General features: G+C 34.7%; 18 protein-coding genes across 22 annotated transcripts; 6 read left to right on the plus strand and 12 right to left on the minus strand.

Moving 5' to 3' along the window:
* Positions 1-1,653: 1,653 nt before the first annotated feature.
* On the minus strand, positions 1,654-10,224 carry LOC130614179 (b(0,+)-type amino acid transporter 1-like). The gene is made up of 8 exons (XM_057435592.1): positions 9,449-10,224; positions 9,111-9,236; positions 6,920-7,188; positions 6,400-6,503; positions 5,380-5,476; positions 4,291-4,446; positions 2,257-2,434; positions 1,654-2,144 (listed from the first exon to the last, which is right to left on the minus strand). Exons 1-8 carry the CDS (start codon positions 9,981-9,983, stop codon positions 2,071-2,073), a joined length of 1,539 nt encoding a protein of 512 aa, XP_057291575.1. The 5' UTR covers positions 9,984-10,224; the 3' UTR covers positions 1,654-2,070.
* Positions 10,225-15,907: 5,683 nt separating this feature from the next.
* LOC130614787 (cytochrome c oxidase subunit 4 isoform 2, mitochondrial-like) lies at positions 15,908-21,651 on the plus strand. Its single transcript, XM_057436247.1, has 3 exons — positions 15,908-16,174; positions 20,224-20,355; positions 21,477-21,651. Exons 1-3 carry the CDS (start codon positions 15,958-15,960, stop codon positions 21,581-21,583), a joined length of 456 nt encoding a protein of 151 aa, XP_057292230.1. The 5' UTR covers positions 15,908-15,957; the 3' UTR covers positions 21,584-21,651.
* Positions 21,652-22,636: 985 nt separating this feature from the next.
* On the minus strand, positions 22,637-38,942 carry LOC130614785 (alpha-1,6-mannosylglycoprotein 6-beta-N-acetylglucosaminyltransferase A-like). Its single transcript, XM_057436245.1, has 18 exons — positions 37,932-38,942; positions 36,852-37,117; positions 35,725-35,811; positions 35,269-35,325; positions 32,976-33,128; positions 32,207-32,364; positions 30,076-30,210; positions 29,430-29,566; positions 29,110-29,243; positions 28,582-28,656; positions 27,848-27,925; positions 27,567-27,650; positions 27,281-27,343; positions 25,043-25,159; positions 24,857-24,934; positions 24,113-24,215; positions 23,449-23,506; positions 22,637-23,008 (listed from the first exon to the last, which is right to left on the minus strand). Exons 1-18 carry the CDS (start codon positions 38,239-38,241, stop codon positions 22,804-22,806), a joined length of 2,298 nt encoding a protein of 765 aa, XP_057292228.1. The 5' UTR covers positions 38,242-38,942; the 3' UTR covers positions 22,637-22,803.
* A 6,316-nt stretch (positions 38,943-45,258) lies between these two features.
* On the minus strand, positions 45,259-60,428 carry LOC130614786 (alpha-1,6-mannosylglycoprotein 6-beta-N-acetylglucosaminyltransferase A-like). The gene is made up of 18 exons (XM_057436246.1): positions 60,165-60,428; positions 59,855-59,976; positions 58,509-58,598; positions 56,973-57,026; positions 56,711-56,863; positions 55,528-55,688; positions 54,219-54,359; positions 53,611-53,747; positions 52,918-53,045; positions 52,605-52,670; positions 51,524-51,601; positions 50,567-50,650; positions 50,281-50,343; positions 49,537-49,653; positions 49,306-49,383; positions 48,986-49,088; positions 48,184-48,241; positions 45,259-47,106 (listed from the first exon to the last, which is right to left on the minus strand). The coding sequence occupies exons 1-18, from the start codon at positions 60,418-60,420 to the stop codon at positions 46,905-46,907; spliced, it is 2,091 nt and encodes a 696-aa protein (XP_057292229.1). The 5' UTR covers positions 60,421-60,428; the 3' UTR covers positions 45,259-46,904.
* A 5,265-nt stretch (positions 60,429-65,693) lies between these two features.
* LOC130614093 (GPI transamidase component PIG-S-like) lies at positions 65,694-67,449 on the minus strand. Its single transcript, XM_057435489.1, has one exon. It carries the CDS (start codon positions 67,293-67,295, stop codon positions 65,766-65,768), a length of 1,530 nt encoding a protein of 509 aa, XP_057291472.1. The 5' UTR covers positions 67,296-67,449; the 3' UTR covers positions 65,694-65,765.
* Positions 67,450-67,974: 525 nt separating this feature from the next.
* On the minus strand, positions 67,975-74,560 carry LOC130614094 (uncharacterized). Its single transcript, XM_057435490.1, has 9 exons — positions 74,335-74,560; positions 72,092-72,162; positions 70,490-70,539; positions 70,238-70,301; positions 69,930-70,022; positions 69,572-69,625; positions 69,220-69,281; positions 68,511-68,614; positions 67,975-68,254 (listed from the first exon to the last, which is right to left on the minus strand). The coding sequence occupies exons 1-9, from the start codon at positions 74,477-74,479 to the stop codon at positions 68,160-68,162; spliced, it is 738 nt and encodes a 245-aa protein (XP_057291473.1). The 5' UTR covers positions 74,480-74,560; the 3' UTR covers positions 67,975-68,159.
* A 1,496-nt stretch (positions 74,561-76,056) lies between these two features.
* LOC130613897 (purine nucleoside phosphorylase-like) lies at positions 76,057-89,139 on the minus strand. Of its 2 annotated transcripts, none has more exons than XM_057435254.1 (7): positions 89,021-89,139; positions 80,069-80,107; positions 79,650-79,819; positions 79,228-79,331; positions 77,919-78,094; positions 77,166-77,337; positions 76,057-76,769 (listed from the first exon to the last, which is right to left on the minus strand). In XM_057435254.1, the coding sequence occupies exons 2-7, from the start codon at positions 80,086-80,088 to the stop codon at positions 76,554-76,556; spliced, it is 858 nt and encodes a 285-aa protein (XP_057291237.1). In that variant the 5' UTR covers positions 80,089-80,107; positions 89,021-89,139; the 3' UTR covers positions 76,057-76,553. The 2 variants fall into 2 exon arrangements, with proteins under 2 accessions (XP_057291237.1, XP_057291238.1); XM_057435255.1 differs by having other exon boundaries at positions 80,069-80,101; positions 89,021-89,068.
* A 2,768-nt stretch (positions 89,140-91,907) lies between these two features.
* On the minus strand, positions 91,908-99,473 carry LOC130614417 (uncharacterized WD repeat-containing protein alr3466-like). Its single transcript, XM_057435845.1, has 7 exons — positions 99,084-99,473; positions 96,664-96,809; positions 96,338-96,546; positions 95,291-95,491; positions 94,547-94,733; positions 94,038-94,207; positions 91,908-92,989 (listed from the first exon to the last, which is right to left on the minus strand). The coding sequence occupies exons 1-7, from the start codon at positions 99,440-99,442 to the stop codon at positions 92,666-92,668; spliced, it is 1,596 nt and encodes a 531-aa protein (XP_057291828.1). The 5' UTR covers positions 99,443-99,473; the 3' UTR covers positions 91,908-92,665.
* Positions 99,474-104,570: 5,097 nt separating this feature from the next.
* On the plus strand, positions 104,571-106,749 carry LOC130613435 (b(0,+)-type amino acid transporter 1-like). Its single transcript, XM_057434779.1, is given in 5 exon segments — positions 104,571-105,200; positions 105,273-105,427; positions 105,634-105,870; positions 106,573-106,596; positions 106,598-106,749. Coding segments are annotated over 5 exon segments (1,128 nt in total). The 5' UTR covers positions 104,571-104,614; the 3' UTR covers positions 106,724-106,749.
* Positions 106,750-112,469: 5,720 nt separating this feature from the next.
* Positions 112,470-116,706, plus strand: LOC130614455 (uncharacterized). Its single transcript, XM_057435884.1, has 2 exons — positions 112,470-115,784; positions 116,482-116,706. Exon 1 carries the CDS (start codon positions 112,986-112,988, stop codon positions 114,213-114,215), a length of 1,230 nt encoding a protein of 409 aa, XP_057291867.1. The 5' UTR covers positions 112,470-112,985; the 3' UTR covers positions 114,216-115,784; positions 116,482-116,706.
* A 1,165-nt stretch (positions 116,707-117,871) lies between these two features.
* LOC130614365 (uncharacterized) lies at positions 117,872-123,239 on the plus strand. The gene is made up of 2 exons (XM_057435792.1): positions 117,872-119,464; positions 120,389-123,239. The coding sequence occupies exon 1, from the start codon at positions 118,310-118,312 to the stop codon at positions 118,898-118,900; it is 591 nt and encodes a 196-aa protein (XP_057291775.1). The 5' UTR covers positions 117,872-118,309; the 3' UTR covers positions 118,901-119,464; positions 120,389-123,239.
* Positions 123,240-125,586: 2,347 nt separating this feature from the next.
* Positions 125,587-126,691, minus strand: LOC130614366 (secretory immunoglobulin A-binding protein EsiB-like). Its single transcript, XM_057435793.1, has 2 exons — positions 126,539-126,691; positions 125,587-126,341 (listed from the first exon to the last, which is right to left on the minus strand). Exon 2 carries the CDS (start codon positions 126,323-126,325, stop codon positions 125,789-125,791), a length of 537 nt encoding a protein of 178 aa, XP_057291776.1. The 5' UTR covers positions 126,326-126,341; positions 126,539-126,691; the 3' UTR covers positions 125,587-125,788.
* A 2,319-nt stretch (positions 126,692-129,010) lies between these two features.
* LOC130614360 (nucleolar protein 6-like) lies at positions 129,011-161,654 on the minus strand. Its single transcript, XM_057435786.1, has 26 exons — positions 161,407-161,654; positions 160,311-160,433; positions 159,405-159,524; positions 158,226-158,408; positions 153,798-153,963; positions 153,437-153,580; positions 152,772-152,923; positions 151,927-152,047; positions 151,627-151,682; positions 151,405-151,506; positions 150,702-150,817; positions 146,618-146,798; positions 145,045-145,164; positions 135,106-135,254; positions 134,518-134,758; positions 134,079-134,181; positions 133,690-133,841; positions 132,902-133,062; positions 132,653-132,805; positions 132,268-132,365; positions 131,976-132,100; positions 131,794-131,880; positions 130,481-130,672; positions 130,121-130,222; positions 129,866-129,919; positions 129,011-129,167 (listed from the first exon to the last, which is right to left on the minus strand). The coding sequence occupies exons 1-26, from the start codon at positions 161,467-161,469 to the stop codon at positions 129,060-129,062; spliced, it is 3,372 nt and encodes a 1,123-aa protein (XP_057291769.1). The 5' UTR covers positions 161,470-161,654; the 3' UTR covers positions 129,011-129,059.
* LOC130614362 (metabotropic glutamate receptor 3-like) lies at positions 137,347-142,083 on the minus strand. Its single transcript, XM_057435787.1, has 2 exons — positions 141,154-142,083; positions 137,347-140,757 (listed from the first exon to the last, which is right to left on the minus strand). The coding sequence occupies exons 1-2, from the start codon at positions 141,215-141,217 to the stop codon at positions 138,197-138,199; spliced, it is 2,625 nt and encodes an 874-aa protein (XP_057291770.1). The 5' UTR covers positions 141,218-142,083; the 3' UTR covers positions 137,347-138,196.
* Positions 161,655-161,800: 146 nt separating the features above from the next.
* Positions 161,801-162,947, minus strand: LOC130614364 (DNA replication complex GINS protein PSF3-like). The gene has a single exon (XM_057435791.1). The coding sequence runs from the start codon at positions 162,582-162,584 to the stop codon at positions 161,952-161,954; it is 633 nt and encodes a 210-aa protein (XP_057291774.1). The 5' UTR covers positions 162,585-162,947; the 3' UTR covers positions 161,801-161,951.
* Positions 162,948-163,100: 153 nt separating this feature from the next.
* LOC130614367 (transcription elongation factor SPT4-like) lies at positions 163,101-165,702 on the minus strand. The gene has a single exon (XM_057435794.1). The coding sequence runs from the start codon at positions 164,922-164,924 to the stop codon at positions 164,499-164,501; it is 426 nt and encodes a 141-aa protein (XP_057291777.1). The 5' UTR covers positions 164,925-165,702; the 3' UTR covers positions 163,101-164,498.
* Positions 165,703-170,422: 4,720 nt separating this feature from the next.
* LOC130614363 (phosphoenolpyruvate carboxykinase, cytosolic [GTP]-like) lies at positions 170,423-178,694 on the plus strand. 3 transcript variants are annotated; one of them, XM_057435788.1, is made up of 7 exons: positions 170,423-170,578; positions 174,735-174,989; positions 175,548-175,732; positions 175,886-176,274; positions 176,361-176,676; positions 177,591-178,064; positions 178,257-178,694. In XM_057435788.1, the coding sequence occupies exons 1-7, from the start codon at positions 170,553-170,555 to the stop codon at positions 178,538-178,540; spliced, it is 1,929 nt and encodes a 642-aa protein (XP_057291771.1). In that variant the 5' UTR covers positions 170,423-170,552; the 3' UTR covers positions 178,541-178,694. The 3 variants fall into 3 exon arrangements, with proteins under 3 accessions (XP_057291771.1, XP_057291772.1, XP_057291773.1); XM_057435789.1 differs by lacking the exon at positions 170,423-170,578 and adding an exon at positions 170,655-170,806; XM_057435790.1 differs by lacking the exon at positions 170,423-170,578 and adding an exon at positions 170,952-171,032.
* Positions 178,695-201,277: 22,583 nt separating this feature from the next.
* On the plus strand, positions 201,278-209,689 carry LOC130614123 (transmembrane protein 64-like). Of its 2 annotated transcripts, XM_057435528.1 has the most exons (3): positions 201,278-201,434; positions 207,333-208,095; positions 208,564-209,689. In XM_057435528.1, the coding sequence occupies exons 2-3, from the start codon at positions 207,394-207,396 to the stop codon at positions 209,020-209,022; spliced, it is 1,161 nt and encodes a 386-aa protein (XP_057291511.1). In that variant the 5' UTR covers positions 201,278-201,434; positions 207,333-207,393; the 3' UTR covers positions 209,023-209,689. The 2 variants fall into 2 exon arrangements, with proteins under 2 accessions (XP_057291511.1, XP_057291510.1); XM_057435527.1 differs by lacking the exon at positions 201,278-201,434 and having other exon boundaries at positions 207,310-208,095.
* The last annotated feature ends 7,649 nt before the right edge of the window (positions 209,690-217,338 follow it).

Below are 217,338 nucleotides of genomic sequence, written 5' to 3' on the forward strand. Positions count from 1 at the left end.
GGCTACTAAACACAACGATGCAAACAGGTGGTAACAGTTGCGAAGGTCTGTCCACTCGAATAAAACGAAGAATCCATTTCACCTTCGATGCCTGTGGACACGCATCGAGGGAAAAATAGATTCGTTAAAATTCGTCAGCTAAAGCTTCCTATAATGGAGTCATCTTTAAAAGGAGGTTTCTGGAAACAAACAAAATATCACCATGTCAGTACTTTTTAAGCACATATAAAGCCATAGAATCGGTCCTATTGAGTTAAATGGTATACTACGTCGGAAATTTGACACTACTACACTGCTGTGTGGTATACAAATCGAGGTCCTTGTTTTATTGCGCACTTTGTATGCTATGTAATAATTTATAAACAATGACTGACACTAGGAGTGGATAACAAACGATGCCACTGTGTGAGTGCGATAACCACATGGCAACCTTTAATATCTCATTTTTCAGACGCTGTCACAACAAAAGTCACACATTCTTGTGCAGTAATGGACAAGGCAGGAAATTTGGTTTCATTCTAATAAAGTTTGAAAAGAACGTGTTGTCAGCGATGCGGCACGTTGTGAAAGCTAAAAGCAAATTAAGGTAGCATCGTTACTGTTTCTACAAAAGGAATGGAAAATTTACCATGTGATCATGTGCTCAAGCACGATTTACGTCGAGATTATTTTTGGACTTACTTCTGACGTCAATAGTGAAAGATAGTGTCGAAAGGTCGATTATGACGGTTGCTATTTGTCAAGAAGCATCTACATGACACCAAAAACATTGCATCGTCTTTTAACAGAAACCTAAAACGGCTATATGATGCTTACCTTGCTGTGTTGCTACCGCCAGTCCTATTATTACCTGTCCTGTCATCTTTTAAATGGTGGTATAGCGTACAATAGTCATGCTGCTATTGCAGTTTTGAAATTTGTCTTAGGGATTGTACAACTGTTCATAGATACGCATCAATTTTAGCACAATTTAAAAAAGTGTTCCTTGCTTGAGTTCGTTGGCATTACCTCACCATATCGTCTTTTGAGCTGGTATTACCTGTTCTAGTTGCCACATGAATCCCTTGCAATTTGTCTATAGAAATGCACAAGAGTCTATATGTTCGCCCGAAATTGAGAAACGCTTATGCGTACACCGTGGAAAGGTTCTATTATTCTGAGAGAGGCTCCAGTGAACACACTAAAAATACCTACCTACATAAAAAAACTACCTACTTTTCAAGTAGGTAGTCTTTTTAGTATTTTTAGTATTACGTACAAAACTAAACAGACAAATACCTATGGAATGGATGGAATCAATCTAGTAGTGGTAAAAAAATTAGTCATAAAAGTTGTATGCCATCAATCCCCGTAACACTGTGATAGAAGTTATGTTACTAGCCGTTTTTTAAACTACATCAAGTACTGAAGATAGTCCTTAAAATCGTTACGTCATTGCTAAACTTAAACCCAAATTTAAAATGACTTTTACTTGATTGAAGTTGCATATATCAATACAGTGTTGACCTCATGCTACTGTCATACTTTTGCATGTACAGCTGTTCACTGTGTAGGCCAAAACATGTCCTGCGTTTTAAATGAAAACAAGTGTGATGTCTGAATCATAAGATTGGTCTGTCAATAAAGTGGACCTGCGTATAAATCAGAGTTGGCTAAAGTTTAAAATTGAAACTGAAATATGCTTTTCTTGGCCAGTGACTAATACAAAATACGATACTTTTCTGAGCTTATAAAGAATTGTATGATAAAATTTGCCAGTACAAACTTTTTTGCAAACTTTCGCAAAAATTATTTTTCTGCGGTCATAAATTTTGGCTAATCGATGCTCTTGGAAAGCTTCGCGACATTCACAAAAGTTACGAATGATTCTTTAGTTTAAGTAGTTATATTGATTTTTGCCGTTGTTTTTTGCGGAACCTCCAAAAAATGCATCATTGGAGACCCGTTAAAATATCTTGTCTTTTATACCTAAACGTCAGAAATATAGTCATAATCTCAGCACCCGGTCAGCAGTTGAAACTAAAATCCAGTTTGTAAATAAACGTTTTTCATAGACGGAAGTTAAATCGATCATTCAGGAATTGCATCTTCAGAAACTGGCATAACAACGTCCATCAATGCTTCAAGTTTGAATGCAATTTTATCTAAATAATAAAAAGTTATATTTTCATGCAAATGTCTTTTTGAGAAAGAAGCTTATAAGGAAGTGGAAACAAAGCTCTAATATGCAGATATAAAGGTAAAACAGAGACTTACTGTATACTCTGATGAAAGATGCAGGTAAAAGTTGATATTTAATAACACAGAGATAAACAGGAATACCAGTTAAAATAAATATGGTACAATATGTTGATTCTAATGGATAATCTACAAACGGTGCTGCAACGAGATAGATTGAACATAACAACATCACGATTGGTATAATAATCCACACCTAAACAAAATTAAATTATTGACATGCGCTCAGGATCTTTGTGGAAAAATAAATAATAAAGCTGTTGTTTGTCAAAATATTAAAGTGCGAACAGTTATAGTGTAGAGTTATCGCCTATAATAATACAGTGTGTCAGTGGCTATGTGAGGGGCAATTTCATTTGCCTTTGATGTCTCCGAATTTTCTCAAATTTTCTCCATTTTTTTTATATTAACCTGTCGGTGGCCCATAGATAATTACACGGGTTTGCATGTCCTGTACTTACCGCATTTCGTGCGTTTCGCTACTGCGGTTACCATTTTGCGTGACACACAGACAAAGGTATGCGGGTATTTCAAAATAGGCTAGTTGGTAGCCCGTGTTTAAAACAAAGAGTTCTACCGTCCCTTATATATTGCATTTCGTTTTTCCGTAACAAAAAGTCAAACAGACGCACGAACAGACAGACGGAATACGGCTATTATTAAAGAGACTAGTCGGTGGTACCTGGAACACTCCACGGGATCGCCTGTCCTTTTTATGCAGCTTTGCATGTGTCTCGCTACTTGTGGTACCATTTTGCGTAAAAGACAGACGTATACGGGTATTATAATATAGATCAAGCCATTACAATGCCCTTGAAATTTAACTTGGACACAAGGTGGTGACGTCCGTCATTTTTCACTGAGTGGGTATCTAGAGACGACCTGGGACTAAATTGGGTCAGTTTTCCAAACCTGGGTCCTCGAATCTGTGTCGGAATGAACGGGTTGATGACGTCATAAAGGAACCTTAGAACATTAATATTTCTGCAATTTTTTGTCATAACTACATGATCTTATACATGTTCTTATACGATGAAGGCAACTGATGTACAAATTTTTAAGAAAAAATGTTTCATATCCTGACAGCTCCTTTCTGACGTCAGCAAAATTTTTTAAACCTATGTATCTCCTTAACCGTTCGTCAAAAGCGCCATTCCTATATATTTTCTTCATTAGCCTTTTCAGCTCTACACAATAATGGCAACGTGTAAACAAATTTTTAAAAATTTTATGTATTGACGGGTCCTGGCTGGCGTCATTAAAATTCCAGTTATGGTTCCCTTTTCCAATGTACTTCTGCCTAAGTGAAATTTTCCACGGGCCTTATTAACTAGTCTTATATTATAATACGGAGAGTGTGAGTGTGTGTGTTTGTGTGTGTGTCTGATGCGTTCATTTTCCTTTGAAGGCAACTAGAAGACAAATTTCTAAAAAAAAATTTTTGTATATTTGGTTGTCTTTGCTGATGTGAGCCAAATCTTTAAGCTCTTATACCTCCTAGGTGTTCGTCCAAAATATATGATCCTATACATTATTTTAATAAGCTATTCAAGCTCTATGCTGACGTCATGAAAATCCAAGTGATGGCTCTTTTTTCAATTTCCATCTCCCACCTAATTGGATTTTTCTACAGGGCATATGAAATAGTTGATAGGATAAACGATCTGCCCAGGATATCAAATAGTCGCGAAAAGACCGCAGACATATCCAACCGCCTTTAATGATATTTAGCGGCGTGGTGGTTTGTTGCTTCTAATTTATTTTGTAGGTTATCTTTTACAATACTCTATTCACAAATTAGTTGGTCATTTCAAAAAGGCTTGTGAATGCTACGGAGATCTTACTATCGTAGATAATTTTCTGGAATTGCACTTGTTATAGATTACAATACTTATTTAAAAGGAGTAAATTTCTTATGTATATCTATCATGTTACAAAGAACGCTAAAAACCTTTCACGCAAATTCTTTGCAGGGGTATAATTAATTGGGTTTTATTTTATAATTAACAGTGATTAATGTTTTGCATTATAAGAGCATGCTAATGTCCTCACCTTGTACGGTCGCTTCATTTCCGGTTTTTTAAAGCGTAACCAAATTAACGCTGCAAAAGTGGCACCATAAAATATCCATGCAGCAAAGTTAAAATAAGTGATAAGAGCGTCAAAGTTTGATGATTCTGGCATGATCATGATACATGAAATAATACACTAAAAATAAAAGTGAATCATTAAGACCTATAGTTATGTCACTAAAGACATACTATCTCGCTTTGCAACGTTCGTCGATGACAAACTTTTAAAAGTTATGAAACTGTAGAGGAGAAAAGTTTTAAAAAGTTATGTGCAGTGGAATCTCTCTATCTCGAACTCGCAAGGGACCAAAAAATTTGTTTGAGATAGAGAAAGTTCGAGATAAAGAAAGGAAAATACCTTAGGTGGACCACAAAGGGACCAAGACTTTAGTTCGAGATAGAGAGTAGTCGAGATAGAGAAATTCCAGCATACTTCCAGATTGAAAAATTATGTAGTTTTTTTAGTGAGAAGTTAATTTATGCCGTTGTTGAGTAAAAATTAACATAGATGTTCCGTCATGGAGATTGCTGAGTGGAAATTCGTTTGGTTGCTGAGCCTAGAAATTGTTAATGTAAGTTGAATGAAAGACAGTAGTATACACCATTTTTACTCGAATTTTCTTACATAAACTATTTAATAATCATAAAAGCATTTTTAAATATACATTTGCTTAATCTCAGTGTCATTTTGGTGCACTAAAAAGCAAAATATTAAAGGAAGTAAACGTGAATTTTTTTCATAATCTTATTATGTAAATGAGAAAGAACTAAAATGAGGGTAAAGTAGTAGAACGAGATACACAACGTTTATAAGCATTGTTGACGTAAATGAAGAGGCTAGAAAATAGCAATGACAACAACGTCGGCAATTGCGACACTAGAGTGAGGATGGTGCCTGCGACATTAGCATGACCTTGGAGGAAAGAATACTTATTCTTTCCTCCAAGGCATGACTAAGTTTATCAGTAATGAGATGTGCGCGCTGTACTGAGAAAAATATTATAGCCCTGTCATCTGGGTGCTATAGCAACTTTGATTCATCTGTTCTCTTCTGAAGTTGAGTACTTACAGAGAATACAAGTCCAGGTAATGGTGTGTTTCTTTTTTTATGAACCATAGCAAGTAATCCAGGCATATGACCTTCTCTTGCTGAAGCAAACACAAGTCTAAGTAGAAAAGTTTATAAGTAATTACACATGATTAACATGCACACTATGTAGAATTTCACTTGCGCAATAGGGTAAGGTCTTGTTGAGATTAAAAAAATGCACTGTATGTCAATTTTAGTTCCTGGATTACAAATAAATCAACCGCTTGATAGTTTATGCTGATTCTTGTTGATTCTTGTTACACGTTTCCCGAATTGCATGTTTTTAAAAATTTTAGAATTTTGAAGTTGTGACTTGAAGATTATATCCAGCATCATAGAAATAGCGTGTGTATAAATCTTTAACTTAATCTGACATGTTATAATGCTATTTTGGTGGTGTTAATGTTACGGTCAAGTCTTCTTAACTTTCGACTTGTACTAATAAGCGTTGGTTTCAAGCAGAGCTCAATTAGTACAAAATTATAAAAACTTTATCAGTGTCAGGTGAGGATTTCAAAAATCACATTCATGATTCGGGAAAGGTGTATTCAAGGAAAATTAATGGTATGAAATTACGTATTATTATAAATTGTAATAAAAACCGAAATTAGAAACATTTCCGATTCAGATATACTAGTTGTTACACTGTGGATAATCCACGGAAATTATGTCGCATTTGCTAGTGCATATATTTCGTGTATCACGCAAACACAGACAAAATATCAACAGAGAGATAAGTGGAAAAATCAACGGGAATTTGCCCGCAAAAAAACTAAAAAAGGAAACAGAGCAGCCGCTAATTATCCACTTTGTTCTGACAGATAAAATATATCGCATTTGCTTTTTCAAATATCCGTAAAACGACATTTTTTTGCACAAACAGACAAACTATGGCTATTAAAAATATATTAAAAATAGTAACAGTAAATCTATAATTCTATGTAAGGTCAGGTGGATCATGTCTTCGCAATAAGAAATTAAAAGCAGATCTAGATATACCTTCCTCCCGTAAATGCTGCGCCATTTGCAGCACCAAAAGTGGAACATGCCACCAATACCGGTATAATCCACGCCATTACTCCATACATTCTGTTAGCTACCGTCTAAAGAAATATCCCTTCATAACTATAACACTTTTCAAAGTATGTTAAAGTCGGCAATACTTTTCATCGCCTTAACAATTTATCGATTGTTTTAGTGAGATAAAATAAATTTAAGTTTACACTATAACGGGGCCTAAATTGCCCCGGACTGAAATTTCCTTCTATACAAATTTGGATCACAAAGCAGAAAGGATAAATTCACACTATAGTGTTTGGCATGACTCTGACGGGGTTTGAACCCAAGACTTCCCGCGCTGGAAGCAACGTTCTACCATAAGGCTACCTGTCGGTTAAATTTATGAAAGGAGGGCATGGTGTATGAATTCTTGTTATGCACCAAGCAACCACAAACAATACAATTAAATTGTTTGACATTTTAAGCGGTATTTTAGTGAATACAACTTAAAAAAACTCACCACTGCTACAGCAGACGAATTCGAAACCTCGGCAGCCGTCAAAACCGTCAAGTATGCAATATTCATTAACACATAACAGGACGTGACCAACGGAATACCAATCATAATAGAAAGTGGTAAATCTCTAATAGGATTGGCTAATTCTTCAGTGACGTAGTTTAAGTTATTCCATCCATCGTAGGCCCATAATCCACCAAAAAAAGCATATCCGATGTCTGATATTCTTGTCGTTGTTCCATCAAATGCGTTCTTGAAGTTGTCGTTATAACCTAAATTTACGTACTATATGAACTACATTGACTCTACTGGGGGCTACAAACTCGTCTCTAGAGACAATAAGAGTACTGAAAACTAGGTTGGCATTCTTAGGTATTAATTTGACTGCAATGTCTTCTCATCATCAACTTCGTTCACAGGAAATTTTGCCTCATGATGAACATTGCTCTTTTAAAAACATGCTCTTTAAATCTAATGTGCTTTCTTTAAAAAAAGTTAGACTTTAAAAAGCGTGATGCTGTCTTGCTCATGGATCTAAGCAAGACTTTTGACTGTATTAACAACAAGCTGCTTATTGCTAAGCTTCATGCTTATAGATTTTCTTCTAGTGCATCATCTTTTATTTGGAGCTATTTAAAGCAGCGCTTTCAGAGAGTAGATGTTGATGGGGGTTTTGGTTGTTGGAAGGAAATTTTTTCTGGTATACCACAGGGGTCAATTTTGAGGCCGTTACTGATTAGCATATTTTTAAATGATTTTCTTTTTCAATATGACGTGAATATGCCGCCCTGCTCTGATATTCTAGTGTGTAACTATGCTGACGATAATACTTTTTGTGCATCAGCCGAAACCTTTCACGAAGTAAAATATATGTTAGAACAATTTTTTAGGTCAGCAGCTTTATGGTTTTCCGATAATGGCTTGCAATTAAACGCAAGCAAATGCGATTTTAAAGTATTCGGAAAGCCAGAAAGTCCACAAATCCGGCATTTAAAATTAAATGGAGCAATTTTATCTGCATCCAAATGTGTAAAGCTTCTTGGTATTAAATTTGACAGTCAACTTAATTTTGCAGATCATATAAACACACTGAGCAAAAGAGCTAGCTGTGAATCTAATGCCCTGAAGAGAATTTCCTGGATTATTGATAATACACAGAAACGTTTATTATATGCAACATTCATAGCATCTGAGTTCAATTACTGTCCTTTAGTCTGGGGATTTAATAGCAGGAAATCTATAGAAAAGGTGGATAGAGTTTTAAAAAGGGCAAGGTCTCAGTCTAAAGTGGAATCCATTTCTTCTACGAAAAGAATTCATATGCAACATTGTAGACAATTATTAAAACAGGTCTACAAGACGAAATGGAAATTGAATCCTTCCTACATGGAAGGTGTGTTTCAGTTTAGAAATAATACTGGATACAATTTAAGGTCATCAAATGTTTTAGTTAGATCTAGAGTACAATCTTCAAAATATGGGCTGCAAACATTTGGATATCAAATCTGAAGAGTCTTTGGTTAAATTTTGTAGACTTATAGGCGAATTTTCGTCTTTCCAATGCAAATGTCGGATCTGTGCAGAATACATAATTAATTTAGGATTTATTTAATATATATTTATTTTTATTTTTATTTTATATATTTATTTTTATTTTATTATTTAATATATTTATTTATTTTTTTATTAGTATATTTTATTAGTATATTTTAAATCTTTTGTACATTATCGACTATAAATAAAATAATCTATTCTAGTCTATGTGGCCTCTACATTATAATGATTTAAAGAAAAACAGACCCTGGGAGCAAGAATGTCTTCGGGTTTCTAGTATTTCGAAATACGTCTGTTCATAGCATGCAAAAAAATGATTGTAGTAAACAATAAAGTCAAGTGCCATGAAACCTTTCCGGATTATTGTAAAAATTTTTAATAACAGGAGAGCTAGACTGTAGAGCCCTTTGCTGAGCTCTCATGTGAGAACGTACTGTCAAGCCGCGAAATGTAAAGTGATTTCCAACGGTGAATAATAAGTTAGTTAAAACGTAGACATCGTGTCACAAGCTTAATTTTTTATTCACTCGGCAAACAAGCATGTCGTTTCTATGCTATCTTCGTAATGCTTTGGCAAATATTCAGGTATGAATGCTATCTGTGGTATCTGCTAAGGACTTTTAATATATCGAAGTATTACCTTGTCCCAGTCTTGCCAAGCCAGTAGCAATAATAATAACTATGGCACCAAGTTTAGCAACGGTGAAAACGATTTGAACATTAGTCGCCCATCTTGTGCTTGCGCAGTTCACGAATACAATAAGTCCTGTCAAAAATCGTGACAAAAAAACATGTCAAAGTTGTCACCTATATATTAAGACATTATTTCAACAGTGCAGCTAATAATATCAACATCAACAATGATTTTGCTGGTATTGTGTATTAAGTTGTTATTAACACCAACCTCGCCAATCAAAATACCGCATATTAATACAAACCCAATTACAAAGATCTGTAAAAATTACTGGTATAACTCACCTAGAAATAAAGTCGCTAGTAATTTTGATGTCGCAATTTTGTCTTCGTTAACACAATCTGATCCATAGAATGGTTCAACAATATAATCCCCAGATGCCACAACAATGGCTGCAACACCCGCGGGTTTTAACAAAAGATTTGAAGTGTAGATGTATAAAAACGCAGGTAAGTCTCCAAAGGCCTCCTTCAGGTAGCTGTACTCTCCTCCGGAGATGGGAATCATCAAACCCAACTCTATATAACACAATGCACCACACATAGCTAATGCACCACAGCCCGCCCATACTACCAATGACATACCAACACTGCCAGAGTTGCTGGATACAGAACTAGCTGATGCAAATATGCCGGAACCGATCATAGTTCCGACTATTAAAGAAATACCTCCTGTTAATCCAACAGTTCGTTTAACTTTTATATCAGATTTTGAAGTATCTGTTTTTTGTTGCTGTCGGTTGCCGTCATTTTCGTCGTCAATATAAGCTAAATTGTCGAGATTTATCTCGTGTGGTACTTCAAACTTCTTTTTAACCATTTTTACTACTTTCGTTTCTTTCGCTGAGTTGTATGTGATCACAAGTATAGTTGCACTGCATTGAGATTTATTTCAACGAGCTTTATCCTCAAAACTCGTTACCATGATCCTCTTACACCCGAACCAAAGGCCTGAATTAAAGGACTGGGTATAAGGCAGACTAAAGTAACATTTCTTCCTTAAGTGTTAGTAAATAAAGGTTGAAAGCTAAAAGGTAAACATGTAACTGATCATTGTTATATATGGCGTCACATTTCTCTTCATCAGACATATAGCATAAACAAAATAATATTTGAAAAAATAGAAAGATTCAAATATCTCCCTCCTAACTCCCTCTTAAATAGTTAAGAGTGAGTCAATACGCACGATAGTTTAATAAATGTAAGATTTTTAAATTCTTTAGGTTCTTATAGATTCCATTCCTGATTCCTAAGACACAGTTTTCAAGGGGAGAGGCGCTAAATTTACTTTGCAAGACAGTGGCAAGTGGGTGGATGGGTGTTCGGCCAAGGGATTCGTAGGGCCGGGCTACATCTTTCTCTCATAAGAATACAGTTTTATTGCACCACCTACACAACTCCGTACAGAGTCCCTCTAAGTTGGTTGCTCTTCATACAAGCCAGATTGCTGACAGTTGATAACTATGAACTAACTAACAACATGCGATTGACGTGCTAACCCTTACACCACCGTTATACTTGCATTACTAAGGACAAGAACTTGAATTTGAAAATAAATAAGCATAAACGCTTCAAACATCTGTATCAAACATAAAATAACTTAAGTAAATATATACAGAAAATTTTAACTGTGCTTTTATAAACAAACATGCTACTTCTCAGCTTTAAATAAAAATTGTTAGGATGTATTGTACGAACTTATTGTTGCCCTCTCAGACAACGGAACAGAAATACTAAATGCTCTAAAAACATAATGCTTGATGAGTTCTTCCGTGATTGATAATAAGGAAACAGCGTATTGGGCAAAACTAATTCCCTAGGTTGCAGTGCCTGGGTAGGGGGGGGGGGGTTGAAGGGGATAATAATTATTTTTAATAAAGTATATTTTAAAATACAAAGAAGGTATTTTAAGGGGTCTCGGAGTAAAAAATTGTTTCGTTGCCCAATCATAGTGGGCGACATTTATACTTTCGTAACCTATACACATCAGCCTTGTTCCCAAGGCACTTTGCCTTGTTGATGAAGTTGATTCCAGATACCAAGTATATGTAGGCATTTTTGGATCACGTGACCAGCCGGTTCCAGGGTCAATGGTGGCCACTCCACTATATCGGCTCAGGAGCCACAAGACTCTGAAGACGAGGTTGCTATATAACCACCCCTCACCCTCCCCCAGTTTATATAAAACAATTTTGTCCCAGGACAATTTCGTCCCGTTCCGGCTGAGCAGGATCCCGCTTGAGTTAAGAGGGATCCCGGCTTAGGCGGGACATTTTTTTCCATACAAACACACCGTCCCGGGACAAACGAGGTAATATTTGCACTATCAGCATATTTCAATAGAAGGAAAAAAAACAAACATGGCTGCTAAACGTGTACTTGTTAAGAAGCCAACAGATGTTCCAACCAAGAAGAAGTGTTTTAGATCAATGATGAAATGGTTTTGAGAACATTGATTTTGATCCAGATAAACCAATGTAATACAAAGTCATTCTAACTGAGTTGGCAAGATTATATCAAAATGAAGAAGAAGTGTTTGGGCCAGTGGAGGATACCTCCACTGAGCTCTCCTAAGAAAATGTTACGGAAATGAAAAAAATGATAGCAAGAGGCTACCAAAGAGTGTTAGAAAAAATAAAAGATTTACGGCAGGGATTTTCTAAAGCAGTAATTAGTGGCACGCGTAGTCAGCCAGGGTAAACACCTAATTTGACGGCATGACCTAATTAGGCGAGTCGTTTAGTTAGGCGACGAATATAGTTTATTTAAGGCTACCCGTTGTCTAACTAGGCGAACAAAAACTTTCTGTTGTAATTTTTACGTGAATCAAATCTGTCCACTTTGCAGACAATTTTGACCAATTATTGTCTTATTTGCATCGTGCGTTGGCAACTTGTGGCCCAAACCTCATGTGGCAATATCTGTTGTTTTAAATAATGGATTTTAGCCATCCACGCAACGGAAAGAAAAATATGGCGGACTAAAACGTGGTATTGATCGATGAAGATTTTAGCGTTGTTAAAACAGGGCGTGAATCAAAAAGAAACGTTACAAAACAAACAAAATATTTGTTACCACATCCTCTTAAAAAAAACAATATTTTTTTGCGTTTGTAAAAGAATATCTTCATTAAATTATTGTATTTTACTATTGTCGCCTAAATAGGCGACACGTAACCTAATTAGGTTATGTATTTCATTTTAACACAATTCTTCCTTTCGCAAACATATCGAGGAACGATTGACAATTTTGAAATCATGGTCGCGTAGACTATCCAGTTAGTTCTTGCTGACCGGAGCATGTTGTTAAATACCACTTGAGCATTTGTTGAACAACTATGGTACTCTTTCACACAGTACGGTGTCAAGGGGTATGCAGGGTCACCAATCAAATAGTTTGGAACTTTGGCTCGGCCTGGCAGGATGTCCTCATAAGTAATAGGTATTTCCTCATCTTTAAGTTTAGCAGCAATATTTGAGTTGGCGAACACCTTCGCGTCATGTACACTGCCTGGCCACCTACAATCAACATCCATGAAATAGCCACGGAAATCGCATACTGCCTGAACGTTAAGAGAAAATTACATTTTGTAGGAAAAATAATCTTGTGAATGTTCACTAGGTCGTAAAATTTGTACGTAGGTGCCATCTATGCAGCCGAAAGCTTGCGTCATTCCAAATTTGGCCTCGAATTCTCCTACTTTTTCAAGCATCTCTTCTTTCGTTTTTGGCAGGGCTATGTATTTTGGTCCAAGTTTGTAAGTTATGCAGTTACAAACATCTCTTATCACTTTTGACAACGTAGATATATGCAGGCCAAAAGTGTTTGCTGTCATTGACAAAGATTCTGTGTCTTTCAAGTAGTACAACGTTACTGCAACATTTTTTTCTGCAGACAAGGCTTGATATATTGGAGACTTGTTGTAAGGAGTAACCCATATCCATATTTGATCTACTAAATCAGTAAACATAGCCTTTGTCTTCCTGAAGTTCTTTTTCCGGGAAGAACATCAAAGAACATGTTCAACCACCACTATTTCACTCGTCCTTGTTTGAACCATGTTGAACGAGGAATTCGGTTTTTCCTTTGCTCTTTTAATGCTTTCTGTTTTTTTATCCAACAGTTTCTTTTGCTTCCACTCAAAAGTGATGCAGTTAAAAGAGTTCTATAGTGAATGTATTGAAATGCTAAAATCATTAACAATGTATTGAGCTGCAACAACAATGTTGATGATGTTATAAAATCTGTTTATTCGCTTGCAATTTAGTTTTGTTTTTGTTTTGACGCGCCATTATACCTTAGAAAAATTTAAATTTGGCGCTTGTGTTGTGAAATCGTCCCGGCGCACTTCTCCATATAAAGGCGGGCTAAAATCATCCCGGCAAACGTCCCGTCCCAGCAATCATCCCGTCCCGCCTCTCATATAAACAGCCCTTAGCTCCTCGCTTAGCACCTATGTTTTACCTGCATGATTGACATGACCCTTTGGAACGTGCTTGTCATATGACTTTATCGTGACTCAATACTCAAAAATATTTACTTGAACGCAGGCCACAGTGTCCCTTCATATGAGAAAAAAGTAAAGGTGAAAATGCATATGGAACGGTTCAGAATGAACAGTTGTGAACAGAAACTAAAAAGAACTATAACAACGAGTAAATAATTAGAATACAGCGAATCAAATTTAAGTATTTTCTTGTTCTTTTCCGCTCCGTTTTATAGCTGAGTGGAAATTCAGCTTAAGCCAACCTCGTTCCCAGCGCCTGTTGTCTCTTTTCTACAATCAGGACGGCGGGACGATTACATTTTGCAATTAAAAAAAAGACATGCTTGCCTCCTCCGACATTTTAATTCGAACAGCTTTTTCCTGTTCGTCTCAGACTCGCTGCCTCGTCAAAATGTTTTTTGCGACGCAATATTAATGTGACAAATCTGGGCCAATTAGGTGTAATATTAGACAAGCCTCCTTTAGGGCAATGTTCGTATCGCCGTCCGACGAGTTTGAGCTTAAGACTCAGTATGGAGAAATGTCAACCTCGATCTTAGGGCCTGTAGCGTTTTTTGATACAAGAATGAAACACGTTTTATTCTCATATCAAAAACACTACAGGCTCTCCGATCGAAGTTGGGGAAAGTGAGGAAAAAGTGTGAATGTGACGCTTAAAGGTTGTTATGAAAATTGCTTCATTTTTACCTAAGTTGAGCCTAAGACTCTTAGCAACTGGGTTGCTTATGAAAATCCAGGTATCAATTTGAGCAAAATAAATAACCAGAAGCGTCTACCAGGTTTATTGGCAACATCGTGAACAAAGCTTTTTTGTCACTCACCAATGCTGCTCTTCGCCGTCAGAGGTACACAAAAATACACAACATGTCGTATGATAATGTCAGTTTGATCAAAAGAAAGTCATTAAAATTTAACTACAGAGTTACAGTGATTTAAGCGATTTCGCCGCCAAAAAAGTATACCAAGAGGCAACCTTATCTCCAGATCTTGATTGTTATTTGTTATTGTTCGTAAAAGTTGTACGAAACTTGCTAACAAGCCCTGGGGACGAGATTAACCAAGCAGGTAAAAAAACGTAAACTTCTACTTTTAAATCGTGGATTAATAGGTTCCACTCTAGAGTTTAACTAACAATGCGAGTCTCTAGTCCTAAGAGTTATTATTGGTTGTCTTTAAGATGCAGGCTAGGTAGTGACTAGATAACAGAAAGTCGCAAACCATTAACAAAACCAACATACACGCTGCTTTCCACCATACACACTACGTCATGTACTCTCTATCGCTGGTGCCTTAATATAATTTGCAAAAGCGTAGTACGTTCTCCCTAATCTTCTTTTTGTGTTTAGAATGGCACTACACTTGCTTAGCAGATTTATCGAAGCTTATATAGCAAACCACATAGCTTTTTCCGGTCTCTGGGGTTAACTTGTTATAACAAATTTCTTATATCACATTGCCATTCAGGCGATTCAATAGGAGCAATTGAATATTACCATAGCCCCCGTGTTAACGCAAGCCAGATAAAGGGAAATTGGGGAGATGGCGCACTGTGTGGGCCGTTGGATGTTGCAGGGAGTTGTCTGGCAGGGCGCTGACCTTAATTGGGTTTACGTAGCTAAAAAAGAGCATTAAATACTCAAGACTCCGAATCAAAGCCATGGCCCCTCCTGGAAATAATAAACAGGGTATATCCCTCGATATTTGTGAGGCTAGCCATGTAAAATATGCACATCTAAAAGTGGAAAAACCTTTATAAAATAGTTTAGAAGATGTCACGGTTAAGTTTATTTGGAATTTAAGCGCTCTTTCTGTGAATCTTTTATCTGTATATATAATATCAGTGAAAAAAATACGTTAGTAATGATGCGCACAGTAGTTTTACTTGGCCCCCAGTGGAAAGAATTGTCCATCGATTTTTCTGGGCATAGCACTAAAAATATTTATTATTATTACTATTATTATTACTAGACGTATCGAAGTCAGTTGATTTGATTGCTCAAGTTTGAAATTTGGTCAATACCAACCCAGCAAGTTTTTTACACTCTTCGAGAAAGAAAGTTGGTAGTTTGTACCGCCTTTGTTTGTTTTCGCACTGACAGATCAACCATATGAGGATGAACATATCAAAAAAACGCTACAGGCCCTTTGTTCGAGGTTGACTGACAGACACACAAGCAAAAGAAGCCCTGGGAATTAGGATGCCGTTATTTACCTAGTGCGCATGCTCAATCAAGCCAAACTCGGAGAAAACGAAACATCGAGCCGAACCAGAAGGAAAGTGGACAAGATGGCAATGCGTGCAGCGTTACAGAATAAGGCTTTTCCCACTTCTTTGTCACGAATTATTAGGAACTCTTTTAGCACAAACACACGTTTATGCACTGCAGTGTACGATCATACTAATCCTGCAGCTGCAGAAAGAGTATCCGAATCTGTTAGCGATGCACTAGCTGCAAAAGAAAAAGGGCCATGGACTGAGCTTTCAAAAGAAGACAAAATTGCGTGTAAGTTTTTAATATGTTTGCAAAAGTCAAAGCTACTGTATTTTTCAGGTCTTGTTGTGTTGCCATCATTTGTTTAAAGTTAGATCATAACTGCAACTATTACCTATTCATTCATGTCTTACACAACGTATTTCTACTTTTCACTCTGAGGTTTGTAAGCATTGAAAGTCATCTAGATATAGTTTTGAGTATCTCAACTTATATTTATCAACTAGTAAATTAATAGATGAATTTAGTTGTTTAACTTTTCAGTGGTTATGCTCGGACCCAACTACAGACACAGACACACACAATGATAAATTAGGTTTACTAGCCCAGTCTGGAAAGCGTTTGACTCTGTGGGCTAAAATATACGTAATAATAAAATATACATAATCAAATATAAAATAAATAGCTTAAAAAATAGTTAGCTAGCAACCTGTATATATAACATTACATTACACCGAGCTGAATGTTTTATTTTGATATCTGAGTCATAATTATTTAGCTAGTTATTATGCACACAACAATCCAAGTAAAAACAAGTCACTGATTGCTTTAAAAAATGCATTTGATGATCTAGTCTTGCACCAAGAGTTGTCAAGTAGTATTGTTTTTGCCAACAACAATCTTTAAATGCATAACTCAATTTAATCTCAGCTAGCCATATACAACAATACACCAGGAAAAATTGCAGCAGTCCAGTTTTTTCACTTTAACGAAGTTAGTTTACGTTTACATACAAGGTCTCGATGTATGTAAACATCTTTTAACGCCATGTCGCAAGTTGGTCATGGCCCGTCAATTGACAGGGCTGCATGTTAAAAGATGCCCGCTATGTCTAAAGATAGTCCGTCTCGTTTTAAGATGGGTGGTGTTCTAAGTTGGGTCAAAATAGTTAGCTCTTTGGGCTTTGGCACTTGCGTTGCAGGAAAAAAGATGGGGATGCTAGGTGAAGCAAAGTAGTTGTCAGTCTATTTCATAACACAAAGGCATTCTTAGGACTTAAAATGAATTCAAATAAATCAGAGGGTGTCAATCTACGCTCTACACAAGGGTGCCGATAAGCCGTATACATAGAAAAATGTGAGCGTTTTTCGGCAAGTTTGGTGTTTGAAAGATCAAGTTTCACCCCGAAAAAGACCTGCATAGTCCTGAACAATGCCCGAAAAAGCGCCTTTTTCCTTGTCGTCAGCATGGTATGTTTACAAGGAATTGCATTTCAGGAATGCTCCAGACGAGTTTAGGAAAGTGCAGGTGGTTTCGGAGGACAACCGCCAATTGAATTCAAAATGTCGTCTAAACTCGCCCTTATATATGCGGGTGTTTGCGGCTTATTGGCACCCTCTTCACTCTAAAATAGTTTACAACCTCCATAATGTTTCTGTAGTGAGGAGAAATCTACAGGAAAATTCTTATCTTCATCAAGCCCTAGATCTTTTTTTTCTGCTTTTTTTCTTTATTTCAAAATAATAGGAATAAATAAGGCTAGCGGGCTTAAGAAGTAGGATGTTACTTTGGAATTTACATTTGTAGCCAAATTCCTAAAATTGCTTGTTTCAAGATTTATACATGGCTGCAAACTGTGATAATATTCATCTTAACATTATATAAATCCTATACATTCAAAGAGAAAAATATCAAAAGAGACCTACAAACCAAACAAAAATGGATTTTTCGAAGTCTTACTACTTGCACTACCATTTTACACGGCAGGAAGCCGTATAATATAGATATATAATATTTTAATGAAATTTTACCCTAGTGACTCGTTGTCACACTGATCATTATTAACAGACCCAACCCCCGCTAAGCAAAGTAAAACACTAAAATAAAGAAATTGGTCAAAATGGCTGTAGACCAGAATGCCATGCCAAAATATTCGCATTTGTGTAATTAATATTCTTATTACATTTGCATCTACATCTGTTAGTGTTGCAACAAGCTCTTTAACTGCAGACGTTCATCTGTAAAATGTTGTGCCATGTCCAACCACATAGTCCACTTGATCGATGAATTCTATGGAAGAGTAGTAAACTGTAACTGAAGGATTTTTTCATGTAACACTCCATTACGTTGGTGGCATGTTTTGGGAGTCTGACTTATTGTTTTAAAATAATTACTATCACAAAGCAAGATAAGTAACTTCCGCTGAAACCTTTTTTTTTACCATAAAGGATGACAACAAAATATTCCAATAGATGGTAACCAATATCTGGGTTAAATTGATGGATGCATAAATAGTGTCTTTTAAGGAGTTCTTAAAGATTTTCCAACATGATTGTTTGGTGTATATCTATTGAATTGGTTCCCGCCTGTTAATTTTGTTGTATTGTCTTGAAAACAGAGTTACTAAGCAACTGTTCAAAGTACTTCTAAAGAAGTTTTGATTCGAGATGGTGAATTTTGCTGCCTGTCACCGTATTGGAGTGATTCCTTTATTTCTACTTGACCTTGCATTCCACTTCACTTATTTCGTATCATATTGATCAAAAATAGCTCCGAGTTCATCAAACTTAGAACCTGTTCATCACTTTTTTAAAAAACTAGAGATGCAAATTCAGTTTTGTTATATGTCAATTTCTTTTCCAATGGTTCAACACCAACAAAATCTCTCATGCAAAGTAAAACTGAATATATCTGTTTAATCACAAGCTTAAACCAACAAACTATGACTTATAAATTATTCATCAACAAAGAAACTCTTTCCCAAGTAATTGCATTAAGTACCTTAGTATTCTCTTAAATTCTGTTCTTAACTGAAAATCTCAGAGTAATGGGGCTATAGCTAAACTTCGACACCTACCTGGTTCCACAAAATGTCGTGAAAACTATTATAATGTTATGTTTGGTGGCCAACTTCGTTACTGTAATGAAATTTGGGGTTAATATGGCCATCACTTTATTCATAGTATTTATCGTTTGCAACGTTGTGCAGTTAGACTGATTTCCTTTAAACAACGCCGAACCACTTTTGTCCCTTTTTCTCCAATAATGGTATATGTATAGAACTACTCACTCTGATCCAGTTTTTTACTCATTGTACAGCTAGTTTGTCATCGTTTGTTTTCCTTTTTATATGGTACTTTACACATGCATTTTGCATCTACAATCGTGTGCAAAAATGTTTTTAAAAAAAGTACCCCCCCCCCCCCACCAATTTCAATGTTGACTGTTTTGACAACAGTGTCTTGACAAGACCTGACATTGTCAATCAAAACAACAAATTTAACACTGAATTTGGGTGAAGAGTGGCGTATTCCGAAAGAAGCCTAAAACATAAAAATCAGGACGTTTCCAAAGATTTATGCACACGGTTGTAGAATTTTGCAAGAAATCCAGTATATTAAAACGAATTTCGCAGACCAAAAAGAAAAAAATACGTTCTGGTCTTGAAATAGTTACAACAATTTAAGACTGTAAAAATATGCTCAATATTAAGTGACAACATGTGGACAAAATTTCGTTTATCTGCGATAAAAGATAAAATATGAAACAAGGCAGTTTTCTTCATTTTTTAAACACTGAAACTCTTTTCCTCAGTCTCTTTGAGGTTCAACTTACTAGAAGTTAACTTTTGTTCTAAAGTTTACCGGGTAAGTTATTTTTGCTCGCATTTTTGATTTTTTACGGGTATAAAATTTCACGAGTAGTTATCTGGAATAATATATTGAAGGTACATAATAACGCGAATTCGCCAAAAAATTAATGCCTGCAAATTATTTTTATGCAAATTGAATTATTTTTGGCAGAATGAGTAATTTCTGGCAAGTTGCTGCAAAGTTTTCGCGAATATTCAGGAAGTTCGTCGCGAAACTACTTTTTCGCAAATAGTCCGAATTTCGTAGGCCTAATTTTTCGCGAATTGTTATAATGGGAAAATCACTAATGATTTAACCTGAATGGTTCTTGTTAATTTGTTAACAAAGAGCCAAAAATTAGTGCTTTTATCTCACTCAAATTGTATTTATTTCCCTTTAATGTTTTTAAATAAAGTTTGCAAAAGTATAGTGCTCTGTAGGTTTCCTTTTTAGACTATTAATAATTGTTTTGCCACTTTTTACCTGTAGTATATCGTTCACAATTCCCCCAAACCATGGTTGAATCAGAAACGAAAGCGCCAGAATTTGGTCGAATTGTGTTTGGAGTGACAATAGGTGTATCTGTTGCAGTTGCCTTCTTCACCTTTATGAAGAACTATGGTAAGTTAAGATTAACTACTTTATTCGGAGAAACTTCCACGAGTCCAAAAACTCGCGAAATTTTTTGGATAAATTTTCGCGAATCTATAAATTAAAAAAATTTCGTGAGATAAACTTTCGCAAAATCTGAAATTGGAAAGTTTTGGCGACATAAAATTTCGTAATTTTTTATGTTCTTATAAAAAAAGTGGCCTGTATTTTTTATGATAGAAAAGTGTTTTTAAACGAAGTAATTTTCGTTCTAATAGTATGTAAAAACTTCTATTTACAAACTGGGTTCATCGTCAAAATCGCAAAACAGATCAAACAAGTTTCTAGGCTCGCCCCCACGCATCATCGTTATTATAAGATATACATACATTTGAAACATCGTCGCTTTTGTTTATTTCTAAGTTTATTCCAATACATCAATTGTCTCTTTTTAATAGGAGGGCGAGCCAAGAAATACCTTTTAAAACCAGCAAATTTTTTTAAAATTTTAGTGGATAAACTTTCGCGAAGCGACAATTTAGAAAGTTTGTACTGAATAAACTTTCGCTAATGGCCATTTGGCCAATGGTCATTTTTAAAAGTTTCGCGAAAAAGGCCAAAAAACGCGTATTTCGCGAAAGTTTCTCTTGCGAAAGTTTTTTCCGAATAAAGTATTGTTTTTTACGCTATGCGCAGTAAACATCCTCTCAGCAACTTGTACAGCAAACATACACTTTTCCCGAATTAACTTTCTTTGATGTACCGCTGCTATTTCTATTTTGGAAATCTCAATTGAAAATTGATAAAATGTGAAATCTTTAGATTCATACAGCGAACATTCAATCTGTTAAAACAGGTTTTTTGGTTTGTGCAAATGGACATCTGCTTAAAACCGAGGCTTTTTAGCACAAGTCGAAAATTGAGAAGAAAACATTTACACTACCAAAACAGCATTTTCACATTTCGGATTAAGTTAAAAATTTATACACGTACTAAATGATGCAGAATGTGATCTTTAAGTCAAAACATGTAATTCGGAAACGTGAATATGTACGTGAATTTACATCCTTTTTTTTGTGAATGATCGTTCAAAAAGTAAATTCCCTTAAATATACACTATTGGTGTCACGGTTGTATCGTTTTACTCTTAGTTGGTCCTAGGGCTCCTATCTCCCTCACTGATGAATGGCGTGAAGCACAACGAGAGAAGATGAAGTTGTACAGAATGAATCCCATCACTGGTATTAGCTCGAAATAATTTGTTTATTGTGTATTCCAATCATTCACGGAGTTCATTTAGTTAAATATAAACATCCAGAATGATAATTTGTATTTCTTTGTAAGAGACATTGTTGTTCATATGTTTTTATTATTGAAGGTAATGCAGTTTTATAGGAGCCAATTTTCACAAATTTCGTAACATGGGAATACGTGTTACCACAACAATAGCAGCTGCACGCGTAATTTCCTGGGAATCCCCTCTTTAGAAAAAAGGGCTACTAAACAGTGGGCTATAACGCTGCAGTCTAGGTTTGTTTATAAAAAAAGGCTAACTTTTCCACAAAGCCTTTTTTTAGTCATAAAAAAACAATTTTTTAAGGTCCTGCATAACCTTCTGTATCAACAGATAACTTCCTATACTCATTTAAAACGTGTACATGGATCTGGCTGCGTCGTAAATATATCTCTCTTTTCGCGTAGTTGTCGACTAAATAAAGCCCTGTGTCGGTTTTATCATCTCCGTTCTGCCTCGTCATTTGTTTACATCATACCGCCATTTTAAGTCTCACCATCAGATGACTTGGTTGAGTCACCTCCGCTGCTGACATCAGCATGCTGAGACCTCAATCGTATATTATCTTTAATGCTACGTCCATTTCATATTGATCTTGTTGGCAGTTACAGCTTTCGGGTGATAATTTGGATGATTTTTCTGCAAGATATGTATTATTTACCCTTAAAAAAATTTCTTGATAATTATCTAGCAACCCTCTTGTTTCATCTAGCTAAAACTAGCTAACAAAAAATAATTCTTACGTAAGTCTTACCTAAGACGGCCACTACTACATTATTTAGCACGAATAGTAGAAAGTTCTCTTCATGTAGACATGTTAGACCAGGTTGCATTTCAAAAGTATTGCGATTTTTTAACGTTCTGGATGCTTGACTGCTACAAACAGCTATTTAAAAAAATGTTTTTTGTTTTGTTTATATGGTGGTGGTTAAAATTTGCTAGAATGTTAGAGATTGGCGGTATAGTAATTTGTAAATATTTTAATACCATGAAGTAAAAGTGAAATAAATAAGTAAATAAAACCAAATGATTAAATTTTATTTACACATCAATATAAACAAGCGCTATACTAAGATAGTAAATCTTGAATTAAAAAATCCTATTTTTATTATTACTATTTTTATCCTAGCTTTTATCCATGCCTGCTGTGTTCTAATTCTTATTCTTCTAGTAACATTGCCAGCTTAACGTAAGCAATGATTGCATATTGACACTTGTTCTATTTCATAATCTCTACATGGACATAATCGCGTGAGATTCTGTTGTTGATGCATGCAACTATAGTGTTGCGTATTCTTTTGTAAGTAGCAAATTTTCGACGAAGCTTCGTACGACGGAGGATGTAGAAAATTTACTGTTTGTACTGAATCACATTTTACGTTTCCATATCTGTCAGAAAAAAACAAACAAACTTAAAGAGAAAATATAAACGTAGTTAGAAATCATTACATCAGTACGATATATAACAGTATTCAAACTTAGGCACCCACCCGGAATATGTGGACCAAAATGCGCGAAAATTTTGAAAGGAACTGTTAGTTTGCCATTGACTAAATCAGTTTTTTGACAAAACGTAAATTGGCAAATGGGAAAATTTTGTTAATTTTAGCGCTAAATTAATTCCACGGACGACAAAATTCTTGGTTTTCAGGTGTATCTGTATCACTTAGCATACGCATCCATGGTTTTTTTTCAAAACGCTAATTTATGCTTCTAAACGATATTGTAAAAAAACTTCAAGTACACAAAGCTGTTTGCCAAGACACATTAGGACCGTTTGCTTCAAAAACAGACACAGGTAAACAAAGACTGCAAAATAATGAGAATACCTTTCTATACTAAACTGTGTATTTATGTCAAGAAAATAGGATCGCTCACAAACCAGACCTACAGAAAAAAAACCTACATTAACATTTTAACATTTGACATTATAAGACCGCGAAAACAAAACAGAAAAAACTATTATACTATAAATTATATTTGAAAAATTCGAAATGCAACAAGATTTGCGATAAGTTGTCTGCAACAAATGTGTTAAAAATTAAGCAATTTCTAGGAATGTTAGCTCTTGTGTAAATTAAAAAAACACAGAAAAAGTACTTTAATTGGAGAAACTTTCGCGAGAAAAAAAATTTGCGAAATTTTTTGGATAAACTTTCGCGAATGAAGAAATTCGGAAAATTTCGCGAGATTACCTTTCGCGAATAAAGAAACCTGAACATTTTCGCGAGATAAACTTTCGCGAAAAATCGCGATTTCGCGAAAGTTTCTCTCGCAAAAGTTTTTCCAATTAAAGTCATTACTTTGCTATAAATTTATGTACGGGAAAAGTCACGGGTAATTAAACACTTTATTGTTGTTAAATTTTCGTTTAAAACGTTTCGAGGCTTCTTAATGAAATTGGCAACGAATAATTTTTTACAATATTTCTCTAAGTGAATTCGTCCACGGTCTGAAACAACTGGTTTCATTAATTCTATACACAACTTATACCTTTTGACATGCACAAATCTTTGCAAGACTGACCAGGCATTGCTATAAATGTTTGTAGATGATCGATTGGTGGCCATCTCGGAGCAAATGGATTGCAATAATCCTACGGGAAAGGAATTGACTAAGAGTGAACAATAACAAAACCAACAACAATAACAAAAACGACAACAAGTACCTGGTCAATAGCAAGAATAACAACAATAACGACAATAAAAACAATATCACGACCACAAAACTACCACAACAAAATCAAAAAGTACTACAACAACAAGACGACATCAACAACGACTATTACGACGAATACAAACAGCAACAACTACGAGAAAGACGCAAATACAACGGCAACAGCTACAGCAAGAATGACGAAGACGACAGCAACTATCACGACAACAACTAATACGATGGCGACAACAACAACTATCACAACAACAACAACAACTACGACGACAACTAATACGATGGCGACAACAACTATCACGACAACAACTAATACGATGGCGACAACAACAACAACTACGACGACAACAACAACTACCACGACAAAAGCTAATACTATGGCGACAACAACAACAACTACGACGACAACTACGACATCAACAACTACCACGACAACAACTAATACTATGGCGACAACAACTATCACGACAAATACGACGAAGACGACGACAACAACAACGATTGTCACAACTAATACGACGTCAACAACAACGACAACAACAACAACACAACACCAAAACATCTTACCATATGTTCAGTAAAAATGTGTATCCTCTCTAACATTCCTTCATTTGTGAATTCTTTTGGTATCTTCGGTGGTAAGGGCTAAAATATTTGATAGAAAGTGTGAAGAAAGTTCATCGCATAACGAAAACTGTTATTTCCATGAATGCAAAATACAATTGGGTATATTGTGTTACAAAAAACACATACCTTCATATCTTTAATTTTCTGCAAAGTCGATCTAAGTAAAGTTACGTTTTTTATATCTATCGTGTAACAGTACGGTTCGCCAACGAATTCTTCCATATATGGACTTTGTGACGTCAACTGAAATTAATGTAAATTACTAGCTGTTTCCCGTGGAAGAATCCACTGTATTCCATTTAATTTATGTAGCAGATATATGTCCATCAAAAAACAAACAATACAGCAGTGCGCATCTTACATCTGCATTATTATATAAATGACAAAAAAAATTAAAGGTTTTCAACAACTGCAGTATTTATGTGACATTTAAAATCTAAATCTACTAAAATTACTTGCTCTGACCATCTGACAAATGCGAAAATTATTCGGAAAGAAGTTTCCAAAAGCATTTCAACATACATCTCACCCATAAAATTTAAATCACTCAAAACGCCACATATATACAAAAAAGCTGATCAATGTCAAACACAAATCTCTCTCATTGTATATGTTAAAATCAGTTAGTTTATTGCAAACCCTGCCAAAGGTTGACACACAATGTGAAAAATAAACAATAAATTGTGCCTCTGGCAGAATTTTTTATCTAAGGTGTAAAAAAAGGGATTTGCAAGGACAAATTATAATGCAATGGTGTTTAAATCTAAAATTAATAAAGTCCTTTTAGCAATTTGCATGCTGTTTTACCATCAATAAAGTAAACAAAATTTCAAATCTCACATAGTATTCTGTCACAAATTTTCATAAAATATATATATAAGTCATAATGAGTCATGTTAAACAACAGCAATCAATCTGTATATAAGTTCATTTTATGTCAATTTTTGCACCAATTTTGCAACAAAAAATACAAATTCTAAATAATACTAAAATCTCTTATTTTGGTCCTTCACATACCGACGATCTCCCACAAAAGTTTAATCAAAATGTAAAAAATGAGAGGTAACGACAAAATCAAAGTTTGCAAAATTTAACTATTTCAGTACATATATCTACTGCATATGCCCTCTAAAACAATATTTTAATTCAAAATGCCAAAGAAAAACAGTTTGCAACAAAAATCAGTTATTTCGATAATATTGCATACACTCTTTCCTCACAAAAGCTTCACAAACTGTAAAAAAAAGAATGGTTGTAGGGAGTGCTTCTGATTCAACAAAAAAAGTTTTTTTGACATATTGCATCTAGCCCTTACCCATTAAATCTTACACAAAATTTCCAAAACTATATACGATTTAGAACACATCAAATTTAAATCGAGAAGGATCAGTCATTTCGATATATTGCACGGAGTCCTCCCCAGTAAGAATTTATACAAAATATAGAAAAACAAAGCTTGCAAGATGTAAAATTGAATTCTTCTTCTGTGTATATATATATGGTCCTTCCTCGCAAAATTAACATAAAATATCAAAAAGGTTCAGATATAACATCTAACACAACAAAAATCAGTTCTATCAGTATATGTCATGCCATTGTCTTCCACCAAATGTTCCCCTTAAAGTTTCACAGACACAGCCTGTAAATTAAAAACAACTAAGATCGGGTATTTTGGTCTATTTCATACCATTCTGTTCCAAATAGGAAAAGAACTTCGCAAACCAAAAAAAACCAGGAAAATGTTTAAAATTTTCAGGGTTAATAACGTTTGATGTGTTTTGTGGGAATATATATACTGGAAATCTTTAGTTTAAAGCTAGCATTAGCTAGCTACAGCAGCTAATAGCTAGTCACTTAAATATAAATTGGAGACTTAGCTAGGTATAAAGAACATGGCTACATATATATACCTTTTAAATATACGAACAAAAAAATTGTATTGATATTTTGAAGGCCAGCAAGCTAGGAGTATTTCATATGCAGGTAGATAATAAAGAAAATAAATCTTGTTTGTTTAGGCCTCTTTTACATGACAAAAAGCGTGCCATATCAAACAGATCAAGTTCTCGCAAGATATTGCCAGGACGGGACAGAGTGAAATTGATATTGTGGTAAAATAAAGGAAAATGAGCATTCGGCAAAAAAATTGAGGTGGTCCCGTGTTTGTTGTTTTTCTGTCCCATTTTCTTAACCAATACTATCATCATGGGCGAAAAGCAGGTGTGTTCGGATGTAGAAAAAGATGAAGTGATACTTGGAGATTTCCGTTAGATTCGTATTTCATTAATTCAGATATAAATTCAAAATATTTAAAGAATAAGAAAAACCCAATAAACACACAAAATAATAAGCAACAAAACTTACCTCTCGAAATGTTGGTTTTCCTCCAAAGAAAGCATTATTTAATTTGTTCTGCGGTTTTGCAAACTACACAAACAGAAAACGCATGTTAAATCAATCAAATACGATAAATATCGGGAAAAAATCATGTACAAAGAAAGAAGCAAATAAAAAATACAAAAGAAAACAAAGTAAAAACAAAGTAATTCCATTACCACATCGGGAAAAAACGGGCGTGAAAAAGAAAGACGGATAAAAACAAACAAAATCTGAATTGATAGCAAGTTGTAAATAAACCATTCACACTTACTTTGGGCTGCAAAAAAATAGCACCGCCAGCCATAGCTTCCATGGGACCAGGTCCCTCGAAAGGAAACCCAACACCTACAAATAACTGATAAAACGCTCTGTTAATTATGAAACTGACCTCTTCTAACCGACTTGTGATCACCTGGACTTTTTAGTACCAAAAAATGCTGACTAAAATGTTCCACTGGCTGCAGGAGTCTTTACTATTTCGTCGATGTACCCACACAACTGAGCAGGTCACAGACAGTAAAAGCAACGAATAATTATAATAATTGTATTTACCTTGGATTGTCTTAGTAATTCTTGCACTTTTGAATTAGAAACTGGTCCATGATTGGTTATGAATGAGGGTAATTCATCCTACAAAAACGAAATTTTGGCGTTGTGAAAAGATAACTTTGTAAAACAACAATCATCTTTTTTTGAAAACAGACTTTTTCTTCAGCATCTTTGATTTTCAAATGTCTCCGGACATGTTTTTTATAACGTAAAAAGTTATTTGTTAATTCCCCTCAGACAAAAAATAAATATTTTTTTCCTATTTTTAAAAATAAAGGGGAAGAGGCGTTACTGTAACACGGTGCATTTTACTTGTGCGATTTCGAAAACTAACAGAAAAAAACAAGTGTAAATTATTGTTTTAAAGACGACTGTTACGCAGTCAGAAAAATCCGATTTTAAACAAGCGACACCCACACTGGGATTGTTGACACCTACAATGAGATTGTTGACAGCCACGGTGCAGGCTAAGCGTACGAAATATTTTTCGAAATTTCGTTGTAAATGAAGGTACTTTTTTGAACGAAAAGGAATCCATAGACGAATAGCGAATTATTTTGGACACTATCCTTGAGTGCACCCAACTCTCCATCGTAAAATTGTAAAAAACAACAAATTTAAACTGTGCTACCACCGCTTTATCGAGTTTCGTGTAAGTCACAAGTCCGAAACCAACAACTGATTTCGTAGCATTTTTAATACTGTGGAGGTTTTATCAATGTGTAGGTATATCTTACCTTTGACACAACTGCTGTAGCATGCAAGTTGAAATATTCGCTGATAACTTTTAAATAAGCAAGTTCTTTCTCGCCCTGAGAAAAAAATAACGGATTATTAATTCTATAACACATCTCGATCATACATTATAGCTGTTTTTATGACGGCTTTCCTTGATGTTAAATATTTGAGCGTAAAAAAGTTAGAGAACTAATAGAAATTTTTCCCAAAATATGCAGTTCTTAATAGTTCAAAAAATTAGAAACCAAGAAAACATAGACGGTAGAGGTTGTTTAACAGTTAAGCCTTGTTGCAACCAAGTAATTACATCTTCCGGCTGAAACCTTCAATTCTGTTGTTGCTCAAATAGATATTGTTTGAAATTTACAGGAAAGCTTTGCCTAGTTTTAAAAATATTTGTATGTGTTTATTCTGCGGAACAAATTCAACTATCCCAAAAATAACAAAGCAGGTGGAAAAATGTAAACAGTAAAAATTAAAAAGTGACAAATTTGGAATGTCTAATTGCAACTTTCTTGTACACTTACCCTAAAATAAGATGAATGTTTAGCATATACCAACGCCATTTCTTTAGTATTGTTGATGAGGACTGACTTAGTAACATTTGATCTCTGGTTGCTACCCACAACAAACCCAAGGAAACTATTATCATGGGTATGTGCTAAAAATAGATCACAAATTTGACTGTTATTGATTTCATAAAATGTATGGGGAATAGCAAGTCAGCACACCATTTCTTATTGCTAAAACAAAAAAGACACTTTCTACGCCAAGGACTGCTAAAGGTAAGGAAACAGACTGTGTTAAAAATGAAAAAAAAGCTGAAAGTTACAACAAAAGAACATACGATACAAAGTTAAGAACTGGGTAGTAATCATATCTAATTTCCCCCATCCTGAAGGACCAGCTTCGATAGGATGAGGAAAATTTTTGACGTTGAATTCTGGATAAGTTCCAAATGAGTCCAGTATACGGAACATGCATCTAAACACGAAAATTGAAAGAAAAATGAAATATAGAAGAAAGAAGACCCTGTGTTAAAGTGACTCTTCTAGAGATATTGGGGATACACGGTGTAACGACTGGTTACGAAGCTAAATAATTTTGTAACAATAGTAATAGTAAAGAGCAATATTAAATAGCAATTATATAAAAGATGAAGGCGAGGCGTATTATGATTGCAAAGATAATATGCAAATTGTGTTTTTATCTGTTAAGTCGTCAAGTTGGTTCAAATTTCTAATTCTTGTCATGTTAATGTAACGACGAAAAGAAACTTGCAGGTAAAATAAAATTCTATGAATTTTTTTTATGATTTTCAAAAAGTTTATGAAAGTGTCTGATGTAGCATTTCATACATTTTTAAATAAAAACATAAATAGAGTTGAAGAGGAAAAATGAGGAGGTTTAAGAAGGAAGTTGATAGGATTTAGAAGAGGTTTGTTCTTTCGTTTTCTTATTCACCCACCATCCCAACATATTTGCAAACAAACCTGTATTTAGCTGTGGATGCTTTACCATGTGAAAATGCAAGCATTTGAATGCTGTTTATATCCAAGTATATGATATCAACGGTATCAGTTAAATTATAAGTTGCACAATTATTCTTATCATCTCTGTCCAAAGCTCTATAACGTAAGACAATAAAAAAGTTGAAAATATTTTTCCTTGTAAATCCTATGTCAGAAGTATTTCGCAGAACTATATATAGAAAATAATTTTTTATAAATAATTTCTGACACATGTAAGTTCTAATCAAGAAAACAAAAAATGCGCACATGGTGAATGTTGACTGTATATTTATATTTTTTTAATGCAAACATATACATTAGAAAACCGTGACAATATTGAAGAGATTTTACAAAAATAATGTTTAAAATTCAAATAATATTCCTTTTTTATATACCTGAGCATTGAAAACATTGATGCAAGTTAATGAATGGCTGAAAACTGTCCATATTCATTAACTTATTAATCAACCTCCTGGTGCATAGCAGAATATCTGCTAAACACTAAAAGTGTTTTGCAGACTTCCATCGTACAAAAATTGCTGTGGATTCTCTTTATCTAAAACACTCACTCAAAATTTTCTCTGTGTCTAAATCACAGCGTGGTCTGTTACTTGCGATGCTAATGTTTTCTCTTTTTTTATTGCATTTTCTTAATTTGCAAAAAAAAATTCAAATCCCTTGCTTTTGTAAGATGTTATTTTAATATTACATTCTGTAAATCGAAAAACATTTTAATAAAAGAGAGATTATATCCGTCTTACTTTTTTAACCTTGTCATAATACTATTTTGTTAACATTTAAAAAATACTCCCTAAACTCCCTAAATTATTACCCAACAGCCAGTAGAAAAATAAACTTGCTATTTTTTAAGGGCTTACAGTGAGTGGCTTGAGTACCACCTGGAATAGAATAAATATCCGTTGGTACTAACAAGGTGTTCAGAGTATGTATGGTAAACAGTGTCCACCCGAAGAAGGAAAACTTCAGCGCACTCCATTGTAAAGACCCTGCATACCTTTAATACAAAAGTGAAATTTTATAGTGTTAAATACTAACATGAAGAGTAAAATTGAGAATTTAAGAGAAACATTAAAAATAAGTATAGTAGTTGGTTCTAAATTGTGGATAGTATATTATTCTTTTATTAATTTCTTATATTCTCTTTTCTAATGTTTCTCAATTTTCCATTAAGAAAGCGTTTTTCAACTATTTTTGATGAAAATTGGCCAAAAATACATAAAATAATATAACGAACTCTAGTATACAGTACTTTAATCATGAACTATATGCAACTATATGAAAACGAGGACAACTGGAGTGAGTGAGGCAAGTACGAATAATCAGCGAGTAAACGGAAGAAGTAACAAGAGTACTAGATAAAAGATAACCCTGGCATAATTATTATCTATCATTCACTTAAGTTTTTGTGTTATTTTAGTTAACAAGATATAGTATTAATGGGTATGTGCTTTCGTTCCAGAGTCTTTGATAAATCTGTCATTTTTACTTTATAAAATAAATGTTTACGGTGAGAGGTCACTTTCTTTGCAAATGGTGTTTGTATTTAGATCTATAACAAGGGTAACGCTGCACTAACGTTGCTGTGTGAGAAAACAACTTTAAATTAAAAGTGATTGCATGGGAATATTTTTTTGCCATTTTAGTTATTCAACAATAAAACACATTAAGGAAAAGTTCTCAGAAAAGAGAAATAACGTTTACAAAATAGATCTTTTAAAAATCGTGCGAGAATTAACTTTGGGAAATAATCATCTTAACGACTTTTAACGAGAAATAACTTTCACAATAGATATAGGTAATTATTTATTATTTGCTCAAGCAGGTCTTGAAATAGCATGTAAATACCATAAAATGCCTGTAACAATAAAAAACACGTAATTGGATCAATTCACAGCTTTTAGTAAAAAATTATTACACGAAGTCTTATCCACAAAATATCACATGAATTAAATTTCGCGAAATAGTTAATTCAAGATATTCTGCACGTATAAACATTAACCAATAGGTCTTTTGAAAAACATTTGTGGGACTTAACTAACAAGATATTGGCATAGGTAATAATTATACTTTTATACCAATGCAAATTACTTACGTTAAATAGTCAGGTTTAGCTGCCACTTGAAGATCATATCCCAAAATATATAATCCACATATGAGATCAGTCCATTGCACCAATTCACCAAGTGGTCCACCACGGCCTGCGTTTTTAAGAAATCCGGAATTCGCAACAGCAAACATGTACACTACAACCTGTCGTTGCATAAAAATAGAAGTTATCTAGTTAGTTAGTTCCTATGAACACATCATTAGTTAATAAAACATGAGATTTCTGGATAAAAAAAATCCAGCAAAATGGCTAACTCGAGTAGGAATTACAAAAAACCACATGCATGATCGAATGGATTAGAGCGATTCCACTGATAAACTACTGGCTACATGAAGTGCATAGTTTGTCATAGCTTTAAAAAAACTTATGGAACCTGCACAGAAGGAGGACAAGCACGAGTCTACTTAAAAAAAATTATTTTGAACTAAAGCATTAATTAGAAAAATGTGTGCAATGATATCAAAACGCTCGTAAAAATGTACAATATTACCCTCAGAGAGAGTAATGTTGTACATTTAGGAGACACAACGGCTATTCATCCTATTGTACTAAGGCGCATCCCTAGAGCAGGTGGCGCATTCATGAACATTTAAAGTTCATGAAGCTGGATTGTTTCCTCTGACCCAATCATGTCAAAGAAAATGTTTCCAGAAGAGAGTATTAATTTATTTCCCTTAATTATAAATTATTCTAGAGTAGGGAATGATGTTAAACTGTTGTACTTTACAAAACAAAAGATATGTGAATAAAATACCTTTTTTTTCCTCCATCTTGTTTTATGCTTCATAAATTGTTTGCCTGCCTCCACCCAATCTGGCCATAGCAATTTTGCACGTTGTCTCAACCAGGAGAATGGGACCTCTGGAAGTAGCTTAAGCACCCCTTCCAGGTCAAATCTTGGTGTAGCCTATACATAGAGAAAACACTATAGAAGACACATAGAGAAATAAACTATACAATGAACACTCATTTTTAAAAGAAAATTTCAGGCGTTTTCCAGGAGTTTTATTACCCTTTTACAGGAGAAATCTGGTACGACGAAAAATTATTATAAGAAAAAAGAAACATAAGGAGTTCCCACAAGTTTATGACTAAAACATAAAATTTTAAGGAATTGTTCCTATTTTGCAACTTTTTTAAGGAGTAGTGGTCACCCTAAACTATATTAAACTAAAGACAGAATAAGCTGTTGAAAGATTACTATTTACTTACTGTAGGAATGGCTGATATGAATAGTCGGATAAAATGGTCGGAGTAAAAAGCAAAGAAATTTTAAGAAAAAGGAATGGGATTGTCCATGTTTTCCCTGAGATAAAGATAAATGATTTCACATAAAACCCTTGGATATGTGGGGTAGTAAATATTGCCACTCTGTGGTGATATATACTTTACAATTTTTTCATGAGAAATATTTAAAATGCAAAAGTAAAAGTAGGCCTAAATAAACTTCAAATATAAGATCATTATTTATTAGTTTTTTAAGTCTTTTTCTTTCTTCTTTCTGCATATTTTACTAAGTTTTGGGACTGAGGCAGTCTAGCGTTTATCATTCTGTGTGCCTTTTATTTTCAGTGACTTAATGGAAATAATTTACAATTATAGGTTTTCATGATTTTCTGGGCTAGCCACTATAATATCTATTATTATTGCTTCATAGTTAGTTTATTTCATTGCTAATATTTTTCTTCCATAAGCCGCTCTTTGCATAGGCCCACTGCAGGAAAAAAAATCAAGTGGCAATCAGGTCTGGTCAGAACCAGAAGAGAAATATTACACTCAGGCAATATCTACCAAAGAAGATAATGTAAGGAAAAACCACATTTCGTTGTCTCAAATGGATGCTCTTATTGTTTTTCCATACGCCCCTACACGTAAAGGCACAAAACCCTTGCATAAGCTTACCATAACAACCTTAACCTGTATAAACCCAGGGCTTATATTCAACTTTTTTAGTGTATTTTTAATAAAAGTGCTCTGACCACAAAAATAATATTCAGAGTTTGTCTAAATGCAAAGATGTTCTTTAAAAAAATTTTCTGGTCTCTCAATTACAAAAGATTAGCTCCACAAAAATCCGTTTTTTCACGCACTACATCCAGGAATACTTCCTTAGATAAAAAAAAACAAATAAAATAAGAAAGTGTTAGGAATCATAAGTCTTTCTTAGTTTCTTAAAAAAGTGATGATAGAAAACGTATACTTAGTATTACATGAAATTAAAAAGTCAAGAAATTAATGTGAATTAAATTAATGGTCATGAAATTAACACGGTTCAATGAAATTATTTTGAAAAAGGCATTTAATTAAAACGGTTGAGCAAGGTTAATTTCAAAAATGCATTTAATCAACGTGAATTTTATAATATGCGATATCACACGAAGCAAAAATTACAGCAACAGTCGAATCCACAGTAGTGAAGTGGTCTCTTCTATAACAAGGCGGTTTGGAAATCGAAATAAAAGTTTTTGTTGTTTGGTAAGACAATGTTAAATATTTAAAAATTCTGGAAGAAAAAGTGCTTTCAGCTAATTTTCCACTTTGCATCAGAGTATGAAGATTATACAATTTTAAATAAGATCACTGAAAAAGAGAACATCGTTGAGCTAGATGAGGAGAAACTAGCAGAAAATTTGTAAAAAAAAATTATTATTTATATGTTTTTTAGACTTTTATATATTATAGAAAAGTCACTAAATTAACAGTATTTTAATTAACGAGTCCTGAAATTACCAGTCTTTAAATGAACACTGCATTAAATTAATGCTCATTAAATTAACGCAAAATTTGAAAAACCGGGTTAATTTAATGACTCGTTAATTTCATGGAATAAGGTATATAGCAAGAAAAAATTATGAATAAAAACTCTATCTTAAAGGATGAAATATAAGTTGTGAACGATAGCTGATCCTTGAAAGTTTTTCATTACACAAAACCAACAAAAATACCAACGAAAGACATGCTCGAAATGATTAATCATTTGTAATCATTCATATTTACGCTAATAAAAAACAAGCTAAAAATGCATTAATAAAAACAATGGTACATACATATGCTCTTGTGGAATGTTCATCTTTCAACTCTTCACCCATACAATATGGCTCTATCTAAAAAAAGTTATTGTAGAAAAACCTATAAATCTGTTTTACAGAAGTGTTACATATAACTTAAGAGCACATTTCTGAGATAGATCCAAATGAGATATATTTCTGAGTTAAATTTCTCAGATGTAATACAATGATTTTAAAGTCCCTATTAATCCTGTTTTCTTAAAGGCATTGAATTTAAAAACTGAGAAATATGTGCATGTGCATCTGATGCATGGTCATAAGTGCCTATATTAATTATACATATGCACCAGTTGGTAACATGTGGGAAAATCTATGTATTCGCCAGTTGTACACATATTCTGGGTCTCCCGCATTTTTTAGCCAAAGGGGTGAATTGACAGGTAATAATAAATGTACTACATACAGTTTATACCTAAATTAGAAATTAAATTATACCGTTGTCAAATACTCTAGTATTGTACAATTGCTTCCATCCACACCATGTTTACGGTAGCACTTATTATCCCAATCATTCTTGAGTTCCTAAAACAAAAATATTTAGCACTATAAAAAGGTACCTTAACTTCAAGTATCACATCTTCTGTGTGCCAAGATCGATTTGCAATAGTTTTTTTCCTTAAAATTTCTATTGTGTACTGTGATGTGTTACAGTAAGCAATGGATAAGCTAGTGTTAAACGAGTGATTTAATGATTATTAAAAAAAATATTTGTGACTTATAAGTCATTTACAAGAAGGTGTATTGAGAATTACACGCAAGTATATACATATAAAAAATATCTCATAATTATGTCAATGTCATTGTGGAAGTATTAAATATGCATGCAAAACTCCTTTATTTCTAAATTTGTTTGTTTCCTTGTTGTATTCCTAATAACAAGTTACACACCTTTTCTGAGCAATGAAAAAGATGGATATAGTATATATCATGTTTAATGCTTAATGTACACCTGGCACAAGCAAGAAAATATTATGATCCTCTTCAGCATAATAATTATGCTACAAACTATGTCAGTTCTGTCAAAAATATATAGATGGAAAGAATTAGAAATGATTATTACGGAACTATATCACTTCTGCATTATCTTTATGGAAGGTCAATGATGTAGCAATCACTGAGACAGAGACAGACATGAAGATTTCATTGTATTGTTGGGAAATTGTGCTACAAGATCACCAATCTATATAGCTATGTATACCCTAGATAGTTTTTTCAAAATAATTTAATTTAATTTTATTAATTTAAGAAACAATTTTTTTTTAAAATGATACCGTGATTAATTTATCAGAGTTAAAGCTCAACTCCTACTTTAAAACAAGTTTATTTTATATGAAAAAGTCTAGGATTAATCTTTTTTATTTTTTTGAAAAATCTTTTTATTTTTTTGAAAACACTCGCTTATTGGACAATCAAGACCATCAGGTTAACTCACCTAAAATATTTTGTATGAAACGTTCAACTTGATCCCTACTAGTGTGTTTCCTTGTCATCCTGAGATGTATATATCTAGAGCTAGCTAGATTTATATCTAATCTAGCTAAGTTTTAAAAAATTAAACTTACATTAAATTTTTCCAGACAAGATGGAAAGAGATGATGTTCTCTGATAAAACATTTCTTTTTCTTCTTGCTTTTAAATATACTCTTCTTAACAACTGGGGATTTGGTTGACTTTGTTGTTGTTGATTTTGATGTAGTTGATTTTGTTGGAGTTGATTTTGTTGTAGTTGATTTTGTTGTAGTTGATTTTGTTGTTGTTGATTGTGTTGTGGTTTGTTTTTCTCTTTTTAATCTTGTTGCTGGTGCGAATGATGACGATGATGCGTTCTCTAAAGATTGAACTATTTTCTGTTATATTGTTCTATTTCTGTTTACTCCACAGCAGAAAATTTCTAATACGGACCGTCAAGGAACACACGCCAAACAACGTGTTTCGAATTTGAATTCGTGGGGGACTCCGTGACCCCAAGAAAGCACGGAGGTTGTGCGCCCAGTGTCCCTAAATTTTTTGTGCGGAGATAATTCATTTTGATTTTGACTCCCACTTATACCTTTCCTAACACTGACTGATATCGAAGTTGCGATACAAATGAGTCCTGGGAATGAGGTTGTCCTTTTATTTTTGGGCTGCGACGCCATGCTGTCTCTCGCTCTCAGGTTCAAAAGGCAATATGTTAGGGGCGACGTACATACTCACATTGCCACGCTTATCAGAAATAGGCTGAAAAAACTTTTGACCTACCTACCTACCTACCTACCCTTTTAACGGACATCTGTGGCATGTTTTCTCCACAAAAAAACCTTGAAGCCCGTAAATTTGTAGCAAAAATGATTCATTGTCCCACGTCTTAACGGAAAACAAGTTGACCTACCTACCTACTCCCGGCCTATTTCCGATAAGCGTGGCAATGTGAGTATGGATGTCGCCCCTTATGTAACGAGGTTATTAAAATATAACTGCTATCATCTGAGATAAGATGGATGAATGCAGACTAAGAAACGTCCAAAATCATTTTTTACTATGCAGACATTCTATATTTCATATGTCCTTCGTTTTTAATTTTTAAGAAAGGCAAAAACGACACAGTTTTAGAGGCACTGGGTACTAGGATGTGTAACATAAAAGGAACGGCTTGTACTTACCATTAACCTCAAACTTTTGAAGAAATTCTGATAACTGTGCAATTTTTGAACTCAGTTTAAGCTGTGACAAATCGGTCCAGTTCGGAGGTTTCAAGAAACCAACTTCAATCCGAACAAGGGTCATCAAGGCTAACAATGTTAAGAAAATGAAAAGGAATATGCGTCGGCGAAAGATGTGAGCAATAGAAAAATTCATCTTGTTTATTGTTTCTCTAAAATGAATATTTGCAAGGGACATATTATAAATAGCCCTGCTATAAATAATACAAATTTTGCTCTTCGTTATAAAACCAGCCAAATCAAAGTTCATTATCTTCTGAATGAACGTATGAAGCCTTATGTTCCTTGTAAACAAGTTAACTAAAAATGCTGACAAATGCGTTTTTGTGCACAAAAACTAAGTTAGCATACCAGAGAAACTTCTTTCTAACTACATTCAAAAAAGGCATATCGATTCATTCTCATTTCCAGCATATTTCATTTTTTATATGATCCTCTATATCAGTTCCCCAGCTTCAAAGTTCATACTAAATTTCTGTAATATCTGCACAAAAATATTTCTTATACAACTTCTAGAAAAGTGAGCCGCGAAGTTTGCTTCCGTTTAATCGAATAAGTAAAAAAAAGTATAACATTTGCATTTAGGGAAAAAGCCTTTCACAATTTGAGTTTTAGGGTTTCACAGTTTTAACTCAATTGGCGTTGTAAAAAAATTAACTTATAACAAACTACTGTCCCACTTTCGATTCCAGGCCTTTTTTAATGTCCAAAAATCTATAAGGGACGCCAAAGAGATAAAGACTTCTGTGGGTAGAGCTTACATATGAAGTACTGTAAAAAACTTGGACAATCTTGTAACTAAGGGTTCCCTACAAAAACGCCGGAACCGAATTCGGAAAGTAGCCACTCCTAACGTTCAGCATGGTTTTCCACAGGTCATTTTTATGTAAACAAACATTTTTGTATGATTTTTATTTTACGCGCATGCGCGTTAATTCTGCATAAATAAATTGTTTAAGTATGGAAGTTATTGGAGGGTGAAATGTCAAACTCACTTTTCACATGAGAATGGGGATAGGTAAGAGAAGAGAAAAAATAGAAAGAAAATAATAATTAAAACAAAGTACATAAAAAAATAAAGACACGAATACATTTGTAAACACAGCCTCGTTACCAGGTGAGAGATACCAGCAGGACAAGAAATAACACGTGTGTCTCGTAATATAGTTAAATACAAAGAGGCTATGTACACTTCACTCCGTGCCTTACATATACAAATATATAACAGTCTGTATATATGCAGTCTCCGACACTACATTACTCCCCTTTTTATTTCAAAGACTCTGGGAGATCTACTTCGTATTCTGTTAGCTTTGACGGCTTCATTCGTTCACGTGTAGATCTTCTAACTTGTTCCATCGCAATTTCTTGATCGAGATTATTCCAATCTTCCTCTACTTCATACTCCACGGTTTGCATACTTTCATCTTCACTGGTTACTGCGTCTTTGTCCGCGTCTCTTTCACAAGTTAACGGTGGTATATCGCAGTCTGCTACAGATGTTGATTTCGTGAATAGTTTCTGACTCCTTTCTTTCCCTGGGTGATTGGGAATTTTCTTGAAAAAGGTGCTATGCCGTGTGATGACATGTCTATCCCACTCTGCAGTGACTCTGCCACCAACCTTTTTGATAATGCGATGTGGGGTTCCACAGTAGGGCGTATCACTCTTCTTTTGTTGCTTTTGGCGATACATAACCCAATCACCCACTTGTAGCTCGCTCTCTGCAACATATGCTTTTCGGTCAGCATATTTTTTCATCGAGGTTTGTCTTGCCTCCTGCTTGGCTGATATTTCGGTGTGGAACTTTGGCCTTTCAGCGCGGCGTACAGCAGGCAACCGGGTTCTGTATTGTCTGCCATTGAATAGAACCTCTGCTGGACTGCGACCCGTCACTGTATGTGGAGTGCCCCGGTATGCCCGCAGTAAGCGCTGTAATTCGTGTCTCCAGTTCAGGTGTTCCTGCAAAGACGTTTGCAAGAGCTTCTTGAGATTGTGCATAAAGTTCTCTACCATGCCATTCGTCCATGGTGCTAGGGGTATTTTCGGACCATGCTTGAATCCCATGTATTTGGCATAGCTTGCAAATGTTGTGCTACTGTAAGGCGGGCCGTTATCTGACCCTAGATATTCCGGAATTCCAAAAAGTGCAAAAATGCGATCCATGGCTGGCAGTACTGATTGTGCAGATGTGGCGTGAACGACCTCTACAGCAGGGTAACGAGAATACATGTCTTGTACAACTAGTAGGTACTCATTACCACCCTCGATTGGCCCAAATAGGTCAGTGTTAAGTTTAATCCAGGGTTGTTCTGGTAGTGAAGAAGCTTTCATTGGTTCTTGTTGTTTCGTATCCGTTGCAGCTTGACACGGGTTGCAAAATGCTACAGATGCCTCCACCATAGCATCTATTCCTGGAAACCACATAGTGCTTCTGATGAGTTGTTTGCATTTCACTATGCCTTGATGGCCTTCGTGCGCTAGCTGTACAGTTTTCTGTTGTAGCTGTGACGGTATAATGATCCTGTCTCCTCGCAATATAATACCTGAATCGTCCACACTGATTTCTTTGAAGATGGCTTTGTAGGGTTGTAGCTCTTTCTGCCTCTTGTCAATGTATCCTTGTCGTACAGCAATGGCAAGAGATTGAAGCGTGGGATCTTCCAACGTTGCTTGCACAATCATATCAGTGGTAATAGCTGAATCACTTCTCATGACAGCATTGGTGACTAAGTATAAAGGAAATTCACTTTCTTGTTGGGATGGAGCCTGCTTTTGCTGTGGATGGCGAGAAAGATAATCAGATGGGTTGACTGAACCAGGTTCGTGTATTAGCTGGAAATTGTAGCCTTGTAGTTTTAGTTTATGCCTCAGAATACGTGCTGGCATGTCCTGCTTCGTTTGCTTATACAAGGCTAGTAAAGGTTGATGATCTGTACTGGCAGTATATTGGGGAAGCCCATACAGATATATGTGGTTCTTCATTGTTCCAAAAACGAGAGCAAGGCTTTCAATCTCTAGTTGTGAGTAATTCCTTTCGGTAGGTGTAGTAGCTCTACTGTCATAACGAATAGGCTTAAAGATGTTGTCTTGAGGATCTCTCTGGGCAAGGATGGAAGCAAGACCATCCTTCTTCGATCCGTCTACAATAAGCTTGGTGTCCTTACAGGGATCAAAATAAGCCATTGTTGTGTGTTGCTTCAAAACTTCCTTGAGCTTGTTGTATGCAGTGTTGCACTCATCTGTCCACTCAAAAACTTGGCCTTTACATGTTAGTTGTCGTAAAGGTGCAGTAATGTTGGCATAACCAGGAATAAAGGTACAGCTGAAATTGGTCATGCCTAGAAAGGATCTCACTTCCGTTGCATTTGAAGGTGCTGTCATGGCATCAAGCGCAGTCACCTTGGCAGGATCCGGTGATATACCACTAGCCGAGAATATTAAACCAAAAAATTTAACAGATGTCACATTAAGTTGACATTTGGATCGTCCTAATGTTAATCCACAGTCTGCTAGTCGTTGTAGAACCTGGATTAATGTTAAATCATGTTCTCGTTGAGTACGACCAAATACAATGATGTCATCATAGATGTTAGCAGCCTGTTGGATGTCAGCTAAAGTGTTAGTCATTTCGTCATGGAATACTTCTGCGGCTGAATTGGTTCCAAAGTTGAGTCGCTTGAATTGACGTAGGCCTTTATGAGTGTAAAACACTGTGACGTATCGAGATGAGTCATCAATTTCAAATTGATTATAACCATGGTTCATGTCCAGCTTAGAAAAATGGCATGCCCCATTCATTCTGTATCTAAGTTCCTCAATCGTTGGTATGACATGACGCGTGCGTTGAATTGCTTTATTGGCGGTAGTCATGTCAATACTCATTCTAATTTGTGATGGATCGGCTTTTGGTGTTATGACAATGTTGGAGACCCAGTCAGTTGGTCCCTCTACCCGTTCAATGACATCTTCCTTTTCCAGCTCCTGTAACAGAGTCTCCAACTTTTCACGGTGTGCAAACGGAATACGACGTTGCGCTTGCACAACTGGGCAAACTGTTTCATCAATATGAAGGTGAACCTGACGATATTTATGCTTCCCAATGCCATTGAATACTACATCAAAGTGGTGCATAATTGCATCAACCTTCTGTTCTTGATTGTGTGTTGTGACTTCAAGCTGCTTTTCAAGTTCAACCGATGTCTCTATGGGAGTTAGATGTTTGGCCATTTCTCTATAATCTAGATGTTGTACTTTGGTGTGTACCTGTTTTACAGTTTGTTGGTTGTCAAGGTGATTTACATTGATAGCCAATACATCTAAATCGAAAGCTGTGTATTTGCCCATTAAACTTTGTGCAGCAGCTCCCTCTGTTACATAAAAGGTAGCCTGGACATTGTTGTTGTTGTTGGCAGTGATTTGTGCCTCAAACGCCCCCTTGATTGGTAATGTAACTGAGTTGTATGGTTGCAGTTTTGCCTTGGTTGATCGAAGAGGAATGTGTTTTAAGTGTTCTTCATAAACATTCCATGGAATTACATTTGCATCTGCCCCCGAATCTACTTGCATAGTGATCCTGGTGTTGTCGATGTTTACCTCGATTACAGTGGATGGATAGTTTTCACAGGTGGTTCGTAGCTTCTCCGTCACTGCATCAAGTTTAATTTCTGTTGCCCCATATTCGTAAAATGACCCTCCTTGTGGTCCTGGCTGTGCAATAAGCAAGTTGACTTTCTTGCTTTCACAAACTCGTGAAAAATGATTTTTCTTGCCACAGTTATTACATGTGGCACCTCTTGCTTTGCAACTTCCTTTGTGTGGTGTCGTTTCTCCACAATAACGACACAACTCAACCATTTTTGTTGATTTGTTGGCAGGCTTCTTTGGTGCCAGCCGCATACCTTGCTGATCAGCATAATGTGCCAATTTGTTAAGGTCGATATTCTCCGCCGAATGAGTATTATGAGGTTCCATCGTGTTTGCCTTCATGTAGCTAACTTCTCGGTGAGCCAGCTCCATAGATTGTGCCAGTTTCATCATTTGCTCGAAAGTCATATCATCTCTTATGACAGCTGTTTGCAATTTAGGAATCGGTGTGTGTAGAGTAACCACCAACTTAATTGCTTCCTTCATGTTCATTTGATCAAATTCACAGTCTCTTGCTTTAGTCTTTAAACGAGTAACCCATTGATCATGAGTTTCTTGAGTTGAGAGTGGTCTCATGCAGAAAAATTTGTATCTTTCTGCAGTGAGATTCTTTGAACCTTTGAAATGCTCTTCGATCTTCCTCTTTGCCTCAGTGTATGTCGTCCCTGTATCTTCGAGGGTGTTGTAGAGCTCCCGCAACTGATGGCCGCCTAAGGCTAGGAGCGCTGCTTTTTTCTTAACTTCTGGTGAGACAGCCCCATCTTCTGTCGGTACTGTATCTAGTCCTTCAAAAGTAAAACAATATTCCAAATTTTCTACCCACATACACCAACGCTTGTGTATGTTTGAAGTAGTTTCTTCGTGATCCTGTAGTTGAAATTCTTGCACACACGAGCGAAGATTCGCTAAGGCATGCGCCATATTTGTTTATGTTTTACGCACACAACACTTGAAGCCTAATTTGGTTGAGCGTGGTGATGTCCTACGTAAAGTCGTAGCCGTAGTACAAAAAAAAATGGCGGAGGTGGCTCCTGGCGAGCGACGCAGCTTGAGCGTAACAGTTTTCTTCCAAACGGTACAAGAATTCAGTACAAGGTTGAAAACGTATTTGTACTTATCTGACAATGTTTCTGAAATGTTGTGGTAAATTTTCTTTGTATAAAATCCAATCCTCGTCGCCAAATGAGAGATACCAGCAGGACAAGAAATAACACGTGTGTCTCGTAATATAGTTAAATACAAAGAGGCTATGTACACTTCACTCCGTGCCTTACATATACAAATATATAACAGTCTGTATATATGCAGTCTCCGACACTACACCAGGGCTTCTGAGGGTTTTTTTCAATATAAAAAACTAAGAAGTTCTCAGAACGAGGTTGTTGTAGACTACAAATATACGTTTAATTCAACATCTTTTAATCTTTTGTGTGTAATATTCGATTTAATCGCTGCAAGCTGAACGACTAGTCATATTCTCATAGTCGCAACGAAAGAACATTGACGACTAAAGATTACCCTCTTCGCTACATGAAAACAGGTGTTAATTACATCTAAAGTATATCTTAAACTTAGCAAAACATATATGCATTAAATATCACCCTTTCCCACAAAAAAACCGGAAAAAAACCGGACAAATAAATCTAAAAAAGATCATGTAGATAGAAGAAGAAAAAAGAAGACAAAATTTTATTAAGTTATCCATTCATCCAACACGTCTTCGTGTGTTTACAGCAATTTCAAATCTTCGAAAACAAACACAACCTTAGTAGCCATTACCACATTCCTCGCACGTGTTTTTACATTCTTTGACTAAATGCAACACTGTTACCTAGGTGACAATATATTGTTGTTGTTAGTACTTTTCTTGTATGCTCCACTGGTTTTGTTTTGTTATGGTTACAAAACTTTTTTGAAATTTACGTAGAACAATGCGTCGGAGAAATTGACGCTTGGTTTGTGCTCAAAGCCTTATTAAACCTCGTACACAGGGCTCTTCTCTCCACTTGCAAGAGGCTAAATCTCGAAAAACATTACAAAAGGTCTAAATAAAGTTTAAAAAGGTCTTACAAATATAACGAAATGCAACTGAGTAAAACATGTCATATTGATACGCATTTAGTTCTACGTAAGCTAGCAACCTCTCACACATTTCTCTCGTAGAAATTCACAGCATGGAAGTTATATTGTCTCTTCTATTTGTCTTTCCTCCCTTTTCCTCATTCATTCAACCATGTTTTAAATGCCATTTCATTATTAACAGTTTTAAATGAAATATTAGCCAATTTTTTTGAACATTAATTTGAGTGTCATATAATAATTTCTAGCTCTTTAAAAAATGTCGATTTTTCAAAACAAAAATTACGTGTTTACATCACGCTTCTCAATGTTTTAATTTAATCTTGAAGTGTAAAGTGTAGCTACCTGAGCTCGCTCCGGTAGCTTCCGGGTTGTTCCACGCGCCGGCCATCCTGTTTGACGTTAAATACTCAACTGCAACATTTTTTTTCTCCGGAGAGTAACATTAGCTGCTGAGGTTATAAGTTCGACACATAAAAAATGTTCCAAAATAGCACCTTGGGTCGTGGTCGAGGGTAGCGGGACGATTGAAAAAAGGATATTAAACAATTCTCCAATTCTATTACTTCAAATTAGATTCAAATATACTATTTGACATTTCTTTGTATTCATTATCCCTTGTATATATGATTATACAAGATTTAAAATTAAAAAAGATATTTTTAATAATGTAATAAAATGTATCACGATGAGGATAAATCCAAATTCACAACGAGGTCACAAAAACAAGAAGCAAAAAATTTAATTTTGAAAAAAAAATAAAATAACGAAAACATTTGGATTTAGAGACCAAGTCAAGATGAGAAAAGGGTAAAAAAAATAATAGAAACTACGAAAAGCTAAAAGTATTTTGAAATAAATTAATAAATTTAAAAATATATAAAAATATATTAAATATATTTGCAAAAAAAATTAACCCGAGCAACCCACAATAAAATAAACTTGACAACTATTATTTTATAACTTTGATCAAAAAGATGTAGTAATTAACAGACACTTCACTCCATTTCTCTACGAAAATAAAATATGTTTAAATAGTCGTATGAAATTTGTGTTCGTGTGGTGAGTAAAAAATATATTATCTAAAGTGTAAAACATGTGGAAAATTTTGGCGTGTGAACTCTTTTTTTTATAAACAATTGATATTTTGCACTTCGCTCTAAGTATTGTTCAGCTAATTAAGAAAAACGACCCGAAAAATGCATACACAGTTTTTACCAGTTGTAAATTCATATAGGCGATTTGTTATTATCCAGGCACTTTTGAAGCGATTGTTTAAATTCGGCATTGTTTATAAAAACAAAGCTTCAAAAATAAATAAATACGTTCTATAAGTTTAAGGTTTAAATTTCCAAACACCTTAATTGTTGGGTCAAGCAACTAAAAAATAAATAAAACAGACAACACATAATATCTAACAAAAAAAATTAAATACAAAACAAAAGACAACTATATTTAACATAGAAACTTCAGGGTAGAAAGTATACACAAAACTACACATAGGACGTAGTGCAAGGATTAAAACTTTTACGCGAAATCAAGTACTTCTAAACCGTAAAAAAGGATGCGCGGCCACCTATTTTTTTTTTAAAAAAGAAAAATTCAGGAATTTTTTGGGCTTTTTTTCTGATTCCACAAAAGCACAAATTGCAATGGAAAAAACGCCAACACGTGATGACTGCAAGTCATGACCTAAACAAAAAAATAACTTTTTTCCATAAATTCCTTAATTTTTGCCTTGGCAGTACTTCCACGAGTTTCCATCCATATATATTTCTATATGAAAACCTATTGAACCTATGCGCGTGTTAAACACGCAGATTAGGACCACAGTAAAAACTGCATAAATTGTCCTAAATTCTAAATAAAAAGCCAGCACAGTCAGCATAATCGCCACGGAGTTTAAAAAATCGTACAAGTTTCTTCAAGTTGAAATGTTTTATCTATGACAAAATATTACACCAAAACCATGTCAGTCATGTCTCTCCACCAACCATTCACTTCAGGTTACTTTCATGTTAGAAGATATTTATACCATTGGAAGGTTATGCTAGAATAAACCATTTTATTATGTATGTATACGTAACTATTTTTATGTTTATACTCTATATCTTCTTAACGTTGGGTCTTCTGTATATTGCTTACGAAAAGTGTACGTGTAAATAAATATAGATATGTTCTTATTCCCTATAAACAATCTGAGCATATTGATGACTGTTCTAGTTCATAATCTCTACAGGGACATAATCGTCTGAACTTGTTGCTTTCGTACATGCAACTAAATAATTGACCATGTTGTTGCAGAAAACAGATGTTTGAAATTGGATCGAACGATGGAGGGTGGAGAAAGTTGACAGTTCGAATCGAACGACAACTAACGTTTCCAACTCTAAAAAAAATTTATGAACATGTATTTAATACGAACAGCGCTTTTCCGCTGAAATGTTAACCTCTACTTGAATATTTCATGAGGCGGATTGTGAATGGCAAGTGTTTTTCTAATTTCTATAAGAAACTAAAATAGGCCACAATTTTAAAATGGAATGAAAAGCAAAAGGATTAACTTGAACTTTTCTATAGTAAACACTACAGCCTTGTTTACACGATAGTATTAAGGGGATTACCGGTGTTAATGGCGTTAATGTAGGCGCTAAACACGTTAATGAAAAGGTAGTGTAAATGGTCAGTATTAACACCATTAGCGCGTTTAGCGTTAAGCAGTTAAAGGGGCTATGGAACGATTAACAGCATTGGGACTATTAACTATCTCTAAAGTTTATCTCTAAATAACGCCATTGAAGCTCTCTTCAGCGCCGGTTTCAAGATGAGCAAACCTCAACGCTGACATTAAGGCCATACGGATAAGGGGAGTCGTATTGAAATCGCATTTTCTGTTGAGATACGAATAAAGATATGAATGTGCCATGATAAAGATTCACCTATGTATACACACCGTCCGGTTAAACTATATCAGTTCCTTACTAACATATTGCCGCACGTAGTCTGGTGGGTTCGTCTGTGGCTCCCAGTTCTACTGCTGGCAGGGACGGTGGATCGAACCCCCCTCACTGCCAGGCAGGATGATAGTAATGAGCAAAGTAGTTCTTTTTTAATATGTAAATTTATGGTGTACAATTTGAACTACTGATACGATTGGTAATTATTAATATTCAATTATCCAAAAATAGCCCATGTCGTCGTCGCAAGGTTCATCAAATTTGAATAATTGATTGTTAAAAATATCTAAAAATCCTTGTTTTTAAACTTGATATAATTTCGCACGCTTTCGCGCACCTTTTAATATTCGGCTGAAACTTAAAAAGACTTGAAATTAAGGTACAATTATTGCTTTATTAATGCAAAAAACTGAAAAGCAAAAAGAATATGACTATTTACACTGCATTGGTGGTATACATTTAGATAGTTCGCAATGTTACACGTAAAATTAATAAATACACCATTATACCTTTCAATCACTGTTCGTGTGTTGATATCATCAAAATAAGTGCGCTCACAAATCATACCTGGAAAGAAAGAGAGTCATTCACAAAAAAAAGTGTATTTGCACCCCACTCAAAATTTATAGTAGCATCCAGCAGCATTCCGGAAGCTGCCACCATATTTTAGTGATTTTCCAGAAGTACAATTAAAGCACGATTTCCACATGCTTTTTGTGCCTCTTTTTCTATTCTATTCTGTTTTGTTTTTTGTTTTTGTTTTTAATAAATTTGAATCTAAAACATAGATCAACCTAGAATTTTCAAAATCAAACACAACGAGTGTATACTTATGCCTGTTACTTCTAGATTTCCCCTGAAGGTTGCTGAAATTATGCTATCTTTTCAAATTTATAAGTTGTCCTAATGGGACAGTGTCGACTTCAGTACAGAGAATGACAGGTAATAATTTTTATCACAAACTTTGAATTTTCTAAAACAGACCAGCTTGACTTGTTGTACTTATGCGAAGAACCAGGGAGTCCATGTTCCAATTTGACACATTATCTTTCATAAAGAGATTAGTTACGCATAAACATGACTGAAAAAAGAATATGGGACTTGACGTTTACATGAATTGCTATGATTGTATAAAATCGGTGTGGCGTATGTACCCATACAAAATGATGACACAAGTGCAAAAATAAAAAAAATTCAACCTTGGGGTTACAGTTATTTGATGATTTTAATAGTGTTTCAAGGAGTGGTCACTCTGTAAGTTGTAAATTCAAGAACTCCTTCTAAACGACTACACAAACAAAAAATACAAACCTTTTGACATGCACAAATCTTTACAAGATTGACCAACACTGGACATAAATGTTTTTAGATGATTAACTGGTGGCCATCTTGGAGCATGGACATCACAATAATTCTATGCGAGAGAAAACACTTTATACAAAAAAATAATTGACAATGTAGCAACTATAATTGAAGTATAGTTAAATAACCCATGTATATTTTACAGAACAAGGTAAATGAATTTAAATTTGAGAATGATTTGAGTAAACTGTTTTATAGATGGGATATTAACACGTTCGTTATACTGCACGGTATACCCAGGCTCGTATCGATTCATTGCATTAACTTACCATATGCTCTGTAAATACATGTACTCTTTCTAACATTCCTTCATTTGTGAACTCCTTCGGTATCTTCGGTGGTAGGGGCTAAACAAGAGAATGTTAATTTTACATGAAAAAGCAAAAACGCAAAAAAGTAACATTTAGGCGCCCACAAGGAGTCAACACCATATGCCAACGAACTTTAGTCAATAGATCAAGTCAAATAAAGAGAAACAACATATCACAAAAAACACAAACCTTCATATCTTTAATTTTCTGTAAAGTTAATCTAAGTAAAGTTTCGTTTTTTATATCTATCGTGTAACAGTACGGTTCGCCAACGAATTCTTCCATATATGGACTTTGTGAAGTCAACTAAAAAACAAATTAGTTCATCGTTGTACACAAACAACCATAACCAACAAGAAGGCTAAAAAGTATAAGCTCTAGAAGCGTCGTATCGATGATAAATTTTTTATACACAGTCACGGGAAGAAACAGTAAACTTTTCGTAGCTTTCAGTATTTTACGAGGTTCATATTAGGTGAGCTACCTAGTTTGTCGATATAATGTGGAAAAAAATTAGGGTGGACTCCACACGGATTGTGCACCCTGTCAAGACAGTAGAAACGAGCTTGGAAAAATTTCAGATTTCGTGCTAAGTGCTCTTGAGCTAACTTGATTTGCGGAGAGTAAGTTTACTTGTTCACACACTGAAAAAACAAGTCAGGTTCCAGCAGGAGACGATTAGGTCTTAATCATGTGAGACATGGCTATAAATTCCCAAAACTTGTCAAGCCTATTTAAGTTTCTTGGACATGAAAACCAGTTGCCTAGGAACAATTAAAACCTAGTTCTAAATCTAACGACAACATAATTTGCACACACTGTTGAAATGATTTAGATTCAGTGCTTTGCTATTTCCCATCAAAAATTGTTTGATTAAAATCTGTTCTCTGAAACGTTCTAGTTACTAGAAGTAGATTAGCTACAAAAGCATACCTTCCTAAGGGTTGGTTTATCCTTAAAAAATGCGTCATTCATTTTATTCTTTGGTTCATCATACTAAAATATAATCACAGAATAAAAATAGCACTTAAAGCATTGTTATTGAACGGTTAAATTAATACTGTACACCAATAAGATGAACACACGCTTTACCTAACACTGAGTATTTTCCCAACAGGTAAGGAAGAGGCATGTATAGGTAATGTTAGATCAGTACAGATTATCGATAGCACGCTTATCTACATGCTTATCTTTACTACTACTAAAAAACTGTACTGACCTTGGGTTGCATAAACACTGCCCCTGCTGCAAGAGCTTCCATCGGTCCAGGTCCTTCATATGGAAAACCCACACCAACAAAAAGCTGAAATACAAATAGAGACTGTTTCTAACAAGAGTTCAGGAGTCCTGGTGCATTTAAATCGCATAATGACTTACTAACGCTGTTTACGTACAATAATTGTTTACAGGGTGTCTACTATTTTTTTTTTTTTTTTTTATTTTTTGTTTGTTTTTTTACTACCGTAGTCTTTTTATTACATTCACAAAGAAAAACACTACAGTTAGGGAAAATGCTAAAAAAATTAAAATAACCAACATTCAACGTTATGGAAAGGAAAACAGTAACAACAAAATAGGTGAGACAATACAACAGACTGGTATATGTTGTCAGATTTAAATTTCAAGGTTTGTAAGGTTTTTCTCCAGAATATGATGGATATGTAAAGTTTTTAACGAGTGCAAGGTCCAATGGTCATTCTACCTTATCTGAGCTCTTGTTTAAGAAATCGTTTTTACTGTCATGCGGACCTTTAACCAAAAAGAAACATCAAAACATTCTAATGGTGCTGTTAGGACTAAGTTACATTTAAAAAAATATAATATTATAAGTATGTATACATTAGTGCTGTTTTGTAGACTGTAAAAAAATAACAGCAAAATAATAAAAAGTCAGTATTCAGCTTTTCAAATTTGATTTGTGTTGTAAGATATATTTTGCTATAAAATCTTTCCTTTTAATTGAGATGATACCAACGTCACAAGCTTTTAAATTTATTGTATATATTAGAAAGCTTTTCCAGCTGAAAATTATACAGAATTTTCTTTTCTTTTCAAAAAACATCAGAAAAAAACATAATCTTACTGATGCAATAGGAAATTAAGGAATGTTTTATACAATTAATCAAGTATTTATGGCAATTAATGGTTTATGGTATTTATGGTACTCCAATTTTACCTTTGACTGTGATAGTAAGTTTTGAACCTCCGAGCCAGAAACAGGACCATGGTTGATAATAAATGATGGTAACTGAGTCTAAAACACAAACATATATGATATCTTAATCGTTTTAAAAATCGTTATTCGAGAAATTAAAAATCAACCAATATTTTTTTGGAACATGCTAAATCTAAATAGGTTTCTAACTAAGACTGTTACTTTGTGATTTTAACTAGCTATAATAAAATATACAGTCTGATGTTTGTTTAAACAGCTTTTCCCTATAGCTTTCTTTTTTGGACCCCTTTGCAGAGTAGTTTCGTTGTTTCTTACAGACGAACAAAGATGTACAAAATACCGACGTGAGAAATATGAGTGACTGGCACAAATCTGGGGACCAGTAAACCCTGTTGATACTTTATGTGCTAACTGCCAGTCTTGTTTTCATTTGTCCAAAATAACATAGAGACAATTTTGTGAAATCAAGTATTCACAGAAATTACCAAAATTAAAAACCCTAAAAACTGTTTTTAATGAAGTGAGCATTTTCACTTAGTATGAGACATTTTTAGGAAAAAGAAAGCCTAAAGTCACAAAAATATTCTAAAAAAAAGGGGTCTATATCGTCGTCCAGCCATTTTTACTGACTCCTTATGTTTTTAAGTCAAAATAAAGGCACAAATCTTTCGTTGTTTTTTGTTGTCTTGTCTTATACTCGCCCCAATTAAAGTTCTAGCTTCAGTGAAAAATCTATCGCTATTGCTCACAAAATTGAATTTACAAATTTCATGAACGCTGCAACTTCTGTGCTTGTGTGCTATCTACTAGTAAGAGGGTATTAGTTGTTCAGGTCAACTCAGGCGAAAGAACAATAGAAAATATAGACGGTTTCAGGCATTTTTATTATTTGACCTTAAACAAAATCAGTATTTCTTAATCTATACAGTAGAGACAATGGGTATACAAATTTCTAAATGATTTTCTGCCTAATTGAATTTCTCCACAAGAAGCCTATCGATTAGTAAAAGCAATAATTACTTGGTCAGCTTTAATGGTTGTATATATACTTTCATCAACTTATTACAAAATGAATACTTACCTCACTAACTGTTGTAGCATGAAGTTCAAAATATTCACTTATTATCTTAAGGTAGTCAATGTATTCCTAAAATACGAAAAATATAAAAATTATTAAAAATAAACAATAATTAATCTTAAAAAAAAGTTTTATACTAAATAATAAAATATAATAATGTAAATTAAAAATTTTTTCTAGGGCTTTGTAGTCTAAATTTAAGCTCTTAAAAAATCAAATTTTCTAAATTTCTGTGTCTCTCGACTCTCAATTACAATCTTTATAATTCTGCCCCCCTTCCCAAAAGTGATGTTTGGGATTGTATCTTCTTACTTACTTGAAAATAACTTGAGAGTTTTGCATACAGCAAAGCTTTATTCTTTTTCTGTTTCCATTGTCCCTCTTTATTATTCTTTTTGCTACTTCCAACAACAAAACCAAGAAAGTAATTGTCATGGGTGTGAGCTACAATTAAATTATAATTAATATATTTGCGAAGTTACCATACTTTTTGTTTACAATGTGTGCAATGTTTGATGCTGGCAGACTGCTTATTATAAGTTTGGCTCTTCGAAATGCTTAGAAGGCAGTAACCCATTAACCCCATTTTATATTTGAAAGTCCATTCATCGTCACATGCCATGTTTCGAATACCTATATAGGCTAGTTTTAATTTGGGCAGTTTGAAATGTAAAAAGCAATTACGTGAGGCAAGTATGAGAAAAACCACTTAGCTAGGCAAATAAACCATGTTTCGTTACCTCCATAGATGGTAAATAGGAGAAATAAAAAATAAAAAACTTAATTTTTCTTGCAAAATATCAATGTATTCATTGCCCCTGCATTATTAATTGAATTTATAAACTTCAAATATATATGACCAAATGAACTAAGTCCTGATGCTACGTATTTGACTTGGTAAATACAAGACAGTATGTTATATATACAGATGAATCATCTATTTAAATCAGAGCATTTAAAAATTGTTTAAAATGTTTTACTGCATGACAAACCATGAAAGAATACTTACGATATAATGTTAGAAACTGTGTGGGAATTAGATTATGATTTGCCCAATCTGAACGGTTGCCAGGTATGGCGTGAGGATATGCTGGGTAGTTATATTCAGGAAATGTACCAAAAGAATCTAATACGCGAATCATGCATCTAATAAAAAAAAACATGCTTAAATCTGTTTAAAAATGTTTCACAAAGTGAAAGTCGTAAATCAAACATCGAATACTTTCATGGATAGACATAACAACACTGAAATTCAATTTTATGCAGTGTAATATATTTTTTATATTAACTCCCTACACAATTCACGCAATTTGATGTTTACTTTGAAATATGTGAGTTATCCATAAAGCTTGGTTTCCAATGTCATTGCACAACAGTCAAAAGTCATTGTGGAGACTTTATTGGAAACATAATAAAAACCAGAGATGTTGCACAACAAATATTGTAAGGATGAAATATATTCCATCTCTGCAACAGTTTTACAACACATGTTGCACAAAAAGTACATTTATTGGAAATCAAGCTTAAGGAAATACATTTTGTTCTAAAGCAAATGAGTACAATATAAATTTCTGTTAGATCTCTGATCAATAACAAACGATTTTTCTGTTTGTTTACCTATATTTTGCTGTTGATGCAAAACCGTTATTATTAGAAAGTATGATAACTCCATTCACATCTGTATATATTGTTTCCACTTTATCTTTTTGTATTGTGGAAGATGCACAGTTATTTTTATCGTCTCTATCTAACAAATCACTACGAAAAGAAAAAAATGATTAGTAGGTTCACATATCACCTTTTCGTATATACAAATCTTAAATATTTTCACTTTAAGGTGTTGCGTTACCTGTAGGGACCAAGAGTTGCTTTCATTTTATGTTTTTAAATTATCCTGGCAAAAATGCATTACATTCACAACACTAAAAACTAAGCTTAATAAACGTTATTATCTATGATTATTAGCTTCTTTCATTCTGACATGAGTAACAGTAAAAGTAGCTAGCTAAATAACAAGCCACAAAGTTATCAGAACGCTTTGTGAATCTTCAATCCAAAATCGAACAAATTAAAACTCACAAAAAATCTTTATCTGCTTTGTATATTAACATTTTATATCTCTAAACTACTATTTTGACCATCTGGATGACTTTTTAACACTGAGTTGCACAACATTTAATTTTCATGGCAGAACTGAAACATAACTTTGTTAATCCATAATCTACTAACACTAAACCAGGGATTTAAGGACTGTTTTTTAGTATAGTCTACACCAAACTGCACTAACAAATTTTACTTTTCTGTTTGGTGAAATCTGTAAATATAGAAACAAAAGAAATAATTTACAATGGACAAAGTACCTCTTAATATTTTTTATCAACAATGAAAAAAGAAGACCAGAAAAGAGTTTAAAGGGAACACAAGGTGATAAATGATGTTGGATTGATAGAGCTCTTGTAGTCATTAATTTGAACATGGGCAACACCTATTTACAAAATACACTTCTTATCATGTGTCTTTTTTAACAGGTAGGTTGGTGATATATATTTATATAACAAAATAGAAACTTCAAATGAGGGGTTACACATTGCTTAACAATAGATGAGAAGTGTTACATACGGCTAAAGCCCATACCTAACTAACCAAGCAATCCTGAATTCTTGACAACATTTTTTCTAATAATAAACTATATCTTTGACCATTGAGGTCATATTATTCTCGGGTCTAAATTGCCAAATCAATTGTATATCAGACAAATTTATAATTAAGATTAAGTAACTAATAATACCAACAACCTTCGCACTGTATTTTTTCACAAGTGTATTTTTTTACTCTTGGTGTGTTCATGTACACTGCTTACTTCTAACAGTATGGGACAGAGGAATTTGAGGTGCACCGAAAACGACAATGACATAAAAATACATACATTAGCAATGAGCCATTAAGTACCACTTTTACATCATAACCCAGGATATACAGACTTGATATTAAATCAGTCCATTGAACTAATTCACCAAGTGGTCCACCATGACCAGCATTCAACATAATGTGAGGTTGAAATCCCATTGATCCCATAAATGCAAGAACCTAAAAAATGGAAATAAAAATTATAATACAAGGGAGAAAAATTAACATTAGTTATGATTTCCAAGGTCTTTGAAATAAAAAGAGAACAACAAAATAAATTTAGGAAAAGATGTCAATTAAAGCTACTGTGTCCAGGCCAAGCCTAGTCGGAATTACATGTGGCACAACATTATTGCAAATTAGCGATAGAATGCGATAAGAATTACATGCCATTGCACGCCTAAGTCATGTTAAAGTGTGCAAAAAAGCATGTGTGTACAGTTAAAAAAATTTCACTATTTATAGCATGCATTTATATATCGCATTTTAACTATTTAAAATAAACATAAACAAAATAAGTTTGAAGTATGTTGTTGCGGTGCCATTATTATTTTGATGGGCTTTTGACTTTCTAAGAATGTCAGCCTTTTTAATTCACATCAGCAAAATCGCACAAAAAAAGTCTGTAAGAAATCATAAATATAACAAGAGTGTAGAGTGTAGTTAAGTTTACTTTATACGACAATGCACGACGCATTGTAACCATGAAGCTCTAAGCGAAAATTCATTTGTCAAATATTTTGAGCAAAAATATTAAACAGTTTATAATTATTTGTTGTTACATTAAATAACTGTGGAAAATTTATAATTAAATCCTGTTTTTTCCATATCAAGCGTTAATATTTACATATTTATGCATTTGATCTATATGTTTTTCTTAATTTTATATTTATTTATATTATAAATATAATGGTTTTTCTGGTAAATAAGAGAATTGTTGAAGTTTATAAAGATTTTTATTTAGGGGGTAGCAAAATATAAAAACTCCCATTTCACAAACTAACATTATGCTAATATTAAAACACTACATTGGGAACAAGAAATTGCACTTATTCATAGCACGCAATGAAAAAGCAAAGGCGAGTAAAAAATAGAACACCAAAATTAAATCAGGCATGTGCGAAGGTGTGCACGTAAGATTTTACGGCATTCCTGACCAGACCTGTCAAATGTCCTGTTTCATATGTAATTTCAATATATACCCTTTTTTTCTTCCATTTTTGTTTCAACTTTGCAAACCTTTCGCCAGCTTTGATCCAATCAGGCCAAAGCTGTTTAGCTCTCTGTCTCATCCATTCAAACTTCCGGCCAGGCATTAACTCTAACAACCCTTTAATATCAAATCTTGGAGATGCCTAGAAAATTAACTCAGTGTCAAAACTCTGTAAACACATTTGAAACAAACAAATACTATGAATAAATAAAAGTCAACAAAATATTAACTTAAAATGCAGTCACACTCACATATTTTATCTTTTTATGATTGTATTTCTCATAGTTGGGACAAAATGGTTCAACCTATAATTGCGAAAATATGTAAACAACTAATATAGTCAAACCAGATTTTAGGTTCCCTGCACACAACCACCTCAGGCACTATTGAATTCCATAATGAATTTTTTGTAGAGATTCTCCAAAGATTTTTCTTCACTTTCATTCGAAGAGAGGAATAATGGCGATTGTTTTAACTTCACTGATGATGCTGACAAGTTATTTAACTTTTTATTAGACTGTGCAAAACTTAATAGACTGTATTTCGCTATTAAATTTGTATGCTTTATAACCCACTTACTTCAGCTACAAATGTTGTCAAAAAATTGAAAATCTACTGAAAATAAAAAATTTATAAGCTTTTGAACTGAATAATATTCACCAACAATGCATTATTTAAGGTGAAAGTCCACCTTGATTGCGCAGTACGGCGTTCAAGTTGCACGGCTAAAGGCTCACGTTATTGTACAACATTTCATGAGCGCTTTTGGTCGTTTCGTCTGCCATGAAAATCAAAACGATTTTGATATTTTCGATGGATGCACAGGAGCGCCCCAAAAAATGACGTATATATAGCATTTTGACCGATGAAATTGCTTGAAAACCATACTATAGAAACAAGATAGCGAACCAACAAGACAAATTCAATACAGAGGAGTATGATGCTAGGGAAAATAGAGAAATAGAAAGAAATATGGCGTATATTGCCAATTTAAGACGTAATGATAGTCAGGTTAGATTTCTGGTACCATCAAATGATATATCCAGCGACAACTAGAGAGATCCACCTCTAGGTGGACATTGAATTGCAACATGTTGTTCCACTGTCTTGGGAGCCTTCTTTCAATTTCAAAATTCTTCTTTCAAAGTGTCCCATATAATCTTGCACATATCTTTAACAATACGCCCAACTGTCAGGCTACTCATGCGATAACTATACAAGCTATCGATATGAATGAATCACCAGATACAAGATACCGCAAAGTTACGCAGAGTCTCTCCGATGGTTGTATAGCTTCCCGACGAGTATTATCTCGTTCTAGTTTGGGTCCCACTAATCTCAACAGGTGCTCAAATTTACTGGGAAGTATTCGAAACATTTTGAAAAATACTGACTGTCAAATAGCATTGTTTCTTTCACCAGTGTGTGAAAATCAGCCTTTTTCTTCCTTTCTTGAAAAATCGGCCACACCCAGAATCTTTTCCGTCTACGCCACTTTGGAATCCTTCTTCACATTGATGCAATCTTCTTCGTAATGTCAATAAAATCAAAAGTCTTTGTCGCAAATCCTTTCTTCTATAAACCACAGCCGCCATTTCTGTTTACTTTTTTCTGTTTATTTTTTCGCGCTAAGTGGACATTGCACGCTTGTGCGCCGAGTGCGTTGAGCATGTCATGCACTTTGGACGCTGTTCTTCGCGATCGAAGTAGACTTTCGCCTTTATACAAATCTACACACCCTAATTAAAATATCTAATTTGTGAACCCCCTATGGAATAAAACAATACCTTTGATAAATAATCCACAATGGAACAAGCACTACCATCAACACCATGAATCTCACGAAAACATTTTGCAGGCCACATTGCTTGTAGGTACTAAATAAAAGAATTAAAATTTATTTATAGATTGACGAATAGTGGTTTGAGTGAGTGTAAGGTCAACCCTTTTTTAGCATGGTGTTGACCCAAGTCAATTTAAGAATTCAGCATACTAATTTTGGGGACATAATTGAAATGTGCAAAATAAGTCACATTTGGTAAAGGAGTGGTCTACTGGATTTTTAATCATATATTCATATATTTAACTTTTTTTTGTTGCTCAAAATATCGAAAGATCCAGTCAGCAAGATCTGGTTTTTTAAAACGTACTTTAGAGTCGTGGCCATGAGAGATTTAATGTGATGTAACTGGCAAAACACTGCAATTCTCTGAGTATATGTATGTTTAAAAGTAAAAGTAAGAGTTAGTTGCTGTATACTTGTATGGCACACGAAGAAGACTAGTGATCTATAACGTTGTTTTTTGGAAGTGTTTGTAGTTGAGGTGATTTCAATGATTATTTTGTTTTGAGAATTCACTCTATTGCAATAAAGAAAAGCATGAAATATATCTCTTATTTCCCTAAATTTGTTGAATTCTACTAGCTATAGCAGATAAATTTTCTTGTGTTACAAGATTTTGTGCATGTTTAGTTAAAATGGTGGTTCTGCCTGCAAGGGCTTGGTTTATGTAAAATGTATCTTGCATAATTTTTACAATACATTTTGGAGAGTAAATTTTACATTTTTTGCTTTCTTTATATTGTTGACTGTTTACTTCTACAACAAGCATATACTTTGACACATATTTCATTTTTTTGTCTATAACCAGAAATCTGTTCTCCAACACACCTAATATTATTTATCTGCTTTATTTTTTAACAACAGAGCATGCCTTCTCTTTTTCACATGAATTTCATTCATTTTAAAAATTCATGGTTGATTGAGAACATTATGTGTATATTATGATTTTAAATACATTATATGAACATTCAAACATTACAACGTTCTATTACTCTTTCAAAATTTGTATAACTTGTAGTTTCCACAGAGTCTGGAATTGTGAAAAACTTGGCATTATTTCTAAATATAGAAACAAGTTTCAAGCAAAAAAATATTACTTTGAAGGCTTAAAATGCTGCATCTGAATAACAGTGTTAACAAAATTTGAGTTTTTAACTGCACCACTCTTTTTGCATGTTTGAATTTTGCATGTTTGAATTTTGCATGTTTCATTCCATTTTATAAAATGGAATATTTCCAGGGGTTTCAACACAAAAAATACATTACTAAACAAACAAATCAAAATTGTACCTCCATTTTCTCAGCACACAAAGGAAAATTACGATGTGGCTTAACAACATCACATGATCGAATTGTTGGGGTAAGTTTAAGCACTGTCTTTTTGTTCACTTCATCACCATGATCAAAAAATTCTGAAAAATATAAGAAAGTATAAATTATTGAATGTTTCTACTTTCAGCTTTGGAAATTATTGAACAAGCATTTATTCTGTTAAAGAAAAACAGTGCCCTGTCCGTATGCATGATCACACAAAACTCAGGTACTGCAAAATGTGAATTATACATATCATCAACTTTAAAATCATCTAGAACTTCTTTACCTTTAAGTTCAACTGTTTCATGCATGTTAACTTTTTCTTTGCTGTCTACCTCATAGGCCATGTTTTTGCTGTTGTCAATGTGATTAATATCAAACTCAATTTTTTGGAATAGGTTATGAATTGAGCTGATCCCACTGTGATGTTTTATTAAACTTTCCAGTCGAAGCAAAGTGATGACATAAAGTCCTATCAAACATATCAGGATGAGAATGAAAATGTTTCGGTGGTTGATTCTTGAAATAGCTATTGATTTCATTTTTTTATCTAAAAATAGTCATATACTGCATACATACATTTTTTCATAAGCATAACGTTTATAAGCATATTGTAAGCATATCATCAAAGTTTTCCCCAGTTGCTTCCAATTGCCATTAACAATCACTGCAATATTTAAGACTGCATTAAGAACCAAAATTTTTGCCGGAAAAACCTTTGGACACAAACTTTTATTTCAGCGGAAAAATTTTGGGACAAGATTTTTAAAGTCATTTTATTGATTTTATGATTACCCTATATATCTATAATTTCTATGCACTGGTTCTTTTTTATAAAAATTAGAAAAACCAAAATTTTTGGACAAAAAAACTTTCGGCAGAAACAAATTTCGGACAGAAAAATTTTCTGACAAAAAAAATCTAAAAGTTTTACCATCCGAAAATGTTCGTTCCTAATGTACTTTCACAAACTTCAAGGCAGCTTAATGATTGAGTACTTAATCTTTATGAGCTAAAATAGTGGTCTGTCTGGGAAAAACGAAAGGTGACCAATATCTGGTTAATTTTTTTTACATAAGCATATCGCAAGCATAATCTGAGCCTTTTTACAAATTAGGGTTAAGAATACATGAGCATGATTTTTAAAATTATGTATGCTTATAAAAACAATATGTATCGTAAGACCAATGCAAAACATATATAATTTTTAAATATATATAGACGCGCTTTACTCCATCAAATTCTTTCATCATATATATATATATCTTTTATCATCATTTTTTAATGTTTCAGGAAATTTTAACTTGTCAATTTAGAATACCAGAGAAAATTTCAAGACCCTCAAAGCAGCGAGTTGTATAATTTATAATTTAGTTAGAATTAAATCTAAACAATTTATGGCGATATAGCTTAGTGGTTAAAACTCTTGCATTTTGTGCGGGAGACTGGTGTTTGATTCCCCCAAGGTGACAATTGAATATGGCGAGTAAATGTTATTATAGCCCTGGGTTAACAGATGGTAAAGGGAATTATTTGGTAGAATGCATATCCTAATTGGGTCTGCGTAGCTCAAAATGAGCATTAAATGCTCTAGGATTCCTCATCTAAGCCATGGTCCCTTCTGGAAATAATAGACAGTGCATCCCTCAATATTTGTGAGGCTAGCCATGTGAAATATGCACATCTATCTATCTAACAGAATTACTGGTTTAATCAAATATATATATAGTGGTGTTAAAAGTTACGCTTAGTGACAAACAAAATTTTTTCGGTTGCTTTTATTTTTCTTCGATCAATGGTCAATAAAAAAACTTTTATCTTCTTCAATGTTTTGTTCAAATGAATGTACTTAACTCAAATGTAATTTTAAGCTATATTCAAAAAAGAGCATACATTTAGCATACATATAGCATTATATTTAGAAAACATTTACTATTCAAGAAAGTAAATGAACATGAAAACATGGTGTATAGAAGTTAAAATCTATAATATATTCATAACTTTCAGGTTGTGCTAAATGGCAGAAACAATTTTTTATCAATAATAACAGAGTTTTTCACACGTGTAAAAACATTGAGAAAAAAATTTAAGCGCAACACACATTCTAGAAATATTAAGTTTCCATCTTTAAATCTTTACTTTGTATATATATAGACAGAATTGATCTATTATATTATACATAAAAAATAAACAACTTGCGAATCGCGATTAGGGGGCTGTTAATTTTAAAACAGATTCCAACTCTCCAAATTGGACTTGAAACTACGATATATAAATCTCCCATCCTTATTTCTCAAAAATTTTCCAATATTAAAATGTCAACTGAAAAATATATATATATATATATATATATATATATACAGATACATATTTTAACTGATAGTTATTTTCAGATAAAAGCCTTCACTACATGCTATATACAGCATGGTATAACCTTTAACCCCATAGCAACCACAATATATATAAACAACCAACTTTGCCAGAGAATTGGTAAGATAGCTAGCTACATACAGTCTCAAAAATCAACTTACAGTAAATCTAAAACCTCGCATCACTACACCACAAAAACAACAAGGAATGTTGATATAAATTTTAAATCCAGCGTCGGTGTCATCAGCAGAGGTGTACCATGGAATACTTGATGGCGACATGAAGATCATTTATGTAAAGCAGAAACAAAAGTGGACCTAGGACAGAACCTTGGGGTACACAATGGTGGATAGTTTTACGAGAAGACAGAGAGTTGTTGATATCTACAAATTGTTCCCTATTTGTTAAAAATGAACGAAGTAATGATAAAGGAATACCATGTATGCCATAGTGATATAGTTTCTTTGGTAGGAATTCATGGTCAACTGTGTCAAATGCTCTTTTAAGTCAATAAAAATGCCACATGCAATATAGTCATTGTCAAGTGCTTCCATAATTTTTTGGGTAATATTGAATAATGCATTTGAAGTACAATATTTTTTCCTGAAGCCATATTGATTTTGAAATATAGTGTTGTTAGCGGAAAGAAATTTGTATAATCGATTAAAAATAAGTTTTTCAAATATTTTGTCAATGTTTGAAAGAAGTGATATTGGTCGATAGTTGCTGAGTTCAACATTGGAGCCTGTTTTATAAATAGGGATAACTTTGGCAATTTTAAGAGATTGGCAAAACAGTTATACTGTATTAATGTTCAAAAACATTTTTTAAACAGAAAGTGGCAGAAGTGTTGTCTGAGGTATACAAAAAATGCATCCACAATCACAGAAGTCTCCACCATACTAACACAGTGTTTTGGTGACTGTAGTGGACTACTATAGCCGGTAGCTAACTAGCTGTTTTAAAAGAAACAGTTAGTCAAAATCCCAGGGTTTTTCACCCTTTACATTCAGTATCACCAAGAGGAGTCACTACAACTAACTATCATTGAACACTCAGTCAGGGTGGTTGAATGTCGTCTGCTGTCTCTGCATGCATGCAAAATCAGATCCGGGCTCAATCAGTAGCTATAGAAAGGCTGGAGTGCTCATAACATCTGAAAGGTTGCAGGTTCGATACCCATATAAGGTAATCGTCTACTTGGACAGAAATTTCAGAGAATTCTACAGCTCAAATGAGAGTTTTAAACACTCTAGCTATAGATGGATTTAACTAGCGCTATACGTAGAACAGTCTTTGTGATCCCTTCTGGCAGAGAAACATATGACGTGGTGTACCCTAAAAATTAGTGATGGATTGTATTACTATAACCAACAGAATCATCAAAAAAAGGTAAATAAGTAAATTATATACTGTAAAACAAAAGAGTTGGTCCAGTTAGAGCAAAATGATAAAACAAAACAAAACCAGCATGAGATCTGGGCAACATCAAAGCGTCTGGAACGTGTCGTACTACCCAATCGCATTTTAGAAAGATTCAATAAAACGTTAACGAATAAGCGAGTCAATTTAATTTTCCCTGTGTTTTGTTGTTTTTTGAATAACTTCATACCTCTGTATTCGTTTCGTATGGCAATAGAAGTAATACTTCCGGATTAGAGATATCAATCCCACCCACTTAAATTTATATTCTAATAACCCACCACGTGGCTGTCGAGTATCTCAGCATTGCTTTAAATAAAAGAAGGTTACCATGGAAACCCTTATGTTAAAGAAAAAGAACACAGTTATCATGTCGTGGGAAACCCTTGAAACCCCGTTGTTATTAAAATAAAATTGCAGCATGCTACCTTGTAAGTTTTCTCAACCCCTGCGTTGTTTTTCATTCAGACTTTTTAAACTTTTAAATAATTTAATAGTTAATGATAATTTCTTCCCTACTGACCAAATGAGTTTTATTAATGTTTCTGAATCCCGTGCGATGATTAAAAAAGTCGTGTCTGTAGATTATTACGGCAAATTATATAACGAAAAATTGATAGTTATGTCGGTTGATTATCACGGCAAATTACATGACGAAAAATTAATACAGTGGACTCTCCATAACTCGAACTCTCACGGGGAATCAGAAATCGTTCGAGTTATGAAGCGGTTTGAGTAATGGAGAGTTTGGAAGTTTTGAATGATTTGAGTAATTATCTACCTTACGGGTGAGAAGTAAGTCGTAAACAGTTATTTCAGTTGACATAACGTTTTCTCCCTGCTACCACAGACGCCGTTTTATTCATGAGAATTTCAAAACAAGAATATTTGTAAACACACCACTTGATATTCGAACGGCGCGTTCGAATGATCTAAGGGGCCGAACACACGTAAAAAATATTCGAATTAGAAAAAAAACCCGAAGTTCTTCAATATTCAGATTGTTCGAGTTTTGAAGAGCGAAAATAGCCTAATATGCTTTCAAGGGACAAAAAATATTGTTTGACTTAAGGAGATTTTCGAGTTATGGAGATTCAAGTAGTAGAGAGTTGATTATGAGAGTTCATTAGGAAATTTTCACGGTGCCTACGAATTCGTTTGAGTTAAAGAGCGGTTCGAGTTTATGGAGAGTCCACTGTAGTTATGTCGGTTGATTATTACGTAAGTGAATCTTTTTTAAGTGGCAACCCAGCTTTAATGGATGTCCCGCCTAAGTGTAAATCCAGCTTTAGTTCTCACAATTTATTCTCTTCTTCATTGCGTGAAAATATGTTCTCGCAGAATCCTTTCATTAATTTTTGTAACTCGTAGATATTCAACGTTTGGAAATATAATACAAAATTAATAAATCCGCAATAATTTATGTCACAAAATGTATTGTAAGCATTGAAACCGAAATAACTTATGTCGCAAAATCAATTATTATTATTTTTTATCCTCAAATTATGGTACTTCAATACTTGTAACAAACGATTTAATCAAGAGTTGCGAACACTTTAACAGATGTTGTTACGTTACAAAACAGACATCTTCAATTACTATTTCAAAATTCCAATAATTTTCAGGACTTTTTTCAAAGATATTTCTATGACATTTCGTAGCTAATTATTTTCTTGTCACAAAATAGTCAGCTTTTCAAAACTTGAGTTGCTTTTGGGGGTTAAGGAAGAGACATAATTATTTTCTTGTCACAAAATAGTTAGCTTTTCAAAACTTAAGTTGCATTTGGGGGTTAAGGAAGAGACCTAACGATTCATCTTGGGCACCATCGCTTAATCTAATTCGTTTTCTTTCTAAAACATTCAGAAAATTTTTCATGAAAACCTAGTCGTCAGGAGTTATGGATGTTTACGCCCGTGACGTCCTCAGGAGTTATGGCAGTTTACGACCGTGACGTCCTCAGGAGTTATGGCGGTTTACGCCCGTGACCCGTCGTTAAGGGCTAAACGAAAAAACGCAGTAATAACATCCACAAAATACGCATGTGTTCACGTAATATAGGCAGTAAAACATTTATATTACAAAAAAATTAAAATTATTCGCTTTTGATTTTGCTATCTGCAGCAGGACTATTTTTTAACCAATTGATAGCCTTACCGAACGACAGCAAAACAGGCAGTGCTATCGGCAGAAACAGCGGTACATAAATCGCATATTTTTGATCGTCTGGAAAATATAATAAAGCCAACAAGGAAGCATCGTAAAATGCCTTTTCTGACGTCACAAAGGCTGTTTTTGAATGCGTGTATGCTTCACTTACGAGTCCATGCCTTAACGCTGTTACCGCAGATTCGATATTTTTTACAGATGTCTCGATTAACTCTTTAATATCATCGCGAATTACTATATTCGCTATTTCATCCAAGAGTTTGGATAAAGAAGTCAAAGTAGAAATGCTTTCTCTTAAATGTTCGAACGTTTTGTAAACTAGCAACTTCATTCGCACAAAATCTGAAAGTTCATCTGTTAGTAAATCTTCCGGTACCGTAATTCCAAGCAGATTACGTAACTGTACTATAAATACTTTCATAAGTTCTTCAATCGGCACTGTAAACTTTTCATTCAACAAACTTGCATTTGACGGATTATAAATCTGAATTCCGCCCCATCTGGGGCTATGAAATGCGGTGTAGTGTTCATTGTAAGATTTTTTTGACTTAATAACTAACGGAGCGTACTTGTTTGGAGGTATATAAACTATAAAATTTAAATTGGCATCAGTTGATGTGTATGTATTCAACCTTGATTCCAGCGGATTTATGAAAAGCGGTAGTTTGGTCTTTGTAACGTAGAAAACATTGCCATCTTTATAAGGGGTAATACCAACATCCGCAAAATATAAAACCTGCGAAGAAACATGAAATGGACCCATAAACTCTAACTTTTTTAACACTGGTTGCAACTTTTCATTAATGGCATTTTTTATATCCCAAGTTGGCAAGAAATCTAAAGGATTAGCAATCGCTAAGTTGAACGTCAAGCGATAACCTGCTGACGGTTTCAGGGTATGCTTGCCACGCACGGACTTCCATGTTTTCTTTCTTGATAAAGTTGGCATAGATGATATCTCCTCCACCGGGAGCAAAGCACGAGTACAAGCAACGATGTCTTCTGATAACGAAGTGTGGTTCTCAGGTGTGGATATTATTAACTTCAACCCATCTTTGCAGTATTTTGTAGTACTTTTTATGATTGATTTGTCTTGCAATAAGAAAATATGATATGTTAACGATACATCTTTTTCATTCATTAGGGAACAGTAATTCTGTGTTTCTTTAGAAGAAACATCCAAGCGTGTTACATGTACCTCAAATTGAAAATACTGGAAAGTTTCATTCAGTTTAGTTTGGAGTAAACGAGTTTCCTCCATTAGACTTGCTGCTTCAGATTCAGTATAAATTTGCAGTCTGATTTGTAGCACTTTTATGGATGATTTTAATGCTGCTATTTGTTGATGTGGAAGATCAGCTCTGTATACTTTCGTTGTGTTCCACCATAATGGTAGCCCAACCACGACAAATATACAAAGCACGATGATCGAGACAAAAGCTTGAGGGTAATCCATTATTATTATTTTATCAACTATTCTAAAACACAAGAAAAAATTGCAGTACGATTAGTTGTACACGTTAAGCTGGTTAGAATTTCCACCAAAAATTTAAAGTAGAAACAATCTCTACTAAATACTATATATTTCATCTACTACAATTATCAGTTAAAGTGGTCAGGCTTTCAACCTAGGTTTCGGGGCTACTTCATTTCCTTCGTCTAAGAAAGAGAAAAAGGCTCTGAAGGCAAGGTTGTTCATCAAGTCATGCTTAGCCATAGCCATCCACTTTAAAATTTTTAAACAATTTTTTTGTCAACAATAAAGGGTATCAGACATGCACCTTAATACATCAAATTTTCGCGATTTTTATCGCAAATCCGTTGAATATACTATTTTTTTCGCGCATCTTGTTTTCATTTAACATATGAGATATGAAGCCTTTTAACCACTGAAATACATTGAATAAAAGATCCAAGGTTAGGTACTTTAGAATTAAGGAAAAAAATTCATTATTTGCATCATTTATTTCCAAGCAGCTTAATTGGACGAATCTTTCTTTTTGCGCAGTGATACTCCTGCAGATTTCTTCCGCAAAGTTGAAATACGGTAAAAAAATTCATGTATTTTGGTATGTATACCGAGTCCAATATCTAGCAATGTGCGTATTTAGGATAAATTTAATATAAAACATCAATTATATACTAAATTGTATATCTTGTTGAAATAACAATTCTGACAATACATCAGAAGGACAATTTGAAAAATTACTAACACTGAGTTCGTGTAAAAACAGTAACAAAACAAAATAAATAAAATGTCCTGATGACGTCATCAAAGGTAAATCCACTTTAATTCTTCTTTAAAATTGTGACGAGAAAATTATAATTCGTCCTTCTTCAAGGATTTAGCAAACTGGCCAAGAATATTCTTTCTTTTAAATGCGTTGTCACGTTTTTCAGCAGTCATTTCTCCGCCTAACAAAAAAACAACAAAATGGTGAGCTTTGGATGAAAAAAGAATGATATACAACAAAGAGGGAGAGAGGGAGAAAGGATTACACTAAGCCAGTCGTCAGAATATTTATGATGACAAAATACTAACACTGTATGAAAACCAACTCGTAATTTATGAGGGTTCATTATTTATAGATTATTCAGGAGATTGCAGTTGCCGTCACTCTGTTGACACTTTAGTGTATAAAAATTAATAAAAAAACTCATGTAAACAAACCAAGTATGCGTGTCAAACGTTCCAATTCATTGGTAACATGCACGTCTCCTTTCTCTTGAATCTTCTTCATTACCTTGATGTAATATTCGCCAGATTTCTTATGACTAAAGCAGAAAATATAAAATCACTTCTTGCAAAAAAAACATGGATAATCATTGCATTGTAATAATAAATTTGAAATCTTTATTTGCTGCAATCACAACCTTTTTCATATCACAATTTCTTTATATATAGTTAATCGATGAGTGATCAAACTAATAATCGAATCTTTAAGAAAGCTCTATTTTTGAGAAACGCATCAAAGCCTCCCAGACTACCAGCAACCTATTTTTTTTACTTTAGTTAGATTCGCAGCTTTCATTAGTCTTCGCAGCTGCCACCGTAATTACCAACGTTTTGTGTCAGTCTTTTAGTAGGCGTAGGTCAAATTGTCTTTAATTCCAGCATGGACATTTTTAAAGAATAAAAATTAGAATCATATGTTACACTCTAGTTCTTTCACGAAGAGTAAAATTCGAGTCATAATCATTTTTTTCATAGTTTTAGAATGCATTACAGGGATAGATGGAAATTTAATGTTGATGCATTTTCAAATTGACTTAGAGAGCTGGGCTCTATAACTATTTTTATTATGTCTTTTTCTGCAATTGTCATTGGCTTATCAGATTTTCATAATAATAAAAAAATCCATCGTTTGAAAAAGACCTACTCTGGATCACTTTCGCCAGCAACAGTTGATGCAACATCAGCAAGGATATTGTCTCGCTCATCCTAAATTAAAAAATATGGTAGAAAATAAATAATCATTTTAACATATGACATAACAATGATTTTAAAGGCTAAGGCCATTATTTATTTGAAAGTGTTTGCTGTTATCTCATAGCTTATAACTAAATGAGATTTGGACACTTGAATATTCTACAAAAATCTTGTTGACGATTTTCTTATCAAAATGTACAAATGCACTTTATAATAAAAATAATTGTTTTTAGCAAAATGTAATATCAATTATAAAAATTAAATATTATAATTCAGTCTTATTTTTGTTGTGAGTTTCTTACAGGAGAAGTAATGAATTTTGCAGCAGCCTCATCAAATGCATCAATTCTACCAGCCTAAAAAACAAGTGGTGGTAAAATTTATAATAAGTAATGTCCAGAATGTATAGAAAAGACACAAATCTGATGCATGAAGTATGTACAAATGTACCAGTGGATTTTTCCACACACGGGCTAAGAACTAGTTTTTAAAATTACTAATGGTTTTAAATTTAGTAATATATTAATTATATTTCCCTTTAATAAAACTCATTGTAATGTTATAGTACAGTAAGTAATTACATGGCTGTAAAAAAATAAACTTGCAGAAACAATTCCCTCTTGTAAAATATATATTAAAACAAAAAGTGTAGCTACATACTGCATCGTTAACCCCTCCTCCAGACACTCGGTTTGTTCCACATTTGTCATTCATAAAGTCAATAAAATCTTGTTCACTTCTTCCACCAGAATACTTTAAAAAAAAAATTAAGTGATAAAAAATTAAAAATTATATACTTGGGACACATAAACAATGGCTATTATAAGCAAGTGGTCACTATATCTGATGCATTTGGCTGTATTTTTTTTTAACTTGGAGGAGTTCACTAGACTTGTATGGAAAGTTGGTTATTCTATCAAAGTATACTCCTTAATACAGGTGCGGGTAGAAGGAAGTGTAATGTTTACTTCTTCAGGTTCCTTGTTATCTTTTCCAAAAAACTTAATTGTTGGAAAACCACTGATTCCAAATCTATAAATTAATTAAAAAACTTAGTTACATCATAAAGTCAACATTTTATTATAATCATCATTGGACCAGGTATATTAATGACCCTTTTCCAATTTCGTCTAGAATGTGTCAGTTACAAACTTAAATTTCTCAGCATCAAGTTTGTCCTCATTACCTCATGTTGACAGTATATAGTGTGAAAGACTTACCTTGTGCCTAGATCCTTTTCTGTATCAGCATCAACTTTTGCAATGACACACTAAAAAAGAAATAATGTTTAATAAAAGTTAATAAACTTTCTTGTCAATTGATTATATCCACATCATCTACACCGTCATCATCAATTTTATTGAAAAGCTGGCCCAGTATAGCTTTTTCTTATATCTCAATGGAATTTCACGAAGTTCTGTACCAGTTAAAGTGAACAATTACATTATGTTAAAAGGGGGGCTGCTATTAGAAGGGGCTGCTATTAAAAATTTATTAAATGGACTGTGGCAATTATTTCAAGTTGCACCCGAAATAAGAGGGGAAGAGAGGGGGAGGGGGGATTCTAAAGTTATGATTTGCAACGTTTCACCCTACATGGCGCAAAAGGGGGACAGATGGGGAAGGGGAGATTTCGATCTTATGCCTAATGAGTTTTTATATTTTTCTAATAAGCAACTGTGTGCCAAATGTTTAGGACCCATACCTCCCAGATCCTTAGATCTTGGTTAGTACTCAAAACTACCCTAAAATCCCTCTAAAATCCTAAAAGTCAGGAAAATATACAACTTTTCTTATTATCCTTAGAACTTGAAACATACAACATAACTGTATTTAACAAGGGGAATCGATCAGTAAACTGTGGACATTTGGTTACTCCAACTTCCTGATTTTTTTTTAATTTGACATAAAAATCAGAAAAAACATGTTTTTCCTTCTTGGTTCAACTTTTTTCCATAATTTTTTATAAGCTTATTGTTACAGCTTGATATTTGGCAAGTTTGCATAACTTTGATGTAGCTTTGATTTTTTGAGATATCTTTCCTAGAAAAATATGCCAAAGTGTTGCCATGGAATCAAAATATTCAAGTAAAATCATCAACATTTTATTTTTTAAATTTTTTTTAATTGTTTTCACAAGGTTTAGGTGACTTCTTATTGATACATTATTTTTAATATAAAGCAATTATTCAAATGTTTTACAAATACTAAATTTAAGTTAATTTTTTACCAACTTCGGCAATTTTTTTTTGACTAAGTTGTTACTTAAGATCTGGGCTAAGTATCATCTCTATTGAGCAACCTATCATTGCCTATCATTAAGTTTAACGTAATGTGAAAATTTGCTGTAGAACTAAAGTAATTTAATTTTAAGTCAATAGTGATATTTTGGAAGTACTAACTACTAGTGTTCAAGTTTGATTTGAACTGGACAAGCCTATGGATGGGGGAGAGAATCCTTCCCTGTTGATAAAATTTTTGAAAAACGCCTTATCAAATAGGGTAAAATATTATTGCACCTTGAATAAAACTATGAAATTTAAAATTATTTTTAGTTTATACATAATAAATTTATCTTGTAGGTTTGGTATAATCGTTTAAATATCAGCTCACAAATCAGTTAATCCAAGCAGAATTGGAAAGTTTTTAATGAACGCATTAAAATAATAAAAAAAATACCTCCAAAACTGTTTGAACAGTTATAGAAGACAATTTTACCAGTATATTTTACCAGTATATTTATAGTAACATATGGAAGGTAAATCCATTTCACAAATAAATTACATGTTATTGTTGGTCACAGGTAAAAGAAAAGTACTCACATTGGGTTCACTTTTAAATGCTGTAGCAACTTTTTCATATGTTGGTGCCAGGTTTTTGCAGTGTCCACACCCTAAAATATGTACAAATACAAATAACACTTTTTTTATGATGGAATTTTCTGGATGACTGGGAATGATTTTTTATTTTAAACTACAAGGATATAATAGTTGAAGATCAATGGTTTGCTAAGTTGCGACAAATTTAATAACAATAACATAAAGGGCTTGATATTAGCTTTTATAAACATTTAAAGCCTTTTTGTTCAGGAAGAGGTAATTTACCTAACTTTTATTCAACTTTGTAATTTTGTCTCACAAAATTACAAAGTTGCGACAAATTTAATAACAATAACATAAAGGGCTTGATATTAGCTTTTATAAACATTTAAAGCCTTTTTGTTCAGGAAGAGGTAATTTACCTAACTTTTATTCAACTTTGTAATTTTGTCTCACAAAATTCATAAAACACCCTAGCCCTGTCCTGAACCGGGTCAAATTATTCTAGAGATTGAAAAACGCTTTAAATTTGTTGACTTGTCCACAGAAAAGAAAACCCTTGAAGTTAAAAGATTTTAAGACTCAAGTGCCATTTAATTTTATTTTTTATCAGAGTTATGTGCAGAGGCTGGGTTTTGCACTGTCCATAAAAATTCCTTTAACCAGGAAAAGGCATGTTCTAGCTTAAACAGTCCACAAGAGTGATGTTAAAGGAAAACTAACAATTTATAATAAGTTGTGCTCAAAATGTTCATTATAGCTGGAATACAAACTACTGTGCAAATTATTTTATAATTGCGAACTTTAGTTCTCAAGATATATAAAGTCAAAGTAGTACCGTCGTCGCCCCCATGACGTGAATGAGGACTTTCTGTTCAGTTTGTTTACATCCTTACTAAATGTAGAATTTAGCAAGGATGTAAACAAACACATTCTTAATGAACGTAAACGTTTGTAAGAAAGGATGCTAAACGTATACACTGTGTCTCCTGTCATTGTCTGAGAGTAATTTAACTACTTAAAAGTATTACATGTGTTTGAATTTACTATGATATTCTGTTTGTGTTATTTATTGCATTAAAACATCTTGAAAAACAGGTGTTTCATTTTATTTGCTAGTTCTGAAAACAAAAGTTCAAATGATTATGTGCAATGAAATTTTTGTGATCAAGCGAAACAAAACAAAATTTGTCTTTTTTTATCTACTTTCCCATGTTGTTAAATTTTTAAAAATTATTTGTTCTATGAGGATGTTGTTCTACTTAAACTTATTTGTCTCCTTGCTCAAACCTCACAATAAATTTAAATTTTGAAAAGACAAAGAAGTGAGTAGATCTTCTTCATCCATCGTCTCGCAAATCCTGTTAACCTTTTTGAATGTTTAGATTTTTTGAGAAAAGCCCTTTCGGCTTTAATAATTGTGTGGCAGGCAAAAGGTGAAGTGAGGTCCTTTTTAGTTTGTTTCTTCGCACAAAGGTATCATTACGACTTTATATGAATATATGTCAATCAGAAGTTATCTATTTACACTTGATAATAGCTTAAAGCCTCAGAAATGTTTCTGTGGAAAGAAATGGACTAAAAAAGACCTTTCTTTAGCAAACTTCTGCATCTTTATGCCTGCCCGAAGTTGTTAGAGGCAGAAAGGTTTACCGTGGAAAATGTAAACATTCAAAAAGGTCTATGTATGTTGCGTAATGTCACAAATTACCAACATGTACAAACCAAATTGGCTTTTCTTTGATAATGGCAGCAACCATCAATGTAGCTAATTACATATCTTTAATTTTTTTTATTCTTTATTACTTTTTTTTTTGGGGGGGGGAGGGGGGACAAAATTTTGACATAATAAAATTTAAAAACTTAAAACATTTTATGCAATGTTATTTTCGTGATATGGAAGAATGTTCTTAAAAAACATATATGTAAGTTTTTTTGTTAGTGCTCCTTTAAAATAAATACTGTGTTTTCTTAGTGTAAAGTTTATATAGGGTTCCAAGGTACAATATTGATTAGGGTAAACAAACCCTGGCCAAATACCTTGAAGTTTGGGGTTTGCTGGGGCATTTCAGTGCTTTTCTGGTGATTTCATTTGTAATTCCTCCCAACTTCAATACAAAATTAAAAGATTACATCGCACAGAAAGTGGTTTATAGAATAATATAAATTTCAAATTTGGTAGCAATAGGTATATGTAAGCACAAATACAGAGTTAAGTTAAAAGCTAGCAAGCTCTAGATACTCACAGGGTGCATAGAATTCTACCAAAACATTTTTCTTTGAATCCAGGGCATGTGCATCAAAGTTGCTATTTGTCAAGGTTAAAACATCTTCTCCAGATACGAATGTAACAAATAACGTACAGATAATAAAGCTGGCAAACATGGCCATACTGGAAAAATGCAAGAAATGATTGAAAGAGAATCAAACGTGGCTCTTCCGTCCTTCAGCTCAAAAAGAAAGTTAAAAATGCGCCCCTTCATTCATTTAACCCTATTCGGTCCGGGGTTTTTCGAACATACTATGACCGGGGGGGGCGGATTCCGCCCCCCTCAATAACTTGGCACACTTCTTATAGTACGTCATAAAAGGAACAAAATGGCGGCAATAAATTTTTGCTTGCGTCAGCACATTTTCTGTGACGTCATCAGAAGCTTGAAAATTGTTAAAAATGCCACTATCTGCTTAAAATATAATTACTTTTGTTCTAGATCGAATTTTTACATTCTGTTTGAAGTTTCTGAAAGCTAAATTAACATATCTTCCGGTTTTTACATGGATCGGATAAAAAATTGCCAAAAATTGCCCGAAAATCCGTTTTTTTCCGATTTTTGGGTAAAATCCGACAAAATCGGGAAATCGGATTAGTCACGTGTCATAATTATTCAAAATGATTCTTCTTCATGAAACAAAGTTGTGTTGTAAGTTTCAAGTTCTAAGGATAATCCTAACAGGAGTTATTATATTTTCCCCATTATAAGGATTTCATAGAGATTTTAGGGGTAGTTTCGAGTAATGGCCAATATCAAAGCCTCTGAAAGGTATGGGACCTAAAAATTTAGCATGCAGGTGTCTAATAGATAAATGTTGAAACTCAGTAAGTATCATAGCCATATAAAAAAGCAATCAGGAGTTATTAAAAAAAAACCGTTAGGGGGGGGGGGCGGAATCCGCCCCCCCCCCGGACAGAATAGGGTTAAGTCTTGATTGCCCGACGCTTTACGCATTGTTCTCTTCCCCAGGGCCTGTTAAAGGCGATATTCAACGAATGTGGCGGCAAATTAGCTAGCTGTGAAATATCTTTTGATTTTTACAAGAACAAAGATAGACCCACATGCAATTGCTTTTTGTGTGTATTAAAACAAAAGGGATATCTCCTGTATTGAGACTTTCACAGAATAAACACTGATTATTGCGTCTTGGATTAGTTAAAATTCGCTTCGTCAAAATCTGTCTTAATATGCGTTAGTCGCGCCCGCCAATCTCGTCCCCAGGGCAAAGTGGGCACACTTTAGCAAGAAAATGCAGCCAAAACAAAACAACCCTTTAAGATCAAAAGTCAATTGTTGTCAATTTGAAAAAATAAGTTCTAATTGACAATAAGCTAAAATTCCCAACATGTCCGATGATTGTTTCTGACATTTTGCTAATATATTTAAAATTCTCGACAATTCCATAGAGTGGAGATCCTGACAAATGTTCTTAGTGCCATTATAGAAATCATAAATATACAGAATAGCTACTTATTTTCAAAGGTATATGACCTAACGGCCATTCAGGAGTTTTTTTTACCCCTCAAAACAGAATTTTTAATGAGAAAATTAACGTAAACGGTTTCCATAACCTGACGACTATAAAACGGACCTAAACAAACTGTTTTAGAAAGGGTCTAAGAGTTTTAGGTAAGTGGGAAAATATATATAAAACACAGTTAGCAATCAATAACACAGTTAGCAATTAATTTCACATTAGCAGTTTTAAAATCAAGTATTCTAGTAAATATACACATGTTACAAACGATAGTGATAAAAATAAACAAAATGATACAACTACATCAATACAAATATGAATATTCAATTTTAATGTCAATCAAAGTTAATAGCAAAGTTTAACGCGAATTTGAGCAAGAGCTTGTAAAACACTGAAACATCATTTTGACATAACAAAAGAAGTTATTACTTATCGTATATTAACCGTGTCTTTTTTGTTAGTAAGGCAAAAAGAAAAATAATATTGGAAGCGATTTTATTTATGCAAAGATACATTGCATTTCTTGTTGTAAGTTACACTGTAATATATATGAAGAAAGTAACAACTTTAAAAATTTTAGCAAAAAATAATTTTATATGGCAGTTAGACTTAATCACAAAATAGAACTATATTAGATTCACATTAAAAATTTATCAACGACGTATAACAAGAATGTACTTGCGAATTTTAGGCTTCTTCGTTCGCAATGCTGCGATTAAATAGCTCCAATAAGTTTCGTTACAATATCCAACACACATTCAGACCTCTGTTTTCCAACTTCCAAAACTTCTTTATGATTCGGCTTCTCGTTTGTGTCATACTCCATAATACACTTATTAGTTATTAGGGAGATGCCTAGAATTTTAACATCCATGTGTGCAGCAACAATCACTTCAGGAACGGTGCTCATTCCCACAGCATCCCCACCAACCTAAAAAAAGTCTCCAAAAACATAATAAGGGGCATGAGTACAATGTAACACAGAAAATTATTTAACGTTCTGATAAAAATGTTAGAATAAGTTAAAGGGGTCGTGTCAAAGGTTGTCTGATAACACCATGTTCAGGAGTACAGTGCATTCTTAAGAGCGTAAAGGAGTAATGGCCACTCTATTTTTAAAAACAACGTCAAGGTTATATTTTTACTCAGGCTATGTGAGCACCCATGGAGCTTTTATATATGCCAGAATTTTTTTTTCCACATGGAAAAGCTTTGAAAAAAGGCTGTTTATGTCGGTATTACTTACAATTTGGTAAATACATGTTTTTACCACAAGTTAGTAGAATTTAAAATCTGGACCAGTGATTTAAACAAATCTTTAACTTACAGCCTGTACTAGACGAAGCTCAGCCTGAGTTTCATACGTGGGTCCACTTAACATGCAGTATACACCATTTCGAGTGAAGTCACCATATCCACACTCTTTGCTAATATCACTTGCTTTCGTTTGTAAGGTCTTATCATAGATACTAGTCATGGATGGAAATCTTGGACCAAGCCTAAGAAAACATTTAGCAGAATCCACAAAATTAAACCAAAAGCAACATTTTTGGGAGAGTTTTAATTTATATAAAACTTTTACAATGCTTAAAGCTTTTAAAGCTTTTAGCATTGTTTTGTTTTCCCTGCCATGGATTCACAATTATTCTTTTTATGTCTGGATAATTGAGATGTTTGAGTTCATTACTTTGAGATCTTATTAGTCTAAACAACCTATTAATTCGAACAAAAAAAAATTGTATTTACTCGAATGAGCGCTTTATGGGGCTGTCACTAATTTTTACAAAAAATCCTATAAACTCATTTCGGCTGTATTATTTTGCCTGTATTGAATAAAATGTCAAAGAGTAGCCCCTTTCAACAACATTATCTCAAACGACTACCTTTTTTAAAACAAAAAAGGGGGCGCCTTTATTTACTATTAAAAGGGAGGCACCTATTTCAGGGGAGGAGGGTCATCATTCTAGTAAACACAGTAAATAAATACTTGAGATTTTAAGCAAATACCGCTGTTATTTTACGAGTGTAAATCCTTCAAAAACCAGTACGTCTTAGTGTTACATAAAACAACTTTCATTACCTGTCATCATTTAACCCAACCAGTGGGTGATTACCAGACATCATAGGGAAGCCAATATGGTCCTTGATAATCATAATATCACCTACGTTAAAACTTCTGTTCACACCCCCTGCAGCATTTGTTACAACTAATGTTTTTATACCAAGTGCAGCCATGACACGGACTGGAAGCGTGCACTAAAGACAAAAGAGTCGAATAACAATGTTGTAAACCAAATTTACATTAACAAACTGATGTTGTTCATATGTGAACTCAGTGACATCATGTATAATACTTAAAAGTTAGAACTAAGAAAAAAAAAGTTGCACAATTTACAGAATCTTCTATTGTTAACCCATAGAAGTGTATGAAAGCTATTATTTAACTTGCGCCAATGTTTAAACAATGCGAATCTTTTTTTATAAGAAATATCAAGCAGTCATTCCAGAAGTATTCAGAATACCCTAAATAATTCTTTCGAAACGTAGTCTTGAACTAGAACTATTGAAAAACATCTTTTTTACAATTTGCAGGAAAATTGTTTGATATCCAAATCCACCCAGCATTTTTTGCAAAATGTTTTAAAACACAGACCTTTCATCTTACTCTTCTGATTTTTAACTTGATAAATTATTTGGTTTTTAAACCAGATTGTTATTTTTTGACAAGATCTTGAAGAGAATTTAGCTGGCTAGTATGTAAGTCACTTGGCTTTTACTGCTTGATTCTTAAATTCTTATCTTTAAAAAGTTTGTTTTAAATGTGTTCAGATGTTTGCAGCGTCGCTAAGAAATAATATTGTTGCTCTTAAAAAAGAACTTTGTGGGAAGGCTAATTATAATCAAGAAAAATTCTAGATCATGTGTCAACAATAAAAAAAAACTACAAATAAGATGAAAAACAATGTGACTAAAAACGACACAGTTCTATCTTTGTTATCAATTGTCACATTCACTTCACCACTCACATAAAGTAACATATAATTTAAGTGGTGCTACAGGTTAGTGGTTATAACTTCTGAATATTGTGCACGTAACCAGGGTTTAATTCTTCTTACCCGTGATTAAATATGTGCTAGTGAATGTTATCACAGCCAGCCAGGTAAGGAAAATGGGGAGAGTGGCACACTGTGCGGGCTGTTGAATGTTGCATGCAGTTGTCAAGTAGAGCACAGATCCTAGTTGAGTCTGTGTAGCTTAAAATGAGCATTAAACATTCAAGAACCCCAAATCTAAGCCATAGCTCCTCCTGGAAACAATCAAAAGAGTATTTCACTCAATATTTATGAGGCTAATAATGTAAAATATGCAAATCTATCATACATACAAACCTTATAAATACTGTGTCCTTCATAGAAATGAAAACGACCTTGCAAACATACAACAGTTTTTCCACTTAATGTTCCAAACACAAGTTTACCAGCATGTCCTTTCACTAAAAATAAAAATTAAACATAATGGCAATACTATACAGGTCTGTGACAGCCTGCATGTGATAATGGTATCCCAAATAGCAGAGGTTTTTGTTAAATGCAACTTCAATATAATCCCTTGACGTGGAACAGTGCAGAAATACGCCCATTGTGCAAGGTCTTGTTATAAAGGATTATAAAAATATAACATCTTACTTCAGGAACTTATTTAATGGTGCTAAATTTAGTTTTTTCAATTCTACAAATTAAAAATTAAAATCAAAGACAGTGTTATCAGATTTTATACTGACATCATAATAAATATGTTACAAAAAAGATACCTGTGCTAACAGGAAAACCAGGAATGTCTTCGTAATTAAAACTTTCTTTGTTCTCAACATTGTTCACTAGACCTCCCAAACCAGAGCCACATATAACTCCAACAGTGGGTCGGACAGATGTTTTTTCAAGGAGAAAATTTTTAATTTTTTCGACATCTTCAAATTTGTGACTGAAAAAACAGCTATCAGTGTTTAATAAATTAAAAAAGCAAACTTTAGAAATAAACATTTGTTTAGCAGTCTAAGACTGGAAAATGCTATCACAATGAGTGAAATTTGACAACGCAAACTTATCTTTTGCAACTACTTCTTAATAAAAAAATTAAAAGATCCATAAGTAATCAATTGATTAATGAAATATATGTGAAAAACAATAAACATGGAAATTATAATTCTGTTGATCAATACACTTTACATACCTTCCAGAATTCTCTGCCATAATTTATTCAATACTAAATCTAAAAAAAACACACAAATATTGCTAATATATAAAATTTAACAATGAAATATATATAAAGAGGCAATAATTTTATCTGTTAGGGAAAATAAGTCTGATTATCCATTGTGAGAAAATCATATCAGACTTTTTTAACCTTTAAATAAAAACTTGTGGTGAAGCATCTATAGACCCTTTTTTCTTACTTACAAAATTGGATTGTAAACTTACATGCAGATTTAAATTTTAAGATCTGCAAAAAAACTTAATTTAAAATACCTTAAAAAAATTTTTTTTTAGCCTTCTCCCTTTAACATGTTGATCACCAAAAACTAATATGCAAAATTAATTGTATTTGATGGATGCATGGTTATGATACTTCCAAGTTTTAATATTATCAATAAGACACCTTCATTCCAAAAATTTTAGGGCCTATACCTCTCTGAGTCGTGGCTATTGGGTATTACTGGAAACTACCCTATAAATCTCTATAAAATCTTTATGATCTGGAAACTATAATAACTTTCGTTAGGATTATACTAAGAAGTTGAAACTTACTACATATATAACTTTATTTTATTAAGAGGAATGATTCTATAAATGTGATTGATCTGATTTCCCAATTTGTTTGGTCCAAATGGGGTTAAATAATCAGTTGTTTTTTATTCATGCTTATTATTCATTTTAATTAGAAATCTTTACTGACTAAGCAATTTAGAACACGTCAAAATTATATTTTACATCTACAAGTTCCGTAAGTTCCAAAAACATTGATTAAAAATGTAGCTACTTGGGCAGCTACTAAGGTAGTTCTGCGATCTTAATGTTTGATTGGTTTAGGGTAAGGTCTGTTGGACCAACTTTGATCCTAAACCCTGAACATAAATTGTGGAGATCATTTTTGAAGGTCATTTTTGGCTTTGACTATTTCTCAGGATGGTCAAAATGCATCACTTGACTAGTACGCAGCCACGAGACCAAAATGTCTGCAGGAGTGTAGGCTAAATAAACAACATTAAAAAAGCGATAGCTGCAATTTCTACAATGTCCACATTATGGAGCAATTCGTCCAGAAAAGGTAAAAAAAATAGGGCATGCTGATGTTAGAGAAAATTAGTACTGGATCTAACCAAATAAAAGTTTACTGTGAACATTGACAAGCAAACTTTGACAAGTTTGGAGTGTCTGTTACTTACATATAAGTGATTTTTGATTGCTGGTTGTTAGGACATTCAAAATTCTGCCCTACTTTTACAAATTTATGTCTGGCCTGGTCTGGTAAGTGGCCAGTCTTTTTTTAGATCACACACCTAGAATATTCTTTAGCGCACTTTTTCCATTTTTCTATTTAGGAAAAAGATTCTTTTACAACCCTGGAGATTTGCATTGTCATTGAAAAAACAAATGGGAGCAAAAAACTACTGATAGAAAACGGATGTTTTTCTCACGCAGTTCTTGTTGTAAGACCAAGTAAATTCTGTGTTTTGCTGACTTTATAAAATTCATATAAGGTTCTCATAATTTTTCAGAAGGGACGTGTAATTACACGACCCTACACATACAATTTGCTCCAAAGAAAGAATTATTTCTCTAAACTATAATAACTCTAAAAAAATGCAGTCAGTATTTTTAGTGTGTTTCCCCATATATAGCTACCACAATTGCGGTAGATAACAAAAAATTCTGATTGCGTCAGACTTACCCTGACATCACCTGATCCAATATTAAAAAAAATTAACAGATAAAAACCATTCCAGACACACTAACCAGTGCTATAATAACACTAAAACACAAAGCAAAACTAAAGCGGAAAACTACCGCCCAATTGCCCTAACTTCTCACATCATAAAGTTCTTTGAAAAGGTTGTCCGAAATCAAATTGTGTCATTTATGGAAGAAAACATCAATATTAGACAACATCAATATTACTATTGATGAAAACTTTGATTTTGAGGCAATCAGAAATGGGAAGGGCTTAAAAATGGCCCATCTCAACATTAATGGTCTGTCATCCAAACTAGACTATGTTAAACTTCTGCTACATCAAACAAAACTTGATGTATTCTCCATCTGTGAAACCAAAATTGATGACACCATCACTGACAATGACGTTAAAATTGATGGCTATGTTTGTTATAGGAATGATCGGAATAGACGAGGTGGGGGTGTTCTAATTTTTGTTAATAAAAACTTGGATAGCCACCTTTTGAAACACCTTTACTTCGAAAATGTTGAATCACTATGGGTGAAAGTGTGCCTGAAAAAAACTAAACCTATTTACGTGTGTGGGGTTTACAGGCCACCTGGAGGTAGTGATTTGCAGAGTACCGAAAACCTGTGTACTCATTTTAAACAGTGTTTTAACAAGCTCCCAAAAAAAAAAGAAGTTTTTATCTTGGGAGATTTTAACTGTAACATGCTTTCAAAATATGCTCTTTCCTCCAAAATAAAGGAATTATGCTCCACTCTTTTCCTAAAACAACATATTACGGAGCCAACTCGTGTTACTGAAAATAGTAGCACTCTTATAGACTTGATACTTTCTAACAGTTCTTGTATTTCTAAAACTGGTGTCATGGATTTAGGCATCAGTGGCATCACAATTTAGTTTATGTGATCAGAAAATTCAAAAGGCCAAAATTTGAACCTAAAACATGCAGGGTTCGTAGCTACAAGAACTTCAGTGAAGAGGCTTTTCTGAAGGACCTCAGGAATTTAGACTGGTCATATTTTAATAATTATGATGACCTTGATAAAGCATGTGAGAAACTGAATAAAAATGTTAAAACAGTGGCTGACAAACATGCCCCTTTCAAAACACATAGATTTTCTGGCCGTGTTGAGGCATGGGTCACTGATGAATTAATAATAGCCATCAAAGAAAGAGACTTCTTGAAACGGAAAGCATCAAAAACAAAATCCATCATAGACTGGGAAGCTTTCAAACAAAAAAGGAACCAGGTAATAGGTCTCAAAAATCGACTCAAAAACGAGTACTATAATGACGTTTTGCAGGACTTTCAAAAACGGCCAAAACAACTTTGGAAAACCCTAAAAAAACTGGTTCCTGATAAGTCAGGCAATACTACCTCGATAAAACGAGTAGTCCAAAACGATGGTACAGAAACTTCTCACCCAAAAGAAATTTCCAACACATTCAATTCATTTTTTGTCAGTGTTGGTGCCAAACTAGCCTCTAAATTTTCTTCTGACACTACTAATGTTAATCCACCTGTTAGCGGACACGATTTTCGGTGGGCTCGTATTGAGACCAAAAGTGTCGAAAAAATAATTAGATCACTAAAACTTAATAAAGCTACAGGCTTGGACGGAATTGGTTCACGACTGCTAAAAGCAGGTTCGTCAGTTTTAAGTATTTATTTATCAAGTCTTTTCAACAAATCTTTATTTACTGGTTATGTACCTAAATGTTGGAAGACTAAAAGGGTCTCGCCTATTTTTAAAAGTGGCAATAAAACAGATCCTACTAATTATCGGCCTATCTCCATTTTGCCAATTCCTATGAAATTTTTTGAAAAGTTAGTGCATGAGCAAATGTCTCATTTTATTTCTGAGCACAACTTCCTGAATGACAGACAGTCCGGATTTCGAAAACTCTTTTCCACAGAAACTGCAGTAGTCGATGTCTCTGATTTTATTCTTACTGAGCTCGACCAACATAACTTTGTTTGTGCTGTGCTCATTGACCTTAAAAAAGCTTTTGACACTGTTGATCATAAAATTTTGTTAAAAAAACTATGGTGTTTTGGCATCAGAGATGCTGCCTTTGACTGGTTCGAGTCCTACTTAACGGGCCGAATGCAGCTGACTCTTGTAAACGACACAGGATCAGATCTGCTTCATGAAGACGCTTTTGGGGTGCCGCAGGGATCTGTGTTGGGGCTCCTGCTCTTTCTTTTGTATATTGATGACTTAAAATCTGTCATCAATTCAAACTACCACTATCTATATGCAGATGATACAATAATTATTTCGTCTCATAAAAACTTGGATACCCTTGTCTCCCAGGTCGAGTTAGAACTTTCGCAAGTCGACCTCTGGCTGAATAATAACAAAATGACTATTAATACGGACAAAACTGAAACAATCTTTTTCGGCAACCACAGCCAGTTAAAAAAAGTTGAGAACAAAACTATCAACTATATGGGTATTCCTTTGAAGAGGAGCGAAAAAGTTAAATATCTTGGGGTAACATTTGATCAAAAAATGCAATGGGAAAAGCACATTAATGAAATAAATAGAAAAATACTAATTAAATATTCTAAAATTAGAACCATTGCATCCTGTTTAACACCTCACACAAAAAACCTTTTAATTAATGCACTTGTCATGCCATATTTCAACTACTGCTCCTCGGCATGGGCTTGTGCCACCCAAGGTAGATTGGGAAAACTAGAAAAACGATTAAAATGTGTCCGTACTTTTCTTGGGAAAGAGAGGGAATATTCAATGAATAATTTACTCATCAAAAACGATGCCATATTAGTTTTCAAAGCCATGAATCACATTGCTCCTGATTACATGCGCTCAAAATTCCTTTTGACAAAAAACTGTCATAATCATCAAACAAGAGGAGCTTCAAAAAACAGGTTCACACTTCCCTTGGTCAACACGGAATTTGGCAAAAAAGCCTTCCCATTTAGAGCTGCAAAAGTGTGGAATAATCTTCCAGACCAAGTGACCTGTGATGGAAGTCTGCTTTCGTTTAAGACTTCCATCTCTAATGTATTTGGCAAATTCTAATGGAGATCACTTTTTAATTTTTTAATTTTTGTTTTTTATTTTTTTTCTGTTCAATTTTCACAGATTATAAATGTTACTATGTTTGATTAAGCTGAGGCAGTCTAAGGTTTATCATTTTTTGTTTCTTTTTTGTTCTAGTGGCCCCCAGTGGAAACAATCCACTAACTATAGGTTTTTGTGATTTTCTGGGCTAGCCACTTTAAATATTTATTATTATTATTATTATTATTATTATTATTATTATTAAAATAACCTGTTTAACACAGGTGGTCGGTCATGTCTGAGCCAGCTTCTTGACTATTTCGACAACATTCTACAAATAATCTGCATCAACTCAAACGCTGATGTTGTATACTTGGCTTTCGCAAAAGCGTTTGACAAGGTCAATATAGACATAGCCCTTAAAAAGATAGAAAACTTAGGTATCAAAGGCAAACTACTCAAATGGCTGAAGTCCTTCCTAAAAAACAGAACCCAGTACGTCTTAGTAAACGGTCACCATTCATACACCACAAAAGTCATCTTTTGCGTACCACAAGAAGAGTGCTTGGACCGCTCATCTTCCTTATCCTTATGGGAGATATTGATCTTTCTGTAAAGAACGCATCACTGTTAAGCTTTGCAGATGATACAAGACTTACAATGAAGGTTAGCTCTGAAAGTGACATTTAAAAAATGCAAGCGGACAAGTCTACGAATAGAGTAAACAAAACAACATGATGTTCAACAATAAAAAGCTTGAACTCCCGCAGCAGGGAAAAGACCTAGATCTGAAGTCGAAGTACAAAACAACAGCATGAACACAAATTTAACCGAAAACGCAAACCAAAGATCTTGGAAATGACATGATGCTACCCACAAATCGCATATAAATAAAATCTTACACAATACAAACAACTTACAAGCTGGATTCTTTAAGTCTTTCGATCGAGATCACCAGAAGTTTTCCTACCACCATGGAAATCCCTTGTCATCTCTAGACTTGAGTACTCCTCTCAACTCTTGTCTCCTGCTAGTAAAGGACAAATCAAGGTACTGGAAGCTCTGCAATGGAGCTACCTGAAACAGATCAACTGTGTACACAGAATGACTAACAACAACGCACTTAAACAGCTCAAATTGTACTCGTTTCAACGATGACGGAACGCTATCAAGCCATATACAGTTGGAAAATATCTAAAGGCATTGTCCCAAACCTTCACCCACCCATTCAACACAAAAAAGGGTGTCTCTTTCAACTACCACTGGTGCTGAACAATTCCACAAGCTTCACTAAACTACTGAAAGACCTCAGGAATTTAGACTGGTCATATTTTAATAATTATGATGACCTTGATAAAGCATGTGAGAAACTGAATAAAAATGTTAAAACAGTGGCTGACAAACATGCCCCTTTCAAAACACATAGATTTTCTGGCCGTGTTGAGGCATGGGTCACTGATGAATTAATAATAGCCATCAAAGAAAGAGACTTCTTGAAACGGAAAGCATCAAAAACAAAATCCATCATAGACTGGGAAGCTTTCAAACAAAAAAGGAACCAGGTAATAGGTCTCAAAAATCGACTCAAAAACGAGTACTATAATGACGTTTTGCAGGACTTTCAAAAACGGCCAAAACAACTTTGGAAAACCCTAAAAAAACTGGTTCCTGATAAGTCAGGCAATACTACCTCGATAAAACGAGTAGTCCAAAACGATGGTACAGAAACTTCTCACCCAAAAGAAATTTCCAACACATTCAATTCATTTTTTGTCAGTGTTGGTGCAAAACTAGCCTCTAAATTTTCTTCTGACACTACTAATGTTAATCCACCTGTTAGCAGACACGATTTTCGGTGGGCTCGTATTGAGACCAAAAGTGTCGAAAAAATAATTAGATCACTAAAACTTAATAAAGCTACAGGCTTGGACGGAATTGGTTCACGACTGCTAAAAGCAGGTTCGTCAGTTTTAAGTATTTATTTATCAAGTCTTTTCAACAAATCTTTATTTACTGGTTATGTACCTAAATGTTGGAAGACTAAAAGGGTCTCGCCTATTTTTAAAAGTGGCAATAAAACAGATCCTACTAATTATCGGCCTATCTCCATTTTGCCAATTCCTATGAAAATTTTTGAAAAGTTAGTGCATGAGCAAATGTCTCATTTTATTTCTGAGCACAACTTCCTGAATGACAGACAGTCCGGATTTCGAAAACTCTTTTCCACAGAAACTGCAGTAGTCGATGTCTCTGATTTTATTCTTACTGAGCTCGACCAACATAACTTTGTTTGTGCTGTGCTCATTGACCTTAAAAAAGCTTTTGACACTGTTGATCATAAAATTTTGTTAAAAAAACTATGGTGTTTTGGCATCAGAGATGCTGCCTTTGACTGGTTCGAGTCCTACTTAACGGACCGAATGCAGCTGACTCTTGTAAACGACACAGGATCAGATCTGCTTCATGAAGACGCTTTTGGGGTGCCGCAGGGATCTGTGTTGGGGCCCCTGCTCTTTCTTTTGTATATTGATGACTTAAAATCTGTCATCAATTCAAACTACCACCATCTATATGCGGATGATACAATAATTATTTCGTCTCATAAAAACTTGGATACCCTTGTCTCCCAGGTCGAGTTAGAACTTTCGCAAGTCGACCTCTGGCTGAATAATAACAAAATGACTATTAATACGGACAAAACTGAAACAATCTTTTTCGGCAACCACAGCCAGTTAAAAAAAGTTGAGAACAAAACTATCAACTATATGGGTATTCCTTTGAAGAGGAGCGAAAAAGTTAAATATCTTGGGGTAACATTTGATCAAAAAATGCAATGGGAAAAGCACATTAATGACATAAATAGAAAAATACTAATTAAATATTCTAAAATTAGAACCATTGCATCCTGTTTAACACCTCACACAAAAAACCTTTTAATTAATGCACTTGTCATGCCATATTTCAACTACTGCTCCTCGGCATGGGCTTGTGCCACCCAAGGTAGATTGGGAAAACTAGAAAAACGATTAAAATGTGTCCGTACCTTTCTTGGGAAAGAGAGGGAATATTCAATGAATAATTTACTCATCAAAAACGATGCCATATTAGTTTTTAAAGCCATGAATCACATTGCTCCTGATTACATGCGCTCAAAATTCCTTTTGACAAAAAACTGTCATAATCATCAAACAAGAGGAGCTTCAAAAAACAGGTTCACACTTCCCTTGGTCAACACGGAATTTGGCAAAAAAGCCTTCCCATTTAGAGCTGCAAAAGTGTGGAATAATCTTCCAGACCAAGTGACCTGTGATGGAAGTCTGCTTTCGTTTAAGACTTCCATCTCTAATGTATTTGGCAAATTCTAATGGAGATCACTTTTGAATTTTTTAATTTTTGTTTTTTATTCTTTTTCTTTTCAATTTTCACAGATTATAAATGTTACTATGTTTGATTGAGCTGAGGCAGTCTAAGGTTTATCATTTTTTGTTTCTTTTTTGTTCTAGTGGCCCCCAGTGGAAACAATCCACTAACTATAGGTTTTTGTGATTTTCTGGGCTAGCCACTTTAAATATTTATTATTATTATTATTATTATTACACAACAGGTTCCGTTATCAAGCTCCAAGAACCTTCAACGCCCTGCCCAAGTCTCTAAGAAGTTTCACTTCCTGTCCAGTTTTGAAGTTTAAAACAGCCCTTGACAAGCTTCTCAAAACTCTTCCAGATGAACCTCCGATCCCCGGGACAAATGAAGCCTCAGAAAACAGCACAGCCACTGTAGTTCAATCCCCTCATCCTCCTCTTTTTAGAGTAGAAGAGGAAGAAGTGACTGACGTGGGACGTAAACGACAGGCTTTAAGCTACAGCTTCAAAAGTTAACATAAGTAACATAAGTAAAACGCAGCTAAAACGCTGTAAAAAGTTTTACCCTGCGATTATCGGATTTCCCTTCTAAATGAGGGCTGCAACTTAAGTTCAATTTAGATTATTTATAGCTCTGAAAGGCTCCTTTTTAAGGTTCAAATTTACCTAACAAAAGGTCAGTATTTTTCCTCAAAATTTTACCACGTGAGAATCCTAAAGATTCGATCTCAGTAAGTTAAAATGCCAAGCCTGAGATATAGCTACATAGAAGATCACACTAATCAATTCCAGCTCCTTGAATATTTTTTTCACCCAAAATTTCATACCTCTTGCGTTTAGTTTGGTTTCAGCCCAGAGACTCCAACAATGAAATGCAAGCTCTGGCCTGCCTGGAGGGGATATGTTCTTCACCGCTGTGCTTTCTTTGCTTGATTTCTCTGGGCGTACGGGAGCGTGTCTTCTCACAACATAAAGCGTAGAAGAGCCCTGGGGACAATTTGCACAATAGCCAATGTATCGGCTATTCCTGGCGAAAAATATTGCCAGTAGCAATATTTTTTTTATTTTTTTTTTATTCATACATTTAACTGAACATAACTGCATTTATCGCCCTATAATAATACGAAACTTCCGTGTATCTTGTGATTTGTGGCAAAAATTATGTTTTAGTGTAGAGTGTGTGATCAGAGTGAAGCCATTGCGTTTCACTTTTATGTTTAAGGCTATAAATAACACGGGTAAAAAACTGACGTCATCTCCTGGTGGTTATGGACAACCTGCGACTGAATTAGGACCAATTTTCTAAAGCTGGGTCAACCCATCTGTTTCGGAACAGACTGGTTAATGATGTCACCAAAAAACATTTAAATCGCCATATCTCTGTAACCGCTCGTCAAAAGTACATTATAATAACGCATTTTCTTGATCTGGGTTTCAAACTCTACAATAGGTAACGGGTAAACAAGCTTCTAAAATAAAATTTATACTTTGACGGACCTTTGCAGCCGTCATCAAAATTTTTAAACTCTTATATCTTCCTAATCGTTCGTTAAAAGTGCATTATTTACATCAGGGCCTATTCACAATAGGTGCAACAGAATAACAAATTCTGAAAAAAAATTGTGTATAAGGAGTTCTAATTACGGGATCTTTCCATTTTTCTTCTGCGTTAGCAAATTTTTTCCACAGCTCTTATCAACTGGTTTACTATAATCATTCTTCTGGTAGTACGTTGTTAAGTCTAGTTAAATTGGGGACGAAAAAATTATTTCTTCCCTCCCTGTCCGAATGCATTTACTCCCGTGTTTCCTGGGCAGCATTACTTAAAATTAAATCTTCTAACTTTTTAGTTTTACTTTAGAGATTTTTAAAGGGTTCTAGTTCAAAATTTAAATAGTCAAGGAAGATTCGCGAAGTTCTTTGAAGTAATAATCTCAAATCTTTCTGTTGCTATTTATTGTAATTTAATATTACTGCCTTTGTCTACCATCGTTGTTGCTGCGCAGTATCGCAATCCCAAAATCATGCATTGTTGCAGAGTGAAGAGTATTGCGTGAAGCTCTCGCCAAGTTGTATCATATGCCAAGCCAGTATTAACAGGTGGTGTTGTCCTAGTGTCTGAAACAAACAAATGCAACCTCGTCCCCAGGGCATCTTGTATCTTTTCTGACCCCGGGATTAACGTTTTCTTTTTAATTTCTTTGATTCAACCTCCTTCTAGATTTAACAAAGATGCAGACAAAATACAGAATAAGATATTTAGAGGATGTTTTATGGACCCTTTTAAAATGCAGAAATACAATCGACTTTACCTGTAACAGACAAACACAGCTAAATTATTAGTACATTAGATTATATATTCAGTATTAGTATATTAGAAAGTTAGATTATTTCTTTCACACATTGGACATAACATTCTTGCAAAAAGTCTTTTTTTGGCTATTTATCGAGGCAGCCAAACACATTCTCGAAGAGCTCTTTGAGATACATAAACCTCGAAGGCATCTGATTTGACCCATCAAGAACTTCGAACTGCATTTAGGAGTTTACAAGTAATAAAAGGATCAGGAATGGATGAAATAAGAGTGAATGTAGTACAAAAGGTGTATGATACTATTGAAGACGTTCTTAACATCGGTATATGTCCTGATTAGGTAAAAGTTGCACGTGTTACGCCTATTTTTAAGGCAGGCAGAGTCTGATGTCACTAACTACAGCCCTATCTCTGTCCTATCGGGCTTTTCAAAGATTTTAGAGCGTATGATGTGTAATAGGCTTTATGTATATTTAATATACAATGATATTCTTTACAGTAAACGACTTGGTTTTCAAATAAACAACTCCACAGCTCACGACGCATTGAAAATTTAAAAAAACATACATGTTTATAGGCTAGGAGTTTTTATTGATCCTTCAAAAATACTCGACACAGTTAATCATGATATCTTTACACACTAGAATTACAAACTAGAATCATAAGGCATAGGAGCCAACCTAAACTGGTTCAGGGATTACGCAACAAACAGAAAGCAATGTGTTTCGTTTGGAAATGAATTTACGGATTTAAAACTTGTGAAGTGTGGTGTAACTTTATTTTTTTTACTGATGATAGCAACCTTTTATATCGTGGAATTTGAAAGTAAATACACAGATAGTACATAATATACGTCTTTTTCATCATAGTCACAAGAAAATAACTATGTTCCCATCTAGTATATACAGCAACTGCGTGTCTGTCTAACACATGTGTACTTCATTATCTACGTTTTGACCAAGTTGCACATCATACTGAATTGTATGAACCAAGTTGCGATAACAAACATAAAAAAACAAAATACACCATTTTTTCTAAACCATATAAAATTGACAATCTACCTCTTAGACTTCCAGATTTTAAAATAAACATTAGGTAGGTTACTAATAAATTAGAACGGCTTATTTTTATAAATATATATTTTTTATGTTGTTGTAAATACTAATATGAATGTACGATAACATTTGTTAGTATAATACTTAACAACTAGGGGCTTGTTTACATTTAAAATATAATGGCTTCTGGTTGCCATTATATTGTAAACAATTGATGTAAGCTTTTTATTATAGGCGAAATATATATCTGAAGAAAAAAACAGTATTATTTTAAACAACATGGTGACTTCATAAGACAGACTTCATCTCAACGTTTAAATATAAAATCTTAAGTTTATTGCTTTAATATATCAGGACGAGCAACAAGACGGATAAAAAGAAAACTAGTGTTGCTGATTGAAAAAGCCACATAAATTACACATACAGATTTTAAAAATTTATAAAATTGTTTTAAATGATTTGATAAATAAATAAATAAATAATTCGATAAATTAATAAATAAATAAATAATTATGAATAATTATGGATAAATATCACACTTTCGTATCTCTAAATATATTAAAATATTTCAAAAAAATAGTTTTTGTTAAGCTACTGTTTTTCTTAGTCCGCATATAGTTATAAATATAGATATATGTTTTTAATGTATAGTTATCAATAAGTATTACTCTTAAGAGAGATTGTAAATAATCTCGTTTTTTTTTTTAGTTGGCACATGATGCAAATGCAAGCTTAAATTCAGATTAAATCCAATGACAAATTTTTTATCACTCCCCGGGACCGTCAAAGTAGTTTTGAAAGTGGAGAGACAAATATAGCGATAAAAACGCCTTACAAGGGTTAAGGCTGTGTTAAAATGTTTTTAAAATTTAAAACTTCTACATTGGCTATAACGCTTTTAAAATTTTTAAGTTTTTTAGTGAGTTATAAGAGTTAGGTTTTCAAAGCTATCTAGACAATCTCTGAAAAAAATTAATTATGACACCGGCCCTCCCAGTTTCGTCGGCCCTGATTGCTTATTATTTTAAAATTTCTGCAATAACATACGATGTGTAAAGAACAAGAAAGAATAAAATATAAACCGGAAATGTAAGACAAGTTTTTCAAAGGTGTGTTGATTGACGTTGCAACTCCTCGCTTAGTTGAATCATCTCATCAGCCACCACATTAATGTCATACTCTGAAGTCACACTACCCCGTGGTTTTAAAAAATTACTTTGAAGTTCCGACATTAGTGAATTTCGTGTTGCATCATTGGGTGGCGGTAATGGCGTATATTTTCTTGTATCTTTTACATCGCTCTGCGTATTGGATTTAGTCGGACGGAGTTTTTTGCGCTCTGCCAATAATTCTTTTGATTTGAAACGCATACTCCCTTCATCCACGGCTGTTGGTAATTTTAATCCTTGAAACAAGTCGTTGATGCTCTAAAGGAGATTAAAATTGATATGACATTAGAGGGTACGGAAGGTTTTTTGCAAAAATTATTTGTGCGAAGTTTCACGATTTTCATGAAATTGTCTACCTTTCGTGAAATTAAAAGCAGAATCTCTATGAGGTGTAAAATGTGGGGGCGGGCGAATTTTTAAGAGGCACCACATGCGCAGCAGCATAATATTGCGTATGTGCTGAAAGTAGCAGCGAAAATAAAAATACGCTACACGAAAAGAAAAACCCCTTTCTGCTTTTCAGCATTTCCTTAAAAATCCAACCAATCAAAAGGCAGGAAATTCTAAACTTAAAAATTTCACGAACCCATCAGAGACCTTCAAAAAATTCTCCTGGTTGCGTATATCGCGTCATTAGTTTCGCAACAAAGACTACAGTGTAAACAGAATGTATAGTTTATCAGTGTTTAGTTTGTTCTATCCATCTCTTGTTCTATATTTGTACATGTTGAGCTAAAAATGTCGCCGCGGAAAAAATCGCCCGTCGCTAGATTTACGCCTCCTACAGAATCGGCTTAAATTCTCGTAGAAATTCTTGCCAGACGCCCAAAAGAATCGACATTTTTTAAAACTTTTTCGCTTATAGTATTTTTATTTTATATTATTTTAAAAATTAGTCAATTTTGCGCGCCCAATTTCCTTTGCGCAGTATTTTCACAAAGGCAGAATAGATGACCTTTTTGCACTGGAGAACCTAAAACTCCAAAAGTATTTTAGCTAAGAAAAAAGCTTTATAATCACAGTTATTTTCTACTTAAGTTTAGGCTCATCTTGTATTTACACCAAGAATAACAAAAATATTGCATATTTTTGTTAAGAATACTAAAAAGTTGAAGAAATATGGCTTAAATAGTCTAAATCGGCCCCAATGTTCTGTTGGGGTAAAAAAATTCAGATAATTAGAAAGTTGTCCAGGTCCGCGACGACGACAATAATTTTAAAATTAACAATAACAACAACAACAACAACAACAATAACAACAATAACAACAACAACAACACTAAAAAACATCACAAATCACATATACCTCATGTGACTTCACCGTTTTTAATTTCGACCTTTTGTCTTGAAGCAAAGCCGACGTGACTGGCGCTTTGATTCGAATGGTCTGTTTGGCAGTCAGCTTGGTCATTTCTTTCAGCTTGATTTGATTGTCTGTTTTAGCCTTGTCTAGAACAGACGCCGACGACTCATTCCCTGAAATAAAAGGTATACACTAAGAAAATAAGTTCTTTGTGTAACAATAAAACCATCCTTAATACTATGGCGCAAGATTTATCCTCGTGCGACTTATTATCGCGCGCATTTAAATTAATTAGATTTTTTTTACTCGCACAAGATAAGAACTTTCAGTTATACAGCTTATTTATCTGGAATTTATAAAAATCGATTGCTTTCGCGCAAAATAACAACTTCAAGTTCACATATTCATCAGGTATGGAGATGGCTAAACTAAACCACGAGAGTGTGTGTAGGTGATGAGGTCACGACGTGAGATGCATTAAGTGCAACTTTACGAAGAACTGAATCACTCACCTAGAGAAGGTAAAGAAGACGAAGACTGTGTTTTTACAGGCATTTGTGCATATGGAAGCGTGTTAACATCTGACTGAAGTGTATCATAGAATTCTTCAGTGATGTCAATCGTTGATAAAGTGATCTGTTTGTCAACACTACCAGTTGCAAGAAGTGTGGCGTCAGGAGACAATGCAAGAGACTCGACCTATAAAAAAAGGTTTTCATGCTGCATGAAAAGAATGACGATTTGTTTCAAGTAGAAATCCACTGAAAAAGAATTGCTAAACACACAAGGTAGAAAGAGATTGTCATGTCACTTGTGGGTGCTTTTCAGTGACCACTCATTTTTTAAAAGTTAACTTCTGGACTTTTCCAGCAGTATTTTACTAGTTTTCTAACTTTTTTTAGGAGTTCGATAAAAACCAGAAATTCCAATAACAAAAAAACCATAAACGTATCCCATAATCAGAGGATCAAAAAAATGGAACTTAAACAAAACGCAGATTTGGAAAAAAAAATTTCTAGGTGTTTTTCCCCATTTTGCCAACTTCCCAGGGTTCTTTAAATAAGTATATTCTATTTCCAACAGTTTCAGAGGAGAGGTGCCCATCCTGTTACATAGAGCCAGATGCACAAAATCTGTTCCTCAATGAAAAGTATATTCCTTAAGGGTTTATGACTTTAAAATTCTAAATCTTATAAACAAAACTCGGTACATATCTACAGATACTGAAGTAATGGCATGGAAAATATTGGTTATACCTCATAACTCCAAAGGTGCTGTTTCAAAAAGCAAACGGGATCTCCTTGTGGATTAAAAATATTCCACAAGCAGCATTGTGTATCTCCGACAGAGAAAATCAAATTTGAAGAGGAAGACATGAATTCAACGTTTGAAACTTCTGCTGTGTGACCTTGCAAACAATTAATGGCTTTGTTGGCACGAACATCCCATATGGAAATCTGAAAGAAAATGTAGTACTACAAATGAATAATATCTATGTATTTGTAATTCCCACAACTTAGAGAGAAGCAACAAGCTTTTTGGGTGAGCACGAACATCCCATATGGAAATCTGAAAGAATATTTAGTTCTATGCATATCACCTGTGAAAAAATATTAATACAACTTTTTTTACCTTTAGACCAAATACGTGTACTTAAGAAATGACCTCTGTGTTTTAATTAGACTTGTCGGTAGTCTGTGGATAAATCACATTTCGGGTGTCCGTATCAGAGCTACAAAATCATGCAGGGACAGACAAAGGGTGTTAATATATATAAATTTCTTCACAACAATGAAGTCATACAATTTTTATGATATATAGCAAGACAAGCAGAAAACAATATTATTGTTGTCATTAGGGAGACCAATCTTCGTATTGTAGAAACAACAAAGTCAAATTAACACCAAATGGATTTATTCTAAGGTTTAAAATAGGGAAGGCCAGTAATGGGGGTGGGGATAAATTTAATATTGTTATTCAAATTGTGTGATCAGAATTCTCTAAAACATGATGCCTTTAATTAGTTTTCACCTTATTTGTCAGAAAATTAGATTATTTCTTAAATAACGTGTATGCACATGTTCTTTAGGACGTTTTTGAAGACATAAATTTTTTCCTTTCATTACTAAAACTTCTTTTTTAATGCATATAGGATAGTGAAAAGGGTGGCAAAAATGTTTTGCAATGTAGTTTTCCCAACCGCAACCCCCCCCCCCCCCCCCCCCTTACAAATAGTTAACCGAAAGTAGCTTTTAGGAAGAAAATTTAAAAATGCTGCAATATTATTGTTAACAAACACAAACCTTAGCGTCTTTCGAACCGGCAGCTAAGTAGTTACTACATGGTGACCAACAGCAGCATTTGATCGCATCTGCATGCACTCCAGAAAGTAATACATCAGAATGCCAATTGTGATCAGTGCGCATGTCCCATAATCTAATTGACGTATCTTCACTGGCAGTACACAAGATGGGAGCAGCAGAGTTATTATCAAAAGAGCAAGCCCAGACGCCTGTAAAAATATCATCTTTGTGGTATGAGTAGTGAAAAGTAAATTTACTACTGGAGATATGAAACAAAAGTATAACAAAATAAATAAGAAAATAGAGTATATATAGTAAAAAAATACCAGCAGAGTGTCCAACAAGTTGATTTGCAGGTTTTAGCATATTCATATCCCATAATATAACACTACCATTCCAGGATGATGATGCCAAAATTTTACCATCAGCGGTAAATGTGGTCCCTAACACCCATGATTGGTGTTGCATCAATCTTTGAGGAAAATTAAATCAAACTCTTGAATATGGATGGAACAAAATATGCTGCAATAATTTTATTAAGAATTTACAATGTTTTACCACGGATCTTTTGTTTCTATTTGTACTTTTATCAATGTATGTTAATAAATAATAGGAAATTTTTGTGTTTTTGTACATTTAAACCATGTGTTACTGAATTAGTTGTAAAGTTAAGAGTATTTTCCTTCGTATATACATAAATAAAATATATAAATGCTTTCTGGAGATGCTAAATATGTAACATAAGGAACGGTAAAAACCGTTAATTTTAGGGCATAAAATGATGAAGAGGTAACAAGACAAAAAAATCAGAAATAATACAAATGGTCCCTGCCAGTTTGGGAAAAAGGAAATCCTTAGGGAATCCAAATACTGATTTTTCTAGTTGTATAATCCTTTAATGATAAAAAGTAACAATTTAATTTTGAATTTAAATACTTTTGAAAAGTCATGGAGAATATGCTTTAAAAAAAATTATATTTTTGAATGATATTTCTAAATTCAAGGTTGTGGTAAATAATAACAAGCACTGTCTACGAATGATAAAATTGTAACAAAAGCAAAGTAACTCATTATTTATTTCCAGAACACTCCCGTTACTAATTCTCCATTATGGCTTCAATACAACATAAATTTTTATTTTGGCAGTTTTAAATATTCAATAATAGTGACATGTAAGAAAATTTTGATTATAATTATACAAAAGTAACAGATTAAAGAAAATTTTGTATATGTGTTGTTACAGTTTTACCATATTATCTCTTTCCTAACTTGTTTGGAAGTTTTTCAACCAAGTTTTTATCAATAGTATTTACCAATAAGAATCTATTTAAAGCTAGGGGCTCTAAAATGACAAAACTGTAACAAAAAAAGTTGTGAGATATGATTAGAATTTATATAGGCCCTGTTTGACATCTTACACTAGGGACCTTCCAAATCATCCTTAGCGCAACAGATTTAGAATCATATTTTCCAAAATTCCATCTAGTATACCAATTTATAAGAAAGATTACTATTTTAGTGAAAAATTGAGCCCCTAATTTTTTCAAGACAATATGCCATGTTGTTCCAGGAATTAAAATACATGACCACACCCAATCTTATATATGTCCATGCTTATAAATATGTCCAACAAGGAAATAGGTGAATGTTAGGTTTTCTATTTCGCTATCAACTTGACAACCAAATGTATTAATCTTATTCTTCTGCATTGTGCTATGTGAAGGATATAGGAGAAGTATCATGACCTTACAAAAACTAGTAAATGGTAGGATTATACTTTTTTAATAGGTTTCAAATTAGGCAAATTATCAGGTTACCAAAGTATAATTAGATCTTTATAAATTAATTGAAATGTTAAAACGTTCTTCTTCAAGGATTAAAGCAGGATACAGTGTAAATGAAATGTACAATGATTACTTTTAGGCCAACTTTAAGTAATTAATAGTTTGACGAAACCTAAGTTACAAAAAAGAACTTCAGTCGGTCAGCAAAAAAATCTTCTCCAACTGTGATGAGGAAGATTTATTGCACGCACAAACTAATATATTTTCTTATGTCTGTCTTCCTGAATTATAGAGATGTGCATATTTTACATGGCTAGCCTCACAAATATCGAGGGATATACCTTGTCTATTATTTCCAGGAGGGGCCATGGCTTAGATGGAGAGTCCTAGAGTATTTAATGCTCATTTTGAGCGACGCAGACCCAATTAGGGCCCGCGCTCTACTAGACAACTCCCGGCAACATCCAACGGCCCACACAGTGTGCCATCTTCCCAATTTCCCTCACATGGCTTGGGTTAACCCGGGGTTTTGGTAACATTCTCTCGCCCATGTTGAATCGCCGTCAAGAGGAATCGAACCCCGGTCTCTCGCACAGAGTACGAGAGCTATAACCACTAATCTAAGGCGCCATTGCACTAATCTACGGCGCCATTATCAACTATCAACGCGCCACTTAAAAAAGTGAAATGTGTGGTAACAGTCTTTACTCGTAGGGTTGGGTATATAGTGCCTATAGTTTTATCAAAAACATTTTCCTCATTTATTTTAGATGTGCAAATTATATATTTTTGCATCGTGTGGCTGATCCTGTTCATATTTCTGAAGTAATGATCAACATCTTTTATGTCAAACAAATATATAGGATCGCCTTGTAAAATATGCACATCTATCTATCTAACAGAACTGGGACATTGTACATTGTAAACTGTACTGTATCTGTAACTTTAAAATAAATACATACCTAGCCATTACATCACCAGTATCTGAATTCCATATCAATATTGAATGGTCAGCAGATGCTGATGCTAACAAAAATTCAATATTTGGTAGCCAACATAAGGACGTAACAGCAGAGGTATGACCTTCCCCCTCACCATCCAAAACCTTTGGTGCATCCAGAGTTCTTAAATCCCATATAAATACATTTTTATCCCAACTTCCAGATGCTAAGTATAAACCATTTTGACTAAATTGAAGACAAGAAATGTTCCAACCATGCCCAGCAAGTTTGGTTTGCTCTTCAATAAACAAGCCACTCAGTTTTGCATTGTGTGGCTGATCTTGTTCATATTTCTGAAGTAATGAATTTTGTTCTGGCATTATGTATAAGTTGCTTATAAACTATAAATAAAAAACTATATAAATTGCATTTAAGAAATTCACCCTTGTTTCTAAAACAAACCAAAATAATAATTTCAATATCATTATTTGTTTATAATTTCTAAAAAAATTATACAATAATACACAGACTGTGTCTGTCTATAACAGGCAAGTGGATATGTTTATTTTCCTTTGTTGTAGCCGAAAAAATTGTCTCAAATGTTAAGTTTCCTGATGTTATGGCTCAACATTAATAATGTTATTGTAACGTCAACATCTTAATTTAATATAATGAAGCCATTACAATGCACGTAAAACTTTGAGACCAAATAACTCGGAGACAGAGTGGTGACATCTGTCATTTTTCACTGTGTGGGTAACTAAGGACACCTTGGGACTAAGTTGGGTAAGTTTTTTAAACCTAGGTTCTCCGAATTTGTTTCAGAATGAAAGGGTTGTTGATGTCATTAAAAAATTTTTAAACCCCAATATCTGTAACCGTTCGTCAAAAGTACAGAAAAACAGTGTTACAACAACAAGAAAATAAATGTTTAAAAACAAAATTTTTGTACTTTGGGGGACTTTGCTAATGTCTGCAAAAACAGTGATGAAAAATGTATAGTTAATATATATTGTCATCAGTGTTTCAAGCTCTCATTTGAGCTTTATCCAACTATTATACTACATATTTAGCTATGGTATTTAACTATAGCAGAAAGGGTTAATTTCACACTTTTAAGCCACCGGTACATGAGTCAATTAATTGTTTCTGATTAGTAGCTATCCAAAAATTATCTCTTGTATCATTAAAAATCACAGAAAAAATTTTTCCAACTAGTTTTTGATTAGTTGCTGCCTTTTTAGCCAACCAAAGCACTTTATTGAAGTATGGCAAATAAGCAGGCAAGTTTTTTAAAAATTATGAAAAAACAAGAGAGGAAATAACAAGAGAAAAATAAAAATATTAAAGTTATGGTTGGAACCCTTTTCACTTTCAGAAAGTGTTGCTTTTGTGTTTTAAGTGCTAAGAAAGCAATAAATTGGCTTGTGTACGCCTGCTTTTTACATTGTCAGGCCTGACTATGACAGGGTTTGAACCCACAACCTCCCACATATAAAACCAACACTTTACCACCAGGCATCAGTCAGTAAAAAAAACTCCAATCAAGGAGCATATTGTATAGCTACTTCCTAATTTTTTCTGGGTGATGCCCATATTTAAACGTACCTCCTTTGGAAAAGAGTTGATGTATCTATTCATGTTTAACCTCACAATGTGCTGCTTTTATGGAAAATTTTATGTTCTTTGCAGTTTTAATTTTCTCTTAGGCAGTTGTGAAACTTTCAAGGACGAAATGACCATGCAAGCAAACTGCAGTGAAAATGCAAAGTTAGTAAGAATAAATTTCATTTCTGTCACACCTCTCGTGGTTTTGAAAACCTAAACAAGGAATATGCCTCGTACCTGGGTTTCACTCAGGTTTCATAAATATTTACAACTAGGTAATGCTAGCTATATAGCACAAAGTAGAGTTGTTTGTTTTGTTTGACACTCCGTTCTGTTCTCAGGAGTAAGGAAGTAACAAGTAACGCTACCATGTTTGTGTTTGTTTACAATATTTTCTGCGAAAATAATATCAACTTAGTGTCTAGGAATCTTTCTTCTGGATTGGATCGAATTTCGTATTGTCCACACTTTAGAGACAAATTACAAATTTTAGGACTAATGACCAGAATCGTAATTAAAAATCGGCAATTTAGATTTTTTTGTTTAAATCTTTTGGTCACCATCGTCCCTGGAGTTTGCTAACAGGTGTTTGTTCAAGTACAAAGTAGACTGAACAAGCCCTGGGGAGGAGGTCATCTTTCTTCTTACAAGATGAAACGTCATATCCAGGCGCGGATCAAGTCACACGTCATTTTTCACGACACTGGGCGCAATTTGCTGTATTGAAACGGCCTTTATCACACGCGCTAAATTTGAAAATCACAGATAAATCCAAGCAGGTGAAGATATTATTTTATTTAGTTTCTCTGTTCAGTATTTATATTATTGTGGAAAGTTTACCATTTCGTGAACAAAATAGTTTAGTAGGCGACGTTTCGGGAGATACTTCTCCCATCATCGAAATACAAACAGTTCCTCGATTAGACACGTTGGCTCTGTAATAATGGTATTTTAATTAATATCTACCAATAAACCTGATCCAATCCCTTGTTGTTTTTGTATATCTGACGGTAAAGCGCAACACACCGGTGTGAGGGACAAAATCCCTGGGAACGATTTTGCCAAAAATAAACCTGACATTATTTTTTTTTGGTTTGGCCGCTGCTAGTTAAATATAATCCTAATTGTTTTAATTGTTTTACAGGGACCCAACTGTTAAGGGTATTAACTTTAATTTGGGCCCAAAATTAAGCAATTTCCTTAGCAACCTTCATACTTCATGTGCATATCCACTTTTTCCTCACTTAAATAAGCTTTTCATAATGTGAGTTAATTCATGTGTTTTGCGTATCGAATTTGCTACTATCACAATAAATCAAAGTTTAACATGACAAACACGATCCAAAGGGTCATGCTACTAGTGAAAGTAAAATAGGTACTAAGCAACCAGCTAAGCAACCAGCTAAGCAACCAGCTAAGCAAACAGCTAAGCAACCAGCTGAGCAACAGGTAAGAAATTTTAGGGTTAAGACGCAAAGCATGGTCACCGTTGATTATAAAAAGGGGAACATGATTAAATGACATCTCACTAGCAGGTATCAGCGTTTAGTCCCTCTGTACCAACTGACTCTTTTTCCTTACGCTGTTGTTATAATAAAGCATCCACTGCGTTTATTACAAAGGCAAGATACCATGTGAACGATGTTAAAGGAAAGGCATAGCAAGCAAACATATATCACATGCTGTAGGATAATAAACTTTTTAGAATACCACACTTGTGCTCAGGACTATTTGTAGATTATTGTCCCTGTAGACAAGGTTGTTACACTCTATTACGTTTAATGACAAACAAGTGAAACCCATGAAACCCTATTCATACCACTTAGGTTATAACGACAACTTCAGGAACGCATTTGATGGACCAACGACAAGTATATCGGACATCGGATATGCTTTTTATGGTGGCTCGTGGCCGTATGATGGATAGCATAATCGAAATTTCATAACAGAATAGTTAGCCAATCCTATTTAGAGATTTACCGCTTTCTATTACGATTGATATTCTGTTGGTCATGTGCTGTTACGTGCGCATAAATATTTCATATTTAGTGATTTTGACGGTAGTGAGGTTTTTAGATATATTCGTTTATATGCCGCCTAAATTGGCAGACTATTTTATCGTTTATCATTAATAAAGTTTAACAAAAAGGATCAGCATAAATTTTTAAACTTAGGACTCTCGGGTATTTAAAGGTTAAATTATCTGTGATTTAGCAAGGAGAATTATTTGGGGTGCAATCAGAGCCAAATCTAAATTGCCGATTTTTAATTACGATTCTGGTCATTAGTCCTAATTTGAGCTCAAAATTGGTTTATTTAAAATTTACACATGGCTTAAAAACGTAATGAACTCCATAGAATACTAAGTACGACAAAAATAAGAAATTCAATAACAAAAATTATAACTCCAGGATTGACTCTGATTGCACCTTTTCGAAATGGCATCGACGTTGCTATCATACATGATAAAAATAACGATTTTGTAATTAGTAGAAGAAGCGTTCGCTATTCAGTTTGATTCCTATCCTTATTGTTTTTTTGTGTTGTATTCACTTATTTGGTATTTACTAAGCTACAACTTAGGTCGGAGCTAGCTAGATATAGCTACCTCTAAATAAAAAGTCAAGTAGCCAAATACAGATGGTCTTTTTTATTTTAAATATAGTTAGGTAGCCAGAACTTACTTTTTCTTTACTATTGGACAAAATTCTAAGGTTTACCAATAAATGGGAGGTATTCTGTGATACTTAAGAGGATAGAAATTAGTAATACTAGCTAAAAGGATTTGTAAAGGATTTAATTTTTGGCCCCAATTTTGTAATAACAGGCTGTAGGTTGTAAACAAAAACTTTGATAACAACTTATAAGAATAATAATTATGATTTTTTATTACAACTTATTCTGCAAAACTAACATTCTGGGTAACTACTGTTTTAGCTAGCTAGACGGGCTAACGCAAAATTTCGGACATTACACCTGAAAGGGTCCACAACATGCGACATGGTTTCCCTGTGTAAAACCCCTATTTTAGAGTCACTCATTATTTTTTAAAGTTTCATGAGAACTTATTCCGCAGAAAACAAAGTGCTGGCTGGGTCACAACAAGTCGTAACCTTTTTTGTTCTGAACAATACTTTACCCAGGTGTGTGACACGGTTAACCTGCACATACGTCGGATCATCTAGCTAGTGGTATTTATATAGATGCATTGTCTAAGTAATGCATAAAAAGTAAAAATCCGTTACGACTAATAAAAAAACGCAACCGTTGGGTGAGCATTTTTCAACGACGTTTCGGCTGCAAGCAACCATTATCAAGTCAATCTATTTGCGCAACAAGACATATTTATATAAAAAACACGCATACACGTGTGATTGGTGATATTTCGAGACACCTGTTTATTTAAACAAAGTCATTTATAAAAGGTTAAAACTAACAGATTCAAAACAAGGTATTCTTTGCGGTCTTCTCAAAATCTAAATAAATTATTGAAAACGGTAGTCCATCTTTTATGCCGATTTTGTCAACTATCTGAATTATCGAACATTCATTTGATTGCATCTTTGGAAACCGGCATAACAGCTTCAAGTTTGCATTCGGTTTTATCTAAACATTAAGGCCAGACAGTTTTTATCATCAGAAATGCTACATATTACTTTTATATAACATTCATAAGTTTTGACAGTTTTTAAGATATACATTCTTGTAAAATCCAAGACAGGTTGTGGAAGATGATTGTATTATGAAGTAATAACATTAGTATTTAAAATTTAATCTTTTAGTCTTCCATGTTTATATATCCACACGAAACTGTTGTTTCAACAAACTCAACACGAAAATTTATAGTCACGAAATTTATTTATAACTTCCAGTAAATAAATTGCAAAATATAAAAAAGAATATATATCTACGATCAAATCTGAAATTTTTTTATCGATGAAATTATGAGAAAGAACATGGCAGAGCAAGAATTAAAAGTATCAGGCGATACTAATGACGAGAATGACGGAAACCAACATCAATATGGGGATACTCAAAAATCTGATATAAAAGTTAAGCGAACTGTTGGATTAGCTGGGGGTATTTCTTTAATAGTTGGAACTATGATCGGGTCTGGCATATTCGCCTCTGCTAGTTCTGTATCCAGCAACTCGGGCAGTGTTGGTATGTCGTTGATAGTATGGGCGGCTTGTGGTGTTTTAGCTATGTGTGGTGCATTGTGTTTCATAGAACTGGGATTAATGATTCCCATCTCAGGAGGAGCGTACTGTTATTTGAAAGAAGCATTCGGAGATTTGCCAGCATTTTTATACATCTATACTACAAGTCTTTTGTTAAAACCAGCTAGTATCGCTGCTATAGTTATGGCATCTGGAAATTATGTTGTCGAACCATTTTATGGATCAAATTGCGTTAACGAAGACAAGATTGCAACATCAAAAATACTAGCGACTTTATTTCTAGGTGTGTTAGGCCAGTACTTTCCTTTCATTGTCACAAATAGATTAGGAGTCAATAATTGTAAAATTTTCAATTACTAACTGAAAAAAGTTGGACACAAACCCAAAGTCGCTTATTTTAACATTTTATAATTATTTATAGGTATTATTGTATTCGTGAATTGCGCAAGCACAAGATGGGCGACTAAAGTTCAAATCGTTTTTACCGTTGCAAAACTTGGCGCCATATTTATTATTATTGTTACTGGATTGGTAAGACTGGCCCAAGGTAATGATATTATAATCTTAAATATTATTTATAGACTTTGATGGAACTTTTGTTAACGTCCGCAACAAGTTATGAGCACATATATTTTTTAAAACATGGCAGCAAAATCGCAGAAATATTGCAATTCCAATAATTATGTTGCAAAATTTTGTGAGATATTAAAAGATAAATAACATCAAAACTTTTGCACGTTGTACTTAGGTTATAATGACAACTTCAAGACCGCATTTGATGGAACAACGACAAGAATATCAGATATATCAGATATGCTTTTTATGGTGGATTATGGGCCTACGATGGATGGCAAAATTTAAATTTTATTACAGAAGAGTTAGCCAACCCTATTAGAGATTTACCGCTCTCTATTCTGATTGGTCTTCCGTTGGTCACGTGTTGCTACGTGCTTATAAATATTGCATACTTTGCGGTTTTGACAGGTGCCGAAGTTTCAAATTCGTCTGCCGTAGCTGTGGTGAGTTTTTCTCATTTCTATTTTTTTCTATATCGCTTAAGTTAGCAATTTATTCGTTTTGTTTGTGGTTGCTCGGTGCATTAGAAGATTTCATGCGCCATGCGCTCTTTTTGTAAAGATAAAGATAAACGGGAAAAAAATGTCAGAACATTTATTGGGTAACATAATTAAGTTAGTTATTGTAACATGAATGTGTTAACCGAGGTGGCTTAATCAGTTCCTGGCTTCATCAGTTCATTGGTACTGATAACACTAAGAGCATGACAATTTGTCGTGGTACATTTAGTACATTAAAAGATCCCATTTGAGTTAATGAAGTCGTGCGAGCAAAGCAACTTTCAACTATAGAAATACCTTTTGTAATAAGTCTATTTTCATACTGAAGCCTAAGCTAAAGAGATCTATTAACAATCTTATGATATCTAAAATGACTGAGATTTAAACCCATGATTCTCTGCGTTGAAAGCGAATGTACTACAGGGCCACCAGATAAAAAACTTTAAAATAATGGCAATGGAATATTACTGAGCAAGCGAGCAAGAACACTGTCAAACTAAAAAAAGATCATTTTTGTACTCTACCAATGAAAGTTTAAATATGACAAAATTTATGTCCAAAAACATGCCTTGTTATTTCCACATTTATTAATTAACGGAGGATTTTCATCTTGGCAACCTTCCATAGCCAATAGTATTTCTTTAGACGTTAGCCAACAGAATGTATGGAGTAGCTAATGGCGTGGATTATACCAGTATTGGTGGCATGTTCCACTTTTGGTGCTGCAAATGGTACAGCTTTTACTGGAGGAAGGTATATTTATTTCTCCATAATACTTCCAATTACCAATACATAATCCAGCAATTTACAAAAATCCCCAACTATGATTTTTATTTCAACTCATTGGCTAGAATGACCTAAAATAATAAAATTAATTTTTAGAAGTCTGTAACTTAAAAACATTGTGGCAGTAGTATGATTTGGTAATAAGTGACCAACAATGTTTTATCAATAACGAAATATTTCGACTTTTAAAGTCATCATCAAATAAAACCTAAATTAATATTAAAATCAGTTAATACAGAAGTATCTACAACATACGTTCACTATACTAAAAAATATTAAAATGATTTTTAAATTTTATCAAAAGAGTGTGACTTTTAAACTCGTCTTTTGTATTTAACGATGGCTTAATGTCATTTATAAAAAGGGCTTCCAAAATCAATAAGTTCCGTTAAGACTTCGAGGTCGATAAATTTTTCAGTAGAAAAAGATAAATTTCAGAAAGCACTGAAAAGGTTGAAAGCCCCATGTGAAGTTATCTTAACGTTACGAAAGTCGAAAGTCTTAATTTCCATAACAAAATCAAAATAAGAAATTTGCGAAACATGTCTAAAACTAATTCCAAAATCAAAATCCGTTAAAGTGAGTATGTGTCGATGTCCAAAAGCTTATCCTATCCAGTCTCGTCCAAAAAACCAATTTTATTTGATGTAAGTAATAAATTATCTTTTATGCTAATAATGTGCTATAAACCTCTCTATAACCTGCTACAACACAACTAACTTTATCAAAACTCACAACATCTTGATGGTTATCATTCAGAAGTTATTTCATTGTTTTGACACCTTGATAATAATGGTGACGCGTGTCGCTGCAGAACTCATGCGAGAATACTAGCTGGTGATGATAAAATTTTCGAAAATACAAAAACAAAAAACACTTTTACTCATTTTTTACTTTTTTCCCTGTTTTCTGGGTTTTTCTTTTTTCCAAAAAAAAAATCCAACTGCAACTATAATATTTTAATATACTTTATCATGTGTACAATGTACCTGCAAGCATATTTTTACTTTATCATTTTTACTAACTTCCAATTTGAGTACCCTTTCAGTGTGCTTCGTTTTGAATTTATATCCCGCAACCCCCTTTTAAAGCTTTTTTTCTACGGGAGCGCCTGAAAGGCTATTGATGAGCAAAATAAACCAAAAATTACAAAGTGGGGCAAGACATTATTACAAAGTCGGCAGGTATTACAAAGTGGGGCATAAAACCAACCTTAAGAAAATAACTCCATAACGTGAACCTAACGTAATGATGAGAAAAAGCAGATCTGTAATAAATCAATCATTTTCAACGTAAAATATTTTTTTAATGGCAAGTGGTAAAGTGAAAACAGCCCCATTGAAATAAGTCTACACTTGTGTCGCAAGTTATTCGTTGATCACGTGATCTGCTGTGTGAGCTCGGCTGCTGTGCAGTTGTCACGAGGCCGCCTTCTAATAGGAAAAAGTGATTTTACGTGCGTTGTAAAAGTGAGCTTTATTAAGTTGTATATATAAGAAGAGTATATAGAACCACTTGTGAGTAATTATTGTCGTGACTCGACGCAAGATCCCGACAAAGTGGCACCGCTGATGGGAGACGTTGTTTATAAACTGCGTTGTGTATGGTAGTGTAAAGTTATCTATTTTCAGAAGTAAAAGTTATTACTGATATCAAGCGAGAAGAATTCACTGTCATAAAGTTGCTGTAAGAAACTGTAAACTATTTTAATTGTTGTTAACGTCGTAAAGAAGAACTTTCCTTATAGTCGTTGTTTACGAACACTTATGATTACCGGAGAACATTGATTGCTACCATTTTAAATTAGGAACTGTATATTCGTACGCACTTTAATATGACATAAAGTGCGTATTAATAGTGCGTAGCGCTATTCATACGTAGAAAAAAGGAAAAAGAATCCTAAACCCTAACCCTAACCCTAAAGCACTTTACGTACGAATAGCGGATGAACATATACATACGCAAAAATGGGCAAAAGTGCGTACGAATATACACTACGTTTAAATTAAAGTTCGAACACGTTCTTCATAGACGTGCGTCATACATTTGAACTGTGAATTCATGCAGAAGTGAAAGATCAAATGATCAAGTATAGAGAGAAATTGTAAATCGGAAGCGAATCATCAAGTGGAAACGAGATAACAACAAACATTAAATAAACTATTAACGTGAGATTTAAATGCACCAGTGGCAATCTACAGCACTGGGCAACAAGTGAGCAGTGAGGATTCAACGACAGACATAAGTGAGCAGCGAGAATTCAACGACAGACACAAGTGAGCAGCGAGGATTCAACGACAGAAACAAGTGAGCAGTGAGGATTCAACGACAGACACAAGTGAGCAGCGAGGATTCAACGACAGAAACAAGTGAGCAGTGAGGATTCAACGACAGACACAAGTGAGCAGCGAGGATTCAACGACAGAAACAAGTGAGCAGTGAGGATTCAACGACAGACACAAGTTAGCAGGGAGGATTCAACGACAGAAACAAGTGAACAAGTGAGCAACGAAGAGCAACAACAGAAGCTAGTGAGCAGCGAGAAGCAAGGAAGCAGAGACGAGCATCAAATTTAAGGGAGAGGATAAGAAGAAAGGACATAACCATGGCAACATCAGAAAGAATTAACAAGGATGGATATCGATGCCATTTTTAAGATGCTAAAACTATCGGAAAGGGCAGTGCCGAAAATACTTGCCAGGAGAAAAATAAAGGAACTGGAAAGAACTCTCAAATCAATCGAAGACAACGAGACGAAGCGCATCGGCTTAAAACGAATGCGCAGATGCTAATGTTCAAGAAAGAGATGAGCAAAGAGGAAGTAAATGCGTTTGGAGAGCAGATTGATGAAAGACTGTTGAAATCGGAAGAACAATTCGACCAGTTGCAGATAACCATTGAAGCAATTAAGCAAGACGAGGAACAACAAGCAGCTGCTGAACGAGAGAAAGAAGAAAAAGAAAAAAGAAACGCTAAGTATGAAGAAGAATTAAAGTTAGAACGGATGAAATTAGAGATGAGAATGAAATTCGACGGAAAAACAATTGAAACGAAAGGTCAAGAAGTGAAGGTGAAACTGCCAAAGTTGGTGATTTCCAAATTTGAAGCAACCCATCTTGACTGGCAAAGATTTTGGGGGCAATTCGAGTCGGAGATCGATAAATCTACATTATCTGCGGTTGCAAAATTTTCATACCTGAAAGAACTTGTTGAATCTCAGGCGAAGGTATGTATCAAAGGACTACATTTTACTAGCGAGGGATATGAGAGAGCAAAATCAATCCTTAAAACGAAATATGGGAAACCAAGTGAAGTGGCAAACGCTCATATTCAAGCGATTATGAGCCTCCCGATAATCCATCAATGTAATGTGCAGAAGGTCCATGAATTTTATGAAAAACTGACAACGAATGTACAGTCGTTAGAAACTATGGGAAAATTGAAGGAAATCAATGGATACGTTAGACTCACGCTGGACAAGTTACCCTCAATACGTGCCGATGTAGTGTGACTGGATGATGACTGGCAAGAGTGGAACTTTGGTCAACTTTTAGAATCGCTGAGGAAATGGACAGAGAGAAACCCTATTGCTGTTCATGAACAAAGAAAGCAAGAACCAAACAGAGAATGTTTATTGCACACCAAGCAAGGAGAGTATAAGCCAAGAAAATGCATCTATTGTGACGAAGAGAATCACAAGGCAGCCGTCTGCAAAACGATCAACAAGTTCGAGGAAAGAAGAAGGATCGTTGCTTCGATTGGACAGGAAGTGGTCATATAGAGTAGTAAATTGTCCCAGAAGAATTAGGTGCCAGCATTGTAAGAATAAGCACCACACATCTCTTTTTGCGACAAGGTTACTCGGACACCATTGTTAGCTACTACACAAGATCCTGTCATCTATCCGACTGTTATGGTTCAAGTAAATGGAGTGAAGTGTCTTGCACTTTTAGATACTGGAGCAGGAAGTTCGTACGCGTCTAACACCCTGATTAATCAACTGAGAATGAAACCCAAGAAAACGGAAGTGAAAAGAATAGAAATGATGCTTCATACTTCAAAGAAGAAAATTGAAATCTTTAACGTCACCATTTCAAGCCTGGATGAGACATTCACTATCAACACTGAGGTTAGTAAGATCGAAAAGTCAGCTTTGTTATCAATACCCAATCCGAGATTCTCTGATCTAAAGAAGAATTACAGACACTTTACATAGAAGATTATCATGCAAAAGAAGAAGTTCCGGTTCACTTGATACTCGGTGCATCGGACTATGCTCGCATAAAAACAAGAACGCCTCCCCGAATTGGAAGCTCAGGCTAACCTGTAGCAGAACTGACGAAACTGGGATGAACGATAATATCTCCTGGAAAAGAAGTTGACCTCACGAACTTGTATCTAACGCGAAGTTCCACTGAACACTATGAACGCCTTTGTGCATTAGATGTGCTGGGACTAGAGGAAGCTAGCTGTGGAAATCATGACGAAGTTTACCAGAAGTTCAAGAATCAACTTATCAAGGCCCCAGAAGGGTGGTACGAAACTGGTCTTTTATGGAAGACGGACGGGCTGCCAGAGACCAACAAACAAGGAAGTTTGGGAAGACTCGACAATCTTTTAAGCAAAATCAAGAAAAAGCCCGGGTTGTTGAAGGAGTACAACGAAATAATGGTTAAACAACTCAGTGAAGGTATCACAGAAAAAGATTAGATTTCATTGGACGTTTGATCAGATGAGGAGAAACGTAGAAACGTTGAGATTCACACGAGCTATATTTGGTATGGGACAATCAACTTTTCTTCTTAACGGAACGATAGATGTCCACTTTGATCAGATGAAAAGGCTTCACAATGACCTTAAGGAAATTATCAAAGAACTAGAAGACGACCTTTATGTGGACGACCTCATATCTGGAGGTGTGAACGTAAAAGAAACTACAAAACTGAAAGAGGTCGCCAAGTCTACCTTTGCTGAGGCCGGTTTTGTGCTGCATAAATGGCATTCGGATACAAGAGAGCTAGAAGATGATGAAACAATTGCCTCGTCTGCAGAACAGCTATGCTAAACAAACCCTTAGTGTTAAAGAAAACGAATTAAAGATTCTTGGCTTAGCTTGGAACAAGAAGGATGACACCCTTGCTGTCAATATGCAAGAGTTGAACGTTGAAGAAAAAGAGAGGCATATTGAAATTTTTAGCGTCAATCTTCGACCCACTTGGATTTGCCTCGCCTGTTCTATTGGTTGGCAAACTCATTTACCGAGAAGTCTGCGAACAGAAGTTCAACTGGGATCAACCCTTGTCACAAGAATTATCTCGAAGATGGAAGCGCTGGATCGATTCACTTCCTGCGAAAGTTGAGCTGCCGAGAACGCTTGCTAAATTCGAGCAACCTATCAACAAAATTGATCTACACGTGTTTGGTGACGCAAGCTTTGATAGAGTATCAGCAGCTGTGTATGCAGCAGTTCATTAAGATATAGGAGTAACATAAGGTTTCATCACGTCAAAAAGTCGTCTAGCAAAAGAGAAATGTACCATGCCACGTTTAGAGCTCATTGCATCTCACATGGCAGCTAATCTTATGGAAAATTTTCGATCTGCGTTAAAACGATATCCTGTAGCTGAGTGCTTCGGATGGAGTGACAGTACCGTTGTATTACATTGGCTGAGAGAAAGTGGATCCTGTAAACCATTTGTGAGTAATCGAGTAGATAAGGTTAAGAAGAAAAGGTAGTGTGGAGACATGTTCTATCGGAGCAGAATCCAGCTGATTGTGGTAGCCGAGAATGCTCATTTACGAAACTAGACAGTTTGTGGTGGGATGAACCATCATGGCTGTTGGAGAAGGAGAATTGGCCGATTGACATCATAACAACACCTTCAGTGGAGTCGGAGTCAGAAGCGAAGCGAATCAAGGAAGTCCTTGCAGTAGCAATTAACAAAAAGGAAGATTCTACTTTACAACCCCTGTTAGCAAAGTATGAATTGCGGAAGGTAATTCGAATATCTTCATGGATATTACGCTTTATCACCAACTGCCGCCAGGGTGGTGTACATGGTCCATTAACAACTGAAGAGGTGAATCAAAGTAAACGATTGCTAATCAAAGTAACTCAAGAGAAATTTGAAGATTCTGAAGATTTTACGGAAGACAAACTTCGTTTAAATTTGCAAAAGAACGTTGATGGATTGTTCGAATGTAGAAGTAGAATACAAGGTCACTATCCTTTGTACCTACCACAAAAGTCCTTGTTAACTGAAAAGATTGTCATGGAAGCCCACAAAAGAACGCTCCATGGGGGAGTATCACTGAGTATGGCGGAAGTTAGACGGGAATATTGGATACCCCGATTGAGGCAATTTACAAAGAGAATCAGACACAAATGTCATGGATGTAAGGGACATCGTGCCATTGCCTTTACTGAACCACCACCAGGATTAATCCCCAAGGGTAGAGTGGAAGGAACGAAAGTCTTCGAAGTAATCAGAGTGGATTATGCAGGACCACTTATATGTCAAGTAAGTAACAATGAAGAAGAAAAGGCTTATATTCTTCTGTTTTCATGTAGCCTTTCCAGAGCAATTCATCTCGAATTATTACCAGATCAGACAACTGAAGGATTTATCCGAAGTTTAAAGAGGTTCACAGCCCGAAGAGGAAGACCAAGGAAAATATACTCCGATAATGCAAAAACTTTCGAGTCTGCTGCAAGATGGCTACACAAGATTATGAACAGTGAAAGATTGAACGATTATCTTGCAAGAGAAGAAATTACATGGCAGTTCAATCTAAGTCGTGCTCCTTGGTGGAGTGGGCAGTTTGAGCGTTTGGTTGGTCTTGTTAAGCAAGCGATGTACAAGTCTATTGGAAGAACTTCTTTATCATTTAGTGAGTTGGAGGATGTATTGCTTGATGTTAAACAAACTCTCAACAACAGGCCCTTATCATACGTCGAAGATGATATTCAACAAGAAATTCTTACGCCCAACAGCTGGATATTTGGACAAATCAATCGAGTTCCAACTGAAGAAGATAAGCATGATGTCGAGAAAGGAGATCTGCGGAAGAGGTTTAAATTTATTCAAAGATGTAAGGAAGCTACATGGCAGAGATGGTCTCAAGAGTATGTGAGATCACTTCGAGAAAGACATAACTTGAAGCACGAGCTGAAGAGAGAAGAACCGAAACCTGGAGATGTCGTGATGATCAAGGGAGACAGAAAGAACAGAGGAAAATGGACAATTGGTGTCGTAACGAATACCTTCGTTGGCAGAGACAGGATTACAAGAGCGGTAGAACTACGAACGAGCAAGAACACCTTAGAACGAGCGGTTCAACATCTGTATTCCTTAGAACTTTCATGCGACATCGCACCGAAAAACGACAACGTAACGTCAACCTTGAATGCTGAAGCGAACGAATTTCGACCGAAACGAAATGCATCTGCTACAGCGAGAGTTCAGATTGAAAACCAAGCTGACTTCAAGATGAATCAGTAAATCAATACGAGAAATTTATTTACCACAAAACAATTGTTAGTTATTAGAACTTATTACTAGAAATTTATATTTTGTGTTCATTATGACGAGACGGATTATTTGCAGAACCTTTTTCTAGGAAAACATTAGTCCTTGTTAGTTACGGCTAGCCGCCTGCTAGAAATGACTAACATCGGCTATTATGTTCGTTTTGTCCATATTTGATGCAAGGTGTCATCAAATAAGGGAAGTGTGTCGCGAGTTATTCGTTGATCACGTGATCTGCTGTGTGATCTCGGCTGCTGTGCAGTTGTCACGAGCTAATGGTGACGTAAAGAGTTCGAGGCCGCTTTCTAATAGGAAGAAGTGATTTTACGTGAGTTGTAAAAAGTGAGCTTTGTTAAGTTGTATATATAAGAAGAAGAGTATGTAGAACCATTTCGGAGTAATTATTGTCGTGACTCGACGCAAGATCCCGACACTTGTAACCTTCATTCTTTATTAATAACTTAACAGTTCTTCTAGAGGTTTTCACGATCAATGGCTTCTTCTAAAGAGTTGTTGGCAAACAGAGACTCAAAATCTAGATTGTCCATGACAAAAATGATTGACGTTTTGTGTACCAATAGTTTTACCATATTTAGACATACTATCGTTACAACTGCGAATTTGATAAGTTAATACTGTTAATAAATGTTTGCCTACGTGTAGTCATTTTTCCTTCTGCACTGCGCATGTCTTCGTTTTTTAAGTTTAAAGACACAAAGTTCCTAGCTCCTCACTATCAAATGTCGTTTATCACTTAAGTGTGGTAGCTGCAATGCTTTTTATACTTGAGGTCAGGCCACTATTTGGGCGTTTTTTCTATTTGGGCGTTTTTTCTATTTGGGCGTTTTTTCTTTGACAGGTAAGCCTATTCAGTCATCACAGCCCATTGCCGTCAAGGAACATACACTTATCGTGGATTACCGTCTTTTAAGAATATCACGGTCATTACAGCTGCACCCAATAATTTCGTATTAGGGTTTAATGATTCACAGAGATGAATTCCACTCAATAGAAATATAGATTCAGCGCCATTATTATTTGATAAATACAATTGAAAATTAATTATTATTACTGTTATTTAGCTAGTTTTCACGTGTGTTTGGTATAGAATCCTAAATTTTCACCCTTGTAACCTTTTTTTCTATGCTAACCGGGGGGACCCGTCGACGAAACGCCGGATTAATTCACAAGTGAAAGTGTTAACCAGCGGAAGAAAATGTGCCGGTAAACTTTGTCGTTTGTACACACTGATTTAAATCGGAACAATTGTCAAATTTAACCCTTTTTTGATATTTGCGGACCATATATATTGGTAACTTTACATGTAAAAATTGACTTATAATATCTTTTTATCATATTTTCTTAAGAAAGTTTTTTTGATATCTCACATGATAAGTGTTATGTAAAGACCAATCATGCTTAATTATTTAAAATGTTCGCTTTAGACTTGTGTTTGCTTCAGCAAGAGAAGGTCATATGCCTGGATTACTTGCTATGGTTCATAACAAAAGAAACACACCATTACCTGGACTTGTATTCTCTGTAAGTACTCAACTCCAGAGAAAATTTAGAATTACTCAACATGCCCTAGACGCAGAATGTTGATCAATATCCATCTCACGCACTTCATTACTTATATATTTTTTTGTTAAGTAGTTGTGGGAGAGACCGTCTTTGATCGTCGTTGTTGTTATCGTCCACGTCACGCTAACGTGTGTCTCCACTTTATGGATTTATGGAATTCAAAATCCGGCTGCTCTTGTATGCCTTCTTGTAGAAGATCAAAACGTTATTTAAATTATTCAAATGGAATGCTACGTTTTTTGTACGATCGAATAGTCTGTGGACTAAAAACACGCAGAGGGAGAATAACATGGTCCCTCCATTTCCCCAACAGCACAGATTTTCTTAGAAGTGATTTTTGAACGACAACAACACTGTTTGAAATATCCTAGGACCATAATTTAAATAATGCAACTCCCTCCATATTCAAGAATTAATTTGGTAATTGGAGATGGACCGGAAAGCAGTTTACATTTCGTGTGTCCCGCTACTGCGGGTATTATTTTGCGTGACAGACAGACGTATACGATTATAATATAGATTAGTAGAAATTCGTCGTTGTAAAGTGCAAAGCAAAGGTTTACTAAGTATTACCTAAATAGGGTCCAGATTCAAATTAACAGCGCGATAGCTGGATATGTTTCTAGTTACATTATTCTTTCGTCATTACTTTTAGTGCGCAATATCGTGTATTATGCTTATGCCAGAATCATCAAACTTTAACGCCATTATCGCTTACTTCAACTTTGCAGCATGGGTATTTCGTGACGCCACATTTGCAGCGCTAATATGGTTACGCTTCAAAAAACCAAAGAAGAAGCGTCCATTCAAGGTAGATATATGTAACAGTTTTTAACCCTTAGAAAGAATGTCAAACTGTAAAGATGTCTACAATTTCACTTAACCTCTGCAACAACAAATAGTCAGTTTCTCGCGATCGGTAGTTGCGAACAACACTTCATTTTCCTTTAAAAACATGGCAGCACTATTCACGACATTCTAGTCCGCAGGAAATATGGTGGTTTAACCATGAGGTGGATTTCATCAATTTTCGTCCGAGTCATATCCGTGACCTGTCTTTTTAGATCAACACTTGTTGTCATCAACTTGATTTTGTTTAGGTGTGGATTATTGTACCAATCGTGATGTTGTTATGTTCAATCTATCTCGTTGCAGCACCGTTTGTAGATTATCCATTAGAATCAACATATTGTACCATATTTATTTTAACTGGTATTCCTGTTTATCTCTGTGTTATTAAATATCAACTTTTACCTGCATCTTTCATCAGAGTATACAGTAAGTTCAAAGTCTGTGTTTTACCTTTATATCAGCATTCTACAGCTTCATTCCTGTATTTTATCATTCCAGTTTTTAAGATATACATTCTTGTAAACGTCTAGACAGGTTGTGGAAGATAATCATGTGTAGCATTTCCAATGTTAAGAGCTGCCTCGTTTTATTGTTTAGATAAAACCGAACGTAAACTTGAAGCTTTGATGGACGTTGTTATGCCGGTTGCCGATGATCAAAGCAAATGAATGATCAATGACTTTTCATGTATGCGATGTACAGTTTGCTGATTGAATTAAGAAGGAAGTAAATTATGCAGCATAGGTTTTAAAGAAAAGCGCGATGTATTTAGAAAAAGCGTGCGACATCTGAACTTAAGGACTTATTCACATTTAGAAACCTCTTACCAGATTAAATAACAGTATAAAAATTATAATCTCGACTTTCCTTTCACAGCGACAATAATTTTTTTCCCTTTGAAGTCGGATAAAATGTCGAGCATGCTTGTGGAATTTCCTTGAATTGTTTGCGATTTGTCTTAGTACATTTTAAAAACCAAAACTTAGGATGTAGCTTGTGAAGAATAAATCCACTGAGAATGTTTCAGTTCTTTTTGCGGAAATTACAGCCACAAAATCATCATCAATATAAAGTAATTTTTACCTTGATCTTGCTAATTAGGTATTACAAAAACTAAACAATGGCAAAGAGTTTACAGTGCATTAAAATTTAAATACTGCGTAAAGTTAATGTTGGTGATGATTACATTACATGATTACATACATGATTACACGGGTTTACAGAATAGCACAAAATATAGAAAGATTGTGCTCTTAAATCATCATCAATGAGGACCTGAATGCTTAGGACGGCTATTGTCAATATCTCGTTCTTAAAGGAGTGGTCCCACGAAATTTTCGATTTTTTTTTTATTTGTTCTTTGGATTCTCCGCTATTCAATTAGTATAAAGCTTTTATTCTTTTTTCGAAAAATTGTTTATTGATCTTTTAATCAATGCGCAAAGATTGTCTTTTTATTAAGAACCTTTTGCTGTGACGTCATAGTTGGCGATGTTAGTTTCGAGCATAGTCATAAGAAAAAGAGATAGTCTGGTAATTCCGGGCCGTCCATAATGTGTTCCTATTGTTCACAAGCAGATATGTTTCTTAAATCGGGGTGGCCAGTTTAAGACTGCACGGAAATATCAATAATGGCTCCCCTTGGGGAGGATTTCTTTGGTGAAGATGATTTTGATGCAATCTTGGCTGTTATTGATGAAGATTTATTAGAGAAAAATCGTGATTTAACTAAAGAATTATCCGAAATTGTTGAAGAAATAGTTGACGACCCTTCTGAAAGCTGTTTTTCCTGTGATATATGCTCCAAAACATGCAAAACACAACGGGGCCTCACAAGACACCGAAATGCGAAACATCGTCAGCCACAAAACCAGTTAAATGACGACAGCCTCACTACTGCTGAAACCAAGCTCCATCCGTTATACTTTAAGAAGTACACCCAATTAAGTGCAAGTAAACTTTCTAAAGATGAATGCTATAGTGAGAAGACCAGAAATGAATTTGTCAATTATGTTATTAGTAGTTTTAAAGGCGATGCTGAAAAGTTTTATCCGGCCTTCTATAAATCTGTGTCTGAAAATATTGTTTTCAGAAATTTATCAAATCGAAGCTCTATTCTCCTTGGTTTTGAAGTGGCTAATCACGTACTTGCTCATCTCACTAATTCAACTGTAAAAGAAAACACTGTAGAATTTTCTTCCCATGTGAATTTTTCACCCTAAGAAAGAAACATAATTCAATATCTAAGTGGTTATGTATTTAGTACCCTATATCGTCGCATTAGGAGATCAAAAAAATCAAGAAGTATGCTTGGAGTTTAAAGTTTGGACATCTTATTAGCTGGAAAGTCATGTCTTGTGAAAGACGATAAAAATTCTGATTTAGTAAATATGAAGGACAGAGGAGGGTTATGGTCAGTAACCGATGATGTTTTTAGAATTTTTTGTTGTGCAGAACTTGAAGTTCGTGCTGCAACTGCTAATTTTCACCATACAATTGATAGTAAGAAAATTGTTTCAGACCTGCTTCAGAACCCTGTTGTGCTTTGTAATTACAACAAAATAACATCACACTCAACCGAAAAAGTCACAAAAGAATTAGCAATGAACTTACTTGAGCATCTCATCATGCTTTATGTTCGTGTTCGTGTTTTTTCATTTGTGAAAGATAAATGTGAGCTGCACAAAATTGCATCAAAACAGAAAAAAGCTCGATCTCTATGCACTGAAATCAAGAAATCTTCAAGCAATCTTTCAGATGGACATTGACACTAAGAGTCCAGAACAGTGAGTATAAACCTGTTACAACTGCTATTTTTATAGCAACAAATTTTAAAACAATATTATTTTGGCACATGGTATAATAAATAATTATGGAAGTCTACAAAAAGGTCCAGGTAGTGTATATAGGTTTTAAGGTATTTCAAAATATTTTTTATTAATGTTTGTGTTAAGCAGAAATACAGTGCTTGTTCTTGCTTATTAGGCCAATTTAATGTTTTTTATAAATGTGTGGCTATAAAAATAACCGTTTTTAGTTTCTTCTTTCTTCCAAGTGTGTTTAATTGCTCTTACGGCATGGCACAGTTTCAATATCAATTTCATGACAGTTACCAGCTATGGGTCGGAAAATCTTTTGTGTTTTAATTGTGTTGTCGTTAAAACCAAAATCACGGATTGATGGGTTATCTTTCCTATGACCAATTGCACGTTGACGACCAAAGTAGTTTTCAAGGGGATCTTGACAAAATCTTTCTGTCAGTACATATGGAACTCCATTATTAATTAAATACTGGATTAATTCAACAGTAGAATGGACAGTGATTTTGATTCCTTGGTAGGTTTGCCGTGAAATAAACATATTTGCTCTAGCATTATCCGTAAAATTACTAGGCCTATCAGCAATTGAATCCTTCCATGTTTTGAAATATCCTAGAAATGTTTCGGTCAACCATAAGAATCTTTCATCATCAACAGATGTGTACGGTTTAAGAAATGGTTTACGTTTAATTGCTGCTTCTTTGGTATTCTTGACGTTAAGACAGTCAAAAAATTGGTCAAACATATTACAATATTTGGCAGTTGCATTAGCTTCTGGTGGTCCATACAATTGAAGAGCGTTAAAGACAGATTCGCTTAACACTTGTGCTGCCAGACATACATTCATAACTGAATATGGTGTGAGCTTGATGTGGTCATTTGTTATTTTAGGAACAAGATGTAATCCACAGTCTAAGTCATCAAAGAATAACTTTGAAATATGGTTCCAGGTGATATAACTTCCATCATTCCACATACTTCTGGTACATCTTCCTGCAAGAGAATTACTCAGGCAATTGCGGGCTGTTTTAATTAAGTGTGGTGGATCTGAGATGAAGTAGATGTACCGTTCCTCATCCGCCATAACATTCAAAGTGCGGTATGTTACGTCCACTCCTGCATTAATGACAGCTACACAGTCATGTTTAGGTGCATATGGTACATTCGTCGGTTTGGAGATGCTCCATCACTTGTGACACCAACAACTTTTATGCCACATTTTTCCTCCAGTATGCAACCGCTTTCCAAAAGAGAGGAAACAATTGAATTGATGTGACATTGGTAGTAGCAAAATTTGCAAATGAAAATTTTAAAGGATTTACAATGCTTCTCACAAGAAAAACTAAGACATGAGATGCAATTTCATCAACCTTTTTCAACGCAACATAATTTAGATCAATATCACCAAGTTCAACTAAACCGATAAGATCACCATTATGCTTATCCCACACAAGACTTTCTTGAATTTTCATTTCATCCATTAATAATATTGCATATTTCTCATGTGGTTGGAATTTGGAGACCATATTACACAATTCCTGGATAACGTCTTTGTTAAAACCTTGCTTTGGACGAATATAGTTCTTATAGTCCCTTAAACGACGTCTACTAGGGAGTACCAAGAAACCACTGTCTTTCTTATCGTCAACACGAATCTCATCATAAAAGGCGGGGGATTTTGCAGCTAAACCCAAGCAGTAACGAATGATCATAGGATGATAGCGAACACCAGTTTTCGATGATGATAAATATTTCTGCTGCTCTTCCCAAAAAAATTTCATGAATGGTGGTATCTCGCGATTAGTTGTTGACATAATTTTTATGAAATCATCACCAAGACTTTTTTGGACTGGAACTGCACAAGTGGAAATTTCATCTTGCATTTTCTTTAACTCTTCCTTTAATTCTTTATTTTCTAACCAGTGATTTTGAAGGGTTTTTATGATTCGGTCTGGAGAAGTCATGGAAATTGGTGCTTTAAGTTTGGCAGGTGAAATTAAATTGTCCCTTTTCCTTTTCAAACTTAGGCTTTCTTTTGACTCCGACCTAACACATTCCAACCGACTAATTTCAATAACTGAGTTTTAGAAATAAAATCTGTAAATGACTTGTACTGATCAGTAATGACATTTTCCACTGGTTCAATTTTTTTCTGCAAAATTGATTGTGCTGATTGACGAGGCTTAGAAGATGTGGAGGATGAAGGAAAACTTTTGATAGGAAGGTTTATTGTGGGGATAGCACCGGGAACAAGTGTGGTTCTGCTAGAGTGGTTACGATTCATTTGATCTTCGCTAAAGTGCTTTTCACAAATATATATTTTCTTTCTTTGAATTCTATCCCTTAGAGCATGATCAACTTCCCTATCTCTTATCACAACATCAACTAACTTTTCTCTCCACGACTTTTCAAATTGATTCTCACCAGCAGGAACTTTAAAAATAGATAGACCTTTATATTTAGCCCTTCGTGAAACTGTGCAACCGTATATAGAGCAATTTTCGCCAGGCATGTTGAAAATAATTCTGTTTAAATGTTTGTTAATTCTCGGATCCGGGTTAATCACTGTGGTGTGACGTCAGCCCGGATCCGAGAATCCTATGTTGTTTACAGTAACTAGTCACTTAAATGCGCCATTTTTCAACACGAGCGTGCAGTCAAAGCACTGGGTACGAGGTATATTCTGCTAACAAAAACGTAAACAATAGAGCCGCGCGATTCACCAGACTATCTCTTTTTCTTATGACTATGTTTCGAGAGAGATAGAGAGAGAGAGAGAAAAAAAGCTTGATACTCAGATCACATATATGAACACAGACACAGCGGAGAAGATTTAGAGTATGTATTATTGAAGAAGAAAACAATTTTGGAGAAGATGAGGACGGTTATGATGAGATGGAGACCTTTGATGAGCTTTTTACAAGCACAGGGCTGCAACTTTTTTTAACTTGAGACCACTAAATAAGATGATAATAAAAATATTAAACTGAGAGAGAAACGATATTTTTAGTAAAACATTGGAAAAGTTTTCGTGTTGGGAGAAACGAATGGTGCAAGTGCGTTAACTGCAAGACTGAAACTAGGGAGATTGATTGTCTTTGTTGCACCATAGTCACAAGAAAAAAGATAGTCTAGCAACAAACAATAGGCCATTGTTCTATGTTTTTACGGCTGAACTATAGTGGCTCCCAAACCTCCGATCCTGCACAGAAGTTCAAAATGGCGCATTTTTTGGGTGTTGTGTGTACTTAGTTTGGTGTTTTTATTTCGACTTTGGGTGTTTTTCGTACAAGATTTTACTATGTCTGGTGAAAATTGTGCTATATATGGATGCTCTGTATCGAGGAGAAATAAAGACATCAGTATTTTCAAAGTTCCGTTTTTTTATCACATGTGTGGCTATAAAAATAGCCATTGTGGCAGATTTTATAGTTCATGCCCGGAACTAGATGAATCAGTGACCCATGTCTTTGCTGCTACTGGCTTTTTTAATTTCAGTTCTCAATGATCTTTTCTTTGCAAGTTTTTTAGCAGCCTTATGTTTTTCACGTATGTCTCTAGCATAGGAAAAGCTGCGAACTCTTGTAAACATAGTAAGCATGTGTTCCAGAAGATTCATACTGACTTCTTTACTGACTTGTGGATCAATGGTATAACAGACACTTTTGAAATTGGAAAGTACAGAACAGTTTTTGAGCATATTTTTAACAAGGTCTTGACAATTTAGTGTTGTGCTGAAATTTGAAGTTTTCAACCGAAACATTTTTTCACATTCTGAAAAAAAGTTCTTGTATTTGTTTGTTCACTCTCCACAAGCCACCACGGTCGCGTATATTGATCAATGTCTGTGAATCATCACAGTCAACTTTGCATGCTTGTAGGATTGATACAGCCTGTTTGTTGAATTCACTTTGTTGAGACTTTTTTCGAAAAACGGAATTTTGTATAAAGCTTGTGAACGATAAATCCAGCCACATATTGCAGGCTTTTTTGTTAATTCTCCGAGATAGGTGTTACAGCTTCAGTTACAGAATCGACAACTTTATCATTATCCGAAAGATGAATTAAAACATGATTTGCAAGTTCTGTTAGAATAATATTGCTCAAAGTAGTGTCCTCAAATTTTGATGGAAGCAAGTTATCTTTCAATAGACCATAAAAGTTTGCATAAAAATCTTCTGCATCACCGTTATACTTTCCAATGATTGGCTTCAGTTTTTCCCAAAGTTTGACCGCATCATCATTAGAAACCTTGAAATCACGAAACACTTCCCTGGTTGATTTGGGTAAACATTGATCACCAAGGCATATCTCAGCACTCTTCGTGATAAGTACTTTCAACTTCAAAGGGTGTAGCTTTTTCAAAATTTGTTCTTCTTTAGTAAGTTTTGGTAATGAAGGACCAGCATTCGTCGATATTTCAGGAGTAACTTCAGTAGTGTGTTTGACATTGCGATGTCTAGTCAGGCCACGTTGTGATTTACAAATTTTATCACAATCCTGACAAGGATACCCAACTTCTTCGTAAGCTTCCACTTCCGTTATCACAGCATCTAATTCCACATTAAAATCCACATCTTCATCAAGAAAACCGCCTTCAAGTAATTCAAATAAATCATCAAGATCTTCGCCTGCAAGGTAGTCTCCTCCTGCATGCGCCGCCATTTTGAACTTCTGTGCAGGATGAGCGGGCCGTCCCAGGCTGATTGAGGATAGTTCGCGTAAACAATGCCGACGGTCCACGCAACTAGACTATCTTTTTTTCTTGTGACTATGGTTGCACGGAAGTGGATGAATTAACAGACAAACAATTTCAAGGTATATGTGCTTAAACATATTTTTTTAAATATGATTACGCTACATAAAAAGTATTGTTAAAATATGAAATAATAATGATATGTATCGTACAAATATCCGTTGTTTTTTTAGGAATAAAATGTATAACTGAGAATGAGGATTTCAAGCAACTTTGTCTCGTTTTAATATGCTTATACGAGACAAGAGGGAAATTTCTGCAAGACACGCCTACAAACAAATCTTTTCGGTTTGCTGCTTACAAGCAATTCATTTGGTTCGTTTTCTAACAGCTTGGAAAAGGCAATCGCCGAGTTATACCGTCGCGTGTTGTGTGGAAAATAAGACAAGTTTTTCCTGAAGAGGGTGGTGTGTATGTCCCTTACTCGGAAGAATAAACACAAAAATATATAATATATAATATGTGATTATAATTATAGAAAATAAAATAAAATAAATATTTCTAATTATGAAATTACGATCTTGAATTCTTTAGAATATCATTCTATTTGCTGAATTGTCTTAACACACAAAAAATCATTCGCCAACTATGACGTCACGGGTATTTAAACAGGATTGTAAAAAAGGACAGAATAAGAGAAAAAAAAGAACTTTTTTTCAAAAAAAAGTTTTATAATAATAAAACATTTCCGACAAAATAAAATGAAATTATTTTTTTTTGATTTTTCGTGGCACCACTCCTTTAATAACAACCGTCGCATTGCTTAAGTTCGCTGTTGTCAGCACAAACTGGTTACAGAATAGCACCAATATAAGAAGAGCGTTCTCTTTTTAATCATCATCAATCACGAAGGCACTATTTACACTTTGTACTTTGCTACTAGTATTTATATTATCACATGTTTTTTATAAGCATAACAATTTTAAGCATTTTCAGGTTAAGATAGGGAGATTTTTAGGCATAAGCATAATATCCAGCCTTACGAATCTTTTCTCTTGTGTTAGGGGAATTTAATAAGACACATTCTTCTAATTTCTTTTGCACAATAGGTCTAAATTAAAACCATTATACTAAACTTGCTTTGTGTAACTATACCTTTAGCTCCTATCACTGTTCTTTTAAAGGTAAAAACGGGACCATTTCATGTTATCCCATAAGGCAACGTTTACGTTTTTAATTTGTTTTGGCAATAAGTACCACGTAAGCATGCTCTAAGCCTTTTTGTATTTTTGCATTAACATATATCATGACACCTTAGTAGCCATTTTTCGTTCCTCTTATTCGTAAATACCTGACCCACACAATGTCTTCTCGCGAAAGGAAAAGAAAAATGGGCAAAGAAGAAACGTATTTATATTATTGAAAACAACAAAAATGTATTGAAGATTATAACAAAATATTGCAGGAAAAACAGCAAATCAAAATAAAAATACGTAAACACAAACTTTGTGCATTTAAAGTAATGCAAATGTAAAGCAATGAGAATGCACATTTATGTTAACAAATAAAATACAAAAAATGAGTTTTTTATTTTGTTAGTATTTGTGCGGTAACATATCTTTCAACGCTCTTGTTGCCTCCTCAATGCCATTCTCATGGGCGTTTTTTAGATATTTTTCAATCTCATGTTCCTCCAGATCGATGTTATATCCTTGCATGTGACCAGCTACAGTGTTGTAAGAAGCATCGGGATGACCGCTTTCAGCTGCTTTTTTAAACCAATACATCGCCATATCTTCGTCCTTCTCCACACCTCGCCCATTCAAAAATTTATGACCAAGGACATGCTGAGCATCTGTGCTACCCAGATGCGCATAAGCTCGAGTTACATGATAGTGCAGATGCTCTATGTAGTAATACATGTAAACGAAGCTACATAAAACACCAACGACGATAGTTACTTCTAAGGCTAAAACCCATCTTGGTTCAGGCTTTTTCTTTCGAGCTAAATATACCTTTGGCCCGTACGGTAATAGTGGATCATGATCTGCTCCGCCTGGAGCCCAACTTGGCAGTTGTACGGGCTTAAGTTTACGTTTTCTTGCTTTAATTTCTGTCGCAGTTGACGCCATTTCTGTTTTGAAGAATCTAAGAAAAAAGAACGTTATTCAACTTTTTTTAAAAAAAACACGTATATTGTTTTATCTTCGAGTTTTTCAACTGGCAGGTGGCCATATAACGATGTGAAATAAATGTTTAAACAAGATTTTAGTTAGAAAATTAATAAATAATGTTATGGAGTATTTTTTATTTTAATGAGATAATATATTCATAGAATAACTCACACAACAATGACGCTTTCTTTCTTAAACGCTGGCTTTGTGATGTGTAAACTAGCTTTGCTTTTTCATAACACAAACGTCAGATTAGCTGCACTTATATTTAGATGGTCTAAGACTAATTATTCGTCTGGAACATTATTATTATGCCACATTATGATTACCCGGGTAAAAGGGCGGCATCGATAATTTCGAAAATCGCGCAATGTGATTGGTTAGAACTTACGTCATAGCAGGCAATATTTCACCGTATTGCCTGCTACCATAGCAACCGTGTTTAAAGTTTAAATGTAAATAAACACGGAAAAAAATAAATAAAAAGCGAAAGAAAAGTAAAACTTACTTTTATCTTTTAAAGAATTCTTTGTTGTAGCTACAATAAAAACCTGTAATGTTTACACGATATTCGATTTAAAAAAAAAAAAAATTAGTTCGAATGTACGTTCCATATGGGAATACTTTTTATAAAGACATGGTTTCTACATCCTGCTTATAATGTTATATTTTTTGTCGTAAAATGCAGTACCCGGATAATAATCCATATAATAACTGTTTATTTTGGGCAATACCTTCGAATGTTGACCTCTGTCACGTATTGCCCACACAAGCTTGAGCAATACTTTGACGTCGGTCAATATTCTCCGGTATTATCCTCATAAACAGTTATAGGCTTAACATTATATACACTGCGGTACAAAATCGTTACTCGATGAACTTTCTCAATTCGTCCGACAAATCGGTGCAGAATCGAAGAAATGTCGACAGAATTAAAATTTCATTGGTATAAATAATCGATCACTGAAAAGATTGTGAAACCAACTTTGTAATTTATCACATGCGCGTGGTAAAGATGTTACACATGTCAGGGGATTTCAAACAACATCTACAACCGCAAATAAACGATAAGTTCGCGGGAGTTTTGTGTTAATCTAAGCATCCCCTTAAAGTATTGTTAAAAAATAACGACATCTATACCCTTCAATTACATCCTCATAGGCAAATAAATATGTTTGCAATAAAAATCTAAAGAAGTATTTGTTAAACGTGTATTAAGGATCGAACCTAAAAACCTAGTAAAACCTACGTTTACAAAGATGGACGTTGCGTATGGACATTTTAAAAAGAATTTTGGTCCAAATTATTAGTATTGGTTCACTAAGAGTATTAATCAGCAGACACAACGTAACCAGAATAATTAATCTCGAGATTAATTTTTGCGAAATTTAGTCTGCGAAACATAGCAGTAGGTCTTATTTGCAATAATAAAACTCCGATAAAATTTAAGAAAATGAACTACAAAAATTACGGAAAAAATTCATTCGCTAGATATTCTCGTCAAGGTAGTTTTTCGACTTAATTTTCAGCATGGATGTTTTTTCTAGTATCCACGCACAAACATGAAATCTCTTTGCATCTGTTAAAAATTCAGTATTTTTTGCATGTATTTTTTTACAACAATGGCGGAGTTTGCGTAGTGTTAGCGCATTCGGCTTCTTGAGTACAGGTTTCAGGTTTCGAGTCCCACTCCGGCGCACTTTAATGTAGTGTTATCAGCCCATTTTGTGTCATCTACTGACCGCCAATTGGCTTGTGTGGCAGGTAAGAAAGTTAAAGCAATGTTATACGTATCTCTAGCGGTAATGTAACATAGTTACAGTCGGAGAGAGAGAAAGAGCCAGCCGTTAGGATGGCATACCCAAGGACGTTAAAACTATCCGTTACTTACTTACTTACTTACTTACTTACATATGGACATTGTCCTGTCGTCTCTATTTAGACAAAAAATCAGACTTTAAGCATTAATTAACGTTGTTATACCGGTTGACGGAGATGCAATATCTAACGAAATGAGTTTAAATCCTTGCGAAAATGCTTTATGGTAAAAATATAATTATCTTTTTAAAAACCTTCTTAGTAACCCACCCAAGCCTTCACGTTTTCTGTAAATACGTTCGATTTAAGAAAAAACTAAACCCAAGAAACTAACTGCGTCTTGGTTAGAAGCCGACTTTGATTTATATACAGGTCTTTTATCGAAGAAGTTAACAAATCATTTAATGCATAATGCAATCTGAAATATCAACGTTTTTATTCAAGCGACTTCGCTCCTCCTTAATTAATTAAGCCTTGAAGGATAGAAATCCTCTTAGATTGTGTTGTTCTTATTCTCTACAGTTCTGTACCCTTTTTATATCTGAAAAATGCATTCCCCAAGGTCAATACTTTTCCCTCAGAAAAATATGAGTAGTAAGAACCGCCAATCACAGCAATCTATATAGCTAACAAGATAATGTATCGCATATCACGGATACTCTAGACGTTGCTGGGACCACTTAGAGAAACAATACAACCTTGCTAGACATTATTCGGCAAAGTGGCATGTTTTGCTTACAATATTTTTCTAAATATAAATTGAGCAGCAACAAACATGTGACCAGCTTGGAACATGTAGCGAGGAATAGAAAGTTCGAAATTAAATCGTGTTTTAAAATATTATCAAAATAAAAACCAGAGTATAAAATTATAATCATGAGTTTTCTTTCACAGCGTCAACTAAACCTTTTCCAATCACTTTGAAGTCGGATAAAATGGCAGGTATATTGGCAACCATGGTATCAGTGTTTGAAAGAACATCCTATGAATGGATAGAAACATTGGAATAATTAATTTATTTTGTGTAACGGGCCATTCAAAAATTACGTAACGCCTGAGGGGTGGGGAGGCGTGATCATTTTTGTGACGCACTGTTATGAAAATTATGAACTATGTATTACAAATATTTTTAGTTACTTTAGTGTATGATCTACATCTTGAATTTGTTTCTTGCCACTGCACTTACGCAAAAGTACCAAAGTTGTCATCTTGTGTGCAAAATAAATGGCCCTGTTAGATCTTTTTTTATTAGAGCATTAGTTTGCCTGGTTATCTGATACATGAAGGTTTTTGGTACTATAGGAAATAAATATATAAATGAGGTCTTAAGATTCGAAACATTGGTACTAGATTTGGTACGATGCGTTACAAAGGGGTGTTACAAAATGGTGAATTTGGGTGTTACGTAATTGTTGAATGGCCCCTACTATGTTATTCCTAGTTAGTTTAAAAATATTTGAAAAACAGTGTGTTTTAGAAATCATGGCCATGTTCTATCAGCAATCTTTACTTTCATTGTAACTCTGAGAAACAAATGGTTTATGACTTTAGAGAAAATAATAACGACACTATGTGTACATGGTCAAGTTTCCATGGAAAAAGCTTTTGTTGATCTCTCATTTGCCAATCAATTGTTATGAGTTCCGAAACTTAAGAAAAGAAGAATAGCAAATTTCTCACCTTCTTGCGAGATTTCTTTTTTTTCACCAACATTTTATATTGAGCATGCAGTATCTGTATAAAAAACAATATAGCACGCATGGTATACAAAAATATATAGCACGCATGGTATACAAAACAATATAAAACGTATGGTAACCAACAAAAGCAATACAAAGTCCTGCGATTCGTAAGTCGTGTCCACCCGAAAATTTAGTAGATTAAGCTATACACCAATACAACTAAGTGACGTAATAATCTTCAGTATTTACTTACCTTAAATGGTTGAGGAGTGTTAGCAGAGGGTTTCCATACCACACCCACTTTTGTACCTCCATACGCGTCGTAAAAAAACATTGCCACTTCAGAGAATGCCTCCTACGAATAAATAAATGATGCACGATAACAACCAAAACAGCAACAACAACAAAAACCAAAACAGGCACAAAAATAACAAAAACAGGCACAAAAAGAAAAAGAAAAACAAATACGACTACAGAAACTAAAAGAGAAACAAAGAGCTACAAGAACAAGAAGAAAAAAATAAATTTGAAAACAAACAAACAAACAAACAAACAAGAAAAAACAACAACAATAACAGCAACAACAATGATAACAATACGATCGTCTACTTACACGAAGTTCATTCAAGTACAATTTTACAGGATCAAAATCGACCACGGGTATACAACTGTTAATAATTGTATTTTTAACAGCAGTTGGTTTGATTAGAATGCTACTGTCAATTGCTTGCGAGTAAAGTGGAACAAACTCTTTGTTTAATTCAATAATATAATGGTAGTCTTCCAATGAAGGGCGAAACATTTGCTGCAAAAAAGCAATCAATGATACATCAAGACTTATCAAACTATTTCTCGTACTTTAAGGGCGTTCTACCACTGGTGATAAATATATCTTTTTTGGAGGTAGTAAAAAAGCGTTTTTTGAGGGAAACTTAATTTGACAGCCGTTGAAAAAAAATTAGTTTAGAGGATTTTTGTTCAGTCTACCAATTTCGCCAAATTTTTCAGAACTTTTTCTTTACTGTAAAAAATGGCGCATTACAAGAGCGTCTTTTAACGTTCTCAACAATCAATAAAGAATACGTCATTAGGGGCTTTACGAAACAAGGACGGGGAACTATTTGCAACGGCATTGCCAATAACTCTTCATAAAAGCCCCCCCATGAAAAACGCACTAACAATTGATCACAAAAAATCAATTGAAAGCGACAACGCGAACATAAAATCGAAAAAAATGCTTCAATAAAATATGTAAAAGAGTAAAACTGAAAACAAAAACAAACTGGCAACAAGCCGATGGAACACAAAATTTAGAATCGCTTTTTCTGAGTGCTTTTATCAGTAATAGCTTTATATGGCATTTTAACTTCGTTAAAATATTTGACGTTCTACCCACAACCTCAAAATAGTTCTTCTGAGTCACAGGGAGAATGGCAACTTTAATATAGAGGGTTTACCCTGATCTGCACAGAAAATGTTTCTCCTTCGTCGTAGATGTCCTCGTTTCGTAAGGTCGCTATTAATACGTCTTTATCTACCTCAACTATCAGCTTTTAACATTAGCACATCAAAGGGGGATTTTCACGAAGGGAATTGGAAATGACGAATGTCTATTAAAATTTTACGAGAAACAAGCACTTTTTAGGTATTAAAAACAAAACAGTTTTTCTGAATTTTTTTTTCAGTAGTGAATCTAGGAAAGAACACTAACGATTACTTTCTGATAGGTTAAAAGTTTACAGCGAAATATTTCGTAGCTCAAAAGTAGGAACGGTTTCTACTTAAGGCAAAATCAAAACTGCACATCTTCACATACATTTCGTCCATGTTTTTAATTACTTGACACTTTTCGCACTAACCCTAACAAACTAAACTAGCCTCGAAAACTTTGCAGAATATTTTATAGCGACAAGTAAAACTTTCAACCTTTACAGTGTCTTCACACCAGTTGTAATTGTCGGCTTCCGTTAGTTTCAACGCAGCGTCAGCCAATAAACTTACACGACGTAGAATCTGAGAAAGCGAAACAGATACTTCAATAATATTAAAACAGCGAAACATATTATCATATCAACAGGTCAATTTTCATTTTATTTTGATAACAATACCTGTTTTGATGGATTTGTTTTTGTCCACACCGACATTTCTTTATCGTATGGCGTTGCTATGACAGCAGAAGGAATTTGAGAGCGAGTCGCACTAAACCTTTCTTGTATCTCTCCAACATCCTCAACTAATGATAGATACAAAAAAAAGAGTTATCCTTTTATTTGGCTCAAGAAAGCCAGGTACGAAAAGTAGTTTCGCCGAATGGTCAAAAGCTGGAATTAGCAAAGATTAATAATTTAAGTGTAGGTAAAGTTTGCAACAGGAACAAAAAAAAAAAAAAATCATGCATACTTGTCAGTTGATCATTTAAGTTGACAATTAAAGGTTCATTCTGCCAATCAAATTTCGTTAAGAAATTTAAAAAGCGCAAGAATCCATTGTAGTGCGAACTGAAATAAGAAAAGATAAACACAATTCCACACAAGATAAGTATGCGAAAGTTTCCACAACATATCCACCTAACCTTCCTCATAAAATTTAATACTTTTGCTGGGGTTAATTCGATGACATCCTGTTCGCTACAATTTTTGGGAAATATTTAAAGAATTTTGGCTAAAATTAAGGTTTGGAAGGAAACAAAAATTTCCTACACAGTCTTCTAGAAAGTAATCACAATTAATCAATTTTCATTTACTTTAACAGAATGATGCTAACCAAATATTCAAGTTCAGTCTACCTGGGTGCTTCCAGAGGAGCCGGAGATAGAAACAGCGAGGCCACTATCAACTCGATAGCCTCATCACACAAGTAATCAGAAAGCATCTGCGATGCGATCCAACGTTTGCTAAGACGTGTTGTTAAGGCGTACGCGTTATGTTGGCCATTTAAACTAAAAAAATAATAAATAAGAATGCATATTATGAAAAGCAAGATTTCTAACAAACCAAATTAAAAAAAGACAATAAACATCTTCCGCTTGTTTTACCTGTGTATTAAAGTGTTATGTACAGGTTTCTTGACGATCAGCAAGTCGAGCTCCTTGCTTGTTATTTCATGTTGTTTTTTAAGTAATCCTGTAGCAGAGCTTTCTGTACATAGAACCATTTCACGATAATGGACAACCGAGAGGCGAAACACGTAACCATTCTTAAGAGAGATTACAAAAGTAATATCAAAGTTACTATCGCTCTGTAAAAACGTTACCTATTTTAGAAGTACCATTAACATGCTACTAATCGCGTTTTTACGAGCACCAACTCTATGAATTGCGTTTTTACGCGTCACATGACAATAAAGTTGCGCTTTTACCAAAGCATCTATAAATTGCGTCGTTACCCAAGAATTTGGTAAACGTTCGTCACTGTTCATTTACTAATGCGTACGTAAAAATTTTTAATATTTTTTTAAACACAAGTTAAGAAGATTTAAAGACTTTAAAAGTAATGCCAAAAGCAGAGAAGAAATTATTGCTGCATCCATGCAACATTTTTACGCCTTTTTAAAATTAAAACATTATGGCGGGATTATAGGCAAAGATAAAATTGAGGAGATTTAAGAAAGGTGTTAAAAAATGTTATTTAGAGAAAATTTAAGGAGTTCTGAGGAACTTCTCAAAATTTAGGGCAACTTAAGAGTTTTAAGGAAGCGTGGCAGCCTGAATATTCACAGAAAACAAAAGGACACAGGCGAATTTTAACATTAACAAAATGTTAGTTACATAAAAATAAAAAGGTAATCCGCGATCTGTCCCTATAAAGAAAATCACTGACATACTTTGGTAACGTCAACAAAGGTTGGTGTAGATACTGCAGGTATACCGACACGCTTTAAGCAGCTTGCAATCTTTATATGAAACGCTGCTTTGATGTGATGGATAGCCTCGATGTCATCAGGCCATTTTCCACTTGTCTCAAACTGAATCAAAGCTATTAGAAATAATGAAACGTTACAAATTGACAGTCGGTCACAACAAAATTTAATTTTCAGAGTCTACTTATCTTATATGGTAAAAATTTTTAAGACTTTTACGGATTTAGATAAACTCGCGAATTTAAATATATGCGTTATATTCTTTAAGACACCATGCGCAAAAATGCTAAATTCTAAATGATAACATTGGATCATTAAAAATGTATGTACACAAAGGCAATATATTCACTTACTATTGTAAACTGGGCACCAGGTTGGACATTTTTTCCCACTTCTTGGTAACAGAAATTTTCGTTGGATGTCAGGTCTTGTTTTAAACTGTGACGGAGGGACCACCTAAATAGAAGACGTGGTTTGTATGAAGGAAAGAGGGTTGGGCCAACTAAATCGAGCACGACCAAAAAATTCGTCAAAATAATTAACGTTCGTACTAGAAGTATTCAAATTCAAAAATGTGACCTTTACAACAAAAACAATGTTTGGAGCGTTCGAATGTTTCCATGTGGTTTATTTGCGAAACAAGAGTTGAGCAACTTTAAATTCACAGAGAAGGTACACGCTTTACTTCTCCAGCGGTTTATACTGCTTGCAACATTCATGCACTCAAAGTCAGTGTACAGACCAAATAATACATACCAACCTTTTCGCACTTTACAGAACAAAAAAACCTACCGCTGTCATTCTGAAAGCTGGATCAATTGCATGTATAGAATTTATTCGCAACGGCAGCTCATCAAGATTTCTTATTTGTTTACATAGCGCGTCATACGTTTTTATAAAGTTGACAAACTCCTCTTCGCCGCAACCAGGCTTCACTTTCGATTTCATTTCTTCAACAACATACTTGGGCTTAAGCAGACAATTAAACTCATCACCATGGTAATTTATCGATAATGACGTAATGTTGCAATGCCTAAGCAATGTAAAAGAAACACAAAAATTAGTATAGCAATGATTAGCCTGTTTGAGTAAGGGTTGGCAAAATCGGGTATCTAGTAAAATGCACTTTTACCCTTTAAACCAAATCTAAGTATTCAAGACAAAATTGTCCAATAATGTGGTAACACCAATTAGATTAGTTAAGCCTTCTTTAGAATGTTCCAAAACTAATCAGCGACATTGTATCTTTTAAAGCGAATCATTTCTTAAAACAATTTCAATTAAATTACGAATAAGAACAAACTTTTCTGAAGATAACTTTAGTCTGTCTGTGTTGCTTCGTTTAGTTTGAAATAAAAATAAAACACCAATATAACATACAGTTTAAGTAAATGTTCAACTATTCTTCTGCAAATCAATTTCTTCTCCTCAATGTTTACACACGGCCATATAACAGCTTCGTTGATGCTACCATCTTGAAATCGACGTAACTCTGATTTAGCGCCCCAAAAATCTCGAAATTCTTTCGCCTGCAGCAACAGAAATGAGAGTTTATTACACTCGTTTATTTTTTCCGTTGAACAAGAATTTAAATTTACAAGCGATACAAAGTGTTAATTAAAGAATTTATTTTAAACAGTAATAAAGACTCAAGGCTATGAAGTTAGTAACTTTTTTGTATTTAATGACATTTTTCGAGTCTTTTTTAAACGAAAGTTAAAAAATTATTTTCTTTAAAAGTTGCTAAAATAGCAAAAAAAGAAAAGTTTAGGTTTTTCATTAGGTTATCGAGGATAGGTTAGCTGAGACATCAAGACGAACCACTTAGGAGGGACAAGAACCAGAATTCTTTAAAAACATCCTGATATAACGATGGACCTTATATGCTCACACAGTTGGTAGTAAAACCCGAATGTTATTTTGATCATATATTCGACTACCTTTTATTTACGAGATCAAGCTTTATATTTCTGTGAAACTAAAATACATACACCGTTTCTTGTATGGAAAGGTGGAAACACAACTAGTCTTTCATAATTGAGTTTACGAATAGCTTGTTTAGAAATAGCGTGGAGTAAAATAGGAAAACAATGAGTGCTGAACAAACAATTAGACTTTCATAGCCAGAGCATTAAAAACAACCAACGACAACAACAAAAACATTTACAAAAGTTTGCAATGATGGTGTTCGTTTGTGTAAAATACAGAACGGACACTGTCAAATACAAGTATCTTTTTCAACAGCAGCTTGACTTTTAACTTGGTAATCAAGTTGCTAACAAAAAGAATTAAAATGGATAAAAAAAGGTCAAACAAAGATTATCGACAATCCTGCTGAAAATTTACCCACGTTTACAACAATTGTTTGATTTGTTGTCCGCAGTTCGAAAAATGATTATTTTTTATATCAAGTATTACTTAAGCTGGTATTGCCTTGGACTTTTACAGATTATAGTTTGCTACTGGTTCCTTCCAAAAAAATACGTATAAGTCCAACGTCTAACGTTCTAGTGACGTACTTATTTTAGGAATGTTGTCCGACTGTCGTAAAAAAAGAATTTTTTTTCCTGTTACTGCACTAGTACATTGACTGTGCGATGATCTGTTGCAACAGACTAAGAAAGGACTTTAAAAGCAGAAAATTTATTAGGTGTATGATTTTGCGTTCGTAGTACAGATTTTGTAAAAACAAAAACATTCGCGAATTAAAGATTATTCACATTTCGCAATTGGCAAAATACATACGAGAATCTGAGAATCTAGTATTACAACTATTTTGTCCTTTTTTTTACAGTAAGATAACTTCCACATCTATTTCTGTCTAATTCTTTCATATTCTTAAAATATTACCATCTGTAAATCAGATTAAAAATTATTTTTGAAAGAATTCAAAATAAATAAAAAGTGTATCAGGGAGAAATGAAGTAAGGGTAGGGAAAACATTATATATTAGTAAAAAGACGAAAATGTCGCAAAAATATAAAATTCGCGAAAATTATTTTTGAAATAATTCTTATTGTTAACAAACTTTATGGCCTCGTCTCGTAAATTTCTTCCTTTTCAAATTTGGATTATTAGTGTAGTTTTTAACTTTTTTTACCTGCACAATAAAAAAGGTAGTGAAAAAGGTTGCAAATTATTATATTTGATGACAAGTAAGCCAAGCTGATTTAAATTCGGTCGATTCTCCCTGTTGTAAGCCAGAAAACAATGAACCTTTTGTAAGATCAAAATTTCACGATTTGTAGGTCTAAAACATTCCAACAAACATAAAAAACCAGAAAAATTGCTGAATTTCATCTGCTGTATAAAAAAACAAGTCGTGAATGACACGTTAATTCAACAACTCTTGACAAATACTGAAATTATTGTACAGAAGCAAACACTAGTGTAATTCGCTCTAATTGGAAAACCGGCTTTAACAAATTCTTATCACATTTAAAAATTAAAAAAAAAAAATACACAGTTTTTAAGGTGTGTTGGAAGTCACATTTGCACTCGCTGTTAACGATGGCTATACTAAATGTGCGTTACGTAAAACAAGTAAATTTAACGTTTAAGGGGCAGAGCAGCTAGAATGGAATTCAAAAATCTTAAATTCGTAATTTAAAAGTTCATGAAGACGCTTGACAAAATAAAGACAAAAGAAAAGAAACTACTTTCTGATTAGTTGAGCAGATATAAAATTATATACAATATTTATATATATATTAAGATGTACATTACGGTTTTTACATAAAAAATAACCAAAAAACACGAAACTGAGAGTATGTTCATCTAATAAATCGTAAAACGACTGGAGTGAACGAGAAAATGGATTTTCCTCGCCTAACCCTAACTTTTAAAGATAAGGGCTCATACTAGGTTTTTTTAACAAATTGTATGTAAATACAGGAAACCGATCACATTAACTTTGCCATGAAAGAGAAACAAACATTTTAGGGAATAGTCAGCTTCCAAATTTATGTCCGCTAAGGTGGGGACGATAATTTAAACAATTCTCTAAAAGGCTGAGGAAATTATTTTTTTTTTGTATCGACTAAACATTTACACTAATTGGAAATATAAACTGTTTAAATTAACTGATAAAATGTCGAAACTATCTGTTAAGCATTTCTGCGACGTATTTGAGTTTTTGTGCTACGCTGATTACTTCATACAAAAAACAAAGACAACATTTTTTACAACAAGCTGCCATCTTTAATACCTTCTACGCATTGTCAATGTTAAAAGATTATCTCCACTGAGTTTGCAACAAGGCGTTTGGTTAAAAACTTATTTCTATGGCTCAAAGGTCTAAGGTATATCCCCAGACAAACATCATGATCAAATCAAATTTAAGATTATTTTCACCTAGCTTACAAGGCCTTTGATGAACAAATCATTTCTGTAACTTAAAAGGTCTGAGGTATTCCATCAGACAAAAATCAAGATCTTTGATGATCAAAACATTTCTGTAAAGGTCTGAAGATCAGCTCAAATCAATGCTAAATCTTTTCACTCTTGGTGATCCAGGAGTTCGCATGGATGTGAAGGAGTTTTGCATGAAATTTTTGTCGGCCACGAATAAGGATGATTGGGTTTTATATTGTTCTTTGTGCGTCGTACGTCCATTCAAATTCGGACTGTTTGAAGGTGACGTGAAATTATTTCTTATTGTTGATATCTCCGTTTGGTTTTCTCGGGAAGGGTTAGGATCGAAGTTGTCTGCCAGATAAATCAACTTTACCTTCTTAGCATACTGACCAATCAGGGTGACAGCCACAATAACTTGAAATGTAAAACACAGAACGTAGGTCTGTACGAATAAAAACACCGAACCAATGATGACAGTCAGCGCTAGTGCGCATGTTGAGAAAAACAATGTGACATACATTGTGACGCCAATACTTTTAATTTCACTGAATGTCTCTGGCAGATTTCTGGTTTTGAACGCCCAAAATGTACTGGCGACCATAAGGGCGGCTGGAAAAATGATGTTTAACGCCCCGCTTGTAATGGTAAACGTACAAGAAGTGATGACGTAATCTTCATCAATCGGATATTGAGAATAAACCATGGGTCGATCAGTTAGAATCCAAAATATTGCCATCAAAAGCTGTATCCCTACCATTCCTCCTATCAGCATAAATTGTGACGTCATTGAAACGAGCATCAACTGACGTAACTTAAACTTATGCGAACTTACAAAGATTCGATAGATTCGATTTGTCTTTAGCACTAACGGAGCATAGCAGCATGTCAGTGATAACCCAAACATCAACTTTTGCGTTGCGCAAATAACAGGCGTAGGGCGTTGAATGTAGAAAAGAGGCGTGATTAGCATCAGCGCCAAACCAGCCAACGAAAACAAAGCCAGCTCGCGACTAGTTGCTTTAATGAGTGGCGTAGAATAATTATGAAGGTACACAGCGCATATAATCATAATCGGTATTAATGTTAAACAGCTAAACACAACCACAACGATCGACAGTGGAGATTCGGGAGTTATTGACAAGATTGGGAGAGTCAAACACTTCGTCTGTTCGTCATTAGCTTTCTCTCCAAGTAAACAAGACTTGCAAGTGTTATTCACAATGATCATTGTTCGTTCACTTGCGCATGGTTTGCATTTCCAACAGCAACCCAACAAACCGTAATAATCTACAAATTCCTTAATCTCTTTCTTCTTGCATGGCTGACTGCAAACAGAGTCCGTGAGGTTCAACGACGGAGAGAGCAGAAGCGGTTGTTCTCCAGTTTCGTATTTTGTAAAATTCCATATTCCAACCTTAACAAAGGTATATAAACCTGTCGCAGTATCGCTTTGATATTGCAACACGTCAAAATCACTCATTAGGCTTCCAAATTTTGTAAACTTTTGTAATTTCCCGTCATTCGTATTGTTCACGTAGAGTAGTTTCTCGGATATAATTCTTCGAAGTTTGTTTATTTTGCGCGGTTCGTTCGAGGCGTAGCATTTATCTGGGTTCCCATCTTCCGCACACATAATATTAAACGCTTCATAGCAAGCATTAGTTAAGAATTGAACAGCTTCAATGATTGGCCGGACAGGTGCCCATCTGTTAAAAACGGTATTATTTCTATGGTGACAGTAATTATCGGCAGATACGTTACGAAGAGTACAGTTGTAAACTAGTTCCCAGTAGTCGCTAAAATATCCATTCGCCTTGTTATTCTCAGGTGTTAAGGATGAGAAATATTCTTCAAAATCATACGGAAAGGGATCAGATATTTGCACTGTAATCATCCCACGAAATGTTGATTCGAAAAAGGGAGGGACTTGTACCATTGTCGAGCACCCTGTACCAATCACTAACTGCAATCTTTTTAACTGTTCTTGAAATTCTCGTGCCACAGTGAAGAACGCATTACATCCCTTCATTGAGAGAAACAAAAACACAACCTTCACCGTCTTATGTTGAAGAACCTGTTGGATACCCTCGCGATACTTATTAGCCGGCGCATCGTTTTTTATCCCTTCAATAACAGCGATGCATTTCCGTGCCACCATCATGTGATTTTGAAATTCACTCATCAAAGACGTCCCATCTTCGTTGTTTGTGTACATGATACCAACATAATTCCAGTTAAATTTCCGCGCCAAAGACACGTAAGTCAATGCTGCATATTGATCTTCCGGCACAGTCCGAAAAAACTCGGGAAACTTTTCTCGATTTGATAACTTCCCGGATGAAGCACCGAAGCTTATCGTTGGCAGGCGGAAAGGCGTAAGAAAACGGGCGGTAAATTCACTTATTTCAGAACTGTATGGACCGATTACAGCCAGACCTTGGTAAAGCATAGTAAAGTACGGATTCATCTTTGTATCATGACACGTATCCAAGAAAAAGGCGTTGAACTTTTTTCCGTGTACACTATCCGGCTTCTCGTTTATGGATTTCACTGCGAAACGAAAAGCTTCGTAGAATAACACGCCGACATCTCTGTTAAGGATGGTACAACGCGTACTCTCAAATTCTGACATGCTGATATCAAAGTGACCATACAAGTTGAGATTGTTGCTTTCACCTGAAACGAAAAGATTAGTTCTTTAGACCAAAACACAACTAATAATTACTCAGTTATTTTGACAGACAAAAAGCAAAGTTTCGAAAGGGCTGAAAGACTAAACACTAAATAATAACACTAAAGACTAAATATTTTTTTGTCCTTTAAACCGTTGTACTTAAAAATATTTGACTAACAGTTCTACGAGAGGAATTTCCGCTTTTTAGAATAATTTTGGTTTGGTTGGTACATGATATAGTGATTGATACATAGATCTCTAAAAATATTTATTCAACTAAACGCTAATTATTTGCAATTCTTACAAAATAACAATGTGTTTCATTTACCACAACGGTGCATGAATACAAGTTCAAAGTTTATAGGCTGATAAAAATAAAATTTAGGAGAAGTTCTTACCAGTTAGATAGCGGACAGTCAGTAAAATAAAGAACAACCATGAATTCTCCATTTTAATTTTCATTTGTGTCCTAAACTCTGAAAGAGTGAAAAAGAATAAAATAACGGAATATTATAACAAGATTATTACACGTTACATTGGTGTGTTGTGAAAGCATGGAACGGATGTGACTTTATGGTTTTATGTAGTAACGAAGAAAAGAAGGTTTTTGGAAGGACTAAAACACAAATTAAGAACTGTAACGGCTACTCAATATATCAAAATTAGGTAACAAGCCCAACAACAATCGATAAAACATAACAACACTAAATATTTAATAAAATTACTAAGAATAGTAACAACGCCAACAAAAAGTAGTAACAACGCCAACAAAAGTAGTAACAACGTCAACAAAAAGTAGTAACAACGTCAACAAAAAGTAGTAACAACGCCAACAAAAAGTAGTAACAACGTCAACAAAAAGTAGTAACAACGTCAACAAAAAGTAGTAACAATGCCAACAAAAAATAGTAACAATGCCAACAAAAGTAGTAAGAACGTCAACAAAAGTAGTAACAGCGCTAATAAAAGTAGTAACAACGCTAATAAAAGTAGTAACATCACCAACAAAAGTAGTAACATCACCAACAAAAGTAGTAACATCACCAACAAAAGTAGTAACAGCGCCAATAAAAGTAGTAACAACGCTAATAAAAGTAGTACCAGCGTTAACAGAAGTAGTAACATCACCAACAAAAGTAGTATCAGCGCTAATAAAAGCAGTACCAGCGTTAACAAAAGTAGTAACATCACCAACAAAAGTAGTATCAGCGCTAATAAAAGTAGTAACAACGCTAATAAAAGTAGTACCAGCGTTAACAAAAGTAGTAACATCACCAACAAAAGTAGTACCAGCGCTAATAAAAGTAGTAACAACGTCAAGAAAAGTAGTAACATCGCCAACAAAAGTAGTAACACCGCCAACAAGTAGTAACAACGCCAACAAAAAGTAGTAGCAACGTAACAGCGCTAACAAAAGTATTAACAGCGCCAACAAAAGTAGTAACAACGCCAACAAAAAGTAGTAACATCTTCACCAAAAGTAGTAACATCGCCAACAAAAGTAGTAACAGTGCTAACAAAAGTAGTACCAGCGCTAACAAAAGTAGTAACAGTGCTAACAAAAAGAGTAACAACGCCAGCAAACGTAGTAATATCGCCAGCAAGAGTAGTATAGAAGCAATTAAAATATAGATGAAGCAAAAAGAAAGACGGTAACAATTATACAAATAATTGGGTGCAGAAATAAATTTTTCAGGTTGCTAAATCGATTAGATCTTTAATCAGTAGAGAATAAAACTGCTTTGTCAACAAAAAACCTTCAAAAGAAGAGGATATACGCTCCACATTGTGGTATCCAGATGGCTAGAATAAACTCGATTTATCCTCATGGAAGAAAAGATAATGAAATCATATCATTTTTTCAGCTGTGAATCTGAATACAAACAACACAACAGAAAAAAAACCTTAGACTAGCAATTAAAACACGTCCATATGAAAAGCTGAAGTTTGTTTGCTTTTTAGAAATATTCACTCCCTTTTCTTCTTGATTCAACATTGGCCTACAGAAGGAATAACATCATTATGAGCATCTCATAAGAGAAAGAATAATTGATGAATGTTTACTCCAATTTCAAAAAAATACTGTTTGTTTGTTTGCTGAGAAATCTTTTATGAGCAATACAGACCAGATTTTTTTATCCTTTGATAAAAATTACTGAATACACTAACGTACCAATTATATTCGTAGAAACAGCATTTTAGATGTTGTGTGGGTACAAAAATCGAGTTTTTTACCTAATAAACAATATAAAGAAATTCGGAGTCAGATAAAGTAAAATGAACTTAAGTGCCTAATCTCCACTTTTTCACAGATACTTAACTCTTTTACACCAGATCAAACTTTCTGTGAAGATCACTACACGATACTAGAATATAGTAAAACGTTCCCTACTCACGAGAAGGGTGTTTCTGTGTAACGTAACATGAAGTCTATCAACATCATCAGCACAATTGAGCAGTTTTTGCAAATGGATTTAAAATTTAGAGAATTACAAACTAAATGAATGATCTTATTGTGGAACTATGATATGCAGAAAACACATTATAAAGAAATGCTCAAAATGAAGTTATCAGAACGATCTACATATTTGCAGGCTGTTCTGTAAACCTTCAGGAATAAAAAAAATTGACAATGTAATTCTTACAATTCTAATAACGTCAAAAAAAATTCTAATTGCAAAATCAAATATGCATAAAAAATTTCCCCAGAAAATAAAAATATTTGCTCACAAATTTTCTTTCACACTGTTTTTTTAAACAATTCAATTAAAAAAAAAAATCATTTTAAATGTAAAAAAGCGACATAAAAAAAGAGGTTGCTATGAAAGAGAGACAAATGACATGACCATAAAAAACAAATAAATAAAATTGTACATTCGCATAAACCTTAAAAAAAGGCAAAAAAAATAGAGCAACAGCTTCAAAAACTATTATGAGCGATACTAAAATATAGAGATACACTAAAAAACCGCTCTAAACATTATTCCTAATGAAACTAACTCCCTCTATGACATCAATCCTCCAGAATCTGTACTATTCTAGCCAGGTGGATGGTTCAGACTACGATTAAACAAATGCTATTATAAAAAGATCTATCATCATCAGTAATATTCTCAATGATCTTCCGTGAATTTATTCAAACTGCGTTTTAGCTGTTTCTTTTTGAATGTATCTTCAAGAATGTTGGTTATACTGATCGAAGACTAGCGAAATTGACAACACAAAAAATGACAAGTTTTGAATAGAAAACAAAAAAACAGGAAAAGAATGGACAAACTTGGTCTGTTTGCAGAAGTAAAACAAATTTCTATTTACTACGTAAATAATTAGATAACATATTCTAATAAATACAAACAATAAGAAATCCTGAATCTGAAGTATAACCCACAACTAAAAGATTGTAAGACACAGGTAAATTAGATGAACAGTGACAAATAAATACTTAGCTTAGCATGGAAACGGGAACCAGATTGTTAATTAAAGGTGACAATGGTCGACTACACTAGGACACTTTATAATAATATTGTAATTTAAATATTAGGGTACGACAGGCCATTTTTAACACATTAGTAAACATGATAAATTAATTCGCAAATCAGAATTTTTAACTTTTTGTTTACCTGCTTGTCCCTACAGCAAGATTAAGTAATAGTGCCACAGATGGCTTAACTAAGTACCTTCCCAGTTAGAGAATTGATGAGAAAGTGTGTACTACAACGGAGTTTTTTATTACACGCTGCTTTATAAGAAACAATTAGCCAACATTTTTTTTTTCATTTTAACATCACTTTAATTTATGTTTTAAATATATACAAAATCAAATTTCAAATGATTTTCCCCCACTTTTTCCCTGACACACAATATATCTAAAGAACGCGCTAATATCTTCTAAAGCCTTACGAAAAGAGGCACACTTTCCCAGTGAATTTTTTTCTTGAAGAGTTTTTCACTGGTAAGGTGATCCTTACGCGTTTTAACTGCACCTGCTAATAAGAACAAACGTTCAGCTAAATGCAGAAGAACTCTGTAAAAACACTCACAAAATAACGGAGTTATATAACGGAGTTGGCAGTTGGTCAAATCAGTTGTCCTGTTTATCTCCCTTATCTTCAGCTATCCTCGTAATAAAATTTTCCAAAGCGTGTTGTATTTTACACAACATTGCGTTGCACTTCGAGTTATGATAACAAAACCATTTGAGTTCGGTTATCTCGTTAGATAAAGCGAACAGAAATATAACTAACACGAATTATTACAAAGTTTATTACAAAGTAGTTTTAAAATCATACCTCTGGTTGATCAGCTGGAGGACCCATATCTATTATGTTGTCGGAAAATTCATTGTTTAAATAAATTCCAAATTCGAAATTTCGGTTGGAAAATCCAGGGGGGTTCGTAGTTACTGTCCACTATAAAAATACAACATGAATATTAAAAACGAAAATATTAATCACAAAAAGACTGGAGCGAGGCGGCAAGAAAACAAATGTTTAAAAAGCTATATCTGGAGTCTCAAAATTTAACAAAAAGTGGATATATCATGGAGAATTTCTTATAAAAATATTTCAAGTAAGCCCCACCTGTGAAATCTCTCGAGAACTTTACCTATTTTTTCTTTTAATTGAAGTTTTAAAAAGACTACCATAACTTTTTCTACCATTTTTAAAGATAGACTTCTATCTCTCAATCGACTGTTTATATCAAAATTCTCAAGTGACACCTCAAAGGTTTTCATCTATAGCAAACTAATGTTTTAAATTTGCACCACGAAACTTCGTTTTCTATTTGTCCAATTAATTGCCTCAATTGCTTAACTAATAACCGTTTACTGTCATATTGTGAAGGAAATACAAGGTAAAACATTTTGTGAGTATAATTATGGAATCTATTAAAGCTGGTTCTCAAATTTTTTGTTACACATCAGGGTGGTCAACAAAAAACTAAGGAGAACTGTTACGAGTAAACAAGTGCTATGTTAATGTTAAATGTTCTATTTCTGTATTAGAAAGCTTAATGTATAATTTTTTACAGATTTAAAATTATGAAAATTTTGAAAATTGAAAAATCAATATTTTGTGGTACCAATATGACATTATAACTTACGTAATATAATTACAAATGTCAATTTAATGAAACGTGAATATCTTGAGAACGATAAAAATTTTTTTAAATTAAAATTTGGACCATTTTGAGCGTGATTGCTTAAATTCGACATTGTTTATAAAAAAGGGTAATCCTAAATATAATGGGCTTATAAGTCTCGCGGAACAACTACCCTGCACAACTTTTGATAGGATTTCCCAATGGCGTCAAAGTGGGTACACTTATTTACAGTATGCCATGAAAAAACAAAATGGCAGCAATAATTTTATTCTAATGTCAACACTTTTCCTGTAACGTCACCAGCACCTAGAAATTTGCTCGAAATACTCCTTAAAATTCAATTACTTTAGTTCTAGAACAAATTTTTAGATTTTGTTTAAAGTTTCTTGTAGCCAAATAAAAGTTATTTAACATATTTTTTGGTTTTTACATAATTCCCATAAAAGAAAGCCGAAAATTGCCCAGAAATCCAATTTTCGGGTAAAACTAAAACAAGTCAGGAAGTCGGGTAAATCACGTTTCTAAACTTTTCAAAATGACTCCCCTTGATGAAACAAAGTTGTGCTAGGAGTGTCGAGTTCTAAGATTAGTCTTAACAAAAGTTATTTAATTTTCCAGATCGTAAGGATTTCATAGAAAATCAAGGGATGGATTAGAGTAACGGCCCAAAGAGTTTGGGGCAGATCCCGCTCCCCCCAAATGTTTTAGACAACCAAAACCTATTTTAATTGATTATTACGTTAACGGTAGGTTACTTACCTCACAGCAGTTTGAAGGTTTCATGGTGATACGATTTATTCTTTTACCCAAACCTTTCTGCAGTACAGGCACCACCATTTCAGCAAGCAAGAGCGACCAATCACCACCGAAGTCAACGATCTTACTCTTGTAGGTCTCTTCATTTAGGAGTTTTTCCTTGAATGAGTTTAAATGCGACAACCTGAAAATGAAATAAAATACGCATTCCTAGAAAACAATTTCAAGACAAATGAAGGTTAGGGTTACCAGTTTCATTACTTTCTAGCTGGAAAAATTTGAAAGAAATTGGTTAATTATTAGGACTGTTGCTAAACAACATCTTATGGGTATAAAGTAAAATTTGAAAAAAAATCTTCAAACAAAAAACATGTTTCTTATAAACAGGCACCACTTTGTGACTGTCGTCTGACCGTCATGAATAGACCTTGGTACTTTTTCTAGTCTAAGTACAATTAAAATCAACATGTGCTTTTATAATATTACAGCTAAACAGCTTAAGCAATCATTGTAGATGCAGTTACATTTGCCCTGCTGCAAGCAACTGCTACTTCTTTTCTTTCTTAGTTTCTGTATCGAATAGCGGTTGGGTTGAGCACCTAAGTATCAAACCAATGCACTAACATCACATCTGGCTTTGTTACTTTGATTGGCAGTGACTCTTTTAAATGTTTTCCACTATAAGGGTTGAATGTTGAGTTCCATTTTCACGTTCCTGCAAAACTTTTTAGAAGAGCAGCACATATACTACTGATTGTAAAAGAGGGTTACAGAACCGCCCTATTTACACTGGGGCGTGTGTTATAAATTGAGTTTGCATCACAAACGAAAGTCTTTGGTAATCTTGATAGCTGGTACTTGTTCATTGTATAAATTTCCTTAATGGCAAAGTTGTCAGGCAGAGTGATGCACCACCTTCACAATTAAGTTTATTTCATCGTTTCTTGTCGGAAGTCCAGGTATTTTAAATTTTCTTTAGGATTCAATTATATTTTCTTTCTTTTTTTTTATTCTGATTTGGATTTTGCTGCAGTCCTACTTATAGCTAGGATATGTTTATTCTGTAACTGGATGTCGTTTCATCAAGCTTCAGTGATTAGCTTGGAGTTTGAACACTCGTTTTCAAATAATTCCGCAAATATCAGAATAGCTGGATCACCTATCTTTGGTGATTAAGATAACAATTTGCGTCCCTTGGTCCAACATTTGACACCATCAGTACTTGCAAGAACATATTCAGATAAAATAATATTATCAAAATCTTTCAAATAATGTGCGATGTTTGGAATTGCACGCATACAAAATGCCGGTTTGTTTTTGCATCCGCCCATGAAACAACTAAGAGCTGCTTGAGGCTCCGTTTAGTGACTTTTTACAACATTGAACCAGGTCTAATCCTCTCACATTTATTCTCATTTGAAACTGCAATATTCGATAACTGCACCTAAATGTCTTTCACTACGAAGTTATGTTCAAGTTGCTACCACTAAATACACTTCGCTTTTTATAAGTTGGTTTCTTTAAAAATTAGCCAGGATTTTTCAGGTTCTAGATAAAGCCAAACTTTGGACCCATATGGGAGATGTAATTTCACCATTTCGCAAGTTGTTTAATTCACCTGTGGCAGTTATTTTGTCAGTATATGGAGATGCTTTTGTTTTATTCACTACCTCCATGATCATAAATATAATTGGTATGATGGCAATCATGTACACAGCCATAGCAATCGAATCGCCCTGTGTTCTATTTTTGTGTGATTTTAGCTTTGTTCCTCCTAAAACAAAGGTTGCGATGAATGAGCAGATTACTTTAATGTTGCTCAAAAATACGTTCTGTTCACCGAATTAAATATATTTGCAGCGCCCACTTATAGTGCTGCTTCCGTCTCACCATCTTGAAATATGTTTTCATTGCCTGAACAACAGCCTTACACCCACATATTTGTCCAGCACAAGTTTGTAGATCAGACAGATTAAATAATATCGTCACGCACAGCAGATATAACAACTTTCCCTGCTATCCTTCTAAGAAATTTACCAACATCAATGGGACACACTCGAGGATTCTTGTCTAGATGAATCAGATGACATGCTAAGAAGGCCTCCATTAATGTTGGATCTTATTCAGCAGAGCACAACTTTGTATTACTCAAGCAAAAGCTTGGCATAAATTTGCAGATCTTGTACCAAAACTCTTTAAAAGCAATATCCTTCTCCAATCTCACTGATTCTGGATCAAAAAATCAGGTCTAACAGAAGGTGTGATGGGTGGTAAATGACGATTGTGTTAGAAAAAAGAATTAATGGCGTTCAACCAGGAAAAGTAGCCTCAAGAAACAAACCTAAAGGTTGAAGAAGCTGTGATCTATACTGCTTTCATAACCCAATGTAATAGCATGTCTTGTCACGCAACTTCTTCAAAAATGGCCACCCTTTTCATATCATTAAAAAGAGTTATGTAGCCAAGATCACAGCCATACAACATGGTAATCTTGAAACTGATGCTTTTAAAGTAGTGTCTTTTTACTGCTTACTTAAAATGCCATGAAAAAATCATCAACTGTATTAGTTTAATTTATCTTTTGGAAAAAAATAATAGCTTTTAAAAACAATATCCTAAAATTTATAATAATAACAAAAGAAGGACTAAAAATGTAGTAGATAAAGTAGCAGAATTCTTTCCTTGAGTACGCTCCTACTAACACAAGTCAGATTAAAGAAACTAATCTCATAAAAAATATCAAATTACAACAATTAACAATTGTCACACCTGCATAATACACGAAAAATTAAGACATAGAGTTGGCTAACCAATGCTACCAAATTGAAATTCTACTGTAGCTACTTGACCTCACTTAGAAACAGTGTTTGTATGTTACACTTCATTGTTCTATTCTTTTAAAATCCAGTCGCATTTCATCGCTCTAAGAATCATGCAGTCATCAAGCAGATTTATATTAGCTAGTTTGAAAAACCAAGGTGAGTTTTGTCAGACGACGACGGAAAGTTCTTGAAAAAAGGACAGATATATGAAAAATGCCTGATTTAGGAGCAATAAAATGCATCCTATACCCCTAGGTCAAATATCCATATGCAAAAAATAGAATGATGCAAAGATAAATTAGAAAAATGATGGAAGATGTCCACTGCACGAGTTAAAGAATGCAGTTTTCAGTACTGAGGGTCTATAAATTTTTTTCCCAAATGAATACATAAATGAATACATACGTGGATAAAGCCCTTAAAATGTAATAATTATTTAGAAGAAAACCAATCACTTTATGAGCTTCCCTTAAAATAAAAATAAAAGAAAGCAATTGATTCAGTTAAAGAAATTTAAATGTATAGAAGAAATAAAATGTGGTCTGAAATAAAGTCTGTCTTTGCAACCAAGATTTCCAGAAACTGAAGAAAACACAGATATTAGCTAAGTATGAAGGAGAGTATGGATAAGTTCAAGTCATCTACTTGCTGACAGGGTAACATTTTCACACAATAGGTATGGAAAAAGATTAACCCTACTCGAACTTAAGAACACATTTATCACCACCAGCATTACCCCAGTAACAAGATGGATCGATTTTTTTGAACGACGGTAACAATAACAGAAATACATAGAAAGACAAAATAAATGTTCGGTATCAAATCTAACTTTCAAAAGTTTAATTTGCAATAAAAAAAATTTCCTTCCTAATATGCTTACAAAATTTACCTTAAATGAGCCTACTATGCTAGTGTAGAAAGCTATAGCGCATATATTCAAGACTATAGCACATGTACATTGTGCACAAGCCTGGTATGTTTTTTTTGCTAACCCTTGAGTAAAAAGAAGATCTGTGTGGTCAACATTTTTAAAACATTTTGCTGTAATATGTTGTATATTTAAGGCTTACAGACGCCCTACATTGTTAAAAATACACATAATATATGACAACCCTAAACGATATTGCAGAAATTTGAATTAAACAGTGTTACAAAATTAATATTGATACAAATATCTGGAGATTAAGATGTAGCTTGGAGAACTGAAAACCTTGACAATCAAAACAAATCAACAAACAAGAAAATCGGTAAACAAAATATTATACCTGAAAGAGTGGTCGACAGATTGCATAAAAGAATAGTATTTAATAAACAAAGCGTTAAATCCATCAATCATAGAGTTATCTAAGATATCCAATGAGAGTTGTGCTTGATACTTAATCTAAAAAAAAGAATGTGTAAAAAAGTATGTGGAACTCATGCCTTTTCAGGGTATCCTGCCATAACGTTTACAGTTTGAAGATTATCAAGGTTTTTCCTATTTTTTACATACTTTTTAATGTCTTTTTTATAATTTTTGCCATGTTAAGGCATTTAAGAAGAGAGACACCAGAAAAACAGCTAGGCACAATCAAAATAAACATAAAAAAGACAAAAACGTTAATACAGGACACTGTCTCATACCAACACAGAAATGGTTTTAGAAATATTAATATTTCAAGGTTGTCAAAGTTATTCTCTAACAAATGATAGACATTCGAGGTTTTAAGGGTAACTGCACTGATTTCAAGCTATTCAGGTTGTTAAAGGTTGGCAGACAAACTACTTACAATTACAAATGTTTGGTTGTTTTCCAAACATTTGTAATTGTAAGTACTGTGTGACTATAATAATACCAAACATTCATCCTATTTTCTCTTTATGACAAACTTTATTTTCAGCTAAAAATTTGCTAGTACTGATAAAACCCTCGCTGATATGAAATACGTAACATAAATATGAAAAAATGTAAACAAACATGTATATTACCATTTCATAAGTCACTTTGTTCACATTAAAACAGAGATTAAAAAAACCTGATGCATCCACAAATACAACATCTGTTAATGCATGGAAGTCTCCAACTTTACACTAAACAAAATACAGAAAATATAGTTGTTGAAACCAATTGTTTTTCAAAAAATCTCAGTAATATAATAACCAGGTTTAAGATACAAGATTAAGGAAACACACTAGATGTCAATGCATTACCTTGTTATTCTCATCAGTACACAAACTTATTCCATTTTTAATCCAATCTGAAGTTCCTGGTGAGAACATTAAAGCTTTAAAAATCTATTCACACAAGCATTACTAGGCTAATCTTTAAACAGAAAATGTCAATATTCTGTCATTATGTCTGTCTTGACACAACTACATAATGTAAACATAAAAATGGAATTAGATTATATCATCAAATGCAAACTGGCATTTTTCAATGTAAGACTAGCAAAATAAAATTTCCATCAACTCTGTTTAATTTCAACCTACTTATAAAAATAGAGTACAAACCTAAGAAGTGGAGTACTATCCTGAAGATTTGATATGAGCTCATATGTGAAGATATTTTTCTCACTTGGAGTAAATACACCATCAACATTGAACCAATAAAACCATTAAAAGTACAAACACCCTAAAATGGGAAGTATATTAACATAACAAAAAAGTAAGGTTTCCAGCAGATTCAGTTTTTCAAAAACAATGGTGTAATGCTATTAATGACTTGTAGCTTTATTAGAAATTTTGCCATACCATAATTAACCTAAACTCCCATGTTTTCTGTGATTTTTTTACTATTATTTGATGGTGATGGCGACAGAACATGTAATGTCCTCCAAACAAAAACCTTTAACCACACAACCACACAGCACATATAATTAAGAAAATATTATTGCCATTTTTTATACTGTCATTTTCCATCAAAGAATCCCACAATCCCACAAGTTTTTTTTAAATGGAACCAAAAACATGCAAAATTAGCACTTCCAAAGACACCAAAAAAGTACAACAAAGAAGCACAAAAAGCAATTTTTCAATATAAATTCAGAACTAGACCTTCAAAAACAAAATCGAGACAACGTTTTAGTACTCACTGGTAATTAGTGTGATTTTTATGCAACTTTACTGTCCTGTATCTTTTAAGCTTGAGAGTTGGCAGCTCAAAAAAGGTGTTCAATAACTTTAAACGTGTACTCAGTTTACTATTTTAGGACACAAATAATAGTATTTGATAGGAAATTTATCTACCTTTCAGAAAATGTATAACTTATATATTTCAGTTTGGGAAATTTAGCTAGTATTTTCAACAATAAGTAATAAGTGTTTCATGCATACCAGACAAAAAGCATCAATATTACCTTAAACGTTCTCTGCTTTAACCAAACTTTAAATAGACAAATTGCGTCTTTGATACCAGGACATTCTTTAACAGCATTGTATAATGTGTGTAAATGTGTTTCATAAAGCATATCAGATAGAACGCTGGCATTGTAATGAGGTGTTGGGTACTCTAAGCAAAAACATGCAATAATACAAATAGAAAGAAAAATGCTGGTGATTTAAGCATTCATGGCAAAAGTAATAAAAAACGTGTTGCCTATGTAACTTCTTTTAATATAAATTTGTGCTTTGAATTTTAAAGCAAAGTAAAGTAAATTAAAGTAAGTAAAGTAAAAATCCAAACAAGTAAAGTAAAAATCCAAACACCTAAGGTAAAATGTAGAGGTTATTGTTTGTATGAAATCTAACAATAAGAACCTCGAGAGAGAAGAATACATTAGTTCTACCTAACCCACAAAAACGTTTAAGATTGTCATGAGTTTGCAGCCTTACTAATCACATTACCACTAAGCAATTGCTGACACGTTGATATGTTCACAAAGAACGCAGGCAATGACATTATCACATCAGCAACTTTTTGCAGGTTAAAAAGACTACTCTGTTTTACTATGCACTTCTTATCTCTTTGTTTAGTTCTCAGATATAGATATAAAAAGGCATGAGCATTTAATGAAGGGATTACCTAATTCTTCTGTGGCTTCACTGTCCAGGTTATCATACCAGTTAGATCGAACATTGTTTTGCAACGGATTAAATCGACTCAATTTAAATATGTCCTCTGGTACACTGATGAGTAACCTGATGGAGTACTTCTTGCCAATTTTTCCTAAACAATTCAAGAAAAAGGTTTCTCATTGTTGCAGGGCAAAAAGATTTAGGATGCAGCTTTTTTTACAATGTTATTGACATATCGAAAAAGTATTTTTAAGGTCAATTTTTGTGTTGATAAAACATTAAAAATTGCAAAAAATCTGCCTGCGAAAGTTTTTGCACTTTAAGTAGTAAAAACCTTTTAATCCATGATTTCATTTTAAAGTACCTACCTTTTAATTTAATTTTAATTATTGGTTTGTAGATATCTTCATCAGATGAAAACGTTAAAGCTGCATTATGCTCCCATTTTTTTAGTGCACTTGCTAACCAAGACAAATAACAAGCCCTCTTGAAGTGATACCTATAATTCAGGTAATCTTTTGCTTGCAGGCATTCCTAAAAAAATATAACAAATGTAGTTTTTTTAGACGTACAACTCTATTAACAGGGAATTAGGCCTTTTTGCTAAAAAACTTTTGTTAACATTACACCTTTTTTATACTACCTATTTTAAAGAAAGCGACTAGACTTGTTGTTGTTGTGCTTTAAGGTTATGTAGGAGAATAAATAATGTTCATACATGCAACATGTTAACTTGTAACCACAAGGAATATAAACAATATTTGATAGATACTCATACAAAGAACAAAACTTAGGATTTGTTGAGATAAACAGAAAGATCGCCCCGTCTATTCATTTATTTATTTATTTTAGTCAAAAATGAAAAAATTACAATTCAAAAATTAGAACTCAAAAATTATATGTAAAAAAACAGCCTCCAAAATTGGCTCTCAAAACAGCCTACTAATGTTCATTGAATTGTTTCGTAATGTTAATTAGTTTTCCAGATCAACACACACAGTCTGCAAATGATAAGCACAATCGATTTGTATTATAGTGATGGATTCAGAGTTTCTACTTTTTACAATACTTCCTTCATCTTGGGAATAATTTTTACTCACTTTCAGATAAGCGATCATTTATGATAATGTAATTATCATAACAACAGATAATAAAATAAGCAATCCTAATTTATATGTGGGACTTTGTCCACTTTGTTCTTTCTCCTTATTATTAATCTTACCCATGTTGTTTTCTTATGATCAAAGTGCGGAAGTAGGTAGTCATGTGCGTATCATACAAAAAGTGTTAGAAATGCATTAGTTGTTATGGCGACAATTAAATTATACAGAAAATAATAAACATAAAAAAAATCTTTTTCACAGAGTTTATTTTTTCAGAAAGTAAACCATACGTTTTAATCTCCATTTACAAAACAATAAAAGCTTTGAGGAGAAAGGTGACTTTTTTTGTAAAAGAATGATACATCTCCGGTGCTTTTTTGACTTAAGGGGTGAATGTAAACCTAACTCGGGTTATGATGCTTTTTGAGATAAAAGGAGGTGAATAATTTTGCACTAAACTTTGATGGGAAATATCTCTAAAGGTTAAAACATTTAAAGATGTTCCTGAGATAAATGTTTAGTAAATACAAAATTGCAAACAGAATGCATAAAATCTTCTAGTTTTGTAAATGCAACAAATCTTCTAAACAAGCAGTCATTTTTTAAAGCGATTTTTATGATCTAAGATTACTTTTTTCAAATAATATTTAGATCATTGTTTAGATAATTTTATTTGCTTTTGGAATATAACTATGTCAATGCATTGACAACCATTCAATTTTAGTTTTACGATTTTAAATACATAGCACTTCTTTCCCTTACCCACACGTTGATGGTGGGGTTTAACTGTGTTGAACCAATTTTGTTGAACCAATTTTAATGGTAAAATTGTTGTGCTTAGTCTATTATTGCATTTGCCATGGTTTTAACTGAGAAGTGTATTGATAAAGCAATTATTTTTTTCAATACTTTCTTTACGTTTTAGTTTATTAATTTTTCCAAATAGAAATAAAAGTCTTTAAATGGACACATGCAAGCAACACCTATGATTGAGAACATATTAAGCAAATTTTATTTAAAAGAATGGTTTGAAAAACATAAACCCTTTTCAACTTAAATTTAATTTCTCAAGAGAAAATATATAATTCCATATGTTTAAAAAACCCTTAAGGATATTAAACATTTATATAGAATATATAGTCCAAATGTCCATATAGAATATATAGACATTTTTATGTAAATATTTTTTGAAGCTATCACCTACAGTTGTCACAAAAAAATTTTTTGTTTCATGAAAAACGACTAAACCGATATATATTTCTTCATAAACAGACAAGGTAAATAAAAATTTATTTTTAAAATAAAATTTTGGTTAATCTGTTATCTCTTATTACAAATCAGTGAAATCTCCGGATATCAAGTTAACCGCAAAGTTGGAGTCGACTGTTTCTTTAAAAAAATTTCACAAAAATTGTCTGGATGATAAATGAGTAACGAAGATTCCTATGCTATTATTTTCATCAGATGACGTAACCAATACAATGATCGAAATAAGGGTTCGCAGTTCACTAAATGCGAATCGTTTTATGAATACTGCGACCCAATTTACACAAATTATCATCAAAAATGTGAATCAAAATTTCAATATATTCCCAAAAGAATAAAAACAACAACAACAGCAACGACTAGTGAGCAGTCAAGACAACATGTGCATGCCACAACTTTAATGAACCATGTTTGTTTTTGCTTATTATTCAGACGGCCCATATTTTTTCTTTTGAGAAATAAATGTAGCATTCACAGTTCTAAAATAATTAGCCTTTATACTAGGTCCATAGATCTTTACTGCCAACTATTGTCTGTTCCACGTTTCGCGAATCGGATTACAAAATTGCTAAGCTACGCTGCCGTGAAAACAAAAGATTTAGCTGAAGACATTTTGTTCTTTTACCTCTGTTTACCTTCGATTCCATATCCTTTCTCTCCTAACTTTTAACCTCGTTCCACTGCTTCTCTTTCGACTTGAAAGTGAAACGTGGAGAAGCATTGAAAACGAAGTTTACATTTTCTCCAAAATACGTCTGCAACGTAAATTCAAGCAAATAAGGGGTCATCTACAAAATTCGTTGCAATTCGTATCAAAAAAATTTGTATATGCTATACGAATTTTCTTTTGCCATACAATAATTAAATTCGTATGAAATTTTTCTAAATTCGTATGAGTTTTAAATTAAATTCGTATGAGTTTTAAATTAAATTCGTATGAGTTTTAAATTAAATTCGTATAAGTTTAAAAAAATTCTTATGAGTTTTAAATTAAATTTGTATAAGTTTTAAATTAAATTCGTATGAGTTAAATTCGTACGAGTTTAACAAAAAATTCGTATGAGATTTTAATTAGATGCGTATGGTTTTAAAAAAAAAGAAAATCGTTTGACATTGTATTAAATTCGTATATGAGTTTCAAAATAAAATATTTTTTTAGATCGCATTTTAAAAGTTTAAAAACGAAAAACAGCAATAAATTTTTTTTAGATCGCATGTTAAAAGTTGAAAAACGAAAAACGGCGATAGAAATGTTTTTTTAAATCGCATTTTAAAAGTTGAAAAACGAAAAACGGCGATAGAAATGTTTTTTTTAGATCGCATTTTAAAAGTTTAAAAACGAAATATAATTCGTATGAAAATTCGTATAAAAGAGAATATAATTCAAATGACAATTCGTATGAAAGAGAATATAATTCGTATGACAATTCGTATGAAAATCGTATATAATTCGTATTAGATTTTTTAAAATCGTATAACTATTTAACACTATACGAATTGTATACGATTTTTATACGAATTAAAAGCAATTAAATTCGTATATATTCGTATAAAATATCATACAAAATTTGTAGACGACCCCTAAGTAAATGCAAATTTTTGTTCAGTCGTTATGCAAGTATTCAGCACATAAAAATTTTACTTTAAATATGGTAGATTGAAGTCATAATCACACGAGGGCCGTTTCAAGGAAAGGATATTTTGATTTGCTGTTTGCTCCAACTTATAACCAAATTGATTTGCAAATTGATGAAAAACAAGTTGCAAAGATGCCAAAACGGTTCGCAATGTCAAAAAAAATTTTCTGCGCATGCCAGGAAAAGTTTAATTTTAGGCTTTCTAACAATTAAAAACTTGGACATGAAATTCTTTTTAGTTGTTTGGAACAAATAATAAATATTGTGAAAGTAATCAAATATTCTATTTGCATCCGGAAATTAAGAAGAACCAAACAACAGCATGTTACATCCAAAGATAACAGGAATATGTATATGATCCTTATGAAATTCTGTGAGATACAAGTCTAGATTGTTAATAGTGTATTACCTTGCAAATCATTTCAAGTTTTTGGGTAGATACTTGACCTCCCCACAGATTTACTTTATACGTCTTTAATCAAAGGTATTGTAAAAATGCTTGATCCATACATTTTAGCACTGTATAATTGTCTCACTGACTCATCGCCTATCACAAACCAAAGTGTTAAATGAATGTGCTTAGACTCACCTTTCTACTGCATCATAATGTTTTCCTTAGTGAACCTTGAAGCACTTTGATTAAACTGTGGCATTTCATATTTTCGCATATCACAACTTAGTTTGATATCTGTTTACATTTTAATTAAACTTTTTTGCCTCGGTTTCATTAGAGTGCAGATACTGGTATTAGTATTTTTTTAAAGTAGACAAAACAAAAGTCAGTGCATACCTTTGGCATTTCAACTGCTATGTCAACGAATTGATTTGGTTTTGTCAAAGTTTTCAACAAGTAACTACCAACAACTTTAATTTCTTGCGGAGCAATAAATTGAAATTTGCCTTTAATTTTTGAACGAGGTATTGTATCAGGAATTGGAAATTTAACATCAGTAGGAAGACAACTGCCAGATACCTAAAAAATAAAAACGTTTAATACTATCCTCAACCTCATTCCTAGGCTTTTTCATTTTTATAAACAGGACAGAGAGAATTCCACTGCAAAATCAAGTTTGTAACCTTTAAAAAACTTTAGAATATTTCAAGATTTTATACAAAATCACAACAAATTTTGTGGTTGAAGAATGTTCTAAGAGTGAAAATGTTTGCAGTGTAAATTTTGCTATTCTCCATTCAAATTCATAACAAAAAATTATGCAAAAGACGACAAAAAAAGCGTGAATTTAAAGACAACAATTATTATAGATGTACAGAAACTGATTCTATGAAGGAAGACACAGAAACTTTGGATACTACCTGATAACAGTGTCAAATTTGTCAATTAAATGTCAAAGGCTTAGTTTCACCGTAGAAGCAATCATTTGAAGATAAGTTCTCAAAGATTAAAAAGAGAAGAGCTTGACAAATATCAAAAGTGGAAGGAGGGGATGTTGTTTCAACAGCCCAATGATGTAAAAGGAGGACAGATCTATTCCTTTCGGCTGTTGTAAATAGTCCATAAAAGTTCAGATGCTGGGTGAAAAATTTAATAGACAAAATTCATGAATGATGTTCACAGAAAAGGTTATGCTTCATTCTTATCATAACTTAAATTAAAAATGACACCATTGTGGCCATTGTCGCCAAAGGACAAAGCTATGACAAAAAAAATCTAAAATGGTCAAGAAAATGATTACTCATTCAATAAAGATCAAGGCATTTTTTGAACAAAATGCCATATTGTACCAGTAAACTATAATCTTTAATCCCTGAGCATATGTTACTTAAAATCGCACAGGAAAAGCCACAAATTCTCAAATCTGCATGTAATGAGAATTTAAGAGTCAGGAGCCCAGCAGATTCTTTTTATCAATTAAAGGCCAGTGTCAGAAAATTGATTGGTACAAGACATTACACTTTCCAAGGCAGTTTTTTTACCATGCTTTATTTACAGAAAAGTACAAAGACTCACTTCACATTCTTTTGGAGAAGATGGAATAGATTTTAAGAATTCATTCAATGAGTGCAACACGTTGTTAAGCTTTTTTGTTTTTTCTTCGTTCAGGGTAACTTCTTCTAATAAATACTGAATCTAAATAACACAATGATGAAATTTAACAGTGTGGCCAATGTTCTCATTTCTATTTGTCACGTGGGTAGTTTTTTGAAAAATATTGCACAATAAACAGAAATAGCTTTAAACACATAAACATTTATAATTTATACTTATAACAGGCACCAATAAATAATATAGCAGGAGAGAAGTAGTTCCTCTCCACCCTATGGGATAAAAATTATGATTATCTCTCTGCAACTTTGGTCATTTATTAGCTCCCCTCGTACTTAACACACCATACTCCAAAACGACCACTCTCTGGACTGTACTTTAAAAATTAACAAATTCAAAATTTGCAAATAAAAGAGATCTGACAAAATTTAATATTTCTACTTGACTAAATCATGATAGCTTATATTACAATATATACATGTCATTGTCCCCCTTAATCCAAGAGTACCCCCTTCTCTTGGATTATTTTTTTAAAGATAGTTATACCTCTTTTTTTTAGAAGGTGGGGTTGCAGTTCGGGAGCAAACTATGATAATGCTGGTTATTCAGTTTGGTGATGGTAGTATTTGAATTTGGACAAATCCAAAGGTATTTTATGTAATCATCAAATTATTTTCTTTTAATTTTCTGGCAGGAAAGAAAACAATACAAGGAATCTCCTTGTTCCCTCATTTTCATATTCACATATTTTAGAGTTTCTGAATTTTTTTAAGCAACTGTGCAGACATAAGAATTACAAGGTTAAGGGATATGGTGCACCCACAATATGGATTAAATATTAGCTGAAATTAGATGTTTCAACCTACATACCTGCATTCGAAAAAGATTATTTTTATATAAATTTTCATTTTCTTTCAACTCGTTTATCTCCTCACATGTAGGGGCTCTATACAATGATGTCTTTCGGCGCTGCCTTTCTTCAGCTGTTAATATCTAGAAAATAAATAATTATAGCATTTTAACCCTATTTGGGGGTAGGGGTGGGGTCATTTTTTGCAATAACCTAAAGTATACAGTTTTAGGGTCTAAAGCAGTCAAATACTTTCAATATGACATTACAACTGTTGTCATGGTGATTTAAGGGTTGCTTAAGGGAAAAAACAGGCTCTATCTTATGCCTTTTTTTGCATTTAAAAGTTTAAAGTTGAAGCCTTTTATTTACAGGTGAACTTCTATTGTGTAGAAAATTTTTGCTAAGATTAAACAAAAAAATGTAACAATGCTACTTATTATTATAACGCCTTCGAAATCTACCAAAGAAGCAAAAAATTTGAAGTAACTAAAACTGCATTATAAATAGTCTTGTTGGTGAAGAAATGGCTAGGCGTGCAGCACTACATATAGCAAAACTGTTTCTACGGTGTAGACACGTGCCATTTAAATTTCTTAAATTAGTCTGACTACAGGAGAGGACAATTTACGACAAGCATATTTTGCCTATTTTGACATGTATTATCACTTTACACAAAGAGATAAATATGTTTGATGACTTGTAATTGAAAGTTATGCAGGAAAAAATATTCTTGGGCAGTTTTGAAAGATATGCAGTAAGTTGTACTTGCATCATTCCAAAACTTATAACAGCAAGTTATTCTAATCCTACTTAAAATAATACAGGACAAGGAATGTTTATAAAAATTTCTAGTGTTGTTTTAATATTTATTTTGCAATCCTTTTATAAGAAATTCTAAAATTTCATTATGAACAACAATTTAGTAAGTTTTATTTTCATCAGAGAATGTAGAAAAAAAAGCATTTACAGGAGTAATATTGGATTTTGCATGTGTGATTAAGATCTAAAAACAGCAACACGATTTTATTTTAGGTGTGTGTGGAGGCCTTAAAGTGTAACTGCATATGCTAGAATGAATGTATAAACATGATATCATTTTGCTTGGGATCATACCTTATTTTCTTTTTTCTTCTTTTTAATTTTCACAGCAGCACTTGCATCAATTTTTCTTTTCATGGTTATTTCTAAACAAAAAAAAATATCTTTAAAATTAAACAATCACTAAGACACACAGCTATTCGTTGCTAACATAGATAATACGAATAATGTCTGCATTTTAAAACACATTGATCTTTTTAATTTTTAAGCAAAACAAATTTGAAAACATGCAATTTCTGGAGACGTGCAAAAGAATTATACACAGATATTTAAAATAATTTAGGTATGCTATTAATAACACATGCACAATCCCTAAGATGATCATCCAAACATCTAAAAAAACACGTAAAACATGTTTAAAAAAAAATCCTGATGCGTAATGGTAAGAAAGAAACGTTAAAAAGAAACATCAAGAATGTTAAATATTTTTTAAATAGAATGTACAACAACAATATATCTACACCCTGTGAACAGGTGCACATTTTACCAATGAATGAAATGTAATTAACACTACCAGTAATAAGTTTTAAAAAATCAAAAAAATCATCATCAACATCAGTTTACTCTTCAAGTTCTGTTCTTTTCCGTTTTCGTTGCATTGACACTGTGTTTGAAATTTCCAGCTTGCCTACAGTCCCCTGTTGCCAATGTATAAAGTCCTTTAAAGACTTTTGTCCATTGTTAAATAAAAAAATTTCTAATTCATCCAATTTTTGCTTCAGTTTAACAATATCTTGGTGAGATGCATTTTGAGAAGCGTCCATAATTTTACGAAATCGTTTAACAAACACTTCAAGCAGTGTTCTTGCAACAATCCCAGAGTCCATGTGTTGAAAATGCAACAGCTTTAAACCAAAGTCATAAAAATTAGGGCCCATTTTATGTAGGTCTAATACATTAGCGTCTGCTTTAAAGATCTGTCGATAAGATTCATTGTACATCTTAGGCAATTCTACGGATGTTATGTGACGTCGACGTGTGCAAAGTTCCATTGCTAACCAACATGGTATTTCCATTTTGGAGCCCTGATTTATATGTTCTTCAGAAGAGCTAGGGTCTAGAAAACCTAACCGATAACATGGCAATTCAAACTGAACAGGGACTTTTTCTTGCATAGTAATGATATCATCAAGATCATAATAAAGTACATTTGAGGATCGGGGCTTTAATTGTTGATGTACTGACGCATCCATTTATATTGTTTTAAAACTGAAGAAAAAAGGGTTTTTTAAATAAAAAAATAATTTTTTAAAATGTGTGGAAACTTTGGCATATTAGAAATTAGAGATCACTGTTTACAATTCACAATATTGTTTTTGGATTATATATAAATATATATGCATTTTAGATAAGAACCTTAAGTATCAGTTCTGTGCTCAACTTCAATGCCACTTTGAAAAAATTTTCAATATCCTTTAAAGACTAAATCCCTTGTCTTTTGCCCCCCCCCCCAAAAAAAAAAAACTCAGAAAGTGGCAAAGACAATTTCAATTTTTAATTTATTTACTAATTTTCTAATTAGTCAGTTCAAATAATGTATAACATGAGCTTGGTACTTCTTATAAACTTAAAACGAGAATCTCGCATAGAAAGTATTTCATGGCTCATTTCATGGACAACGTTCTACATGTATCATGTCATGAATATCTACAATTGACTTCTAATAACCATAATAGTTATGTGTAGACAAAAAAAATTAAAATCCCAAATGAAAAGACATTAATCAAATCTTTAATTACTCTCTTGTGGGCAGTAAAAGAATTATTGATTGACGTCATGAAGGTATGACTACTGTCATGATTTCCACACTGTCCTTATAAAAACATCCTTCATATGTTTGTTTATATAAGAAACAGGTTTATAAAATATATATTGTGACATTGCATGTTTTACTTAATGCTAAATAAATAAGAATATTACTATTACTTTTACTCTTATGTTATAAGTGACATTTAACAGGAAATTACAGTGTAAAGCAAAACTGTATGTATTAAAAAAACTTTTTCTGTATGCTACATTGAATTGTTTATAGAAATAAAATTTCCAATTTTTAATTTGTTAAAACATTTATGAAAACTTTGCATTCCTATCCCTTAAATTTGCTATTTGTTTTGATAATGCTATTTACTCTACAAAGAGCTGAAAAATAGGTTAAAGATAGTATTAAAACTTTCATTCTCTTTTATTCTCCCTTTTCATATTTTGTTGACAAATACAGACAAATCCACACTCACAAATTTCAATTCTTTCAAACTAAACATTAGTTTTTCAAAAATTTATAGAATTAAACTTTTCTAGAATCTTTCTTAAAAAGATATTGGATCGTCCAAAGACTTTTTGCAAACAAATGTTTAAACAACACTTTTAAATTTACATATAATATCATATTTCATTTTTCCAACATTGCAACACAAAAGTTCTCACCAACAATTCGGACATTATTTTGAAGGTTACAATATAAACATGCAATAGCAAGTTGTAAGAAGAAATGATACTTTTCTTTTTGAAATACAGTTTAAGTGAAAAAAAGTGAAGCTTTCTTTTAAATCTATTTTTTTTGGCAACATGTACGATGATGAAGCAAAAAAAAGCACATTGTAAGCAAAAAAAAATATGGCAGAAAGTTATTTCACAAAACAGGAAACTAGTTAGACATCGTCCTTAAAACACACCTCCAAATGTCCTTATTAAAAAGTCTCATAATAAAACTAATTATCTGCAGTTAACACAAAACCTAATGGGACCTAACTATATTATGCAATATTGTTATTATTTAAAAAATCCCAGATTTACCCCCTGATTCAACTCACAACTACTCACAATGGTTTGTTTTTCTTTTAAATAAAGCTATTACACTTTCTTTACGTCAACTATTATAGGATGCAAAAAAAAGTTGGACTTCAAGAGGAACCTCAATTATTTAATTGCAAACTTTTAAATCCCTATTATGTTATTTAAGCGTAACACAAAGTTTATAAAATGCTATAAAATAATTTCTTTATAACATGTAGGTAATGCTGTTAAAGGCAATGCTGCCGTAATAATACTTTCTACTGATATCACCTTGCTCACAATAATAAATAACATCACTGCATCAAGAAAATTATTCAAGTATTTGACGATGTGTCTCTTGAACGATATGGTATTCCTCTAGACTTCAGCTCTTTCACAACACCAGACGGTAATTTTCCGCTAACTGATACAGCATAACAACCAGGTCTTAGTTTGTCAATTCTTTGCCATTTTGCAACCCAGCTGTCGTCTGGGCTCATCATGGAGACTACACCATCAAAGTTAGCACTCGTACAAGATAAATTTTGTTCCCTGTCTCCTTTCAGATGCAGGAACCGTTCACAATTATCACACCCATCTCTTTCAAACTGTTCTAACGTTTTAACCATAGAGCAAAGTAGACAAGCTCGTAAATGTCTTAACTCCTTTGGTATGCTATCTAAAGACATCTTTTTAGGCCTTGTGTTTTTTACTTTGTGTCTGTTTTGTTTATCTAAAAATATATATATATACAATATCATGAAAATTTACACCTGTCACCCTAAATGTGGGACATACCTAGCTTTAATTAGGTCGTGCTGTTGCGTGAACAAATTAAACATTTGATAGTTAACACGTTATACTTGTGTAATTTGTACTAGCATAATAACATGTCATGAAGGGAAATATCTATATTATAATACCTGTATACGTCTGTCCGTCCGTCCGTCCGTCTGTCTGTCTGTCTGTGTGTCTGTCACGCAAAATGGCAGCTAAGCTGCGCAGGTAGCGAGACACACGCAATGCGGTATAAAAAGGACGGGCGAACCCGTGGATTTTTCCACAGGCTAACGACTAGTAGGATAAATTTACCAAGTTCACTTCTTTAAAATCTTGTAATTTCTTTAGTACAACAAGATTAATTTATCCTAAATTTGAAACTTACCACTCACAAAGTATGTGGGAACACTAGCCAACTTCCACAAGCACTTGTCAATGCAGCAAAAAATTAATTTTAGAACTGTTTAGTTGTTACTTCTATTGTATGGACTTCGTCGCACATTACATATCAGCAAAGGTATTAAACTTTTGCCACTGCTATTTACAATTAAAATTTTCATCTTGTCAGCTCATAAAAGTAGATATTGCAAACCACTAAGGATCACAGAAACAATCTTTATTCACCCTAACAGCTTGAACAATATTAAATTCCATTCTCACTTGGACTAGGTTATGAAAATTGCAAGTACACTTTCCTTGATCTTCTATCGGCTACTTTTTTCACATTTGAACTTGATTTCACCTTGGGACAATAGGGTTTAGTTGGAATTTCGAAATAAGATATTTAGATTTGCCCTCCATAGTGTGTGCCAATTGTCAAAAAATGTGTTTCACATTTTGTTAGAAGCATTGTTATGCATTTTTGAAAAGCTTATATAAAAAGAAAAAAAATGAAGATACTGTCCAATTATTTAGGTCTATTTTGTACATTTTGCAGACCAGACAAAATATAACAAGAATCAAATTACCAGGAATAGCTCTGTAGTAACTTTCATCTTGCATGTGAAGTTTTGTGAAAATGACAAGTATGTATATAATTGCAGAGATTTTAGGTAATATAATAAACCTAACACATACAATGACCATAATTTATACAAATAAAATGCAAAATAATAGTTTTTAGACTGTAAACTTGTAGCACTTTGTAAAGCTATAGTGAAAGTTTCAAATAATCTATGCAAGTATAGTAGGATATATATAATGGCTTGGTCAGTGAAATAGATTTCTTTAAAACGCAGATTTTCTTTTCAATTTAAAACACAAATGCGATGTAAAAAGAAAAGATTTGTGAAAAAAACATATTTTAACAATGAAAACCTGTTCATACATTTGTACACTAAAATCTACAATAATTTACACACTAGAATCATTTGTGCATGTAAAGTTGAAAAAAATAATATAAAAAAAGTAAAAGCGTAAGTTCAAGCAAAAGTTTACCTATGTCAATTTTATTGACAGTATCGTTTATATCAACATCACACAATATTCATTTGCTACATTCTCAGTCCTTACATTTACACATTTACCAACACTTGAATCTATTTTTTCGACACTTACATCTTTTGCTTGTGCAATTTGTTCAACATCTGCATATGGAAAGATTAACAACTGAAAGGGAACCCAAGGTATTTTGTATTATATTTTGACAACTGCAAGTCAAAATATATGTATCAATCTTTTGTCATTTGAATGAATGCCTTTTCTTTAATTTTTAGCATCTTTTAAGGCAGTGTAGAGAGTAATATTATTTTGGACTGCCATTGATAACCAGAGACTGACATAATTAGTGAAGTTCTCCCAAATAAAGAATTGTTTGTAGCCAAAAGTTGAAACATTTTTAGTTAATCTTAGTGACATTGTTTTAAGTAAAATCCCATGCACTGTCATTTTTGTAATGCAATTTAGGTAATTAAAAAAGTAATGTTTTGTGATTGGTGGTTCATAGCAGTCAAAATACGGTTTAAAGAATGCCAAGTGTCCTGTTTAAAAACCACGCTGCCTAAGGAAGATAAATATAAATTAAAACACAAAATACAACATTTGTCAAAACGATTTCCCACAAAATGATTACTAACCTTTCTAAAATCCAATTTATTTTGATACACAGCTGCAGCAGTTCCATGCAATAGCGTTTTCCTATCAGGTATATCTATTGCAAGGTTGGTTTTGTCAAATGCGAAGTAAACTGGATCATTCTTCTTCTGCCGTTATTGCTCCTTTTTTCAGTACAGCTTAAACAATGTTTTGCTTTATCTCTAGAACTTTTTTACAGTTGATGCTGACATTTAGCCCTGATAAAAGTTTATCAATTTATTTACTACACATGGTATGATACATGCAAAGTCTCAGGCCTTCATTATAATAGTATCTATGCCTTCAAAAGTTGTATTTTGCTGATATTTTATTTAATATTTAACTGAATGGCCCAAAATTTTGACCATGGGTAATTATAGTATTACCTTTAATTAATTCTGTTCAATGTTATGTGACCTGGTTGTATACAAAAAATCATCTTTTGTGGACTGTGCTTCAAGCTACTTAATAATAAACAGAATTGTAAGTTTTTGTGAGATATACAACATTTTGTGATTTTTGGAGAGTATTTTGATTTTTTCATAACATGGCCTGATTTAAATTGTGCTAATGTAAATCTTTTCGTGAAATGCAAAAAGAACTTTTAGAAAGTGTTCATTCTGGAAGATTTTTGTTTTCTGGAGATATTTACCCCTTGGTTGGTAAAATTCAGGTGGAGATAGCTAGCTATATAGCTATATACATTTCATAAGGCGAGGTGTGAAGATAAAAGAAATTATTGATTTAAGGTGAGAAGTATGTTTTCTACTCTCCAAAACACCTTAACTTATTTTGAAGGTTTTCAGTATTAGCTACGAAAAGCTAGTTGTCGAGCTATTAGCTATAGCTAGCTGGTTATTTCTTTTTGTAATATGTTTTCAATTTGCTTTTAAAAACCAAAGGGAAAATATTTTTAAAGTTTATTCAGATTTTCCCTGCTCCATATTGTTTGTGACATGACTCTTTCTCCCGAGGAGACAGTTAAAGCAGAAGCAATCAACAACTGTAACCCCAAGACATGGTTGCCTTTTTTGTTAATACTTGCCGTGTCAACAGTAATAAAAAGAAAAATTAATAATAATTTGCTGAATTTTACAGAAATGATTTGCCAAATCGTCTGGTCTGATTATGATTGTTGCTTACCAGACAATGTTATTAAAGCGTTAAAAGCTGTCAAATTTGATGGCTTTAAAAACATCAAGGTAGCATTAAGGATTTCAGCCACTTTACCGTCATATCCTGTGAATGTGAACGTTCCTTTATTTCTTTACGTAGACTTTAAGACTAAACTAGTGCCTAGTTTAGTCATCAAGGTTAAGGATCGTTTAAATGGAATTGTGCTCATGTACATCCATAAGGAAATCATGCATAACATAAATGCTGTTAGGTCGGTATACAATGAGCAAACGAAGGCTAACTTTTTTCATAACCCTATTTTTCCATGTAATTGGTCATTATTTTTGTTATGTTTGTGTTTATTGTGCTGTCCATGGCTGGTGTATTCACCTAGTCATGCTGATGAAGTCTAATGGCAGAAACAGCAAAAGTTTATAAATATTGAAATACATTCACAATTGTCTAACTTAATTGTAGTTAATCCCTGTTAATCTCTGTTGTTGTTGTTGTTTTTGATTGATAAACAGTTTAAGTTCTACATTTTCAAGAAACTTTCCAGGCTCAAATAAGGAAAATTCAGAAACATTTCAGGCTCAAATTATCAAAATTTTAAGAAACTACAGACTCGACCAAGAGCTTAGGTTTCTTATAAAAAATGGGAAAGACGAAGAGTTGTTTCTTATAAAAATGTTTTCAAGAGATTTTCTAATAGCTTAGCGTTTCTTTTCGTCAATTTTAATGATAACTAGATGAATCGAAAGACAATTTTCGGTGATTTTGTACCCGCAAAGCTCAAATTAGCGAAATCTTCTGGAGCTTCGGCCCAGAAGATTTTGCTTATTCCTTCAGTGAAACACTTTTCACTGAAGGAATGATTGCAAAACCACTCTTAGATCATGACCACTGCGTTTTGCATACTCACCTATATATATATGGGTTACATTTTATCTACAAGGAAAGGATACTAAGCAGGAAAGATAGACAGATATCACAATAGGGCCCTAAAAATAGGGTCGGGGGTTGATTGGCAAATAAAAGCTAAAAAACTTTTTCTACTGTCCAGCTATTATGTGCGTCATTTAGATAGATGTCCATATTTTACATGGCTAGCCTCACTAATATCGAGGGATATACCCTGTCTATTATTTCCAGGGCCATGGCTTAGATGTAAAGTCCTAGAGTATTTAACGCTTATTTTGAGTTACGCAGACCAAATTAGGGCCCGCTCTCTACTAGACAACTCCCGGCAACATCCAACGGCCACACATGGAGAGCCATCTCACCGATTTCCCTCAAATGGGTTTCTTTAGCTTAAATGGGATAGATGTGCATATTTTACATGGCTAGCCTCACAAATATCGAGGGATATACCCTGTCTATTATTTCCAGGAGGGGCCATGGCGTAGATGGAGAGTCCTAGAGTATTCAATGCTCATTTTGAGCTACGCAGACCCAATTAGAGCCCGCGCTCTACTAGACAACTCCCGGCAACATCCAACGGCCCACACAGTGTGCCATCTTCCCAATTTCCCTCACATGGCTTGGGTTAACCCGGGGCTATGGTAACATTCACTCGCCCATGTTGAATCGCCGTCAAGAGGAATCGAACCCCGGTCTCCCGCACAGAGTACGAGAGCTATAACCACTAATCTACGGCGTCATTAGGGAGCACCAATGGGAGCTTTTAATACTCTAGTGCCTTTGTGATCCCTTCTAAAAACGACTGACAGAGTATATCAAAATTAGTAAAGGCTAGTTAACCACAAAAAAATATAAATCGACTACCAGTGGACCCGCTTCTTTTTTTCTTTTGCTGGGAGCATTGTTCTGTTACAGTGTTACAGAAACACGAAATACTTTGCGTTAAAAAGAATACTTTACAGAATGCTCTGTATGTTACATTTTTTGTTGTGCACAATTTTCTAGGCTACTTTTTTTTGGTTACTATTTAGTAATTTAGTAACTTGCTTTGACGAAGTTAATGTATTTCTTAGGTAAAGTAGAATAATTTTTTACACAGTCACGCTTCAACGGAAAGATATTGCCAAACATCATGCTCAAGAATTTTTAGGATTATAAATAATTAATGTATTTGTACACAATGTGTACAAAGTATTATTATTTTAGTTTAACCGGGGGTGTACAATAGCAATATATAAAGGGAGTTAAAATTTAATTTATCTCTCTAAAATTTAACTTAGAGAAAAATGTTTTCTTTGCCTTTATCACTAAGTCCCTTTTAAAATTTTACGTTCGGTAAAGTCAACAAAAAATCTATACGATTTTAGTTTTTCTGTGTGAACCGTGGTGTCCACCGTCTGTTATTTCTGTTTCACGCCGTCCGGACATCGTCCAGCATCATAAAACTCCGCAATCTCGACAAGTTGCTAAAAAGACTGAACTGCAGCACTGCTGTAGTAATGGCACCATATTTTCAATTACATAGGTATAAGTATCCCTTGTTTATGGCTTGATTACAGTTCTTTCGTTTGTTGGTCTTTCCTGCACGGTGCGAAGTGCGTAATATCACGCCTCATTAATAATTCTGCTCAGGGGGGTTACATTTCAAACAAAAACTATATATACTGTACTCTTGTCAAACAATGCAACATATTGTTTTTACCCAACTCAAGTGAGGTGCGGTATCAAGCGAGTTTCTAAACACATCGAAAAGGTATAGAATTTTGTAAACTTGCAAGTCAACGCATTTTCTTGTTGTTTATTCGTTGTTCTTTGTTGTAGTTAGTAGCTAAATTAGTTTTCTGTGTAGCTAGCTAAATAGTTTAACCTCTAAAACTGTATTTATGTTATCTTTACAGGTGAGATTGTGAACTCTCTTTGCGAAAAATTATCTGAAGCTTTATTTTGTTTGTCTGAAGTTTAAAACCTTAGAATAGATAGTAAGTATATCAGTTTATTATCTCTGTCTCGGGTAGCTAGCTATTGCAAAAACCTATTTTATGATTAAAGCAGTTGCTTTTTTGGCAACCAGATAAGTTGTACAAGAATATAAGCACATTTATAAATAAACCATATATTGATTTGGAGAATTTACTAAATTTTAATCATGGCATTACTATTTTTAAATCCTTCCATAAAACAGCCCCAAGTTATTTAAGTGAAAAAGTTGCACTTGTAAAATCTAGTCACAGTCACAACAAACACACACAACGCTGCTTCAGACTATATGTTAACAATGCATCCAAATGGGTCCAGATTTTTTAGGAGATCCTTTAAATTCTCATCACCTAGGCTCTGGAACAGTCTTCCTTCTGAGTTAAGAACTTTGCAGAGTTTGTTACAATTCAAGGAGGCTTCTAGTAAACATTTCTAAGGTCTTGATAATTTCTAAGGTCTTAATCTTAATCTAATTTTTCTTATATAATTTTACTAATAAGTTTTCATTCTATGTTTTTATTGTTATTAAACAAACTATTTTTAACCGATCTGTTTAAAAATTATTACTCCCACAATATATATAATGATATTTACAAATCTTCAGTGCCCCCCATTGGAAAGAATTGTAATTGTTGTCTAAAGAGATTTTTCTGGGCGTGTCACTAAAAATATTATTATTATTAACCAGTGCAAAAAATCCGAAGGCTGTTTAAAAGTAGAAAGATTTTTCTGGGCATTGCCACTATTATTATTAGTGGTCGTTCAAACATTACCATAATTAACAAAGATGACCTGATGAGAAAAAGGGATGAGGTGATGTAGGTTTGGCTTGTTTTAAATAAATGATAACAAAGATAATAGATTAAAATCAAAATTTTCTCATTTTTAACCTACCCCAGCGATGTTTAGGCTGTCTGTGCTTTAAAGTACACAAATTTTGGTACTGGTAAAATTGGTGATATGGTATATCCTAGACTCAACTGGCTCAGTCAATAGAGATAGTTAGCAAGAAAAGTGAAATCAGTAATTTAGATGTTTTACTGTAATATAAAATAAGAATTGTTTGAAATATTTATAAATATATATACCTTAACTTGATTAATTTTAATAAAGACTTTTAGCATATCTTGACACTAGAAATTTGCTCAAAATACCACTGTCTGCTGAAAATTTATTTACTTTAGTTCTAAAAGGACTTTTTAAATTCTGTTTAAAGTTTCTTGTAGGCAAAGTTATTTAACATATATTTTTCGGCTTTAACCATGGAGGTATAAAAGAAGGAGAACTCTTGAATCATCTAATTAAATTCTATTGAAATTTCTCTCAAAAGCGGTGTACTTTAAAAGTATCCAAGATGCAAAGCTCACTGGATATGCAAAGATTTGCAGCACACTTGTGTTTGTTTATATTTTTCAAAAGCCATTCAAATACATATTCTAATTGGACATGATAAAAAATATCAGACACTCTTTGGCTGAATTGTGGACATTGGTAGTAGGTGTTAGACTTTTATTGATTGTTGTTCTGTTAGTTTTGGATTAATTTTAATGTTTGTTTATCTATATGGTGAATCATAACATTTAAAAAAAACCCTGCTAAATACATATTTTCATTTATGAGATAAAACATTAATATATATTGTGAATTTTCATAATTATGCTTTCTAGAATATTTCTCAGTTTTACATAATTTTAGCCTTTTGTTACCTAAAAACCCATCATAAAACCTTTTCCCCAAAATTTTTGATGTCCACAATGCTGTCTGATATTTTTCATCATAATGTTGTGAAGTAAAGCCCTCAATTATGTGCATCAAAGAATTTTTTAAAGGAGCAAATCTTAAAGGTGAACATAAAAAAAAATTTATCAGACAATCTCGTGAAAAAATTCAGATCATTGCTTCAATTCATCATCTTTAATTTCGCATTTTCATTATTGTATCACCAATTCGCAAGTTTCACAATTTACTATTTTTTAACGATGAATTTGCAATCTTTATTTCCGCAATCTTTTCCTGCGCAAACTTTTCCTCTTCAAGTATTATGCAAAAATTTTTTTAAAAAAATTCTTTTCTTTTTAAAAAAAAAATGTTAAACGCTCATCTAACATTCTCAAATGTGCACAAATCTTTGTTTTTACATTTCTCTAATTATTGTTACAAGCTCGTGAGTTTGTATTACAACGCAAATGTGTCCTACGAGAATGGAAATTTTTGCCTCTCTGAGCACCGACACGGGAGTAGTCGTGTGTTCGAATCTCATCTTGGTAACTATTTTTACTTTTTTTTTTGTTTTTTTTTTAAAAAGATAAGTGTTCAAAAGCGTTATTTAATTTGTAAAGGTGTTTCCACTGAAGTTTTAAAAAGTGAATCTAGGCAGAATTAGGGTCTCCTCAAATGCCTGGAAAATAGTCTGCTTTTTCGCAGACTAAAACAATACTTCAGAGGAAAACGAAGACGCTCCACCATATGTAAATAATAACAAGAACGAAATTCTTTTCGCTACGCTAATGACACGCCAACGTAGAGAAATATGGTTTCGGAAACACTTCGAAAGAACGTAAATTTTCTGATACCGTTTGTTGTTAATTGTTTCCGCGACAAAAGTGCACAGGATTCTTTTTATTGAAGTTTGCCGTTTGTGACAATTCTGGTAGTAATTTTTTTTTAACTGCAGCTATTTCTTTTTTCGAACAATTAAGATTTACACTTTTTGTTTTTATTTTGCTTTTTCTAACCGAATGACTTTCTTTTCCCCCTTTTTTTTTTTTTTTTGGAGGGGGTACTGAATTACTGAATTTCGCAAATTTTAGGTGGGGCTTGTGGTTTTTCTTCTTTCTGTCAGTCACCCCAGATAGACCTATCGAAAATTGACTTTTCGAGGAATTTTCCATTCAAAAAGATCTCACAAATCAATTTTGAAAAATAACTGCGTAGTGCGTAACAAATATTATTGCTTATCTGAATAGCAAAATGTGGTGTCTAACTTCGTAACAAAAATCACAATTTAATAGACAGCTTCTTGTAAACTTTATTTGCGAGGTTTACGTATATCATACGTCTTGTTGTTATTGCTTATGACTCAATAACTTGGGATATGTTATCAATGCATAGATATTATAAAGGTTAATTCATCATCATCATCATTCATTTTAGTAACTTTATTTCTTTCTAAAATTTTAGCAAAATGTCCCGAAGCATATATGGATTTTTTTAGTATTTCCTCTTACAATTTGTTTTTGTCTTTTATGTGAGAATGTACTAGGTATATATACATTGTTTTTCTTTGTATTACAAGTTACCAGTAACAGTATATACTTCTAAAGAGTGATAAACATAATGATCTCAAAATTTCTTTTTATCTTTGGATCTGAGCGTCAAACCTGTCTAGCTACCACTTTTTTAAAGCTGAAATTTTTCTCAACAGCTAAACAAATAGAATGGAACAAGAATAATACTCGAATTTGTTTGACTATCTCTTTATTCTTTTTTTTATATAAATTTTATATTTCTTTCTGCAAAAAAGGTTGAAATGATTTTCAGATTTTGATTTAGATGGGAACAGAGAAGTTCAATAAAAAATTAAATTCCAAAAATCACAATTCTCAATATCGATCTGTTCCTTTTTGTTTTAGAGTGAAAATTCACCTAGTTTGGACTCAGTGTCACATCTCTTAATCCTTTATTAACATGCATTTTTTTTTTAGACTTTTTATAACACCTTTCAAGTTTCGTATTATCCACTTGAGAACAATGGCGTCATTACCACAAGGTGTCAATGTTACCCATGGCAGCTTCGATAAACTTTCCGAGAAATTGAAAAGTTTTGTTGCTGAAAAGGTGAAGCTCTGTCAACCTGATGCCCTCCATATTTGTGATGGCTCTGATGCTGAAGAAAAAATATTAACTGATACTCTTGTTAAAGCTGGGATGGCACATAAATTAGAAAAGATGGATAACTGGTTAGTTTTTTTTGCTTTATAGAATAGTTTCAATAATTTTAAAGCTGGTATAGAAAAATCACTAGTATACCTTTTTAATGAGAAATTAAGTAGTTTATGTTTCACATATATAAATAAGAGTCGTAGTAGAGTCTTCAATAAAACTTTAAAAAGTACTTTTTGGATTAATAAATTACAGAATCAACCAAAAGATATAAATCACAAAGACACAGGTCATAAGTCCATGGAACGTTTCCTTTTTGTTGCACTTTTGCACCAAAATACAAAGAAAAAAGAACAGGCTTTTTTCTTTGTATTTTAGGGTCGTCTTGAATTATTTTATAAACAACACATATAATTACAATTGTTCAGGATAATCCATAGTGAATTAACTTCTATAGTTTTATAGCTTCTGTTGTCTTTTATTTCTTTGTGGGTAAAAAGTTATTAACTGTTTGAATTTTTAATTTGAACGTCATGCTATATTTTTTTAATTTGAACGTCATGCTAAAACTTGTGGATTAATAGGTAGCTTTGTTATTTTATCATCTTTAGAATTTTGACATCTTGTGCTTTTAGCTTTGCTGTTCGTACTAACCCTGCTGATGTTGCAAGAGTTGAATCAAAAACTGTTATCTGTACAAAAGATAAACATGAAAGCATACCACATGCAAAAGAAGGAGTACAAGGAAGATTAGGACAATGGGCTGATCCTGATGAAATGGAGAAAAAATTGACAAAATTATTTGACGGATGTATGAAAGGTAAGTCATAATCTGTGGCACACATGTCTAAAGTGAATTTATGCAAACCAGCCAAGTATAAGATTGCAAATTTCAGAACATTAATTAAGAATTCGAAACCTTTTTCTGCATTTATTTCCCTAACAGGGTATTCAATTTTTTTTTTACTTTCAGGACGCACAATGTATCTTATACCATTCAGTATGGGCCCAGTTGGCTCTCCACTTGCAAAGATTGGTATTGAATTAACAGATTCCCCTTATGTTACAATGTGCATGAAAATTATGACTCGAATGGGTGCAAAAGTTTTAGAAACACTTGGTGATGGTGATTTTGTTAAGTGTTCACATTCTGTTGGAAAGCCCTTGCCATGTGAACCAGATCCATACAATTGGCCCTGCAATCCAGAAAATACAATAATCACACATTTCCCAGCCAAGCGTGAAATTGTTTCATTTGGGTCAGGTTATGGTGGCAACTCACTATTGGGCAAAAAATGTTTTGCGCTTCGTATTGCTTCAGTTATAGCAAGAGATGAGGGATGGTTAGCTGAGCACATGTTGGTAAGACTGGAAGCCCCTTTTCCTAGTTTTGTATAAAAGAAAGATCAGATTCACTTCCTTTGCATTTATTTTCTATCTCTCCTCAGATTTTAGGGTTAACCAATCCTGAAGGTAAAAAGAAGTACATTGCAGCTGCATTTCCAAGTGCATGTGGAAAAACAAACATGGCAATGATCACACCCACTATACCTGGATGGAAAGCTGAATGTGTTGGTGATGACATTGCATGGATGAAGTTTGATAAAGAGGGTAACTTGAGAGCAATTAACCCAGAATATGGTTTCTTTGGTGTTTGTCCAGGGACTTCAATGGTCACAAATCCTGAAGCATTGTTAGCTTGTCAAAAGGACACAGTTTTTACTAATGTTGCCACCACTGATGATGGTGGTTACTTTTGGGAAGGTTAGTTGATTTTGTTTAATTTTTTAATTTGCTGAGTCAGCAAATATACTTGTTTCTAAATGTGCAATAATATGTCGAAACTGAATATTTTTAAAAGATAGTATTATAGCTACATAATCAAGACAAGTGTGTTATAACAAAAAATATGAATATTTAGTCTAAAAATAAACCTTTCGTAACTGATTACGATTTTCTTCCACCTTAAGAATTTGGTTTTTGCAAGAGAAGAACTTGCAGGCCGTCATTAACCAGCGCCTGATCAGCCAAATAAGTTCAAGTATACAATGTTTTCTGTATTTTACTCGCTAAAATTTATAAAGGAATTTCAAAACTTGAGTGTCGTAGCGCTGCTAAACAGTTTAACAAAGCAGCTTTGTTGCATATTGTGGAATTTAAAAATATATGCAGAAGTGTGCAATTCGTGTGTGGTATTATCTGTCCTACTTTAGTACTTAATTTCTAAGTTACAGAAATTCGGAAGAGGGTTTTTTATATTTGGCGCGTGGACATTAATTCCTTACTGTTGTGGGATTCAATTTTTTTTTACCAAGGCAAATAATGCTGACATTAAATTTGCTGGGTGTATATGTATCAATTTTTTTCTTTAAAGAAACATATACATGGCCGTTCAGCATATATATTTTATGGTAATATTTTGACCTCCGAATTGGAGGACTTCATCAGACCATACAAAAATTTTTAACGGTTGTCATTACATTGACATTAAATTGAGGTCACTGCAACGACTTCCGTCTAAGATACGCGAACATTGGCTTCCAGAATTTCGTCGTCACATACTGACCATCGTCTAGATTAAGACCATGTTCACTACGCTGTGACGTTTCTTTAAAGTATTAACATACGCTCACATGAACATGTCATTTAAAGAGATGTATCAAATTTGTGCGTTATAGGTGTGGAAGATGAGGTCGATCTTACTGGCAAGAAAGTTACAGATTGGTTAGGCAAACCATGGACCCCTGGAAGTGAAACCAAAGCAGCACATCCAAATTCTCGATTTTGTGCACCAGCCAAGAATTGTCGAGTTATGGATCCATTGTGGGAATCTCCAGATGGCGTTCCAATTGAGGCGATCCTGTTCGGTGGACGACGCCCACATGGTGTACCGCTAATCTTTGAATCTTTCAACTGGCAACATGGTGTTTTTGTTGCCAGTTCCATGTGCTCAGAAGCAACCTTTGCTGCAGAACATAAAGGCAATGCAGTGATGCGCGACCCATTTGCTATGAGACCATTTTTCGGTTACAATGCTGGGCAATACTTTCAACATTGGTTGGATATGGAAAAGGACAAAACGCACAAGTTGCCAAAGATTTACCATGTCAACTGGTTTAGACGTGATGAAAACGGAGGATTTTTATGGCCTGGTAAGCAATAGTTACATAAGTTAAGTATTTTAATAAACTGAAATGAAATTTTAGACGTGGATTGAATTTAATGATCGATGGAGAAAGAAGTCATATATAGTCAGTTTATAAAGGAATTTTTCGAAGCTTAAATTCTTCTTCTAAGAAGACTTACGTTAATTAAATTAGATTAATTAAATCAATTTTTTTTAGGATTTGGCGAAAACTCTCGCGTTCTTGCTTGGATTTGGGATCGTCTTGAGGGAAAAGATGTAGCCGAGAAAACTCCAATTGGGTACATCCCCAAAAAGGATACCATCAACATTGATGGTCTTGGCAACTTAGACATGGAAGAATTAATGTCTGTACCGAAAGAATACTGGATGGAACAGCTTGACGACTTAAAGAAGTATTACGAAGACCAATTAGGAGAGGATTTACCAAAACCAGTCTGGGATGAATTCTATAGTCTAAGGGAAAGATTCGATAAATCCTAAAAACGACACTTCCTGTAATGTATTTGTTTTGTTGAACTGACAGATTAGCTGCAATTATGCACAAGATTTAATTAAAGTATGAATAATATGTAACAGTTAATAGAATGTAAAAATAATTAGAGGTATTTCCTTTTTAAGACTTGCTGATTTAATATTTTGTTTGTCTTTTCTTTCTTTTTTTTAGCCAAAAGAAAGCATTTTTTTTAAACCATCGTTGCTTGTGCATTTAAAAAACTCGTGATTATTTGGCTATTCTTTTTGTTTGTTTTGTTTTAACATTTTTATTTCTGTACGTAGATGATATGCAATTATCAATGAGGTCATATTCATCTTCTCGTTTCTCGTCTGACCATTACGATAAAATGATGGGAGCATAATGGGAGTTTTTTCAAATGTTAAGAACGTCTTCACAAGCAAGCTTCACAAACATGTCGAATTCTCCTGTTGTCTACTATACGCACGAGCACAAAAATATAAATGTCTTGAATTTTTCTTTTTTAAAAACAAAAGCAGGTCATAGAAAAAGGACCCGCAGCATTTTTTAATAAGTAGGCCTATTTTACTTCCTGTCTTGCTGGGACAAAACGCCACTCTTACCATATCTAAAATATTTGTTGTAAATTCAAACATTTATCGTGAGTACCTTTTGCACTGACGACAACAAACATCGTGATATACATAACTCACATTTCAATTAAATGTCGATTTCGAATAAATTTAATCTTATTTCGAACGGTCCATTTGTAATTGCCTCGCTGTCCGATTTACGTCATAACGAGACATTCTCGATGTCTATAGCATACCAAGCTGACTGTCGAAACGTGGTCAAAAGTATAAAAGTTCGGATGAAGAAGCATGTTATGTGTTGTGTGCATGTGTTATTGTTGCGTAATTTCTAAAGAACTAAGTTGAGCTCTATACGTCATAATATTTCACTAGCACGGGGGAGCATAACGCGGAAAAAACAGAACCAGGTGACATCAATCAGAAGCGCAGGTTTTTTTGATAAGTCAGCCTAATTTCCAGCCTACGTTTCTGGGATAAAAAACCCTTTCCATATCTGAAAGTTCTAATTGCTTGAAGTTACCTTTTACACTTGACGACAACAAAACTAAGATATCAAAAATATTAAACATCGCGATATGCGTCACTCATATTTCAAATAAATGTCATTCATGGTATTTTAAACGGTCTATTTGTAATTGCCTCACTGTCCGATTTACGTCATAACTAGACAAACCAAGCTGTCTGTAGGATATCAAGGTCAGCTGAGTGTCGAAACGTGATTAAAAGTATTTCATGAAGAATTTCATGTCACATGTATGTAAAGGCGGATTTCCATTCAAACTCTTTTCACTTTTACCCTAACGGAAAGTTAGTTGAGCTTAAAAATATGCGTGAGCATGGAAATAATTGTAATAATACTTATACTTTTTATCACGTTTTGACACTCAGCTGACCTTGGTATGCTACAGACAGCTCAAAGAGTGTATACATGATGCTTCACAAGCACGAGTAGACAATAACGCGATAAAAAACATGCATGGTAAGAGAAAGGGATGCAATAGATGCCTTTTTTGCGGAGTGAAGCCCATTTTTGCTGTCAATAGTGTGGGCTTAACAAAATTTTTCACTTCATATAGTTGAAATTTTGAATTTGGACCAACTTGCTTACGTGTTGTTTGTTAACTATCTATTTGGGAAATTTAAATTTACAGTTAGCTGCTTTTATCACGGTTTTATTTGCTCGAAAATTTATCTCATGGTATCATGCATTTTTTTCACATTTTTTACCTACTAAAAATTTAGAAAGTAGAAACTTACATTTAAGGCTGGTTAAAAATACGACATGAGTTTTAATAAGAAATATTTTTCCCGTTCTTTATATTTCCCAAAAGGCGAGAAAAATATGCTCTTTTAAGATAGCTTCAAAACTTTATAAGCTATAAATTGTTTAAAAATAGTAGAGGATACCTTAGCTGTAATGTTGCTCATTCGCGTAAACGACAGAACGTTGATATCAGAACTAACCAAGTTCTGGGTGACATTTCGAATTCTTTGCTACGTTTATTTCAAGCTGCTAACTATCATGTGTTAAAAGAACCTGCTCCTGGTTTACTTTTGTTCGGGAACGTGGTTGAAATATTTTCCATTAAAAAAAAGTTGGAGAACGATTCATCATTTACCCGTCCGTATAGCAGAATAATTATTAAAAACAAGTCAAGGGTGGTGCTAATAAATTAATTTTTGTTGTTGTTGTCTGAAAAACACTTAAAAAATTCATGTCCATAATCATATTTATTGGTTGTGTTTTGCAAAACATAATAAATAAATTACGAAAATGACCTGAGCTTAGTAAATGAAGCGTATTCAAATATAAGCTAGCAACAAAATTCGAATCGGCCACAGAGCATATATCAGCGCAGCTAAGTCTCTTCTCCTGAACAGTTCAAGAATTAATTATGTTTGACGCGTTCACGTTACTTACACGATTGAATATGCACGAACGTCTGCGTTTAACATAAAAAGCTAGACATCAGGGTCGGATCCAGAGATTTTTTAAAAGTAGGCTTAAGGGAAAAAATTCTTAATAGGTGAGATAGTAAAATGTATGTTCTAGCAGACGACGATGACGACAAGGGAAATTCCCGAATACTTTTTCCCGGCAATTCCGATAAATCCGACAATTCCGGAAATACCGATAAAATCTCAAGCATGCGCAATGACGACTCATTGGGAATGGGGAATAATGCTGACATTAACAAAATTTCGATCATGCGCAATCGAGTAGGGGAAAGTCCCATAGAGTTATGACCGTGCTAGAAAATTTGTTGATTGAAATCAAATATTCATATAATAAAGATGAATAAACACACCGTGAAACAGTTACACGCTATCGCGAGAACCCGTGGACTTACACGCTATTCCAAGCTACGCAAAGCCGACCTTGTTGCTTTATTGGAGGCACCTTCACGACCCGTTCCTGCTCCGAGACCATTTACACCAGAGGCTTTGGATATATTCGAGCGCCAAGGGATGGCAAAAACCCGTCCTATTAAGAATAAGATTGAGCCTCAGCTCCCAGCAATTGACGCCATGAATGCTTTCGAGCGCCAAGAGATGGTGAGGACTCGTCCGATAGTCAAGAGTAAACTGCGAGAGTGGTCTGACTGGCTTGTGAACCATGTGCCGGAGGGTATTAGAAAGCCGGTGCAAAGTATATATGCATCAGCAAAAAATCGCATCCTTGCTCTTTATGATGGAGCTAGGAAGACCCTGATGGGTGAAGTTGAAGAAGAGGCGCAAGAAAGCATCGAACCTGCTGAACAAAAGGTGCAAGAAGACTTCACGCCCCAGGAACATAAGCATGCTCACCATGGGACCTTTTGAAGTTTCCGAATCCCCGGCATAGACGGTACGGATGTCGATGGATACTTGGGGATGGTGCGATCACACGTGAAAACCTTGGTTGAGAAGCAGGTTAAAGACATGGGGTCTGCGAAGGTGCAGTGTTCCCTCTGTATTCCCTGGAAAAAGCCGGGGGAGAGTACCAGCGAGTTTATCGAGGTGGATAAGGTCTTCCACAGCAACATGACACCGGTCTTCCAGGGTAGCGTCGTGGATGAAGTGCTGGATACGATATTTGCCCAAGTCAGGACGCAAGTGGAAAATCCCGCGTTGCCCAAGAGCGGCTTTATGATCAGTCGAATTATGCATCTCGACGTGGACTTTCACAAGCTCAAGCTGACGAGGGGCTCATCGCATATCGAAGCACCCAAGTGGATAGCCACTAAAAAGGCCATAATTACCCCATGAATAAAGACGAGGAGTGCTTCAAGTGGAGTATCATAGCTGCTCTGCATCACGAGGAGATAGGGATGAATCCACAGAGAATCAGCAAGCTGAGACCCTATGCAGATCAGTACAACTGGCAGGGCATCAAGTTTCCCGCAAGCATCAAGGACATCTTCAAGTTTGAGAAGAACAACCCCGACATCGCGGTGAACGTCTTGTACGTGACGGGGAAGACGATCAATATCCTGCGTCGATCGACACACAACGGACGCAATAAAAAGGTTAATCTGCTACTCCTCATGGACGACAAGAAGATCCATTATATAGCCGTCAAAAATCTCTCACGGCTCCTGGGTAGCGAGACATCGAAGAATACGGCAAAAATGCACTTTTGCCTGAACTGCTTGCAAGCATTTCCAACGGTTGAGTCGCGAGACAAGCAATAAACCTACTGCAGGGATAACGAAGCGGTCAAGATCACGATGCCAAGCGAAAAGGAAAAGTGGCTCTACTATAAGGATGGTCAGCAGCAGTTCAAGGTACCCTTCGTCATCTATCCGGACTTCGAGAGCCTGTTGATCCCGATGAAAGAGAATGCGAGGGAGACTAGGACGAAAAAGCTGAACAAGCACGTACCATGCGGCTGGTGCACGTATAGTACCTTTGCATACGGGCACGTGCCAGACCCACTGACAGTCTACAGGGGTGAAGAGTGCGTGACGAGGTTCGGCGACCACCTAGAGGACGAGGTAAAGCGTCTATACAGCACCTACCCTCAGCAGGACATGTTGCCCCTAACAGATGTGTTAAAGAGAGAGCATGAAGCGGCAAAGACATGTCATATCTGCATAAAGCTCTTTAGTGACCCCGAGAACCGCAAAGTTCGAGACCACTGTCACTACAACGGCCTTTATAGAGGCGCTGCGCACGCACAATGCAACCTCAAGTTTAGAATCCCCATTCACGTGCCCGTGATATTCCACAACCTCTCTGGATACAACGCGCACTTATTCATCCGAGAACTACGGGAGAAATACGACACCCAGGATATTGGTTGCATTGCTGAAAACACCGAAAAGTATATCTCCTTCAACGTAAAAATCAAGGTATCCCTTGGGGCATGGAGCACGGTGATAGTGAGATGTACAAGAGCATAGAGATCAGGTTCATCGACAGCTGTCGCTTCATGGCATCCTCATTAGACAAATTGGCAAGCAACCTCATTGGCACAAACGCCACAGGCATGAGATGTCAGCAGTGCGCGGATACATGTCTGGAATTGCAGAGGATCAACGCCGATATGGCAAGCTTTTGGTGTAAAAATTGCGACTCGAGTACCACGAAGCAGCTAGACATGGATCAGGTGAAGGCAAACGTACCATCCATGGCCAAATTCATGGACAAATATGATGTATTCCGGCTGATGCTTCGAAAGGGCGTCTACCCCTACGAGTACATGGATGGCTGGCTACGATTCGAGGAGACGGAACTACCTTCCAAGGAGGTCTTCTACAGCAAATGGAATATGAAAGGGATCACCGACAACGACTACGACCATATTCAAAAGGTCTGGAAACGTATCACCCCAGAGGGCTCCGAGGTCACCATGGGCGACTACCACGATACGTACCTCACTACAGACGTCCTGCTACTAGCTGACGTATTCGAGAGCTTTCGAAGCGTGTGCTTAGAGAACTACAAGCTCGACCCTGCCCACTTCTACAGTGCACCTGGTCTCGCTTGGAATGCAGCACTCAAGTACACAGAGATCAAGCTGGAGCTCCTCACGGACCCCAACATGCTTCTGATGTTTGAAAGAGGCATCCGGAGAGGCATAACCCAAGCTGTGCACAGGTATGTCACAGCCAACAACAAGTACATGGGGGACCAATACGATCCGGAGGTTGAGTGGTCATACTTGCAGTATCTCGATGCCAACAACCTTTACGGCTGGGCCATGCGTCAAGACCTACCCACGCACGGATTCAAGTGGGTGTCGAACGTTGAGACCTTTACCGAGAAGCGCATCAGCAAACTCGTCGCTGACAACAAGCACGGCTACATCTTGGAAGTTGATATCGATTATCCGGAGAGCCTACACGACAAGCACAACGAGTTACCCTTCCTGCCGGAGCACAAGGTGGTTCACAAGGTCGAGAAACTGATACCAACTTTGGAACACAAGTGGATGTACGTGGTACATATCAGAGCCCTTTACGAAGCCCTGAAACACGGGATCGAGCTCAAGAAAGGTATACAGAGTCATCCAGTTTAACCAGAAGCCTTGGCTGAAGGGTTACATCGATCACAACACGAGGTTGAGAACGGCCGCCAAAAATGAGTTCGAGAAGGACTTCCATACGCTCATGAACCTCTCGGCGTTCGGCAAGACGATGGAGAATATGAGGAACCACCGCAACATCCAGTTGGTCACCAACGAGGAGAAGTATACGAGGCTTGTCATGAAGCCGAACTTCAAGGGTAGAAACTACTTCAGCAGCCACCTCATGGGCGTGGAAGTGGGCAAGACTGAGGTAAAGATGAACAAGCCGGTGTGTATGGGTCAGGCTATTTAAGAATGTCGAAAATGGTAATGTACGAGTTCCACTACGACTACATGCAGCCTAAGTACGGTAGCAAGCTGCGGATCTGCTATATGGATACGGATTCATTCATCTACCACATCAGAACGGAGTATTTTTACCGTGGTATTGCTGATGATGTCGAGACACGCTTCAATACGAGTGCCTATAGTAAGGATGATGGCAGACCTTTCCCCATCGGGAAAAACAAAAAAGGTCTCATGAAAGACGAGCTAAATGGTAAAATCATGACAGAGTTCATCACCCTGAGAGCAAAACTCTATGCTTACAAGAGTCTCACGAAAGAGGGCGGCGATCGCAAGGCGAAAGATGTGAAGAAGTGTGTCACGAAGAAATCCATCAGCTTCGAAGACTACCAGCGCTGCCTAGAGGATGGCGTTGACATATACAAGAGCCAGGTGCTGATCCAGAACAAGGGGCATCAAATCTACACCCAGGAGGTGAACAAGATGGCACTCAACAGGGCAGACGACAAGCAGATCGTGCAAGCGGACCAGATCACAACACTTGCCGGGGGTCATTACCGCTTAGCGGCTAAGGAGAACAAATAAATGGAAGCCTTATTACTCCTCGCGATATTACTGCCATACGTTTTGATTCTTGCTTGCTTCGTTATCTACGTCTTATAAACATGGTTCGAGATATTGCAGAATATTTTGACGAAGTCGACACACCGGTAGAAGCCCTTGAGAAAAAACCAGTCGTTGATAAAGGATGCACGCAAAGGTAAACAGAACCTCCTACCGAAGAAATGCACAGAAGCCTATATTGACAAAGCAACGGATATAGACAAGATACATGCCCAGTACGTTCAACGTGAGCTCCAGGAAAAGGGTGAGAAGACGGCCAAAGCACTGGCTGCACATGCAATCAGCATGTATACCATATATATAAGCTGTCAGCAACGTGGTGCCCCTCGATAGTCCGAGGCTCTACGCCAAGACCTCGAAGACGACCCCATCATCAGGGACAGTATGGCTGATTTGGGGATTCTAGTGTACTCAGCTTTCGGAAAGCTTTTGGCACCTCTGCTTATTGCCGTGCATACAATTGATCACACACAGCTCTACTCGAAGGAAGATGGTGAAAACCATGAGCAAGATGGTGAGCCCGAATATGATTTAAAAAAAAGTGATTTGTGACAAGTTTTACGGCTAAAACAAATGAGCGAGTCTACTAACCAAGAAGAACGAGGGTCGTGTTGCTGCTGGCAATAGACTTACTGAATGGAACCGCAGGAACAAGGCCTTCTTACAGAAGAACCAGGGCAAAAGTACTACGCAAGAGGGTCAGGAACATATCGCAGGTCCTCACAAGTTCCCAGGCGCTGGATTTCTCTATAGTGTCGGAGGTCTTGCCGTAGTTTGCTGCGTGGCAGTTGGTGTCTACTATATTTCACGTAAGCAGCCTTCGCCACAGCCACGCAGAAATAAATACGACTATCGGTGTGGTGCTGCAACCACATACAGCCATCTTCACGGGACCTACCTCGTGTGGTGAAACGACCTCCTGGAGAGCATGTACAAAGCACATTTCCACAACATCATCATACTCTGTCCAACCATCCAGTGGAACAAGACTTACTTGGAGAGATCTCGCTATGGAAAGATGATTACGTCTTTCTGATCGACCCCCAGAATCAACTCTTCTATTGGATCGAGAAACTATCAAAGCTCCAAGCGGGTGAAGAGACTTTGTTCATCGTAGATGATATGATCGCTGACGAGACTCTGGACAAGCGTCGACAACCCCTGCTCGAGCTCACTATCAGTGGGAGGCATCGTAGGCATAGCCTGTGGCTACTCACTCAATCGTATACTGCCTTGCCGAAGAATCTTCGCCGACAGAAGAAGCAGTTGTTCATGTGGTACCCCCACGAGGTGCAGGACATGAAGCTTATCAACGATGAGACGAACATGATCAGTGACTGGGAGGGGATCAAGGCTCAACTCAAAAAGTCAAAGCATGCTTGCCTTTGGATCAGACCTGAGCACCCCCGGACTTGGAGGATTTTGGAGTGACACGAACATCAGTGTAAAAGTAGTACTTGTACAGTGATCATACGATATAAGGACGTTATGGAAAAAGATGTTAATGAGGATGGAATCCGTCCCCTTCATCCAGCCACGGTTTTGCTAACGGAAGGAGGCTTTTATTGCTTCTTCCAGAGGTGCAGTAGACATGAGGCAGAGTCCGGCTGGCGCTATAGCTCGTTGAGTTCCAAAGTTTATAAGAAAAATGTATTGTCTTGTAGCGGTTGAATTTAACAATGCCAAGCTACATACCGTAACCATCAACGGTTGCCCTTGGACTCGTGCTAAAGAAGTAGTACAAGGCGCACTGGGATACAAAAAAGACACATCTGATACCATCCGCAACCACTGTAGTCGGGAAAATTACGCTCACAAGTGGCAACTGAGCAAGTCCCCCGCAGCGGGGGACTTGCTAAACTGGCCTTCAGACTCGAAAAAGACAACCTCTACATCAATGAGGAGGGTATGTATTAGCTGGTGTTTGGTAGCCAGCAGCCCAAGGCAAGAAGGTTCAGAAATACTGCTGCAACACAATGTTCCCCAAAACCCGTGAGCAGCTACAGCGTAAAGCCCTCGAAGAAAAAGATACGGCCCTGGCGCTCCTTGCAGATGACCTGGAAGAGAGAGATAAACAGCTAATGGTGTTGGAAGATGAAGTGGAGGAAAAGGATAGACAGTTCGAAGTACGGAGCTTGGAAAATGCAAGGCTTCGAGAACGCTACGTGCCACATGCCCAAGATCCGGGGAAGGACAATACGATTATGATCTATCGGAAACATACGACGGCTGACGAGGACAAATACCATCATCTTCCATACTACTGTGCGCGCGTTCAAAGGTGCTCCATTCCCACCAAAAGGAGATGGTTCAAAGATCAATTTCCTGAGGCTGAATAGATTGTGGTGATCGACAACGCCAATAGTGTTCATGCTTTCAATAGATTCGAAGAGGAAGGGCATGTAGAGCGGAAAAGATGTCACTTCAAGCTGATCGACCTTACTCGCGATGATTTGTACAATCTCGGTGTTCCAGCACTAGAAGAATAGGGCGTAAGCATGTTTTTGTGGGTTATCAAAGCCATAAAAACTACGTCTATAAGTATCAACTGACCGGTTCGCCCGCAGCGGGCGAGCCATGAAAAAGGCCATCTGACTTGAGACATTTACCACTCTTTTACATGCTCCGGAGGTACTTCAACATCCTCTGGGATCAACATTAGCTTTTCGGACACGAAGCTTCGATCAGGCCCATCAACCAAATAGTACAGGAGACGGGTACCAGTCACGATACGATCGAGTCTATACGTCTGTTCCCCTCTTTTTTGATCACCATGCTCTTCGCCAGGCTGCAGTAGGTAAAGGTAGAGGCCGCCATCGGGTAGAGGCTTTTCCTCTGGGGGCCGCTGGTCATTCGTAAGCGGGACATCGTCGAGCTTGATCGCTTTCGAAGGTTTCATACCGATCATCGCAGTCTTGGTATTGTTCAAACTTTTCACGATAGTGTACAAGTGTTTCACCCAAGTGGTACTTTGTTCGTCAGTGACCATCTCTTGTGCATCCTGGGGTTTGAAAAGCCTCTCCGCGAGCACCTTGTTGTAGGACTCAACCAAGGCTGTAAAAGTGTGGTGGTATTTGGTAGTTGCACGCTTTAATTCGACCCCTTTGCCCTCTAGAAGCTTGCTCACGGCAGACTTGAACTCTGAGCCGTTGTCGCACTGGAAAACCTTTAGATATCGTAAAAGCCCGGCTTTGTATATATCCTTTATCATGTCCGCAACATCACTAGCCTTTTTCGTACGCAAAGGTCTCTCTACCTTGTACCTTGAAGCCACGTCTATGCCTGTGAGTATACGTGTTTCCATAAAGTTTGTTATGGGGCATGTACAGCAAGTCGAATTGGTGCATCTCGTTTGGTTTCGTGATTGTGAAATGTGGATAATTGATGCGCTTAGGCCCTCGGATATGTCGAAGCCATAATAGCTGGCGACTCAGCCAATGTGTAACACTCTTTTTGGAGAGACCACTCTGTTCAGCAAGTACTTTAATGGCTTTTCGCCCAGTCCAAAGATTGCTTGGAGAGTATTAAATTTTGCTTAGTTTTTCCGCCCCCTCTTCTGTGGGGGTATGTGCTACGCGCTTTGCTGATTTTGTCATCTTTTATTAGATGCCAAAATACTTGTGCGTCGTTGCCTCGAGGCCCATTTGTAGGCTGTAAACCCGAGAAGTGCTAAGGATCCGAGAAAAAACGTGAGCTCGCCGTCTTGTTGTTGCTTGGAGGGTACGTAAAAATTAGAGAGTTTTGGGGCATTCTCTATTGTGGCGATATAGTACTCTCTCATGCCTTCGTCGAACTCCTTCAAACTATCACCTGCTTGTCGCTGCAGCTCTCGCAGCTTGTTGTACCATTCGATCTTTGCCTGCCTATCTCTTACCCACAGAGCCTGAGCTGCTTGGAGCTGTTCGATCGCTTTATCGTGCCTTTTGCGCTCTTCTACCCCGTGCCCTGACAGTTCTGAAAACAGGAAGTTGGAGCCACTAAACGCTAATGCGTTTATAGCAGCGCCCGCTACGAGGACGCCGATCGTTGTCATGTTTATTCTGTGATAAAGTGGCTGTCCTTAGTTTGATTTTTGCTTACCCACATAGCTTGCATATTTGTATAGTGCAGTCTTGCTAATTGCACTTCCACGCTGTGATATTCTCCATTTTCTCGATATTAAATCGGTATTTTGTGGTCAAACTCCCACTCACCTCTGTTCCCCCAATTCATACCATCTATGAATTGGGCCTGGATGTGTTTCATAAAAGTTACAATATTGCACCCGAGGTACTCTGTGGAAGCTATCTCTGTATCATAAGGCCTTTTGAATCCTGCTCAGAATAAGGTCATAGAGGTACCCAGGAAAATCGCATTCCTTGCACTGTGATCTACGTTTTTTATGCGGGAATTTGGTTCGTTCGTAATGCCTTCTTGCTATAAAGGCAATTTATGCATTGTTTTGTCAGTTGTCCATTACGTTTGTTGATCCTAAAATTGTCCAGTGGTAAAGGGTACTAACATTTCGTACATTCATTTATACCTTCAATTTTTTGGTGGACCTCAGGCCTACCAAAACAAGTTTCGCTGGACACATTTAGTACTCGACAGAGTGGAACCGCCCGTCATGGATGTTTAACTGAGCATCTTGCAACAAGTACACATAGCAACGGATATTCCTGCTTGTATCGTCAGCCTTCTTTGTCATATGCAAGGTGATGCCGACACTAAGCCTTTGCAGGGGTCTCCCGCTACCATGTAGGGTATCGTCAGGTGATGCTCTGAAGTCGATGAACAGCGCGTATCTTTCCGTGAAAAACCGGCCGATCGTCACTTCGCTATCGTGGGATCCGAGGAGGTTCACGATCTGTTCCAGGTGGTCCTTGGGCAACATGGCATGTGAGTAGAGCTCATTGGGATCACCTTCCACCGTAATCGAAATATTTTCAATCTTTGGATTATAGAACACCTCGTTTGCACCAGCATAAGCTTTAACTTCGCTGGGATCTACGAATAGTAGGAGTATGCCATTCAAGCTCTTGGCGGGGGTGTCGATTTGCAAGTTGTAGCTAGTATCAGCCTTTTTCAGCGTGACAACCTTGCTGGTGAAGCACACGCTCATATGGCAAAGCGGACCGACTGTACCTGGACATCATGGCACTGCTAAGCCCCTCGTGGTTCACCTTGTCGAATTCGAGCGCGATGTTGGTTATTTTGTAAGCAGCATCAGCTGGCTTTGCTGGGTTAGATCCAGAAGCAAGCTGTACCAGCATCTTTTATGACTTGGCCATAGGGCGCAAAATGTAGTACGAACAGCAGTCTGTCGTATAATCAAGCTTGATAGAAAGGCAGATCCCTCGTCAACTCAAACATCTTGCCGAGAGGGATAGCAAAAGTATTGCCATACGCTGCCACGATCACTTTTTCCTCGTTATTTCCTACATGGTCGCTAGCTTTAACTTGCAGGGCTCTTATGGTGCCGTCGCTCACATTGGCCAAGCCACAAGTCCTTTTAGACTGCGAGTACATTGTAATTGCTAATGTTCTGCACTTCGTGGACGTTCAGGTTTATGCGAAGGTTCTGCACCAGGGCCTTGCCGATGTTGCTGACGATGGTGCGTTTGGTATTGGTGCCGGTAAGTTCCAGGTCAAAGAGGAGTTTGAGAAAGCCGGGGAAAATTACGTCATTCTGTCCCATGTTTGGTACGTCGACGCACAAGTCTTCGTTCTGATTAATCATACTGGGGGCATGGGAGACTTTGACACGCTGCTTCTTCCCTTTCAATGCCAGCATCGTTTTTAATTCTTTGTGTGGATCAAGTTTGGTTCCGTACATGTTTATTAGTAGGGAATTGCGGGTTAAATAAATGCCAATTAATCCAATATACGAAGGAGATGACTTTACGCCAGAGGAAGACATTCCAGAGCAGGATGATGACTTTAGTAGGCCTGAGGACATTCCAGGGTCCAGCACTACGCCTGCAACACCTTCACGAGGTACTACGACGGGACAGCAACAGCTCACGGCAAGACAGGAGCTAGTAAAATCTAAAGTTGATAGCCTTTACGAAGCTCTTGGTGATGAGCTAAGGGTGCCAAGCGCGAGATACTACAACCTATTTGAGGTCGACAGAAACCGACTTCTTTACGATGGTGCAGAGCGCACGAAAAAGAATGGTGAAATTAGGAAAGCTTCCGTGATAGTGAGGGATCTAGGTGAGGGGCGATTGCGAGCTATGGGGCTCAACGACTATACTACACCACACAAGGGCAATAAGACGATGGCTCAGAGCCTCCTTAACGAATTGGATAATGTCAATGAAAAAACTGATGACATCGAAATGTTGCCACTACTCGAGAATGTGCTCTATGACACAGAGAGCCTGATCGAAGATACTTCCTTAGGCGGGGATATCACGGGGTGTGAAAGAAGAAGGCTCAACCTTGAACTTCAAACGCTAAGGGGTAAACTTCAACACTTGAAATGTAAGATGATCCTCTACGACAGTGAGATCGACAAAGCAGAGGCTAAGATCAAAATCCTTGAGGCAAAAAAGACTGAGCCTGGCGTATCTGAGGAACAGCTAGCCATCTGGAACGAAGACATCGCGAAGAAGAAAGATCTGGAACGGCTCCAGGATCAAAAGGAAGCAGTAGTAGAAACGCACGGTTTACTATCCTCCAGTATCCATAGTCAGTTCAGGAGCATCAAAGACACCTTGATCAAGATCGCGGGGGATGATAAAACCTTGGTCAAAAAACAAGCGAGCATCGTCTCGGCTGTGGGTCTAATAATTTCTACCATAGTCCTCGCGGTTACTGGAGTTGGAAGCACAAGCGCCGTAGCAGGAAGTACTGGTGGTAAGGGTTTCGTGCAAAGATAGCTTGAAAGACTACCTGGGATCATCAGCAGCATGGTCTCGTTCTTCTTTAAAGTTGCGGCGAGAGTCGTCGAATTCGCGGCAAAGCACTTGTACATGACCATGGCTGCCGTAACCGCTTTCGTCGTGGCTTACGTCGGGGCTAAGAGAAGTATTAGGTAGATTCACGTCTAATTTGTTGATCAACACATTAGACCTTTACCTAAACCATATGTATACGAGGATCAGTCCTACTTCTGCTGTAACCAGCGCGGCCTTGGTATCCTGGTGTCTCTCGGGGCTTCCTTGGGAAGGGGTGCGGCTGCTGCATCCCCCTGATGTCAGGATGAGGCGTGGTTTTCTTTGACTTGATAGTCTGCCTAGGAGGTGTGGTGAAGGCTGCCTCATGCTTGATAACATGGTCCAAGGCTTCGGTATTCAGGTCTAGCTCCACCTCTACGCCTACGTTAGAGGGCGTGATCAGAACGTTGTCCAATGCGGAGATCCATGTTGGAGGGGATCACGTACACGCGGGAAATCACGGCGAAGTTCACCGGGGTCCGTGCATACTGGAGCACCTTTTGAAACTCGCTGATGTCTTGACCTACGTTCTCCTCACGTTGAACCATAGCCTCGAGTTTCTGCAGGAGAATCTGTCTCGCCGTGAAGTTATCGGCGTTAGAGTTTAGGATTGAGACCTTGGCACTCGCTTGGGATCCTAGTAGCAAGATACGACAATATTTGCACATACCCCGAGGTGGAGTAGGGGTTCTTGTATGGGGCAAAGTCGTCGTCGTAGGTCATAGGCACACTCATCCTCGCTAGGATACGTCTCATGTGGTAGTACACGTGGAACTTGAGGATGGATTGAACAAGGGGTACGGAGTCACTCATGTGCTTGGCAGAAATCCCCAGCGCCGTTGTCGCTGACAAGCGAAATTCACCTGGATGTTCCAGTAGTCCAGGGCTTGCCCTTCCCAATTTACACTCACGGGATCGTTCAACAGGTTAGTGGAGACTTTGATGGGGTACTTGGTGAACAGTGGGAAGGCCACGGAAATGTGCTGGGTCGTACTCACGTAGAGGTCCTGATGCTCCAAGTCGGTTACACCGAGAGGCCAATCACCTCTGTTGGACTTGTACTTTCCCTTTGGGTTGTACGAGTAAATGTTCATCTTTTCTTAAAGAAACATGAGACAACTCTACGCCACAGATATAGAGAAACCTACGATATTCAAGGAATACCTAGGGCAGGACACGAGAATCCCTCTGAAGTTGATCCGCATTCGATCCATGTGGCTGAACCTCTTCACTAAGAGTCAGATCAACATCTATAAGGCAGGGTCCAAGTTGACTGAAGTCGGGGACTTGGAAGTCCGCATTTCGATCGAGGGGGATTTGTATCGAATTGAGGATCTTGCGGCCATAATCAACAGTCAAGCAAGGGATAGGATCAAGCTCTTCGTACTCAGGAACGGATTCTGTAAGCTTAAGGTTAACGAGGGGTACGATGTGATAATCCATCAACCACCGCAGGACATTATGGGGTGGGCCTTTGATAATAAGGTAACGTTTACCAAGGGCGACTATGACAGATTCTACAAGACTGACGTATACCAGCGGCTGAGACTCGTATGCTTTCAACTAGATCCGGATGAATGCTTGTTTAACGGAGAAAAATCCAAGATACTGGCTATGCTTCCCACCAAAGAGCTAAGGGCCTTGGGTGATATGCTTACGTGGAGTTTTGATAATCCAATCTACCTTCCCCTGAAAGGCTCCACCGATTGTCTCGAGTTTATGCTGACAGACGAGTATCACCACGATAATAACGTTTCGTTCGTGGGAATAACGATGCACTTGCTTATAGAATAAATATGACCGACATTGCAAAGCTTTACCCGCTTTTACCTTCTGCACCTCCGGAGGGTACGGAGGATACTTCAGAAGTCTACAGACTCGGCAAAATCGAAGAAGTTGAGCAGTACCTGCGAGCTGAGATTAAAGAGCGTGACAAGGAGCTCCCCTGTGCATAGCCATGGGTGGGATCACTATCGCCGTAGGTCTGGGACAAGCGGGTCTACGGAGCGCCGGAAAGAGACTGGGTGCGAAAAGCAAAAAGCACGAAGCGATTAGACTACTGGCAGAGACCAAGCCCAACTCTATCGTTGACTTGATCTCGAGAGCTGTGGAGAATGGTGTCATTAGCGACTATGAGTTCAGCTTAATCATGCAGGAAAAGCAAAAATACCTGGTGCTGAAGGAGCAAGCCCGACAACGAACACGCAAAATCGTGGACTCTATCAATGAACGGGAACGCATGCAGCTTGTCGCGAAAGGGCGTGAGGAGGCCAAGGATCAACTACTCAAAAAACTTCAATCTGCGCAGTATGTCAGCGGTATTTAGAGGAGCCGCTTGCTTACACAAGGGTCTAGTGTGTTGAACAACATACTAGACGATCTCGAAAACTTTTCCGATGATAAGACCACAGTCATGTACGACACGTCGCTGCTTGCTAAGCAGCTATCTTGAGTGTTGTTCGAGATTTTTTTCCCAAGCGAGCCTGACGCAAGGTTCGCAATAGGGACCGTCGCTTCGTGTCGAGACGTCCTTGTACTTGGCCTTGCGGATGGCTTCGAGAAAAGGGCCCCTATTCATAGTTGAATAGTTAGGAACGCGGATCTTTAGTGCTTTCGCTTCCTTTTTCAATGCGGGAACGTTCATGTTTGTTTTTATGTTGAAGTGCAACATAAAAAATTTTACGCGCCCTTACAAAACAGTGAAGCCCTTTTCATCATCATCAGAGTCACTAAAGTAGCAAGTGTCGTATCCTTCAACCTCTTTATATTTAGACTCATCCAAGTAGGTCTGCATATAGTAGTTGCGCCCTTGGGTGTAGATACTCGCAAGTTTGATAATAGCCTTGCATTCACAGCTTTTTTGTGGTATCTTCGTCTTATGGAAGTTGGTGCTGACTTTACCATCCCACATCTTGAGCTTGGTACTGAGGTACTGCCCTTTTTTCACGCTGATATTGGTGAAGCAAATCCCTTCCAAGAACTCCACCTCGTTCAAGATCTCCTCGTATTTAGCCAACCATTCGGGATAGCTGGCCAGATAGAATGACATAGTTAATGCGGAACCCTCACTGTATTGAGAGACACCCTTGGAGCGGATCTTTTCAGGGGTCAGTATCAGTAACGGTCCTAGGATGCCGTCTTGATCCTGATAGCCAATTACGAAGCGCTCATCCATGCCTTTGTTTGCTGGTATGGAATCGTTCAGTACGAGGTTTTCGGCTTGGACTTCTTCAATTTTTAGTGGTTTCGAATTGGTGTAAAAGTCTTTAGATTTAACAGTTTATCCCCGAATTTCAATAACATTTTATTATGAAGAAATTTGCTCAACCAAAGTTTTTTCTATGTCGTTGCGCAATTACCATTATACGTGATGTACTCCTGATAGCAGGACCAGCAGAGCATCTTGGCTCTTATGAAGAACCTCCGTCCGCAGGAACATTTGTCGTAGGTGTCGAGTATTTTTTCGCAGTCGTCGCAGTGTTCCATTTATCTTACAACCCCGGGTTGTAAAATAGTCAGTGATATCCATACCTTATACTAGCTCCCATGTGGGCCCCCAGGGGAGCACGTCCTGGGATCTGAAACGATCCGGAACATATTCCAGTATCGTGGGCATCCGTCCAACAGCCCAAGCGCACATTTCTAGGGTCTTGAAACGATCCGGAACATATTCCTGGAGCAGCCCTGGATCTTCGTGAACCGCCCTGTTACACATTTCCTGGTTCTTGAAATGGTCCGGAACAAAATCAAACACCAAGGGGTTATCTTGAACCGCCATAGTACACATTTCCTGGTTCTTGAAAGTTTCTGGAACATCCTGGAGCGCCCAGGGGTTATCTTGAACCGCCATAGTACACATATCCCGGGTCTTGAAAGTTTCTGGAACATACTGGAGTGCCCCGGGATTCATTTGAACTGCCCTGGTATATATATTGCTTGCGTCTTAAAACGATCCGGAACACGCTCGAGCAGCCATGGTTTCCGTCCGACAACCTCTGTAATGGCCCGCATTTCATGTGTCATGATATGGTTGCGGGTTGCATTCTCATGATTTCGGCTCACGTTTACTATTATATCCCAGGCTCAACTAGCGGTCGTAGTTTGAGTATAGGACTCTCCCCATTCTCAAATGCGCATGCTCGAGATTTTTTTGATGTCAGCATTATTGTCCATTCTCAATGAGTCGTCATTGCGCATGCTCAAGATTTTATCGGTATTTCCGGAATTGTCGGATTTATCGGATTTATCGGAATTGTCGGGAGGGGGTATTCGGGAATTTCCCTTGTCGTCGTCGTCGTCTGTGCTAGAACATACATTTTACTATCTCTATAGGACTTAATTCAGAATCATTAAGCTTTGGAGGGCGTTGTGATCCTCCCAATGTAGCCAGGGTGAAACCTGGAAGTCAACGCTACTTTTAGAGCCCTCTAAACTTTCTGGTATCAGGCTACTAATACCTTCATCAGCTGTGATTTTTCTGTCTCTGAAACACATTAAATATATCAATCTGAAAGAACTGTAACAGCCCGGTTATATCTTATTATGTTCTTGTATGTTGATATTAGGTTGGAATCGATGTGATGTTCGCATCTCAAAAAATTCTTTCACAGTGTACATAAAGTACCCTACTGCTTGGATAGAGATCTTTAAAGCATTTTGGTATCATTTCAGCGATTTAAATTGTTGTAACCGGTATTGTTGTCGCTTTAAACCATTTCCTTGTTACACATGATACATTTATTGTACATGATATATATTATTGTAATGGCTTTTCGCTGTGTCTCGAAACTAAGTTGTACCAAGTTAAAAAAAAACCCAACTTAATCTCGTCCCCAGGGTCTTGTGGCCCCTGCTGAGCTGTTATTACGGAGTTGCTTTTCGCCGCTATCAACCTCATCATCAAGGCAAAATGCCCTGGGAATAAGTTTAAACCCAGCTCTCAATGACATTTGTTTTTTGTGTAACTTTTTGATGATAAGCGTTTTTGCGGAGCTAAGACAGCGGGAGTACCGTGAGCTGCTAACCGCAAGCGAAGTCCATTTTTTATTTAAGCTTTTGTAAATATTTCAAATCAAACATTTTTACTATTTTTATCGTTATTTTAAATTATGGAAGAAGTCAAGTAGCGAATTTTTAGGAACAACATATCAAAGTCTAAATAACTAGTTTGCATCCGATACAACTTCCACGCGTGATAAGTGCCAAAGAGAGTTCAAAATTCAGCGTGGATTGAAGTCTATTAAATAGGTGATACTGAAGATAACATTACGAAAACTAACATACGTCCAACCGTCTATTCATGTTCCCGGCTTGGCGTAATCTGTTGAAAGAAGGACAACATCAAGTTTTGAGTGTGGTATACGAAAAAAAATGACATTGAAAAAAAACCTTTTTATACTACCACATGGAAAGATCGGTAAAAACTGTATTGATGAATGTTCTCCCTGGATACATGAGTGGGAGAAAAATTCAACACGTCGTGATGTTGTATCAAAAGTGTATGCTAAAACGTCAACAAGATCATTCCGAAACACTAAAAAGAAGGTAAAAAACTCCGGAAGAAAGGGGATTTTGACCTGCCTCTCGAGAGAAGTAAGGTGTATTCAGTCCAATTTGACTTTCAAATATCAACAAAAAAATAAAGCAAACAACGACACGGTTCCATCTTCATACGACTCCTTTCTGACATCGAGTTTAAATGAATCCTGAAACTAAATGACGATAACATCAAAGTTCTGGAACAAAAACATTCAATGAGTGAAGAGAAAAACAACGACGTTCTCCTCCATGGACTTGAGCAGCTAATAGGAAAATTTATATGCTTACAAAATGCATGTAAAATAAAAAGAGCATCTTTATCAATGGATGCAGACAATTGGAAGAGAATCTTAACATCGACTTCTTTTGGGGCAAACAGTCAACAGCTATGTGATGCATTGGAAAGGACGGCAAAAATATCTTGAGCAAAATGTCTGCGACGATGCTTTTCTTGCTTTCCGTTTAATTCCAATGGACAAGAATTCTAAGACCAATTGAAATCGGGGAGATCGTTAGGAAAATTATCGGTAGAGCGGTTATAGTCGTTTGAAACAAAGAAAGAGCAGTATTCGTCGATGATCTGCAACTTTGTGGGGGGTAGCTGATACACATGCGTTCATATGCAACATCCAAAAAAACTGAACGACTGAACATAGTCACAAAGATCAGAAAGGAGTCGTATGAAGATGGAACCGTGTCGATGTTTCCTTCATTTTTTTGTTGATATTTGAAAGTCAAATTGGACTGAATACACTTCACTTCTCTCAAGAGACAGGTCAAAATCCCCTTTCTTCCGGAGTTTTTTACCTTCTCTTTAGTGTTTTGGAATGATCTTGTTGACGTTTTAGCATACGCAATGACATCTGGGACGAGAAGAAAATCATTGACAGAGAATCCAGAACAACGGCCAGGAAGATTAGAGAAACCATCAACAGTGTAGACGTAACAAACACATAAACAGCATCTCGTATCAACTTCCTGAGATTTGGTTACCAGCCCTACAGTAGAAGTAGGTCCGCAAATGTTAATTACCGTAATTAACTGTAATTATCAGTTCGTTTTTGATTGGTTAATTTTTATGAATTTCGATCCTCTGCAATTATATAAACACATGCGCAACATCATTTTACTTTGCCCGATGATGGGAGAAGGATCTCCCGAAACGTCGCCTACTAAACTATCATGTTTAAGAAATGATAAACTTTCCACAGTAATATGAATACTGAACAGACAAATCGAAATAATATCTTCGATAATATCGTAATGTAATGTAATATATTTTTAACTTCTAAGGTATACAATGGTAAAAAGTTCTAATACATTAAAATTTAAAATAGACAAACAAAAAATGGAAGAGAAAACAAATAAAAAATATACCAATGCTCTTATACCTTTGTGTCAGGAGACTCATAGAAGACAAAAAAGTCTTATCATTGAGATCCTGCAGGATCTACGCTATGCGTAGTTCACGAGCTTGTCGAAAGAGAAATGTTAACTTTTGGCTCCATTTATAACAGCTGACGTATATGTAATATTTACAACTTGTTTATAATATTAGTAAAAAGATAAAGGATAAAGTGTAAGTGCAAACATTAGTTTGAATTCGAAAAAGGATGATAAATATTTTTATTAAAAGAAGGATGTTTCTTCTGGTAGACAACACAAGATAAATTTTTTTACTTTTGACTGAAAAGTTTTAAAACAGCATTTTTCCTGTAAGATTGATGGTTTTATTTTGGAGATCTTGTTCCAGATATATGGGCCGCGATATGAAGTGGAAAATCGACTGAACTTTGTTTTCCTAAATGGCGCGTAATACAACCTAGTAGATCTAGTGACATATTTTTTTTTCATAGCATGAAACGTGTTTGAGAACACCACAGGGGGGTCTTTTTTTCTTGACCTGTACATAAAACAAAGTGTCTAAAAGATATTTATTGCAAATATGGTTAAAATGTTCATACGTTGAAACAAAGGCTTGAATGTGTCAACTTGTTCGAAAAAGTAATTATTCTCGTGGCATGTTTTTGTTGCCGATAGAGAGACTCCAATTTAGCTTTGTGAGTACTACCCCAAATTATGTTTCCATAGTTCAAGTAGCTGTGAATAAAAGAGTAATATAATTGTACGAGACATTGTTCGTTTAATACATGACTAGCCTTATAGAGAGTCTTGTGGCCCCTGAGCCGTGATCAACTTTATCAACAAGACAAAATGTTATATATGGGTTTAAAAATTTGTTGACGTTAGCAAAGACAAACCAATGCAGAAAAATATTTTTTTACAAAATATGTTAGTCTTTGTGTGGAGGTTAAAACGCTGATCAAGAAAATGTACAGGATCATGTACTTTTGACAAACGGTTGAAGAGATATTGGTGTTGTTAAAGGTATTTAAATGACGTCATCAACCCGCTTGCTCTGAAACGGGTCCCCAGTGGCCTCTATTTACTCACGCGGGAGATGGCGTCAGTTATTTTCCATCAGTTTTCGAGATATAAGGTATTAAATAGGCGCAAAGTTACTAGACGAAAATGTCTTACAGTTAAACACCGTTTATTCACCAGGTCCCCACTCCTGGCATTAGATCTATTTTTCTTTTTTATTTAATTGTTGTCTCGTTCAGTAATTTTGTTGTATTTTCATCCTTGATTTAATCTATTAAGTATGATTCAATATAAATATTCATGAAAAACGCAATGGGGATAGTTGTTATCTCCCTAATGTTTTGCACAGTTTACTTTGTTTTTAATTTTTGTGTTTCCATCATGGGGAGGGTTCAATGAAAAAACAAGATGGTAGAATTTACTACGCACGCATTGTCTCATTTTTTATGACCCTAAATTTGCGAATATTGACGTGAATATATTTTTGACAATAGAGGGATTGACTATATAGCTATGTCTGAAATACACTTAATAATACTGCTATAGCCAGCTGGCGAAACGAACTAGCTAACTTAGCCAGTTTTCTCTGTAAAAAAAGCTTTTTGCTGTGCAGATCTAGAGTAGTAGCTATCTTACCAAGAAATATGCATAAAAAATTTAGCTAATAGTTTTTTTGTTTAGCACTAGCTAGCTATAGCTTGTAATATTAAAAAATTGCCAGAGTGGCTGTGCTTGCTAAGTTTGCAGGTAGGTTTTATTCCCACCCAAAAGCAATTGTCAAGTTAGGGCATAAGTTTTGTGAGCTTTTTGTTGCCGTTCCTCTCTTCTGTTGGCAGATGAATCTACCATCACTTTTCAAATGTTTTTTTTTTACTTGTATTACTAGAGACCATATTATTTCAATCAATTGCAGTAATGGAAGCAAGTTGAACTTTGTTGGACCTTTGCATTGTCAGTCAGTACGGGATCTTTCCTCGATCGAGTGACTGTCCCTCGATCGAGGTAAATCACTCGATCGAGTGAGTGCGCAACCACCCGATCGGGAGAGACTTACCTGAATCAGGTGAGTATTTTTCTTGCTTAAAATTGCTTTTTAAAAGGGCAAGCCGCTGGCCAAAAGTGCAATATAATTTTTGTTTACATTAAATCATAAGCTTATTTTGCGCTGTTTCACCGATTAAAAAAAAATTCACTGTGCCGTTCCAATGCTATTGATGATTTCTTGAGTTGGATCGACTACATGGTGCATATTTTCAGTCTAGGTTGCACGTGTACTGCCTCTGAAGCTCATTTTAGTTGTCTTATAGACTTGTGCTTGGAATTAGTTTAGTAAGAAGCCAGTATAGCAAGCTATATGAAGAAAAATGTGCATATTTTTTATCATATCTGACACAAAGTATAGTAGAGAAATATTGATATCTTTAACATAGCTAGTTAGCTGTCTCTAGAGCTTGAGCTGACTAGGTGCAAGGCAAGAACTAAGTCTCTCCCAAGCACCTTCGGTTTGTTTATGTATTTAGCTAGCTAAAAATTTATCGGCAGTTATGACTCACTCAATCGGGTGGTCGTGAGAAATTGCCGCCAGTGCCGACTCACTCAATCAAGTGGTTTACCGAATTGGGGGACACTCACCCGATCGGGGAAAGATCCCGTACTGTCAGTAACAAGAATACCAATTTTATATAAAACTTAAGGCTATTTTTAGAATTTTATTGCTTTGAAGAAATGTTTACAAATGTTTGAAGATTTTTGTACATGGCACGTTTCGTACACGTGGTTAGCTTGGCTATGTAAAAAAAACAGGACCAAAGCTAATAATGAAATTCATAGACTTTTTCGAAGTCAGAACAATTTTCTTCCTATCCCTGTCTTTTCCGAAGGGGTGTTCAGTGAGTAATGAGATTTCTAAAGACGAATACTCATATTTTAAATTCTTTTTTTGATGACGCTGTCAGCATGGTTTTTCATTTATGTCAGCACTGTTTCTTAGCTATGTTGGATATTAAACATGCTTTTAGATTGTGTCCAGTTCACCCTAAGGACTCAAACCTTTTGGTTTATCAATGAAAAGGCCAGTTTTTCTTTGATTTTGTTCTTCCCCTTCTAGCCTTTATAAGACACTTTACATTTTGATGATTTCGTCACATGGGAGAGAATAAGGAAGGTATGTCAAACAACATTACAAATAATTAAAGATTTCTTCTCAGCATATAACACTGTGGCAAGGTAAAAAGTGTGCAAAAATGAATTATTTTTCCTTATTGGCTGTCCTTTGCTTGCAAAGTTGTTAAATATTGTTTCAATTTATTTACAGACGCGTCTAACGTAAGTTTGAGTGGTTTCTTTGTTGGTTCATGGTTCTCCATAAAGATTGCCAGGAAGGACCACAATATTTCTTTTTTAGAGCTTTTAGCTATTATGGTTGCTATACATACTTTGGGTGCTTGGTGGAAGGATAAGGTTGACTTGTTTACAGACAATGAAGCATTAATGCATATTTAGAACACAGGTTGTGTAAATGTCAGTCAAACTAACATTAACTTGCTAATTCATCATTTCACAGGTGTGAGGAATGTTTATGCTGATTTTATTTCCTATTTCCAGGTGTCAAAATTCAAGAGTTGTGTCCAGAAACAGACAAGCTACCCACACCATTTCCTTCAGCAATGTCAGATCTCTTACTGGCTAATTGCAATTTTACTTAAATTTAACTCTTTCATCTAACACCAGGTTAACTTATTGCTCAGTTTCCGTGTATACAAAAAGATTCTGCCATAAAACATAAACACCTTTATTTCCACCTCAGGAATTAACTCTACAACTCTTTGCTACCCACCTTGTGCCAATAGGCAAATACAAAACCAGTAAATTTTAATTTGCTGGAGTCCAAAATAAGAGCGTTATTAATGGTAATAACATAGTGTCAGGTATTGACTGAGACATATCATGTGTTGTATGCAAAGAAGCTTGCATAACATACCTGTCTTTGCCTACCAATCACTCACCAATGGCTCATCTAACAGAGATTTTGTCATTTTTGGAAGATACTTCATTTTCTAATTATGATAAAGCTATGTGGCGTTGTTTAGTATTAATGCTGTTTTTCAGCCTATTGCAAGTATCACAGTGAGAGTACGTCTCTTCTACCGAACACAAATGAGATCCTCTAACACACTTATCATCGCTGCATGATTTTAGTGTTTTAAAGGACAATGCTTAGGTGCTAAAGTCTTAAAATTAAACCTAAAAAATGTGAATGTGTAAAGGGAATACAAAGAGCAGATATTTTGACATATGTAGATACCACTGTGCATCTACATGGTAGCATAGTTGTTTCATATATTTTATAGCACATAGTAGTGTAGTTTGGAAACTTTCTGTTGATACTTGATTTTGCAATTTAAAAATATTTAGAAATTTTTAAATGTTGATGCATTGATAGATGACAACGGAACTAATTAAATGTTAAATTGCAGAGATGCTAGGAGTGTTTAAATATAATTAGTTTTGTATTGTTTTGATGTACTTATTTTTAACAAGCTCTGCACAGTTGTGCGCAAAACAAGTTGTTATCCAATTGCATTGATAATGTTGCTATAAATTGTTATGTAATTTTAAATTTACATTGTTTCTTAGGCAATTATTTTGTTATTTTGTATGTTATTTATTTCTTTTATTTGATGCACATTTGCTTGCAGCTGGTAATTGTTTTGCTACTGTACACTCTGCACAAAATTAGTTTTGTTTTAGCTTGTTATGCATTTTGTGTCATTAGTTAATTTGATATCTCAAGGGAAGTATTCTTCATATCTGAATTATTCAATAGTCTTTCAAACTTTGACCTGCATATTTTTTGCTAGCCTTTGAATTTTAAATATATTGCTAAAATTAACTTTCAATATATTTAGTTTTAATTCACATAAAATCAATGAAGATAAGAAACATTTACTAAATATATATTCACCTTGATTCACTATAGAGTTTTGGTTAAAGAAATATCTGTGTCTGAATGTGGAATGTAAGTTTAGAATATTAAAAATTTGTGAAAAATTTGTGTTTACATGCAGCTGTAGGGTTTAAATCTTGTTTAAAATTCACAAACTGAATGTTCTTTGCAAACCATTTTGTGAAAACTGATTTTAAAATATCTCACCGTTTTTGTACACGTCTCACTTATATACTTATTATTTTAATAACAATTGTTTAACAGTATTGTTTAATGTTCTCTGAAATTTTATTTGAAGCCTGAGCTGCAAGCAAAATATATTTATATTTGTTGAGTCTTGACATTTAATGTTGTAAAATGCAAATATTATTTTGTTGATTTTTCTGCTCTGTTTTTTCTTGTAGAAGTGAGAATATGCGTGCTTGTCACACTGGTGTTGTGTAGTTGTGAGCAAATTAAAATATTTTAATTTTAATAGCAGCAGAGTTTTTTTTTGCTGCAAGGACACAACATTTCTGGTTACTGATGTGTTAGTAATCTTTTAGCATACCACCTATTTTCTTTAACATTCAGTTTTCATAATTGCATGAGATGAATTGAATGTAGTTGACGTATAAGCTGGTGTTTTTAACAGTAATGTATTTCATGTAGTTGTAATTTGCAGAATTGTTCTGACATTTTTTTTAAATTTCCCTGTGCCACCTTTTCTTAAAACATTTTTCATTCTAGAGATGGTAACTGTTTTAAAATCTTGTAGTATTGTCTGTAACACTTTTTCTGGGAATGCTTTGATAACCTTCTCAGCCAGCTTAGTTCGTTCATCTATTTTTTATTTCTTATATTTAATATTTCTTATATTTTTCTTTGTTGTTATAAGTGTAATGAAAGAAAAAAGAATGGTATGAGCATATTTTTATTTTTATTTTTAGAAGGTGGAGTGATGTATGACCTTATGATCTTTTTATTTGCCTTTTGTTATCCAAAATTAACCAATCAAATTGCACAAATTTGAAAATAGATCAAAGTATCCCTATAATAATAGTTTGTCTGGACACCTTGCTTTATTAAAATCTGGTGTGCTGGTAGAAATAATGACATTGTTAGAATTAAGTAATTTAATGAGTGACTCACCTATTTTGCTGGCTCACCTTATATTGAGGTGAATAGAAGATAAATAAAATAGTCAGCATAATTGTGGTGTGCTTTATAATATAATTTGCGTATTTTGTTTATGCATGTTGCTTAAGTATTGGTAAATAAAAAAATAAAAAAATAAAGTTATTTCTGTAATAGTAAACACGTAAAATTTAGCTAGTTGTTAGAATAGGAGAGATTAGAATAAGAGGGTGATTTTTTATAATAATTGTGATTTTTACAAATGTTTGAAATAGCAATGTTATAATCCATTGATAATTCAACAACTTTATTGAGCAGAACATGTGTGATTAACTGGATGTTCTGTATTGTTCAAGATTGCATTAGTCATCTGTTTTTTATAAAAAAAAAAAACATTTTATGCTTCAAATTTATTTCTCTTCTGTGTATAAAGGAAAGGTTCTATATTTTTTATTTTTTTTGTTGATTTCAATAATAACGTTATGTAATGTTCTTCTGTTTAATTTATGTGTGTTTGTTTAGTTTTTATTTCATAAAAAATCACCTGACTTAAGGAATGTTTTGTAGCAAGCTGGATATTACAGAAGTAAAATCACAACGCTATTCTAATTAATGCTAGAAAAAGATTTATTTTTTTATATTGGTGTAGGAGGGTACTTTTTTTACATTTTATTTTACACGTTGTTTTTTATTCTTTTTACTTCTTTTCACAATCTGCGAACATAATTTCGAAAAAAGAAGCTTTTTACTTCTTGTCTGCTTTAAGTGTATCTGTAATATAAAATGAAGTATATGTTTTGTAGTTACAGCCTAAATGTTCTTAACTTAACATTAGTCTTATTTAATATATTTTATATTTTTTTCTAGTGTTTACAAAAAGAGGTCTTTACAATGAACCTTAATAAAATTATTGTATAGACTTCATTGCAACTATATGATGTCTTTATTTCTGCTGTTGTTTTACATATCCCTACAATTAAAGCGAGGATTTAAAGTGGAGTGGTAGCTTGGTTATCAAAATTACTTTTAATAACAGCCTTTTATGCTCACTTATCGAAAAAAGGTTATTTCTTTAAACCATGTGCAACTAATTTATTTACTCTATTGTGTTGTCATGGCTACAAAACTTTATTTCTTTTGATGCTTCAATTAACGTTTCAGTTTTACATTCATTCATGCACATATGCAAAAATGTACTTTGTTAGTTATTAAAAATTTATACAGCGTAAAGTGACCTGGTGAATTTAAGAAGTTGCATTATTATGGTACTTCACTTTAGTTGCAATGTAAACTGCTGATAAGAGTTTTGTATACGAATGAAATTTGATGTGTCCAATATCTCTGTGTCCAACATTTTAAACAATTTTTGCTTAGTTTTGCATACTGTGCTTTTGTATATCTTAATTAAAGTCTTGTCACTTTTTTTCAATTCAGCATATTTTAGACAATTTGTGTTAATTAAATCATTATGACAAATAGATATATTTGCATTTCATACTCTTGATAATGCTGTGAATTGGGTACTGGTTATAGAGATACTATATGAAGAGCTTTTTTTTATCTTGACAGATTTGTGTCTCAAACAATGTGTTGACAATGTTTAGTTTGTTGCTAGAATTTTTGTTATTGTAACTGTCTGTCACTAGTGAGAGCTTTTCGTGTACATTATTTATGTTTAAAAGTTTCAAAATTGAAACTGATGCCACTTGCTCATGTTTGTCGTGTTAGTACAGTTTTTGTAAACAAAATTAAAAGTCAGGTGGTTATTTCCCCTTCATACAGAGCCCCTATAATAAATTTCATACTTTGCGAGTAAGCTCCATAATGTGAGATATGACCTTACATGAGCAAACACCATATTATTTGAAACGTTTTCAAAACCATGATTTGTTGTTTTAGCAATAATAAATAATGGATTTAAATTGAATAACACAGATGTTGGGTCGAATATCAATTTACCATGATCACACCGGGGAGATCTTGTCCTGACTTGTACACACAACCAGATGCCGAGGATGACTTGACCATGACCAAGCAGAAATTTATACCAAATGGCCATGTTGCATCAAAACATGTAGAATCTAGTGCAAAAAAGAATAAAGACTTATCATTAGATCTTTCAGAAGTTAGTTTTACACATCCAACTCCTGGACAGAAATGTTTCGGTAAAAAATCGGACGTTGAACGTGTTCTTGATAGCAGATGTCCATGCCTGCAATCAAAATGTTTACATTTATCGGGTAGTTTGTTATTGTTTCTGCTGGTTGGAGCAGTGTTAGTATTCTTCTTCAGACATTACCTAAAAGACTTCCTTGAATGGTTAGAGAATGTGAATGGTTGGATTAGTGGGTTGCTTTTCATCGGCATGTTTACTATAGTCTCCTTTCCAATGACTTGGGGATATATTGTGTTAAATGTAGCAGCTGGATATCTGTATGGTTTCTTAATTGGCGTTGTAACTGTTACCGTCTCCGTAGTAGTTGGTGTAGCCTCCTCCCTAATTATATGTAGAATATTTATACGTGATTTTGTTCAATCAAAATTGCAGTCCGAACATTTGAAAGCTATCATTAAAGTGGTGGAGAGTAGACGAGGTTTTAAAGTGGTTGTATTGACTAGGTTAACACCGATCCCTTTTGGTTTGCAAAATGGATTATTTGCAGTAAGTCTCTTTTTGTATTTACTCTCATACTGAGGGTTGGGGGTATTTTTAGTGACAATGTTTTAGGGATTATTAATAAGGAAATAAATTTTGAAAGATTCTGCAAAAAATGTTAATGTCTCACATAATTTTATTAAACTACAGTTAGAAACGTTTTTTAAATGATTCTATCTGCGACAATATTTATACTTTGCTGAAAATTTAAGCAAATAATCATAATGTTTCTTCTGTAAGACTGTGCAATTAGCTTTGGGTAGGCGAGACAACAAAATATTTGTTTTGCTTTTTACAACTACTAGTGAAATGCAACAAGTTTAAGTATGTTTAGCTTGTTGACCATAATTGTTTTTTAAAGATTTCATTTTTTCATACCGATTCTCTATAGGATAGAATTTGGTGTGCGTGTGTGGGAGCTTGCGTTTATTGTCGTTAAAGTAATAACGGGTTTATTTATTTATTTATTTTTAGATTACAAACATGAGTGTATGTAAATGCTTGTTAGCTTCCTTTATTGGTCTTCTTCCAACACAAGCTTTGAATGCATATATGGGTTCCACCCTTCGAACGATGGAAGACGTTGTACACCATAACTCGGCAGGTGGTTACCTCATTCTAGCTATACAAGTTGGTATTAGTGGGTTTCTTATGTGGTATGTCATACGTAGAGCTAGGTACGAACTCAACAAAGCATGCTTACCTACAACCTATGATGGGCTGGGTACAAAGCAAGATTATGCCATGACACCGCAGCCTCTTCAAAGGACTGTTAGTACGAACTTTTTCGGCCATGTTTATCATCCGGTACCTACTTCTAGTGTTGATGATGTTTCCATGGGAGCCGAAGTTTCAAAGAAGCAAGGACATAAAAGGGCGCACTCGGCCTCTGCCGTGTTGTACGCCATGGAACACAACAATGACGACTTATAGCGTTAGTTAATTATCGATAGACGATAGTTAATTATCAAATAACCTCTGCGTTGGAGGGATGCGTATGGCAAAAGTTCTTCGCCTGTAAACTTCCACTTGCTCTTTGCTCTTGCGCATTGTGTCCGATAAATAACTTATTTTCGTACGTACGTTGACTCTAGTTCTTAATCCATAAAATAAATATTTACATAATTTTGGTTGGAAAATAAATATATATATTATTATTATTATATATTATTCTTATTTATTCATCGATAAAACAAGACAGACAATTGAATTGTTTTTTAGTAGCTTATATGCAATGATAGGACTCTTATAATGACGTTATAATAGAAATGATAATTCTTAGGAAAAAGATATATTATATTGTCTCTACAGTGAATTTATACATCTCGTTCTTAAGACTAGACGCCTGTGGTGGCTAATAGTAATTTTGTGTTAAGAGGGAGATTAATATTTTTTAGAGATACCTACAGAATACGTTTAAAGAGATCTGTTGCCTTAGAGTGCGTACATTGACTTACGAATTTCACGACTCGAATTTCACAAAATCCAGAAATTAGTTAGTTAGCTATATGATTACATATCAAAAGATGGATAACTTTTATAAATAATTATAATGTATAATGTGTACAGTTTCTTTTAACTATATTCGAATTTTTCCCGATTTTTTTTTTCTGGCCGATAGTTGTCATGGTAACGTATGAACTATGGGACGTCCAGGGATTTGCATTCTGTTTTGGGTGGTTTAGGGATTTTTTTCTGCTTATCAAACTTCTTGGATTGCTGTACATATGCTATATCGTAACATTGATTTTAGTGTCCTAAAATGTTATCCAATTGCGATCATTTTTTGTCTGTTTTGGGGTTTTTATGATATCACTTCCTGTTTAAAGTGAGATGTGATGTTTGGTCACATACGATTTCTACAAAAATAGAGTAACTGCTAACAAGCGACAGAAATATGGTCAACAAAATTCTGGACCTTTGAAAAACAACGTTGTGTTAAGAATTTTGATATTGTCTCATATAATTTTTTTGGTTGCTTTCTGAGGGATTGGTTCCATTTGGCTGCATTTCCGCTATGGTTGCACAAAAATGAAGAGCTTTTTTTTAACATAAACTCGAATTTTGCTAAAGTGCGCACACAAGAAAAGGGCGTCCTGGGACCGAAATTGCAATATGTTTTAAAGTCAAAAAAATAGTGTGAAGTAAGCAGAAAGACGCTATGCGAGATTTCATTTTAATACCTCTTAATTAAATGTCGCCATATGGCTATTTTAGAGAGCGTGTTCCCCATGTGGGAGCAGGGCGTTGGTAAATACCCAACTGAAAGAGGAGAGGGGTGCATTTTTAACGGTAAGTTAATATCTTCCACAGCGAGGAAATCCAAAGCAAAATTTAGGATTTTTCCAATCAAAATTTTAAAAATTCTCAGGTACGAAAGGTTAACAAAATACTAAATAATCTTATAACATAAGGAGAAGACTGATTTCAATTTTTAGGCAATTAAAAAAGCCAGCATTAAAAATTTTCGGACAATTAAATGTTCCTGACGACATGCATTTTGTCCGAAATCAAATTTTTTCGAACGTGTTAATCTGTTGCTTTGAAAAACAAAGTGTGTTGTTGCCAGCAATTTAAAACGAGTTTACTTGGCATGTATAAAAAAACGTCACTCTGTTATCGACGTATGAGTTGCTAAGCAGTGTGAGTCTTGACGACGGCTTAAATAAAACGTCAACTTTAAAATGTTTCAATATTTAATTTGCAACTTTTGTTTAACTTTACTTTACGCAAAAAGAAACTGCAATCTCTGGTAAAATTTACTTTAGTTTTGGGTATATAATATAACACAAATTGACAACATAGTGCTCTTGAGGATTTTATTTGGGCCCTGACGAGGAAAAACTCATAAAGAAACTAGATTTGCTTGAAATTTCTGCAGGAATCTCATTCTGATATTAAAAAAGAAAAAAAAGCGCTGAGAACTAGATATTGATTTTTTACTTTTCGGAAAGCATTGATGCTTACGAAAAAGCAAAAGAGACTGGAATCAAAAAGTAACATGGGATTAGGTTTCGCTGGAACCAAACTCCAATTGCAAGATTTTAGTCCCGTTAGCTACAATTGTCTGATACATTTCCAATCAGTTCTCTTTTTGACGTTATATCATCGTACGTTTTTCTTCTTTATAACAAATATTTCTGACAACAACATAAACTTTTTTTATTCTCGCTCGACAACAACAGTCGCTCTACAACAACAGTTTTGTTTTTTACATTATAGATTCGAATTATCATAATCTTTGTCTCACTAAACGTTACTTTCATTCTTTATAATATTTACTGTCAAGCAGAAGATAATATTTGTTCTTTTCTAGGTTGAAGCGCAAAGCCCCATGACTTGCCTTCCCGTGGCGCGCTTCGTTACCTGCATTATTTCTTTGTATAGAAATAAGTCAGACACTAAAAGTCAGGGCATAACATGTTACTCTTGTAAACTGTTATAGGGGTGGAAAATTTTGTTTAACCTGCTGTAAATTTCATCAAAATTAAAGTGAGCGGTAAAATTTAAAGAAATTATTGTTTGTCCTGCTTCTTAACATTAACTTACCAAGAGTACCTATATATTACATATATTGCGACTAAGAAGTACGAAGTACCATACAGTAAAGGTAAGTTTTCGTAATAGTTTTAATATACATAAATCTCTTTTTGTAATTTTTGTAATTTTTGTAATGAGAGATACAGTGGATTCTTCCACGGGCAATCAGCTAGTAGGTATTAAAAGCTCTATCCGAATAAGGTTTAGCTAGCCTAAAGTTTGTTTACATTTTTAACGTATCCCGCCTCAGTCCTAATATAGAAAAAGTTTAGATATGCGCAGTCTGGTTTTTCAAAACATTTCCCGCTGAAACTGTGGCATCATGTAAACAATACGCCCAGTGAACTCGAGTGCGCGCATCACACGGAACAAAAATTGATGGCACAAAAAGGTTTATGAGTAGTCAAGTCATAAACTAAGATAATTTTTAAAGAATTGTGCAGAATAACTTTTAACAATTATATCGGTAAAATAATTTATAAATATAACTCGATGTAATAATGAACCATGATGTACACATGAAGCGCCAGAGCTGCCATAAGTCATAAAAATGACGCATTCTTGTTGCGAGTTTCCATTACCATAAAACCACAACAAGACGTTATATTTTTATGACTTAGTTGGCGTTTCATAGTATTCGGATTAAATTTATACAACTACGGGAACTTAACAATAATGCTTTTCAACTCATGGTCTAGTATACGGCTAAGACGTCCTAAAACCCATACCAGGAAACCTTTCTTTCTCTTAAAAGAGGAAATTAAAGTTTGTAAAATGTAATTTCCTTTTCGCATTTCAAAGCTGCTCAAGAATGTGATCCTCGTTCCCAGGCCTTGTTAGGATTTTTTAGTGTGGGAAAAAAAATTCATTTCTGAACCGTCCCAATGAAAAGAAATTTACAATCCCTAAAGATGAGATTGGCAATTAGCAGACATAAATAAACCGGAACCACCCAGGGTGCTTATGAATCAGACACGATTCTGCTGTTTCTTATTTCTTTGCGGATTTTCATTTCTGTTATTATTCGGCTGTTTTCTATAAAAAAAATGGTTTTCGAGTTATTCATTTTGTTGTCTATAATTTCTTAGAGAGGTTTTGTCACGAATTAGGCGTCCGAACATATCACAAAAGCATTCCTGTTTTTTACACGCATATGTGATGACTATGTTTCGCGCGCTATTGATAATTAAAGAAGAGAAAAAAGTTAAATTTCGAATTTCATACAAACATTCGAATGTGTTATTTTGAATGAATTTGCTACTACGATTCTATTTAGAAACAGAAGAAAAAATTGTTGATATTAGCTAGCTAAATGAATTGGAGAATTGCTTGAGTACAGTTCTACTATGATGTTTAAGCAAAAAGAAACTGCAATCTCTGGTAAAATTTTGAGGTGAGAGATTATCTTATCGTTTTTTGTTTTATAAAGCATTATTTTTTATCAGGTATATATACATTCACCATATTATTGTTAATTTTTTTATTCTATCTAATCTGAGTACTAAGCATAGTTTCGTTATTTCTAATTTTTATACGACTTGACTAACGTTGACGTCTGAATCGATTACAGCATTTAGCTTTTGACGGCGTGAATGTCGTCGAGATTTATCTTGACAACAGCAGAATTTTGCCGTAGCGGTTTTTAGGCAGAACAAAAATATAACTCTTTCCAACTTACTGATCTATGGTTAGCTATTTTTTTTTATAAAAGCAAATCTTTCTTATCAAGTAAATAAAATATTTAATTTTGCTGCCGTTAAAATCTTTCAAGACGGCGACATTTTGCTCTCGTGATTTTTTTGTATTGCCGTTCATTTGTATTGCATTCTTGCTATTTCAGAGGGCATGCTTTATTTTTTTCCTTCCCACACCAACGTCAGGGACAGTCAAGACCGTGTCAAAAACTGTGTGACATTTTAAAATCGGTTTTTCATTTTAAAATTTCACACATTTTCATTTTTTCATCGAGGTATTTCTCCTAAAAATAAACAATCCAAAACGTAAACCTGATTTTCTCACATTTAACGTAACATGTAAGGCTAAAAAGTTCCCCTAGTTAAATGTATGCCAATATGGACAAATTTCCCGAAGTTTAGAAGTGCTACAACACTTTGCAGAGAAATGAGGGCTTATAAACAATGTAAGCCTAGCAAGGTTAAAGTCCTGTTTTTCAAAACAGTTCGTAATTTATCTGAATTAAGCAGGAACATTTCGCGTTATAAGTCAGTCCAATCTTTCAATATGATTTTTTGGTTTGTAAAAATGTCACAAAACCGTCCTTTCTTTTCGAACATTTTCTCAAGTCTTATCAAAACATAACGACCCAGTCGTTATTTACTAGCACGAAAAAGCTTACCAAGTTAGTATAACTTAATAAATTAAGGATACCCAGTGAATGTTAGCTTATCTAAAGTTTTCGAAAGATAAGACCAGTGGGGCAGATTAATGTCGTTTTGGTCCAAGTTGTGATAAGTTCCTGATAATTTGAACATTTTTGCTGGTCTTTTGGGCCAAATTTTTTGCGACAAAATAAACTCCGTAGTAGGGAAAAGGTAAAAAAAAATCAGGGGGATATTTTTTTAAAAACAAATCCAACTTTTTTTTCTCCTCGCATTGAATGGAATGATGGTGTTCATTCATTCTGTTACGTTACGTAAAATTTTTACGAGCACGTGACGTGTTAACAGAAATTACGTAAACTCGTAAGTGCTTACGTAGATTTTCTTACAAACATCTGTAACTATGGTTACTTTTAAACTTTGTATATATTAAGACAAAATTTGTGCATTATTGATGGGTTAAGAATGGGTGTGTGAACACCCGAAACGTCGCAAACAATATACTGGGATAAATTTTCGCGGGGATTAAACTTCGCCGTTGTGCTCTTCCGCGAAATTTTAGCATTTCGCAGGGACTTATTTTCGCGGATGAGGGATGTTTTATTTTTTCGCAGGAACCTTATTTCCGGATGAGGTCATAATAGCGATGTTTAAAAAAATAAGTTGACAAAAGGGTTCGGGGCCGAATGTCTCATCGACCCTCGTTACACGTGTTATTTCTACACCAACCGAGACAAAATGTAGTTCTGCATTTTAGTTTATATAACGGTAGAATAAACAAAACTAGATAAAAAACGAAACGATTGAATTTAAAAACTGATTCTTCATCCGTTACATCCACTACTACTATTTCACTTCATGGGGGATGTAAGAAACTTTCAATTGTTCATCCGTGAGACTGAAAAGAGAACTCAAATTCCGTTGATCATCTGCACCAGAAGCTAGGAGCAAACTGATTCGAAACTTTTGTCAATTTTCTCTTATCTTATCATCTTCAGTACACGGTTGAAAAATTAGGCCTACAAAAAAGAAAGCGTCAGGGACTTTGAAAACAAAGAAAAACTAAAATTTAAAATTTCGATTGAGCAATTCTTCCAAATTTTAGCGGGGACAAATTTTTGCGGATGGCCTGATTCCCAATTTTCGAAGGGACATATTTTCGCGGATGGCCTGATTAGCATAAAGCTAAATTCACTTAAACACACCTGCAGTACGGATATTTATAAAAAGTCTTTCGTTTTCGATATTCGAGTTAAAAACAATTTACCTATATTAGCCTCCTTAAGTTTTATTTCGGAAAATTAGGCAGATGTAGAACAAGACAAAATGCCCTGGAAACGAGGTTGGGGACAAAAAATAGTCAGAATGCTATGGTCGAAAAAATAATAATAATAAGGAATGTAGGGCAAGTTGAAACTCCTCTAAAAGAAAATTAAAAAAATAAGACCACAACATACAACTAAAATACATCTAAATATACGGTAGCCGATTGCTATATACAGGTTGCAACAATTTTTGATGTGAGACTGCACCAGCAAAAAACAAGTACTGGTGACGTCATAAATTTGAGAACATCATCAAGGACGGGTTTAAATAGAATCCACTGAGTTTTCAAACAACGGCTTCGAGTTTGCAGGAAATCAAAGCCGGCCTGGTATTTGTAGGTGTCAAGTGAAACTTTTTTATGACTGCAGTAGCGTAAAACACTCTTTTTGGGTGATACAAAGACCATCCTCACCCTCAGGATTTGTTGTCTATGTCACAGCTGCAAGCGCTTACTTGACCTTAATGTCAGTAAGGCAGAAGCCCCTGGGGACGAGGTTCATACAAAAGTACGTAAGTTTGTGGAGATAATAAATGTTTCTGTTTGAGCGGGAGGTTTTCATAAGAAATTGTTGGCAAAGTTTCAAAGGACTGACAAATATAGTTCCAGGAAATAAAAGTTATAAAAGAATTGATTACTGCTGGATACATTATCGCTGAATTTACTTTTAGGATTCAATGGCAATATGTTTTATGTTTTGTGGGACTTATATTTTTGGGAATACAGTCCTCGGAAATAAATTTGCAGGATTTATTTTGTTGTTACAGAAATCCTCTCAATGAGAATCGCCCAACCCAAGACCATAAAAGTTAGGAATATAAAGTTGCCGGGTTTTTTCAATTGAATCAGGTTGTGAACTTATACATTTTCTCCAGGAAGATTTCTTTTCCGGTGGAGATGGCAAAAGTTACATGCGAACGGAATAAAATAATTGACTCCATGTAGCTATGTCTTGAATATTATCAATTTGACTCAAGTATGTCCTGACAATAGGTCCTGACAGTATGTCTTGCATCTTTTCTTTCTGTGGTGTGTTAAAAATTTACGTGATTTAGGGCGGTGATGATAAAGTCTGTCGTTAAGCATCCCATGTTTTTTTAGTCACAGTCACGTGAGAAAGAGTTAATTATTGTCCAATTTGTCCGAATGAATTGAATAGACACTTTTTTAAAATTTTGAAGACGTGCACACATTTGTCTACAAGTAACAATTTTTTTTTGTTATCTACCTGTATTAAAGATATTATTAGTATTCACATAATTATTGAATTTTCATCATTTCTTAGGCCATGATAATTTCGCAGACGACGTTTTAGGAGATCCTTCTCCCATCATCTGGTCTACCAATCTCTTTATAAAAATTACATCAAACTTAGGACGGTTGTCACATTTCTTTGATTTTTTTACCATTTGTCTTAAGAAAACTTTAAGTTGACTAATTTTGATTTCGCAAAAATTAATTTTCGCAAACTTCGTGAATTTTTTATTTGCGCAAAAATTCCCAGATATCTTCATTCGCAAAAATAAATCTTTGCAGTTAAATACTAGAAATGACTTATTCGTGAAAATTTATTCCTTGATAACGAACGTGAGTCATTATTCTTGGTAATTTTTGCTGAGACTATGGACCTCAGAAGCAAGAAAACTAGGTAGGTAATCTGTCTTCAAAATATATTCTACAACATCAAAGCTACAATCATGGACAAAATATAACGAAACAAGACAGCTGTCTATATTGGACTCACTTATCAATATTCAGAGTGGACGGTTGTTTATTAAATCTATGCTTTTAAAAAGTACTAATTGTTGCTGACATCAGCACGATCATTTCTCCCGAATTTTGCGACCTTCGTTCGCCCTAACGTGGATTATTTAGTTGTGCGGGGGCACTAGAGAATGGGACAAGCAAATATTAAACGTTCTTTACCTTGCAATATGAGTGCAAAATTAACAATTTTGCAGCCTGTTGGCTGCAAAGTATTGACTATTTGACCATTTTGGGCGTGTTCGAAAAAGACCAACGAATATTAATTTTGTCCATAGTTCG

The sequence above is a fragment of the Hydractinia symbiolongicarpus genome, chromosome 11 (genome assembly GCF_029227915.1).
Source record: "Hydractinia symbiolongicarpus strain clone_291-10 chromosome 11, HSymV2.1, whole genome shotgun sequence".
Taxonomy (NCBI): domain Eukaryota; kingdom Metazoa; phylum Cnidaria; class Hydrozoa; order Anthoathecata; family Hydractiniidae; genus Hydractinia; species Hydractinia symbiolongicarpus.

Coding starts and splice junctions, on each gene's coding strand:
- LOC130614364 (XM_057435791.1), bottom strand. CDS start 162,584: ATGGATGCGTCAGTACATCAACAATTAAAGCCCCGATCCTCAAATGTA.
- LOC130614455 (XM_057435884.1), top strand. CDS start 112,986: ATGGAAGCCCACAAAAGAACGCTCCATGGGGGAGTATCACTGAGTATG.
- LOC130614362 (XM_057435787.1), bottom strand. CDS start 141,217: ATGAAAATTAAAATGGAGAATTCATGGTTGTTCTTTATTTTACTGACT. Junction 140,758..141,153: donor GACTGTCCGCTATCTAACTG/GTAAGAACTTCT, acceptor TTTTCGTTTCAG/GTGAAAGCAACAATCTCAAC.
- LOC130613897 (XM_057435254.1), bottom strand. CDS start 80,088: ATGGCAGAGAATTCTGGAAG. Junction 79,332..79,649: donor TGGTTTTCCTGTTAGCACAG/GTATCTTTTTTG, acceptor TTTTATTTTTAG/TGAAAGGACATGCTGGTAAA. Junction 78,095..79,227: donor AAGGACACAGTATTTATAAG/GTTTGTATGTAT, acceptor TTTTGTCTTTAG/TGCACGCTTCCAGTCCGTGT.
- LOC130614785 (XM_057436245.1), bottom strand. CDS start 38,241: ATGAACTTTGATTTGGCTGGTTTTATAACGAAGAGCAAAATTTGTATT. Junction 29,244..29,429: donor CCAGTTCTTAACTTTGTATC/GTATGTTCTTTT, acceptor ATCTATTTTTAG/CACATACCCATGATAATAGT. Junction 27,651..27,847: donor AATTACTAAGACAATCCAAG/GTAAATACAATT, acceptor GCGTTTTATCAG/TTATTTGTAGGTGTTGGGTT.
- LOC130614179 (XM_057435592.1), bottom strand. CDS start 9,983: ATGGTTAAAAAGAAGTTTGAAGTACCACACGAGATAAATCTCGACAAT. Junction 2,435..4,290: donor AAATGAAGCGACCGTACAAG/GTGAGGACATTA, acceptor AATTTTGTTTAG/GTGTGGATTATTATACCAAT. Junction 2,145..2,256: donor ATCTTTCATCAGAGTATACA/GTAAGTCTCTGT, acceptor TTTATTATTTAG/ATAAAATTGCATTCAAACTT.
- LOC130614123 (XM_057435528.1), top strand. CDS start 207,394: ATGATCACACCGGGGAGATCTTGTCCTGACTTGTACACACAACCAGAT. Junction 208,096..208,563: donor TGCAAAATGGATTATTTGCA/GTAAGTCTCTTT, acceptor ATTTATTTTTAG/ATTACAAACATGAGTGTATG.
- LOC130614360 (XM_057435786.1), bottom strand. CDS start 161,469: ATGAAAAGAAAAATTGATGCAAGTGCTGCTGTGAAAATTAAAAAGAAG. Junction 152,048..152,771: donor TAAAGCAGAGAACGTTTAAG/GTAATATTGATG, acceptor TTCCCATTTTAG/GGTGTTTGTACTTTTAATGG. Junction 151,683..151,926: donor GATAGTACTCCACTTCTTAG/GTTTGTACTCTA, acceptor TGTTCTCACCAG/GAACTTCAGATTGGATTAAA.
- LOC130614787 (XM_057436247.1), top strand. CDS start 15,958: ATGGCAATGCGTGCAGCGTTACAGAATAAGGCTTTTCCCACTTCTTTG. Junction 16,175..20,223: donor AAAAGAAGACAAAATTGCGT/GTAAGTTTTTAA, acceptor TTTTACCTGTAG/TATATCGTTCACAATTCCCC. Junction 20,356..21,476: donor CACCTTTATGAAGAACTATG/GTAAGTTAAGAT, acceptor TTTTACTCTTAG/TTGGTCCTAGGGCTCCTATC.
- LOC130614417 (XM_057435845.1), bottom strand. CDS start 99,442: ATGCCAGAACAAAATTCATTACTTCAGAAATATGAACAAGATCAGCCA. Junction 95,492..96,337: donor CCGGTTCGAAAGACGCTAAG/GTTTGTGTTTGT, acceptor ATTTTCTTTCAG/ATTTCCATATGGGATGTTCG. Junction 94,734..95,290: donor AGCACCTTTGGAGTTATGAG/GTATAACCAATA, acceptor CTTTTTTTATAG/GTCGAGTCTCTTGCATTGTC.
- LOC130614094 (XM_057435490.1), bottom strand. CDS start 74,479: ATGGCCATGTTTGCCAGCTTTATTATCTGTACGTTATTTGTTACATTC. Junction 69,626..69,929: donor GAGGAGGGGTTAACGATGCA/GTATGTAGCTAC, acceptor CTTGTTTTTTAG/GCTGGTAGAATTGATGCATT. Junction 68,615..69,219: donor GCTGGCGAAAGTGATCCAGA/GTAGGTCTTTTT, acceptor TTTCTGCTTTAG/TCATAAGAAATCTGGCGAAT.
- LOC130614366 (XM_057435793.1), bottom strand. CDS start 126,325: ATGGCGTCAACTGCGACAGAAATTAAAGCAAGAAAACGTAAACTTAAG.
- LOC130614093 (XM_057435489.1), bottom strand. CDS start 67,295: ATGGATTACCCTCAAGCTTTTGTCTCGATCATCGTGCTTTGTATATTT.
- LOC130614786 (XM_057436246.1), bottom strand. CDS start 60,420: ATGAAATCAATAGCTATTTCAAGAATCAACCACCGAAACATTTTCATT. Junction 50,651..51,523: donor ACTTACTATCACAGTCAAAG/GTAAAATTGGAG, acceptor TTTGTATTTCAG/CTTTTTGTTGGTGTGGGTTT. Junction 49,654..50,280: donor ATAAACCAACCCTTAGGAAG/GTATGCTTTTGT, acceptor TTTGTTTTTTAG/TTGACTTCACAAAGTCCATA.
- LOC130614365 (XM_057435792.1), top strand. CDS start 118,310: ATGGCTCCCCTTGGGGAGGATTTCTTTGGTGAAGATGATTTTGATGCA.
- LOC130614363 (XM_057435788.1), top strand. CDS start 170,553: ATGGCACCATATTTTCAATTACATAG. Junction 176,275..176,360: donor GGTTAGCTGAGCACATGTTG/GTAAGACTGGAA, acceptor ATCTCTCCTCAG/ATTTTAGGGTTAACCAATCC. Junction 178,065..178,256: donor CGGAGGATTTTTATGGCCTG/GTAAGCAATAGT, acceptor AATTTTTTTTAG/GATTTGGCGAAAACTCTCGC.
- LOC130614367 (XM_057435794.1), bottom strand. CDS start 164,924: ATGATATTGTATATATATATATTTTTAGATAAACAAAACAGACACAAA.